At 49.1% G+C, this 248,432-nt stretch overlaps 1 protein-coding gene and 1 non-coding gene across 2 annotated transcripts; one reads left to right on the top strand and one right to left on the bottom strand.

The window, feature by feature from the left end:
- Positions 1-91,400: 91,400 nt before the first annotated feature.
- Positions 91,401-223,369, bottom strand: LOC119431022 (rab GDP dissociation inhibitor alpha-like). The gene is made up of 7 exons (XM_049656871.1): positions 223,197-223,369; positions 191,185-191,726; positions 176,653-176,784; positions 175,611-175,770; positions 148,121-148,232; positions 123,712-123,911; positions 91,401-92,779 (listed from the first exon to the last, which is right to left on the bottom strand). Exons 1-7 carry the CDS (start codon positions 223,239-223,241, stop codon positions 92,639-92,641), a joined length of 1,332 nt encoding a protein of 443 aa, XP_049512828.1. The 5' UTR covers positions 223,242-223,369; the 3' UTR covers positions 91,401-92,638.
- Trnat-cgu (transfer RNA threonine (anticodon CGU)) lies at positions 171,163-171,234 on the top strand. The gene has a single exon. It is a non-coding gene; the product is annotated as a tRNA-Thr (tRNA).
- Positions 223,370-248,432: the final 25,063 nt, after the last annotated feature.

Below are 248,432 nucleotides of genomic sequence, written 5' to 3' on the forward strand. Positions count from 1 at the left end.
AGGCGCTCGGTGAGGCCATTCGTCTGCGGGTGGTAGGCGGTGGTGCGGCGATGGCTTGTCTGGATGTACCGCAGGATGGCTTGAGTTAGTTCTGCCGTAAAGGCCGTGCCTCTGTCGGTGATGAGGACTTCTGGGGCACCGTGGCGCAGGAGGATGTTCTCAACGAAGAATCGGGCTACCTCGGCGGCACTGCCTTTGGGCAAGGCTTTTGTTTCGGCGTAGCGGGTGAGGTAGTCCGTAGTGACGACGATCCATTTATTTCCGGACGTCGACGTCGGAAAAGGCCCCAGTAAGTCCATCCCGATCTGCTGGAACGGTCGGCGAGGTGGCTCGATTGGCTGTAGAAGTCCGGCTGGCCTTGTCGGCGGTGTTTTGCGTCGCTGGCAGTCTCGGCATGTCCTTACGTAATGGGCGACGTCGGCAGAGAGGCGAGGCCAGTAGTATTTTTCTTGTATCCTCGCGAGAGTGCGTGAAAAACCGAGATGTCCAGCCGTTGGGTCGTCATGGAGAGCTTGCAGAACCTCTGGACGCAATGCTGAGCGGACCACGAGGAGGTAGTTGGCTCGGAGAGGCGAGAAGTTCTTCTTTAGGAGAATGTCGTTTTGCAAGAAAAACGATGCCAATCCTCGCCTGAACACCTATGGCACAATGACGGTCTTGCCTTCCAGGTAGTCTACAAGGCTCCTTAGTTCCGGGTCGGCTTGCTGTTGTTCGGCGAATTCGTCGGCACTGATTGGTCCCAAGAAAGTGTCGTCATCCTGGTCGTCCTGTGGCGGCGGTTCGACGGGGGCGCGAGACAAGCAGTCGGCGTCAGAGTACTTTCGCCCGGACTTGTAAACGACGGTGATGTCGAATTCTTGAAGTCTCAGACTCCATCGTGCGAGGCGACCTGAAGGATCCTTCAAGGTAGCTAGCCAACACAAGGCGTGGTGGTCGCTCACAACTTTAAAGGGCCTGCCATAGAGGTAGGGGCGAAACTTTGATGTAGCCCAGATGATGGCGAGGCACTCCTTTTCTGTTGTGGAATAATTTGCTTCCGCCTTCGATAGCGACCGGCTAGCGTAACTTACAACCCTTTCTAGTCCATCAGTCCTCTGCACAAGCACGGCGCCGAGTCCTACGCTGCTTGCGTCGGTGTGGACTTCGGTATCGGCGTTTTCGTCGAAATGCGCAAGTATTGGCGGCGATTGCAGGCGTCGCTTCAGTTCTTCAAATGCTTCGAGTTGCGGCGTCTCCCACTTGAACTCGACGTCGGCCTTCGTGAGATACGTCAGTGGCTCTGCGATCCGTGAAAAATCCTTGACGAAGCGCCTGTAATAGGCGCACAGTCCAAGAAATCTACGTACTGCCTTCTTGTCAGAGGGCAGAGAAAAGTTGGAGATGACCGCAGTTTTCTGATGGTCGGGGCGCACTCCAGACTTGTTGATGACGTGGCCCAAAAACAAGAGCTCCTCATATGCGAAGCGGCACTTTTCTGGCTTTAACGTGAGTCCGGAGGTTTTGATTCCTTGAAGAACTGTTTCAAGGCGCCGCAGGTGTTCTTCGAAGCTTGAGGCAAACACAACGACGTCGTCCAAATAGACGAGGCAAGTCTGCCACTTCAAGCCTGCCAGTACTGTATCCATGACGCGTTGGAAAGTCGCAGGTGCCGAGCAAAGACCAAACGGCATGACCTTTAACTCGAACAGTCCGTCTGGTGTTATAAAGGCCGTCTTCTCCCGGTCCCTCTCGTCGACTTCGATTTGCCAGTAGCCGGTTTTGAGGTCCATCGACGAAAAATACTTTGCGCTGTATAGTCGATCCAAGGCGTCGTCAATCCGTGGGAGGGGGTATACGTCCTTCTTCGTGATCTTGTTGATGCGACGATAATCGACGCAGAAACGTAGGGTTCCATCCTTCTTCTTCACTAACACCACGGGGGACGCCCACTGATTCTTGGACGGCTGGATGATGTCGTCGCGTGGCATTTCGTCGACTTGTTGCCTTATGGCCTCGCGTTCGCGCGCCGAAACTCGGTACGGGCTCTGACGCAGTGGGCGGACCTTTTCGTCGGTTATGATGCGGTGCTTGGCGACAGGGGTTTGTCGAACTTTTGACGACGACGAGAAGTATTCCTTGTATTGCAGGGGCAGAGCTTTTAGTTGTTCTTTCTTATGCCTGGGAAGGTTCTGATTGACGTCGAAAGTTGGTTCAGGTATTATAGTCGTCGTTGCAGGTGCACTGGAATCCGTGAAGGCGAAAGCACTGCTGGCTTGTACTATTTCGTCGATGTAGGCGACCGTGGTGCCTTTGTTAATGTGCTTGTATTCGGGGCTGAAGTTCGTGAGCATCACCATTGCTTTCCCTGCACGTAGCTCAGCTATGCCTCTGGCGACGCAAATTTCACGGTAGAGCAGTAAGTGATGATCGCCCTCGATGACGCCCTCCATGTCTGCAGGCACTTCGGTACCGACGTAAATCATTACGCCGGAGCGAGGTGACTGGAGCAGGTGACTTGTTCTTCAAGCACATTCAAGGCATGGTAACTTATGCTTGTAGCCGGTGGTATCGCGTTGTGCGTTGAAAGCGTTATTGACTTGGACCTTAAGTCGATGACTGCACCGTGTTGATTTAGAAAGTCCATGCCTAGGATGACATCCCTGGAGCAGTGCTGCAGGATTACGAAGCTCGCCGGGTAAGTGCGGTTGTTTACCGTGACTCGCGCTGTGCAGATTCCAGTCAGCGTTATTAGGTGGCCTCTTGCTGTCCGGATATCGGGTCCTTGCCAGGCTGTTTTCACCTTCTTCAACTTGGCGGCGAACGCGCCACTGAAGACGCAATAGTCGGCGCCAGTGTCGACGAGAGCGGTGACGTTATGACCATCCATGAGCACGTCTAGATCGGTAGACCGGCGTCTGGCGTTGCGGTTAATTCGTGGCGTCGGATCACGGCTGCGTCGGCTTGCTCTGCTGCTGCTACGTTGCGTCGGAAGGTCTTCTTTCTGCGGCGAAGTGCTCTCAAGGCTGTTGCTAGGCGGCATGCTGATATCTCGTCGTGATGATTCGCGAATCGTCGTCGTCGTCGGCGGCGGAGGATCTTCGGCATTGCGTCGTACAGCAACCGCACCTCCATCGGTTGCTGCCTTTAGTTTCCCGGGTAAGGGCTCGGAGATCGGCCCCGGGTGGGACCGGTGTACTGACGGCGATGCGGCGAGATGTAGCGGCCCGGTGACGGCGAGCGTGAGGGTCGTCGTGGTTGCCAGTGCGCTCCGGCGAGGTAGTTGGCGATGTCACGTGGTCGCTCGCCAAGCTGTGGACGCGGCGCGTTGACGGCGAACCCTCGTAGGCCCATCTCGCGGTATGGGCATCGGCGGTAGACATGGCCGGCTTCGCCGCAGTGATAGCAGAGCGGGCGGTGGTCGGGGGCGCGCCAAATGTCTGTCTTTCTTGGGTAGCTACGCTGGGCGACGGGCGGGCGTGCTGGCGGCGGCGGCGACGGTGGACGACGGAACTGCGGCGTTACGGCGCCCTGGCGCGAGCGTGAAGGAGGGCCTTGACGACGGGCGACGGCGGCGTAGGTCAGCGCTTCCGGCTGGGGTTGCGGCGATTGCGGCTGCACATCGGGATCTCCAAGTGAGCGCTGAACTTCTTCTTTGACGACCTCGGCGATAGATGCCACTTGAGCCTGCGACCCGGGAAAGAGCTTCTGCAGCTCCTCGCGAACGACTGCTCTGATGGTCTCGCGCAGGTCGTCGGCGCCTAGTGCTTGAGCATCGGCGTAGTTGGTCAGGGCACGGCGGTTGTATTGCCTGGCGCGCATTTCAAGCGTCTTCTCGGTCGTTGTGGCCTCGGAAAGAAATTCGGCGACATTCTTGGGCGGTTTGCGCATCAATCCGGCGAATATTTGCTCTTTGACACCCCGCATCAAGAACCGAACTTTCTTTTCCTCAGACATATCGGGGTCGGCGTGGCGGAAGAGGCGAGTCATCTCCTCCGTGAAGATCGCGATGTTCTCGATCGGCAATTGCACTCTGGTTTCTAATAAAACTTAGGCCCTTTCTTTTCGCACGACATTCGTGAAGGTCCTCACGAAGTTCTCACGAAATAGGTCCCACGTCACCAGGGTGGTCTCTCTGTTCTCAAACCAGGTCCGAGCAGCATCATCCAATGAAAAATAAACATGGCGCAGCTTGTCGTCGTCGCTCCATTTGTTGAACGTCGCGGTCCTCTCGTATGTCTCCAGCCAGGTTTCAGGGTCTTCAGCCGATGATCCTCGAAAAGTCGGTGGCTCCCGAGGTTGCTGCAGCAGGATGGGGGACGCTGGTGCTGCCATTCCCGTCGTTGACTTGGCCTTGATTGCGGTGGTCTTTTCGGGAAGAAGTCCGAACTCCGGCACAAGTTCTTGCTGCCTACGGCTAGCTCGCTGGTCCTTGGCGACGTTGGTCTCGTCCTCCGGTTTCGGGCTTGGGTCGCGGCTTTGCGGGCCGTTCGGTGCATGAACGAACTAGCACCTCCACCAGATGTCACGTAGTAGTGACGGTAAATAAAACAGTCGCAAAACTGTGTATGACGAAACTGGTTGTTTATTGGGCGAACCTGTGCCCACAAAAGCAAGCTACACTCAAAGCACAACGATAGCGGCGAACACAGTCGGCGATCGTCGAAAATCTGATCAGCGGCAAAACGCGTCGGCTTTGATACCTGAGTCATCGAAGGTTCCAGAATAATCCCTGGTACGCGCGTGTCTTCCAGAAAGTTCTAGACAATTCACGTCGCTCATACAATCAGATAACATAAGCGTCGGTGAAAACAGGCAACGGAAAGAAGCATCGATAACGTTCTAAAAACTTCCGATACAGGCGCGTCCTGCGCCGAGCGATAACGTTTAACATTTGTTAGCCGGTGGAAAGCGGCTATCGGCGAAAGATAAACATGTATACGTGTCAATATATATATATATATATATATATATATATATATATATATATATATAGGGTGTCCCAGCTATCACGCAGCACGACTTAAAAAACAAGAACGGCGTTACGCGAAGCAAACCTAGTGCGTATTGTTTCCGGTACAGTGGAGTAGCTGCCAATAATTTTTTGGTTACTGAGATTTAATTAGGTAACGGCAATTAATTTTCTAACTCAAGAAGTACTGTCCGAATTATCAAAGTGTCAATGAGAACATTCTAGAGCAACATGAAAAACTCCCGATACAGCTTTCTGTTGCTCAATACCTGCTACATAAATGTGTTTTTCCGAGCGTGAAAGAAGCCTGCGAATACACGCAAAATGCCTCGAGCGGCCAGTCACGCGTCAATTCTTCGTGTATTCGCGGGCTTCTTTCACGCTCGGAAAAACACATTTATGTAGCAGGTATTGAGCAACAGAAAGCTGTATCGGGAGTTTTTCAGGTTGCTCTACAATCTTCTCATTGACACTTTGATAATTAGGACAGTACTTCTGGAGTTAGATAATGAATTACAATTACCTAATTAAACCTCAGTAACCAAAAAATTACTGGCGGCTGTACTCCACTGTACTGGAAACAATACGCACTACGTTTGCTTCGCGTAACGCCGTTCCTCTTTTTTTAAATCGTGCTGCGTGATAGCTGGGACACACACATATATATATATATATATATATATATATATATATATATATATATATATATTGTGACGTCTCTGTTGGCACGACGTTTATTCGGCCCGAGTACTCGGCAGCGAACCAGCAAAAGCACACACCCGATGATGATGATGATCACACATAACTGAAGATGAGGATCGCGCAACGTAGGATGATGATGATAATATACAGATGAAGAAGACGTGCGTAATAAACGCCCACACTAATTCCCCCCCCCCCCCCCCACGTGAAAGTGGCCACCCTGGCCGCAAGTCAAGGCGACGAAGACCGCCGCGTGAAGGGTTTCATGCGGGCGACATGAAAGACCTCGGTGCTGCGACAACGGCGGTCTGTGGCGGCGACAACAGGAGTCACGCGATAATTGACGGGCGATGTCTGCTCCAGGACGATGTAGGGCCCGATGAAACGCGGCTGGAACTTGTCGCACAAACCAGGCGTGCGAAGGGGCCTCAATAGAAGTATTTCGTCACCAGGTAGGAAGGACACAACGCGATGGAGGGTGTCATAAATGATCTTCCGGTCGTGTTGCCTGGCCGCCGTGTTGACGCGAGCACGCTGGCGACACTGGGCGAGTCGTGAAAGGAATTCTTCGCTAGACGATGCAGATGGATTGACAGGAGCATCGAAGAAAGAAACGTCTAGAAGGGAAGTAGGCGACCATCCGTAAACTAAGTAAAATGGCGAGTAGCCGGTGGTACGCTGAACGGCCGTGTTGTAGGCGAAAGTGACGAACGGTAGAAGCTTGTCCCAATTCTTGTGATCAGGCTGAATATATACGGCGATCATGTCGGCAAGCGTGCGATGAAATCGCTCTGTCAAGCCGTTAGTCTGTGGATGGTAACTCGACGCTCTTTTGTGGGTGGTACCAGAGGCGCGCAGGACTTCGTTTAAAAGTTGCGAGAGAAAGACCTTTCCACGGTCGCTGAGCAGTACTCGAGGAATTATAGCTTGAAGGACGAAGTCGGCAACCTCCGAAGCTGAGCCAGTGATCACTGATGTTGTCTCAGCGTAGCACGTCAGGTGGTCGATGGCGGTCACTATCCACCGATTTCCAGCTGCAGTAACAGGAAGGGGCCCGTAAAGGTCGGTACCAACAACCTCAAATGGTGCGTCAGGACACGGAATAGGCAGTAATTCGCCGGCAGGAGCAGAGGTTGGGAGTTTGCGACGCTGACACGGAGAACAGGAACCGACGTATCTCGCCACACTAGTAGAAAGGCCAGGCCAATAGTAACGGCTTCGAATGCGATCGTAGGTTTTGTGGAAACCGAGATGGCTAGCAGTCATGTCATCGTGGAATGCTCTGAGGACATGGGCTCGAAGAGAGCGCGGTAGAACGGGCACCCAGCGTTGACCGTCAAGGTGGTAAAGGCGCCGATACAGCACGTGATTGTCCAGCTTGAATTGTGCGAGTTGGCGTCGAAGCCGCGCGTTAGGTGGGCGAGAAGCGCCAGAGAGGTGGTCTATCATACGCCGACAATATGGGTCAGCCCTTTGGCGAAATGCAAATGTTTGATCGTCGTCCGGAGAAGGGCGGTCTATGGTGGCTAGAGTGGAAGCCGGCGCAGAAGTGACATCCGAAGACCTGCTTTGCGACGCAGTTGCCGAGGTGTCAAGTGGGTGCGCAGGAAGCGGGCAACGAGAAAGAGCGTCAGCATCTTGGTGTTTTTTGCCTGACTTATGAATAACGTCAAAGCCATATTCTTGCAGGCGGAGAACCCTGCGACCCAGCCATCCAGTCAAGTTCTTGAGAGTGCAGAGCCAGCATAATGCGTGGTGGTCCGTAACAATTGTAAAATGACGCCCGTGCAAATAGGGACGAAACTTATGTACGGTCCAAACAACCGCCAGGCACTCCTGCTCAGTTATTGTATAGTTCTTCTCTGCATCGGTGAGTACGCGGCTGGCGTATGCAACGACTCTCTCGTGCGAAGAGTTGTTGCGTTGCAGAAGAATGGCACCGATGCCGTGGCCGCTAGCGTCTGTGTGCAAGAGAGTCGGTGCAGTCTCATCAAAATGGCAAAGCACAGGTTCAGACGTGAGGGCGCCCTTCAACATGCCAAAGGCTGCTTCACAATCTTGAGACCAGTGAAAGGGTACACCGGAAGCAAGTAGTTTGTGTAGTGGCGCAGCGATGGAGGCAAAGTTCCGTATAAAGCGACGGAAATAAGAAGCGAGGCCAAGGAAGCTTCGCAAGTCTTTAGGCTTTTCTGGGCGAGGGAAGCGAAGGACCGCAGCAATCTTGTCAGGGTCAGGACGTATGCCCTCCTTGCTCACGACATGCCCCAGGACCTTAATAGATCTGCTGGCGAAATGGCATTTCTTCGTGTTGAGCTGAAGACCAGCGTCGGCAAGGCACGTCAGAACTTCATCTAAGCGTTGCAGGTGCTGAGGAAATGTGGATGAAAAGACGACAATGTCATCCAGGTAGCAGAGGCAAGTTTTCCATTTCAGGCCACGCAGCACGGTATCAATCATGCGTTCAAAAGTCGCAGGTGCATTGCATAGCCCGAAAGGCATGACGTTGAATTCGTAAAGTCCATCAGGGGTGGCAAACGCTGTTTTTTCTTTATCGTCTTCGTGCATGGGAATTTGCCAATAGCCGGAACGCAGATCGAGGCTCGAAAAGTATTCTGCACCTTGTAGTAAATCAAGGGCGTCGTCAATGCGAGGCATAGGGTATACGTCCTTTCGAGTGATCTTATTGAGGGCCCGGTAATCGACGCAAAAACGCACGGAACCGTCTTTTTTCCGCACCAAAACAACCGGAGATGACCAAGGGCTAGCTGAGGGCCGGATTACCTTCTGTTGTAACATGTCCGCGACATTTTCTTCTATGATTTTCCGCTCGGCTAGGGACACGCGGTACGGGCGACGGCGCACTATCAACGCTTCGTCTGTCTGAATGCGATGCGCTGCAGCTGTGGTTTGGCCCAGAGTCGACGAATGGACATCAAATAAATTTGCGTGTTTGTTCAACAAAGCAAGCAGCTGCTGCATTTGTGAAGGTGGCAAGTCACTGCTGATGGCTGCAGTAAGGGCGGAGGGAGAAGCAGTAGCACAAGTAGAAGGGTCTTTGGAAGACATAGTCGTAAGGGGCACGACGCATACAGGCCCTGGGTCGGCCGCGCAAGCCACTGTGGTGCTTTGCGGAAGGAGAATTTTCTCCGATGTCGTGTTCGTGGCGGTGACAAGCGCCGAGCCATTGTAAAATCGAACCACACCTGGCGCAAAAGCGATGCCTTTATGAAGGCAACGGGAAGAGGGCAAGACCAAGACGTCACCATGGTCGATATCGGTCGACATACTGGTAATAATGCGCTGTCGGCCGGGAGGCAGTTCAGTATCTTCCGCAGCGATCAGACGCAACGGCGTGTACCTGTCTTCCCCAAGTAAGTAGTCGGTGTCCGTAAGATGGACGACGCGTTGGCCACAACAAATAGCCGCGGAAGCAGAAGAGAGAAAATCCCACCCTAAAATAAGTTGATGAGCGCACGGGGACAGCACAGCTAATTGTATATGGTGTAGGATATCATCGATCAGGACACGGGCAGTGCAAAGAGCGGAAGGTCGAACAGGGTCTCCTTGGGCTGCAACTAGCGTCGGTCCATCGTATGGCGTCGTGACTTTTCTGAGACGAGAACATAAATCAGCGTGAATAACAGAAATTGTCGCACCTGTGTCCACCAAAGCATCGACGGGCACTCCTTGGACAAACACCGAGAGCATATTGGACGGGCGCGCTGGAGGAATATCAGTCCTGGTGTCGTATGAAGTTTGTCCTCCAAAAACTGCATTGCTTAGTTTTCCGGACGAATGTTAGAGTTGAGGGAGACGGGCCGTAGTGGTGACGTGGAGCGGCGGAACGGCGAAGGGGAGCGGCGTCTGGCTGAACGGTAAGTGCTTCGGTTTTCAGTCGATGCGGGCGGAGAAGTAGCATCCGGAAGTACCGCTTCAGCTCACCGACATGAATTGGTCCGCTGATACGACCTGTGTTCAGATCCCTCAGCTTGTAGTTAAGTCGCGAGAGCTTCTCAGCAACTTCGAAGGGTCCAACCAATTTGGGTGCTAAACCAGCAGCAAACCCTGTGCTCGCGTCGCTGAGCGCGTGGTTGCGTTTCAGGACTAGGTCTCCCATTTGGAATTCCATGTCCCGATGCGCTCGGTCATACGAGGCCTTTTGACTCGCCCTTGCCCCTGCGCGGTTGCGATTTGCTTCTATCATGGCGTTTGCCAGGCGATCACGCAGCCGCCGTGCATAGTCGGCAATTGGTGTTCTTGCGCCGGCTGAATCTGTCCGTTTGGATAATATTATGTACGTTGGCGTCTGGAGGTCTCTCCCGAACATCAGGAAAGCTGGCGTGAAACCCGTTGAACGGTTTTCACTCGTTCTTAGGGCGAAGGAGATCGCGTCTAGGTGCTCGTCCCAGTCGTTGTGCGCTTGGGCGTATGCCCCAAGTAGTGGCTTCACATCTCGATTCCGGCGCTCCGTCACATTCGACTGAGGATGGTAGGACGTTGTCTTCACCTGCCGGACACCCATCGCTGCGCATGTATCTCCGAAGATTTTCGACGTGAAATACGACGCGTTATCGGTGATCAGCCGCTCTGGGAACCCATAACGGCAGAAGGTCTCCGATAGTTTTTTCAGGACCTCCTTCGTTGTCGCTGCTCGTAGCGGGTAGAGTTCAGCGATTCCACTGAAGTGGCAAGTGATGACTAGCACAAATTTGTGCCCTCTCTTACTGCGCGGCAGCGGCCCGATCAAATCGCACGCCACAAGTTCCCATGGCTTTGTGCTCACAATCGGTTGCAGCATGCCGAGCGGCTTCCCGCCTCTAGGCTTTCTTGCTTGGCAGACGTGGCAGGTTTGCACGTATTTACATACATCACGCTTCATGCCAGGCCAGGTTGCGAATCGACATAGTTTCTTCCATGTCTTTGGTGCGCTCCCGTGGCCATCTATGTCGTGGTAATGCTGCAATGCCACTCGTCTGAGCTGGCGCGGGATGGCGGCTTTGAATCTCTCATTTGAGTCTTCTTTGCCTGGCACGTATTTCAGCAAAACTCCGTCTGCATCAAGCAGATAGCTCTCCAGCTCAGTCTCAGCTGCCCTAGAGTCCGCACCCACCGTCGTACCGGCGGTTTCCGTGCGCTCTCCGACTCCTCTCTCTGGGTCCGTCTCTTCCCTGAGGCTGGCGACCAGGTTTTGACAGTGAGTGTCGTCCTTTTGAGCCCTGATGAGCTGATCTCTGCTGAATGTAATCTCGAGGGGCGGTCTCACTCTAACGAGATGCACGTGCTCTTGGTTTTGTGCCGGCGGGGCTTTCCCTTCTCCCCGGCTTCCCCGCGATGAGAGCGGCTCGGCTGCCCCCTCCTCCTCCTCGTTACCGGCTGGTAGGGTGTCGTTCACCGGCGCCCGTGACAGCGCATCGGCGACCACGTTTGTGGTTCCTTTGCGATAGCGGATCTCGAACTCGAAGCGCTGTAAGGTCAGGGCCCAACGCGCAAGCCTCCCGCTCGGCTCACGGAGGCGGGTCAGCCAAGTCAAGGCCATGTGATCGGTCTCGACTGTGAACCTTGTTCCTTCTACGTACATCTCGAATTTTCGGAGTGCATAGATCACTGCCAAACATTCCTTCTCCGTCACTGAATAGTTGCGCTCTGCCGGCGTCATCGCGCGGCTTGCGAATGCCACCGGGCGTAGCTCAGTCCCTTCTGCCTGAAGGAGCACTGCACCAATTCCGAAATCCCAGGCATCTGTCTGGATCACGAAATGCCTGTTTAGGTCCGGTAGTTTCAGTGAGGCTGTGTCTGCGATGGCCTGAGCGAGATGGCGGAAGCTTTGCCGTTGCTCCTGCCCCCATTCCCAAGCCATGCCCTTCTTCAACAGTTTTGTTAACGGGGCTTGCATGCGTACGCAGTTGGGAATGAACTGTCGGTAGTAGCCTACCATCCCAAGAAAGCGGCGTACACCACTCACGTCTTGCGGTTCTGGAAACTCGACGATTGCTCGAAGTTTCTCCGGGTCCGGGGACACCTGCCCTCGTTCCACCCGGTAACCGAGCAAGCTCACTTCTGCTCTGCAGATTTGCGCCTTGGCCGGGTTGAGTGTGAGGCCGGCTATCCGGAGTTTTCCCAGGACGTCTCGGAGATGATCCAAGTGCTCTTCAAAGGTGTGCGAGTACACGACGATATCGTCGAGATACGCGAGCGCGTGATGCCATTTGGCGTCCCCAAGTACGCGGTCTATCAGCCGTTGAAACGTGCTCGGACTTCCGGAGAGACCGAAGGGCATCCGCACGAATTCGTAGAGGCCCCTGTGGCAAGTAAATGCCGTTTTGCACTCGTCGCCTGGCCGCATCTCTACTTGGAGATAACCTTTGCTAGCATCCAACGTAGAGAAGTACTTCACTCCGCCGAGGTTGGAAACTATCTCGTCCACCCTTGGGAAGGGATACGCATCCTTCTTCGTGACTGTGTTCAGCCGCCGGTAGTCCACACAGAGACGGGAACTCCCATCCTTTTTAGGGACGAGCACGACTGGGAAACCCCAGGGGCTCGTGGACCGCCGGGCGATACCAGCCTCGAGCAGCTCCTGTAGCGCCGCGTCAATTGCCTCCCGTTTGGCAGGACTGACCGGTCTAGGGTTGGATTTCCAAGGCTGCGCGTCGCCCGTCTCGATGCGGTGTTGTACCAACTTCGTGCATCCTGGGCGGTCTGTAAACATCTCATCGAAGTCGTTTAACAACGATAAGACGCGGTCTCGCTCGTGCTCTGTCAGATCACCGACGTCCGCCAGGAGATCGCACCTTTTCCGATCCGGTCTCGGCGAAAATCCGTGTTGACAGGCCGCCGCCAGCGGTTTCGGCAGCGCGCGGGACGCGTTGCTCTCTTCGAAAAGATTCCTCCTTTCCACTTCGGCGAATGCCGGTGCGGCGAAATGCGCGAGCGGCGCCAACGAGTGTTCGCGGTAACCACCGTTGCCAAAGTCGATCACAATGCCACTCTTCGCCAAGAAATCTCGGCCGAGGATTACTGGGACCGTGAGGTCCGTCAGATGAATGAATCGCTGCCTCTGCCGCCGCTGATTCCAGCGCACGACGAGTCGCACATCGCCGATCGAGCAGGCCTCTCCGCACGCCAATTGAAGAGGTAGTTTTCGCTGCCGTAACTTGACCCCTCTCCGTTCGAGGTGGGAGGCGACCTCGTCTCCGATCATCGAAGCACTTGCACCGGTATCGAGTAGTGCTCTGAAGGTAGTCCCCGCGATTGCGAGATCTATAAAAGGGGCATTCACGTTGTTCGGCGCTCCGACTCGAAAGACTGAAGATGCCGCGATGGTGTTTGCCTCGCAGGCTGTTGCCGTGGCCGCCGGCAGTGTTACCGGCGGCCCGCCTCGTTTCCCTGCTGGTTAGAGCACTCACGCGCGATGTGTCCCGTCTGGGCACAGTTGAAACAGCGCACGGTGTACCTCGCCGTGGCTTGAGCGAACCGGGGCTGCTCCGCCGATCCCCAATCGTCAGGGTGCGGTCGGCCGTACGTGATCGCGTTTCTATCGGGTCCGCCTAGCAGCGTCACTGGTCTGCGATCGTCTGATCGGACGTGATGTTGCGCGCCGGACAAGCCTCCTGACTCTCTTGCTTGCGCGGTCCTCCACCCGTATGAGTAGGGATCGAGGGCGCGGTCCGAGATTTCGAACGGCCCGGGTGCACCCGAGGACCGACCCGGCATCGCAGCGTGTTCGCTGCTCGTGCGCCCGCTGCCGTGCCAAGCGCAGCTTGGTTCCAAGGACTCCGATGGAGGCGGCGGTGGTCGATACGCGCGGGCTGCCGAGATTTCGGCTTGCACCCGGCGTGATTCTGCGGCCAGCTCGTTCAGGTCTCTGCAACGTGAACCGCGCAGGTAAAGTGCAAAGGTAGGATGACTTTGTCGAATTACTCGTTCCACTCGCTCCGTGTTCGAAGCACTCGGATCCGCGTACTCGAAAAGCTCCTGCATCGCTCGGACATACTCCACCAGCGATTCGTCCGGGGCTTGCGTGCGCAGCTCTAACTCCCTCCGCATCTGCAGTCGGTAGTCGTACGGAAGGAATTCGTCTCTTAAAGGCTACGAAACTCGTCCATGCTGCTCGCCGTATGGCCAACCAAACGGTACCACCGGGCGGCCTGGCCGACTAGAGCAACCGGGAGAACTCTCTCCAACACCGCACTCTCGCGCATGCCAGTCGCTTGCTCGTACTGTCGCAACGCCAGTAAAAAAAAATTAGCGCTCATCTGATCGCCGTAACCACTGTACGCCGGAATCGGTACTCCGATCCGAGGCCCGGGTGAAATCGCGGTTTGCAACACCTGTTGCAAAACGCTCGCCAGCGTGTGCACGGGGTTTGCGCGTCTGCAGGCATTCCTCCGCTATTGGAACCGCCAACACTGTCCGGCCCGATTGCGGAGGCCCCCTTGTTTACTGGGCACTGGTCACTATCGGGCTCCGTGACGCGTGGCGATCTCGCTGCGTGCCGGAGAGCCGACGGAGTTGCGCCGTTTGGCCAGACCGAGTGCGCGCTCAAAGTGCCCGGGGCGGCTGCGCCGGCGGCGGGCGCATTTGCTACGGGCACGACCTCGTCTGAGTCGGGCCCTGGGTAGTGTACACCGAAATTTTCCGACGTTCTGAGGACGCGTGTGGCGGACGGAGGTTCTTCGCCGTTCGAAAAGGTAATCCGCTGTGTTGACGGCGCGCACGGAGGGAACCAAGATTTCCCCGACTGAAGAGAACAGGTTCGGTAACCCGCCAAAGAATGCCGGCGTGTTGGTGAGGTGCGCGGGGTCGGGCACTCCTACGTTTGTAGCGGGTGCGGTAGTGCAGTACGTGTTTGCACGGCCCACATTTGTGGGTGACGCGGCCGATGCAACGAGGCCCGAGTTTTCCCTGGCCCGACTGCAAATATTGGCCAACTCCATGAGATCGCTAAGTTCGTACTGCGGGCTCGTCATCGTGTCGCGGGAGCCGGCTGCTCGATTGCGTCTGCAAACGAGAAATCACGTTGGGCGCCAGTTGTAGTCTCCGGGTTCTCTCAAGCCGCCTTTGTCGTAAGGCTGAGGCTTGACGGCCAACTCCCGTGTGCTTGCCTTGTACTACCGGGGTTCGGCGGTACAAAGACAGGCAGAAACACGACAACACACGATAGTGTAACAAGTATAAAAAGGGTTTATTGCTCCATGGGAATTCGCGTGGAAGCAGGCTATAGAGTCGACCTCGACGTTTGTCGTGGTCGATAGTGGTCGAACGAGGTAGGGCACGACAAAGGAAGGGAACAAGATGGTTACCTGAGCTCCGTCCTTCGTCGCGGCTCGCAGTCGTCTCCTCTTTCTCCGGCGTGCGCCGGTCGCGCCGGTCGCGCCCGCCCCGCCTCGTTCTGCGCTCGGTCCAATGAGCGCGGGGCTCCGCGTACACGTCACCGCTGCGTTTGCAACCGGTTTCCAAGAGGAGCGCGCCACCGCACGAAAAGCCGTTTGGCTCCCCGAACGGGAAGAGGGAAAAAGGCGTCTGCTCTCCTCACTTCCGTGGCGCGCGTAAGGACGTGGGGAAATATGAATCTTCCTAATTCCCACATGGTTCACCGGAAAAGATGGCAGCCGCCTACCATACAAATTGTAAACGACGGCGTATCATTTTCTCAACCGAACTGCATTAAAATACTCGGTCTCCATATCCAAAAAGATGGAGGTCCGGCTCCGACGGTGCAGCACCTACCTGCTCAGGCAGGGAAAGCAGGTGCTGCACATGATGCGTAGGGTCTCCAACCGAACCAATGGAGTGAAGGAGGCTGATATGCTGCCACTACGAAACGAACTAATTATGTCGCGCCTGCGGTACCATATGCCCTATACCAATCTAGGCCAACAAGATATCAATCGGCTTGATGCTCTCATCCCAAAGACGACAAAGCTGGCCATCGACATACCGTTTAGTACCAGCACTAAGCTGCTCCTTGACATGGGTTCCCATAACACGGTGGCGGAACTAATCACTATTCATAGCCGTCACCAAGAACTCCGTTTGCAGCACACAAGTCAAGGCAGGCACATCCTCCATAGCATCATCATCCACGAGCTTCGCCTACTGTGGACACGCGCCCAATACCACCAAAACAACGTGAACTCCTTACCATAGCTCCACTGCCTCGCCACATGAATCCCGAACGAGACAAGGAGAGGCGACGCCAGAGAGTTGCTGTGATGTGTGGTGCGCGACGGTGATATTTGTGGTGTGCGACAATGTGCGGTACATTCAAACAAGAAGCAGACGACAAGGAGAGCATGCGCCGCTCTACCGCGCCGCGCCGAAAACGACGACGCCGAAGACCGTCCGGCGCGTGAACACGCGGCGCAAGAAAAGAAATCAAAAGAAAGAAAGCCAATCCAATCACAAAGGAACACGGAGCCTCGAGCAGCCAATGAAAATTCGACGAATCGACCAGAGCAGCAGAAAAAGGAGCCGCGCTGGCAGTAGGGAGAGGAGTTCCAGAAGCGGCACCAGGACAAGGTCGGCCACCGGATCGGGAGTTGAAGACGGCCGTCGGGTTCCGGACCCGAGCCACCAGGACTTCACCCGGCCGGGGCCTCCTGCCAACCCATTCCTGGGCGCCGCTACTCCATCCGTTCGAGAACTGCCGCGCGAGGCCGGTGAGCGTCTGCGTCCGTGGGCAGAACTTGAGCTGTCGGGCTACGTGCCCAAGTGTCACGATCAGCTGCCCGACCAGAACGCCACCACCGTCGGCTCGTGCTGCCGAGCCGTCTGCCTTCCCGGGCATCGCCACCCTGCCCGATAATCAACTGCTGCTGCCCGAGGCCGGTGAGCGTCTGCGTCCGTGGGCAGAACCTGAGCTGTCGGGCTACGAACCCGAGTGACACGATCAGCTGCCCGACCAGAACGCCACCACCGTCGGCTCGTGCTGCCGAGCCGCCTGTCTTCTCCCTCCGAGCCAGAGCTGCCACGCTCTGGCAGCCTGTACGACGCTCCGACACAACGTCTTTTGGTGAGACCAACACCGCTTATCTCGTCGTCTCGTCTCCGCTTCGCCGCGTCGAGACTGTAGTGCATACGCACACCCGCAGCCTGCACGAACTTGCCTCATATCATTAGCGTTCTAGCTAGATGTTTTCATGTTATCTTTGTGTGTTTGTTTTTATGGGTTAATTTTCGCTTCTAGTTTCATTAAAAGTTTGTGTGTGTTTTTCCCAACGAACGGCTTTGTCCTCGATTGGGTTCTGGGAGGCTCCGCCTCAGAGAACCGCCAGAAACATTAACACAAAAGAACCTGCTCATCACAAATTGGCGTCCGCGCGACAGGACAAAGCCGTTCGTTTGGATTTTTTTTCGTTAATTCTAACGGCTGCGAACCATGGCTACCACGCGAGAGCTGTTAGCTTTAGCGGAACGCATGGGGCTTGAGGGAGCAGAGCTAAAAGCGTGGTTCGCCGAGCGGCAGGCGCGAGCGCGAGAACGCGCTGCGGAGCGAGAAGCTAAAAGAGAAGAGATTGAGCGCGAGGCACGTGTTTTGCAGTTGCGTCTGAGGGTCGCGGAGGCTGAAAGGGCACGCTCACTGAGAGAGATTTGCGAGCTGGAGTTATATGCAAGCTCTATTGAGCAATCGTTTGACGCGGGCTCCAGACTAAGCAGCTCAACATATTTGGCTATTGATTGCCCCGAACACCGTCACGGGTGTTTGTTAGAAAAAGGCACTGAACAAGAGGGCAGCAGAGAAATAGGCAGGAAACGGACCAGTGTAGGTCCCGACGTGAACCTCAAGGAGGCTGAGGAGAGCGCGGGGAACAGGCAGCAGGCAACTACTAATGAAATCGAGGCACCCATACGCATCTGTGCTGAGAAAATCACATTGGATAAAGAGGCTCAGATGCCTTCAAAAAGCCCAACGGAATGGGCAACGGTGCGCATTGGCAGTGACCTCGAAGAGGACACCACCAGCAAAGGGGTACGCTTGCGAACCAGTTCAGTTGAAAGCACATCGCATAAAGAGGCACAGAGACCTCTAGAAAGCCCGACTAATTGGGCAAAAGTTCGCAAAGCCAATGGCCTCGAAGAGTGCGAGTGGAGCGATTAAATGCTCCCTTACTCTTTCGGTGTACCACTTGCGGTGGTGATAAGTGGCCTCAATAAGTCTGAGGACCACTCGAGTACCTCACCTCAAGTGAGGATAAGTCCGCCTGCCTGCAATCCCGAAGGCCACATAGGCCAATGTAAAATGTACATGAGTACAGAGCTCCTTGTGAAAGAGTCCAGTGAAGACTCAAGGAAAGCGATTCGTGACTTGCGCACCAAGTCACCACTCGCGTCAGCACCTGATGTATGTAAGCTAGTTTTGCCTGATGGCTTACTTGCTGAGTTAGAGACATCGCAAGGTGATTCCACTGAGGAACACAGTGGGGGCATCTCGCCGAGTAATCTGGTAGAGGATAGCAAAGCGACTTTGTATTCCTGTTTGTGTAATGGGGAAGTAAATCGGTCCTCTCCGTCAGCAGAAAAGGAAAGCAGTTCCGCTGAGGTGCCGTGTGCATGTTTGTGCGATGGGTCCCAGCTACATGTCGGCGTGCCTGAAGTGTTCCCTACAAGATTTGTGCCTGAGTGCACATATACAGAGCACATTTCGTTTAGTGCCAATGAGGCCCAGCTTATGACTTTCGAATCAATTCAACACCTGAGTCAGGTCATTCAGGGGTCCTCGTATGTGCGTTTCCCAAGATGCAAGAAATTGGCCCCAGTGCGGTTCTCACGAACGCAGAAAAGACGCGCGGCTCGTCTCATCTGGGACGCGATAACCTAAGAAGCTAATCAATAACCAGTTGCCATCTCAGGATTTTGACCTTGAAGAATAGAGGACTTGGTCTGCAACTTTAAAGTATTTTATTTGAAGTTGTTTTTGTGAGTGTGCTTTATACGCTCCATGAACATTGCTTGGACTTGTAAGGGCTATGTTAATTAATGTTGTTTGATATGCCCGATGAACTGTGCACGGAACTGGTCAGGGTTAGGTGGTGTACCACCCGCAAGGAACATTATGTTAAACAATGTGTGTGGTGTTTAGAACATATCTGTCAAGAGCGTCGCGCACTAGCGGCAGTTTTTCCTGTGGAAAAACTTGTCCCAAAAAGGGGCTTATGTGATGTGTGGTGCGCGACGGTGATATTTGTGGTGTGCGACAATGTGCGGTACATTCAAACAAGAAGCAGACGACAAGGAGAGCATGCGCCGCTCTACCGCGCCGCGCCGAAAACGACGACGCCGAAGACCGTCCGGCGCGTGAACACGCGGCGCAAGAAAAGAAATCAAAAGAAAGAAAGCCAATCCAATCACAAAGGAACACAGAGCCTCGAGCAGCCAACGAGAAATCGACGAATCGACCAGAGCAGCAGAAAAAGGAGCCGCGCTGGCAGTAGGGAGAGGAGTTCCAGAAGCGGCACCAGGACAAGGTCGGCCACCGGATCGGGAGTTAAAGACGGCCGTCGGGTTCCGGACCCGAGCCACCAGGACTTCACCCGGCCGGGGCCTCCTGCCAACCCATTCCTGGGCGCCGCTACTCCATCCGTTCGAGAACTGCTGCCCGAGGCCGGTGAGCGTCTGCGTCCGTGGGCAGAACTTGAGCTGTCGGGCTACGTGCCCAAGTGCCACGATCAGCTGCCCGACCAGAACGCCACCACCGTCGGCTCGTGCTGCCGAGCCGTCTGCCTTCCCGGGCATCGCCACCCTGCCCGATAATCAACTGCTGCTGCCCGAGGCCGGTGAGCGTCTGCGTCCGTGGGCAGAACCTGAGCTGTCGGGCTACGAACCCGAGTGCCACGATCAGCTGCCCGACCAGAACGCCACCACCGTCGGCTCGTGCTGCCGAGCCGCCTGTCTTCTCCCTTCGAGTCTAAGCTGCCACGCTCTGGCAGCCTGTACGACGCTCCGACACAACGTCTTTAGGTGAGACCAACACCGCTTATCTCGTCGTCTCGTCTCCGCTTCGCCGCGTCGAGACTGTAGTGCATACGCACACCCGCAGCCTGCACGAACTTGCCTCATATCATTAGCGTTCTAGCTAGATGTTTTCATGTTATCTTTGTGTGTTTGTTTTTATGGGTTAATTTTCGCTTCTAGTTTCATTAAAAGTTTGTGTGTGTTTTTCCCAACAAACGGCTTTGTCCTCGATTGGGTTCTGGGAGGCTCCGCCTCAGAGAACCGCCAGAAACATTAACACAAAGGAACCTGCTCATCACAGTTGCCTACTTCAAGAAGTATACGGCAAGATACAATGACGGCATCTACTTCTACGCTGGTGCTAGCGTTGGGGCACACGGCTCCGCTATAGCAGTCGTGAATAATAACCTCCAAACTATACAGACGGCGGTACTCCCAGAGACAGAGCCGACCTTAGCGGAGCTGACGGCCATCGCAATCGCGATCAAACATATGCCCCCTAGCAACTCAGCCTACCCGCGAATCATATTTACCGACTGCATGGCGGCTTGCAGAAAATTGTTGCACAACGATTTCCCGGCGCACATTCCACACTTATGCAAGAGCACCTACAGGGACCTTTAGAAATCATCTGGATACCTGGTCACGACGGGATGCCGGGAAATGAAAGAGCTAATCAGCTCGCCTGCGAGACTCTGAACCAGGCGCCCGACATTCCGCAACCAGCCCAGACGACAAGGTGGGCTCCTCTGCTTCTGCGGCCTTATCAAGATGCAAGGCGAAAGTTTCCTAAGCTTAGCAAAGAGCTCACCCGTGATCAGGGTGTACTCATTCGTCAGGCCCAGAGTGAAACACTCCCTACGCCAGCGCCAATGCACCTCCTCCGCGGGCTACTACCTGAGGATCCCCCACCGTGCCGACACTGAGGCGAACACCCGAACACATCCCATATCCTCTGGTCCTGTGGACCGCCCCCACCTCCCTTGCCTGCCCCTACACATCTCTCCCTTAAACCCCATGCCGGGTGGCTGACAGAAGTCAACAGCACCGACGACCAACGGTACCTTGCGGCGTTTATCTGTGCTGCACTGAAGAATGCCGCAAGCGAGGCTCTGGACTGAGGGCCTTTTCACCACACCACCCAACATGAAAATAAAGTTTTTCTCTCTCTCTCTCTCCGTGTCAGCCGGCTTCCGTGGCGGCACCTCTGACGTATGCTGAGGCGGCTGCACGGGCTCCTCGCCTACCGGTGTTCTCTCCTCCGCCTTTGCCTCGACAGCCGGCGGCTCACTTCTTCGGTGCACAACAGCAGGATACATATCCTTGGCGCTGTTGCGAATGCCGATGTCCGAGAGTCCATCAAGGTTTCATGTATGGTGCCGTGCCAGGTGCCGAGAGGAGGAGATATCCAGGGAGATTAGAAAACTGTTTTATATACACTGTACATGGTATTTTACAAGAAGGGCTCCATGATATTGGAGCCGTCTACGTGCTAACATCTTTGCATGTGGTAGCGTTTACATCTCTGAGCCTTCTACATGGTCGAGCGTCTCTCCATGGTCAAGCGTCCATGGTCAAGCGTCTTGACAACACTCAAGTCCCCTGTTTTATCCCCTTCGTTTCCCTCTTTCGCTCTACAAGGGAATACACTGTAGTTCTTTTAGCCAATCAGCATCTTGGATCAGGTGGCCATATCCCGCACGTGATGTGTCATCGTTTCCTGCCGGGCTCCGCCTCCAATCTCGCTAGGTCGCCCCCCGAACACAGGCAGCGGTTGACACCTTGGGAACCGAACGTTGATGTCGTTCCCCCGGGATTGCCAGACACTGGCCCCCTTCAAGATTCGCCTCTCCATAGCGGTCAGTTCGCGGAACCAGGGAGGGCGGTGGCTGTCTCGAAAGGGCGCCAGGCCTCATCGTGGTTCGGGCGGCGCTGGTTTAGCGCACCAAACCGCACCAAAGGGGCGACGCTGCCGTTTAGCGACGCATGAGGTAGCCTGGAGACCAATCGCTAATCCCTGAGTCCCAGGTGACAATTCTCGGCCGCGAGAAAGGGGCGCCAGGTTGGCGAGTCTGAGTCGGCGCCGGCCTCCTTTGTCCCGAAGGACCGCCAGACACAACAGCACCCCCGCCGCCAGATGATGCATCGGGAGGTCGAGTTGTTCCATGCAGCTCGGCCGGTTTGATGCCTGCTTCGCTCAAAGCCATGGGGCCGCTGCTTCCAGGAATGATGACCTTCCCGCCAAAGGCCTCTTCATAGGTGGGCTCTGACTGGGCTGCAGAAATGCAAGATGACAAGCTCCAAGGAGCGAGCTTTGTCAGCCACACACAATGCTGCAAGCGCCACTGCAAGCCACTCTCATCGCCAGACTTTACCAATTCCAAAATTCTGGCAGCCCCCTATCTAAAGAAAACCCTGAAACACAAGGTGCGCGTTGATCCGGACAAGTACCAAGAAACTTGCGATGATGTGTCCTCGCAGACAGACACCAACTGGGTTTATGTATTAAAGCTAAGTAATTATGAATTAGAGCTTCCACAGATCAGGAAGGTGAAGGGAGAACTGGCCTTCACTAATTCACATTCCGTAACACTTAGCACAAAAAAGCAACATAATCCTTACCTAATCAGCTTGAATAACAGAAATTGTCGCACCTGTGTCCACCAAAGCATCGACGGGCACTCCTTGGACAAACACCGAGAGCATATTGGACGGGCGCGCTGGAGGAATATCAGTCCTGGTGTCGTATGAAGTTTGTCCTCCAAAAACTGCAGTGCTTAGTTTTCCGGACGAATGTTAGAGTTGAGGGAGACGGGCCGTAGTGGTGACGTGGAGCGGCGGAACGGCGAAGGGGAGCGGCGTCTGGCTGAACGGTAAGTGCTTCGGTCTTCAGTCGATGCGGGCGGAGAAGTAGAGCGGAGCGGAAGTGAAGAGAAACGCCGGCGTTGGGAAGAGACTCCACCGGAAAAGTTGCGTTCGGAGATGTCGTGTCCCCGACGCTCGTCCTGCTGGCGTTTGCGCAGAAACGTGAAATATGGCCGCGATAGCCGCAGTAATAGCACGTGGGACGTGACGGACGCCATGCCGGATAGTACAGGGGGCTAGGTGATCCGGGAGTCAGTGCAGTCAAATGGGCTGATGAAAGCTCGGGCGGCATCGACGAGATGTTTACTGGAGGCGCGGCAGCAACCGACGCGTACGTGCGTAGCGGCACCGTGGAGTTGACGTTGCCTGGAGGCGTGGCAGCAACTTCCGCGTACGTTGGCAGGGGACGAGAGACGGAGGGTTGCACGCGCGTGGAGCAGGTCAAGGATGCCAGTTCATCCCTGATGATGTCACGCAAGGCTGCGCTAGAAGGCGCGCTGGGGCACACGGACGGTGACGACAAGCCCATTGACTGTAATTCTTCGCGTATCATAGCTCGTATCACGACACGCAGATGTGGGTCCGCCGTAGAAGAATAGTCACCAACGTCCGGCTGAAGGCGAACAGACTCGAGTTCGTCCAGGCGCTGACACGTTGTGACAACGTCAGCGATTGTAGCGGGGTTCTTGATGGCAAGGGCATTGAAGGCGACTGATCTAATGCCTTTCAGAATGTGGCGCACTTTGTCTGACTCTGGCATAGATGAACTCATACGGCGCCAAAGCGCAAGAACATCCTCTATGTACGATGTGTAAGACTCGCCTGGCTGTTGTTGGCGAGTATCGAGGGTTTTCTTTGCGATGGTAGAACGAACGGCCGGTGTACCAAATACTTGGCGCAGCCGCTGCTTGAAGGCAGCCCAGTCAGTAAAGTCGATCTCGTGGTTGAAGAACCATGTCTTCGCCACACCCGTCAGGTAGAAGGAGACGTGGCGGAGCTTGTTAAGGTCGTCCCAACGATTAGCGGAACTGACTCGCTCGTAGTCGTCGAGCCAGTCCTCCACATCTTCTTCACGAAGACCAGCGAAGAGATGGTGGTCACGCTGGTGGCTGCTTAGGATGTAAGGGGTGGCTGGTGGTGTCAGAACGGTAGCGGTAGAAGTGGAAGGTGGTGCATCCTCAGACATGCTAGCGGGCAGTGGGCCCAAGCGGCGGCCTGAACGTAGCTCCAGGGGATAGACTGAGCGGGCAGAGGACTGAGGATCGAAGAGCAACTCCCCCACTTATGACGTCTCTGTTGGCACGACGTTTATTCGGCCCGAGTAGTCGGCAGCGAACCCGCAAAAGCACACACCCGATGATGATGATGATCACACATAACTGAAGATGAGGATCGCGCAACGTAGGATGATGATGATAATATACAGATGAAGAAGACGTGCGTAATAAACGCCCACAATATATATATTTATATAAGTGTGTGTTGGGGGGGGGGAATATGCATGTAGGCGCCGTGGGCACTGCCATCGCTTCGGCGCGAGACCCGATCTCGAGCTGCTGATGCCAACAGCTAGGACTGTGCATAAAAATCCACTTCCGATCCCTCGTACGAGCTTCAATAAATCCCCCTTTCATTTGGTGGAAGTGCTGGGTAACCTCGAAAACTGGAACTCCGAAGCCGGACGCTACCCACTGCTGCGACCATGCCTGACGACACCGCCCAGGAAGATACACCTCAGCCTCCAGCGGTCATCGTTTCTGGTGTGTTGCGCCAGCGTGATCCTGCCGTCTTTAGTGGCACCGATGATCATGACGTGGAGGATTGGTTGTCATCGTACGAGCTGGTAAGCCGGCACAATAAGTGGGACGACGCCACCAAGTTGCACAACGTGGTGTTTTACTTAACCGGCGTCGCTAACCTCTGGTTCCGAAACCACGAGCACGATTTCACCACATGGACTGCATTCAAGACCAGTTTTGCAGAAGTGTTCGGGCGCCCCGCTGTGCGCAAGCTTCGAGCGGAACAACGCCTACGTGGGCGCGCACAACATCACGGTGAAACATTCACCAGCTATATCGAAGATGTCATTGACCTGTGTAGGCGGGTGAATTCGTCAATGGCAGAACAGGACAAGGTAAAACACATTATTAAAGGCATTGATGAGGACGCCTTTCAAATGTTGTTAGCGAAGGACCCGCGTACCGTGGCCGACGTTATCAATTTGTGCCAAAGTTTTGAGGAGCAACGGAAACAACGCATCTTAGCTCGACGCCCACCACCCACGGAAGATTCGCTAGCAGCATTGATTATTGGCAACAATCAGACAACTTTGCTGACGCAGATAAAAGAATTTGTGCGGGAGGAGGTTGCCCGAGAGCTCTCCATTTTGCCGACCACGGCGAAGCCTTCTCACTCTTTGGCTCCAGCGATCCGACAGAAGATTCAAGAGTAAGTGACCGAAGCTCTTCCATCTCCGTGTCAGCCGGGGGCGCTCTAGTCGCTTCTGTCCAAGCTTACGTGCCTTCGCATCGCTCCGGAGGAAAGACCTGAATGCCAAATTATTCAACTAGGTCCAGCTCTCAGACACAGGTCGGCTCGTCTAGTACGTTATCCGAACCTCCTGGCCAATTTCTGTTCTGATCGGACCAACATATTGTGAGTTTCAGTGTGTTTGTCATGGACCTGGCAGGGCGCCCAGCTAGTCCTAAACGCTGGGAGTGTACGCCTTCCGTCAAGTAAGCCAAAGGCCCGGACTCCTGCAGGCATCAATGGTTCCAAAATTCGTCACCGACGCTTATGGATGGACTACCCGAGCATCAAAACGTTCCCAAGTTACGCAGCACGTTGCAACGCTTATTTTGCGTCCTCCAACTGGCCTTTTCCTACCTCAATGGAGCCCACGAACGCTTCACGGCGCGCTGAGCGTCTAAGCGGCCCTGACCGCTGCAGAGGCTCGCGCCGCTACATAGACATCAAAAATGAAAAGAACTTGGCTATAATAAGCAGTGATGACCCTTCGGCGACAGAAAAGCTCCAGCGTATTAACGAAACCACCCTTAATGGCAAAACTTACCTAGTCCACATCTATATCGCATCGCCCCACAACTCGTGCAGAGGAGTGATTCACAACGTGGAATTGAACACTTCCACCGAAGAACTGATGTGAGAACTCCGAGCCCCCAATTACGAAATTATTGCGGCTCGTATGATCGGTAAAACATCCACTGCAATCATAACTTTCATGGGCTCGCATGTACCCCACCAGGTCATCTTCGGCGGAGGTGTATGCCGCTGCATCCATCACCGACCCAATGCGCAATTTTGCTCAACATGCTTTGCTATAGGCCACAGATCAGACGTCTGCCGTGACAGTGGAAAACCAAGGTGCAGAACATGTGGAAGAACGGTCGGGGATCCTGTAGATGATCATGACTGCAAACCCAGCTGCCCTAATTGGCAAGGACCACAAGGCCGATGACCCGACTTGTGCAGTGCGACAAGCAGCTGATAAAGCGGTCAGAGAGGAGGCCTACCTGAAGCGTTTACAACAACGGTAGGACGACAAACAAACGAACACAGTCACCATCGCAAGCCGAAGCCCAAGCCCAAAACGCAACTCCGACAACATATCGACAGACAGAAGCCGTCAACAGTCCAGGGACCGCTGTCCGTCCAGGGGCCGCAGCAGATCCAGGGGCCACGGCAAGTTCGGGCGCCCCAGCCAGTCTGGGAACTACAGCCAGTCCGGAAGCCGCGGCCAGTCCGGGGACCGCAGCGGGCCCGGAGGACGCAACCAGTCTCCGGATCACAGCCAGACCCGAGGCCAACAACAGGAGCAACCCACAATCCAGCAAAACGTGAGTCAGTCATCCGACACCTTCCCTTCCCTCCCCCTCACCTATGCATCTAAAGTTCAGTCACGAGCTCAGAAAGTAGCCAGGGATTATAAGAACGCCCTACTTCAAACTCGCAGACCAATTCGAATGTCAACACTAGCTTCACAATCACTTGAGCCTACCGAGGAAATGCACATGCAAGCAGAGGCACACCCACCTGAAGCCACGCTATTAAGTGACACAGCACAACCCCTTGCACAAGAAGTAGAGCCAGCGTCCCTGCAACCGGAGATGAAAAAGGCTAGATACCATAGTACAGCCTTACAAAACCTTGAAGCCCAATTTCAGCAACTAAAGCACGAAATGAAAGAAATGCAAACCAATCTAGAGGCCAAGATAGCTGAACAGGTTGCTGCCCAAGTTGAAGCGGCGCTAAAAACATATACTCAACAAATAATGAGCCAAATGCGATCCCTGTTCAACGAGCTACTCAGCAACCAGGCTGAGGCAGTGGTCTCGAAACAAGTACATGCTACGATGGCCGCATTACCGCGCCCTGAAGAGTGCGATCGACCCAAAGCACGTCGATCTACCAGCGTAACTCGACGCACTCCTTACCCTACAGCGGGCACTCCGCAGAATCATCAAGGGAACAATGGCGACTAATCTGGTGGTGTGGCAGTGGAACTGTAGAGGGATTGCTCGAAAACGCGGCCTTCTCACGCAGTACATTGCCGCTCAAGATCGTCGACCAGACATTCACCTACTCCAATAAACTAACCAAACACCTCACGTTACAGGCTATACGACGTATAGCCATAATTCGACACTGGCCATTCTGATTCGTAAAGACATAGCGGCAAATGTTATCCACAGCACGGAGCAGAGCCTCACGGTACGCGTCTTCCCACCTAAGATAGACAAGAGCAAGGCACACCCCCAGCTATTCATCACGAATATCTATAGCCCGCCCAAACAGAAAGTAGACTTCTTCAAGGAGGTTGCGAATCTGCGGCCAACGAAATATTTCGATCATCTAATAGCAGGCGATTTCAACGCACCAGACACATCATGGGGATACACAACAAACTCCTCCAAAGGATCCGCACTACTACACCACATGCAACAGGCCCAACTAACTCTTCTTAACGAGACCGTCTCCCCAACGCTGCACGGAAACTCCGTAGAAAGAGATACCATGCCCGATCTTGCCTTCATTAAAGGACGACTGTCAGCGCAATGGGATAACACGCACGATACGTTAGCGAGTGGCCACACCCTCATACAGATATTTCTGCAAGTCAAAGGATTCCCAAAGCGCCAGTGCAAACATCGCCTCACGAACTGGGATGAGTTCCGCAAGGAACATGAAGACTTCCAAGACATGAACCTCAAAGATTGGGTAGAGATGGTCCGGCAACGAATCCAGACTCACACGAAGGAGATCATAGAGAAATGGGAACAACCCAGCACTGATAAACATCTTCATCTCTGGGAGGCACGGCATGCCCTCATTATGAGAGGGAAAAGAAATAAGCTCAATCGGAAACTACGTTCACGCATTAATAAGGTCAACGAGGAGATCGTCGACTACACTGAACATCTCACTCGTGAGCAGTGGCACGATACGTGCAACAAGCTCAATGGCACACTGAATATGAGCTCCACATGGAACCTCATCCGATCACTCATTGACCCAACCCAGACAAAGACGGAAACATCTCATAAGCTCCGCAAGCTGCTAGAAACATTTGAGCAGACCGACGAACTATTCGACGAGCTTAGAGCAACACACGTTGCGGATCCAGCTCAACCACAAATATCCAGACTACGCGAACGTAGAGCCAGAAAATGAGGGCCTCATTGGCCCGATCACAATGGCGGAATTACAGCGTGCCTTAACAGAAGCAAAACCGAATAAAGCGCCAGGACCAGATCAAATTACGACAACACAGCTTCGCAACCTTACAGAAGCCGATCATGCATACTTACTTCAGCAAATGAACAATGTATGGGACACGGGCAGCTTGCCAGAAGAATGGAAGACAGCCAGCATCATTTTCATTCCGAAGCCTGGCAAGCCCCAAGCCATAGCGAATCTGCGTCCAATATCCCTAACATCATGCGTCGGTAAGCTGATGGAGCGTATCGTGCTTAACAGACTTCTTAGTCACCTTGAGAAAAGCCAACACCTACCCCATAATTTGATTGGATACAGGCATCACTTATCTACTCAAGATGTTCCGCTGCAGCTCCACGAAGAAATCACGAAGGAAACAAGCAGCGCTCAACTTAAAGCCATTCTCGCTATCGATCTCAAGAAAGCTTTTGATTATGTTAACCACGATGCTATGATGCAAGAGCTCGAAGCTACTGGCTGCGGGACAGAGCTTTATAATTATATGAGGGACTTCCTACGGAGTCGCACCTACACCCTACGAGTAGGCGACACTACCTCACAACCGTATCCCCATCCGCAGAGAGGTATCCCGCAGGGTTCAGTGATCTCGCCCACACTCTTTAATCTTTCCATGTGCGTGATCCATCCCCGACATCAAATATGCGATCTACGCAGATTACATTACCATCTGGATCAAGAGGGGCTCACCAGGACACATCCAACACTCTCCAACAAGCAATGAACAGGGTACATGAGGCTGCTCAGACCATTGGCCTTAGATGTGTGCCGGAAAAATCTCAGTTGCTGCTGCTTCACCAGAAAAGATGGCAGCCGCCCACCATACAAATTGTAAACGACGGCGTATCGATTTCTCAACCGAACTGCATTAAAATACTCGGTCTCCATATCCAAAAAGATGGAGGTCCGGCTCCGACGGTGCAGCACCTACCTGCTCAGGCCGGGAAAGCAGGTGCTGCACATGATGCGTAGGGTCTCCAACCGAACCAATGGAGTGAAGGAGGCTGATATGCTGCCACTACGAAACGAACTAATTATGTCGCGCCTACGGTACCATCTGCCCTATACCAATCTCCGCCCACAAGATATCAATCGGCTTGATGCTCTCATCCCAAAGACGACAAAGCTGGCCATCGACATACCGTTTAGTACCAGCACAAAGCTGCTCCTTCACATGGAGCCATCGTTCCCATAACACGGTGGCGGAACTAATCAGTATTCATAGCCGTCGCCAAGAACTCCGTTTGCAGCACACAAGTCAAGGCAGCCACATCCTCCATAGCATCATCATCCACGAGCTTCGCCTACTGTGGACACGCGCCCAATACCACCAAAACAACGTGAACTCCTTACCATAGCTCCACTGCCTCGCCACATGAATCCCGAACGAGATAAGGAGAGGCGACGCCAGAGAGTTGCCTACTTCAAGAAGTATACGGCAAGATACAATGACGGCATCTACTTCTACGCTGGTGCTAGCGTTGGGGCACATGGCTCCGCTATAGCAGTCGTGAATAATAACCTCCAAACTATACAGACGGCGGTACTCCCAGAGACAGAGCCGACCTTAGCGGAGCTGACGGCCATCGCAATCGCGATCAAACATATGCCCCCTAGCAACTCAGCCTACCCGCGAATCATATTTACCGACTGCATGGCGGCTTGCAGAAAATTGTTGCACAACGATTTCCCGGCGCACATTTCCACACTTATGCAAGAGCACCTACAGGGACCTTTAGAAATCATCTGGACAACGGCAAGTTTGTCTTTGAATGCACGGCCCTATCGACGCGCAGGTCACCAAGGCAACCATCGCGCTTGGTTCCATCTTCGAGGACACGTGCACGAGCAACGCCCAGCGCGAGCCTCGCGGGGCCTCGTGCAGCCAGGGCCGCTACCTCTTCATACCATCCGAGCCCGCGAGCCTCAAGTCCAAGCACCTGACCTGCCGCACCGCCGCCGGCCTCGGCTAGCTCTGCGACTGTGCTCTCGAGTTTGTCCGCTCGCTGGACGGCAAGACCTGCGACAAGCTACAGACCACCGATGGAAACGTATTGGACAGCCCTGCAAGGCCAACAGCGAATGCCACACTGCCAGAGCTGCTTGCCTCAAGGACGTCTGCGCGTGCGCCAGCAACAGGCGCACCTAAGATGCAGGCTGGAGTACAAAGATCCAATTTAGCTTCTCTCACTTCCTTCATCGACGTTCCGTCTGGGCGGGGAGCCCTGTAGCGCTCACCGACGCTGCAACGCGGGGCGCTTTGGTCGGCGCTCCCAACCGGTGCCTTCGCGCCCACTGTCAAGGAAGTAAACAATAAAAAGAAATGCAGCGCGTGCTCGAAGCGCAAGCTCGGCACGCGCAGTGTTGTTCCAGGAGCTTGAGACGCTGGTCGTCGCGGCCTCCGCTCGGCTGGCCGACTTCTTAGTAGGAACGACGGCACGGCTCGTTCGCCGCCGTCACGTTCTTCCTACAAGATCATGACAATGATGTGATAGGGGCGCAATGAATATAATATGGTATAAAAAAAGCTGTGAGCGATACTAGGCACTACTGCCTCACAGAGACCCTTAGAAGCAAGAGCCTGGAGGAGAGTGCATTTCAATAATGCTGTCGCAGCAGCGTTCTCTGAAAGAGGACCCTGCTACGAATCTCTCGGACGAAGAACTTGCAAAATGTCGATGTCGGTTAAAAAGGCTATAACTGATTCGTGCTGAAATACCGGGTCATTATGTAAAAACATCGCTGGGTGTAGGAGTATATTCTCTCTATAGGCTTGGACAAAGTGTTTCTTTCTTTCAGGTTCTAGTAGTGGACACTGTACTAGGATGTGAAGTACAGTAAGTACCTCCCCACATCTAGTACAGGTCGGGGGTTCGCCTCCAGACAACAAGTAATTGTGCGTGCCGTAAGTGTGTCCTATTCTGAGCCTACAGAATAGGACATCATTTCTTCTAGATTTCGTGGTGGATGGCCAGTTCCCTAAGCGAGGCTTAATTAAATGAAGTTTGTTTAGACTCTGGGCGTCCCACAAACGTTGCCAGTGGGCTCGAAGTCTCTTGCGTAGATATGGCATCATATCGGGAACAGGGACGGGCATGGATGTGTTTCCAGCTTTTGCGTCGATGGATGTGGCAATCTGGTCTGCCAGTACATTTCCCTCGATGTCTCGGTGTCCTGGCACCCAGCACACCACAACATGCTGCCCAGACGCATAAATATTACATAGTAATGAGTAAAGCGATACTATTACAGGATTTTTGTGCCTTTTCAGAGATTTTAAAGCTTTTACTACGCTCAGCGAGTCTGTGTAGATGATTGCTTTTGGTATTTTCGATTCTTTGATATGTTTAAGAGCCGACAGTATTGCATAAGCCTCTGCTGTGAAAATGTTCGTTTGGGGGTGCAGGGTGTCGGCATCTGAAAATGATGGGCCAACCACTGCATAAGAGACGCCGGCATGAGACTTTGATGCATCGGTGTAAAATTCCGGACAGGAGTATTTATGCTGCAGTTCGAGGAAATGCATTCGAATGTGTGCAACCGGGGCGTGCTTCGTAACATGTAAAAAGGACAAATCACAGTCGACAATCTGCCACTGCCACGGTGAGACCTGTATAGTGGGTGTCATTAGACGATGTTCAAAGAGTGGGACATCCATTTCCTCAGCCAGACTTCTCACACGCAACGAGAAGGGCTCTCTTACTGCAGGTCGGTTATGAAAGAGGTGGGAGCTGGACAAATCATTTACGGTGGAATATGAGGGATGTTCACTGTTTGCATTCACTCTAAGGAAATACATGAAAGCTGTGTAGGTCCTCTGCAAGTGGAGGGACCACTCATTGGATTCCACGTAAAGGCTTTCTACAGGGCTTGTCCTAAAGGCACCTGTAGACAAGCGAATACCTAGATGGTGGATGGGGTCAAGCATCTTCAACGCGGTTGGGGTGGCTGACTGATAAATTATGGCCCCGTAGTCTAGGCGTGTTCGTATGAGGCTTTTATACAAATTTAACAGACACTTTCTGTCACTACCCCATGTAGTGCGTGACAACACTTTTAAAATATTCATTGTTTTCATGCACTTGTTTTTTAGATGTTTTAGGTGTGGTATGAATGTTAGCTTTGTGTCAAGAATAATGCCTAAGAATTTATGTTCCGTTTTTACAGGTAGACGCTGTCCTTGCAGGTCAATGTCGGGGTCGGGGTACAGTCCTCTCTTTCTAGAAAAAAGGACGCAGGTGCTCTTTTGTGGATTTAGGCAGAATCCATTCTCGTCTGCCCATTTAGCCACCTTGTTCAGACCAAGTTGAACCTGCCGCTCACAGATTGCAAGGTTGCATGATTTAAATCCAATCTGTATATCATCGACGTACGTTGAATAAAACATATTACGTGGGATGCCTAGACGCAAGGAATTCATTTTTATAATGAAGAGAGTGCAACTGAGCACCCCACCCTGTGGCACTCCAGTTTCCTGCACAAAAGGTCGTGATAATGCATTGCCAACTCGAACACGGAATGTGCGATTCACCAGATAACTTTCAATGACATTTAACATATTACCACGTACACCAAAGTGGGAGAGATCTCTCAGTATTCCAAACCGCCATGTGGTGTCGTAGGCCTTTTCCATGTCTAGGAATACAGATAAAAAGAATTGTTTGTGAACAAAAGCTTCACGTGTCTGTGCCTCAATACGTATCAAATGGTCAGTGGTGGATCGACCCTCGCGAAAACCGCACTGGTATGGGTCAAGCAGCTTGTTTGATTCTAGGAAATGTATCAGACGACGGTTTATCATTTTCTCGAAAGCTTTGCAGAGGCAGCTTGTTAGAGCTATGGGCCGGTAACTGGATACGGACGATGGATCCTTGCCCTGCTTCAGGATAGGGATCACTATGGCCTCTTTCCAGGCAGAGGGGATCTCACCGGAGGTCCATATAGAGTTATAGAGACAGAGAAGGGTTTTCTTAGTTTCAGAGGGTAGGTTTTTCAACATGTCATATAGTATACGGTCAGGTCCTGGGGCAGATTGGTTGCAACAGGTGAGTGATGCATGCAGCTCTGCTAGGGAGAAAGGTAGGTTATATGGCTCGTTTCCGGTGCTCTTTCGGTCCAGTTTTTGTTTTTCTATTGCTGATTTGTATCTTCTAAACGCTGGAGAATAGTGTGATGAACTGGAAACATGTTCAAAATGTGCACCCAGATGGTTCGCTTGGTCCTCCAGGCTGTCTCCCTGTCTGTCTACCAGGGGAGGCGGATGTGTTTGTCGTCCTCTTACTCTATTCACCCTGTTCCAAACCTTGGCCTCATCCGTGTACGAGTTGATACTTGATAAAAATGTTTGACAGCTGTCTCTCCTGGCTTGTCTGCGTGTTCTCCTACCTTGGGACTTGATTTTCTTGAAACTGACAAGGTTTTCAGCAATAGGATAATTGCGAAGCTGCCTCCATGCTCTGTTCTGCTGCCTACGTGCGTTCCGGCATTGTTCATTCCACCACGGAACACGGCGTTTGCTAGAAAGACCACTTGTTTGGGGAATACACTTAGAAGCTGCATCTATTATGAAATTTGTAAAATACTCGATGGCACCGTCAATTCCGAGCGATGAAATGTCAGCCCACGAGAGCTTACTGGTAAGTGTTTGGAATTTTTCCCAGTCCGCTGCATTGACCTTCCACCGGGGAGCATGTGGTGGAGATTCGTATTGTCTTGGCGCTCTCAGCAGTATTGGTAAATGGTCGCTCCCGTAAGGGTTTTTTATAACTTCCCATTCAAGTTCAGGTAATATGGATGGAGAAGCTATGCTGAGGTCTATAGAGGAAAAGGTTTTGTTTGCAAGACAATAATATGTCGGTTCTTTTTTGTTAAGCAGACAAGCACCGGATGAGAAAAGAAAATTTTGAATTAGACGGCCTCGCGCATCGATGCGAGCGTCGCCCCACAGACTGTTGTGTGCATTGAGATCGCCAAGAACAAGATAGGGCTCTGGCAATTCGTCTATCAAGGACTGAAATTCGTGTTTGTGTAAGCGGTAATGTGGGGGTATGTATAGCGAGCAAATGGTGATGAGTTTGTTAAGGAGAACCAGTCGAACTGCCACTGCTTCAAGGGGTGTTTGCAGCTGCAAACGTTGACATGCTATGCTTTTGTGAGTCATGATGGCAACACCGCCTGATGATGCGAGACCATCATCGCGATCTTTACGAAACGTAACATACTGTCGAAGAAAGTTTGTATGTGTCGATTTTAAATGAGTTTCCTGTACACACAGCACTTTTGGATTGTGTTTGTGGAGAAGTTCTTGCACATCATCGAGGTTCCTAAGAAGGCCTCTGATGTTCCATTGTATAATTTGTGTGGCCATACTGAAAGTAAATGGGTGCTGTGTGTACTAAAAACAAAAAGGAAGCGTTGCATTAGATTACAGAGCCCTTTCCAGGCCCTGTACCGCGGGATTTGTCTTTTCTGAAGCGGTCGAGGGAACCTCGCCACTCCTTAGGCGCTTGGTGCGCCGTTGGGGTGGGTGTGGTGTCCATTGCCTCTTGTGAGGCGCCGGACACGCGCTCTTGCGAGCGAGAAGTTTCACGAGAAAGTCTCGCCGCGAAGGACGAGACATTTGCGCCCACCAGCCCGGATGTCGATGGGGCTGCCTTTGGGCCTGAGCTGCGCCGGCTGTTGCCAGCAACAGCAGGGGCCGGTGAGGGTGAGGCAGCCTTGACTGCACCCACCGTGGGAGCTGCTGGCGGGCCTGCGGGTTCGCTACGCGAAGCGCAGGCTGTCACCGAGGACTGTTGTGGTGCCGGCAACCCTAGGGTAACCGGGCCTGTTCGCTGGTTGGGTGGAGTAGACTTAGCTCCTTCCATCCTGGGGGCAGGAGCCACAAGCGACAGCTCGCTGCGCGCGAGCTGGGCAGGTGGCAGTAGCCGCTGCGACGCTGCCCCTTGACGCGCCGCATCAGCATATGTGGTAGTGTGGAATGGTGAGCACCTTTTGCGTGCTTCCCTGAACGATATGTTCTCGCGCACTTTGAGAGTGATAATTTCTTTTTCTTTTTTCCAGTTAGGACAGGATCTGGAGTAAGCTGGATGTTCACCATCACAGTTTACACAGTGTGGTGTCGCTTCGCAGTTATCTGAGGCGTGACCTTGGACTCCACATTTCGCGCATGTAAGTCTACCACGACAGCTCTGCGAGCCGTGGCCAAATCTTTGACATTGGAAACATCGTCTTGGATTAGGTATGTATGGTCTGACAGCTATCTTAGTGTATCCGGTTTCTATTGTTTGTGGCAGATCGCAAGTGGCAAAGGTCAGGATCCGGTGTTTTGTAGGAATTTCTTTATTGTCTCGTCGGATAATGATACGCTGTACGTTGGTTACATTTTGCTCTTTCCAGCCCTCCAATAGTTCGGTTTCGGACAAGTCAATGAGATCTGCATCAGAAACTACTCCGCGTGCTGTATTCATAGAACGGTGAGGTGAAACGGTAACAGGAATGTCTCCAAATGCCACAAGCTTGTTGAGTTTATTGTGCTGCTCTTTATCACGGATCTCAAGCAGGAGGTCCCCGCTCGCCATTTTGGTGACTTTGTAACCTGGGCCAAGGGCGTCAGTCAAGCCTTTTGCGACTAGAAAAGGGGATACGGTTCTTGCTGGTTTTTCGGTCTTCTCACTGTGAACTACTTGGTAACGGGGGAAAATTTCTCTTGGTCTGAATAAGCTTAATAGTTCTTCGGTGCGTCCCCTCTTGTGAGGGTGACGATCAAGTAAACGGGGAAATGCAGGCGTTCCCATACTGGTTTGGTTTATTTCGGCAGCAATGGCGGCCACCCACCACGGAGCCCAACTAGGGGACGCTGCAGCACTTAACGCGTAAGGCTGCAGGCGCCAACCGTACATTGCCACTATAACCTAATATAGTATACCCAAGGGAGGGCACATACACAAGGTTAACCCAAGCCGCCTGTGAAAATTAGGAAGTGACGGAAAAGAAGAGATGATAGGAGAGTAAAAGAAAGGAGATAGGAAAGCAAAAGGTTGGAGAGGGGGACAGGAAAAGGCGACCACCGGTTTCCCCCGGGTGGGTCAGTCCGGGGGTGCCGTCTACGTGAAGCAGAGGCCAAAGAGGTGTGTTGCCTCCGCCGAGGGTCCGTAGAGGTCCAAACACCCGGCATCGGCTCAACCCCCAGGATCCCCTTTTCCCCGGACACGGCTAAGCCGCGCACGGCTACACGCGGGAGGGTCCAACCCTCATGTGCTCGGGTACCGTCTCTCCGTGGTCAAGCGTCCATGGTCAAGCGTCTTCACAACACTCAAGTCCCCTGTTTTATCCCCTTCGTTTCCCTCTTTCACTCGACGAGGGAATACACTGTAGTTCTTTTAGCCAATCAGCATCTTGGATCAGGTGGCCATATCCCGCACGTGATGTGTCGTCGTTTCCCGCCGGGCTCCGCCTCCAATCTTGCTAGGTCGCCCCCCGAACACAGGCAGCGGTTGACACCTTGGGAACCGAACGTTGATGTCGTTCCCCCGGGATTGCCAGACACTGGCCCCCTTCAAGATTCGCCTCTCCATAGCGGTCAGTTCGCGGAACCAGGGAGGGCGGTGGCTGTCTCGAAAGGGCGCCAGGCCTCATCGTGGTTCGGGCGGCGCTGGTTTAGCGCACCAAACCGCACCAAAGGGGCGACGCTGCCGTTTAGCGACGCATGAGGTAGCCTGGAGACCAATCGCTAATCCCTCAGTCCCAGGTGACAATTCTCGGCCGCGAGAAAGGGGCGCCAGGTTGGCGAGTCTGAGTCGGCGCCGGCCTCCTTTGTCCCGAAGGACCGCCAGACACAACAGCACCCCCGCCGCCAGATGATGCATCGGGAGGTCGAGTTGTTCCATGCAGCTCGGCCGGTTTGATGCCTGCTTCGCTCAAAGCCATGGGGCCGCTGCTTCTAGGAATGATGACCTTCCCGCCAAAGGCCTCTTCATAGGTGGGCTCTGACTGGGCTGCAGAAATGCAAGATGACAAGCTCCAAGGAGCGAGCTTTGTCAGCCACACACAATGCTGCAAGCGCCACTGCAAGCCACTCTCATCGCCAGACTTTACCAATTCCAAAATTCTGGCAGCGCCCTATCTAAAGAAAACCCTGAAACACAAGGTGCGCGTTGATCCGGACAAGTACCAAGAAACTTGCGATGATGTGTCCTCGCAGACAGACACCAACTGGGTTTATGTATTAAAGCTAAGTAATTATGAATTAGAGCTTCCACAGATCAGGAAGGTGAAAGGAGAACTGGCCTTCACTAATTCACATTCCGTAACACTTAGCACAAAAAAGCAACATAATCCTTACCTAATACCGAAAAGGCCAAATAAACAGATGTGCAAACTATTTACGACTTACTACAAACTCGCGCAAACAGTAACTTGCGCAACTTGCGCGTGACATGTAAAACTATATGCAACTGAGACTTTGCATTTCAATTCTTTACCTGTCGCCGCGTACACACTCCCTTTAAAATCGTGGGTCTAACCTGAGCCGGAAAGGTTAACAACATAACAAAAAAACTGCGGCATTCTTTACGCCTGTCAAACTTTCAAAACTCAACTAATCTCGCGCAGACAGAATTCATAAGAAGAAAAAATCCTACAGGTCTTCCTGTTTTCTCTATTTTTGGGCCGCAAACGCATCCCTTTCTTTCAAACGCACTCGAGGGGGTCGCGCATTCCGGGGATTTCGCAAGGTGCTGTCGCGAAGAAGGCAAAAGCCGCTGATTTGCCTGACACGCCTTGTAGCTGCGACTTTAGGACAGCTGCTTCCAAGTGCTGGGAGGGGGATGCATTGACCGACCCGTGCGCGCACTGTCCCATTATCTGCTAGGCAGACCCTTTTCTTTTCCCCCGCCAGAGATCGGCCATTGTAACAGCCTACTGCAGGACGCTTCCCTTTGTCCCTTTGCTTACAATGCGCTGTACGCGAGGCGGTTAGGCGGCAGTTGCCATCCCTCTGTCTACAGTTCACTTTACGCGTTGCGGTCAGGCGACGGTCACTACGCCTGTGTCTTCGGGAAACTCTCCGTTTCGCGACGTGTGTCACGCCGATCCCCGATCTTAGCAAACGCCTCAGCTTGGGGTTTACCCTCCGTCGCTTTTTCGCCGTCTCTGGCTGGATCATGACCTTAGCGCATCTACTAATGTCGCCTTGGCGCTTCGCATGTTGGACTAGCGCCTCGACCGCTTTCGCCTTTCTCGTCCTGCGCTTACGCCTTTTTCGTTTGGCATGCTTCGCAGAGCCTGCGGCATCGGCACGCGCACTTGAAATTTCGTTACCCTCTCGGGTTTCACAGTGCGACTGCCTTTCTACTAGAGCATAACCAGATTTGATCTTTGAGCATGTTAGCTCGTCATCAAGTCTATCTTCAAATTCGTCTATCTTCAGAATTCCTCGCTGGCCTTCGAAGTCGGCCTCTGCTTCCAGAACAGCCTCGCTAAATGGAAAAAGACGTGTTTCTTCGAGCTTGTGAATGTGTCTGGTAACTAGTGGCACCACAGCCCTCTCAGCGCTGTCTGAAAAATCTTTGTTACTCCTATCTTGGCCTTCGCAGTCGGCCACGAGTTCTAGGGCGGGAAAACCACCGCTCTCTTCGGTGACCACATTCACCTCGCTTCCGGCTACTAACACGTCTAACTCATCACTGCTTACAGCTGCCTCTGGACTCGTTCCATGGTCCTGTGACCGCTGTTCAATAGGGAATGCGCCTATCCGTCGCTGAGTCTACTCACGTGCTTTCGCCCTGAAAGCTGCCTAGCTGGAGATGGATTTTCCCGGTTCCCTCAGCATTTGCTCCGACCTAGTCGAGAAGCAATGCGTGACCCTGTCTGGCAGGCTGGCCTAAATTGCCGCCGCCATACACACTTGGCCTAAAGGGCCTTCCGTTTCTAAAGCGGGAATTGCGCCACTCTCTTCGATTTGTGTGTGTGTCACTTGCATCACACCTTTTTCAAAGCTTTGTACACTAGTCATCTCAGTGCTAATGTTACCTTCGACAGGCTCGGCTTTTTCGCTGTCATGTTGGCCTTCGAAGTCGGCCTGCCATGCCACACCAAAGCGCCTGAACAAAGCCCTCTTAGCCCTGTCGTAGTCGCGCGCTTTCTCCTCGGACAAGCAATGCATAAAACACGCGCCGACACTAAACGGGAGAAGTGCTCCTAATCGCTCGGCCCACGAGTCCCGGCTGACACCCTCTTTCTCACACACTCGTTCAAAACCGGCGAGTAAATTAACAATACCCTCGTCTGTCTCGAAAGTGTGGAGCTGGCGTCGCGCTGTCCGCCATCTGAGCATCTGATTTTCCCGTTCAAGCTCTCTCATCCTAAGAGCGTGCCGTTGCGCTGCCTCTTGCTCGCGCCTCTCGCGAATTTCGGCATCGTGCTTGCGCCTTTCTGCTTCTTCCCGCTCGCGCCTCTCGCGCTTCTCTACAGCTTCAAGCTCGCGCCTCTTGCACTCCTCGGCCTTTTGCTTTCTTTCCTCAATTGTCTCCCAAGCCTCGTCAGCTTCCTCGACCGTCCCATCCTCTGCCTTCATGACGTCGAGAACCGCTTCTTTCGTTTTTGCGGAGTCGGCCGAAATGCCTAACTCCTCGCAAATTAGAAGGAGGTCCTGCACTCTGAATTTCTCCATAGCGATCTCGTTTGCCTTAAAATTCACCCTTCCTAAAATTCACTATTTAAAGAAGGTGAACTTCCAGAACGGTGCCCGCCAGAAAACACAAAGTTACTCTACCTTCTTGTACTAGATAGTTCTGGCGACATGAAGCGCAAACTCAGCTACTAAGCCCGTCCTTATCACTACCATCAGGAGACCGCAGAATTTCTCTCCTCGTGCTCCTTTCCTTACGCAACAATTTTCATAGCCTCACCGGCCTTCTCTGTTTGGCGGCCTGTATCGCGCCGCCAAACAGAGTGGGCGCCCATGCGCATGGGATAAATATTATGAAGCCGAACAGAGCTACGTTGACGCACTGCGTCACGCCAAACACTCATTTTATCACAATGATCTACCAAACCTATTAATCAATAATCCGAGGCAAATTTTGGAGAGTCATAAACAATAGCGAAACGCGCACTATTACGATAACTAACGAATCGAACGAAGTTATTAATGATTCCGATTGCGCCGACGTGTTTAATACTGCCTTTGCTTCTGTGTTCACTAACGAATCTAATGCGCCTCCCGTTTCGTCATCGCTTAGTATAAACTCGTCAATGCCACCCATTGCCTTCAATGTAGACGGTATTTGTGCGGTCATCGATAAAATCAAGTGTTCATCATCTTCCGGCATGGACGAAATTAACTCAAAAATTTTAAAAAACACTAAGCTTATTTCTGCAGCCTATTTGTCTTTGATATTTGCCCAGTCTCTTTCTTCAGGTTTCATTCCAGATGACTGGAAAATCGGGAAGGTCGTTCCAGTCCACAAATCAGGTAACAGAAACTCGCCTCTTAACTACCGCCCCATTTCCCTAACAAGCGTCCCTTGCAAAATCATGGAACATGTCATCTACTCTCTTATCATGAATTTTCTTGACTCGAATCACTTTTTCCATCCCGCCCAGCACGGATTCCGCAAAGGTTTCTCCTGCGAAACACAGCTGACCATCTTCCTGCATGATGTTCACACTAACCTTGACAGTAACATACAGACTGACATAATCTTCCTGGATTTCTCTAAGGCCTTCGATAAAGTCCCTCATCAACGTCTAATATTGAAACTAACAAGACTTAATTTGCATCCTGATGTTTTGAATTGGATTATTGAATTTCTTAGTAACCGCTCCCAATCTGTCATTATAAATAATCATCTATCTAACCCTGTGCCAGTAACATCAGGCGTCCCTCAAGGATCGGTTCTTGGCCCTCTATTATTTCTAATATATATTAATGACTTACCTTCACATGTGTCCTGTAATATCCGAATGTTCGCCGATGATTGTGTCATTTATCGCACTGTACGTAACACCTACAATCAAACAGCCCTGCAGAAAGACCTCTCCGCTATACTAACATGGTGTGGTGATTGGTTAATGTCACTTAATGTAAACAAGTGTAAAGTTATGTCTTCCACTCGTAGCCGTAATCCCCTAGTATTTCCTTACCAAATCGGAAGCATGCCTCTCGAATTAGTAGAGTCCTATAACTACCCAGGTATCACCCTATGCAATGATCTGTCCTGGCATAAACATATTTCTAACATCATATCATCTGCTAATAAAACACTAGGTTTTTTAAAGCGTAATCTCCGTCACGCCCCTAAAAACGTAAAACTGCTTGCCTACAAATCCCTTGTTCGACCAAAACTAGAATATGCATCTGCCATCTGGAGCCCGCACCAAACATATCTTATCACCTCACTTGAATCTGTTCAGAACCGCGCCACTAGGTTCATTCACTCACAATATTCATATGACGTCAGTATTTCTGCACTTAAAACACAATCCGGATTAACACTACTATCTAATCGCCGACGCATCGCTAGTCTTGAGCTCTATCACAAGTTCTTTTCAGTGTCCTTCATCATGCTCCATACATCATTCCTGCGGCACGCATCTCTCATCGCACCAGTCATCCGCAGCAAGTCGCACGCCCGCGTGCCCGAACCACTCATTTTTCCGCCTCGTTCATTCCTCGAACAGCTAAAGACTGGAACGGCCTTCCTGCTGGCATTGTTAACATCGCATGCCCGTCTTTGTTCAAACAGCGTGTGATTGATCACTTTGCATATATTTAATGATGTGTACAAAATGTGGAACCTATGTTATACCCACCCCTTATGTAATACCCCCTCCGGGGGTCTTTAAGGACAATAAACTGAACTGAACTGAACTCACTTCCTCATTCTGTAAAAGCTCCAATTCTTGCCTTTTGCCTATCGCAGGGACAACCAAAATGCCCATCGGCTCACAACTTTTGAGGAGTTCGTGGATTTTAAACATATCCGTATTTACAGTGCACCCTCTGTTTCTTCTCCTTAGTAACTTAGCCCACGAGACACTATATTCTTGGTCTGCGAGACAAAATCCCTAACCACACCAAACGACCATTACCGACTTAGTCACCTGCACTAATGAGTCTGGCGAAAAGAGAAGCAAACACGTAGCACTCACCACACCAATGTAGCCAACGCTGGCCGATCCCATAAGCTGCCAGCCACTGTTGCGAATGCCGATGTCCGAGGGTCCATCAAGATTTCATGTATGGTGCCGTGCCAGGTGCCGAGAGGAGGAGATATCCAGGGAGATTAGAAAACTGTTTTATATACACTGTACATGGTATTTTACAAGAAGGGCTCCATGATATTGGAGCCGTCTACGTGCTAACATCTTTGCATGTGGTAGCGTTTACATCTCTGAGCCTTCTACATGGTCGGGCGTCTCTCCATGGTCAAGCGTCCATGGTCAAGCGTCTTCACAACACTCAAGTCCCCTGTTTTATCCCCTTCGTTTCCATCTTTCACTCGACGAGGGAATACACTGTAGTTCTTTTAGCCAATCAGCATCTTGGATCAGGTGGCCATATCCCGCACGTGATGTGTCGTCGTTTCCTGCCGGGCTCCGCCTCCAATCTTGCTAGGTCGCCCCCCGAACACAGGCAGCGGTTGACACCTTGGGAACCGAACGTTGATGTCGTTCCCCCGGGATTGCCAGACACTGGCCCCCTTCAAGATTCGCCTCTCCATAGCGGTCAGTTCGCGGAACCAGGGAGGGCGGTGGCTGTCTCGAAAGGGCGCCAGGCCTCATCGTGGTTCGGGCGGCGCTGGTAATTCACGGAACCGCACCGAAGCGGCGACGCTGCCGTTCGAAGCGAAGCGAAGCGCGAGGCCTAGGCGCCTAGGCTGCTGTGGCAGTTTTTTTTTAAAGACGATAGTCTTTCTTGGGGAACTTAAACGCTGAAAATTTGGTCTGTCTGTCTGTCTGTCTGTCTGTCTGTTTGTCTGTCTGTCACCCGATTCAGCCACCCGGCCAAAATTGGACCACTTGCTTACCGCCCACACTACTTAAACTGGTACGGCTGTTCATACTTGTGAACGTAATCGATCACAAAGTAAATATTACGCATATCTGAGGCGCAACATCACTAGGTAAGTCTTAGGAGGTGTGTTCCTTTAATAGAAAATACATAGATACGTAACTCTAAAGACCCTAGTTTCTTAAGCTGCGCTGAAAATGCCATGCTATGCGCGTTTTATTTGCAGCCTGTCGCTGCAGCCTCACGTGCAAGCTCGCGGGAGCAAACGCCGCTGGCGCGCAGCGAAGCATAGACCGCTGCATAGACGGAACGCGCGGAGTAATACATTTTAATGGACGTACTTCTTGCGCAGCTTTTACAGCGTTGCACCTGGCTGATGTATGAAACGGAGTCTAGGATGGCTAATTTAGCAGTACAGAGTTTTGAGGCACATAACCGTAATCCGTAGCGTTCATTTAATTAGGAATACATATTGTACTGGTTCTTGCGTTAGTAAATGAAAAATCAATGCGTTAGAAATGGCGTCGAATGCGTTAGAAATGGTGTAGGAAACGCTACGCGTTAAAAGAAGCCGACTGAAGCCGCGGCTCTGCAGCCGGCTTTAAGTCAACGGTAATAAAAGGTCCCAACAGATGGCGTGAGAGCAGGGCGAACGCGGTAAATTTGAATTGAATTCAGCAAAATCTCCATTGCATCCATCATGGGAGGAGTGAGAGGGGAGGGGAAGAGCGTGAGGGGAGGGAGGGTGGACAAGAGAGGGTGTTACTTATCAGGGGTTGCAGAAGACTATCGTCTTTCGATGTCATTTGCAGCGAAGCAAGCAGATATGCGGCCAACTTTTTTTGTCGTTTTTGTGTTTTTGTGGGATCATTGCAAGAGTTATCGAGCACTCGCGGAGATAATCGTCGAACGCAGCAATCCGATGTACCCTGCCTGACCTCTTCAGCGCGTGCGATCGTCAACGGCAACAGTTGGAAATGTGTTTACGCGAGCGTCGGAAGCAATGAAACCGGCGCTTTCGTGTGTGTTGGGCCGTATTTCGCTTGTGCAGTACCAACAGTAAAAACGCGAAGGCCATCACATACACGCGCATTCTAAGCGTGACACATGCATTCAGTACGCGCCAGAACGAAAATAGTGCGGTCGCCCATCTCAGCGTATGGTGTACCTAGGTATTGTGTGTGCGCGCTTCATCGCGGCGAAGCTCATACGTGTATGTGCATTGTGCAGTGCTGGTTTGTTTTTAAGAAGTGACCATATGACCTGTAGCGATTAGATTTATTGTCGCGTCATTGCAGCCATTCGTAATGTGCTGTTTGTGCCTTGCTTCATCTGAGCTGTTTTGGGGGCTGCGATGCGCCTTGGTGACCGCGAACACGTACAGAGCGTTTGAGTGCTGGGGTTCTTACTGTACGAGGTGAAGGGTACTGTTATGTATACGTACAATGTGTCGCAGTGGTGCTAGGCATATAAGTATTCGTTTTATGCGATATGCATATGCTCTGAAGTGAACCGTGCATACAGAACGGTTTGTACAGAACATTAGACCCAAAATTCAAGGATGCCAAAACCTAAATTCAAGGAGGCGGAAACAAACCGTACTTGTACACATACATTGAAAAATAATGAAACCTCCTTCTCCTTGGCCGAACTTTCTTGTAGCTAAGCAGCTGCTGAGTTGGACACACACTACAAGCTCTTTAGGGTGCTTTTTATGCATGTGCTCTGAAGTAAACAATGCAGAAGCACTGCTGGTCGTTTGTGCTCTTTGCATCTCAGTATGGGTTTTGTATCAAACCAGCTTTCCTGGCTTTCTACACGTGTTGTTTGTTTCCAGTGTTGTCACTGCACATTTTACTCTTCACGAAGAGGGGATCGAGGCTAGGGAACAGCTTAAAAGTTATATCGGGTGGGCCCGGCTGCTGTGCGTCAACACAGCACGCTAATCCGTTTATGTTCGTCATGCAGGTGTCACTGCACATGATCGTGCCCCTTCTGCTCCCTGCTCTGGCTACGGTATCCCCAGATGTACCCCAACCGCATCATGCCTCGCACGTTGACTACGATGGAACTGGCTTCTATCACCCGATGGATGCCAGCATCGCTCCCAGACCACTGGCACTGTTCCTGTGTCCGGCAGCGCCACTGCACCCGGCAGCGTCACTTGACTTGCGAGAGGAATACCTATCACCACCGACATCAATTCACCCGTCATCTATAAAAGTGCAGGCGCGGACGGAGGCGCTTTGTGGGCCCGGCTGCTGTGCGTCAACACAGCACGCTAATCCGTTTATGTTCGTCATGCAGGTGTCACTGCACATGATCGTGCCCCTTCTGCTCCCTGCTCTAGCTACGGTATCCCCAGATGTACCCCAACCGCATCATGCCTCGCACGTTGACTACGATGGAACTGGCTTCTATCACCCGATGGATGCCAGCATCGCTCCCAGACCACTGGCACTGTTCCTGTGTCCGGCAGCGCCACTGCACCCGGCAGCGTCACTTGACTTGCGAGAGGAATACCTATCACCACCGACATCAATTCACCCGTCATCTATAAAAGTGCAGGCGCGGACGGAGGCGCTTTGTGGGCCCGGCTGCTGTGCGTCAACACAGCACGCTAATCCGTTTATGTTCGTCATGCAGGTGTCACTGCACATGATCGTGGCCCTTCTGCTCCCTGCTCTAGCTACGGTATCCCCAGATGTACCCCAACCGCATCATGCCTCGCACGTTGACTACGATGGAACTGGCTTCTATCACCCGATGGATGCCAGCATCGCTCCCAGACCACTGGCACTGTTCCTGTGTCCGGCAGCGCCACTGCACCCGGCAGCGTCACTTGACTTGCGAGAGGAATACCTATCACCACCGACATCAATTCACCCGTCATCTATAAAAGTGCAGGCGCGGACGGAGGCGCTTTGTGGGCCCGGCTGCTGTGCGTCAACACAGCACGCTAATCGTTTATGTTCGTCATGCAGGTTAGTAAACCATACAGTCTTTTTACAAAACGGTCAAGTAATTACTTTCTGCTGCAGCTGCCGGGCCCGCATTGCTGCCTTTCCATTATTGTTCAGTGCTGTGATGTTGTTATCTCTTTATTGTTGCTGGCAGGTGACGTCGAAACTAACCCTGGACCTGATATTCAAGCCGTCCTAAATGAACTTAAGAATCTATCCGCAGGTCAATCGCAACTAATCGCCGAGATTCAGGGTCTCAAGTCTCAGTTACTAACAACTGACAAAGCTATATCCGACCTGAGCGTGCGTATGACTGACCTGGAGACCCACTACCTAAACCTAGCGCCCCTGCGTTCCGATATAGAAAGCGTGAAAAGTGATGCTTCCCGCACAGCACACACAATCCAGAGGCTGGAAGCGCGTATTGATGATGCCGAGAACCATTCGCGGCGCAACAATCTGATTTTCTATGGTATTGCTGAGTCTTCAGGGGCGGAGTCATTCGCGCACTCGGAGGACATAATCATTGACCACTGTCGTAAACATATGAACATCACGCTTGACCCGAAAGAAATCGAGCGTGCACACCGCTTGGGCAATCGTGCAGGTAATCGTAACCGCCCCATAATAGTGAAATTCACATTTCACAAAACAAAAGAACAAGTCCTTTCCAACGGCCGCAAGTTTAAGGGAACAGGCTTCAGCGTTGGCGAGGATTTTACACGTCCTGTTCAACTTGCCCGCAGACATCTAGTTGCATTCGCAAAAAGCAAATCGGCACCTTATTCCTTGCGCTTTAAAACCCTGTTCATGGGTAATAAGCGCTACGTTTTTGAAGAACGCACACAGAGTGTGAAAGAATTGCAATAGCAGCCACCTCGCCGCGGGAAACCCCCCTGCCCTATACAGTACCGACACGAGCTAACCTTTGCTTTTCCGTTATCTTCACCAACGCACGCAGCTTCCTTCCTAAACGCGATATTCTGTCTAACCTCGTGTTATCGTCTAACAGTAATTTGCTGATAATAACTGAATCCTGGCTAACTGACGATATTACTGATAGCGAGGTTCTTGCTGATCTGCCGAACTTCTGCCTTTACCGGAAAGACCGCAAAATCTCCCGAGGCGGTGGTGTGCTCATAGCCGCGCATCATCATTTATCGTGCTCGCTAGCAACCATCGAGACTGACTTGGAAATGATATGGCTAATCTGCCGCGCTTCACCGCAGACTGTTCTTTTGGGCGTTTGCTACAGACCACCACATAACATTCCCGATTTTTCGCATAAACTTAATAACATCCTGAGCGAAATTAGTGAAAAACACCCTAACGCAGAGATCCTGCTTTTTGGTGATTTTAATTTTCCGCAAATCAACTGGACTAACAATAATGCTCTAATCGTAGGGAATGATGCTGCTAAAGAATTTGTTAATGTGTGCCTTAATTTCAGTCTAACTCAACTTGTACTAGAGCCCACGCGGGTTACAGAAGACACCTCTAATATACTCGACCTTATACTAACCAGCCATCCCGACAGTCTATCATCGATAACTTACCTGCGTGAGGTAAGCGATCATAAAGTAATCCATGCCACCTTCACTTTTCAACCCATACCAAAACAAAAATCCAACAAAACTATATGCTTATATGATAAAGGAAACTACGAAGCTATTAATAATGAGTTAGGCGACTTCTTTTCAACTTTCGAGACATTATTCCCTATGCACTCACTTCAAGAAAACTGGACGCTATTTAGAAACAAAATTAATGAACTCGTTAACAAATATATACCACGAATAACTGTGCACACGAATCAAAATAAGCCATGGTTCACCAAAGCACTAAGAACGCTTGAAAACAAGAAGAAACGTCGCTTCCGACTAGCCACGCGTCTTGGAAGCACCGAGGCATGGTCAAACTACCACATCGCAGAGAACGCCTACCTGAGTGCCGTTCGCACTGCTAAAAAATCTTTTTTTAACATCGACCTACCACAACTACTTACTCGAAATCCTCGGCAATTTTGGCGCGTTTTAAATCCTCAAGAAGCTCGCACTATCAGCGTGACGAATGCAGCAGGCGAAACAGCCACAGATGCCGAGTGCGCTGATATTTTCAATGAAGCTTTTTTTTTTTCATTGTTTACAAAAGAAACAACCCCCCCCCCCCCCCCCAGACTTTCCGCTATCTACTAACATATCATCGCATATGCCGCCCATTGTGTTTTCGACAGATGGCATACTGTCAATCATCGAAAAAAACAAATTAAGTAGTTCTTCTGGTGTAGACGAAATTAACTCAAAGATTCTGAAGAATACTAAGCATATATCCGCGGCATGTTTCAGTCTATTATTCTCACAGTCATTGTCTACAGGTGCCTTACCATGTGATTGGAAAGTGGGGAAGGTCGTTCCAGTCTTCAAAGCAGGTAACAAAGACTCTCCCTTAAACTACCGCCCCATTTCATTAACTAGTGTCCCTTGCAAAATCATGGAACATGTCATATACTCGCATATCATAAACTTTTTAGACGCAGTAAACTTCTTTCATCCTTCTCAACATGGTTTTCGTAAGGGGCTTTCATGCGAAACACAACTAGCTATCTTCCTTCATGATCTACACGTTAACCTTGATAACAACGTTCAAACCGATGTAATCTTTCTGGACTACTCTAAAGCTTTTGACACAGTGCCTCATAACCGCTTACTAATAAAGTTATCCCGATTGAACTTAGATCCTCACGTAGTACAGTGGATAAAAGAATTCCTAACAAATCGTTCCCAATTCGTCCTTGTTAATAACTACTCCTCCAAAATCCTCCCTGTCACTTCAGGCGTCCCTCAAGGTTCAGTCTTGGGACCGCTTCTTTTTCCTAATATACATTAACGATCTTCCGCTGCATGTATCTTGTTCTATTCGTATGTTCGCTGACGACTGTGTGATTTATCGAACTGTGACTAACCGCTCTGACCAAGCATCTCTGCAGAATGACCTTAATAACGTGCAAAATTGGTGCAACCATTGGCAAATGTCCTTGAACCCTAACAAATGCAAACTTATGTCAATTTCCCGCCGTCGTAATCCCTACCTCTCTACTTACACAATCGCAAACGTCCCAGTGGAATCAGTTCTAGCGTATAAATACTTAGGTATAACCCTGTCCCACAACCTTTCCTGGAATGCGCATGCGACTAACGTAATCTCGTCAGCTAATAGGACACTGGGGTTCATAAAACGTCACCTTCGTCAAGCCCCGCAGCACGTCAAACTACTCGCATACAAATCATTTGTCAGACCACAACTGGAATATGCCGCTGCCATCTGGAACCCTCACCAAACATATATCATCAATGCACTCGAATCAGTTCAGAATCGTGCGACTAGATTCATCCATTCTTCATATTCATATAACATCAGCATTTCACGCTTAAAGACAGAATCTAGTTTGACATCTCTTGCTTTTCGTCGTCGTATCGCCACGCTCTCTCTTTATCACAAATTCTTTTACAGCTCGCTAAGCCGCCCACCTTACATCACGCCATCATCCTCACGCATGTCACAGCGCACCAGCCATCGACTGCAAGTTGCTCGTCCTCGCACACGAACTGTCACATTTCAGACTTCATTTTTTCCTCGGGCTGCCAGAGACTGGAACGACCTACCCTTCAATGCCGCTGCCATCACATGTCATTCAGAATTCTTGGAAACTGTTCCAACTTGTATTTCACCGTAACACCTGCATTTTCTTGTGTAAACATGTTAACCACCCCTTATGTAATACCCCGAACGGGGTCTTTAAGGTAATAAAATGAAATGAAATGAAATCACTGCTCCACGTATTGCAATTATTAATTTTGTGCTAGGTGTCATGTGCTGTAATGTAAACAATGCAAATGTGCCACATGCTATTTTTTGCGGATGTGACGACACTGCAACGCACCTTCTCTGCCACTGCCCAACCTTTCATGCTGAACAATGTGCTTTGCCAGTTATACTTCATTTCAGTAGTTCCTTGCAGCACTGGGGCAGTGGCAGAGCTTCTTAGCCAATAGGAAGGCTGAATTCCCCTTAAGATGTGTTCATCCATGCTGCGTCAGCTGCTCAGCGTCTGCTTGCCATCCTTTCGATACATCAGCCACTGTTGGAGCAGTGACGCAACAAATGTTCCTACGTTGTAACTAAAGGCTGCGTTTCCATGAATGCTACTGTTGGGCTTCGCTTCATCGACACGCTATCTGAGCAGTTCAATACAGCCTCCTGAGCCAGTTTTAGTAAAAGTGAACACCCTGATAAATGTTCACATGCACCGTGCCATCTGCTCAGCGTGTATTTGACGTTTGCTCATCACTGTCATCACGCACCGTACTAGAGCAGAGTAGGAATTAATGATGCAGTGAACAATGACGCCTTCGTAGCGTTCTGCATCGTCAATGCATCACCATTGCTACTGCTGTGGTGCCACCTGCTAAATAGAAACCGAACCACTTTTACTGCCTGTGTAGTCCTAGGAGTGTCAAAACAAACAGCTGATCTCAATAAGAACAACAAGAAATACCTAATGCTTTGTCCTCAGCATGAAATGAGACTACGCAGTGATGGATTTTACCATTTATTTATTGCTTTCAGTGCATACAGCTAGTAAAAGGGCAAATTGAGATTGAAGCGGGTGGTCTGGACTGCATGGGCGGTGCCATGTTGCTGCGTAATCACGGTTAGGGTGGCTACTGATGTTACCAGTGCTAACAACCGCCACAGTAATTCATCGTACGAGACGAACATGCGAGAAGGGCCTAACATCTGTAAATCTTTTGTGAACGTCACCATGTAGCCTGCACCAAAGGAAAACAGAAAGCTAGGCAACATGAGAAACGTAAGGCGTGGAATTGACGAGGGAACAATGTTTAGCTTCATGCACCTTCTAAACGATCCATCTCCTTACATTAATTATCTGCCATCATGTCAACAAACTCATTGCAGTTCGACTTGTAAATGTAACATGGATGTATTATGCCGTTGTCGTGATCTAAATAAAAAAATGAAAGGTGCAATAGGTGTTTTGCAAAAAAAAGAGAGGAGGTGAACCCTCATTTCTTATATGGGAGTAGGCAAGAGAGAAAGGTCCTTTGCGTTGCTGGTTGGGCAAAGAAAGAATGCCTCTGTGCACGAAGAGCAGGTCACGTTCTTGTACTACAGATTCTTTGCTTCTATTTCGGCTGCTACTATGCTGTTTTAAAGAATTCTTGTGGTACAATGCTCCTTGGAAGACACTTTACAACTTTTATAGTATAACTAAAATTTTCCACAGGGCCCTGGTGAACGGTCTTCTTAAATTTCTGAGGGGCCCATCAAGGGGTTGTACTAATTAGATGAGTTGTTTTTATGTAAACCTCACATTGACAAGCTTTGCAAAAATCTCGGCAAGGCTTGTTATATTCTGCTCAAGAGCCGAAATTGTTTTGATACAGAAACCCTTCGAGAAATTTATTTCAGCTTGTTCCACAGCCATCTGTGGTAGTGTGTTACATCTCTGGGCTATTCATACATTGAGCCATTTATAAAACTTCAAAAGAGGGCTGTCCACTTTATGACTTCCTCACAACAGAATGCTAACACGACACCGCTCTTTCAACACGTACACATTTTACCGTTTACTTCATTACTAAATTTTTAACTCTTGTAATGGTTAATAGTAGCATCGTTACTGACTACCCACTCTCTGCTACCAACTTTACCGAATCAGGACGCTGTACACGCAGTGCACTAAAACAAAATTTTCTGGTTCCAAAGGCTTGTAATGTGTGTGGTAAACAGAGAATTTGAAGTGTTGGAGTAGTCGAGAGGAACGTTCAGCCCACTTAAGTTAGAAATGCAGCTAATTTTCAGAGATAATTAAAACAGCATTTTCGTGATCTTCTTTCGTATGTTTATTATTACATTCAACGCTTCCTTTTTCTTTTTTCTGGTGCATTTTCCTTGTAAATGTTCAATGATACCGTTTGCATTTTGAAGATTCTTTGTACTGTATTCTCTACTTCTAATGTAAAGTGCATATTGTTGCTGAGTTTAAGTTTATTAATTGCTTTGCATCCTCTACATTTTTTATGGTTTGCAACTGGCCTCGAGCTAGGGATCCCAATGTATTTGTTCACATTATGTTTTACTCTGTATTGAACGCAAGAAATAAAGTTTAATTCAAGGAAACATTTTTCTCACAGGGCCCCCTAGCCTGGAGCTGCAGCCCCCTTAGCCCATAGGTTAATCTGGCCCCAGTAGCAACTAGTATCACGAATGCAAGTTTTGGCTTGCCATCCCTTTTATCAGGTTAACATTAATTTGCACAGCAGAAATCTTAACATTCATTGCATGCACAAAACAGCCTTACATCAAAGGACGCAAGTAACTTGTGTCCTCAAGAATCTAAACCTTGTTTGGGGTTTTCTGGAATGAAAGCAGTTTAGGTACCTTAGTCTGAAACTCTATTTTGCTTGACTGCAGCATTTATCATGCATGCGAAGTGGGTGTTGTGACAGAAAGCCAGTGTGCACATACATGAAAAAGTACTGCAATGCCGCTCAAAAGTTTTCTAGGTGTATTGTGCAAAACCACATTTAATGTATGGGAATGACATGACAGTGGTCATAACTTAAAGCAATGGTTCATTAGAGATGGGGTACACATGTATGGTCACATAAACATAATGGTGCAAGCTTGACATATAAGTGATAGTCCTTTTTAAGATACAAGTGGCATGGTGACATACCGGGAATCAATGCTTGTTATTTCTTTATTCCAAAAATTATCAGTTGTACAATACTTGTGGCCCGATACAATGACGTATCTCTGAATCACAGATGTCACATCCTATCTGCCCTGTGAAATACTTTCCCACATAAAATGGAAATCTCATTGACATAATCAGTTATAGATTTTGCATTAGTTTTATGCTGTTTCTTGCAGTCTTGTCTTTCATGAGTACTTGCATAATATGGAAAAGGGTACCTTGACATTCTAAATGTTATCTATATATGACCCCACAACTATTATTTTTTCCTAATCAGAGGAGGCTCTCGTGTCATTATATTAATTGAACTTCTTTAACAATGAATACGCGACAGATACTTGCATGTGAACAAGTGTATGTAGCCTCCCAAAGGCAAGCTTGTTTACGAAAGTATCTTTCAGTCATATTGGCAAGAAAACTTTCCCATAGGCTTTTTTTTCATGCGAAAGGTGACCACACATTTCTTGATCTAGCAGACTGATCTTTTATGCTACAAGTCTGTGCTGTTTTCCTTGCAACGAGTAGTTTTACATATGTCTACAACACGTAGGTCCTTCATCGGCTATTCTTTTTTTTTCTACAACTTTGATGTTTTCTTGGGAACAATATATTGCACGTTTTTGAAAGCTAGCCATTCAGAGGCCATTCTTTCTTGAAAAGCTTCTTTGCAGCCAGGCTCTAAAGTTGTTGATAGACTGTTTATGTCGATTTTTTTACGTAACAATTAGTAGTCTTGCATTTAAAACTTATCCTTTGTGCCCAATATTTAGCTCTCTTTTTGCCCTAGTTAAGGTGTGGTACCCAATTTTTTTATATGAAAATAAATATTGTTACTACAGGTACGTGTGTTGTCGTATGACTATTAAATATTTGATAAATAATATTTTATTCAATTCCTATTTGAAAACGTTTACATTCGCCCACCTTTACTTCTTGTACAATGCACAAAGAGGCACGCAAGCCATAGTGGTGCTTAATGAAGTCTCTTTTTGCTGCTTGTAATAGTGGCAAAAAGCAGCTTCTCACAGGGAACTTGATTGTGTTGTCTTGTGTATTGTTCTTCTGCCATATGTATTCTGAATTGATAATTATATCACAGACAGATATATAACCTCTCAATGGAACAGACATTTATTTGATACACATGAACTCGCACCCTGTTCAGCTGGCTTTCAGTTACGTTAATTGTGGCCAGCCTCTATAGTGTATGTCTGCAATGTGGTATGAGGTTATGTGTGCAGTGCTACTGTTAAGCCAACTATTGTTCTCACAGCAATGTATTAAGTAAGGTTATTGCATAATTATTATTTAAAAAAAGACAGCATTAGCCCAGGTTTTAAGGGTGAGAAAATGCTTGGTGCACCTCACCAAGCATACAGACAGCATATAATGTGACTACATACCATGTGCTAGTTTGTATTTACAAAGTGTTCGCAAAATGGGGAAGGTGGCAGTGAGACTCCTTGGGGAAGCAACACTTCAGTTGTACTGATGGTATGGCGTAACCATATAATTTCCTTATTGCTTGGTTAAAAATACGGTGGGTTACAACCTATGAAATGCCACACCAGCAAGGCTGAACATCCATCCTTACTTTTCAGTGGCTTAAATACGCCACTGTGTTGTTGAGCCTGTGTTGTTGAGATTCCGAAATATCGCCTTGTGTGCCATGTTGTCAAATGCCCCCTTCAGGTCTAGCGCGAGAATGGCCCGTGGTGTGTGACAGGGATGACAATCTCCTTCTTCAATTGCATTAGCACGTCCTGGGTCTCAAGATGTCGTATAAAGCCAAACATGGGGTCTGGCATTTGCTGGGTTTCGTCCAGGTGTTGTTGGAGGCATTTGAGTACTATCCTTTTCATGATTATGCTTATGCATGATGTGAGGGATATCAGCCACAGGTTGTCAATGTGCGGGGACTTGCCCGGTTTGGGGTTAAAGCATACTCCAGCTGTTTTTCATTCTTGTGATAGCTTGCGTGATGTCCAAAAGTCATTGAAGGGGTCTCGAAGCGTCTCTAGGGCCTGACCTCGAAGATTCTGGTCGGGTCCGGGGGCACTGCTTCACCGGCTTTTTTCATCAATGGAACAACGACATAACACAGAACGAACAAACACGAGTGCTGTGTGACACGGTCATATTCCATCAGTTAATCAATTGTACGCTCAGATTTAACTTGGCAGCTACTAAAAAAACCGTAAGTAAATCAACAAGCCGTAGTTGAATATTCACTCGCGTGCTCGGTGGTGAAGAGAAGTGAGTTGTCGATCTACACAGCTGTATTCCGCGATAATAGATATAAGAGTATGTTAATATACAGGGCGTTCATTTTAAAGTGTTACGGAATTTTTAAAAATCGCCTGTGGCAGGTAGCATAATTCTTATCGTTGAGCTGGGGGTTATTCGATGAGGTGGACATTAGTAGCATAAAAAATCGAAACACATTCAAGTAACAAAAAGCTTGCAAGGTGAGCTTGCAAGACGCATCCACTTGAAATTAATTTCCAGGATGACGCCAGCTTTGAGATATTATTTTCCAAAATGTGGGACGAAATACATGGGCGTTCCAGTTACTTTAGTGCTTCAATGTATAAAACAGCATTTTGGTAAAAAAGTAAGTGGAACAACAGTGCATTTTTAGGGCGAGTTTGATGGCACATATCTCCAAACTGGCGTCATTCTGGAAATTCATCCCAAGTGGATACGCCTGCCAAGCTCACCGGCTCCAATTCGTAAATCACAATATGTGCTGTACAATAATTAACTAAGAAGTTGATCAGTCATTTTTTTAATTAGTTCAATATGGGATTTCTCGTGTTACTAATGTCCGCCTCATCGAATAACCCGGCTCAACGATATGAATCATGCTACCTGCCACAGAGGATTTCTAAAAAAATTTTAAAACTTATAAATGAACACCCTGTATAACGCTGCGGCGCTTCAGCGTGCTACGCTGTTGCTGCGACAAATCCCTTGTTCATTGGCTTAAAAACGCACGCGCGGTCTTGCAAGCTTTCGCTAGCACATCTACAAAAAATGCGCCGTCACGCCGCACACAACCGAGTACATAGCGATGTATGTTGTTACAACAGTATGCGGTAGCAATGATTTAAAAAAAAAAGAAAGGAAAACGAAAAAAAAGAAAAGGCGCAGGTAAGATCACTGCATAGTGTTCGAGAGGTGGCTCAGCGCGCCAACACGACACATGCAGTCAACAGAGTATGACAGTGCAAGAGTTTTGCGTTTTCGCCGTGACGCGTAAGCTTGAACCCACGCCGACAAAAATATGCCAGTGTCGTCTGCTGTTGACGATAGTTGCCGACTTAGAACGTCTTTGCCCCGCCTCTCGGTTGCCGGCTCTTAACATACGTCGCGTCCCCAAATCGGAGTGCGGATGCCGGCACATGCGAACCACTCGAGCTCACTAATCAGAAAATTACCTAATAAGAAAACAAACGTAATAAGAAAATCCTGGCTCGGGCCAAAATTTTGCTGGCCGCCAGCGCACAAACGCTGCTACCGCGCTGTTGCATGTTGCCAGTCGCTGGTTATCTGTTTTGCCAGCCAGAGGGCGCATGCGTACGGCACCGCTCGCGCCGGTCCCAGCGTGAATCGAATTTTGTGCCCGGTTGCTTCAACCGCCCGCTACCACTGAACCGCCAGCATGCAGTGCGGCTTGCGGCGATGTGCGGCTTGAGCGTGTACAGGCCTTTAATCCCTCAGTCCCCGGTGACAATCCGCCTTTTTCACGGCGCTACGGCGCATGCGCCCTGCCCTGACGGATTAGTCGCGAAACGTTTTGGAAGGGTCGCGCGCGCGGCCGTGCGGCCCCGTCTCGGGAAAACGTCCCCCGAAAAAAAAAAAAAAAAAGCTCGCACGCGCGCTACTGCAAGTGCAAACTCGTGCTGTGTAACTCGTTGAAACTTCACTGGTAGCTCGACGTGGGTGCGGTACCGAAAACGTGCGTAGCGCAAGACTTCAACTCCACTTTTAACAGAAAGCGGTGAGGGCTTCGTCCGACTGCACAGGGAACCACGTAGTTGCCGCCTTGCGTTCATGGCTGCAATAGCAAATTTATCGATAAACCCCTGCGTTACACTTGGACGACACTTAAAAACACGTTGCTGACGAAGACTTCTTGCAGCGTCGGTCCTCGCTTGCTGGTAGTGGCAGCGTGTGACCGACTTCACGTACTCGTTCAAGGCACGGTCACACTGGGTCGATACGAGACCGACAAGACGCCCACGCCTACGATTGGCCGACCATTCAGCACTGTGTCGCTGAGACCATTTTATCATACCAGGCCTACAAGACGTAACCGACGAGCGCGAGTTGTCGTACTGCAACGGGCTTTCAGCGTGCCGACCATCATTCGACCGGACCCCGCGCGATCGGCCGTCGAACCGATAACGCGATAGCCGCAACGGCTTCGTTAGTATATATAAATAATCGCGCTCAAAGTGAGTCAAGACATGCCTACGAAGTTGAAATGCACAATATTCGACCCTCTCAATCCGTGCACATAAGTTTGAGCCAATGTTGATCCTGTTCAGCGAAGGTTAATTAGGCCTGGCGCCGTCGAGTTCGCGCACCCGCTACCGGCGGACCGGTACTGAAAAGTAAGCAAGTTATAATGAAGGAAACTGCTTTTATAGTCCAATTCTAACCTTAGCGATTTGAAATAAACTACCCTTCGCTTCGATCACCGCGTACACAATAAGCTGCAAGCGGGGACACAGCGCTGTGCCCAACGCCTGTGCCAACATCTGTACGTCACCGTTCCCGTAGGCTGCCGATCGTATTCGCAACGTAGATGGGTGGGTTTTTCGTGTTGGCATGCTGACACATTTCTTAATTCCTGAGATGTACTATTTATCTCTGCGTCAAACCCGAAACAAGAGACGGTACATTCGGCACAGCAGCATAAACAGCCGCTTCGTTCAGTTATATACCAACGGTGTCAGCGATGGCATCCGCGTTTTTGGAGGAGAACAACACGGCCTTTAAATGAGCGCTTATACGAGCACAGTTTGCTCTAATAATGCTTTATGATATGCGCAAACTAACTATCGCGAAGTTAAAGAAAAGCGACAATCAGTAATAAATTAACAGCCCAATATTTGTAACTGGATCACAGCCGCCATTGTTTAAGTGGCTCAGCCGCTCATACTGACTCATCTCACGATGGAACAACGCGGCTCATATGAGCAGATATGTGTGTTTTATTCTCCGTTTTGACATTCTTTCATATCAGCGCCTTTTCATATATGCACCTTTCCCCAATTTTTTTACGCTAACAACGATCTGTCGCTGTATAGATGCCGATGTAAACAAGTGCATCACTTTGCTAAATCCGACGCGCAAGGCTGCGCACTCGAAAATATCTTATTTATGTGAAATGTCTAAAGAATGTGTAAAAAGAATTACAAAAGGGCGAGGTGCAAGTGCAGGAGTTAGCACCAACAAACTCCAAAGCAGCCGCTACGGCAGAGGGCACTCAGCGTACCTTTATCGGCCGCACTGTAAACAAAACAGCACACTCAGGCCTGCTCACCCTACATGTATATAGTTGGTGAGTGCTACATGGCTTCCAGGAACGACATACTGCCCCCCAGAAGCCATTAATAATTATTCGCGATCCACGAAACGCACAACCGATGCGCACTTAACACGGGCGCAGGTTCACAAATCAACCGGCGAAAGCCCCAGCACCCAAAACGTTTCCAGCGGCGCGCGGCAGAGGGCAGCACAGGAAAATAAAAAAAGGCGGATTCTCGGCCGCGAGAAAGGGGCGCCAGGTTGGCGCGTCTGAGTCGGCGCCGGCCTCCTTTGTCCCGAAGGACCGCCAGACACAACAGCGCACTGCTGATAACCGCCCCATATGCTACGCCTGCGGCACCCCGGGACGCGTATTTACAATTGCTAGTAAGTACAGCGTTTGACCGCTGGCGCCACGCTGCGCCGCTCGCGCGTACCATGTTTGTAGCCGCCACCGTTCGAACGGAGGAGGCGTTGACGGCGAAAACGCTGGGCTGGTGGTGACTAGCCTGCTGTTGGGATCGGTGGTATTATAAACGAATCACTGTTTTGATGATCCAAATATAATATCACTATCAGGGAGGGAGCAGTCTACCTGACTGGAGCAGTATTTCTTTATTTGGGGTGTTGCTACGCTGCGCTCCGCAACACCCCAACGACCGCCGCTTCGCGTCGGCGCCCGGCACCACGGCTGCCGCCGTGGCGCCGGGGTTCAAGCGACCGCGCTGGCAAACAGTGAGGGAAGAAAACAGAGAAAAACGTGATATTAAAAAAAATAAAAAAATGAATGCAGCCAGAGCGGGTTTCGAACCCACGTACGCATGATCCCGAAGCGAGCGCCGTAACCACTCAGCCATACAGCCTTTTTTTTTCTTTTTTTATTGCCTTTATTAAAGGGACACTAAAGAGAAACAGGAAGTTCGGCTGGAATAAAAGAGGGACCTTCAGGAACGCATGCCGTTTTTGTTGGGTGCGAAAATATGAGTTATTAGCGGAGAAATTCGGAAACAAAGACCAAATATCTCTTCCTCAATTTCTCTCACCCTAGATTTGGCGCTGAAGCAGTGTCGTCACAGATTGCATTGCTCTCAGCGAATCAGAATGCGCCATGATACGTCACCGCTTGCGTAAACGCCCGAGGCGCTGGCCTGGATGCATCATGGCTGCATGCATGGTCGCTGCGTTTGCGTTCGCCGCGATGGATACCGTAGCTGCCACTGAACCTTGCAACGAAGAGCTCGCCAGGAAAGCAGGACTGCATTTCAGCGATATTCAGTGAAACGGAGCGCGAAATGATCCTCTGTGCTCGAGCGGTAGGTGTTTCCGCGTGCGATGGCGGTGAGCCGCCGGCCGCGCCGGCGGTATGCAGAGCTTCGTTTTCGTCGACGGGAGGCGAAGCGCCCGGTCCGCCAGGCGACGATATTCCCGACAGAACAAGCGTAGAAAGTTGTGCACGTACTCGGTATGGTTATTTCGTGGCTTTATTTAATGACATTCAGCACTCACCAAGCCGCCAGTTTGCTGCTGCATGGGCACCGGTAGGAGGTTTGATGAAGGCCGCATTGAAGGAACAGTTGCTCGAGAAAGGACTGGCCTCTGGGGCACGCCAATATACTTTCCGAGGGTAAGATTATACATATAATCCGAGGGCGAGAAATGCAGAGAGCACACCATCGGTTTCTCTGCCTCTTTTGCCGTTTTATCATCGGCAGAGCACTGAGCCATTGCGAACGCCGGGGAGCCGGGGCTCTCCGAGCGACGCCACATGAAAGGACACAATCGAGTCAACACTGCCGCTGCCCCTAATCAAGCGCCTTGGGCCATTTATACAGCCCTCAACACTACACACACGAGGCATTTTCTGGCTGTTTCCCGCGAAGTCAACGTTTTTCGAGCCACGCAACACGCAACCAAACACCGTAGAGCGGAACAGCCGCGCGCGACGATGCATTGACCAAAAACGAAACTACGAAACTATCACGGCCGCATGTATCGCCATGCCATTTTTTCTTATTTATTTAATTTTTGTGCTAAACTTGTACTTCCTCGCTTGAAACGGTTTAAAAAGTTGGCAAATGCTGTTTATGTACGTTTAAGGTGTATTTCATTTTGCATTTTATAAACAGCGATAAATCGCTCTCGACCAATCGCGACCGGCCTGCGTTTGTAATCTCCGACGTCACATCACGTAGTGCGGGAATTTCGAAGGGGCGTCAGCACCTATTCTTCAGTTTTTCGCTATTTTCTCGCTTATTAAACATCTGTTTGCAGTAAGAATGGTATGGCTGTGATCGTGAAAGGATACTCTACCATTTAAGCTCAACTTCCGGTTTCTCTTTAGTGTCCCTTTAAATTCACACAGAAATACAGTGTACAATCATATCAGCACATCAAGGGCTGAAAAGAGGAACAATCAAAACTCGGGCATGTACATCAGCATTCTGCATGATCAAAACATAAATCTCAGCCATACAGCCACGCTTCCATGGGTTGCATTCGTGCAAACCATATCATTGCGTTCGAGCGCCCTCGGTGAACGGAACCACCTAGAAACGCAGTACGTGCGAGCGGCGCAGCGTGGCGCCAGCGGTCAAACGCTGTACCTACTAGCAAATGTAGTGTTGCCCCCGGGACATGTAGCGCGCTTCTGCCGCCGGCGTTTCCCGGCCTTCGTGGGCACCGCGCGAGCCCCCAGCTACGGATTCCGACCATTTCGTATGCCACAACAGCCGCCACCGGAAGTCTACGTTGCTGATAACGTACCAGCTCCGGAGTCAACGCTCCGGAGTACCAGCCCTTTGGTGCTCGTCACTCGCCTTCCCTTCGCCGCCGCTCCCTCTCACCTATGCGTCGTCGGCCCAGTGCCAGTACTGAGGCGGAAAACTGATTTTCGCAGTTCCTGAGGCACCAACTGCGTCGTCGTCGGAAAATCGAAGTCCTCGCTTCTCCCCTGCTAACGTTATTGAAGTGTCAGTGGATGGCATCAAATCTTTTGCGCTCATCCACACAGGTGCCTCTATATCCGTGATTAGTGAAAAGTTTTGTCGTTTATTACGCAAAGTGGCCATGACGCCTTCGGTATTATCGCTTCGAACAGCTACTGCTCAACAAGTTCAGCCAGTCGCTATGTGCACTGCCAGGGTGCTGATTCGAGACATTTTGTACTCTATTGAATTCTTTGTGCTAACCTGTTGCTCCCACGATGTGATTCTCGGCTGGGATTTTCTGTCGCGCCATCATGCCGTCATTGACTGTGCACGTGCTGAGGTTCAGTTCTCCGTTCTGTGCGATTTGCCCTCTCTCAACTTGCAAGCTCCTGATGTAAGCAGGATCTGTGTAGCTTCAGATACTGACCTTTCTCCACACAGTGCTGTATTTGTCCCTCTTTCATGCATACCGCTTGCCGACGCGACGGTCTTGTTCACACCCGCTGCCGTCTTCAGTCGCCGCCCCCCTATATCGCTGCCTTTCGCCCTCCTCACGGTTCACCATGGTGCTGCGGAAATACTGGTTTCTAACCCAAATTCACACACTTTGGCTTTGCGCTGTGGCGAGACTATTGGCACCATCCAGACTGTGGAGGCTGACGTTATTATGTCTTTCCTTGCTGCCGACGACCAGGCTACAACTAATGTAACAGCACTGACGCCCCATGTGCCATCTGACCGGATCTCACCGGATGTTTTTTGTCGCTCTATTGCCGATGACCTCGACCCGACACAACGTGAGCGCCTACTTACCCTTTTAACTGACTTTCACGCCTCTTTTGACTTGAACCAAGCCTCATTAGGCCGCACAAGTACCGTTTCTCACCACATTGATACGGGGCGACACGCACCATTACGCCAGCGACCGTACCGCGTGTCATCCACCGAGCATCGTGTCATTACTGAGCAAGTTGCGGACATGCTTGAACGTGGTGTTATCAGACCTTCATGTAGTCCTTGGTCGTCTCCCGTGGTACTAGTTAAGAAAAAAGATGGCTCGATTCGTTTCTGTGTGGACTATCGTCGCCTTAACAAGATTACACGAAAAGATGTCTACCCTCTACCGCGTATAGATGACGCCCTGGATTGTCTACATGGTGTCGAATTCTTTTCTTCTTTGGACTTGCGATCGGGTTATTGGCAAGTCCCGATGGATGAGTCCGACCGCTCGAAGACTGCTTTCATTACGCTGTATGAGTTTACAGTGATGCCATTCGGCCTATGCCATGCACCGCGACATTCGAAAGAATGGTGGACAATCTTTTGCGAGACCTCAAATGGAAGACGTGTTTGTGTTACTTAGACGACGAGGAAGTTTTCTCCCCTGATTTCACCACTCACCTTACTCGTCTACGCGAAGTTCTTGCTTGCCTTGCCACCACCGGCCTTCAACTTAACTTGAAAAAGTGCCGCTTCACAGCCCGCCAGCTGACCATTCTTGGTCACGTCGTTTCCAAAGACGGCGCCCGTCCCGACCCTGACAAGCTCCGTGCTCCGAAGTTTTGTCGTTCTCTGCTCTTATTTTCGTCGTTTTGTGCGCAATTTTGCCTGCATCGTCGCACAACTGACGAAGCTCCTGGCTGGGCCTGGTGGCCTTCGTGATTGTACTCCGGCATGTGAACAAGCCTTCATCACTCTGCGTCGTCTACTTACCTCACCGCCCATTCTCCGTCACTACGACCCGAGTGCTCCAACCGAAGTTCACACGGGCGCCAGCGGCGTTGGTCTTGGAGCCGTCCTTGCGCAACGCAAGCCTGGCTTCCCGGAATATGTGGTTGCCTACGCTAGTCGTGCCCTCACAAAGGCAGAAACCAATTATTCTGTCACAGAAAAAGAGTGTTTGGCTTTAGGCAAATTTCGCCCTTTCTTGTATGGCCATTCTTTTGACGGTGTGACAGACCACCACGTGCTGTGCTGGCTTGCGTCACTGAAAGACCCGTCGGGGCGTCTTGGACGTTGTGCTCTTCGACTCCAGGAATTTGACATTCGCGTCATCTATCGCTCCGGGCGTCAACATTCTGACGCGGATGCCCTCTCCCGGTCACCCATGCGATCCGACGACACGCCACCCGCATCCAAGGAGTGCCCGGTTGCTGCGCTTACTGTTTCTGACATGCCTCTGAACAGAGAAAAGATCCGTGGATTGCGTCTCTCATTGACATTCTCACTACTTCTTCAAGGGCTACATGCCCTCGAGCCCTTCGTCGCCAAGCCACCCAGTTTGTGCTGTGGAACGCCATCTTGCACCGCCGAAACTATCAGGTCGCAAATGGCTGCTCGTCATCCCTCGCCATTTGCGTTCCGACATATGCACGTATTTCCACGCCGACCCACAACAAGCACATGCTGGCGTCCTGAGAACGTACGAGCGGCTCCGCCAGCGGTACTACTGGCGAGGCATGTATTCTTATGAGCGCAAATACATTCGGTCATGTGCAGCCTGTCAGCGACGCAAGACAACTCCTCATACGACAGGCCCACTGCAACCTTTACCGTGTCCTGCACGTCCTTTTGACCGAGTCGGGATCGACCTTTATGGGCCCCTTCCATGCACTGCTAACTGAAATCGTTGCATAATTGTCGCAGTAGACCATCTAACAAGATACGCCGAAACTGCTGCACTTGCTTCGGCTGCTGCTCGCGATATCGCAGTGTTACTCTTCCGACATTTCATCTTATGGCACGGCGCAGCGCGAGAGCTGCTCAGTGACCGAGGCCGCGTCTTCTTGTCGGACGTTATTAATGAACTACTGGCAGCGTGCCGCACTATTCACCACACCACTACGGCGTATCACCCACTGACTACAGTGTACTAGAACTCTTCTAGTAAGTACACTGTACACAGACTAACGGTCTAACGGAACGGTTCAACCGCACTCTTGGTGACATGCTCACAATGTACGTTGCGTCAGATCATTCCAATTGGGACGACGTCCTCCCTTTTGTGACTTACGCGTACAATACCGCCACTCAGGCTACCAGAGGCTTATCGACATTTTTGGGGGCGAAGCTCCTTATAGCGGCACCCATTCCGTCCCCGTCGTCGTAGTAGTAGTGTGTAACCAGCAGTCTGAGAAAAATTAGAAAAAAAATTCCGAAGTTGTGTGTGTCCGTAGCGCGGAATCGAACCAGGGACCCCACGCTTCCGAGCGCGCGGCGTTAGCCCACTACGCCACGAAGCTTTTTTTTTTTTATTTTTTTTTTTTTTTTTAGCCCACTACGCCACGAAGCGGACATGGACACACGCACCACGATGGCAATAAATACCCAACATTAACGAAAGGCCGCGTTTCTAGCGCGTTTCTAACGCGTTTGTGCTAGCGCGTTACGGCCTGTGTAAGAAGCTGGTGTAAGACGCTGGGGCCTCTCCGCCTTACCTTCAACGCGTTTCGAACGCGCTGCCCAAAGCGGTGGCAGGTCAAGTTCAAGTCGAGGAGCGTTTATGAATACGGGGGGTATACTCTCTCAGCAGTCATGTGATGGCGTCGGCAAACGCGGTGCACGTTCCGGCATGTGTAAAATGCACATGCGATTTGCCATGGGGCAGGGATCCAGGGCACGGGAAGGGCGCTGTGGCCGCTCCCCCTTACTAGAGAGTACTGCACGTTTCTAACGCGTTTGTGCTAGCGTCCCCTTAAGCGGGAGATCCGATGATTCCCTCCGGAGCTTCGCCCACTCATCATCATTCACCCCGTGGATATGCTGTGATTTTTTTAAGGGGAGGGTATTGACATGTATACATGTTTACCTTTCACCGGTGGCCGCTTTCCACCGGCTAACAAATGTTAAGCGTTATCGCTCGGCGCAGGACGCGCCTGTATCGGAAGTTTCTAGAACGTTATCGATGCTTCTTTCCGTTGCCTGTTTTCACCGACGCTTATGTTATCTGATTGTATGACCGACGCGAATTGTCTAGAACTTTCTGGAAGACACGCGGGCATCAGGGATTAATCTGGAACCTTCGATGGCTCAGGTATAAAAGCCGACGCGCTTCGCCGCTGATCAGATTCTCGACGATCGCCGACTGTGTTCGCCGCTATCGTTGTCCTTTGAGTGTAGCTTGCTTTTGTGGGCACAGGTTCGCCCAATGAACAACCAGTTTCGTCATACACAGTTTTGCGACTGTTTTCTCTACCATCACTACTACGTGACAATATATATATATTGTAATGGAGAGAGATAGAGACAGCACCCGTTCCTGGGCCGGCTGTTCTATTAACTGCTGCGTCGTCGTCTTCGTTCACTTCGTCTTTACCCTCGGCCACGCTGCAAGCTTCCGGCGCGCTTGCAACTAAGCAACCTGTCCAGGGTTTGACGTCGTCGTTGGTGGTCCGTCCAGCGTGCAATTAGCTGCTCTGGAGGTCGGCACTGAGTGTTGCGCTCGGGTCGCATGTCTCGCCGATGACCGTCCCATCCCATTTGGCAAAGCATGGCAGGCCGTCTCGGACGCCGAACCGCCGTCTGTCTCGCCAAACGGGGACGGCCGCAGTGGTCGCGGTCATCTGCAGCGCATCGGACCGGCATGCCATGTGTTCGAGGCAACAACGGCGCGAGCCTCCATGCTGACGTATGACGCGACCCGCACCCTCGCAGCAACGCAGCCGCCGGTCCAAGGCCCTCCGAGGTGCCCAACCCGGCAGGTTTTGGCAAAAAGTCGCGTGCAGCCGAACTGTCCTGGATAGAAGCCGGGCCATCGGAAGGAGATACCCGGCCCGCGATGTGCGCCGCAAAAGTAAGAGTTACGGATTCATTAAAGCTGGAACCAGTAGAGAGCCATGTGTTCGCCGAAACCGATGGCCTCCTGGGCCTCTGATCTGCCGTGGGCTTCCCACTGTCTCCAAGCGGCGCCTGAAAGCACTCGGCCAACGGCTGCCCTGCAGTCAGGAGCTGTGATTCGCGTGTGGAGCCCGGAGGCCGCGTCGCCAACAGCAGCGCATGGGAGGTCATCTCGGACTCCGGCAGCGATGTTGTGGTGCCGGATGCTGAAGCACAGTCCGAGACCCGCGACGGGAAAAGCAGTTCGCAACCGTGGTCCACAGCGGGGCAGGCCGCGAGCCTGTCGGCCAAAACCTCGTCCGGTGCAGCCGCAGCGGCGAGATGGCGCTGCCCCCGAGCACCGTGGGGACGTAGTCGCAGAAGATCGGCCGGCGCAGACGGCCATGTAGAAGCAGGAGAAGAGGCCGCCATGCGCCCCCCACCGTCCCCGGCCGAACCGACGGCGACACCCGGTGAGCCGGTGTCTACGGCGGGGCAGCCGGTTGCGCTCCCCGTCGATGTGTTGCTGGCCACACCTGCCGCAGGATCGGAGAAGTCGCTCGCCGGAGAGTCGGGCGCAGAACTGCGCTGATCGGACCCGCCGCAGGCATGAGGAAGTGGGTCGAAAGCAGCCATCAGAGCTGCACTCCATTCAGTCCACGACCCATGTTTAATGCCTGCGTATTTGTCCCATGCCTTGGCGGCACCGCAAAGTCGTTTCGCGACAACCAGCCATCTTGTGTGGTCTGGCCAGGCATGACGATCACCCAGGGCATTGATGTTACGAACCCAAAGGATGACGTCGTCTTGAAAGCCGCGAAACGTCGGTATGTCCATGAACGCCGGCTGCAGGGAAGCGTAGACGGCATTCCCAGGCAAGACGCAACCGCTGACGGATGCGAAGGCGCTCGTCATACCCTGGAGCTGTTGTGTCAGCAACGAGATGGCTCGCATGACGTCCGCCAAGCTGCCGGCTGAGTCGCCTGTTGAGCCAGGGGTGGAATTCGCACACACTGAGGCGGCGGCAGCGGCAGCGGCCGCAGCACTCGGGCCAGCCGGACTAGTGGCCAAGGGAGCCTGAACGGCATCCGTTGAGCCAGAACTGGTGGCACTGCAGCCGAAAGCATGGTCAGGGGAGCGTGAACAGCATCCCTAGCTCGCTGAGATGGCGATGATATCATGGGGCAGGGATCCAGGGCACGGGAAGCGTGGACGGCGTTCCCTGGCCGCAGGAGGAACGTACGACGGCGAGGATCCATGTCTAAGGCAGCGTGGACGGCATGCCTTGGCGGATTGGAGGTTGACGTAGTCCCAGGCGCGGCAGCTATGCGTTGACGGCGTTCCCTCGCCGGAAGGACCCTGGACGGCGAGATGCCGGAGGACGCAAGGCCTCCGCAGCACGGTGCTTAAAACTGAAGCCCCTTAAGACTTGGCTTTGGTCGACTGCGCCATTGTAATGGAGAGAGATAGAGACAGCACCCGTTCCTGGGCCGGCTGTTCTATTAACTGCTTCGTCGTCGTCTTCTCCTCCAGCGCCCGCCTTGCAAGCGCCCGCGGCCAAGTTCACTTCGTCTTTACAATATATATGATGATAGAGAGAGAGTCAGACTGCATACATTGGTATGCTGTCCATGATGTCAACAGCGCCGATCGCTGTGTGCTGTACGTCTGAGAAACGAGGCCTCGGCAGGCGCCAAATAGGCGCCGCTTGCCTCGATGACTCTGGTAGGAAGGTGTGTCTGTTGTATTTTTGTGTTTTTCGAATGTTTCCTGCCAAAATAATGATTATTATTAATATAAAATAAACCTTGTCGGCGGCTTACGCCCCCACTCGAGAAATAGTTGGTACGCCAATGCCTATTATAGACGCTTCGTCGAGGGATTCTCGAGAATTGTTGAACCTCTGACACGGCTTACACGCGACAATGTGCCTTTCATTTGGGCGGACGAGCAGCAACAGTCGTTCAAAGAATTGCGCCAGCGTTTGCAAGCTGCCCCAATACTTGCTCATTTCGACGAAGACGCTGACGCAGAAATTCATACTGACGCCAGCAATGCGGGTCTCGGCGCAGTTCTTGTGCAGTAGCAAGATGGTGCAGAACGCACCATTGCTTATGCAAGTCGCAGTCTCACGAAGGCTGAGAAAAACTACTCAACCACTGAAAAGGAATGCTTAGCGGTTGTGTGGGCAATTTGTAAATTCCGACCCTAGTTGTACGGTAGACCCTTTAAGGCTGTCAGCGATCACCACGCCCTGTGCGGACTTGCCAACCTCAAGGATCCTTCAGGTAGACTAGCCCGTTGGAGCCTGCGCTTACAAGAGTACGACGTTACCGTCGTCTACCGATCTGGAAGGAAGCACAGCGACGCTGACTGTCACGCGCACCACTCCGTACGACATCACCGAACCCAGACTATGACTTGCCATTTGTCGGCGTTGTCGACGCCGACTGGCTGAGCACCACTGCGCTGACCCCGAGAATCGAGCACCTTCAAGGAGTTGAATGTGTTTTACCTCGCTCGCTTGTGCGCGGCTTATCATCAAACTGTTTGCACAACAACGTCCTTTACAGGAAAAACTGCGGAAGCGGTCCAAATACGTACCTCCTTGTCGTGCCGTCGGCGCTGCGCCAAGACATGGCAAGATGAGACATGACGTACATGATGAGACATGGCTCATTATGGCAAGCCTGCCATAATGAGTCAAGCGCGGGGCACCTGGGATTCGCTAAGACATTAGCAAGGAAACGAAAGAAGTATTACTGGCCCCGGCTTTTTTCTTCTGTGCAAGGGTACGTGAAGACCTGCAGAGATTGTCAGCGCCGCAACAAACCGCCCGTTAAACCGGCTGGCTTTCTCCACCCTGTGGACTCTCCTCAAGCACCGTTCCAACAAATAGGAATGGATCTACTTCGAACCATTCCCAATGACCTCTTCGCGTAACAGATGGATAGTCGTCGCTACCTACTACCCGGTACGCTGAAACCGAAGCTATTCCCCAAGCAAACTCGTATGAAGTGGCCAAGTTCTTCGTCCGCCACATCGTCCTATGTCATGGCGCACCGTCTGTTCTCATCACGGATCGCGGTACAGCATTTACAGCCGAAATTATGCAGGACGTTCTCCAGCTGACACATGGCTCTCATCGCAAGAGCATTGCGTATCACCCTCAAACCAATGAATTAACGGAACGTCTGAACAGAACGCTGGCTGATATGCTTTCCATGTATGTCGACGTAGAGCACAAGACGTGGGACGAAATTTTACCCTATGTGACCTTCGCGTATAACACTGCTGTACATGACACAGCAGTCTCCACACAGTTTACACAGTTTACGCCGTTCGAACTTGTATACGGGCGCCACGTCACGTCAACACTTGACGCCATGCTACCTGTGGCTGATCATAGCCCGACCAGAGAACACGCGGAAGAGTTCGTAGAAAAAGCCGAAGAAGCACACCAGCTTGCTGGGCATCGTATCCGGAACCAACAGCACACCGACACCCTTCGATACAACCAGGGTCGACGCGACGTCCTTTACAATACCGGCGACAGCGTGTGGGTCTGGACGCACATCCGTCGCCGTGGACTCTCGGAAAAGTTGCTCCGCCGGTATTGATCGGTCCAGGGGCGTAGCCAGGGGGGGGGGGGGGTTCAACCTCCCCCCCCCCCCGAAACATTTTGCGCAACCCCCCCCCTCCCCACTTACCCATCCTTTGTTCTCGTCGTTTCACACTGACATAATTCAAGAAACCAGTGCTACTATCACAATTTCGTTCCTGGGCGCTTCCGTTTGGGTTGATAATTTACAGCGAATCATGTCTGCATATGGAAAAAACTGTCACGGTTTTTGTCAAGGCTTTGACACTCTGTGATGTTTTGGGCGAGAATGTGGCGGCCGCATTTTGAAGCAACAAATGCGCAACAAATGAAGCAAGAAATACGGCAGCCGCATTTTAGATCAAGGCGAAAATGCTCGAGGCCCGTTTACTTAGATTTAGATGCACGTTAAAGACCCCAGGTGGTCGAAATTTCCGGTATACATTTCCGCCGCTTCCCTAGGCGCGCTCACGCAGGATCTAATTAGTCTGCGCGCGAAACATCTCTTTGCGATTGCGCCCCTACGGAAGGCTGGTAGTTACTGTTGTGTTGTTGAATCCCAGACCAGCAATTACGGAAGGCTGGTAGTTTCTGTTGTGGTGTGGAATCCCAAACCAGCAATGTACACACGAAGGGGTTGATGCCAGCAGTGAAATTCCAATGACTCGCAACAGAATGCACGAAACAGACATCCGACAAGCATGGCCGGATTACCGCTGTGCTCAGTACAGCGTAAGTAAACTCTCGTTGCAGGCGCTGACAGTTCTCGTCGGAGTTCACGCGTCCTGAGAAATTATGTGCACTATGCACTGAACAAGACCGGAGTTCATTCCTGCATCACTAGCACACCAATCAGTCGAGATTCTGTGAGGTACAAGGCCGCTTCCAGTTTGCACCGGCGTAAGTGAAGCAGAAATGAGTTGCGCGCACTAGTTAAAATACGTACACATGCCATATCTATGCTGTGCGGTGAAATGTTCTGTACAATTCTGAATCTGTTGACGTAAAGGCAACGTAAAGGCACGCTCGCACACAGCGAAAGACACAGCGGCCCATGCACTTGCCGCAGGAAATGCAACCCCCTCGCATGAGGGAGCAGGGCGACGAAAGCTTCGGAAAAAAAAAGCATTACGCGTTTTTGCGCCTATTTAAGTTTTCTAGCGCAAAGACGCAGCGAACAAACTATTGCTATGGGAGTAGGTACAGCCTGGTCACACGTGCATTTTCACGTGTATAGCCGCCCTTGACTTGTGAAACGCACTTCGCCCCGACGAGGACGACGCCATCTACGCTTAACGGATATTAACAATTAATGATGTCTTCTCCGATCTGGCGGGTCGTCTCAATAATGCGTTTTCGAAGACTGGTTCATTCAGTGGCACGATGAGAAACCATTGCTCCAAACGCCCACTGTACCTGTTGTACTTGCTGTATTTTACTGAGCTTACTTTACTTTTTACTTAATTTCTTCACAAGCACACGCGAGGGGGGGAGGGGGGGGGGTCCCATGTCTGTGATATACATGTCTAGAGTCTGCGTAAAATACCAATAATTATTTTCGATCTCGTCACGTAGGGAAAAGCAGACGCTACCCCCCCCCCCCCCCGCCGAAAAAAAATCACAGCATATCCACGGGGTGAATGATGATGAGTGGGCGAAGCTCCGGAGGGAATCATCGGATCTCCCGCTTAAGGGGACGCTAGCAGAAACGCGTTAGAAACGTGCAGTACTCTCTAGTAAGGGGGAGCGGCCACAGCGTCTTACGCAGCCATTTACACATGCCGGAACGTGCACCGCGTTTGCCGACGCCATCACATGACTGCTGAGAGAGTATACCCCCCCGTATTCATAAACGCTCCTCGACTTGAACTTGACTTGCCACCGCTTTGGGCAGCGCGTTCGAAACGCGTTGAAGGTAAGGCGGAGAGGCCACAGCGTCTTACACCAGCTTCTTACACGGGCCGTAACGCGCTAGCACAAACGCGTTAGAAACGCGCTAGAAACGCAGCCTTTCGTTAATGTTGGGTATTTATTGCCATCGTGGTGCGTGTGTCCATGTCCGCTTCGTGGCGTAGTGGGCTAACGCCGCGCGCTCGGAAGCGAGGGGTCCCTGGTTCGATTCCGCGCTACGGACACAACTTCGGGATTTTTTTTCTCATTTTTCTCAGACTGGTTACACACTACTACTACGACGACGGGGACGGAACGGGTGCCGCTATAAGGAGCTTCGCCCCTAAAAATCTCTGGTTACGCCCCTGGATCGGTCCCTACACGCCGCCTCAGTGACGTAACCTACGAAGTCGTCCCCTGCAGTACCGAGCCCGGTCCGCTCCGTGGTCGTCCTCGCGCTGAAGTTGTTCATGTAGTGCGCATGAAACCATGCGCGTACGCCCAGATGCACCTGAGGAGCTCCATTTCTTGTCGTCGCTGAAAGAACTTTTTCGCTTTTCGCACGGGGGGCAATGATGTGGGGCTTGCGCACCGCGGGAGGGCGCGTGCAAAGGTCGGCGCCATGAAAGACGATGAAGCGCGTAAGCTGCACGCTCTTCTTTTGGCCTATTCCCATAGGTCTGGTTTGGCGCCTTCCCCTCAATGCTTCTATTGCAATGAACCGGAAACTCATTTCTTTATATGGAGCATTTATATGGAAACTATGGATAATTTCTTTATAGAGTGTCGTAGGTTCATCATGCATAGAAAACGACTTCTAGAAGGTCCCCTTCGCCAACTTGGATTGAACATTACGTTACCTATCATCATCCTATCTCTGGGGGCGTCGGCACTAGGACACTGTAATAGGAACGTATGTGATGCCATATTTAATTTTGTAATGGAAACAAGGAGACTGCCATGCTAATTTTTTTTCACAAGACAACAAAAATATTTGCTTCAAATTTTAAGATGCTATAGCATGAAAATTAATATTAACGATTAGAATTCATTTATTATCTCATTCTTAAGTAAGAAAATCCCATTTATGTATCCTTCATTTTTCTTCCTACTGCCGCCCGATTCATGATCAATCCCCCGTAGTGGGTTGCGCTATTTCTATAGGCACCAAACCAAACCAAACCGCCATTAAAGAGAAGCGTCTATTTTGTAAGACTCCGTGTTCAATCTACGTTACAATATTATTCATTTGGCTTCCGTCCAGTGAGGACTGAGTGACTCCTGCAGGATATTGTATATGAATATGAGAAAATTGTATATGAGAAAATGCCAATGTAAGCGCATTTGACAATGCATGCTACAGCCTGTCCACAACACTTACACCCACCACACATTAATCTCAGGCTTTATTTTATTCCTAGAAATATGCACCCTGAATATAACAGGGCCCGGCGCCAAGCTCGGGCCGGAGCAATCATAAAAGCCCTTGCTCATGTACCTGGCGTTACATTTGTGGATGCAGCCCAATATTCCCATGGCACACGATTTGTGGCCGTCGCCACACGCGATGGAGTCCTACACCACGCCTCCAGCGTCACTACCCCGACTGCCAAAACGGCTGAAGAAGTGGCCATCGCCCTGGCCACTCTAGATCCCACCTGTCACACCATCGTGTGTGATTCTCGCTCAGCCGTCACTAACTTCAGCAAAGGCCGTGTTTCTCCTCAAGCTCTTCGTATCCTCCGCCAGGCACCACACTCTAAAGAAAGCATGATCTCCCTGACAAGGATCCCGGCCCACCCGGGCACTGTCCACCCACACCTCCCCAACCTCAACGAGGTCACCCACTCCATTGCGCGAGGACTAGTCAACCGCGCTGGAGACACTGGAGACGAGTTGGACACCCGGGACAATCTGACTACTTATAACGATCTCGTTAAGGCATTTTACCTTAGTCGCCGAACCTTCCTCCCACCTCACCCCAAGTTCAGCCGGGCGCAGGCTACCACCCTGCGTCTGCTACAAACAAATACGTACCCTTCACCCGCCCGCCTCCACCTTATATTCCCTGAAGTTTACAATACCCCCAACTGCCGGTGCTGTGGCACTCACCCGGCTACGCTTCCGCATATGCTGTGGGAGTGCCCAGCACAGTACACACACATTAAAGGGACACTAAAGAGAAACCGGAAGTTGAGCTTAAATGGTAGAGTATCCTTTCACGATCACAGCCATACCATTCTTACTGCAAACAGATGTTTAATAAGCGAGAAAATAGCGAAAAACTGAAGAATAGGTGCTGACGCCCCTTCGAAATTCCCGCACTACGTGATGTGACGTCGGAGATTACAAACGCAGGCCGGTCGCGATTGGTCGAGAGCGATTTATCGCTGTTTATAAAATGCAAAATGAAATACACCTTAAACGTACATAAACAGCATTTGCCAACTTTTTAAACCGTTTCAAGCGAGGAAGTACAAGTTTAGCACAAAAATTAAATAAATAAGAAAAAATGGCATGGCGATACATGCGGCCGTGATAGTTTCGTAGTTTCGTTTTTGGTCAATGCATCGTCGCGCGCGGCTGTTCCGCTCTACGGTGTTTGGTTGCGTGTTGCGTGGCTCGAAAAACGTTGACTTCGCGGGAAACAGCCAGAAAATGCCTCGTGTGTGTAGTTTTGAGGGCTGTATAAATGGCCCAAGGCGCTTGATTAGGGGCAGCGGCAGTGTTGACTCGATTGTGTCCTTTCATGTGGCGTCGCTCGGAGAGCCCCGGCTCCCCGGCGTTCGCAATGGCTCAGTGCTCTGCCGATGATAAAACGGCAAAAGAGGCAGAGAAACCGATGGTGTGCTCTCTGCATTTCTCGCCCTCGGATTATATGTATAATCTTACCCTCGGAAAGTATATTGGCGTGCCCCAGAGGCCAGTCCTTTCTCGAGCAACTGTTCCTTCAATGCGGCCTTCATCAAACCTCCTACCGGTGCCCATGCAGCAGCAAACTGGCGGCTCGGTGAGTGCTGAATGTCATTAAATAAAGCCACGAAATAACCATACCGAGTACGTGCACAACTTTCTACGCTTGTTCTGTCGGGAATATCGTCGCCTGGCGGACCGGGCGCTTCGCCTCCCGTCGACGAAAACGAAGCTCTGCATACCGCCGGCGCGGCCGGCGGCTCACCGCCATCGCACGCGGAAACACCTACCGCTCGAGCACAGAGGATCATTTCGCGCTCCGTTTCACTGAATATCGCTGAAATGCAGTCCTGCTTTCCTGGCGAGCTCTTCGTTGCAAGGTTCAGTGGCAGCTACGGTATCCATCGCGGCGAACGCAAACGCAGCGACCATGCATGCAGCCATGATGCATCCAGGCCAGCGCCTCGGGCGTTTACGCAAGCGGTGACGTATCATGGCGCATTCTGATTCGCTGAGAGCAATGCAATCTGTGACGACACTGCTTCAGCGCCAAATCTAGGGTGAGAGAAATTGAGGAAGAGATATTTGGTCTTTGTTTCCGAATTTCTCCGCTAATAACTCATATTTTCGCACCCAACAAAAACGGCATGCGTTCCTGAAGGTCCCTCTTTTATTCCAGCCACTTCCTGTTTCTCTTTAGTGTCCCTTTAACACCACGACCCTCTCGTCGAGGTTGCGTGAGGCTCTGCGGAGTTCCGCCCTCGACGACCAAACCTATTCGCGATGATGATGATGATGATGATCTATTGGCATCCCCTTTGAAACGGGGCGGCGACAAATAGTCACCTAGCCTTCTTGATTTAATCAGGTATACTATACATGTTCTTTATCTTGCATTTTTGTATACCTATCATTATTTTTCTTTTTCAAAAATTTACCTTGTACCGCTGCCTATGATTTTAAGAGATCAGGTCGCATCCTTTCAGGTCGCGTCCTATCAGGTCGCGACTTCAGCCATTCATGCGACACCTAGCGGCGAGCGCCGGAAACCTCGTACGGAGGTCGGAGCCTTTGCACTGCGAGTGGGTGCGCGCCACCATCAACGAAACTCCGCACAGCCGTGGAATTATGCTGCGTTTTGCAGTTTTGCGGCGTCGAAGAGCCACATGGATTGCGAATCTTATCATAAGCTGCGACAACGGCAATTATTATGTGCTCAACATCTTTCCCGAGAAAGTTTTCATTTTTTTTTTTTTTTCAGGCGAGGGTCGGTTTGTTGTTTGTGTGAAGAGAACGCGATATTGTTGCTTGTACTATGTTTGCAGTAAAGCGCTACAGCGAACTTCAGGTAGTTTGCGTTGAGGTTGTTACTGCCATCGTGATAACGTTCAGCGTATGCGTGCTGCAACAAGCAGTTTCATGTGATAGCCGGCGTGGTAATGCAGTTTATGATGCAAATGTCGCAGCGGTATTCAAGCTTTCCTTCATTAAAGCTGTTATATCGGATACATGCGGCGCGCAACGTGGAACTACCGAGTATGGTACATCAGCGAAAATCGATCGTTACATCGGAGTTTCAGGTACTCCCGGGTAACGTCGGTAAATCGTTCTATGTAAGCACAACATGTACGCGCTAGCATGCAAAATAACTATAGGGTGGCATAGCGGTACGCCTTCCTTGCGACCTGGACACGCTACCCGTGTAACTAGTACAAAATGCGTAATTATCAAAGCAATTGTATCTCTTATCATTGTCTGAAGGAAATTGGCAGTTCAGAGGCGAACACAGTTCTGGCCACTTAAAGTACAGGATACGTAAATTATAGAATAACATGAAAATTAATTAGATTCCATTGGTTCCATTGTTGCTGCCTCAACACAATTTTGTTCGGCGAAGGCGCATACTCTGCACTCTCTTTTCAGTCCAGAGAGCAAGCGAACCTCAAATCAAGCTTTGCACTTTATCGCGAGCATGCACTACGAATCTGTGGCGAACCTTTCCCACTACTTTTGGGTTCCTGTTATCTATTTTACATACAAGATTTGCCAACGTGACTGCTGCTTCGCTTAGCCGTAGTTATTGCAGTAGTTGGCCCATTGTTTCTCTCGTAGAGAACAAAACGATAAATAAACCGAAGGATCTGCTTACTACAATAAAAACACATTTGCACACCATCTGCAGGTATGGCTTGTGCTGCGTGGACTGACCATGATTGCTTACTCCTCGCTGTCTACGAACATGTCGCTTATGGCTGCTGTGGAGACTACTGAAATAAAACAAATGTTTCTGTGTAAATTAATGTTAACTAAGCTACTGCATTATGAATCTAATTAATTATCATGTTATTCTATAATTTACGTATCCTGCACTTTAAGTAGTCAGAACTGTGTTCGCCTCTGAACTGCCAATTTCCTTCAGACACTGATAAGAGATACAATTGCTTTGTAAAGGCAACTGATTTGTAATTGCTTTGTAAAGGCGTGTAACTTCCTCCCGAACGAACGCTTTCACTTCTGTCAGCAGTGCTGTCTGGTCGGAGATGGTGGCCAAACCAGCAATGTGTCCGTCACGCGATGAAGGGCGACGTGTCAAGGAGCGCTGCCTGCGTAGCTCCTCGTAGCTTTGGCATAGAGTGACGATGTCGGTCACGGACTGAGGATTCTTCGCAAGCAGCATGTTGAACGCGTCGTCTTCAATCCCTTTCATGACATTTCTTATTTTGTCGGATTCCGACATCGTCGCGTTAACTCGTCTGCACCAGTCCAGAACATCTTCGATGTAGCTGGTAAATAATTCATCCGGCTGCTGTGCACGTTCTCGCAAACACGATTCCGCTCGCAGCTTGCGCACCGCAGGGCGACCAAACACCGCCACCAAAGAAGTCTTGAACGAGGACCACGTCGGAAAATCGGTCTCATGGTTGCTGTACCAGAGACTGGCGACACCCGCGAGATAGAAGAGCTTAGCTTTGCGGGGTCGTCCCATTTGTTGTGACCGCTTACCCTCTCATACGTTGTCAGCCAATCCTCCACGTCGGTTTCGTCCGCGCCGCTGAAGATGGCAGGGTCCCTGTGGCGAGGCACACCAGAGCACATGACAGACTGAGGAGGCGCTTGCTGGGATGGGGTAGGTGGCACTTGCTGGGACGCGTCTTCTGGCATGGTTGAGCGAAGGGTACGAGATCGAAGCGCCAGGATTCACGCTGTAGGCAGAAGCACTCTCCACCACTTGTAAAGGCGTTTATTAGGCACCAGCCTTTTGGACCGACCGTTAGTTCAAGGCCCGAGATCTCAGCACGAGCGGCGTTTCTCGAGGAGAGCAGGAGGGATCGACCCACTAGAAAGGGCTGGAGAGCATGACCCACTATGGCGTTCGTATCCTTCGCTACAGCTTTGATAATTACGCATTGTCAAATGAGCGCCTAATTTGCACTAATTATACGGGTAGCGTGTCCAAGCCGCAAGGAAGGCGTACCGCTATGCCACACTACAGTTGTTTTCCACGCTGGTGGATACATCTTGTGCTTACACAGAACGATTGACCGACGTTACCCGGGAGCACCTGAAACTCCGATGTGCCGATTTCGCTGATGTACCACACGTGGTAGTTCCACGTTGTGCGCCGCATGTGTCCGATATAACAGCTTTAATCAAAGAAATATCGAGTACCACGCCAGCTTTCACATGAAACTGCATGTTGCAGCACGCATATACGCTGAACGTTATCAAGATGGCGCTAACAATTAACCTCAACGCAAACTTCCTGAAATTCGCTGCAGCGCTTTACTGCAAACGTAGTACGAGCAACAGGATCACGTACTCCTCACACAAACAAACCGATCCTCGCCTGCAAAAAAGAACTTTCTCGAGCAAGATGTTGAGAACACAACTATTGCCGTTGACGCAGTTTTGCTATTATAAGATTCGCAACCTATGTGGCGCTTCGGCGCCTCAAAACTGCAAAACGCAGCGAAATTCCACGGCCGTGCGAAGTTTCGTAGCTCCATCGTACTATAGAAACACGCCCGATCGCAGTTGGAAGGCTACGGACAGAGCGTCTGCTCACGATGTTTCCGACGCTCGCAGCTAGGTGTCGCATGAATTGCTGGAGTCGCGAATAAATTTGCACAAACTGCTCTCGCACAGCGGTTTTGCTGGCACACAGGAGGTTCTCTTCCGTAGCGGCTTTCGAGGTTTATCTGGCCGTGTGAGGTACTTTGGACAGTTCTGAAGTAAGGTGTGAACTGCATTTGCAGACAGAACAGGGGTGGCGCGTCCAGTAGCACTCTTTCATCGAGCTCCGCGTATTATGCCGTCGATATATCCTCTGAAAAATGCTTGGCGCAAAATGGTCGGTAGGCACGAGTTCGGTCTGCCCTCGCACGGCGCCACTGCTCTAGACGACCGCTGTCGGACGGCGCTTTGCATATATGGGCACACGCTCGGCACAAGTCCGGTATTCAGAATTGCAGTTCGGAACGAAGAATTTTCAACCCATTGCAAACACACCTCAGAAAGCCGCGGGCCCCTTTGTCGAGGGCCCGTGGCGACAATACTTTTCACGCGTGGCAATGCCAAAACACAAGTGTGCCTTTAAAACGGCGCGACCGCACATGCCAGCAGCGGCGGCACGCGCCTTGCCGCCGGGACTAGATAGGTGGCAAAGGCTAGGTGGCAGGTGAGGCTGGTGACAAATAGTCACCTAGGCTGCTTGACTTAATCAGATATACTATACATGTATTTCATCTAGCATTTTTTATACCTCTCATTAGTCTTTTTTCCCCAAAAATCTACCTTGTACCGCAACCTATGATTTAAAGAGCCCCTGAAACGATTCGGACAAATTTTGTAGACGCGTAGGGTGCAGCTACAGTAAAACATTCGCGTCACAATTTAAGTGAAGCGTCTCATATTAAGAAAGCTACGGACGATTACAAGTTACCCTCCTCCCTAGCCATGTATTTCCTCCTCAACTCGCTCACCGAGTGATCGGGGCTAAGCTCCGCCTGCGCTGGCTCTACGTCATGTTGTGATGTACGTTGTCGTCTATTTCCGGTTGTCTTGGAGCCAGCGCGCGAGGGCTCGCCAACCTCTCCGCTAGCCGCCCGGCCGTCGATCCCCAGGCTGAGGCTGAGCCAGTGTTGCCAACCGTAGGGTAATTACCCTACTTGTAGGGTATTTTCGAAATTTTTCGGGCAGCGTAGGGTAGTAGGGCGGTAATGCGATTTTCTTACCAGGCGCAGGGTAATTTCCACTTTTTTCTCGTCAACAATCAGCTAAAAAAGAACAGTTGAATGGTGATCTTAAAGAGCCCCTAAATAACCCAGAGGTCAAAATTTAGTTGTGGTGTTGCAGTTGTGCACGAGTCTACAACGAACACGTAGCCGCGAGAATTTTTCGAAATGGTGCCGTTAGATGATCGAAAAACGGCCCTCGCTCGTTTCGCTCTTTCCTTCGCTACGGCTGGTCTCTCCTCCCCGCCGATTGCTGCTTAAATTGGCTGCTCCAAATGTCACGTGACACACGTCATCGCCAACGCGCTTCTCAAAGCACTGCCTACTTCCGGTTAAGCCACGTCCACGCTAGCCATGCTAGCGGCACATATGCGGACGACGATACAGCCTCCAGTCTACCGCGCGAGGCGCGAGACTAAATACCGACCACAACATCGCCCAAGGTTAGCGGTATAGAAAACGTCATGCTGGCAACTCTGGGCTGCTCACCAAAACTAGCTCTTTCATGTACCCAGAATGGAGGCCGAAAATCCCTAGTCATGTCGACCAGTTGAACAGGCGAAGTGAAACTGGCTGTGCATATTTTTTCGCTGTTGCCCATATGATTAATGATGGACCCGCCTATGCGCATTGTTCTGCTTATAATATTTACTGTGTTTGTTTGTTTGTTTTAGCCAGGATTGCGTTATCTCGCGAGCGCTCACATGAATTCACGGGTAGATTGTTAAGACTGTCAACAACTTCATCTTCGGCGATGCCTTATGTCTTGTGTGGCATGTGCGATCATGTGGATGAATCGTCTTGGTGGCGACGATTGTTGACCCTTTTTGTCTATGTAAGTGGTCGATTGCGCGTGATAAGGAATCGGTTAGTCGCATTAACCTGTGTGTGTTTATTTGACCAGAAATTTAGTTCGCTCCGCGGTAAAGCTTCAGGCTCTTTTTATGTTCTCAAATTGCGCAATCTGTTCACATCTATCTGTGCGCCCATCTGACCTCATGATTCCAAAAAAGTCACGTTAGAAACTTCATCTTTCCGTTTTCTTGAACCAGTAAGCTGTTGTCGGTGAGAGCTACGGGAAGTCCGCGTGGCAGGTCGAAAAAGTAAGGCGACTTTTGCAATGCACCTGTAGATCGTCAGCGCGTTTGTCAACGCAGGTTATAGGCTGACTTTATTTGAACTTGCGAATCGATAAGTCGCGCAGTGTGTCCTGCTATGAAATGCAAAATATGCAAAGGCACAAACGGAACCGAGATCGAGTTTTCTCAGACGTGCAAAATTTTTACAATAATCGGTTCAGGTCAGCCTGCTAGCTGAAACCATGCAGTGCTGATGACATGCTGATTGCAAAATAAACTGCACCACCATAAGCTTAGCAACTGCCTTTGCTAAATGTGTTGAGCATCGACAAGATCGAACGACCTACAGAACGCTGATTTACGCACAGCAAGATATGTCAAGGACGGGTGGGCTGGGGCAGGAAACTAAGAAACCGCCACAACAAACAGGTGGGAGGGCAGGTAGGTGAATGGCTTTGAAGTCTACGCAGAAACAAATATAGGAATGCTAGGTGCCGCCACGCTGTTCAAAAATCAGGTGAATGTTGAAGAATGCGACAGTGATTAACGTAACAGAAAATAGTTTTAAGAATGGGGGGGGGGGGGGGGGGGGACCGCATAAAAGGCGTCAAGAACGAGTCGAGAGAGCGTCTCGTCACTGCCCGATCGCTCAACACCAGACGGTCGTGGCCAGTCGCTTAGCTGATGTTGAATTCCAATGGCGGAGTCAGAGCAAGTTTTTCTGCTCGTTTCGGAGCAAGTTTGTTCCAATGACAGAGTGAGGGCGGGAGTAAAGTGTTCCAATGAGAGAGTCGGAGTGGATTCAGAGCGGGAGTCACTCCGTGGAGCAGGAAAAGATGCTCCGCCAAAATAGGCGGAGTGGACCGGAACTCTGCGTGACGCATTTCGTTTACAACGTTTGTCTGCTGGGGGGCGCCACCTGTCGCGACTCGGATAGTTCGGCAAAGCGTGCGGCATTGCTTCTGCTACTCTACAGCGACAGCTCCGAGTCGGAAAGCTCAAGTTCCGACACGAGCGATTTCTCGGAGAGTAACAGCGACGCTGAAACTGCCACTTACGAGCGGGAATTTCAAGGATGTTCCGCATTCCCGCGATGAGGCCCAAAGTAGTCGGCTAGACGCCTACCATGTTTGTCCGCATACTGTGTGCTCACCATAGCAGACAAAATCTGCTGCGCGCTTGGCGAGATATCCATTCCGCACTTTTAAGCAGCAGGTGAACGGCGCGGAATAGACAAGTGACCGGTGCGGTGGTGCTGTGAGCAAACAGCGGAAGAGAATGACAACACGCAAGGTATCCTGGGTAACTCAGCGCCCGAAGGATAGAACTTCCGCTTCCGCCTTGCTCCGGCGGCGCAGGTTGTGTTCCACTCGCGGATTTGGAGGCGTTGCTCTGCGCCAGAGTCGAGTGCTCGCTCGCGGAGTCCGTTGGCTGCTCCGGCTCCGCCATTGGAATTCAACATGAGGCTCACCTACCCTGTCGTAACACGTGCTAACTTAGATTTCTCATAAATAAATGCAACATAGTTTCATTTCTCTTCAGCAAGCAAGTGTAAACCTTGCGCCCACGTTCATCTCCTGCGTGCACACACGTTGAAATCTGGCGCACGCACGTACGAGGAGGGGGAGGCGATAAGAAGACGAGCGCAGCACGCAGTCTCGTGACTTCACTAGGGACATCCTCGCAAATCTAGGGAACCGCACAAGACGAGATCTGGCAACACTGGTGTGTTCTGGTGGGGATTTAGTCGCTCCCCCGCGCGAGAGGTGTCCAAAGTAGACGACAGTTCGGTCGGCGCCCCGCCCGCTGCACGATCAACGGGCCAATCGACGACCGCGAAGCTGCGCGCCTCTGCCACCGGCAACGAAAACTGGTTCCATTCGTTACAGCGGTGCAGCAATGGCGCCCTCTGAACCACGCCGTTCGTTTCAAAAGGTGCAGGAAAGGTGCAGGGCTGCTGGTTCATGATTTTGCTGCACCCACTCCACTGTCGGTGCCGCCATGGTGCAGGCGTACAGGTGTGCGGCTGCAGCGTAGCAGACTACGCAGCACACGGGCGCGAGCACCGTTACAACGCCGCTTATGCACGTCTGATGTATCTACGCAAGTGTGGTGTGTATTTACGCCCCAGAATTCGATCATATCTGCAGTTCAGGATCTCTCAAACTTACGCACTCCGTGCACATTAGTCGGACATAACATAACGCCTCCACCGTATCTGCACATCGGCATTCGTTTCGAATGTCGCGCTATGCCTGCACCACAGAAATCAAGCTGCACAACTTCTGACCTTCTCGTGAACTGCCGTGAACTGGTTCACAGTGGTGCAGACGAATCGAACGGTGCGCGCTGAGAATCGAGCTGAGTGCGCGGCTACCGATGGGAGACGACCGGCTCGGCTGTGCTCGCATCGTAGCCAACGGCGCCGCTAACATCAGCGTATTTTTCTTCTTTGTGTACAATTATTGCGAAGAGCGATAACAACGATAATAAAATATTGCGGCTTGTGAGCGTCGGTAATTCATTTCGAAGCGCCATCCGCTTTAGCTTTGAAGGGAACCGGAAAAGGCCTAGCGACGATATCGGCGCCGTCGAGCGATCAGCGGCGGTGAGGCTGCCGCACAAATGAGTCCCGGTCTCATCCTCTCTACGTACGGCAAGGAAATCTCGTCGCTCGCTCGCAAAACCACTGTCGAACGGCGGCCCGCGAATGGCAAACGGCGTGCGGCGAGTTAGCGTGCCGGTAACGTGGACGTGAACTCGGCGCTTCTCGGCTACCCGCTGTTGCTGCGGTGCCGGCGCGTGTTATGCGAAGCGTGTTGCACGCACGTCTGGAAAGGCCAACACTGTCGCACTCTGTTCGAGCAGCTAATCAGACCGCGAAGCATGACTGTGTTGGAACACGAGCGATTTGGCACTTGCGTTGCGGGCTGTAATTACCGATGCGCAAGCGCGCACAAGCGAGCAACAAAGCGAGGACGAGCAGGGAGCGCGCGCACCTGCTAGCAGACAAACCGGAAGTGGTAGGTTCTTGTTCGACCAATGGACATCGTTTCCGCCGTTGACATCACCAGATTGCCCCTGCTGACATCATGACGACCGCTGGGGTTACCGGAAAGGCAAGGGGAGGAGGACGGCATTGTTGTTTTGGTTTTGTGGCGCGCCCGCGGCGCGTAGCGCTGCAGCGTTTGGCATCGTTGATCGTGACGGCATTCTGAACTCGATGCGCCCGTTTACTTGCAATGTTCAAAAAATATCTGAGGTGGTTTAGGGGCCCTTTAAAAACTAGCCGATCAACGCGACCTCCCCCAAGGCGCTATTCTCGACACTCCTTAAGAGATACGAAAACTAAATCTTTTTGAATAAAATTGGAGCTGTTCACATCTCACCAGCATAAGACTGAGCCGAAAGATCAGACGTCACATATCTCTGAGCTAGCTTCATTTTTTCTTCAGAAAAATCAAGACGGGCGCTGAACTCGCAACTGCATTTTATTTTCTTGTTCTTCACTTTATCCCTGGTTTGCCCTTGCGCTGTCTTTTACATCATAAAACCAAACCACCTCGCCCACCTTTCAATCATTTTCGTATAGACAGTTTAGGAGCCGTCAGAATCGGAGCTGTCTGCGACGGCTCGGCGCGGAGCGCCGATCCTGTGGTATGGCCGCCTTTGCTTACCCTAATTTGCTACGTCCTATTATTGATACTCAAAGCGGATTTCTGGTGTCGCTGTCACCGTGAGGTTCCGCATGACGTCCAAGGCGATTATCGTCGCCGCGCGCCGTATTCTCTATGTGCGAGTGAAAGCGCGCGAGGGACGCGTGCTTTCACGGCGAGCGAACGCACGGCGAAGAGCAAACGCGCGTTCTGCGCCGTGCTCCCTGAAGGGCTGCAGAATTAAGTCTCTTTGCTCCTTTACAATCACCATGTATATATATATATATATATATATATATATATATATATATATATATAGAGAGAGAGAGAGAGAAAGAGAGAGCAAACGCTACTTCTTCCGTCGCGCGAAAGGCCGTGGGAGGACGGGAGGGAGGGGAGCCAACGTTTAGCTGCGGCGCCAAATACGTATTTATATAAAAAACGCTGCGAGGCGAGAATGTGGTAAAGACTTCCGACGCTGCTCGACGAGTGTCACGTTCTGATCTCGTCGAAAACCTCTGAGCCGCCCTTCGTTTCAGGGTCCCTTTAAAACGATTTTGTACCCTGAAACGATTTTGTACAAACTTACCGAGTCGTTAGAGTAGGTCCTTCTGATCATTAATTGACGCATCTAAGCGCTCCACGTAAAGCGTGTAATTTATTATAACGTTTTAAAGATACACATCGCTACCGATTGCAGCACGCCAAGCGGCGATTTCTGTGCCCAGATGACGCGATCTGCCCAGAATACGTCACTGAGCCAGCTATTAGATTGGCAGCTCAGGGCGCGTCATCGATAATTTTTCCAACATTATGGTGAACAAATGTTCGTAATAGTGTAGATGTTAGTTAATTTGTTTTTATAAAAAGAAACAAAGAGAATGCACAAGGACATGTATCGCTACACAAAAAGCACTTCCGGCCCACAGCAAGTGTCGCCTGCTTGTGTTACAACGTGCTCCGTGTTGAGAGCAGCGCGGTCAGTGTTGGTCTTGTTCTTTCTTTTCGTGAACACCACGGTTCGCCCTTGTTGTGTTGTGGGCTACAAACGTAGCGATCGGCGACATCGTGCGCCGCTGCGACATCGTACCCCGCTGCAAGGCAGCAGACGAGCGGAGTGGCCGCAGCGCATCGGACTTACAGTATCCAAACGGCGGCAGCATCTACGCGCTTGCGGCCATCGCTTCATGTAGAAGGTTTGCCACAATAGAGTTTAGCGTGTCCGGTATTCAAGTAAACGCAAGCGCAAGTGTACTGACCGCTTTACCACGTTTTACGTGATGAACGGAGGCCAAACCCCATATGCGCGAAAATGCACGCGACAGCGACGAGCGACGGTATGAGCGACGAAACAGGCCGTTCGCGCGACGTGTCGCGTGGTCGAAATCGCGCGATCGCTCGGTTTCTCAAATTTGAAATCCGTCGCCCGTCGCCCGGAAGGGCTGTGCTCAAGCAGCCAATAGTAACACACCGGAACAGGATGTACAGCGGTGACGTACTGCCGGTTGTCTCCACGCGCGGTTTTCGTCGATTGCCATGTCCTCCTCCTCTACGCCCGAGTCACGTGCACACAGCGAGCAAATAAAGTAATGTAAATAAAGCACTTGCATATAAAAACAATACTGCAGGGCAATGATAAAAAATTTTCTGTATTACTGTGCAACAAAACATATTATTTTACACTGCATACCGCTGTCAACGCGCCTCATTTGGTACGAGTAGACGCCCTCATGCCAGCAACAATGGAGATCGCTCGCTGAAGCCGTCGCGCGAATGGGGTTTGCCCGTGCAAGCGACAGCTTGCGCGAAGGCGATCTACGTCGCGTCGCTCGTCGCCGTCGCGCGCATTTTCGCGCATATGGGGTTTGGCCTTCAAACACGAACTGTTTGCACGGTGCAACCACCAGGCGGCACAAAGCTCAACCAAACACACAGCTAATAAAGCAGTAACTTTGCTGCCGACTCAAATTTTTGGCAGGAGCATAATCTTGAACACGTTGTCCTGTTTAAAATGCTTTACACTTGGTTACAGGAATATTAGCTGTGTTTTTGGCTGGTTAAGCTCTGCACCACCAGATGGCTGGACCGCGCATGCCGATCAGGCCGCTCACGTACGTCTACGAAGCTCCTTCATCACAGCGGTATGGCGGGGCTTTAGTTTACGCCTCTGGCTATCCGTCGAAACACCCAGCTCGCCTGTGGTTACCGGAATACCGGACACGCTCGGAGCTGCGACAGAACGCTCGCAACGCACACTGCTTGATCGCTCTCACTGGGGATCGACGGCCGGGCGCCTAGCGGAGATCTTGGCGAGCCTTCGCGCGCTGGCTCCAAGACAACCGGAAGTAGACGACAACGTACGTTGTCGTAGAGCCAGCGCAGGAGGAGCTTAGCCCCAATCACTCGGCGAGTTGGAGGAAATGCATGGCTAGGGAGGAGGGTAACTTGTAATCGTCCGTAGCTCTCTTAATATGAGACGCTTCTTAAATTGTTTTACTGTAGCTGCACCCTACGAGTATACAAAATTTGTCCGAACCGTTTCAGGGACCCTTCAAGAGATTAGGTCGTATCAAATTGCTCTTCCCTGCGTTTTTTTCCACCATTTCTCTAATCGTCTCTTGCTTATCTCTATGGGTGATCGGTTTCCTTCCACTTTAAACCCAAGCACTTCTGGAAGTTGTACGTTACCTACGGTTCTCGCTGGGCGAATCCTTTCGCATTCCATTAGGATGTGCCGTGTGGTCTCCGGATCTTTACTGCAGCATACACATACCTCATCTAGTTCCGAATATTTGCGCCGGTATGTTTTGGTCCTTAGGCAACAAGCTCGATCCTCAAATAACAAGACACTGCCATGGTCCTTTTTGCTTCCATACTTTGCATCCAATTGACTGTCTCTATTTCGCTCTCTTTCTGACGACTCCTGGTTGTCTATTTGTTGTTGTTGCCTCAAAACATGGCTCGTACCCACGAGGGGGATTGGCCACACTGGATAAAATAAAACATACACCTAACAACGAACAAATGGGTAAAGGTGAATAATCAAAATTAAGATTTTGGCAACTCCTTAACACAGATTTTAAGATGTCCTATACATAAAATAAATTAAAACTAACTACAAAAATAAACAAAATAACATGTCCCACGGTCGGTACCCTAGCAGCGTAACCTTCCGGATGCTTCAATAAATTTGTGTACAGCAGTGATCGATCCCTGACTTGTGCCTAATTGACAGGCCCCAAAAGACAAAATGTTTGGCGTTTAAGTGCCATACCGAGATTACTGCTTGGAAATAACAAACATTCTACGGAGGGAGGAGAAGCGGTGACAAGAAAGAAATGGTCAATAGTCTCCGGTTGATTACAAAACGAGCAGAGGTCAGTGATTCATAAACCAGATCTATGAAGATAAAAATTTAGGCGGGGAACTCTGCAGCGGAAAGTTGACAGCGTTACCTCACATTGTCTATTTAGTTTCGATTATCCTGTACTTCGTTACCTTTCTTGACCTCTTCCTTCATTCTGTGTCCACGCTTTTCAAGTACAGATGCATGTGCACTTTAGCCGCCCATTTATTTTCATCCATGTTCCCGAGCCTTTCTTCAAAACTAATATTGCTCTGTGCAGGTTTATAATCAGGTATACTGTACATGTTTTTCATGTACTTCTGCACAGATCTACTTAATCTTGGACCGCATTCCACAGCGCCCTCTACGAAGGCGCTGACCGAGCTGTAACCGAGCCGAACATAATCTGGCCGCGAGCGAGGCGCTTGCATTAGGGGGAAGTGTCTGCACATCTCCTTTGTTCTAACACCGTGGACCAGTGGCACGGTACGATGCTAATGACTTATACCCCTGTCAAGCGGGCAAGTTAAGTGCACTTACGGGGAGTGCACTTCGGGACCTTGAGTGACACTTTAGGCTACGCAGTGCTAAACGGGAAAACGGAGTGCACTCGCCGTAAAGAAACATGGCGACAGACACGAGCGCGTTTTTTGAATATGTAGATAAAAAAGAAAAAAAACTTCTAAGTGATTGTTTTACGTGGTATTATAAATAAAAACAAACTTAATCTATTTTTTCTCAACAAAAACGTCATTTCTTTTACTATGATGTGTTGCAAAGTCAATGCCGGCCAAGACGAATACCTAGCCAATCCAGAACAACATGGCGGCGTGCGACGAAGCTGCGTATACAATAATTTTGTTCATTAGTGTGCTGTTTCGCTTCTCGCTAAACACAAATTATTTTGCGTTTAGCTGTTCAACAACTAAAACGAACTTCTGTGTCCTTTTTTATGCATTGCATTCTGTACCATTCAAACCGCTGGAGGCGAGGCTACGCACTCGACCAGCAAAGTGCGTTTCGTGAACGCACTCCGACCGGAGTGCACTCTTCTGCGAGTGACACTCCGCTTGCGCCATTATTTAGATTTGGCAAAGTGCACTTAAACCGAGTGACACACTCCCTAAGTGCACTTAACTTTCCAGCTTGACAGGGGTATTATTGGCATCCTCTTTAAACAGTGCTGTGACAAAGTCACCTAGCCTGCTTGATTTATTACTGTACATGTTTTTCATTCTTGTAATTCTGCACAGGTCTACTTGAATCTTTTTCTTCGTCAAACCTTCTGCATCTACCTTGCACCGCTACCTATGCAACTCTTAAATGGCGTACAATATGTCACTGCAATGCAAAGTGTGCATGTATCGACGCAAGCAGCGCGCATCTCACTCGCACGCTAGGACTGGTATATAATTAGGTATACTGTACATGTTTTTCATGTACTTCTGCACAGATCTACTTAATCTTGGACCGCATTCCGCAGCGCCCTCTACGAAGTGTGAAGTGGGTATGCTGGGTGTCCATTGCAGCCACACCATCGCAAACCGAAACGGCTATTAGAATGAGCCCACAACAGCTTACGCTGTAAATAAATTGTAATAAATAACCAATATTTGCTATGTGGCCTGGTGAGGGGCCCTTTTAATTTCCCCCTCTTGGACTCTTTATCCGTCATTATGCAACCCACCAAACTTGCTGTACTTGTGTTCCATAGGAGTGGCCCAGACACTCTCACAGGGCTTTGTAGCGCCCACACGGTTTGAGGGAATTTGCACGGCACTGGCTCCTTCCCAAGAATCCCTAAAGAAAGCACAGTGACAGGCTGGGGGTTGCCCGTGCTTATTCGAGCAACCGGCGTCGACATCTTCCGGCAGTCGAGGTGGTACTGTCCAATACTGACATGTCTGCACAGCGCAAAAGACGAGGATAGAAGGAAGAACACAACACAGCGCAACACAATGCAGCGTGTGTGTTGTGTTCTTTCTTCTGTCCTCGTCTTTCGCGCTGTGCAGACACGTTGATATTGAATCACCAACTCGCCCAAGCTTCCACTTTATCAAGGTACTGTCCAGTCATACTACATCTCAGCATGGTTCTAAAACATGTAATGATCGAGGTGGCAGGACCGCTTCGCTTATCCGTCCCCGACAGTTTCAGACTGCCCGAGGCGGTGCTTTCAGCCAATGAGCGTTGTGTACACAGCATCTCGAGCAGTCAGGGACGACAGATCGAAGAGGCTCACTGAAAGAGCAGAAAAAACAGGTGCTGGCTCACTGCCAAAATGCAGCACTTGATGGGTCCACTCTACAAGCACACAATTAAACTGCGTTTTTATTTTGCAGTGTCCTCTGATCACTTATTGAACACGGTGCATAAAGCTGCTCATTCGCTAGCCCTTGAGCCAACACAGAGGCTCCTCTGCATCTGGTTATTACGATAGTCTAAGAATCATAACAGCCTATTGGCTGGTTTTCTTATGACTTCACAACACATTATTGCCTCCAGCATCCTCAGCAATGTTACTGCTGTACAATGAAACATTACAGATAGCAGTGCTGCAGTTCCAGCCACAAGTTAGACTGCCTGCTCTGGATCAATCTGCATGCTAAGTAATGTGGCTTAGCTGATGGTTCTGGTATAACAGAAATTTGGACTGCTGGTCACCATGTTTAGTGACTGGGTTCAAAAGCACTTGAAACAAGCTGCAGCAAGGCCTGGTCAGCAAATAGACAGTTTTAGTTACACGTACGTAGGGACTTCACGTACGCAAACGTTAAAAGTCTGCGTACCTTACGTGCACGCAATCTAAAACGCTTTTAGCTACACGTACGCGACGCGCGCCAAGAGGAACCACGTAGCTCCATCTATCGGGAAATATGAACACTGCGGTAGCCAATTCAATCCAATATGAGTATTTCAGCCAAGCCGGTGATGTGCATTGATGCGTGCCGGCGATGGTCTCCGCAATGCCTGGAAGTGTGTTGTACAAGCGTTACCTGCTGTCATCGTTGTCTTGGAATAAAAAAGATGACCAGTCATCTTGTCGCCGTATTTCGATGCAAGCCGCCTGCGCGCGCTCGGCACGCTATCGCTTGTTCGTGATCTCGCGAAACGCCCACGTGAAGCTGTCTACGTGCGCAAGAAACGCACGCAAAGAATCGAATCTCACGTACGTCCGTGAGACCAGCGCGCGGCCGCTACGTTCTGCGCATGCGCACTGCTTACACGTAGAGGCTCTACGTACGCAAAGCCTCTACGTACGTGAAACTAAAACTGTCTAATGTCACTGACAAGGCAGCAAAAGGCCAAACTTGTGTCGCGCATTTTTAAGCTGTATTTCAGAAACCTTCAATGTATCTTGCAGGGCCCCTCAATCTGGAAGCCCATGAATATTTCCACATGCACATCCAAACAGCCAATTCAACCATTCAAAGAAGATATTTAATTAGCGGTCTTTATAGAGTTGCACATACTCGCAAGCATGACATCGGTATACGAAGCACACACAGAATTGAAGGCATTATTGTGCCGCGTTAACCAGTCCCAAATGGTACTTTGTGTGACAGATGTCAGAGAGGCTGATCAAGCCATGTGCATTCAATAAGCAGCATTAGCATTGAAATGAGGCAAGAGTGCAAGCTTCGTACCACCAGACATTTTTCATGCACCACATATTTATATGTGAAAAGTAATCGCACACTCCACTGCATACAAGAAAAGCTTGCAGCAGGGCAGCTTCTGACTTGAGCGAGACAAATTTCACTAATTGGGTGCTCTTTGCATTTGGTAAACGCCAATATGTGCAACTCCTCCTCGGTGCATTCTTGAAGGCAGCTAGCGCAGCACACCGGCCTCCACCATTTCTTGACCAAGCCAGAACCCAGTCCAAGGAATGTTTCTTTTTTTTAATCCTTCACTTCATGTTTGTTCCGCTGTCTGCAAAACCTCAAAAAAGATTTCTCCACAGGCCCATGCCAAGCCATCCAACATAGGAACTACAATCACGGACACGAGATAAAAAAGTGGGGTGGGGAAGCAGCGGAAATGGAAGAACAATACACATACTTAAATTACAGCACAAAAATAAACATGTTTGCCAGTATGGGTAGACCCTGAAAAGACCCCGGCAAAGAGTGGCCAGCAGTGAGCAACAAGGACAGGATAACATTGTCAGACCACTGTGCCACTGACCCGAACCCTTACTTCCAGACCAGCCTAGTTGCAGAGCCCGAAAAAACAAAGAAAAAATAAAAGGGAAGGTCGGCAGTGTGGTGAATGCTCTCCTTCACTCTGCTTACAACAATGGCTGCTGGTGATGCAACTGAACCAAGAATCACAGGTCATGCTGAGAGAGCACAACGCCACACTGAACAATACAGGGCGCCCCTAACATTTTTGCTGAGAAACAGTGGTTCAGTTTTGTCAAGGAGCAGTGCCTGGAAAAACAGCAGCAGCTGCGCAAGGTGTTCCTGCATGGTGCACAGTGTGCACGGGGGGGGGGGGGGGGGGGGGCATGCGCACTGCTCACCACACCCAGCAAGCTACACACACTCAGGAAGCCAGCGAGTCGACGTTGGGGCAAGGGCAAAACTAAGACGGGTCCAAGCAGTGCCTGCAGTGGTGGCGGCCATCTTCAGTCCTGCACACTGGTCTCTCTCTACTCCTGCTCATCCCCGAGGTCATGCTTCACCTTGGAGAAGTCAAAGTCCTCGCCCGTGCCACGACGAAAGATGTCCAGGACATCTAGGCAGGTTGTCTCAAAGTGGGTTGTGGCATCGTACGACTGCGAGATGAAGACCTGAAACAAAAATGGCCACGTCAGCCCTGCAAGTCTTGGGGGCACAAGCCAATCAAAGAATGCTCTTGTTGTGCACAACATGTATTCTCGCTGGTCACAGTCCGGTAATGATCGTTCCACAGTTCCCCCATTCGGAAAGCTTGTTACAACTTTTCATTTAGATTACCAATTATTTATCAATTATTATTTACTAGTGCGGCTCAAGTTATTTTTCTTTTTTCGTGTTCGTTTAAGGCAGGCTGGTTCGTAGGTTCTGCATATTCTAATTTTGTTTTATGAACCATAATCGGTGGTGCGAGCACGTAATTCTGTAGGCTTTCACAATGGCTCTCTTACTGGCTGAAACACCATGAACGAATGTGGCTAAAGAAAGCCGAAGCAGCCGGAGCCACACTTTGTACTCAGTGGTGCCACTGACGAACTTAGATTTCGAGCAATTTCTTGAGCAGCAAAATGTTAATTTTGGTGTAGTCTGGAGCACATAAATAAATATTTCAGAGCCTTTGGAGCAAATAAATGCCAACTACTAGACACATCCTAGGCGCTTTCGAAATTGACACGCGTCACTCCAGAAAGTATTTGCTTGCAGTAAAACAATGTCGCTCTGCCTCTAAATACAAAAAAAGGATAACCTAAACTTAAGTATTTCTTTAATTTAAATGAAGACAAGAAACCAGTTTACAAAGCATGCTTGTAAATTGTTTATTTCAATTTTAAGCTGCTCAAACACTGCCTTTTTTACATTTGTGAATTTTATTTACAGCTGCCAGATTAGCCCCGTTTTCAGCAAGGCTAGAGTTCGTATTAGTCAGAAACACCTGGCCATCACTGGCCCATAAACTTAAAGGGCCCCTAAACCACCTCAGATATTTTTTGAACATTTCAAGTAAACACGCGCATCGAGTTCAGCATGCCGTCACGATCAACAATGCCAAACGCTGCCGCGCTACGCGCCGCGGGAGCGCTACAAAATAAAAAAAACAATGCCGTCCTCCTCCCCTCGCTATTCCGGTAACCCCAGCAGTCGTCATGATGTCAGCAGGGGGAATCTGGTGATGTCAACGGTGGAAACGATGTCCATTGGTCGAACAAGAACTGACGACTTCCGGTTTGTCTGCTAGCAGGTACGCGCACTCCCTGCTCGTCCTCGCCGTGTTGCTCGCTTGTGCGCGCTTGCGCATCGGTAATTGCAGCCCGCAACGCAAGTGCCAAATCGCTCGTGTTCCAACACAGTCATGCTTAGCGGTCTGATTAACTTTGCGAACAGTGTCGGCCTTTCAAGACGTGCGCGCAACACAGGGTCTATAGCGGCACGCTTCGCATAACACGCGCCGGCACCGCAGCAACAGCGGGTAGCCGAGAAGCGCCGAGTCAACGTCCACGTTACCGGCATGCTAATCGCCGCACGCCGTTTGCGGGCCGCCGGTCGACAGCGGTTTTGCTCGCGAGCGGCGAGATTTCTTGGCCGTACGTAGAGAGGATGAGACCGGGACTCATTTGTGCGGCAGGCTCACCGCCGCTGATCGCTCGACGGCGCCGATATCGTCGCTAGGCCTTTTCCGGTTCCCTTCAAAGCTAAAGCGGACGGCGCTTCGAAATGAATTACCGACGCTTACACACCGCAATATTTTCTAATCATTGTTATCGCTCTTCGCAATAATTGTACACAAAGAAGAAAAATACGCTGATATTAGCGGCGCCATCGGCTGCGATGCGAGCATAGCCGAGCTGGTCGTCTCCCGTCGGTAGCCGTGCACTCAGCTGTAGCCGATGTTTTCGTTGCCGGTGGCGGAGGCGCGCAGCTTCGCGGTCGTCGATTGGCCTGTTGATCGTACAGCGGGCGGGGCGCCGGCTCAACTGCCGTCTACTTTGGACACCTCTCGTGCGGCAGACTGGAGGCCGTTTTGTCGTCCGTATATGTGCCGCTAGCATCATGGCTAGAGTGGACGTGCCTTAACCGGAAGTAGGCAGTGTGTTGAGAAGCGTGTTGGCGATGACGTTTGTCACGTGACAGTTTGAGCAGCACTCGGCGAGGAGGGGAGACCAGCCGACGAGGAGAGTAGCGAAGGAAAGAGCGAAACGAGGGAGGGCCGTTTTTCGATCATCAAATGCGCGTAACTCCGCTATTACGGCACCATTTCGAAAAATTCTCGCGGCTACGTGTTCGTCGTAGACTCGTGCACAACTGCAACGCCAGAACTAAATTTCAACCTCTGAGTGGTTTAGGGGCCCTTTAATGTATCAGTACGACTGAAATTTCATACACCTTAAAAGGCACCTCACCAGCAAATGTTGGTTATACCAGGGGGTGGGACTGCCAAAAGTCCTTTTGCAGCAAGCAAAATTGCGTTTTGGAGCAGTTTGGAGTAGGCCAATCTGAATTTTGGTGGAATAATGGAATATGGCAGCGCACTTCGAAACCACGACGAAACACAATAAACCAACATGAAGCGCATAGTAAAAGCGTACTTTGTAGCTATAGCATTCTAGAATATGAAAGAGTGGGTCAAGTGGCAGCACGGCGCATGCTTGTCTGTAAAGCTGAAAACATCGGTGGTACTACAATCGAACTAAAGTAAAATCTCGATATAACGAACTTCTGGGGACTGCAGTAAATGGTTCGCTATTCTGAAAAGTCGTCACAGTGAAAGTCCCGAAATTAAACATTCCGCCTATTAACTCATCAGTTGTCACCATATTGACACATATACATGTTTATCTTTCACCAGTGGCCGCTTTCCACTGGCTAACAAATGTTAAACGTTATCGCTCGGCACAGGACGCGCCTGCATCAGAAGCTTCTCGAACGTTATCGATGCTTCTATGCGTCGTCTGTGGTCACCAACGCTCAAGTAATCTGATCGTATGAGCGACGCGAATTGTCTAGAACTTTCTGAAGACACGCGGCCACCAGGGATTAATCTGGAACCTTCGATGACTCACATATAAAAGCTGACGCGCGTTTCCTCGCTGATCAGATTTCCGATGATCGCCGACTGTGTTCCCCCCTATCGTTGTGCTTTGAGTGTAGCTTGCTTCTGTGGGCACACGTTCGCCCAATAAACAATCAGTTTCGTCATACACAGTTTTACGACTATTTTCTTCACTGTCACTACTACTACGTGACATCTGGTGGAGGTGCTAGTGCGTTCATGCAGCGAATGCCCCCTCAAAGCCGCGATCCAAGCCCGAAACCGGAGGACAACACCAACGGTGCCAAGGACCAGCGAGCTAGCCGTAGGCAGCAAGGACTTCTGCCGGAGTACGGACTTCTTCCCGAGACACCACAGCGATCAAGGCCAAGTCAACGACCCCAATGGCAGCCCCAGCGTCCCCCATCCTGCTGCAACAACCTCGGGAGCCACCGACCTTCCGTGGATCATCGGCTGAAGACCTTGAAACCTGGCTGGAGACATACGAGCGGACCGCGACGTTCAACAAATGGAGCGACGACGACAAGATGTGCCATGTGTATTTTTCGTTGGATGATGCTGCTCGGACCTGGTTTGAGAACACAGAGACCACCCTGGTGACGTGGGACCTTTTTCGCGAGAATTTCGTGAGGACGTTCACGAGTGTCGTACGTAAGGAAAGGGCAGAGCTTCTCTTAGAAACCAGAGTGCAATTGCTGAACGAGAGCATCGCGATCTTCACAGAATAGATGACTCACCGTTTCCGCCATGTCGAGCCCGACATGTCTGAGGAAAAGAAAATTCGGTTCTTGATGCGGGGCGGGGCATCAAAGAGCAACTATTCGCCGGATTGATGCGCAACCCGCCCAAGACTGTCACAGAATTTGTTTCAGAGGCCGCGACGATAGAGAAGACGCTTGAAATGCGAGCCAGGCAATACAACCGCCGTGCGCTGACAAACTACGCTGAAGCTCAAGCGCTAGCCGACGACCTGCGAGAGACTATCAGAGTGGTCGTACGGGAAGAGCTGCAGAAGTTATTCCCAAAGTCGCAGCCTCAGGTGACTTCGATCGCTAACATAGTTAAGGGGGGACACGGGTTGTGGCGACCAAAAATCGCGAAAAAACTCGATTTTTTTAAATTGCATTGTTGGAATGTACAGCTATTATTGCACCTATATTGTTAATTTCATACCGATAATGTGAATATTTTAGCCGCAATGATGCCTTACACGACATGTACTAGCTGAATTTCGGGCTAAACTGACGCTGAAACGGCACATTTTCCGAAACGCGCGCCTGCTCTTCCACGTGTGCTAGCGCAGACATCTTGGTCTCATTTGAAAGAGCCGCTTTTTGCCTTCAAATTCCCGCCAAAACGGGCCCCATTCAGCTATTGGCCACTTAAGAACTGCGCGCCAAAAAAAGGTACTAAAACGCTCTCCTATTCGGCACTTGGCGCACGTGACTTGAGCTTGCCTCCCAATTGGCAGAACGGCATGGCCATCGTCTGCTGCGCGCTTGGAGACGCGCATTGAGACATCTTGCCCCAGTGTCAGCGAGAAAGCGTGCCGCGTTGTCGAAAACGATGCACAAATTTCGCACGCGGCACAAGTTTGGTGCTAAAAAAGTGCGACGGACGCTCATCGAAAACTGCAAAGTGCGCTGCTCGACGCCGCAAAACGACCAGGACGCCACAACCTCAGCGTTTGATGCCCAAATCGTCGATGCAGCAACGGTAGGCCTAACGACCGCAGCGGCTGCTGCGATTCAGAGTCCGTCTGCCGCCAAGCCTTCGACCTTCACTCGCGGCAAGATACGATCTACCGGCAACCCTCCGAGCTGAAGGAGGAAGCGGCGAAAGCCAAAGCGAATCTATCGGCGTTATCTTCCGCTCCAGCGACTGAGAGGAAACGCGAGTTCATGGGCGACAGTACCGACGATGCACTTCGCCCGGCTGATTGGACTACGTTTACGATTGTGGATTTGAGTGCAGTGAACACTTCATTAACGTTTGCGACGTGCAAAAACTGCAGTGGTGCTTTCGAAATCGTCCGAGACAAGCGGGAATACGGACTCGCTGTGAAGCTGCGTTTTATGTGCACAAACTGTGGAGAGCCTTGGTGTGGAGCTCGCCGCGAGTTGATAGTGCCGAGCGAATGAACCCCTTTGCTGTGAACGTTTTGGCTACGCGTGCCATGCAGTCAACAGGCAACCGACAGACCGCGTTCAATGACATTTTCTCGTTGATGGACATCAGCCGTCGGGCTCTTCACACGAAACCGTGGCAGAGCTACGTGAAGGCGAAGCTGATGCCCGCGGCCGATCACGCGGCGCGTAATCTGACAAGCGACTGCGCGCGGTCGATTCGCGAACTTTACGCGAAACTGAACGTGGGCAAAGCAACAGAAAACTTGCGCCAGTCCCCGAAAAAGCGGCACACAGGGGCTGGAAGTCAGCAGGACTACATGTCTGGTGCCTACTGAGCTGTTCCAGCTGTAAATTTGCAAATAAAAAGGTTTTGCATGTTTTCTCACTTTTCTCAAAACTTGTTTTTGGGTGACTTCACCAGATTGTCGGAGTGATATCTCATAATCTAGATCAGCTAGAGCAATAATTCTTTCCTTAGCAGAACAAATGCAGACATGGACATGGAACAAATGGACAAATGCAGTCAAACCGATATGACATTCCTAGACCTATCCAAAGCATTCGATCGGGTTTCCCATCCTAAATTACTTCAGAAACTTATCCACTATCTCGGTGACAACAACGTCACCAAGTGGATAAAAAGCTATCTTGCAGGTCGACGTCAATATGTATGTTTCAAAGACTACTCTTCTGATTGCGGTGATGTGCTATCTGGCGTCCCACAAGGTGCCGTTTTAGCTCCTATACTCTTTCTTCTTTTTATCAATGATTTACACATTAATACTAACGCCACAGTAAGAATGTTTGCAGATGACTGCGTTATCTACAAGGAAATAACCTGTCGTGAAGACCAGATAACTTTAAACAGTGCACTTGAAAATATAACGCAATGGTGCCAAACGTGGCAGATGGTGATCAACACAGAAAAAACAGTTTGTATGACAGTAACGAATAAAAAAGCGCCCATGAACTACCCGTATTATTTACAAGGACAGATGTTGAAGAAAGTAGAAGACTATAAATATTTAGGCGTCATAATTTCATCAGATCTTAAATGGGGCAAGCAGGTAACAACATATGTTGTTAATAAAGCACTGGCCGTTCTATACTCGTTAAAACGGTCGCTTAGATCCGCATCCATAGATACTAAACGCTTAGCATACCTGTCACTAGTTCGCTCTATACTGGATTATGGAATAGTATGTTGGTTTCCCTTCCGTAAACAGTACATAGCAAAATTGGAGAGCGTACAAAGGAAAGCGATTAGATTTATTTATAATAAGTATCACCATCTTGACTCCCCTACAGAACTATTAAGGCAAGCTGAGCTTCCCACTATACAAAACCGAGCCCGACTACTTCGTTTTAAGTTTTTCTTTCTTCTTAATGGTAGTATGAAAATCAATGCGAGTGACTACTTACAGCAGACAGATACACGTAGTTCTCGAACAAAACACACCAAGCACTTAACAGAATACAGGTTTCACAACGACATATTCAGGTACTCATTTTTTCCACAGGCAATCCGTGGATGGAATCTGTTGCCTGATGACGTTGTCACCTGCACATCACTGCAAACCTTTATCGCCAAGTTAACAAACAATGCTTTCTAGCTACTATATGCACTTAGGCGCGCTGCGTCGTACAATGGCATTTCGAATCACTTCGCAGTGCCTTGTTTTCTGCCCTGATATATATGTGGGTGTGTATGTGTATATATGTGTGTATAAGTGTGTATATATATATGTATATATATATTTTTTGGCTGTTCATGACTACATTTTCTTTCTTCGCTCTTCTTTTTTGTACTAACCTTCCAACACGGCGTTTACTACTTTTCCCCCTCGTTTTATAGCATTTGTATAATGAATATAGAGTGCATATTTACTTCCCTGTTCACTTAAACTTATCTATGTCCGCACCTACCTAAACCGTGTTCTCTTGAATATGTATCCTGCCCCTTTCCTGCAACTGCCTCAAATGTGAGGCTAGCAGTATGTTCAAATAAATAAATAAATAAAGCCTAATCTGCATATTACAAAGTGCTGAGAGCAGAATTTCAAATTTCTGCACATGTATATTTTTATTTTATTTTCTTTTGTTGTGGTAGCCATAGGACAAGGAAATAAATTTGATCACCTGCAGAATGGCTAATTATTATTTAATTTGAAAACTTTTTTTGCAGCATTGCACTTATTGCATATTATAGTATCTAGCTATGAAATAATATTCACTTTCTACTGAGCAGTTTTTTTTCCATTGTCTCCTGAAACAATAGAGCGACAGATTTGTGTATCTTCTGAACAAATGAACCTACAACTAAAATTATTGCATATTTGAAATCAGCACGAAAAACTAAGCAAGCCTGATTATTTTCATCAGAATTGGCCATAAGATGCAGGACATAATCTCCACAACCCATGTCCCCCCTTAACCCTTTGAAGGTTTTTGCCGTATCTGTACGGCGGCGGTTTTCTGTCCCGCAAGGTCTTTGCCGTACGAGTACGGTTTCGATCCTCCGTTTGAAATTTCGCGCCATAATGACGATGCATGCTTACCGGGAGGTGCTGCCACCTTTTAGGACTTACAAGAAGCGTTTGACATTTGTGCTACCTTCTTGCGGAGATAAACAGAACTGATTTCTAGTTTCAGCGCGTGCGTCGCGCAGACCGCGGCGACACCCCTTTCGCGGTTTCGGTTTCGCCGCGTGATCGCAACGGAGGCGCTCGAAACGTTTGAAGGGGCGGCGGAAGTTGATTTCTACCTTTATTGGCGCTGCTCTTAGCTTGTTTATCACCGTCGCTCACGAGGTATTCTCCCTCTCTGCGGCAACGCGCTTGCGGTTCCGCCGCGTGATCGCAACGGAGGCGCGCGAAACGCGAGTTTTCTCTCCGTCGGCACTGTCTTGCAGTGGCGCTGAAGTTGATTTCTATCTTGATTGGCGCTGTCTTAGCTTGTTTATCAGCGCCGCTCACGAGGTATCCTCGCTCTCTTCGTCAACGCGCTTACGCGGTTTCGGTTGCGCCGCGTGATCGCAACGGAGGCGCGCCAGACGTGAGTTTTCTCTCTGTCGGCACTCTCTTGCAGGGGCGGCGGAAGTTGATTTCTATCTTGATTGGCGCTCTTAGCTTGTTTATCAGCGCCAATCACGAGGTATTCTCGCTTTCTGCGGCAACGCGCTTACGCGGTTTCGGTTCCGCCGAATGATCGCAACGGAGGCGCGCGAAACGTGAATTTTCTCTTTGTCGGCACTCTCTTGCAGATGCGGCGGAAGCTGATTTCTACCTTGATTGGCGCTGCTCTTTGATTGGCGCTACCTTGATTTGCGCGATAAGGCGCTGTGCGTAGAACCGTGTTTCAAGGAATACGCCACTGATATATTATGGAACATTTGGAGTTCCGAGTGATGCCGACATCAAAATACTGTTTCTAATTTTTTTTCACTATTTATTCCCGACTTTATACATTTTGTACATTCAATATCCACAATAAACTAATTTGACCATCTGGGAAAGTTTTTTTCAAAATAATGCGACCTTCAAAGGGTTAAAGAGGTGATTCAGCGGTCACTGGAAGTGCCAGAAGTTCCGGCATTGCCTCAAACGCAGCAGCTACAACCCGCTGCTTTGAAAGTAATGGATCCTTTCGACCTCGTCTTAAAGGTTATCAGAGCCCACGACAACGACATTGCAATGGTTTTAATGGACTGAGAGACTCGCGTAACGGCTTTGCTTGCTGTGAAGCATAAGAAATCCAGGCTGACCGACTTCTGGAAATAAAACTTCCAATAAGCGCAAGCTTGCCAAGTTTGCAGACTTTGTCATAAATATGCAATGAAATTGTGGTAATTCAAACCGCTTCATTGCTAAGGTGCATATGCCGCAAAATGAGTGTTTTGCGGTCGGCCGGGCACGCGCGTTGGGTTGGGCGTCGGCCGCGATGTACGAAAAATGCTTTAACAGCGGTGCGAAATGCATTCTCTCGTGAAGTTGACACTTTATTGACCGCCTTCGATACATCTCAACCTTTGCCCCCACGCCATTGCGAAGATTTCCCGGACGATGGTTTCGGTTTCGTTCGCGGCTTTGCTGTTTGGTGTGCGTATATACATATTAATTTTGCGTTAATGAAGTTCCTCCACAACACAATTTTTCGCGTGTCCCATGAATTTCATTGTAGCGGGACTTGACTAACTAAATTACAGTTACAATATAGTTTTGTAAAAAAGGGGATACCGCACTAGAAACACACGGACAAAAGAATCTGAAGTTCACTTCTACTTCTGTTTTCCATTTGTTTCTAGCGCAGTACCTCCTTTTTAAAAGATGAACATCCACCAATCAGCCCAACTTGCACTCTTACTACAATACAGTTGCATCTCACTGATACGATTATGCATAATACGGTTTTCAGGATAATGCACTTTTTGTTAATTTCCTGGCCAGTGTCTTATGTATTACAGATATGATTTATTTTCCAGTTCTCGCAAAGACTGTATCAACAAGATTCCACTGTATAATCTACCATACATTTTTAATTGGCCTCAATGTATAAATGCTTCTTTATCCAAGAAACTTGGAACGTATTTTGTAAACATGTGAACTGTGTATGCCGTGTAATCTTAATTCCCTTGAGCACTTTTTATTTTCTCGATTTCATTGTATTTCAGGGCCGATAGTTGCATTTTTGGAACTCTTGGATCTGTGCTGATATACAGTAAAACCTCATTATTTCGGAAAACCAGATAGTTCAGAATAGTCCTCTGATCGGGACCAGAGGACTAGTCCGAATCATGCATTAATCGGCGTATGCATTGTTCAATGCAATCAAACTCGTTAATTCGGACATATTTGGTCGCACATCGGTTAATTCGGACAACTTCCAGAGCTTGGCGAGCTAGGAGCGCTGCAAATGTGCGACGCCAAAGAGCAACATCACCAGTGCCCAAACTAAACGAAACGGCCGAGTCCGCGTCGCCATAGTCATCAGCAGAAATCGTACGTGAATGACAGCAACGCCGGAACACTTTGTGCCTGTGTGTGCCTTTAAGGCTTTTATTCTTGCGTTTACCGCTGCGCATAGCAATGCGTTGGCCGTGGGCTTTAATAATTGCATAGTCGCCATCCATGATCCCCGTCGATAGCGGCCGCAGTTTCTTCCGCAACGTTTTAACTCGATACGTGCGTTGGCCACATGCCTAAAAAACTGCGTAGTCGCTATCCATGCAATCATGCATGGCGACCGCGAGTTCGCCTACAGGCGTTGCAGCGAAGGGTAGTTTCGTTCACACTCTGTGCGCGTGTCGGCCGCGTGCCTTCAGCACCGCAATGTCACCGTTCGTAATCGTGTCAATAGCGGCCACGGTTTTCTACGCAGCGGTTGCGGCAAACAGTTGGTTTCGTTTTGACTCGATGTAAAGCTGTCGAGGATACGAAGGCTACAACTGCGATGGACGGACAATCGATTGGCGAAAACATAATCGGGATGTGCGCGCAGTAGCACATCCGTGCCGTGCTGCGAAGGAAGTCACGAAGCCTCAATTGCCACTGCCAAGAGCCACTGAGTCACGAGATGATCATAATTCTACCTTGTGGGGATTGAGGGAGGTGCCGGCGCCACTGCGTGGGCTTCACCTGTTCTGCCGTCCCCTCGCCATACCCGCCCACGGTGGTTTGCGGTGAGGGCGAGGCGCTGACGTCACTTCGCGGCCGCGTCGGCTGCTAGTTACCGATCGTGGCTCTCTTATGTCCGGGATCAGTGCACGGTACGTATATGCTTTCCTGACATCCGCCGACACCTTGTGGGGGGTCTTCCCCAACCCGTAGCGCGTGTAATCGCAGCTACACAGGGTTCGGGCGAATAAGGCAACCAGCGAGTCAACACAACAACGTTTATTGCTGTCAGCAATAAAACACACTTGCAGAGGGAAGTCCGCTCTGTATAACAACTAATAAAATAGGCTTGCCTCGTCGCGTGTGGTAGTCACGCAAACGAGGTCACTCACGGCTTTCAGCAGGTAAATTCCGTCCGGGCAGTTAGGTCAAGCGAGGTCAGAGAGCCCGGGGGTCTCTCGGTCGCGCTCTTTTATATCTTTTTACCTTTCCGCGAGGGGAGTGTCCTCCTCGCCCGCCGGATACTTTCCCTCTTCCCGCGCGGGCGCGCGCGTCGCGAGAGGCGAGAGAGAACCGGGAGAGGGCAAAGTGCATTTCTCCCGTGTCCGCCCGGCTCACGCGGCGCGCGTTGTGCGCGCACGAGATGTTCGCCCGGTCCGCCGCGTGCGCTTCGCTCGCAAGCGACGGGCGAGCGCCCGTGGGAGAAGGTGGCAGCGTGTGCTCCCCACATCCTCCCCCCCTTAAGAAGGCCCCCGTACGTTGAGGCTGGCACCTAGGGACGTCCGTTTGCCTGAGTACCCGCCGAGGTTGGCGACCGAGGAAGCGTTGTAGTGATGTGGCCCTCCGCTGGCGGACACTTGAGGCCGACTCGGAGGCGGCTGGTCAGCTGCACTGCTCGGGCTTGCGAGGCGGGCTTGAGAGGCGGGATCGTTGTCGGGGCTCGAAGGTGGCTCTCAGTGCTGCGCCCTAGGTGACGGCTGCGCTGGAGGGAGTGGTCGTCTGCCGGCCGCCGGCTTGCGGTTCGTGCGGCTCTAAGGCCGGCGTAGCGCCGTCAGTACTGCAAGGGCGTCAGTTGTTCCAGCGCGTACTGCAGGCAATTCGCACGGCCGTATCTCGTCTTGCTCGGCTCCTGGAAATTATTAGCAAACTGCACGAAGCAGCACTGTGATCAGCAGCAAAGTTGGCCGTATCCGGGAACCCCGTCGACGTCTGTTTCGAAGGGAATGTTCGCAAGAATCATCACCAATTCGAGTCGCAGCACAAGATAATCACCGCCCTGTCCCTCACAGCTGTCTTTGGTGAAACCGCACACCCACGCGTCGAACGTTCACGCCACATTCCCGTCGTGGCCTCGACGACTCGTCGTCCATACTCAGCGCTCCGTGGTCACTAGACGTTCGCTTCTCCGCAGGAACTACCAAGGTGCCAGCCCGGCGCGGCTGTATGCTCACGCGGTACGCAACGCCACCCGGACTTACGAATGTTCCTGGCAGTCGTCGGGTTACGCAACCAGCAGTCAGATTACCTTCGCCTGCTACGCAAATTGTAGCGCGGCTGCGGGCTCACCGTTCTGTTCTGACTGCTCTCTCTCACCGATCCCGGTTGAGGGAGGGCCTGATCGTCATCCCACAGCTCATCACGCGGCACGTAGCGTTTCAGGTCGCATACGTGTACCGGTCCGCCGATCGGCTTTCCTTTCTTGTTCTTGAGCCGGTAAACAAGTGAGGAAACCTTCTCTCTCACTTGATACGGCCCGGTCCACTTCGGCGCCAGCGAGGCAGCGAACTGTTTGGTAGCATCGCTGAGAACGTGCTTCGTTCGCCCAGATCGCCCACTTCGTAGTGGACGTTCCGATGCGAGCGGTCGTACTGCGCCTTCTGCTGTGCCCTTGCAGTGCGAAGATTACAGCGTGCTTTATGTAAAGCTTCCGTCATCTTGGCACCAGGGTTCGTACACAATATTTGGCTGGAAATTCAAGGACATTTCAAGGATTTCAAGGATGCAAAAAGGCAGAATTCAAGGAGTGTTAGCGTAATTTTATTTCCTCACATGACTTAGGAAAGCAGCCCTATTTTCGCATTAATTTCTCTTTCAAGAGCTGTTATCTCCGCTTCTCTTTCTTTGGCTGTTCGACGGAAACTTCGTCGCCTTTCGCCTTTGTGGTGGCTCTTCAAGGCAGATTCCCCCATCGTTGCAATGTCGACCGTCTTCTGACATAATGCGCACATTGCTCGATAAGGATCGCTTGGTTCCGGTCTCACCCAGTGACGATAGTCCGCATGTTGCAGCCACGCAGGCTGAAACTTGCACTTCCCGCCTGGCATCTTGTCAAAGTAAACACACAACGCAAACGCGAACTTCCCTGAAATGGTGCGCACGAGGCCGACAAACGGCCCGACTATAGTACCTAAAAGACACATACTAGTGTGCCGAGAGCGGGTGTCGCGGTAGCACAGAGTGTGATGCCTGCCGCCGCCGGCCGCTTGGTGCGCTGCACTTCGAGACTGTGCCGGACCATGCTGAGACATGGGCGGACTTCAGGCAAGACACGACGCGAGTCTCCCCATTTGCCCGGCGATCTGCCTCTTATGTTCTTGTCCCAATCCGCAATACGTTCGGGGTCTGCGGACGCGCTGGGTAATGAGATGAGCCGTTTCTTTCCGCGTCTCTGGGAAATCGCGGTTTCGCGACCTGTTCAAAGTTTCTTTAGACAGACGAGTGCACACATAGATGCAAAAAACCCACTCACAATAAGAAAAGACTGCAACGAAAGCGGCAGCAAGGCGAGAAATGAACTAAGCATTGCAATCGACGCGTAGCAATCAACGCATCGCAAACGAACGCGAGTCGAACACCGCAGGATTTAGCATGGTGCCGACAGGCATCGCCGTCTGGTGGCCCGCGGCGGCAGGCATCACAGCCCGCGCCACCGTCCCGCGTTGGAGACTCTCGGTGGACGGCACACTAGAGTATATTCTAGGCACTATACGCAAGCCGAGCGAGCGATATGTCTCGCATTGGATTGGATTTCCAATGCATATTAGTTGCCAGACGACGTAGGGGCTGCGAGATTTAAAACCGAAACTTCCTGAAGTTGCCCTTTAGTCAACACAGCTTGTTTTCATGGGCATTCGTAAGCGAAAGGGCCTTAAATATCAGCGTGACTTGCGGAGGTACATCGTTAATTTCCTCTAGCGGAACAAATCCCACGGGATTTTCAAGGATTACAAGGAGCCCACGGGTATTCAAGTAGTTTCAAGGGCCCTTGAACTTATACTGTCAATATCAAGGATATTCAAGGATTTCAAGGGGCTGTGCGAACCCTGCTTGGCACGTAGATGCGTCGCGTATTCAGCTCGTGCTGACGGCGCGACTGGCATTCCGCTGCGATCCGCGAGAACCCTATCCATCGGATTCGGCAGCTCTCTCCCCAGGTTGAGAGAAGAAGGCGCATACCCAGTCGAGCGGTTCACTGTCGATCGCAATGCAAACCCGATCTCTGCAAGGTAGGTATCCCAGTCCTTATGCCTTTCAGAGAACGCATACCTGCCAACCTGAAGACTACCAAATTCGTACACTCGCGACGGGGGGGAGGCAGTTTGTCTTTTCAAAAAGCGGCACTATAATTTGCAGGAAAAGACAACATGCCCTGCTGAGCTCTGCTGATAAAAAATAAAACGCGTTCCTCACGGGACACATGGCTAGCTTCAGATTCCTCAGTCTGAAGTTTTAGCTTTTTTTGCTTGAGGTGCATTACTTCCTTTTTTTCTCTTCAATGAGGGTCCATCTTCATCAGTGTTTTTTTTTGTCCAAGAACCACAGCACTCCTGGGAGTTTGTGCGCAGCTCTTGGGTGTTAGTCCAGAAGTTCTTGGGATTTGGTAGGGCTCCAAAAACAAGCTCTGCTTGCCGCACTTTTTGGATTCACACAAAAAAAAAAAGCTGAGAAGTGGCTTCCACTGGTCCAGTAGCCTGTTTAAGCACTTGCCCAAAGACAGCCAACGTGTAGGCGAATGCTTTAAGATCTTCCTGACGTCGACGTCATGCATCTTTTGGAATTCTTTCAGTCGGTCTTTCCGTTTCGAGCTTTTCTCGAGATAGGTAGATTCCTAGACTTCATTTCGTCAAGAATCAAATGTCCGATCTTTTGACCGGTCGCCTCACCTTCGATGGTCCCGAGGCAAAGAAGGCGGCTTTCAACTCTAGCGGCTTCCTTAACATAATACGTCGCAACAATGGGGTAAAGCTGCGAGTCCCTACTGTTGCTCCCGTCCACGGCGATCGAAAACGGCCGCTGTTTAAGCGCATCCAGCAAAGGAGCCATGTCGTTCGCGGCCATTTCCCGAAGGATCGCCGTCGTCTTCGTTCGTCCACACGAACGAAGATTCGTTCGTCCACACGAACGAAGACGACGGCGATGTTCCCCAGTGCTTAGCTTCGTCGCACCTGGGGAACATTTTCCGGAAAAGTGGTGCAGCGTGGTCACTGACGCTCAGCAGCATGTTATGTTCAACTAAAAATGCAGTGATAGGCATTCAGCCCGAATCACGCCAAAGTCGCTGTCGTTTCTCACATAACTTGTCAGGCTTGCCTGGTTGTCCGCGGCTCGCAGAGACGCCTGGTGCTTTTTCGAAGCGATGTGCACTTTGATGTCGGCTCTGCCACCATGCGAAATGTTCACATCACAACAACACACGGTGCAAAATCCGAACTTGTCCCCTTTCTTTGACGGCACAAAACACGGGAATTCTGTCGTGTACGATTTCAAGAACACTTGAAAGTACTGCCGAGGCTTCGAGCACGCCATTGCCAGTCGTTACGAATCCGAAGAGTCGCAGTGCGCCGAATGCAGCTACGATGCAGCAGCTAGTTGCACAATTGGCACATCGGCAAAAAAAAAAAAAGAAGGCCTAACGAAGACGACACAGGGGTGACCGGAAGCAACGACGGGCTGCAGCATCCTATCCAGAAAATGCCTGTCGCATCGACCCAAAATCACCGTCGTCCCTGGTGGTTCAACGAACACCTTTGCAGTGAAGTAGGACGCATTGTCCGTTACCAACTGCTCTGGAAAACCAAACCTGGTGAAAAGCTCCATCAACTTATCCATGATCACCCGTGCCGTCAGTTTTCGTAGGGGGAAAAGTTCTACCCATTTACTGAAGTGATCCGTGACTACCAGCAAGAATTTGTTCCTGCTCGGTGTTGTGGGATACGGTCCCATGACGTCACATGCCGCGATTTGCCAGGGAGTCTGGCTGTCGATAGGCTGCATGAAGCCGGGCGGTCGTCCGCCTCGGGGCTTGACGCTTTGGCACACATGACACGATCGGGCGTAGCGAATCACGTCCCGTTTCATGCCTGGCCAGGTAGCGAAGCGACACAACTTAACGTAAGTCTTGGGGCCGCTCGCGTGCCCAGCGATGCACGAGTGATGAAAGTAGTCTAGCAGTGCTCCTCTCAACGCGCGCGGTATCACCACCTTAAACGCCTCACTTGTGTCGTTCTCGGTGGGAATATACCTCAGCAGGACGCCGTCGGAATTCAGTAGATAGGAATCCAGCGCACTCACAGCATTACCAGCTGTTCCTGAGCGCTCCGCACCGACAGCAATACCAGCTGCCTCCATGTGCGCGGCGGCCGCGCCGCCTGGCTCCCGGAGCCCGTCGAGCACTTTTCCACAAAACGGATCCTTCTGCTGAGCCTCGAACAGCTCCTTTCTGCTGAAGACAACTCCTGCGGAACCGACAACATCTACGTGGTTCACGCTCTCGCCCAGGATCGACGGTTGTTCCGCGTCCCTTACTCGGGCTACGGCCAGGGTTTCTCCCTCGCCTCGGACTGGCGCTCGCGAAAGTGCGTCCGCTGCGGCATTGCTTTTTCCTTTGCGGTAGCGCACGGTGAAGTCGTAACGCTGCAGCAGCAGTGCCCAACGCGCCAGGCGGCCACTCGGCTCACTCAAGCGCCTCAACCAAGTGAGAGCCATGTGGTCAGTCTCAATCGTGAATGCCACTCCGTCGACATAATAGTCAAACTTTTGCAGGGCGAAAACTATCGCGAGACACTCCTTCTCTGTCACCGAGTAGTTCCTTTCCGCCGGCGTCAACGAACGGCTCGCGAACGCAACCGGTCGGAGAATGCCTCCGTGCTCCTGAAGCAAAATTGCACCTAGACCCAGGTCGCTTGCGTCTGTTTGAATCACAAACTCCCTGTTCAAGTCAGGAAGCTGCTACTCTGCTGTGTCAGCGAGCACCTTTGTGAGGCCGCGCAGTGCCGCCTCCTGCTCTTGACCCCAAGTCCAACGCTCGTCTTTCCTCAAGAGCTTCGTTAAAGGCGCTTGCACTGCCGCGCAGTCCGGAATGAATTGGCGATAAAAGTTCACCAATCCCAGAAAGCATCTCAGTTCGCCGATATCTTTCGGCGACGGGTAGCTCAGTATAGCCTCGAGCTTATCCTCACTCGGCAGAATGCGGCCGTTGTCCAACGTGAATCCCAACAGCGTTATTCTGTTCGCAGCTATCTGAGCTTTACTCGGGTTCAACGTGATACCCGCGGACCTCAGCCTGTCTAGGACGTCTCTCAAGTGGCGCAAGTGCTCGTCGAATGTTTTCGAATAAACCACTATGCCGTCGAGATATGCGAGAACATGTTGCCACTTTGCATCTCCTAGAACTCGGTCCATCAACCTCTGATAGGTAGCGGGAGCGCTGACTAAGCCAAAAGACATTCCTTTGAACTGAAAGAGCCCGTGGTGACAAGTGAAAGCTGTTTTCTCTTTGTCACGCTCGTCCATTTCGACCTGAAAATATCCCCGACTAGCATCGAGCGTCGTAAAGTACTTCGCCCCACCTAGGTTAGATACTAAAGAGGAAACACATCCTTCTTCGTAACCTCATTCAGCCTGTGGTAGTCTACACAAAAGCGATAAGTATCGTCCTTCTTCGGGACTAGAACTACCGGGAAGCCCCATGGGCTGTTCGACCTTTCCACAACGCCTGTGTCGATGAGTTCGTCTAAGGCGCTGTCAAGTGCCTTCCGTTTAGTCAAGCTTATCGGCCGAGGATTGCATTTCCACGGCGCAGCGTCACCCGTGTCTATCCTGTGCCTGACTAACGTGGTGAGGCCCGGCCAGTCCGTGAAAATCGAGTCGTATTCGTACAACAGCAATGACAGTCGTGCCCTTTCTCTCTCCGGCAGGCTGTTGACCTCTGACAAAAGTGGGTGCGCTGCCCCTTGCAACGTCGCGGCACAATGTTGTGCCACCGTCTCTCCGTTGCTTTGATCGTCTTTACCGATTACGGTTTGCTCGCTCGGCTGCGGGTGGGTGTGGCCCGCTCACGCCGCCCCCGGAGACTGGCGTGTCGCCGCAGGCACGGGCGCTTTTGCGAAACGCTTCAAAACACCCGTTCCCTTCTCTCGGTAACCTCCGCTGGCGATGTCTATCAAAATACCCGACTTGGCGAGAAAGTCTCGACCTAAAATAACAGGCACTGACAGACCGGGAAGATGTACGAGGCGTTGTCGCCTGAAGCGTCTCTCCCAACGAATAACTAGTCTAGCTGCACCGCTCGATTGCGCTGTGCCGGAAGCAAGGCAGGAAAGTGATGTCACTATCTCTTAAGCGGATATTGTTCTCGTGGAGATGCTGCAACACCTCGTCACCAAATAAAGAAGTGCTTGCTCCAGTATCCAATAATGCGGCAAACTTCTTTCGGGCTATCGTTAGCTCGATGAACGGCGCCTGCGAGTCCGCGACATCTCCTACGCGACAAGCCAAAGGCGCAAGTAAATCGAAATCACTGGTTGTGTTCGAGATCGCCGCCCGGGACCCAAGGTGGATCACCGGCGGCCTCGCCCGTTTCCCGAACCACGTGCTCGACCTCGGCCCGGCGTACTTGTGCAGTCACGGGCGATGTGCCCCAGTCCGCCGCACTGGTAGCAACGACCACCGAAGCCTCGGTGGCGTGGGCGCCTGTCGCTCCAATCCGGCGGGCCGTAGCTTCCACGCTCAGCGGTCGGCATGTGCCGCTCCTCCGTTCTCGCATTAGTCGCAAGTTCCTGCCGCGGCACACTGCGTGCCGCGTTATGCTGTGCTGTTTTCAGCGCGTAGGCGTACGGGTCCAAGGCGCGGTCTGATAATTCCCAACCACGCTGGACCTGCTCGTCGGCTAACGATGCCGACGCGTCGACCCTCGGGGAATGTGAAGCGATCCCGCCGCCGTTCCACGCGCAGCGAGGCTCGAGTGACAGTGCGGCGTGTGGAGGCGGACGGTATGCTCGTGCCGCGAGGATGTCCCCTTGGATGCGTTTTGCTTCGGTGGCGAGCTCGTCTAAGTCTCGGTACCTACATCCCCTGAAGTAGGCCGCGAAAGTCGGGTGCGCTTGCCGTGTGACGCGCTCGACTTTATCGGTGTCGGTGGCGAGAGGGCTTGCGTCCATCGCTCGAACATACTCCAGCAGGGACTCGTCCGGATGCTGGGTACGCAACTCCAACTTTCTCCTCAAACGCCACTCGTAGTTGGCCGGAAGAAATTCTTCGCGGAAGTTCGCACGGAACTCTTCTACTGCGCGGGCTCTGTGTCCGGCCAGTCGGAACCAACGAGCCGCCTGTTCAGTCAGTGAAGCAGGGACCACGTGCGCGAGAAGTTCGGCGTCTGTAAGCCCTGTTGCTTGCTGATAATACTGCAGACGGTCGAGGTACTCGTTTGCACTAGTGAGATCGTGGTACCCACTATAGGTAGGCATGTCTACCTTAATTCGTGGTCGCTCGCTCTGCGACGGGGCCCGCATTGTGTTCTGCAGGGCGCCGGCTAAGCTCTGCATGACTTGCAGCGCATTCTGCAGCATTATTTCGCTTGACGGAATACTACCGCCCGAAGGTTCGGACGAATCCGCAGCTTGCGTCGAACTATTTAGAGGCATAGGTGGCTCTGAGTCCGCGGGACGAAGCGGCGAGGTGTTAGGCGTGTTAGGCCTACTTTCAGGCCTAAACCCTGCCAACGTGGCGTTTCCGCGATCCCGACAGTTCCGCGTGAAACACTCAAAATCAAAGCTACCGGTTTGTTCAGAAGCTGCCGCCGCGTTAGCACTAGGCCTCTGATTATCTGCCGCGACATCCGACAACATGAACAAATCTGGAAAGTCAGACAAGCCCGTCGCCATTGTTTGCTGCAACTTCAGTAGTCCCAGCTCCAAAAAACAGAAAAAAAAACTCGCCGTGTTGCCGAATTCGAACCACGTTGGTAGCGCCAAATGTGGGGGGTCTTCCCCAACCCGTAGCGCGTGTAATCGCAGCTACACAGGGTTCGGGCGAATAAGGCAACCAGCGAGTCAACTCAACAACGTTTATTGCTGTCAGCAATAAAACACACTTGCAGAGGGAAGTCCGCTCTGTATAACAACTAATAAAATAGGCTTGCCTCGTCGCGTGTGGTAGTCACGCAAACGAGGCGACTCACTGCTTTCAGCAGGTAAATTCCGTCCGGGCAGTTAGGTCAAGCGAGGTCAGAGAGCCCGGGGGTCTCTCGGTCGCGCTTTTTTATATCTTTTTACCTTTCCGCGAGGGGAGTGTCCTCCTCGCCCGCCGGATACTTTCCCTCTTCCCGCGCGGGCGCGCGCGTCGCGAGAGGCGAGCGAGAACCGGGAGAGGGCAAAGTGCATTTCTCCCGTGTCCGCCCGGCTCACGCGGCGCGCGTTGTGCGCGCACGAGATGTCCGCCCAGTCCGCCACGTGCGCTCCGTTCGCAAGCGAGCGCCCACGCGAGAAGGTGGCAGCGTGTGCTCCCCACATCCTTTGTGACTAGGACTTGAGCTCGCACACGGTGCCTTTGCCGTGCAGCACTAGGCACCGCTCGTCGGCTTAGCGACAGGAGCCGACGAGCGGTTCCTAGTGCTCACGCGACGTCATACCACGCCAAGCCGCACTTGCCGAAAGCCCAAGCCGAAGGATATTGCCTGAGCTTGCACGAGTTGACCCATTGGTTATCACCAGAGCAAGTAGCATAGCCGCCAGGACTTATCCTAGCAGCATGTCCCAGCTTGAGCCTGTGCTTTTAGGGCGACGTCCTATAGGCACCTGTTTCTGTATTTTCGCCCCGGTGCCCTTTGGTTCCCCACCGCGCGTGCGTTTGTGCAGTGCTGGTGCCGACGGATTCAATAAACGGTTTCCGTCAACTCGGGGCTTTACTGTGTTTTTATCGCTCAGTAGCCCCTTGCGGCCTCTGAGCTCGTGCGGGAGCGGTGCTGTATGCGACGGCTGACTCGGCTCTGTGGCTCGCTAAGCTCGAACCCGAGGTGGTTGGTCTCCTGTGAGACACTAATAAAAACCCACACTGGCGCCCAACGTGGATTCAAAGGCTCATTAAGCCTTTGTCTGTGCTTAGCCGAGTCAATATGCCTTAACGAATTGGACTCGTCGCGTTATGTCTGCTAGGCATAGTGACCTTTGTCCTTTGTTAGTGCTAGCTGATGCCGCGTTGCTCGATAACTGGGCCAGTGCTTCCCTTGAGCAGCACACTCCTGCACCCTCGCTTGTAACAACCCCCTGTGGGGACGGCAACGCGAGGCGCTACGCACCAGCTGCCTTTGAAGCAGTAGCGTTTGAGAATGGGGCCAGAGCCCTCTCTGAACACTGCACACGGGCACATTCGTCTGCCACGGCTCCCTTTGGAATGCCAAGTAGTGCGATGTCGCAGCGCTGCCGATCATCGGCTCCCTTGGGAGTACAGTAAATGGAGCGCAGCTCGGAAACGGGGCCTTAGCCCCCTCCGACTCTTGCCCGTTGGCTGCTTCTCCATTGAACAGCGAAAGCAGTGGAATGCTGCGGCCCCCCCATGGGGATTACAACATGGCGACCACGAATTTCACTCATCCGTCTCCCTTTGGAGTACATTCGGTGGCGCCCAGTGGGACACCGATCGAGCAAGCGCCTGTTCTGTCAACGCTGGCTACAAGCAGCCTAAGCAATTCACGTGTAGCTGTCTCAAGTGGCGGCTGTGAACGACAGCAGGCGCACCCCCCCGCTAGGAGCCCTTATTGCTCTGGGGACGGCGGCGCGCCAGCCGGTATACCTGTGAAAACCGCGCTGCTGATCGAGTTGGACGACGGTTCATCCTTGCTCGGCCGCGCCGCTAACGTGCCAACGGCTTCCTTTGAAGCAGGCGCACAGACGCTGTTGCAAAACGCCGCCGAAATGATCCAGGCGCTCTTTGGGGCAGTTAAAACGCTATCGGCTGTTCCAAAATGCGCTCACCCCGCTGTATCGTTGGCAGTCCCGACCTACATCGGATACGGTGACCTGCTCAGTGCCAGGGATTACTGTCACTCCCTCGCACGCTATCAGAGAGCTCTGGATTTGAACGATGTGGGGAGCACACGCTGCCACCTTCTCCCGCGGGCGCTTGCCCGTCGCTTGCGAACGGAGCGCACGCAGCGGTAGCCGGGCGGCATCTCGTGCGCGCACAACGCGTGCCACGGGAGCCGGGCGGACACGGGAGAAATGCACTTTGCCTCTCCCGGTTTTTCCTCGCCTCTCGCGACGCGCGCGCCCGCGTGGGAAGAGGGAAAGTATCCGGCGGGTGAGGAGGACGCTCCCCTCGCGGAAAGGTAAAAAGAAATAAAAGAGCATGACCGAGAGACCCCAGGCCTCTCTGACCTCGCTTGACCTACCTGCCCATACGGATTTACCCGCTTAAACCCGTGAGTGACCTCGTTTGCGTGACTACTACACGCGACGAGGCAAGCCTATTTTATTACTTATTATACAGAGCGGACTTCCGTCTGCAAGTGTGTTTGATTGCCCACAGCAGTAAACGTTGAGTTGACTCGCTTGTTGCCTTGTTCACCCGAACCCTACGTAGCTGCGATTATAGGCGCTACGGGTTGGGGAAGACCCCCACAACGATCAGGAGGTACTCGGACGTGTCGTCCCTGTTGCACTCACTGATACAGCGGCTAGGTGGTACCGGCTTTCCGGACACCGTGCAACAACCCTCGAGGAGTTCCGCGCGGCATTCCTGCATGAATTCCTACCCGCTGACTACGAGAGTAGGATGCGGCGAGAGCTTGGGCTACGTACACAGGCTCCTGATGAGTCGCTTCAGGAGTACGTACGGGCGATGGAAGACCTTTTCTTAGTCGCCGAGCCCAATGCCTCAAACGAGGAACGCGTCGAACGGGTGATCAGGCAGGCACATCCGAGCTTTTCGGCGTACCTGCACGGCGGCTGCTTCCGAAATCTGGAGGAATTAGCCGCAGAGGCAAAGTGAATTCAAGGTGACATTCTCGCCACGCACGCCTATCGCCCACCGCCGCCCGCCAGCGAGGCCCTTGAGCCAAGCTGCGCGTGGAGAGAGCCTGAGCCCTTTCCCCAATGGCAACAACCCGGCCAAGCTGCCTTTGCGGCTACAAGCGGGGGTGTTGGGAGCTGAGCACACGCGCTCTCGATCCCTACACGCACGGGAGACGGGCAAGCCTGTGCTGCACCACCGCCCGAAACGCATGCGCAGGGACGCTTTTTGACCCAGCGGATCGCGGAGGGAGACTCGTTATCGGCCCATCGGCCAAGCGGCGAGCCAACCCCGGCAGGGAGCTAAAGCCGCTCCGCGGCGGAGATACCGCGGTGGAGTGCGCTGTTTTCGCTGCCAACAACGAGGGCACATAACAAGGAACAGCTCCTGTCCCCTGTGAGGCCGGGAAACGGGAGCGCAGGTCGCTCGTGAAGGCCCGAGAGATCGAACCTTTGCTTGTTCCCTCGGCGTACCGAGCAGGTTGTGTTGCTGGTGCTCACGCACTGTTTATTCTGGTGAATTTTCGGCGCTGCTAGACACAGGCGCAACCACTTCATTGTTCGGCTAACAGGTTTTGTCCCACTTGCAAAAGCACGCAGTGCGCTTGTGGGACTGCCTAACGACATTCAATCTTGCGAAAGGCATGGCCCCTTCGGCTGGCGCCACAAGGTTGACTGTCAGGTGAGGAGAGTGAATGAGACGCACGCGTTTCGTTCATCTCCCAGGGCTCAGTGTTCCTGTGATTCTCGGAAGGCACTTTCACCTTAAAACCGGGATCGTTGTGGCCATTGCGAATGGCGGCTATCACAACGGACCGTTCACATTGCTAAAGCCATTCATCAGCCCGCCGGCGTCCGATTTTGCCTGTGCAGATGAGGCGTCGGAATCGTGACGCGCGCCGAGTTCAGGGGCAAGCCCCCGAGCTTTGCGCTCGCCCACTCATGGTCCCCTTTGGAATCCAGAGGCACGGCACGAACCGTGTCGCGCGCAGAATTCGGGGGCATGCCCCTGCGCTATGCGCTTGTCGACTCAAAATCCCCATTGGGACAGAGCGACAGGGTACGAAGAGGCACTACATCTGAGTGCCAACGTGGTAGCTGACGCGCTATATCTCGTGCCCCATTGTCCACCCAGAGCTTTTCTCCAAGTGCGACAGCCACTGCCAATGCATTTGAGCCAGCAAGCGTCGGGGGCGAAACGAGCGGAGAGAGAGGCGAGTCCGCAAGCGGGCAAACCTGTTATTCTGCTCTCCAGGCAAGCAGCATGCCGCAAAGCGTGCGAGCTTCTCAAAAGCGAACCCATGTCGCCGATAGCTGCAGTCCTGAGTGGGGACGAGACCAGCCTCCGGAGCCTTTGGGAGAAGTGGAATTGCTTTCAGCAGGCAAGAGCTACTGAAGGCCCAGCAAAATGATCCGTTTTGTCGTGGAGTGAGCGACAGTCTCAGGCAGACAGTGCGCCGAGGCGCTGCTGATAGTGCAGCGGGCGCAGGGGGGGCCGCCGCAATACCAGCGTGTGTCGCTGGGTCCCCCGCGGATTTATATTTGCTTGATCATGATGAGCTCCTGCTGAAATACATAGCCACCGATGATGACTCTATGGAACTATTTAAGGTGGTTATCCCCAAAAGTCTGAGAAGCGCACTGTTGCGATGTTCTCATGACGTGGTCATTTGAGTGGCTCTAAAGTTTTTGCGAAACTAAGCCAAACTGTCACCTGCCCTGGCAAAAAGCGTGCCATTTTTCGCTATTGCCGTTCCTGCCACGTCTGTCAAATGATGAAATCAAGGGGTGGCAAGCCGCCCGGGCTGATGAAACCAATTGACAGTGAGCGTCCGTGGCAAGTGGCCACCTGCGATCTTATGGGGCTTTTCCCCAGGAGTAAGCAAGGGTTCACACACCTGATGGTAGTCGATCATTTTTCTAAATGGGAGGAACTGTGTCTGCTTCGTAAAGTGACTGCGCGAGCGGTGCTGGAAAGGCTACAGGAAGTGTTTTGTCGGTTCAGCTTTCCGAAAAGACTGATTACGGACAATGCGTCCTATTTCACCGCTCGGGTGTTTGGTGCTACGTCCCATTCCCTGGGAATTAATCACTGTACCACTTCACCCTACCATCCCCCCGTCCAATTTGACGAAGAGACTCGATAGAACTCTCAAACCAATGTTAGCGGCCTTTGCCGAACGTCAAAAGGATTGGGCAGACCACTTGAGTGAGCTCGCGTTCGCAATCCAAACCTCCGAGAATCACTCGACTGGTTTCTTTCCCGCCTTCCTCAGTTTTGGAAGGGAGTTGGCAAATCCAGTGACCAGTGTCATGCAATGCCAGCTTGGGAACAAGGAGGCGCCGGCAGACTGTTCTGCTTACGCTTCAGCACTTCGGGACAGGCTTTGTCGGGCTCCCTGTAGAGCAAGGCAGAGTTTGATGTCGGCCAGGTCCCAGCAGAAGGCTCAAACGACCGGAAGCATCGCCATCTTTCATTTAAGGTAGGTGATCTCCTCCTGAAGCGCAACCACGCTTTTAGCGACACAACCAAGGGGTTCTCAGCCTTGCTCGCTCCTAAGTGGCTTGGTCCGTACAGAGTAGAGAAAGTTTGGTCTCCGCTCACGTACTTGCTGAAGGATCCCCCTTCGGGAAAACTCGGCCGTGCCCATATCGCCGACCTGAAGGCCTTTGCGTCACGGTCCGACAAGCTCGCGCCAGTGCCCAGTGGCATTGCGCGCAAGCAACAGGGTACACCCGGGGAAACAGACCGCATTCAGACCACGCACCGGTATCCGAGGAAGCGGTCACCTGTGCGATTTCGCGCAGGACTTTTCCGCAACCGAAGGCCCTCAGTAAAATGCGTAGCCTCAGTGGGCTAGCTCCTTTACGGCCAGTGCACGCAAAGAAGCTGGTACCAGCCCAGCTTATTGCAAGTGTTGTTTATGTAGCGTTAACAGTGTGCATTTTTTTTTCTCGAGCACGCACGCTGAGTGTAATTATTGTTGTAAATATTTGAAAGTGTGTTTTTTTTCGCCTGTTAAATTTCATTACGTTTTTTTACTTTACGTAGACATATGAACATTTTTTTCTTCTTTTTTTTTCGCTTTTTTTTTCTCTGCGGCGAAGGGGGATAATAATTGTGTGGTCGTCAGGCGCAGGGGGACAATGGTTCCATTGACTCATCGGTGCGAGGGGGCGAAAGACGCTTTGCGCCTTCTATGGCGCTGCGCGTTGTGGACGGTGATGAGCATTGCTGTGTTTGGGAGTGTTGCGCAGCCATGGAGAAAACCGCAAGGAGTATACGAGCGGGCGTGTGTGTGTGTGCGCGCACGCATGCGTGGTGTGGTGTCTGTTGCCCTTTGAAGCAACCAGAATTCGCACTAACTGCTGCATCGGATCGTCGTGGACACTGAAGCTGGACGGAGAGACTCGATAGAACTCTCAAACCAATGTTAGCGGCCTTTGCCGAACGTCAAAAGGATTGGGCAGACCACTTGAGTGAGCTCGCGTTCGCAATCCAAACCTCCGAGAATCACTCGACTGGTTTCTTTCCCGCCTTCCTCAGTTTTGGAAGGGAGTTGGCAAATCCAGTGACCAGTGTCATGCAATGCCAGCTTGGGAACAAGGAGGCGCCGGCAGACTGTTCTGCTTACGCTTCAGCACTTCGGGACAGGCTTTGTCGGGCTCCCTGTAGAGCAAGGCAGAGTTTGATGTCGGCCAGGTTCCAGCAGAAGGCTCAAACGACCGGAAGCATCGCCATCTTTCATTTAAGGTGAGCGTCACTCAGCGTCAGAGGTCACTGACCCTCTGACGTCAGACCGAGAGCCTGGCTCTCTGCAGTCGCTACCGTCATGCAAACGCCTTGCAGCCACGCTTGTGATTGGGGGCCCCTTTCATTTTGGCTACGGCGGCGTGGCCAGCTGACCTGGCAGTGTCCTGCCCCATCCGGCTGGAGTTCGGGACCGCCACCACCATGAAAGCAACAACACCGATCTACCAACGGTGAGCCCGTTCCTGCAACCAAGACTGCCTTCGAAACTCCTACATCTTCGACCACCGCCATAACCACAGAACTTTACGCGCCGTTTCTCCTTCACACCTTGGACACTGTCCCGCGCCAGCAGCCGACTATTTTGTTAATATTCCCCCCCCCCCTCTCGTGGCGTTTATTTTCTTGTATTATAGAGTGTAGCATTTTAATTTTTTCTTATCCTATTCTTGTACAGTCGAATCTCATTAATTCGAACACACTTAATTCGAACTGCCAGTTTATTCGAACTTGACGCTGTGGTCCCGTCAAAGTTGTGTGTATTTCAATGGGCGAAAACACTCGGTAATTCGAACGCGAAAGCATTTGCGAGGGTTAATTTGAACATACCGCGCACCGACAATACTTTCTGCAGCGTGCCAAATAATGCGGCGGCGCCTCCGACCGGCATTGCTCTGACGCCGCCATGGAGCAAAAGATTAGGAGAGACCCCTTAATGCAGCAGCAGAGGCCCAGTCCGGCCACCAAAACTGCCCACGCCGGCAAACGCTCGCTCCCCGATAACGACAGAAAACGAAACTTCAGGGAGCGGGGAAGCTGGCGCCGGGCTGGCTGGACCGGCGGCGCCGGCACTCGCGCCGGCAAATGCTCGCTTCCCGATAACGGCAGAAAACGAAACTTCATGGAGTGGGCTAATCTGCGCCGAGCCGGCTGTAGCGGCGACGGGCGCGCACAGAGGCAGTCGAAGGTAAGGGAGCTGCGAGGGAGTTGAAAGGGCGAGGGGAGCCACCGAAGCGGCGGAGTTGCCGAGGCCAAATCCGCTTCCCTGCCAACCTCCTCCCTCACCTTCGACGATCGCCGTACGCGCCCGCCCGTCAACATGGGGGCGCCGTCCCCTCCCTGAAGTTTCGTTTTCTGCCGTTATCGGGAACCGAGTGTTGGCCGGCGTGGGTGGTTGCGTTCGCGCGCCACGATATTTCACGACTCGCACCGTTCATGCATCGTGCTATGGTGCTCGAATACTTCAAAAATACGTCGTCCTTCCTTGAATTCGAACTACTTATATTTCGAACGAATTTTCGAGCCCCTTGGAGCTCGAATTACCGAGATTCGACTGTATATATATTTTTTATTATTATTATAGTGCATGAAAGTGTTTTTGTATGTCGGAACGCGGTGTTAAAGAGTACTTGCTGGGCTGAGGTTAGCATTTAGCTTGTGCATGAAAGATTCGATTGCCTTTGGTGCATAAGCCCCTACTAGCTGTTTCGCCAGGCTGGTAGGGGGGGCATTTAAGGAGAGGAGGACGTGGGGATTGATGGAGGCGCCATTGCGCGGGCTTCACCTGTTCTGCAGTCCTCGCCATACCCACCCAGTCTTAACCGGTTCCAGCAGTGGCGCTCCACTCGTGGTGGTTAGCAGGAAGGGCGGGGCTATTGCGATAGCAATTATATGGACACTTCAACCGGATTTCTGCCGTTGGCGTCGCCGTGAGGTTCCCTATAGATTCCAAAAGCGATAAAATCTTCGCCGCACGCCGTATGCACGAGCGAAAGCGCGCACTATCACGGAGAGCGCAAGCACGGCGGAACGCAAACGCGACCGTCGCCCGATAGGCCGTGGGGGTATGGGAGGGAGGGAGGCGGGGTGACGCTGTGCTCCGGCACCAAAGGCATATCTTGCAATCGGGCGTATGGGGAACTTGCCACTCAATCTCCCACGCGAAAGCAAGAAAGCGGGAAGGCAGCGCGGGAAGGAGGGGGGGGGGGGGGGGCAGCTTCTCCTCTGCCAACAGCTTCTCTGCACAACTCCTCTGCACTTTGCCCGGAGGTGGCGGTCGCCCGCACCGTCTCTAATGTCCACACGGCTCTGACCTTTGTATGCGCTGTGCATTCGCCGCTCAGTTTCAGTTGAAGCTGACACCGCGCGAACCTTCGCCTGCTGCGGCGGCTGCACTTGCTGCCAGCGTTTTAACAGTCATCTGCGGTCATTCAGTGTGATCTATTCATGTTTGCTTGTGTGCGCTGACACCACGCTTGTTAATTCAGTTAGTAAGTGAATGTGTCCAAGTTTATGCAGCCGATAAAACTACTATCCCTACTCCGAATAGCTCTCTGCTGATTTGCTATCGCAATTGATGCTTTGCCTTTCGGACGAAACTGTGACTTGGGGCACTGACGTCACTTCGCGGCCGCATCGGCTGCTAGTTACTGAGCGTGGCTCTCTTATGTCCGGGATCAGCGCACGGTACGTACATGCTTTCCTCACATCCGCCGACACCTTTGTGACTAGGACTTGAGTTCACGCATGGTGCCTTTGCCGTGCGGCACTAGGCACCGCTTGTCGGTTTAGCGACAGGAGCCGACGAGCGGTGCCTAGTGCTCACGCGAGGTCGTACCACGCCGAGCCGCACTTGCCGAAAACCCAAGCCGAAGGATATTGCCTGAGCTCTCGCGAGTTGACCCATTGGTTATTGCCAGAGCAAGTAGCATAGCCGCCGGGACTTTTCCTAGCAGCATGTCTCAGCTTGAGCCTGTGCTCCAGTAGCGCCATCCACTTCCCTCGTCCCACGTTCCACTATCGCGCTCGGCGCGACCAGCGCGATCGAGGCGCGATATCGACAGTGGCGCCGCCTGCGTCGGGCCTGCCGTGGCAGACGACAGCTAACGCGCTACCAGAGGAAATCCGAGGAAAACTTTGATCGCGCCCTGCGGAGAAGTTTTTGAGGCGTGATTTTGCTTCGTCAGTCAGTAACTGGTCTTAATAATGCCGTTTTGGAAGTAGCAACGCGACGATGCGAGACGGCGCAAATATCAAGTGTGCAGCAAGCGTTTGCGCACGCCGGATGGTAAACAAAAAAAGCCTTTTGCCCTCGCCTTGTCGGTTGCGGCAACTTAAGGCGCAGCAGCATGCCATCACAACGAAGTTCTTGTCCGTAACACGTTTGATCCGTTTGTGCGTACAGCACTTTCGTCGCACAGGCCCGAGAATGGCAGTCGGAACGCGCTGGAAAGAAAAAAATATACAAAAGCGCGAGCGGTGCTAGAGGCAATGGCTGACGCAGCCCTGTGGTTCGCCAAGCCCGAACCCGAGGTGGTCGGTCACCTATGAGACATTAAGAACCCACAACCTTCCGCTCTGCTTTTGTGCAAAACAGCAACAGGATTTTATCATTAATTCACTAAATAAAGGCGTATTGACGTAGTATGCATTTGCTTATTGTTTTCTGGATACCCCCGATAATTGGACATTCGGTGAATTCGGACATTTTTTTCCGGTCCCGTGAAGTCCGAATTCACGAGGTTTTACTGTATATGTTATTTATTGTAAATATATAAGTATGTTATTTGCTCTCCATATTATTTGTATTTTGCATACATCTTTTGTAATTAGTTAAAACTTGTCTTAACGTTACTATGTAAATGTATGCCTTGCAATGGCATACCATGTATGCCTTGTAATGGGGCCCAGGCAAGATGTTTGGAACAAGTAGCCCCATCTTTATTTCCTGCTCTCGTTCTTTCCTTTCCGGTATTTTTGCCGTACAATATCTTGTTGTTCAGCCAGCACCAACTCGCGCAAGAAAAAGTTTTCATGCAGTATTTTAGCCAATGGTTTCCACCTGAACTCTTGTATTTCTAGAAATAAAATGTATGTGCATGCATGTATATATCACCACTTCACCAAACGCACCCCTTCAAAGAAAGATGGATAGTACTGCTAGTTTGGCAAGTTCCTTGCACTGATCTTTTCAGTTTCAGTTACAGAATCAGCTACCTGTGTTCTGCTTACTGAAAACAATGTAGAGTGGGGTGCACCATGTCAGCTGCAAAATTCCTTTTGGCTTGGGGTCCTTTAGCACAATGGGTTGCAATCAATGGACTTAAGTTGACCTGTCTAAGGGGTATAAATGAACGTCTGCAGTCGAGAACAGCTTCAATGAAGTGATTTATGTTAGGGGTTGGTAAAAAATCCCATGCAAGCGAACCAGACACCTTTCTCACCTGACTGTCAGAGCCCAGGTCAATGGGCCGATACACATCACTGACGCTGACAAACTTCTGCGCAATGGGTCCCAGGAGGTCAAGGCCTGGCTTGATCTCGGCTTCCGGATTGTCCGTTTCCACGGTGCTGCTCACCATGGCAATGAACCAGCCCTTGGCTGCCACCTGGTGGGTGTGCGACACCAGGGACACGTAGATGTCTGGAAGGTGCCAAAGACGTTTGCATTTTTTCACACCTTTCCTGTAGCGCCACTCGCCAAATGGCGGGAAAAAAAAAATCCACTCATACACTGTTCACACATATCTCGCGGTTGTCCGTTATTCTGAAAAGCTGTTGCACTGAAAGCCTAACCATTTCACCTTTCAACTCATCAGTTGTCACAGTATGAAATATCCAAGAAAACGTCCATGTTGGCCCCCGATGTTGCTATTTTCCAAAGATTTCACCGCCACGCAGCACAGCATACAGTTAACGATTCATCTTTTGGACATGCCCGATAATTCAGACGTGTTCGCAGAACCGCGTTGCAGAAAAAATTTGCCGCTGTTAGCAAGGGGGGGCCCTTGGGGGCTGTAAAAAGCATGCATTAATTTTTTTTCCGACTCCGCCACTGTAATTCTCGCCAATGGCCTCGAAGCTTGGAAAGCACAGCCAGTCCCGAAAGTCAGCTTCTCCTCAATACAGCCGTTACGGGGTGAAGCATACCAAATGTGGAAAGGGGGCAATTGTGATGGGACATGGCATGTTCCCCTTAATTATACATGTGTGCCTAATAAGTGCACTGGCAAGCCTTAAGAGCTATTTCGGACGTGCCTGTAGCGATTTAAGCCCTTGGGGGCAGTAAAAGGCATACATTATTTTTTTCGGACTGCCCAATTTTCTGAACATTTTCGCAGCCATAAAGAAGTCCGAAAAAACTGATGTTGACTGTATAGGGTGGGGTGTGGAAGCGAGACGCTGCTGCCGAGAAAAACACCGACACAGAAGCTCCATGTCACCTATATCAGCCCATATCAGCCATTCGGGCCGTCCAGAAACCTTATGAAGCATAAGGTTTCTTTTTGTTTGTTTGTTTTTCACATTCCTCACCATGGACACCTGCAACTGCTTCAAAGCCAAGTGCAAGTAAATGACACCGTCGTGCAACACCGTGGCATCCTGCAAGCATGGAGGTTACAGTAACATCAATTTTGGCACGTGCGTAGCTAGTACGGCCGCAGAAAGAAGGAAGAGACGTGCCTCCGTTCATAGGCGCCTGGGCAGAGCGTGAGCCGCCTGATGTATTTCTTTTTCCTCTGGCACCGTTCTTAGGTTCTCTGAACCCATGCACTGCGGCATCCACTTTCTGCGCCGTGTTCACTATCCTACAGTTCCCGCTGCTGTAAAGGAAACATGGAATCCCCACATTTCGAAATAATAGTTCGTAATGCCGTAATACATGACATGGAAAATCAATACCGTTCATCATTATAAGTTTGTTGTACTGAAATATTTCTACATTGAAACTATATGCAGTCAGCAGGCGATTTCTAAAAAGTTTGTTAATGCGGTGCACATAGTGAAGAGGTATCCATGCAAAGGCATAGCATTTGCTATCAATATAATAAAGCTGCAGGGCTGGTAAATTGCCCAATTTTCTTTTTAGGAGGAAGGAAGGAAGGAAAATAAGAAGCGAAAGGCAGAGAGGTTAACCAGGTTAAGTGGCTACTCTGCACGAGGGGAATGCACCTAGCGGTGAGCTACCGAGTAGTGACACGGCAAAAGTCGCAGAACCATACACTGATCTCTCGCTCGCTAAACATATGCAAGTTGATGGGTGTCTCTCGGCATGCTTTCTCGCTGCACAGCCATCGGGTGCTTGAACACTGTGCAGTACACAACTCTGCAGAGGAAGGCCGAACACAGCTTTCCTGCCCCATCTTTCGCGTGCACTGCAGCAGGCAAGTGTGACGCGGACCAGCTAACAAAGTAACTGACAAAGCTGTGCAGGCTACATTTTGCGAGCCGAGTCGGTTACCCATACAAGATCTGCTGGCCCACGCTTTCTCAGGATGACTTTAAGTACTACAAGCTGCGATGGCACACGAAAAACAAAGGTAAGTAGTATTCAGGGGCGATATTCTCGAGCGTAAATTCCGCTAGTGCATCATCTTCGAGACATTTCGCGCATCTCTCCATCGGACGAAGTAGACGCCCTTTCTGACACAGCGCCAAAAACACTGTCAGCAGGAACTGCATGCTGCATTTGTCACGAAGGAGAACTCGGTGCGGGGGTCTATGGTGCGTGGGAATCCTTGGGTCCCATGACCGCGGCACACGCGGCAAACATCGCGTCGGGCGCACGCGTGCGTGCTACGCAGGGTGGAAAGAACTTTCCTTTCGCGGGCAGTGCATAGCAATCGCAAGCGCCACTGGTGTGTCACGCGATCTCTTTGGTTACCAGCAAGTGGCGAAGGTTCCCGTTTTCCCCCGGCAATCGCCGCAGCCGCCCGTATCCAAGTCGGAAGCCCTTCTTTACCTAGCGTATTGCTCTCTTCGAGAGAATCCTCAGTGATGTCAACTGTAGCTAGCTGGCCTGCTCAGGGTTCGTACACAATATTTGGCTGAAAATTCAAGGACATTTCAAGGATTTCAAGGATGCAAAAAGGCAGAATTCAAGGAGTGTTAGCGTAATTTTATTTCCTCACATGACTTAGGAAAGGAGCCCTATTTTCGCATTAATTTCTCTTTCAAGAGCTGTTATCTCCGCTTCTTTTTCTTTGGCTGTTCGACGGAAACTGTTTGCCTTGACAAGTCAGGTCGTTTTTTGCTTCGGCGTCTTCCGAAAAGCGATCCACTGACTCCTGCAAGCACTTCAGAGTTTTTTTGAGCTTTGTCTTCTTCTCTTGCATGCTCCGTAGCTCTAGCTCGAGTGCTTTTCTCTTCAAGGTTACCTGTTGAGCTACAGCTTGCTTCTTCTGTTCGTCCATGTATAGCGCATACCTATGCCTGGCTTGGCGCACTGATGACTTCAGTGCTTTCGACAGTGGAACGTTAAGCAGCCCGTCGTGGGTTTTCACGGCCTCGCAGATGACTCGTTGTGAGATATACGAGAGCTCTGCCATATTTTCGACCGCGATCTGCTTGTTTACACTGAAACCTCTTTCTACTGAAGCCTGCCCATGGCTAAGCAAGAGAAGGACCTTCAGTACTTCCCGTAACATCGAGAACGCCGGGTCATGCTTCAAAAGGCGCACGAAGAGAACGTCAAGGCGTTCATGGTCTCTTTCATAGTTTTGCAGTTCATGCCGCTTTTCTTGGCAGAACTTAATATACTGTGCACACAGAATATCTCTCTTGTGCTCAGAAAGAAGCTTACTGTCAATTAAACAGTTATGAAATCCTTTCAGCTTCCCAAGGCACATTTCTGTCTTCGCCATCTCTCTGGGGTCGAAACATGACAACCCTCGAACCAGAGGGTACCTAAGAGGACTTCTCTCCATGATTTTCAGGATCATGTTCACAATTAACTTACGACACTCGCCCCTAAATTCAAAAACACACTTGGTACTCGCTTTTCCGCTTTTTAAGATCTACTCAGCCACACGTCCAACATCCACCTTCTCAAGTGACGTGCAATTGGCAGTATCATGAACATCAATTCGCAGCAGTTTCGTGATGCTCGTGGCTTCTGTCAATACCGAGCGCTTCACAAACCTTGCAAGGAGGCTCCTCAAGACAGTTTCAAGCTCTTTTGCTAAAAAAAATGTCTTTGGAGAATCCCTCTGAAAAACAGTCAAAAAAGGCTGCACAACCATTGCAACGTTTAGGAAAAAGTTCAGTTTCGCAAGTGCAAGCTGGTCCTTTAGAAAAGCACTGACGTTCTCATACGCTCTACATTTCGGCAAGGGTAGCCTATGGTCGCGTCGCTCACTGCTTCGGTGTAGTGCCTCAAATGCTCCCACATAGCCAGGGCTCTCTCCAGTACGGGCACGTTCTCGACCCAACGGTGGGGTACGAAAGGAAGTGGAAACAGCTTGGTCCCTGTTTCTTCAACAAAATCTTCACGGCAGGCCGGTGCATCATGGAAGAGTGAGAATAAGCTCGACAGAAAGGTGTCAACTGGCCAGCTTGTCGCATGCATTCCTGCTTTGTAAGCATTATGCACTGTGTGCAAGCCACATGAACCAATATCCAAGCACTGAACTTGAAAGTCATTCTTCATGTGCTGCTGTAACTTGTTGAAAAGACTCCAGTTGACATTCGGGCCGTCCATCGAGAGCTGCACAATCCTGCTCAGGGGAAAGGACGCGAGTGTTTCCGTCAACTTCTGCATAAGGTCGTCCGCTGTGCTGTGACTCATGAATGTCGAAGTCAGATATCTGGTTGTCACCTCACAGTTATTCCACAATCTGACGTGAACATCAAGTTGTTTTCTTTGCAGGTATTCATTCAAGGTTTCGTCAAAAAGCACAACAAAATTGTCAGACTTCTCCATCATTTGTTGTACTTGCGAAGTGAAAAATGGGCGCAGACCGTGGCACGCGCACTTTTTCTCAGAGCAAGTGAAGCTTCTCGTGACCTCGCTATCCGGAAACATCTTTTGGAATAGCTGGGAAATGGATCCACTGGAGCTGTAGGAGTAGTGCGAGGACACAACTTTCATCGTCCACAAAATCTCGGCTTCGATCACGGAATCATGCTTTCTGCAGTCTTCGTCAAGTGTCGCAGCCCGAGAGGAAGTTGCCGTGCTTTCATGCTGACAAGCAGCCTCGGACGACAGATTTGCCGCTTGCATGAAACTTGCGACGGATGAGCAGCCCTCGCCTGCTGCAGCTTTGGATCGGTGCTTCGCGCCTTTCTAGTGGCTCTTCAAGGCAGATTCCCCCATCGTTGCAATGTCGACCGTCTTCTGACATAATGTGCACATTGCTCGATAAGGATCGCTTGGTTCCAGTCTCACCCAGTGACCATAGTCCGTATGTTGCAGCCACGCACGCTGAAACTTGCACTTCCCGCCTGGCATCTTGTCAAAGTAAACACACAACGCAAACGCGAACTTCCCTGAAATGGTGCGCACGAGGCCGACAAACGGCCCGACTATAGTACCTAAAAGACACTTACTAGTGCGCCGAGAGCGGGTGTCGCGGTAGCACCGAATGTGATGCCTGCCACCGCCGGCCGCTTGGTGCGCTGCACTTCGAGACTGTGCCGGACCATGCTGAGACATGGGCGGACTTCAGGCAAGACACGACGCGAGTCTCCCCATTTGCCCGGCGATCTGCCTCTTATGTTCTTGTCCCAATCCGCAATACGTTCGGGGTCTGCGGACGCGCTGGGTAATGAGATGAGCCGTTTCTTTCCGCGTCTCTGGGAAATCGCGGTTTCGCGACCTGTTCAAAGTTTCTTTAGACAGACGAGTGCACACATAGATACAAAAAACTCACTCACAAGAAGAAAAGACTGCAACGAAAGCGGCAGCAAGGCGATAAATGAACTACGCATTGCAATCGACGCGTAGCAATCAACGCATCGCAAACGAACGCGAGTCGAACACCGCAGGATTTAGCATGGTGCGGACAGGCATTGCCGTCTGGTGGCCCGCGGCGGCAGGCATCACTGCCCGCGTCACCGTCCCGCGTTGGAGACGCTCGGTGGACGGCACACTAGAGTATATTCTAGGCACTATACGCAAGCCGAGCGAGCGATATGCCTCGCATTGGATTGGATTGGATTTCCAATGCATATTAGTTGCCAGACGACGTAGGGGCTGCGAGATTTAAAACCGAAACTTCCTGATGTTGCCCTTTAGTCAACACAGCTTGTTTTCATGGGCATTCGTAAGCAAAAGGGCCCTAAATATCAGCATGACTTGCGGAGGTACATCGTTAATTTCCTCTAGCGGAACAAATCCCACGGGATTTTCAAGGATTACAAGGAGCTCACGGGTATTCAAGTAGTTTGAAGGGCCCTTATACTGTCAATATCAAGGATATTCAAGGATTTCAAGGGGCTGTGCGAACCCTGCCTGCTCCAAGTGCTAGTTGTAGTCATAATCAGTAGCGCATCAAACCAAAGCAGTAGCAAAACGAGCCTCAGCTACTTGTTATCCTGGGGTGGTATAACGTAAAGCTATTCCAAACTTTTTTATTCCTATTCTGCAATCAGCCCACCACGATTTGTCAAAACATTTTCGGGCCACTCCCAACTTCACCTGTCTGTCACGCGACGTCACCAAAACCGAGATAGCTCCCCATCTGATATAACGTGTACACACTGATTACGCATGATTAAACCGCCCAAAAGAAAAATAATTATTCTCGACTAGACGCCTTTTCACCATTAGCCCTCTGCTATTGGTCCAATGTTTTCGGGCTGCGCCCACTTCGCCTGTCTGTCACGCGAACTCACAAAACTGCGAAAACTCACCGCGTCAAAGTGACATGTAGGCGAAAAAAAATGCATTAATATGCCGAACAAGACAAAAAAATTTTCTGAATAGCCAGAGACTGCCCCGTTCCGAAAGCAATAGAAGATGGCTGCCCGCCGATTGTTCAGGCCCTCGCTACTTGCACCTGCCTGTGAGCATGTATTTATTTGCGCATGATAAACCTTTTTGGGTGGCAATAAAACGTTATCGAGCCCTTTCAGCACGTATACGACATCCCTCTGCCAACTCTTCCTTGCCGAGGATCCGTTTTAGCTGCATTCTTATCGTTCCGTTGCACACCGCCACGATTTTCGACCAGCCACGGCAAGCTAAGGAAGGTGAAGCGGACCAATCGGAGAAGCCGGCGCCACCCTCTTCATGCAGTTATCTATTTTCACTGTGCTGGCTCATCGAAACACACTCCACAAGAGCCTGCTCCTCGCCTCTTGTCAGTCAATTAGATAAGAAAAACCGCTGAGTGTAGGCAATGTTATTGGTTTTTAACACGAACAAAGGTGACCTCCTATAAACTAGGAGAGTGTTTGATTAGGTTGTTCAGACAACGCTGCGGGTCACCGCCCGATGCTTGCGTCGGTGGTTACGTAAATTTGACGTCAGAAGATTGAAATAAAAACCGTTTGGAATAGCTTTACGTTATAGTGCCCCTGTACTACTGATGGCAGTAGTTGCCTGCTCTGTCCACTCGGTCTAAAGTAGCTAAGGTTAAAGGCATGTCTGACGTTTCCAGCATGCCACGCAGCGGCCAGCAAAGTCGGATGCATCATGCTGACGTTAAGGTCGCTCAAATCTTGCCCTCTGTACGTTAAACGCGGCCACGAGAGCTATTTCGCGGTTTGTTTTGGGAAATGGCGTTTCTCGCTCAACGAGCCTTAAACAGGGTTCGTACAGGTTTTCAAGAAAAATATTCAAAGACTTTTCAAGGACCTTTCAAAAATTTTAATATTTAATACGGTAGCTCACACACGTTACATTTTATTGGACAAAACAAAAGAAAGTGATTTGACTTAGTGCACGTACAGTTTCATTCGACTAGATGAAATTCTGAAGCTCATGGCAGGTCTTGCAGTTTCTTTTCTATTTGCGTCTTAATGCGGCTGAGTTTTTGTGGTCTTTCTCAATCTGTTTGATTTCACCACGTGCGAGATGTCACCAGTTCTCTCAGCCTTTTCTGCATATCCATCTGCAAAGGCCGTCAAATCGGTAACAACTGCCTCAAGCTTCTTTTTCTTCGTCTGCAACCCTTCAACTTCTTCCATGATTGTGCGCTTTCTTGTCTACTTTGAATTTTCCTTGTACCGTTTCTTTTCCGATTCCAAGTGTGCACCGTAATGCTGCCTCGCTGCGGACACAGCTTTTCTGAGTTCTTTTGTTATAGGAATATTCAAAATTCCACCTGCCGTGTCCACTGCGTCACATATGATACGCTGTGAAACGTATGACAAACCTTTCAGATTCTCTACGGAGATCTGGCGGTTGACGCTGAACCCCCTTTCGACAGTTGCTTGCGTTCATTGCTGAGCCAGGCGCTTTGAAATTTACATTTCACAGGCATTATTCTGAACCATGCGCAACACAACCGAAATGGGGGAAAATACAAACAAAGCGTCGACGGCACCGGAGCACGCACACAGATAAACAAAGCACAATGTGGTCAACAGACAACGCTCAGGCTATGAGGCTGTACCTGTTTTAGAGGGTTGCCAATAAATCCAGCCCAAGGCGAACCCCCAAAAAAGTGAAATACTACCAAATCCAACTTAAGATTCATGTAACTGCTTTTTCGTTACAAATAAGCATGATGGCACACTTTGTATTTTTTCCGAGGAGGTCGAGACGCTCTAGCCTCATTGTGGCCAGCAACTTATGGCTTTGGCCAACCCCGAAGTCGAAGCAAGCCAGATAGAAAAAAAAAATGAAAGCGCGGCGGACGCGCGCTCGCTTTTTCCTCGAGCAGGAAGTTTGACTTCGCGGTCCCGGAGTTGCGGAAAGCAATGAAGTTTGCTGGGACCAGCCTCAACCGCCATATAATGCGAGTCACACTGTCGGACCCCGTGAAAACCTTAAGAATTCAAGGGTTCTCCAAGGATGGAAAAGAAATTCCAGGACTTTCAAGGCCTTAAAAACGGAACTTTCAATTTCAAGGGTTTTCAGGGATTTCAAGGACCTGTACGCACCCTGTTAAAAGTGCAACTACAGTAGAGCCTCGTTCATACGTTTTCAAAAAAATATGCGAAAAATAAACGTACGATATGGGAAAACGTACGATCCGAATCCAGTAAAAATTGAAGCTGACGAGCCCATATTGAGATGCAAGGGGAGAAAGCATTTATTTCTTGCAAAACATAGTCAAATCTCGTTAATTCGAACTGACGCTGTGGTCCCGTCAAAGTTATGTGTATTCCAATGGGCGAGAACGTGCAGTAATTTGAACGCGAAAGCATTTGCGACGGTTAATTGGAACATAACTACGCACCGACAATGCTCTCAGCAGCACGCCAAATCATGGGGCGGCACCTCAGACTGGCCCGACACCGCCATAAAACAAAAGCTTAGGAGAGACCCTTCAACGCCGCGTGGAGAAATAAAAAAGAGAAAGAAAATACCGCGGCAAAAATTTCCTTTCTCAAATGGCAAGGTCGCCGTTCCTGCGTTGCGCCTGAACACGCGTGTACGTGCCAACGTCTCAGCCAACACTGCGGCTGCGGCGCAGAGGGAAGCAATGCGGAGGCCCAGTCCGGCCAACGAAACTGCCCACGCCGGCCAACGCTCGCTTCAACGGCAGGAAACGAAACTTCGGGGAGCAGGCTAAGTTGGCGCCGGGCCGACGGGCGCGCACTGAGACAGTCGAAGGTTCAAAGGTGAGGGAGCTAGGAGAGAGTTGAGAAGAAGCGCGAGGAGAGCCACCGGAGTGACGGGGTTTCCAAGGCCAAATGCACTTCCCTGCCGCCCTCCTCCCTCACCTTCAACGGTCACCGCCGCACATCGCCGTGCCGGCACCGCCCGCTCCCTGAAGTTTCGTTCACTGTCGTTATCGAGATGCAAGAGAGAGATTGTGGTTGTGAAGAGTGTAATGATGAAGTCGTCATTACAAGAGGAAAAGGCGCTATCGGGATGCGAGCGTTGGCCGGCGTGGGCAGTTTCGTGGCCCTCGCTCACTATGTGTTTGCGCGCCGCAATATTCCACGACTAGCACCGTTCGTACGTAGCGCTATGGTGCACAAATACGTCAAAAATAAGTCCTTTTAATTCGAGCAAATTTTCGGGCCCCTTCGAGTTGGAATTATTGAGATTCGGTATTTTCTGTTGGTGCGTCACACCCTTGGACAGGAACAACTCTTTTTGCACACACTGCAGACCCTTGTCTGCATTTCCAGGTCAGCGAGGGCTTCAGCGAAGGTAGCCGGTGGGCGCAAGCCTTCATTTTCGCTGTCGTCTTCAGGCGCCTTGTTAGCCACCACCTCCGCTGCATCGTCCCCCACTACCTCCGCTATGATCTCGGCGAGTCGTAGCACCGCGCATGCGGCGTCTGCCTGTTTTCGCCGCTTAGTACTTCACGTTGAAGCGAGGGGCGAGGTAGCGCAAAGGTCAATTTGCTCGCCGCTGCTGCCGCGCTTCGTCACTTCGGGCGAATGAGCAATGCAGAGAAGTCGCGGAGGGGGGGGACTGCAGAGAAGCCGCGCGGCGGCCGTCTGCCACTTAGCGCTTCACAAGCACATGAGAGCGGCCTTTTTGCACACCTGAATGACAACTTTTCGCTGCAGAACGTATCATACGACCGCAGTTTGCCGCAATGCTGAACGTTGCTGCCGAATAATCGTATTTTCCGGGAACGTATTAACCGGAACGTATTTACACATTCCGCTATGGGGTTACGTTTATTTTTCGGGATTGCGAACATAGGAGCCGGGTAATCGTATTAAGCGGGAACGTATCAGTGAGCTTCAACTGTAATTGAGGCAGGTTCTGCGATTTCTATGCGTTTGTTGACATGCTACATTGCTAATCAAGTGAATTTTTTTTTTTTTTTTCCCCACGTTGGCTTCGGGTGCTGACAGTACGTACATTTACACTCACTGCGAGTCGTAAATACTAAGATGCGTCACTCATGAGAAGACATGCCTTCGGATGTCCCAGTTTTCTGGTCTCGCAATATACGAAAACGCCACAGTTGTAGCGCAGCATGCTTTTATGGACAGTCAAATGCTGTGTCGAGGGGACGATAGCATAGCATCAGACGTCTCAGCTTCGCACTATACACGCCACAATTTAGTGGCAATCTGTTCATGTCGGCTTTCACACGTATTTTTCTCGGTGAATTAAGAGTCTCATTTCAAGATTGTTACTTCTGCTACGAGAAACGATTGCTTATCAAGCTTGCGAAGCGAACGTGCAAACTATATATCGTAATGAATGTTTTGCGTAAACACCATCGTCAATGTTTTTCAAGCACTAATGCATGATGAGCATCATTTTAAGCTTTATCTCCTTTTCATGCACCATATTTTTCCTGCATGGAAACCAATAAACTTTCAATATGTTGCATCCTTACTGCACCTGCATTAACCATCACTTTGAAAGGCATATTGCTTTGTGTTTATGCTGGTTATAACATATTCTAACAATCTACTTTGCCATAAATATCCCTGCCTTTCCTTGCTTCTCTCTCTGCCTCCTGTAAAACACATGCAACAATGCAGAAAGCAGGCAAACACATATTTATAAACAGTAGTTAACACATTAAACAAAAGCAAATCAAAATAGTGCAGTGAAGTCAGCCAGTTGCATCCATGCCTGCGAATGATAGCATCGTTTTAAATGCGGACCGTTCTTGCACGTCCACCGCTATTCAAGTGTGCAGATGTATCACGAGGCACAGGCCATGCTCAACCAGTGACAACAAAGTTGCTTCTACGTTTGCAATTACATGTATTACTGCATAAACTCGTAGAACCATATCCTGTCATTACAGCCTCTATAAATAAAGTATAATGCAACTTGCAAGATATAAAAAGCCAGCATGACATTTGCTGTGATGGAACAGACATTTACTTTTTGGAGCAGCCATAAGTGTTTTTGGAGCAGATAGCAAAATATGCCATACGGCTCCTAGAGTTAAGAGCATCACCAAAGCATCTCATAAATATGAATATGTATTAAGAAACATATTGCACATACAATAATCAACACAAATTACAAGAAGCAAACAATTAAGAAGACAGATGGTTATCAAACCTGCAGTAAAACAAGCTACAGTGCAGACCGCTTATAATGTAAGTCGCCGGAGTCGCGAATATCCGCACTATTAGCGGTACCACACTATAACCAAAGCAACAATTTTCAAGGCCCGCACATATGTAAAACATAAGCACCGAGCCGTCACGCATATGCGACAGTCTAGGAATGCGGCTAGAATGTTTGCATTCAATCTACAGTCGAATTTTGTTAATTCGAACCAAATCACGCGGCGGCGCCTCCAACCGGCACTGTTCCGGCACCGCCATAGAGTAAAAGCTTGGGAGAATGTCGCACGCGAACAAAACAAAAAAAGAAAGAAGAAAGAACACAGCGGAAATTTCACCCTCTCTCAAATAGCAAGGTCGCTGATTCTGCATTGCGCCGGAACATGCATGTACAAGCAGACGTCTAGGCCACGCTACCGTAGCCACGTGTAGAAAATGGCAGCAAACCCTTCTTTCTCCTTTATGCTTCCTCTACTTTCTAGTCACGTGTTGACCTTGCACGCTGCGGCTACGGCTGCGCAGAGGGAAGCAGTGGCACTGTGCCAGGCCAGCCAACGAAACTGCCCCACGCCGACAAACGCCCGCTTCCCGATAACGGCAGAAAACGAAACTTCGAGGAGCTGGCGCCTGGCCAGCTGGAGTGGCGGCGGGTGCACACGGTGACAATGAAAGTGAGGGAGCTATGAGGGCGGGCAAGGGGAGCCACCGAAGCGGCGGAGTTGCCGAGGCAAAATCCGCATCCCTGCCACCCTCCTCCCTCACATGACACGGTCTCTGCGTGCGCCCTTCACCATGCTGTACCGGCGCCGCCCGCTCCCTTAAGTTTCTTTACTGCCGTTATCGTGAAGCGAGCGTTGGCCGGCGTTGGCGGTTTCATGATCCTCGCTCGCTATGTGCGCCATGATATTTCAAGACTCGCACTCAAGATTCTGGTTTCAGCCTCACTGGCCGTTCGTTCGCATCACGTGCCCTTCTCCTCCACTTCGTCTCTCTTTCTTCCTCGAGCACTCCTTGGGGCGCCCGTTTGAGGGGAGCATTCGCCGTCTCCGCTGACTTCCGTACTCCCAGGCAGCCGCACTGTAACCAGTATTTTGTTTCCCGCAACTGCACTATAAGCGATACATGTATACATGGGAGTGCTATAGGAAAATTAACGGGAGTCTAAAAAGACCACACTATATCCGGTCCTGCACTATAAGCGGTTACGTTACAAGTGGTCCCCTATACTGTATACGTTTAAAATACCAGTACTTGTGGCAGAAATGAGATCAAACCAGTAAAGCTGAGCACCACATAATAAAAGTAACCACTAGAGACCAGATTTTAGGCAAATGCCTTTTTTGTTCCTTGCGCTCCTATTGCCCAACTTTGATATACGAGCATGAATTAGAGGTTAAGAAGGGCTTTTATTGTGTTTTGATAGTGCTATAAATGCCTATTTTGGCGTTTGTGCCTAAATGCCTATAAATGCCTATTTTCAATATCGGCACCTATATGAACACTATTTAGCCTCAAGTTCCGCTTTCGAGTGCAGTTAGAGACCGTTGTCCACGTTGCCAGGCAACATTGACTGTTTGGAACTCTATGTCCTTTAGTTCAACCAACTCCTGGAAAACAACTGCTAGCAGCATTGAAATGGGACGCGCTGGCCAGCATACGCCGCCGCACTGACATTGCGCGAATGGTTGGCGAACAGGAAACCGCGGAGAGCCGTCAGGGGAAAGGAGAGTGAAGAGCAAAAGAAAGAAGAAAAATGTGATGTGCACGCACATATGTAAAACATGTGCACTGAGCCGTCACGCATATGCGACACGAACGACACGACACGAACCACGAACGACACCACTATGCACGCAATACTCCTAGGACAAAGTCACACGCGCGATGAAATATCCAGTCGCCACTGAACGACCACGCACGATCGTTACCACGTCGATGACAAACGTGGAATGCGATGACACACGTGCAATCCAGTTGCGAAGGAGCAGCAGTATGGGCAGGTCGCAGCACGAGAGTGATGGTTGTGGCGATGGGACTTTAAGCTACGCTGCGGCTGCGCTCTCCGTGTTTGGCGACCCGATCTAGAGGAGGAAGCCCAATCTCCATCACCAACACGGCGCCGTCGATATGCAGCGTCGATCGGTGCCTCAATGTACCAAATGAATTGCAGTTTCCACGTTTCTATTTCAAAAGTGAAAAAAAAAACGCATTTGCGGCGCAACATGCTGTTCGCCATACTGCGACTTGTGAAAATGGTACGCGCTAACCGGTACGCATTCTACGAGCCACTACGCCGTAAGCGGTCAGTCAATACATTAGGTTCAATGGGGGCTCGGCCAGGGAACTGTAGCAACTACGTGTTAACCGTAACTATGTCGTAAACGGGTACGTATTAACGAGGTTTTACTGTACAAGAGTTTTCATATTCTGTGGTGTACAAGTCTGGCCGCCTGCACCAAGATGCTGACAGCTTGTCGCGTTACCCTGTTGATGACTAACTCCTCCAATATGGACAGTGCTCCTTGCGTTTTCTCAGTATCCAAGCTCCTTACATTCGCCGACGAGCAACGTCGTGATGCCTACATCAGAGCACTCATCGACCGTTTTGAACACGCTCCGGCCTATGCTACCCTACGCCCCTTCGTCCTCCGCGACGGTACTCTACCCCGTCGTAACCTTCATCCGGACGACTCCGAGTTCCTACTTGTAGTACCTAAACACCTCCGCGCAACCGTTCTAGAAGAGCTTCACGACGCTCCAATGGCAGGACACCTTGGCGTATCTCGAACCTATGACCGAGTACGTCGCCGTTTTTTCTGGCCGGGCCTTGCACGTTCCGTACGGCGTTACGTCGCCGCTTGTTAGCTTTGCCAACGACGCAAGAAGCCTTCCCAGCTCCCCGCTGGTTCTGTTGACAAAAAATTGAAATACATCTTCGGTGCGCCCTCGTTTCTGAGGGCGATCAGGGAATTTAGGAAAAGCGCTCTCCATGAGTTTAGCTGAGATTTTCGGCAGCGATGCCAACCACCCACCAACGAGCCCAACACGGGGACGTGACAGGAGTTCCTGTAATGGAATTCCTGCCAACGCCAGCCATGCATTGCCACTATAACCTAATATAAAATACCCAAGTTTGGATAGCTACACCAGGTTAACCCTTGCCGCCGAGAAATTCAGAAGTGAGAAGAAGTGACTAGAAGACAGGACAGTTGGAAAAGTGAGAGAGAAAGACAAAAGATTGAAGAGGGGGACAGGAAAAGGTGACTACCGATTTCCTCCAGGTGGGTCAGTCTGGAGGTGCCGTCTATGTGAAGCAGAGGCCGAAGAGGTGTGTTGCCTCCGCCGGGGGGCCTTAGAGGTCCAAACACCCGACATCGGCTCAACCCCCAGGATCCCCCTTTCCCCAGACACGGCTAAGCCGCGCACGGCTACACGCGGGAGGGTCCAAGCCTCATGTGCTCGGGTCCGTGGTGTCGCAGCACACCAAACGCCTCCGAGAAAGACGAAGTGTGGCTGGGCTTTTGGCGCGAGCAAGGTGTCGGCCTGGCGGTTTGGTTCCAGTGTAAATATATTGTAAATAGCCTCTTTCGTGTGTGTCTTTCCACACGTAACAATATATATGCCTTGTATGCAATTGTTATGTTAAAGGGACACTAAAGGCGAATATTAAGTCAGCGTGAAAATGTTCAAATATGATCACAGAAACCTCGAAACGGTTGTTTCATGCCAAGAATACACTTATTATATCAGAGAATTGCGTCTGAAACATCCGCGTACCTCTGGTGCCATTAAATCATCCGCTCAGCCGAGCGAGAAGTGGAGACGTCATGGTCTCATAGTGACGTTCTGCCACCGGTGAGTAAAACACCGCCCGCAGATGGCACTATGACTTTTTTGCAGAAAACGCAGACGCACGGCCAGAAACAGAGCCAAGACAGTGCAAAAGCGGAAGGAAAAGCGTGCGCCGAATTGTAAACATGATCGTCGACGCTCGTCGCAGTGGAGCTTGTTGACGACACTGACAACACTCTCAGCGATTTACGCTCCGATGAGCGTAACATGCTGCTGAGGGCTCGAGCTGCCGGCGTCATTGCGTACTAAGACGGCGGCATCGACACCAGCTTATCCAAGCGCAAAAGCAGCGAGAACTCCAGCAATGCGACGTCGGGCGATGAAGCTCATCACCGTCTGGACGTGCCGTCGCGCGGGCCGTTCGGGCATCCCGCAACATCATATGGACGTGGCCCCATTCTCTGCTGCTTGCAATTTCAAGTGAGAGTTTAGCGAGCCAGTAACACCAGCGCAGCACTATGCGATAACGGTACTGAACTCGAAAGTGCACGGCACAGAGTCTAGCGAAAACGAAACCTTTACACCCCCCCATGTCATTATCAAGGGCAACGCCAAAAAGTTATTTTTTCTAAGAATCTAATAGAATACAAGTATCATTTTCTTACGTCTTATAATCCAACGAAATACCTTTTTAATCTGAGTGGTCGAGTACTAGTGACAATTTTTTTTAGGACTGCCTTCGTCATCGGGTAAGTACTTGAATGTCCCTGGGGAGTCTCTTATCGTGTTCAGCATTTACACCAATTTCTCGATTAATAGAGCTCTGTTCGCGATTACATATTGACGCCTTAGACATTCTACAGCATTACTCTATCACTTTAGTTTGACGTTTTATTTGCCTTTAGTGTCCCTTTAACAGATAATTATTGATTAATTATTTTTGTGCATGCCACTGTTTCGTTATAAGATTATATTTCCAACCTTGTAACAGCCCGAAAAGGGGCTCACAGTATGGACAAAAAAAAAAAAAATTCAACCAGTCCGTGTAGTACTTTGACGATCCTTGAAGGGTTTGTTGATGCAGACATTACAAGTGGCTGCAACTCGTCCGTCATGCCGCCCGGTGTGACAGCGAGGTCCATGTTCGCTTGGGCAAGCGCAGCTTTCACGCTATCGGTCAAGTGCCCATGGTCGAGGACAAGGAGCGAGTTCTTTGACAAAAGGGCTCCTGGACCCCGCGGTACGCAATCCACTCTTCTACCACGGCACTCATCATCGAGCCGTTTTCATTTGCCCGCACAATGACGTTTCTTGGGAAAGCTTCCCGAGCAATCTGCGCCTTTCTTTTAAGGAGGGACGCAGGAATTAGATCGCGAAAAAAGTTGATTTCTGAAAACCACACGTTTCGGTATCTGCAATGCCTATTCTACGCTATATCATATATCACAGGTTTGGCTGAAAACACGCTAAAAGTGCCCCCAAAATAATTTGTATGCGTACAGGGCAAGCAAAGGACTTCAAATCAAGCAAAATCACCGCAGATCACGGAGCCATACCTCGTCTTTCCCACCACCAAGCGCCGCCATCTTGGGGCCCGTATTCTGAAATGTTCAATTTCGGCGATAGTTCGCCTAGGCAATAGTCGCGTTCAATAAGTCAACCGGCTGCTTACCCGTGACGTCAGCATGCACTACCAACACGCATACTCGAACGCTTCGCAAAACACACAAGAGGGCGCACCGTGCGAGTGCAGAGCATCTCGGGTGTGTTGTTTTCGAATGTATCGGCTGCAGTATGACACAGGCATGTTCATTTATTCAATGTGTCGGGAGCACGCATTGACACCGTGACGTCAAATTGACGTACAGCGCAACTACTAGGTGGCTCGACTTATTTTCTGTTTTGCTCAACCAGTCAATCTGCGCTCGCCTGAAAGGGAAAAGCGAAATATCGCCGAAGTGGAACGTTTCAGAATGCGGCCCTTAGTATAACTTGAAAGCTCAAAGTTTTGCTGTTCTGCTTCTCATTTCTTAGGTCGTCACGATCTTGTAACAAACACACAAGCACAAAAGAAGCACGGGTCTGCTGGAGGTGGTCACACGGGCCCTCCGATGAAAGCGGGCCTCCGATTGGCTGCCGTGCTGAAAGGCGTCTGCTCATTGGTTGCTGCTGCGGCAGCGGGCAAGATGGCAACCACAGTTGTCTGCTTCGCAAACCACATCGGCGTCTTCACTTGACACGCAGAATTCGATTCCCCATTACTCCCAGGTTAGTGATGGACCGTCGCTCGTTTAAGAAGAACTTTTGGACAAAGCACGCCTTCGTAATACAGAAGCGCAAGCCTCCTACGGCGAGAAAAATACAGCGATTAGCGGAAGCGGCGAGGCACCCGACTGAACATGTGGATGCACCGTGTGACTCTGGCAGCAAAGCCATCAATCACCCTGTGCCATCTCCACGATAACGCAGTTGACGGAAGACGCGCCAACGGAGGCTCCTGCACCTCGGGGTACGGCCGTGCGAATAAGTAGCAGAGATTACATCGTTGGAGGCAGCGGAAATTGAAGGTCACCATCGCCGGCAAAAACGGTGTACTCAGTTTCTGATGCATCATGACTCAGCCTGTCAACGAACTACATTGCGATAACAGAAGATTCACCGGAAGTATTGTCACCTGAACGTCGCACCATTCAGGCTCTCCTCAAGCCACCTTTCGTGTCAGCAACGACGGCCGAAGTGCAAGCATGCAGCGTTCGCAACTCCCTTCGCGCGGTGTTCGCAACAAGTGAACGGAAGTTCAATTTGATGGACCGACCAGGCTATGAAATGAAAAATTTTCAAAGCCAACCAAACGAAGAGGAAAGGTGCAAGAAGATGCCCGACAGCAATGATGCCAAATATAACAGCTCTGGGACGTTTTGATGGACATATAGTGGCTGTGCAACTTTTTAGTAACGGTTTTCTCAGAAGTGTGTTTCGACCAGACTGTCCTGCTTGCAGAAAGTGTAGCACTACTATGGCTTGATGTATTTTCATGAGGTCTGTTGCATTGTATTCCTTAGTAAATTCTCTACACAGTGACATTCCATGTTTTACTCTTTATACTACTGCATTATACAAACAAGAATAATGTTGTGTATAAAAAAATCACGGCAATAAAGATATTTGGAGAATGTCCCTGCATGAATTATTCCTATGGCTAAAATATGAGAGCAACTGTGGGCTTCTACCATGTTTTTTTTGTCACGCCAGGCTTTCTGTAGGTTTGGTACAACAATGATGCAAATAAAAATGTATAATGTCAAAACTACTGGAGTGGCACCCTTTTCATTGGTGGTGTATGCCACTGGCATGACGAAATAAACAGCCATTTGGTCGGTGTTGCTGAATTGCCCCCAAGGCCTCTCGCAGCACGTAGCGCTGAAAAGTTGATTCAATGTCGCTTGGCAGCTTCTGAAGTGCGACTTCCGAGGTTGAAGCCGAAGCGCTTCATAAATTTCTGTAGCCAGCCCCAACTGGCTTTGAAATCCTTTAGCGTTAGGCCTCACTCTCTTGAATGTTACCTTGCTTTCGCGTGGAGCACTTCTGTCGTTACTGGAAGAGCAGCTGCGTCCGAATAAAGCCTCCACTTCGTGGTGATGGCCTTTCTGTGGTCCAGTAAATGCCATCCTCGTTGCGGCGCACACAAGAAGCATCTCCAACGACAGACATTTTTCGTGTCCAACGATGCCTCTGCAGCTATCACAGCTTTTCACTTAAAAGCGGCACTATAGTGGCATCTTTGGTGCCATTGCGACAACGCCACGCCGCACGCCGATACGACACAGGTCAAAATCGCAACGACGCTCGCGTACTTCAGATGGCTACTGTCATAGCTAGTAGCAGCTGCGATACTGACATTTCTAGATGGCCATATACTGACCATATTTATTAATTTCATTATAAACTGGCACATTCTTTTTAAATCCTAGAATTTCAGCCAACCTTCGGTATATGATCATTTGAAAGAAAAAAAACTATCAGCCTAGATTTGAACAAATACGGTAATTCTCCACGTCCAATGGTGCTGTGTCCATGAGCAATGCCGGGAAGTCTCTAAAGTGGCATTTCAAACCATCGATTGTAAGCTAATGATGCCCAATGGGCGCAGTAGTTTATGGGTTGCTTCCCTCTGCGTCGCCATTTTGCAGTTATTTTGTGACGATTCGCATGTGCTGTTGCGCAGCTGTGCGACGATGTCACGTCGGCCGAGCTACGCAGCTGACTTCAAGCGTCTAAGTGGTAGTTTTTGCTGAGAACTCCAACAACTGCGCTGCTCAGCACGAGTTCAACGTGAATGAAAAGTTCAATAGGGGTCTTCGGGTGTCCTGCAAGGACATTCAGACGAAAGCCCGGCAGTTGGCACAAAGAGATGGGATCGGCCGGTCAACATTTAAAGCAAGTTGGGGCTGGGTCCAAAAGTTCATGCGGCGCTACAGACTACCTTTGCCATAGAACGACCATCTGTCGGCGTTTGCCATCAGAATACGAGGAACGGCTGGTGGAGTTCCAGCGATATGTTCTCAAGCTCTGGCATCAGAAGTATTAACTTCTCAGCCAGATCAGGAATGCCGACCAAACACCAGTCTACTTCGATATGCCCAGCCGCACGACAGTCATAACAAAAGGAGCAAGGGACGTGCGCCTGCTGACGACAGGCCACGAGCACACGCGATTCACTGTTATGCTGTGCTGCACAGCAGATGGAAGCTGCCGCCATACATCGTGTTTCACCGGAAAATCTTCGCAGAGAATGAACAGTTTCCCAATAGGTGATAATCCGCACGAATGAAACAGGATTCATGAACGAGGCAATGGTTAAAGAATGGTCTGAGACGGTTTGGATGAAGCGACCGGGAGTAGACTTGGACCTTCCAAACATGCTGGTCTTGAACACGTTCAGAGGCCACATTTGCCCAGCCGTCAAGGAGGCCATACAGAAGGCAAACACGGACCTGGTCATCATACCTGGCAGTGTGATGGTTCAACTGCAACCATTGGATGTCGCCATCAACAAGCCTTTCAAGGACTGTCTCGCCAAGTCCTACAGAGAGTGGCTCGCAAAGGACAATGCCGCCATGACACCGACAGAACGTTGCAAGAAGGCTCCCTTCAGCGAAGTCACAACGTGGTAGGACCTGCCAGTGGAAATTATCAAGATCGGCATCAAGAAATGCTGCATTTTGAATGCACTTGACGGCACCTACCAGGTCTGATGAAGATGTGGCGTGTTGCAGCAACTAGCGAGCTGAGCGTATTTTAAATAAAGGTGTGTCATGTCCAAATTTTCCCGTTTCTCAAAAGATGTGGGTCGACCTATATCCGATTTTTTTTTTTTTTTTGTTTCTCGGAGAGCACGATATACCGAGTGTCCCAGTTAACTTGCACGAAGATTTTTAAAAAAAAAAACAAAAGCTCTAGAGAAATCGTACCGACTGTATAGTAGCCGTAGTCGTGTGTACTTACAGCCAGTATTTTTTTCATCACGTAGTATTAATTGCTTTTAATCCGTGAACTTTTTTATTACTGCTTGAATCGCAAACATATCAATTACAAAGTTGTAGGGCACCTCAAATAACCTCCGAATCAAGCAGTTGTTTCGTGCTCAGCTTTGCCTCGTTGGTTTTTCGGAGAAAAAACGAAAGCACGCGAAAAATCCACAATACGAAATAGATACATGCTCGCGCTCCGCTACTCAAGCGTTCCCAAGCGAAAAACCATGGACACACAGCCCTACTAGCGGCAGCAGCTCGATACAGGGCTTCACGCTATGTGATGGTCGCGGCATCATGAGAACACGACGCTGACGCCTTGATGAGATAGTAGGGCCGTGGAGGGGGAGGGGGGGGGAGATTTCAAAGCCTCCCGGGAAACCACGACGGCGCAGATATGACGCTTATTGCACCATGCTAGTTAGGTCACGAAACCTCTCGAACAATCCTACATGAAGCCTTGTATGATGCTGCGATAAACAAATGCAGCTGTATATCTTTCAAAGGTTGCTTGAAGGCGTTTGAGTAGCAGCGCGCAAGCACGCAACTATTTCATATTTCGTGCAGTTTGCGGGCTTTTGTTTTTTCTTGGAAAAAACACAAAATAAATGCTTGATTCGGAGGTTGTTTGAGGTACCCTATAACTTTGTAAATGTCACGTTTGCGATGCAAGCAATAATTAAAAAGTTCACTAATTAAAAGCAAATAATACTTCGTGATGAAAAAAATACTGGCTGTAAGTACACATGACTGTCGCTACTACGCAGTCGGTACGATTTCTCTACAGCTCTTGGGTTTTTTTTTTTGTTTTTTTTTTTTTAAATCTTGGTCCAAGTTCACTGGGAGACCCATAGGGGTCCGACCTATATTCGTGCTCGGCCTATTTTCGAGTAAATACGGCAAATGCGTGCTGAACATTGCAACATTCTTGCTTTCTTTTTCTTTTTTTTTCGCAACAATATTTTTGAATTTCCCCTGGTTACCTAATAATCAAGCACTATTTTGGTGTGAATGAATAGCCACGTCATAAATTTACAACAAGTCAAGATAAAAAAGCGAGAATGTCACAACCTGCACTGTAGATTAAGGAATGCGACAAAAGAACAGCCAACATAGGCTAAACGGTAACTAAGAAATGAGCTCCAGAAACTGGGCAGAAAGGCAAAAGAACAGTTTTGAAAGAACAGCTCTCAAAGTTTCATCTTCTCCTCAGTTCTCTAAAAGGCACCAAATTTGTAGTCTTTGGTGTGTTTTGTGATGTGGGGCTTCTTGTACGTGTAGCCTCTGAACTGGTGCGCCTTCGTTTCCCCCCCCCCCCTTTTTTTTTTATGGCATTCTTTACTGCTGCTCTACAAAGAGCATGGTGCCTGGGTTTCAAACCAAGTGAGGTGCTGGACTGTGTGTGGGCATGAATATAGTTCCATTGTTGTACCTGCAGCCTGCCTCATTGACAGCAGTCTCCAGCGGAATCAGTGAGGCATTTTTATTCTTTTGTTAGAATCAATCATGTTAGTGAATGAAGGCTCTCAAGCAGCCGTCATCTTCCCTTGACAATGGCTGTGGAGCTCGAGATCAGAGAGCCACTGATAGATAGGCAGCAATGCTAGGTGCTTCCCAGCTTGTACTTTTGCATCATGCCTGTGCCAGCCTAAGGTGTCTAGTGAATAGAGCTCATGAGGGAGTTCTCTTTATGAAGTGGTGGTATGATAGACACGGTCAACTCCCAATAATTCCAAGTCACTCAACTGGAATTTAGGTTAATTGACAGTGAAGTGAGGGTCCCATCAGTTCTACATGTAATACTATAGGAAAAAAAGCTTGGTAATTGGACGTTAGAAGTATAAAATATTGGTTAATTACAAGTTATTTTTCAATCGAAAGCCTTGAGGCGGTCGTAACGTTTGATAAATTTGCTATATTTAAAGTGCAAGAACAGCTTTGTGTGTCGGCATCGCAGCTGACTACAACGGCATAGTTCATGAAGCGAAGCGGCAAGATTAAGTACGGTATTTACTCGAATCTAATGCGCACTTCCTTTCCTATAAAACAGGTCCAAAAATTGCGTTCGTGTTAGACTCGAGTATGACCCTAAATCTGCGTTACCATATAGCCGTTGGCATTTCAAAATGGCGGCCTCGCACGCGCTTCAAGCCTAGCTACACTGTAGCCTAGCTGCTGTAGCTTGCTCCATGTGCTGCAGTACACATGCTTCTGGAAGCAGCACGCATACCGATTTTTTTTTTTCTTTTTTTTTTTCATAGACAGGTTTCAAACTAATAAAAATGTCTATTTTCGTTGTTTGTGGTTACCTTGGAAGTTCATTAAATTCGAAAGATTTTCGCAGTCCCCATGAACTTCATATTAACGGGAGTTGACTATCATTACGAGACATTGTCACAATATGATAATCGAGTCTACACACGATGTGCTTCGTCGCGGGTCCAATGACCCACATCGGGTCTAAGATGTAGCCACGGGTCTCAGAAGTAGATGCTCGATATCCTAAGTCACACAGTCGGAGGCACTGGTGCATGAAATGCTTAGGCGAGGGTCCAAGAAGTCCGCGCACGATGTGCTTGATCGCTGAGTTGGAGATGTATATGTCCGCCAGTCCGAGGATTGCGTGCGCGATGATTCCGAAACACCGAGTGCCGAAAGGCTTAGCCACATGTCCGAGGATTCCACATGCGATACTTGACCACTAAGTCGTCTATGCTCAGAATGCTTAGAGTTGTCCACAAACTGAGGGATCGGCCACGCTACTGCGATGCCAGCGTAGAGCCCATTTTTGACACTAGAGATTACAGAAACTGTCTAGAGCTCGCGAGGTGCAAAGACCACAAAGAGCCCAGCAGACGACGCAACTACGGAGAGAGCGCCAGACCAATGGTGAACCGCACAGCAGTAACGTGGCGGGTGCGACCAATTGGTGACTCGGGAACGACCTTCAATCATTTGCTTTTCGTGCGCCTGTTTCTGTATGAAGGAGATAGCTGAAGCGGCAAATTTAGAGAAGGAGAAATGCGCTTTTCGATGAGACCCAGATGGCGGCGCACGGTTGCGCCACTCTGGGGATATTGTGGCTTCAAAAAGCCATTCTTTCACGATTTCTGCGAAATTTTTCGCCACCTTTTCGCCACCTTGGATGCGAAAGTCGCATCCCCCCTTAACGTTAGACAGCAGTATATGCAAACTTGCGCCCTTTCACAACATAGTGCAGTCCTAATTTTGGATAGAATGGATTTCAAATATAACGGATCATTATCGTCCATTGTAACAAGTTCATGCTGAGTGCACACCACACATGATGTTAGCCAAACATCCGTGCTGCTTATCATAGATCAACCCATTTCCCAAGCCTTTAATCACTGCGCGGCAATTCATTTTCAGATTGGAGGCAGCCGTAGTGTCTCACCCGAGTTTCTGTTGACCTGCTTCTGGGGGATGATGATCTGGCAGGAGAGCGAATCCTTGGTGTTGGGAATGGCATGGTTCAGCAGGCAGATACATCTCACCACCTGGCCCACCTGCAAGTCCAGAAGGCTGCCATGTAGCTCCCCTGCCTCTAGATGCCCAAAGAACTTTTTTATCCCTCACTTTTCACCAAAAGCTATGTGCACTTTCCATATTTTTCTTAATGTAAAGAAGACAAAATTTGTCTTTTGAATAGTTATTGGGGACGAGCTCTACCACTGGAAAGACCGGCGCTACAGTTGGCATGATGTGGCACAACGCGTCAGGTGGCCACGTTGGCTACTTGCAGCAGCACCAGTGGTCTGAGCAGCTCACCTATTATAAATAACGAGACATCAAAAAGAATTGAGAGCAAAAGATTGAACAGTTTCGAAGAGTTATCGCATGTCCCCGTGTATGAATTGATCTGAATTGAATATGGAGTTTTACGTGCCAAAAGCACGATTTGATTTTGAGGCATGGCATAGCGAGGGACTCCGGAATAATTTTGACCAATTTTTAACGCGCCCCAATGCACGGGTGTTTTTGCATTTCACCCTTATCGAAATGCGGCTGCCGCGGCTGGGATTCAATCACGCGTAATTATTTCGGAATGATACGTTTTTCTTTTGTTTCCCAGCCAACGCATAGGACATACATAGGAGCAATGTATGCAGTTGATACGATCGCGTTTTCACCTGAAATTGGATGATACGCAGGCAAACTGGTATTTGTGAAATTCGTGCTTAGCAGCGCAACACCATAACTGCTATCAATGGCTTTAAAAAGAAAATATGCTACATTTCGGTCTGGGTCGGAATCGAACCCAGGCCTCCGGGGTGCGCTTCCCCGATCAGCTCCGTGGGTTGCATAGCAAGCTGCAAAAACATTCAAGCAACAATATTTGATTTTGTCCTGCGATATCCTGCGACCTGAAGTCCACAGCAGGGAGCAAATACAGTGTAACCTCGTTGATGCGATTCTGCATAATACTTTTTTCTTTGGTTTCCCAGCCAACTTGTTCGTTTCTTCAGCAATGTATTTTGATGCGGTTGATACCATTGCGTTTTCACCTGAAATTGGATGATAGGACTGCAAACTGGTATTTCTGAAACTCGTAGCTTAATATTCAAGTGTACTAGAATAAGCTCGGCCGCTGTTCGGCAGGCGTGACCACTAATCCACCACCCTTAGTCGCGCAGGTTATTCGTCAAGCCATAGCTCTGCTATTCCTTCCTGTGCTGCCTGGATAAACGCCGTGCATATTCACCGGTGCGCGCGCAACCATTCCGTGGATCTGCCCAGCTTTTGTCGTGCGAGTCTTGGCTGGACAGCTTTAATGTGGCTAGCTATGCCACCTTATCATCACTTGGTCCTCGGTACAGCGTGGAAGGTCCCGTCGGCTACGTCAACAATTGCTGCTCCGGCTATAAAGCCTGTTGGCATCGCTTTGTGGGCTCGGCTGCTGTTCGGCAGGCGTGACACCACTAATCCACTGCTCTTCGTCATGTCCTTCGTACGGCCTATCTGTAAAAAAATCGAGTAATTGCCTCTTGCTTAGCTGCCGAGCCCGCGGCGTTTTTTTGCTACTTGTTGTGAATGTGGTGCGGTCTTGCGTTCCTTGCTCCTAGTCGCAGGTGATATCGAGTCAAATCCTGGGCCAGACGATGCGACTATTCTTACTGAGTTGTGCAAGCTAACCGCTAGTCAGTCAACACTAATAACAAATTAAAGAACCTAAGGCACGTCTTGCTACAACAAATAATGCCACTACGGACCTGGCCAATCGTATGGCATCTGTCGAAGCCCATTGCAAACATATCCAACACTTGCAACAGCAGCTTGCAGTCATATAGACTGAAAGCGCTGAAACAGCATGTCGTGTCTCTAATCTAGATAACAGTCTTGACGACGCCGAGAACCATTCCCGGCGAAAGAACTTAACATTCTACGGAATCCCCAATTCATCAGAATCGCTTACACACCCTGAAGAAACAATTCAACTTTGCTCCGAATGCCTAAACATAACGCTTGACTGAAAAGAAATAGAGCACATAGTTTGGGCCGTCATAACCCTGGGCGTAATCGTCCAATCATTGTCCGGTTTTGTGCCTTTAAGACGAAAGAGGCGATCCTTACTAACACTCGTAAGCTGAAAGTAACCACCTATAGAATTGGCAAGGCTTTTCCCAGTGGGTACAAAACGCACATAAACACCTCAACGCATTTGCAGAAAGCAAGTTTATGCCCTACTCACTTCGATACAAACACTGCACATAGGCTCACGTTTCCTCTTTGATGAATGTTCACAAAGTGAAAATGAACAGTCATAGCTATCACATCGCAGCTGTCAATCACATTGCCATCCCACTCCCGTGCCGCCTTCTCACTTTCGGTTATCTTTACCAACATAAGCAGCTTCCTTCCAAAATGTGAAATAGTGTCACGTACTTGTAATATCTTAGGACTAACATTAATCTTAGGACTAACGTTAAGAGACAGGAAGAGAGCAGTGTGGATCAGAGAACAAACGGGGATAGCCGATATTCTAGTTGACATTAAGCGGAAGAAATGGAGCTGGGCAGGCCATGTAATGCGTAAGATGGATAACCGGTGGACCATTAGGGTTACAGAATGGATACCAAGAGAAGGGAAGCGCAGTCGAGGTCGGCAGAAAACCAGATGGGATGATGAAGTTAGGAAATTGGCAGGCGCAAGTTGGAATACGCTAGCGCAAGACAGGGGTAATTGGAGATCGCAGGGAGAGGCCTTCGTCCTGCAGTGGACATAAAATATAGGCTGATGATGATGATGATGACTTGTAATAACCGAAACCTGACTTTCCAGCGCCATTTCAGATGTTGACGTTTTGAATAAGTTGCCTATCTTTGATATATTTCGACATGACAGGCAAGGTGCCAGAGGGGGTGACGTTCTTATCGCCGTTCACAATGAGCTGTCCTGCTGCCCTGTCAATAAATCTGACCTTGAAATTTTATGGTTAACCTGCCGTGCCAATCCCCAACTCATTATTTTTGGTGTATGCTACCCCAGAGCCCCTAACCATAATCCCGATTTCCCCGGAAAACTTAAAAATATCTTCAGGGAACTAAGAGGTATCCAAATGCAGGCATCTTGCTCTTCGGAGACTTTAATTACCCCAGTATTGATTGGACTACTACACAGTTAGCTACAGATAACTCGGAGACTACCAAATTTCTTGACTGCTGTCTTAACCATAATCTGACACAACTGATAACTGAAGCAACTCGTGTCACGTAAGATAGTGCACCACGCATCCCGAATTGAGTGACTACAAAGTTATTCATGCTACGTTTTCCTTCAAACCATCCTTGCACAGCTCCCACATGAAAAAAATTCGCCTCTACGAAAAAGGTAGCTACTCCGCTATAAATGCAGGAATTCTACCAAGCATACGAGTCCACTTTTGGAAATCAGTCTGTGCAATACAAATGGTTATTTCAGAACAAGATGAATTCTTTAGCCAATAAACAATCATCTTATCTCTATTCCTACTAACCGCCACAAACCATGGTTCACTGAAACTTTGAAAACACTTAAGAACAAAATAAAGCACCTATTTCATTTCGCGAAGTTAAAACCAAATGCAGACTCTTGGTACAGTTACTATCAAGCTGAGCATGCTTATCCAACAGCAGTTCGCCAACGCAAGCATTCTTTTTTTCACTCAGACCTCCCCCACACGATAACTGATAATCCTCGTAAATTCTGGCAGATCGTCAACCATCAGCCTACTCGCACTATCAATATTTATAATGATCAGGGTGTATTCTTTCAGTTTCTGAGTGCGCTAATACTTTCAATGCTGCCTTTTCGTCAGGTTTTACAGCTGAACCTGAAGTCCCCCTACCTGTGTTTTCTGCGCCTGCCATGTCTACAATGCCGGCCATAAATGTTTCGGTCAACAGCGTCACGTCACTAATTAAAAAACTAAAAGTGTCTTCGTCCGCAGGTGTTAATGAAATCACCTCTAAACTATTAAAAAACACTAAGCATATTTCTGCCGCATTCTTAACTTCATTGTTCTGACAGTCTTTGTCCTCGGGCACTATACCAAACGAATGGAAAATGGGTAAGGTCGTTCCGGTCTACAAGTCAGGTAACCAAGTTTCACCGTTTAACTACCGGCCTATCTCCATTAAAGTATACATACATGGAGCATATCATTTACGCTCATATAATACACTTCCTCAATTCCAATAGCTTTTTTCATCCTTCACAGCATGGTTTTCGCAAGGGACTTTCTCACGAAACCCAGTTAGCTCTTTTCCTTTATGATCTACACTTGATTAGATACTAACCCACAGTCTGACGCAATTTTCTTTGACTTTGCTAAAGCGTTCGATAAAGTACCTCATCAATGCTTAATATTGAAACTCTCATTTGGGCTTGCATCCAGCTGTCTTACAATGAATTAAAGAAATCCTCACTAACCGCTCACAGTATGCATGCAACACTGCATCTAACCCTGTTCCTGTATCTCCGTACTAGGGCCGTATTCTGAAACGTTCCACTTCGGCGATATTTCACCTAGGCGAAAGTTCCATTCATTAAGTCAACCCGCTGCTCTCCCGTGACGTCAGCATGCACTACCAACACGCGCACTCGAACGCTTCGCAAAACACACGAGAGGGCGCACCGTGCGAGTGCAGAGTGGCTCGGGTGTGTTGTTTTCGAATGTATCGGCCGCAGTACAACACAGGCGTGTTCGTTTATTCAATACATGTCGGGAGCACCCACTGACACCGTCACGTCAAAGTGACGTACACCGAAACTACTATAGTCGGATACAACTTTAGAAGACAGCGGCATTTGCCCCTCAAAGGCGGATGGACACGAGCCGGCACCAATAGGCGCGCACTTCAGGTGACGTCATGAGCCGGACGGCCGGTGTCCCCGCCGACGGAGAACATGCCTAACATGGCCGCCCTCGCTTCGAACTGGGCCGAGTCGCGTCAGCTCTGTGCGTCTCCCTTCGTCAGAGTGAATTCGAATTGTTTGTGGTGGTCTGTCATGCAGGAAATATTATTGTGAGCTTACGATGCACAATTTGTGCCGCGTGCGTTTGTTCTGAGCCGTGAGCCGGCGAAGAACGATTGCAGCGAACATCGGTGGCGCTGCGCTGCGCTTCGTGTGGAAACAAGATCCCGCGGCGGCATACCGCTGCAAACAAACATCGTACGTGTTTGTTCCTAAGTGAAGTTACGACGAGGAGAGTTCGCCAAAGTCTGGTACCTACTGTGAGCGGCAGGTGTGTTTGTGTCGACGCCTCCTATAAAGACTTTATAGGAGGCGTTGGTTTGTGTACTGTGCCCCTGCGTTTCTCGTCGGACGTGGTGAAGTGATGGAGCAAAACCATTATCAGGATAAATGAGAAAAGCGTGCGCGGATGAAACCAACCTGCGAGTTTCTCAACAGAAAAGATTTGTAAAAGCAACCTCCAACGCAAAGATTCGTTGCTGCCAGCTCAGCGTGCAAACGACCGATCGTTGGCAGCAGTGTGATAAGATAGCCGAACGTCTAGCGGCGTCGTTCGAGTGTTGTGTAGCACCATCGATTGATTGCTTTCCACCAATGCTAACAATCAGTGACTAACACGCGCTGCTTGAGCGAATGTCATTGGATTGTTAACGGTCAGGCGTTTGGAAGCAGTGTTTGTTTCCTTAATGTCAGCCTGAATGCTAATTTAAAATTATGACTGATACACTGGTGCCGTTGCAAGGGAGCTTGGCATGAATTCGCGTCGCTGTGTGGCTTAGAACTCTTCGCTCACTGCACGCGCCAGCTGTAGAAAGCCTGCTGTGACACAATCGCGCATAAGTTGTGCTGTCAGCGCTCGACTTGCTTTCCCACAACACAGCTTTGCGCTTTGTCGTGATCATCATCATCATCATCATCATCATCAGCCTATATTTTAAGTCCACTGCAGGACGAAGGCCTCTCCCTGCGATCTCCAATTACCCCTGTCTTGCGCTAGCGTATTCCAACTTGCGCCTGCAAATTTCCTAACTTCATCATCCCCATCTGTCGTGATATGTCGCTACTAAAAAATTCCTAGGACAGTGAAGGCAACAGAACCAATGTGTACATTAAAAAAAAGTATACGACAAAGTAGGCACAGCTGCTTGTGAACTGACTCCTAATAGTTCTACTCGCGTCTGCGTTAAATGTGTGTGCGTGTTTTCTTGTGTGTTTGTGTATATTTGTTATTTTGCCCTTTTTTGTATTTTATATCTTAGTTTTCGCGTTTGTGTTCATGTGTGTGAATATGTGAGTTCTTCCGTGCGTGTATGTATTTGTTCCTATTTCTATCCTTTTATTTTTGCATTTGTTCTTGTAAGCATGCTGCAGCCACGACTTTCTTTACAATTCCATTAACTCGTCTCATTCAAAGCACCAAGTCCAGTGAATAGCAGGGCTGGCCTCTTCGATGTCATTAAAGCCATTCTCTCTTGTCTACCTTGCCTCCTCAGTCTGCCACCTTGCTTTGTTTTCTCCAACTATTCTGACCTTGCTTCTTGTGCTGTTGCTACAACGTGATTAATCAACTTGCACCAAAGAAAGTTCTATCAGCTGTGACAACAGAAACATTGAGAGATACAAAATGTTAAACGCATCCCGTGGCTTGCACACTTACTTCGTCTCTTTCACCTGTTAATGTTTCACCTGTGTCACCATCAGTGCATATGGTAGCTTACCAGAAGTGCACATGAAAAGGTGCCATATTGTGAAACAGCACCTTGCTATGTTGTTGCATTCAGTCTTAATAAACAGATGGTTTTGCTGCCCGTCACATGTGGTGGTACACATATATAACATTGTGCAGTGGGGTATCACTTCCTGTCTTGACGCTTTTATCATTACAAATGCAGTTTTCTAGTGAAGGGAGTCCAGCAAAGCAGTGCTGTGAGAGCTTTTGCAACTTTCACCATTTATTACTTCCCCAATATCACTGTCTGAATCTGTCCGTCACTTTGCCTACGGCTTGTCATGAACAAAGTGACTCACTAAAACACGTTCAACTTTACTGAGCATTTTTCCGGTACGTAAATATGACAAAAAAAATGCTAGCAAGGTTAAGCACGTTAAAAATTGTGCTTGCATTCGCATTACTTGCTCGAGTCAGATGAATAAATTGAAAATTGGCTATGACAACACTTCAATTTTCAGTGCAGGCTGCTAACGGAGCCATAAAGCGTGCTCCGACTGATTTCACTATGGGGCGCGTCAAACTCGACGGTGGCTGCCTGAATGAGCAGTTTGGGCCTCACTAAGCTAATGATGTCTTATATTTGTTCTCTTAATCGCATTACTTGTGTGAGCCAGATAACAAAATAAACAATGCAACCACATGAATGTGCTTTGGCATTCAAGCTGCTGACAGTGGCTGTCAGTTTCGTGTTGTCTGCTGCTATTTTACCACCACTCGCTATGACATGACTGCGATTTCCAGTGCAGACTGCTAACATATAGACGAAGTGCGATTGAGACGAAGTGCGATTGGACGCACTTTCTGATGTGTGCATGTCTGAAATAGTAATTGACGAAGTAGGTATTTTTTCTTTGGTGAGCCGACTAAAATTATCATCTACGTGTGACCACAATGGATTCAATCACAACATTCTTAAAAAGACAGCTGAAGGACTATCGCGTATACTCTCCGCAATATTTTCACAATCCTTGTCTAACTCGAGCATTCCTAGCGATTGGCGAATGGCTAAGGTCATTGCAGTGTTCAAGTCCGGCGAGCGTTCTTCACCCCTCAACTACAGACCCATATCCTTAACAAGTACAATCTGCAAGCTATTAGAACACGTCATACACTCACAGGTTATCAATTATTTGGAAGAAAACAACTTAATTTTTAAGTATCAGCATGGTTTCCGCAAGGGATATTTGTGCGACACTCAGTTAGCTGGCTTTATTGATGACCTGCATTCATCCATGGATGCTGGTATTCAGGTCGACGCAATATTCCTTGATTACTCGAAGGCATTCGACCGTGTTCCACACCATCGTCTACTGACAAAGTTAGCAAGGTATAACATTCATCCTCTAGTTCTCGCATGGATTAAAGACTTCTTATCTTGCAGGATGCAGTTCACATCGGTAAACAATTTTAACTCTTCATGTGGCCAGGTGACATCAGGTGATCGCAAGGCAGCGTTCTTGGACCATTACTCTTTCTTGTTTTTATTAACGATTTACAAGACAGCGTCTCATCCAGAATCAGACTTTTCGCAGATGACTGCGTAATTTATCGTAATATTTCTTCCGTAATTGATCAAGAGGCTCTTCAAACTGACCTTAACTCTGTAAGCGCTTGGTGCAATACATGGTTAATGTCACTAAATCTCTCAAAGACTAAATTCATGTCTTTTACTAATCGAACCACTAGACTTCAGACTTCCTACGTATTAAACGACACTAACGTTGAGTTTGCTTCTAGTTATAAGTACCTAGGACTCTGGTTCTGCAGTGATCTTTCGTGTAAGAGCCACATTGAAACCATTCTAGCAACTGCTAACCGCTGTCTGGGCCTCATCAAACGTCGTCTAACACACGCCTCACCCCACATTAGGAAACTAGCATACACTACATTAATTCAACCAAAGGTTGAGTACGCATCGGCCTTATGGGACCCAGAACAAGAGTACCTTGTTAGTGATATTGAAGCACTGCAAAATCGTGCTGCGAGATTTATTTTTTCCGACTATTCACGAACAACTAGCGTCACACAGTTAAAACAGCGTGCTGAACTCGAGAATTTGTCAGTTCGTTGCAAACTAGCACGCTTAACACTCTTTCATAAGCTTTATCACCACCCGTTCTTTCATGAAGATTTTTTTCATACCCCATCCGCTATACTCCCTCGTCATGATCATCCTTTCAAACTAAAACGCGTTTTTTGCCGCACATCACAATACGCTCATTCATTCATACCACACACTACAACCGAGTGGAATAACCTGCCGTCTGACATTGCAACAAAACTCGACTTTACTCAATTTCAGAAACTTGTTCGGTCGTATATTATGCCCTAAATGTTCTTCAACCGTGCTCTCCCTGTTATCGCTCTTTTTTTTTTCTAGGTTTTTATATTTACTTACAGTTAAAAAGAACTGTTTCGTAGTGCTAAATTTCAGTGTTTTGCATTGTATAACCATGGCATTGTTCTGCATTACACAAAACAAAAATTTGACACAAGTTGGGCTTACGATTTTTTTTTTCCTCGATGTTTTATTTTCTATGTTTTATTTTCCTCTAATTTCTATGTTTTATTTTCCCATGTTTTATTTTCCTCGACTTTTTTTCCTCGATGTTTTATTTCTATTTGCCGAGTGTGACTGCCATTAATGTTTTTCGCCTCCCTTTTTTTTTACCTTGTATATTGTTTTAAAGTTAGCTTTGATGATGTTGCATTCCCCCCTATGTAATACCCTCCAACTGAGGGCCTTTAGGGTATACTGAAATAAATAAATAAATAAATAGCCATAAAGCGTGCTCCGACTACTGCTATTTCACTATGAGGAGCGTTAAACTCGACGGTGGCTGCCTGAATGAGCATTTTGGGCCTCACTAAGCTAATGATGTTTTATATTTGTTCTCTTATACCTCTGTCACACGAGCACGCAAAAACTCTTTTACACAAGCGGTCTTTTACCAAGCTGAAAGACTTTTGAATGAAGAGGTGTTGCGCAGCAGACACACGGCGCCGACGATCTCCTTTTAGTGTTTCCTTCTGGACACACTGGGTCATTCCACGCCAACTGTCCCAACCTTGGCGCTCGACCATCAGCGATTTCTTTGAAAAAAAATTGTGGACTATCTTTTTAAAGCAAGAAGTCATCCTGTAAATCATTTTTGCGTAAAAAAATTTTTCAGCATCGCTAGGAACATGTGAAGTTTTTTAGAAAGCTCGAAAGTATGTGTCGTAAAATGCATTGTCAAAAAATTTTCTCTTCTTAAATTAGGCGAGGACACAATTTTCCCTTGAGAATGAAGATAGGCTTTTCACTTAAAAAAATGTTTTGCCGATCTTTACGTTCCCGTGAAATTTTTATACGGCACTAAATATGCAAAATTTGGTGCATATTGGGAATTTTTTCTCAGAAAGATAACTTTTACCGAAAGGTTATATTTCATAGTAACTAATTGCCAGCAAGTTGTACTGTAAGTGAAAAATAATTTGGGACGGATATAACGTGAAATGGCCTGTACAGCTGGTGACAAAGTTGCAAAAAAAGTTGTCGCAGTTTCACCTGAAAGGTGAAGCATCAATTGCGATAGCAAATTTGTAGAGAGATATACGGAGTAATGATATTAGCTTTATCAGCTGTATAAACTTGGACATGCAGCAGCACCGGCAACGCGCCGAACTGTTGTCGACGCCGTCGGCATTTTGCCCGCGTTCGCTCAAAATGCGTGCGGCGTTGGTGACTGTTGCCGGAGCCTCTGATATAAATAGGCACTTGGTGCCGCAGCTAAACGTCGCCTCCCTTCCCTCCCCCTTCCCCCCCTCCCCCACGGCCTCTCGCGCATCGGAAGAAGGCGCGTTTGCTCTACATATATGGTGATTGTAAAGGAGGAAAGAGACGCCTACTTCTGCAGCCCTTAAGGAAGCACGGCGCAGAACGCGCGTTTGTTCTCCGCCGTGCGTTCACTCCCCGTGAAAGAGCGCGTCCCTCGCGCCCTTTCACTCGCACATACAGCGTTCGGCGGCGCGCGGCCACGATTTCATCTCCATTGACGTCATACGGAACCTCACGGCGACGGCGACGGCGACGCCGACGGCAGAAATCTGCTTTTGAGTGTCCATATAATTGCTATCGCAATAAAATTTAGTTTTAGCCGATGTTTAGTCGTAAATTTAGCATTGAGGTGGTCGGGGTAAAAATACGCTAAATAGTGTATCTATTAGAAACATCCATTGTCTACAAACTGAGAAACTTTTATCAAATTACTTTTTGTTTTAAGCAAGAAAAAAATTTTTGAATTTGTGTTATACTGGTCTCTGCGCTTGCACGTGTTTCCCCTTCGTAGGAAAGCGTCCTAGTGGTAAGTAGAACTTGCGCGGACGCAAAATTTCCTGAGTTGATGAAGGAACATCTAGACAAGATAATCAGCTCCTCAAGTGTTTATTTGAGTGCTTCATTAGAAATTATTAGCCTAGCCAATAAAAAATGCGATCCCCAATAAGCGCATTTAAACGGATGTCGCCGTACGCCGACGGCCTGCATAGCGTCATCACGCAGCATCGGAAAGTTACGCCGGTGAGTACAGAGTGCCGTTACGTACACTAAGATTTAGAAATGGGCGAAAACTTTGGGATTAAGAAGAGAATCTGTTGCTTTATTGCGGCAAATATGTAGCAAATATCAGCCAACACAATCGTGTTTTAGCGACCACGTTGGTAATGATGTTAGATGAGTGTTGTCGACTCGTCATTAAATGCTTTGGCATGCATAAGTTCAAACTACTGCATTTAAAAAATGATGGAAAGAAATAAATATGTTTAGTTGCTCACCCTCTCTGTTAAATGTTAAATGTTACATTCAGACCGAATGAGGCAGTCCACTGATCTTTGTGAAGCGCAGGATTTAACATCCAGTCTGCGATAACTGAAGAAAAAAATGTCTTCTTTCGAGCTATCGACAGTAAAAAGGTTACAGCTATAATCCTAAAACGCGCTTCTATGCTGTTAAGATGCATTATATTTTTTCACACAAAACCTAGTATGTTTAAATGCTTGCACTTCCCCTGGTGGTCTTCTTGCAGCAATGTTCAGAATAAGATAAGAATAACGTTTCTTAGGCATTAACAGGCTACAATAATTGCTTTAAATAAAAGGAGGGGTTTTCAAGTGCAAATATTTCTGGTACCTACAGCTACAATGTATTTCTGTAGTGTCTTTAGCAAGACATCAGGACATTTATTGGTGATATCTGCCAGAGAAGTCAGACTATATATGCTGAAGCGTGGAAAGACTCATCCAGATCCTCCTAGAGGATTACAGTTCTGACTATGCCACTTTTGCGTTATAGAATAACAAGGGCATCATATACTTTTCTTCGCGGTTGTGCTTAATAGTCTTTTTGTATATGCGTGTTTAGAGTGGTCGCACTCATTCTTTCATATGTCGGAAGGCAGGAATAAAAAACGCATCCTATTGATTTCCCACACGTTTATTGCATCCGAGGTCTTGCAATAGCAAATGCGCCTTCCAGGGCGGACAACTTCTCTCATATGAAAAAGAGAGGACAGAAAAAAAAAACAATAAACTGGTCTGCGGTGTGCAGCGCATTTAAGAGCAATACGTATGAAAACGTACTCAGGCGATTGTGCACTGCTCCTTTTGCAAACACGCTTAAACCATCGTGTGTGGACGACGAACAATTCAAGCAGTTGGATTTTACCTGGAGATAATGATTTCCTTCAGTTTTGAGCATGAAGTCAGACCAACTTGAAGAGCATGCTTTGAGGTGGGCTTGAAGTGGTGGTACTTCCGAGTATTCTTGATGGAAATCGCATGCTTGTACCTTTCGGCGAGGAGCAGCTTTGTTGTATCGATATTGCCCTGATGCCGAGAATATTATTTTGTGTCCACGTGAAGAGCAGGTGCGGTGTCAAGATCTGATCTTCATACGGTCTTTGTAGGCTTGCTTTCGCGGCTAAGCGCTTCACTGTTCCACCCGCCGTGGTTGCTCAGTGGCTATGGTGTTGGGCTGCTGAGCACGAGGTCGCGGGATCGAATCCCGGCCACGGCGGCCGCATTTCGATGGGGGCGAAATGCGAAAACACCCGTGTACTTAGATTTAGGTGCACGTTAAAGAACCCCAGGTGGTCCAAATTTCCAGAGTCCCCCACTACGGCGTGCCTCATAATCAGAACTGGTTTTGGCACGTAAAACGCCATAATATAATTCACTGTTCCACCTACGCCATCACAAGCACTCTTTCCATGTGACGTTGCGAAAAAGTTCCACTCGGCTGAAATTTCAAAATCTGTTTTGTGGTGGCAAAGATTGATGAAGTTCTTTCTGTTTTTGTATTGATATTTGCTGATATTTGCTACATACTTGCCGCAATAAAGCAACAGATTCTCTTCTTAATCCCAAAGTTTTCGCCCATTTCTAAATCTTAGTGTACGTAACGGCACTCTGTACTCACCGGCGTAACTTTCCGATGCTGCGTGATGACGCTATGCAGGCCGTCGGCGTACGGCGACATCCGTTTAAATGCGCTTATTGGGGATCGCGTTTTTTATTGGCTAGGCTAATAATTTCTAATGAAGCACTCAAATAAACACTTGAGGAGCTGATTATCTTGTCTAGATGTTCCTTCATCAACTCAGGAAATTTTGCGTCCGCGCAAGTTCTACTTACCACTAGGACGCTTTCCTACGAAGGGGAAACACGTGCAAGCGCAGAGACCAGTATAACACAAATTCCCAATATGCACCAAATTTTGCATATTTAGTGCCGTATAAAAATTTCACGGGAACGTAAAGATCAACAAAACTTTTTTTAAGTGAAAAGCCTATCTTCATTCTCAAGGGAAAATTGTGTCCTCGCCTAATTTAAGAAGAGAAAATTTTTTGACAATGCATTTTACGACACATACTTTCGAGCTTTCTAAAAAACTTCACATGTTCCTAGCGGTGCTGAAAAATTTTTTTACGCAAAAATGATTTACAGGATGACTTCTTGCTTTAAAAAGATAGTCCTCAATTTTTTTCAAAGAAATCGCTGATGGTCGAGCGCCAAGGTTGGGACAGTTGGCGTGGAATGATCCCACTACCAAAAGCGTGGCGCTAGCGTTCGAAACAATATAGGCCAAACAAACTTATTTATCTCAAAATATAAAGCAAAAACTTATTGTTTACACGTTTTTTAATAAATGCAACATAATAAACGTTAATATAAAGATTTATTATAGTAGTTTAAAGAGCGTCATCACGTGACATCCCCAGCCCGTTCGACCTGCTTACGAGAGTACAGAAGAAAATGAGCATTACTGGGTTTACTACACCTTGTGCGAGACATAACATTATTTTTTATGATGAGCCTAGGTGACAGAAAATTACGCATTCGATTATTTTGTTTAATATATGATAATTGCCCGTGCCCACTGGTTTCGAGGCTACTCCTTTTCGGCCGTAAAGGAGATCGGCGAACTCCTCTTCCAGAAAAGACCGCTTCTGAAAAAGAGATCACTCCCTGTCGTGTGTCTGCGGGTGAAACTCTTTTTCGGGAGAAGTCTTTTTGCTCAAAAGACTTTCGAGTGCCCATGTGACAGGGGTATGAATCGCATTACTTGTGTGAGCCAGATAACAAAATAAACAATGCAACCACATGAATGTGCTTTGGCATTCAAGCTGCTGACAGTGGCTGTCAGTTTGGTGTTGTCTGCTTCTATTTCACCACCCCTCGCTATGACATGACTGATATCCAGTGCAGACTGCTAACAGAACCATCAAGCGTGCTCCGACTGCTGCTATTTCACTATGGGGCACGTCAAACTCGACGGTGGCTGCCTGAATGAGCATTTTGGGCCTCACTAAGCTAATGATGTTTTATATTTGTTCTCTTAATCACATTACTTGTGTGAGCCAGGTAACAAAATAAAGAATGCAACCACATGAATGTGCTTTGGCATTCAAGCTGCTGACAGTGGCTGTCAGTTTCATGTTGTCTGCTGCTATTTCACCACCACTCGCTATGACATGACTGCGATTTCCAGTGCAGACTGCTAACAGAACCATCAAGCGTGCTCCGACTACTGCTATTTCGCTATGGGGCACGTCAAACTCGACGGTGGCTGCCTGAATGAGCAGTTTGGGCCTCACTAAGCTAATGATGTTTTATATTTGTTCTCTTAATCGCATTACTTGTGTGAGCCAGATAACAAAAACAATGCAACCACATGAATGTGCTTTGGCATTCAAGCTGCTGACAGTGGCTGTCAGTTTGGTGTTGTCTGCTTCTATTTCACCACCACTCGCTATGACATGACTGCGATTTCCAGTGCAGACTGCTAACATAACCATAAAGCGTGCTCTGACTACTGCTATTTCACTATGGGGCGCGTCAAACTCGACGGTGACTGCCTGAATGAGCATTTTGGGCCTCACTAAGCTAATGATGTCTTATATTTGTTCTCTTAATCGCTTTACTTGTGTGAGCCAGATAACAAAATAAACAATGCAACCACATGAATGGCTGCCCGAATGAGCATTTTGAGCCCGCCAACGATAATCACGGTTAAAAACAATGTTTCAATTCAGACATGCCAGCATTTAAATGTGTTTCTATGCCACTTCTTAAATCGAGCACAATGTGTGCAGGACGTTGCTTATCAGAATTGAGCTTCTATTATAAGGAATATGCCATAAATGGAACTGCTTATTTATTTGAGAGGTCACGGAATGGATGGTTGGCTGTTGCGAACCCACCAGCCAAATTTTGGTAGCCCTAATAAGGGCTGTTCTTTTGTTAATAAGAAGCGTTTATGCTTCGTCGAGTGGCTCAATGCCAGACAGCTCGCAGTCGGAGTCGCTTTCTTCAGTGTCATCTTCACCCAGCTGGATGATGATGGGTTGAATGTGCTCACTCCCAGACGTGTCAAGTCTGAACTTTGCCTCCAAGTCCATCACATGCTGAATGCTCTTCCTCATGTCTTCCGCCGTTACCTGCTTGATTTTCTCCCTCAAGATGACGTCGACCGTGGACAGCTTGAAGTCTCTGTTGTCCGCAGCGATGCCATTTTTGACCTTGGCCCAGACAAGCTCAATGGGATTAAATTCGCAGTGGTACGGCGGGAGCCTGAGTACAATGCAACCGGCCTTTACAGCTGTGTTGTCTACGATGTAGCTCAGAAAGCGTGACTTTACAGATGCCACCAGCTCAAGCAGCTGCTTCTTTATCATCCTTTCACCGTAGGTGATGTTCTTGCTTGTGAGCCACTCCTGTATCTTTTCCTTCTTCCATGGCTGTCGTCGGCAATTTCTCTTCTCGCCGGCTATGGTAAGGTGCATTGTCTAAAACAATGACGCTACCAGCTGGCAACTTCTGCAGAACGTCATTGAACCAGCCCTCAAAGCGATTGCCGTCCATTTCCTCGTGGTAGTCGCCTGTCTTTTGGCCTCGGAATATATCCAAGCACCCGTCGACGAAACCATCCTCGCTGCCGATGTGCGTCACGATCAGGCGCTGACCTTTCCCAGAAGGTTGTTTTAGACCCGTCGTCAGGCCATTTGCTCGAGCGAACAGGCGTCCGCGCTTCTGCACCACGGTGTCTGTCCACACGATCGACCGAGTGTGTCCCGCCGTCACCGATGTCTCGTCCAGGTAGAAGATCTTTCGGCCTTCCGCCCGGTAGCGCTCCACGTCACGGAGGTAGCGATTCCGCCAATCGGTGATGTCATCCCGGTCGATAAGCAGCGAGTTGCGGCTTCTCTTTTCGTGCTTGAAGCCGATCTCAGCAAGCAGGCGACGCACAGTACACCGCCTTAGTGATGGTAGGTCCATACGCTCCGAGAACTCGGTAGTTACCTTCTCGACCGTCGGTATCTCGTTGCGGCGAAAGAAATCGTGCACACATGATCTCAGCGCGCACAACGTGAAGCTGTCAAACTTCGCGCTGCGTCTCCTCTTCTCCGCATTGCGTGGGCGCTGTCGCGAGGGCGTCGTCAGTTTGCCACCCGAAAAATGCGAAGCTTTAACTTCCTACCTCACCCTGAACACAGTCCTTTCGCTTACACCAAGCATGTCGGCGACAAACTTGCTCGTGTCCTCCACGCTGCGTTCAGGCTGCCTGTTACGTCAAAACGTGTAGCAGTGGAAGATCATGTTGCGTGAATCGCTGTTCAGGATGTGGCCGCTCTTGTTCTTGCCGAGGCTCCTTGGTGGTGTGGTCACCGAGGCGACACAAGGCTCGTTCGGCAACAAAGGATCGCGTTCCGATGTCACCTCGCTGGGCTCCATGGCGGAAAACTGGCACGGAATGCCGCGTGCGATCGTTCGCGAACTCAGGAGATCGCAGGTTCGCAACCGCAAAAAAAAAGAAAAAAGTTAATTAAAAATAAGCCCAACATATTAAAAAAATAAGGTTGTGCAAACACACAAAAAGTATATATGAATCTTATGCTATTAAGCCAGCGACTGCTACGCCCGGTGCCGTCGATCTTGCTCTGTAGCAGACGACGCACAGCGTTGTAGAAGGCACGGAGTTATTTTTCTCTCGCGATCCGGCATGTGCGGTAGCATTTCCATCATGATAGTTTTACCAAACCACTGGTCAAGATACACAAATCTTATTTATACCGACAAATACGTGTTGTAGAAGCAGTCACAATTTTTTGAGTGGGACTATTTCTTTAGTCGCGGAGGAATTGGCTGCTGCGCTTCGGTCGACTGGGCGGGGCCTCCTCCTGTCTTCTAAAGTTGTACCCGACTATAGGTGGCGCGACTTCTTTTCCGGTTTTGCTCAACCAGCCAATCAGCGCGCGCCTGAAAGCGAAAAAACAAATTTCGCCCAAATGGAACGTTTCAGAATACGACCCCCCCCCCCCTATTGTTTCTCATATACATTAATGATCTGCCATTGGAAGTTTCTTGTTCAATTCGCATGTTTGCAGACGATTGTGTTATTTACGAATCAAAAACACTAACGACCAGGTCGCACTGCAGAGCAGCGTAAATAATATCCTGAACTGGTGCGATTGTTGGCTAATGGTTCTAAATCCCACTAAATGTAAAGCGAAGTCTTTCACTCATTCTCGTATCCCTCTCCTCTTTCTGTACACAATTGCTAACATTCGCATTAAGACAGTTAGCTCCCTTAACTATCTAGGTGTCACTATCTCTCAAAATCTTAATTGGCTGCCGCATGTGTCCATCATCATCTCATCTAGTAACAAAACTCTAGGTTTCCTCAGACATCATTTACGAAACTCCACTCCTCATGTTAAACTCACTGCATACAAGTCTCTAATATGCCCTAAACTCGAACACATGTCAGCAATTTGGAACCCTAATTAAGTTTATCTTATAAATGCACTATAGATGGTGCAGAATCATGCTACTAGGTTCATCCGCTCATCGTATTCATACAACATAAGCATATCTTCATTAAAGGCAGAAACAGGTCTGCCCCCCCTTTCCTGTCGCCGTCGCATCACTAGCCTATCCCTAATTCACAAAATATATCATAGTTCTCTCAATCGGGCACCTTACATCCTACCACCAGTGCGTGTCATACAGGACATTCCCCAAGTATTGCTCGCCCCCGAACCCGTACCTTTTCCTCTTCTTTTTTTCTACGCACCACTGTAGACTGGAACGGCCTTCTGCACGTCATTGTGGCCATCACCAAGAATTAAATTATGAGGTTTTACCTGCCAAAACCACAATCTGATTATGAGGCAGATCATGGTTTTGGCACGTAAAACCTCATAATTTAATCGGAGTGGGAACTCCGGAAATTTGGACCACCTGGGGTTTTTTTAATGTGCACCTAAATCTAAGTACACGGGTGTTTTCGCATTTCACCCCCATCGATGGCCATCACCAACCCACACTCCTTCATTGACATTGTAAGAGCTCACTACCCCTCTTGAACATTCTTAAGTGTCATCCTTTTTGTACACCCACCCTTATGTAATACCCCCACAGTGGGGCCTTTAAGGTGATAAAGTCAAGGCGAAGTGAAATTACATTCCAACAACCCACGAACAATGTGTTAAGGGCCAGCGGCAGGCAAAAAGCTGCCCGAAGCAGGTTTTTCGTGCCGTGGGAGTGATCGGTCCGGGCCCACTTTAAATTGCCACGCACCCCGGCAACAGATAAGCTGCAAGTGAAGCAGACCAATGAGAGCTGCCCCCTTTAGTGATGTACACACGGCTGGTCTGGAGGCGCGCGCTCGCTCTTTAAAGAAGGAAGGGGGCCTCCAGACCGGCCGTGGGAAACTGGTGTCATGCGAACCCGCCCGACCGCTATATTCTCTCACTCGTATCGTCTGCTCGGGTCAGCTTTCACTCGCGCTCGTTTTGGTTGGCTTTTCAGGCGAGACCTTCATGCGTGGCTGAATGAAACGCCTGCCTTCGTCCGCCAGTCGTATCGCTCGTTGTGTCACGCTGCTCTACGGTGTTCCTTTGTTTCAGAATTCTTGGCCTCGTGGTGCCGTGACCTCCGTAGTTATGTCAAGCAACTTGTTAGCTTTCAAAAGAATGTGTTTACGGACTTTAAAAAAAAGTTCAGCGAAAACTGACGAGCTGTTTTAAAGTTGCTCAATATAAGTGTGTTGGCTGCGGTTCGTGTGATGTCGTGGTGCTGCTCCGCATTACACGCCTGTTATGCTCGACACCACAGGAAGCTTTGCTAGCCAGTGTCACAAAGTAAGCCTGTCTTGCTACGTTCTGGGGCTTGCTTTGGGTAACATTTTTGGATGATACGATTTATTTTCTGGTTCCCGCGAAGATCGTATCGAGGTTCTAGTGTATGTGCATTAGGCACAGGTACACAGCATTCCTGACAAAAAAATAAGACTGCAAGGCAAGAAAAAAAAATGCACAAGGCCGGGCAGAACATCACCTTGTCCCACTTTGCTAGTTTTTTATGCATGAAGTCCGAATAATTGTAAGAGTCAGGCACCGTGATTTATTTATTTTATTGTGTTAGCAATTACATGGACACTCCAAGCGCATTTCTGCCGTCGCTGTGAGGGTCCGTATAAAGTCTAAGGGCGATAACATCGTCACCGCGCGCCTTATGCTGTATGTGCGAGTGAACGCATGCGAAGGTGAGCCGGCAATGGCTGCTCAATCTAGCGCATGTAAGGGAGGAAAGCGGGGATGAAGCGCACCATCTTCCGTAGCGCGCACGGTTCCGGGGGAAGGGGAGAGAGGGGGTTCTACTCAAGCGGCTTCCGCGTAATGCGCAGCTACGCGGGCTGCCCTATCTTGAAAGTCATTTGCGACAGGGACAGAGTCCGCCGCTCAGCTCACATTAATGCGAGAGGCAGCAAGACCAATTCGCTCGCTGCTGCCGCCGCGCTTGTTCACTCCAGCATTTTGACAGAGAATTTCCACGATCATCGAATGAGATGTGGTCATGTTTGCTTGTGCAAGCTTGACACCATGCTTATTGACTTACCGTATTCATTCGAATCTAGGCCGATAGCCTTTTTCAAATAATCATATACCAAAATCTAGGGTCGGCTTAGATTTGAGGACTTTAAAAAATGCGCCAGTTTTTAACTGAAATTGATAAATATTGTGCATAGCTAGCGCCATCTAGAAAAGTCAGTATCGCAGCCGCTACTAGCGGCTGCACCAGTAACCAACTGAAGCCCACGAGCGACGTCGCCATTATGACCTGTGTCGTATTGGTAGTATCAGCGTGCGGTGGGGCGTTTTCGTAATGGCACCAAACGGGCAATGCCCCTATAGTGCCGCTTTCAATCAAAAAGTTGTGCTAGCCGCAGAGGCACCGTCAAACGTTGAAGCCGGGAGGGACTTCAGCATCAATGAGAAAAATGTCCGTCGTTGGAGGGGGCAACGGAAGATGCTTTTTGCCCAGGAACTTTGATCGTGCGCTCCTTCAAAAAGCGCAGCATCTCTAATGCGCTTCAGGGTATACAGGGTGTTTCAGCGAACACTTTCAAAAATTCCTTAAGGTTGCCTGTGGCAGAGAGACCAATTCTAGCTCATAGGCTGGTCTACTCGGAGAGGCGGACATTACTTGCACAATTGAAATGCGTAATCAAATAATTAACAAAAATTCACTAATTAAGTTTCCAACTAATTATCTGATGGCCCATATGCAATTTACAAATTGTAGCCGTGGAGTTCGCAAGGCGAATCCACTTAGAACGAATTCTCGGGATGACACCAGTTTCGAGGTATTAATTCCCGAACATTGCCGAGCATTGGCGTCCCAGTTAGTTAGGCTATCTGCCACAGACAACCTTAAATAAATTTTGGAAGTGTTCGCTGAAACACCTTGTACAGTGCAGTCCACATATAACGATACCACATATAACGATATATCGGTTATAACGATGAGTCGACCTAAGAGTATCAACTTATGCATTGGGCCTATGAGAAAAAAACCCATATATAACGATATATTATTCACCGCATATCGGATATAACGATTGAAATTTTGCTTCTGGACAGTGCTTTTCATGCAGAATAATCGTGAAAATTGCGTTCCTACGTTGCCCTTAACCGAGACGGGGCGAAAAGTTTGCCTACGCGAGTTCGTATCTGCCGCCATTACCGCGCAGCGCATCCCGCCCGCACGCCGATTGCGAAAGCCTCGGAGAGCATCGCAAGTTGGTGCAGTGTGCACAAGATGGCGCCAGCTGCTTCACCCACGCGTCCCCGGCGGTCGCGCGAGGAGAGGGCGGAAGAAAGGCGAAGGCAACGCCTCCTCTGGCGAGGGGCGCCTGCGCTCCCTGCCGCGCTCTCTCTCAACGGAAGCAGCGGCAGGTGCGCCCCTTGAGACGAAACTAATTTTGCAAGAGCGGGGAGAAAGCGATAAGCAAGCGGCGCCTGCGCGGCCTATGCACCGCGGAAGCAGCGGGAGGTGCGCCGTCAGAGCGCAAAGCTGCGTCTCTCGAGACGAAGCTGCAAATTTTGCAAGACTTGAAGTACGAGCTCGCGCTGTGGATATGACGATTATGAAAACCGGGAGCACCACGATCATGAAGGCTAAGAAGCAGTGTCCATGCCGATGAACGGAAAAGGCAGGCTTCGTGCGCCACGACGAAACCCCCATGGGCGAAACCAACAAGGTGGTATCCGAACTCTGGGAGCACGTCGCTACTGACGATGAAATAGGTGGTGCTTCGATGGAGGAGCTTCTGAGTGAAAATAGTGCTGCCTCGTTCTGCGAAGAGAGCTCCGACGGGGCGATCGTTGTCGCGACAGGCGGCGGCGTTGTGCGACGGAGGCGATGACAGCAGCAGCAGTGACAACGAGATTGACAATGGCCCGCCTTTGACACCGACCGCGAGGTTAAACCAAAGTGCAACATAGTCGATCGAGTCGCTCATTAGCCGCCAGTGTTCGCGCAGCAGATGGACGCGATGCACACGGCGGTTGTGAATCCGAAACCTCCGCGAAAGCAAGTGCAGATTTTTATTTCCGCGTGCCTAACGATTGAGACGCTATTTAGAGGTATAAATAAATGTTTCATTTTCACGGCCTACTTTCTACGACGTCGATTTTTTATCGCAAGTTTCGGTTTCGGGACTGCAAAGGTATATTCGGCATTTTTTTTTCGCAGTCCAGATATAGCGATAATCGGTTATAACGATCGGATTTCTCGTTTTTCTCGATATCGTTATAAGTGGACTGCACTGTATAGTGTGCTGGTTCAAGACAGTTATAAGGAAGATAGCGACGAGGCTAGCAGCGAGACACGCTGAATGGGCTCTACATGTTCATATTGAATAAATGCTTTTTTTTGTGTGTGAATGCTGTCCTCGGTTTCTTGTTCAGCCATCATTCGAGGTAGGTTTTTTTCTGTTTTTCTTTTTTTCTGGCTTCGGACTTCAGAGGATCGGCTTACAATCGGAGTCAGCCTAGATTTGAGTAAATGCGGTAGTACCATAAAATTCCGAGAGATGCCCCACCCCTGAAAAATGCCCCCCCCCCCCCCCCACCCCTTGGCTCATTATGATATGCTTAATAAAAATCGGGCCCCTCGGTTCCCTTTCTTCTCGTTCACTGCATAACGAGGGCTCGAACCCGGCAACAATGATGCCTTCAGGTAGCATATGTGGGTTTATTGACCAGTTGCCATCACCCAAAAAGATCACGTGCTCGTGACGCCTGCGGCAGAAAGGATGTTCCACATCCACCCCTAGGCTTGTGAGTGGTGGCGCTGGCTAACACTCCCAGGGTTAGTTCTAGTTGTAAAACATAAATACCCCAGAAAGTGGATGGGAAAACGGTTCCGCGGTAGCTCAATGGTGAGAGCATCGCACGCGTAATGCGAAGACGTGGGTTCGTTCCCCACCTGCGGACAGTTGTTTTTTCATCCATTTTCATTTTCATTAATTTATCATTTCTTTAATTCAATTATTCAGTACAAGTAATTTTCCCCTATGTTGTCCTTGGTGTTATTGTTTGTTGGCTCATTATGATATGCTTATTAAAAATCGGGCCCCTCGGTTCCCTTTCTTCTCAATTCCTTCAGTGTCACTTTGGCACCAATCCGAAGAACAGCTTATTCATGTGCTCACTTCAGCGGCTGTAGCTCGCCAACTAATGGTCTGAGCGAAACGCAGCAAATGGCAGTTTGTTGTCTAAACCTGCCACTACATGCGCTCAGTAGCCGTAGCGCACCCCTCTGCCAGTTGGCCAGTACAGTACAGCAGGCCAGTACAGTAAAACCTCGATAATTTGGATTTCACAGGACCACAAAAAATGTCCGAATTAACCGAATGTCGAATTATAGAGGGCATCAAGAAAACAATAAACCAAATGCTTTACGTCAACATGATTGTATTTACTGAACGAATCAGCCCAAATCCAGTTTCTATTTTGCACAAATGCAGCGCAGACTCTGCAATGCTCATCATCTCGTGACTCAGTAGCACAGCGAAGGGGGGGGGGGGGGGGGGGGTCGGGTGTTGTAACCCCCTGAGGCTGAGTTAAACACACTTCCATCCAGCCCCACCAGTCCAACGTGTACCTTCAGCTCTCTGTTCACATTGTCATTACAATTCAGGAGGTGGCTTGAGGTCAAACTTGCCCGATTAACAAAAACACTAACACTGTCTTGTATTTATTCATTCACTCTTAAATTACCTTGAATAAAACGCTGAAGAAATAAACATCATCATCATCCTTGGTGTCATTATTATAATTATTGGGCATTTTATTTGCTGTTGGATTCCTCTAACTTAAGCAAGGAAATTGCATAATATGCAAAGTGCTTGCTCCCCGCCCCCACAAAAATTTGGCATCTGTTACACTAAAATTCCTTGACTAATTTTTAAATACAAAGCGCACAGCCCTACTCTGAACTCCTTCCCAGTTTGTCTAGTTCGCGTCCAAGGATCCCAAACCGTGCTGGCATATTCAAGTATTGATCAGACACTAGAAAGATAAGAGTAGAGCCTTTGCTTTGATTGGAAATTGTTTTGTGTTTCTTTTCATAAATCCTAGCACACGAGATGCCTTGGCAGTAATATAAGTGCTTGCTCCCCGCCCCCACAAAAATTTGGCATCTGTTACACTAAAATTCCTTGACTAATTTTTAAATACAAAGCGCACAGCCCTACTCTGAACTCCTTCCCAGTTTGTCTAGTTCGCGTCCAAGGATCCCAAACCGTGCTGGCATATTCAAGTATTGATCAGACACTAGAAAGATAAGAGTAGAGCCTTTGCTTTGATTGGAAATTGTTTTGTGTTTCTTTTCATAAATCCTAGCACACGAGATGCCTTGGCAGTAATATAACCAATGTGACGTGTCCAAGATAAATCAGTGGTGAAATACACTCCCAAATATTTAAATTCTGACACAGTCAACAGTTGCATCCCATTAATATTATAATTAGACTGAAATTGTTTCTTTTTCTTTTTAGAGAAACACATGTGCACCGTGTAATCCTGTCGATGTCACCTTGCAATATTGCGCAATCATTTAAATTATTAATAACCCTGTACAATATGCAGTCATCTGCGAACATGCGCACAGTACAGTTAATATTCTCAACAATGTCATTACCATACATCAAAATGAGAAGTGGGCCAAGCACCGACCCTTGTGGTACTCCCGAGATCACGTCAGCCTCACCCGATTTCTCTCCATTAATAACAACCCTCATACGTCTAAGCTGCAGATAATTTTTTTATCCCATTAATTACAGTGGTGTCAATGCCATACCATGACAACTTTTCTAGAACAAATCATGCTGCACAACGTCAAACAATACAATCAATCGTTCCACCTTTATACAATACACTTGCTAGGTCACGAGTTAATTCTGTGAGCTGCGTGACGCAGGAGAATCCACTACGGAAACACTGCTGGCAATTGTTTAGCTAAAAACGAAATTACTGTTTGCTGCAACCACTGTGGACGAAACCGTGGCTGCTGTCTCCGCGATCATGGACGGCGACCTTGTGGTTCTGAAGGCACGGCCGACACACGAACCGAGTCAAAACAAAACTACTGCCGCAACTGCTGCGGATTGTGGCCGCTACTGTTGCGATCATGGACCAACTGCGGCCAACTATGCGGCCAACTTTGTGCTATCATCAGTCTATATTTATGTCCACTGCGGGACGAAGGCCTGTGATCTCCAATTACCCCTGTCTTGCACTAGCTGATTCCAGCTTGCGCGGCGGTAAACACCAGAATAAAGGTTTTAGAGGAACAAATACGCACGAAGCTTTCCAGTGTTGCTGTCATTCACGTACAATTTCCACTGATGACTATGGCGGTCGGGTTGGACGCTAGCGCAAGAGTCCTATGTTTTTCTGGTCACGAAACTCCGCCGTCACGCTATAGGAGAGGTTCATACGCTGCCCAAAGCTGCCGCGCCACTGTGCCACAGAGGGCATCGTTCGCGTACCGAAACGCTTGCGCACTGCGAGGCGAGCCGAGTGATCGGGTGCGTTCTGTGCATGTGCTATTTTTCGAGTGCTGGACTGTTTAGTTGAAGTGGCGAGGTGGGACAACGATGCCGAACACATCTTGTGTGCCGGGGTACCATTCCGGCTACAAGGGCATGACTGAAAAGCTGTCGTTCTGTTTACCTATTGACAAGGAGCAGCGCGAGAAAGGGTAGCAGGCCATACCGCGACAGGGAAGTGGCGGTTTTAACTTTGAATCGAAGTATATGCGTGTGTGCGCGAAACACTTCCGACGCCTCGGACATCATCACTGCGTACAATTTCAAGATCAGTGGCGATGCCGTGTCCCTGGAGCGTGAGAAGCCGACGCTGAAGACTCCAAGGATTTTTGAAGGCGTTCCAGCGTACCTCACGAAACCTCGGTCCCGCTCATCGACAGTTCGACCCTCACGCAAACGGCCACGTGAGGCGTCGGTTGAAGAGCGCCAATCATCGCCGACACCGTGTTTAGACTGGACCGATGCTGCATCAGCGAATGAATCATTTCTCTGCATCACTTTGCAAAAAGTAGATGTAGAGCTTAGATGGTAGTGGCGCATACTCACTCTGGGGGATCAGAAGCGCACGGAGCAGCTCAATTTCATTTTCTTTGTCATTAAGTATTCTACGGAAGCAGCCCTTTGCAATAACAATTTCATTCTTTTGATCTCCCCCTGATAAGATATTGCCCACAGTTTAACAGAATGTGAACAGCTGTGCTCGGCGAACAATCTGGCGCTATGCGCATCAGAGAGTTGGCGCTTGCTTACGGGTAAGCAGGGGTGCCCATATGTTTGCATTTGGTGGTAAGTGGCGCTTTGTTGCAAATGCGCGGTGTTTAATTTCAGGCAAATATTAAAAATTGGAGCCTACCGAAGTGTTGAGGCGAAAGGCTATGATGAAGAAATCTGGGCCGAGACCGCCCGGCGGTGCAAAGCGGACGCATTTTGACGGGGGCGAAATGCAAAACACCCGTTTATTTAAATTTATTTATTTAAATTAAAGGATCCCAGGTGGTCAAAATTAATCCCGAGTCCCCCACTACGGCGTGCCTCATAATCGTACCTCCCCCCCCCCCCCCCCAGTTCTGGCTCTTAAAATCCCAGATTTCTTGGGAGAGACTGAGACCGCCGCAAGCTCCATGTTATGAACGGCTTTTTTTTCATCCCGGACACTCATTTTATGGCAGAAGACGTGCTCAGGCAGTTATTTAAGCATGTGGAATGTTAAAAACAGTTACGTGAAAGTAAAGTGACGGTTGTGGAACTTGAGAAAGCTAGAATACTGAGGCTGTCTCACACATAACCACAGCGGTAGCGGCGTTCGCATGCCCTCTCCTGCACGGTTGTGCCTCTATATGAAACTGATGCGACAGTTTCGTGACCAGAAAAAAACATGGAAGGACTCTGCTAGCGCCGTTGTTGCTCTTTTGAGTCGCTCATTTGCGGCGCTCCTCGCTTGCCGAGTGTGCGGCCACATACGTCCGAATTAACAAGAGTTTGATTACATTGAATAATGCATACGCTGGCGGGAACCAGAGGAAAATTATCCAATTTTCCGAATTAACGAGAGTCGAATTAACGAGGTTTTACAGTACTACTGTCACACGGAACAAGCAAACAACTAAATTTTTATATGTGCAAGGATAAGAACCTAGTGCAAATCCACTTGAAAATTGTGATCCCCTTCAGATTCGACATAAACGGGTTCGACTGTACTTCGGTGTATGCTGTTACGTTACAACAAACCCATCCAATTTAACCAGAACAAATGCTTACCTTTTCCACCCGGTCTGGCACGTAGGAAGGGTCACAGTACACCTGCTTGCAGCGTGCAGTCTCACTGCCCGACCGCACGCCTACCACCCGACCATTGTCCAGCACAATCTCGTCTATGGGCTTGTCCAGCATGTACGTGCCCCCATAGATGGCACTCAGCCTGCACACAAAGCACTCAATCATTCACAAAATTGATGCCTCATTTCGATCAACTGTACACACATGCCTCACAAAAAAGGCTGCACTAGCACCTTTGAAAAAATTGTGCTTTTGTGTGGAACCGTTTGTAGCGCAGAATTTGGCAACTCCGGCGACACAGGTCTATGCTGTCATTAATTTGTGTCATGCGGCGTGCGCATGCAAATATGAACAGATCTCACTCTATGACTGCAATTACTTGCTGTCACAACATTAGCACGATGAGCGCCGGCAACGGAGAATGAACGCTTCACACTTCCTCTCGCTTCACCGTGTCTCAAAAACTGGATATTAAACGGCCTCCAACAGTGTGAGGCATCTCGGCTAGCCTTTTGAGCTTGGAGCAGATTACCTCCAAGATACAGCACATGTACCTGCTCGGGCAGGGCAGAGGAGCCTGTCCCCCTTGGCGTGTGCTTTATCACGTTACCAAACGCCCCTCACTCCCTTGTGCACTCGTCAACTCTAAGCTACCACGCAGCCTCCACAAATCCTTTACCAACGCGATGGATGGTGCAGCGGTGTTTCCTGCATCCCACACGCACGCTTTGACGGTTTTTGCCAATCAAACTTTTCATACTGAAGGATGCATGCAAGGAACTTGAGCCTCAGCCGGATAGTCTTTTGCTACATTTACCAGCCATAGTAGGCTCCAAACACATGCTTGAAATGGGCCAAGAACTTGGTTAAGTCAAAACCAGGTCATGAAATTGCTTGATTGAATTGAAGACTGGGAAATTAAAATAGTTTCTTAAATCACGGATTTCGTTATAAGACTGTATAACAAAACTACTTTTGTGTCTGATGTAACGAGGTCTACCACAAAATGGTGTGCAGCACATACCTGGCGAAGCCCTGTGGTAGCTCACCGAGGCCGTAGAGTGGGTAGAGGTAAGGAGACTTGCCATACCGGGCGAGCGAGTCACTGTACAGCTTGATCCTCCGGATTAACTCCCCACATGGCCTCTGCAGGTACCTGCACACACACACACACATCATCTTGGCATCCCTTCAGGAGGGCTGAACTCACATTTTCCAAGCACTGCACAGCCACACACAAAGGAAGCCATGTTTAGTGGCCACTTGCCACAAAACTGTTCCCATCAGTTTCTTAAAGTGACACTAACAGCAAATATTTAGTCAAGCTAAAAGATTAATGCTCTAGAATGTCTAAGGCATCATCAATATTAGCGAGATGAAACAAACTGAAACAGGCGAGACTAAACTGATTTGTGACTCTGCCGGGACATTCTAGCACTTGTCTGATGACAGACAACATCAACAGAAACAACTCGCCTGGTCACAGCGTTAGAGGCACGTTTCGATGATGACGAAAACTGATCCCACCGCAATAACCTATTCTACGGAATCTCTGACCCAACTACAAATGAAACCTTTACTAAGTCTGAAGAAATAATTCAGATCTGCCGTGATCATCTACAAACCAACATTAACACCATAGATATAGAACGGGCACATCGCTTAGGGAAACATGCCGAGAATCGGAATCGTCCAGTTATAGTAAAATTCGCGCATTGGAAAACGAAAGACGCCCTTTTGTCAAAAGGATGAATGCTGAAAGGAACAGGTTATAGTGTAGGTGAAGATTTCTCTCGCCCGGTTCAGAAAGCACGGAAAGCCCTTCTGGCTTTCGCTAAATCTAAATCTGTTTCGTTCTCTCTACGCTATAAAACCTTGTGCATTGGTACTAAACGATATATTTTTGACGAATCAACTAACTCTGTAAAGGAAATTGTGTAGCAATCATCCCGTCCCCTAGAAAAAAAGAATCAACCAAGACTTGCATCCAGAAATGATCTTTCGTTTTCCGCAGTATTTACTAACGCACGCAGTTATCTACCGAAGCGCGAGCTTGTATCTATCATATCATCAACAGGCAGCAATATACTCATTCTAACAGAAACCTGGCTACACAATGACGTCACTGATACCGAAGTTTTGGATGAGCTACCCGACTTCCAAGTTTATCGAGCTGACCGCGTGGGCACAAGGGGCGGCAGTGTTCTTATAGCAGTTCACCGGCAACTTCCGTGTTCATTTATTAATTAGGCTTTCTAAAACGGAACCTACAGAACGTTCCACCAGACGTAAAATTACTAGCTTATAAAGTCACTTGTTAGGCCCTAGAATACACGTCAACCATCTGGAACCCGCATCAAGCATATCTCATCGATGCATTAGAATCGGTTCAAAATCATGCTGTTAGATTCATTCATACCTCATATGACGTCAGCGTTTCATTTCTGAAATTAGAATCCGGCCTATCAAAGCTTTTATGTCGACGTCGCATTTCCAGCCTTTCCCTGTACCACAAGTTCTTTTCTTCCCTTAATCAACCACCTTACATCAGAGCAGCAGCACGCATATATCACCGCACCAGCCATCCACTTCAAGTAGCGCGCCCACGTGCTCGGACAACCTCCTTCACTGCCTCCTTTTTCTTCCGAACCGTGACAGACTGGAATGGCCTTCCCCCCAACATCGCTACTACCGCCTGCCCATCTTCATTTATAGAACTTCTCACAGACCATTTTGTTAATTATTTACCTCGATGTTTGTACGATCTTATGAAAACCCACCCCCTATGTAATGACGCTACGGGGGACTTTTAAGGTAATGAACTGAACGTCAACATTGTAACACCTCCTTATAATTGTGTCACCAGTACTAAACAACTGATAGTAAAAAACGGTTGCATTGCAATTCACGGCGGAAGAAAATGCCACTTGCCCTATTCGATTCATTTAAAAAGCTCATCGACGTTACCCATGACACGGGTGGTCAAACGATTTCGTTTTCATCTGACGCTACGCACTTTTTTTCTTTTTTTTAAGTTTTGGTATCACGTAGCACTGCACTGCTTTTCCCCGACTCGGAGAGCTCGTATACTGCAAGCAGCAGAAAATGTAGCACCACATTGTCTCGCTCGTGGCGGGCAATTTGAATTGCACTAGAGGAACGTGGCCCCTCCAATTTTCTCTGGAAATAAAAGTATTTTCTCGCCACAAAATAAGTGCTGCAAGGTATCTGGAATGATATTGTAGCAGTTCACATTGACTTAGTATATGCCCTTAAGGTCTGCTTGCTTTATTGTACGGTGCAGCTATCTGTTGTGGCACGGCCGCTCGATCAATTGCCGGCGCGTACGTCCCCCCTGGTGACTAGTTGAAACAGCACTCCTGTACTCACACGTGCGTGACACAACAGGCCCCACCTGTGTGTATTTTGATCGAGCAGCCGCGCTATGCTGCAAGCCCACGGAGTGCAGCTGCTACACTACAAACCACATTAACAAAACATTTATTGCCTGCTTATACAGTGAATACAAACGGCTGAACCAGTGGCGACATCCTGGCAAAAGAGAAGGCAGGCAAACTGAGGAGCACATAACGATGAGTCGACTAATCGAGTATCAATGCACGTCGAATTCAATAAAAATTTCACTTTGTTGGATTGCATTCTCCATGCAGATTGAGCTTGACATTTGCATTGATAAGTTCCCCTCAAACGAACGATGCCGAGACAGGCTGAAAAGTTTGCTTGTGTAAATTGTATATGCCACCATTACCATGCCGATTGCAATGGCCACGGAGAGCACCGCGAGTTGGCGCCAGCTGCTTCACGTCCATCTGCATCGCCTACGATCATGCTTCATACCAGTCCAGAGAAGAGAAAAAAAAAGTGAAAAGCGAAGCCCTTCTACAACCTCTCTCGGCAAGCACGGAAATGCGCCATGGAAGCAGCTCCGAAGCAAGCAGACAGCCCAATTTGTAGAAGATGGCGCCGACGAAGCGCAAAGCAGTGTCACTTTCGATTAAGCAGCAAATTTTGCCAGACTAAAACAAGTATGAGCTCACGCAGTCGACAATATCGACAACTGGGAGCGCCGCAATCGTGAAGGCCAGTGGCCCTGTCGTTCAACGGTGTGGGACCCTTTTCCACCATAAACAACTGTTTCAGGAAGACTGGCTTTGTGCATCAGGCTGAACGACAGTGAAAGCAACACGATGCAGGGTGCTGACATTATCGAGCTTTCTGACGATACAACAGGAGGTGTTTCAATGGAGGAGTGCTGTCTCCACCGAGGCAATCGCCGTCGTGACAGACACTGGCGATGTGCGACGGAGGCGACCACAGTAGCGGCAGTCACGACGAGATGGCCCCCACCCCGACGTGGTTGCGCAGCAGCTGGATGCGAAGCACACAGCGGTTGTGAATCTAAAACTGCCACGAGAGCAAGTACAGATTTCGGACTATTTCCGCACGCCTAACACTTAACATGCTGCTTAGAGGTGTAAATAAAGGTTTAATTAAGGCGAAAGCCTTAGACGGTTCGGGGGATGACAAATTTGATGCGATACCCTCAACCTTTGGTAGGGGTCGAACCCACTTGGGGAGATATGGGCCAACCCTCCAAGTTGGATTCCAATAGTGTGAAGGTAAAGAGTCGAACCCACGACCTTTGGAGTTAACTGAGGCCAAGTTAATTAAGGCACTCGAACCAGTCGTTGGAGTCAAACCCAGGACCTTTGGTGGTAGTCAAACCCACTTGGAGATATGGACGAACCGGCCATATCTCCAAGTTGGATTCCTATTGACATTGTGAAGGTCAAGAGTCTAATCCACTACCTTTAGTTATGGATGCAGCCTTTTGTAGGGAACCTTGAAGTAGCTATGAAAGCTGCGCAGTACAGGCCGGCAAGCCAAAATTGCACACCAAGCTACTATGCAGTCCATGATACAGCAGTTTTAGCACATAAATATAAACACACGAAATAACTGAGGATTTCCATATTAGAAAGCACACAGTGAGCCTTCTGTCGTAATCACTGACAAGGAATTTGGCCACAGCTGAAATAGCTCTGAAGGGCCTGTAATCGGGGCCTGTAGGGCCTGAAGATCAGGGCCTGTAAGCTACAGCGTGCTCGCACGCTATGCAGCGTAATCTCTACACGCACGCGTAATCAAAAAATAATTAAATTATGGGGTTCTACATGCCAAAACCACTATCTGATTATGAGGCACGCCGTAGTGGGGGACTCCGGAAATTTGGACCACCTGGAGTTTTTTAACGTGCACCTAAATCTAAGTACACGGGTGTTTTTGCATTTCGCCCCCATCGAAATGCGGCCGCCGTGGCCGGGATTCGATCCCGCGACCTCGTGCTCAGCAGCCCAATGCCACAGCCACTGAGCAACCACGGCGGGTCACGCACGCGTAATCATTGTGGCGTATTCTCGTTGGAATCTGCATTCATTCTAGGAGATAGTCATGCTTTCTGAATAGCTTGAGTGGATGAAATTCATGAGCGTTTATAACTGAGTGGCGAGTTCACCATGCTCTACTTTTAATTATACCTAATGGCTTGCATATCTGAGTTAATTCTTTCGCCTAAAGAAACTATAAATTCATAGCTTACCTTTCATGTGGGCGAGCACCACGGCTCGAGTATAATAGCACTAGAGCGAACTTTTCAACCTGATTATCGTGTTGCACGATGTATTTTAATCCTTGTTAAATTATATTCCGAGACGCATTTACTACTTGGGAATAAGATCAGAACTTGGACTGTAACACGACGGCTTCTTTAACAAGGATGACTGCATGCAGTAATAAAAGCTTCCAAAATGACATCAGACGGCGTATTCCAACACGCCAATTTCATGCACAGGAATTAACTTTATGCATGCCGCACTATAATAAAGGTCTCTTCAATGTTCCGCAGTGACAATGAACTTCGCTTAGTGCGCTACTTATTTACGAAATCTGGCCGCTTCGCTTCACTTTAAGTAGGGAGTTTGATCACGTGTCTGCATTGGCTGACGCAAACATTCATTTTTTTTTTTCAGTGTAGTGATACGTTGTTAATCAAGGGGGTGTTCAGCTGTGCGAGTTAAATGCGTGTGAAAAAAAAATTCAGTGGGGTCCCATACCGATTGCTAAGACGACTTTGACGGCGAAAGCTTTAATGCGTTGACGTCATTTCATTTTCAATTGTTCACTTATATCGGTTACTTAAATAAATATTAATTGGTCATAATTTGGTTCAATTACGTTCTTACTGTTACACAGTCTTGAATTGATCCTAATTGGTATGTACTACTCTTTGGAACTCGAGTTAATTTGGCGTGACCAGACTTATCACGGAGTCTCCAATTGATGTTAAGTAGTCTCCATTACTGTTTGCAACCCTTAATTACTTTTAATTATTTGTAATTATTCTTAGTTACTTAGTAATTCACTTTAGCATGCTTAAATAAAGGTGTCGTGTATTGGTATTGCCAATTACCCTTTGCCAATTAGTATGGTATTGCCAATTAGTCTTTGGGTCTCTTCAATTATTCTTAATTACTTTCAGCTACTTGGTGTTTCATTTATTTTTACATGCTTAATTAATTGAACGGTAGAGGCGCAGTACGCCGCTTTCTGATTTTTGCTACCGCAAGTGTACTCGATGGTCACATTCCATGATTAATGAGCCAGTTAAGCCTTTCGCTTTAAAAGGCACCAATGCCCATTAACGCACACGCACGAGCGCTTATGTAACATATCAGGACTTGTTACTGGGCTAGTTGGTTCATCTTATTCCGCAGTGTTTAGAAGCAACCAAGGCGGAAAAAAACCATCAGGAGGTTCAATTACGTTCTTACTGTTACACAGTCTTGAATTGATCCTAATTGGTATGTACTACTCTTTGGAACTCGAGTTAATTTGGCGTGACCAGACTTATCACGGAGTCTCCAATTGATGTTAAGTAGTCTCCATTACTGTTTGCAACCCTTAATTACTTTTAATTATTTGTAATTATTCTTAGTTACTTAGTAATTCACTTTAGCATGCTTAAATAAAGGTGTCGTGTATTGGTATTGCCAATTACCCTTTGCCAATTAGTATGGTATTGCCAATTAGTCTTTGGGTCTCTTCAATTATTCTTAATTACTTTCAGCTACTTGGTGTTTCATTTATTTTTACATGCTTAATTAATTGAACGGTAGAGGCGCAGTACGCCGCTTTCTGATTTTTGCTACCGCAAGTGTACTCGATGGTCACATTCCATGATTAATGAGCCAGTTAAGCCTTTCGCTTTAAAAGGCACCAATGCCCATTAACGCACACGCACGAGCGCTTATGTAACATATCAGGACTTGTTACTGGGCTAGTTGGTTCATCTTATTCCGCAGTGTTTAGAAGCAACCAAGGCGGAAAAAAACCATCAGGACAGGAAAGAGAGTCACTTGCAACTAGTTTATTGAGAGCAGACAAGGGTCAAATTTATAGGAGAAGATGGCCTTGTGCGCACGTACATTTGCACACATAACAAAGTTTGCATCAGTACCCAATCATATAATGCAGAAACTGGTGTTCAGTGCTGCGTAAAGCCACAGACGTATTGCTGACACAGATGTCATGTTTCATAGCAATGAAATAAGCCTCCATTAATTCCCATGCCAGGGAATCTTTGCTTTTGCCAAGAATTTGGATATTGAAAAAGTCTGCCTCACGTGTGCAGGAATCACAGTGCATAGGTAAATGTGCACTAATCTTATTCTTGATAGACAGCTCGTGTTCCCTTGCCCTATCATTGATGCAACGGCCTGTCTGACCGATATAAACCCTGCCGCAATCAAGTGGAATTTCGTACATCACACCGACCGCGCAAGTCACATACGGCCTTGTATGGCTTTTACCACAGCGAGGGGGGGGGGGGGGGATTTTTTTATTGTTTCTTTTTTTTTTCGTCCTTGGTTGCGTCTAAACACTACGGAATCAGATGAACCAACTAGCCCAGCAACAAGTCCTGATACGTTACATTTCTTCTATAGTGGGCCCTTCTTTGCCGTTCCTTCTCCAGAGCCATGTCTACTAATTGCATCTATTGCCTCTGCTACGTGCCACACGAGATACCCGACTTATTGCCTTGACAAGAGACTGGTGCCGGTCGAAGTTCAAGCGTTCTTTGGAAGTGTCAAGCCTCTGTTGGACATGCGAAGAGGCTCCATCGCCTATGGAAAGCGGAATTGTGGAGGCAAAGTCGGCTTATTAATGATTGTCTGAAGGTGTTGTGCCACCAAACCGACACTGGGTAGAGCGCTGAACGGAAATTCAAGGTCTTCAGGCAAGCGGCTGCCCAAACTGCCGAGTTCTGGTAGCGGCGTACGTTTAATCACCTGCCCAGGGAATCCAGGAGAGTAGTTTCGAAGCCAGCCAGCTTCTTGTCCTGGGAGACCTCACGCTACCTGAAGACATTTCGAAGACACTGAAGAAAGGACCCAAGTACTCTGTCCCCTGGCATACAGGCGCATGACTTGCTGGCACTCAACAGGCGTGTAGCCGACAAGGCAGACAGCGACGACCCCGAACGGTGCCTTTTGGATGATGAGAACTGCCTTCTGAAGAACATTAGATGCACTCAGCTACGTCCTCATGACTCAACCCAAGACATTGTCACTTACTTCAAGGAAAACAATGTTCGCCTCCTACAAGCAGACAAGGAAGGTGGCTTTGTTGCGTTACCAAGCCGGGTTTTTCGCGAAAAAGCTGCACAAGCAATCGACAAGAATTTCATCCCAGCAAAGGGCTACATAAATAAGGTAAAGGCGAAAGAAAGCCATAGCGCCCGTGTAAGGAGCTTCATCGCCAGAAATTATCTAAAGCTGTTAATGCTTCTAAGTGTACCTCCTTGTCAGTGTTCTCTTTAGTGTCATTGTTCTCTTTAGTGTCTTTAGTCTACATGACGGAAAATGCTGTCACCAACAGTAGGCTGACCAAAATCGGTGCCGTGTCGGCGTAGTGTAAATGAGCCTTGAGCGCACAGCGGAGCCTGTCAAGCAGGCGTCGGCGGGGTTTTGTATGCGTGCTATTCTCGGAGGCCATGCTTTGGTTGGAATAGTTTTGTTGGTTCCCGTGAGGTGTCGCTGCAAACATTATCGTTCACTGCAAAACATGGTTATTTTGTTATTATTCCTTCAGCTTCTGCTTGACTTTTTGTTGCATTGCATAGCAACGGAAGCAAGTGTTAAGCAGCAGTATAAATAATAAAAAAATCAACGCATGAAGTAGTAAAAAGAACGGAAAAACGTTGTCTCCTGCCGAGATTCGAAACCCGTTTTTTTGCGTGGGAAGCAGACATTCTATCTCTGAGCCACGGCGGGGTGTGTGCTACCAATTGCAGTGCCCCAAGCGGCGTTACGGTCGTTTGGCTTCACTTTCTATGCATTGAAAATGGAGCCGTTCCGGGCGCTCTCCATGTTCTAGTACACTCTAGTATGGTGTAGCATCGGCGCGCGGTGTGGCGTTTGTGGCGATACTGCCACGTATCGACGACTCATTAGATAGACTGCGGCGTGCCGAGTACTTTTCGTCACTCAATTTGAAAAGTGGATACTGGCAGATCGAGGTAGACGAACGAGACCGCGAGAAAACTGCCTTTGTGACTCCCGGCGGCCTTTACGAATTTCGAGTGCTCCCTTTCAGTTTGTGTTTAGCCCCAGCAACTTTCCAGCGAATGATGGATACTGTCCTCGCTGAATTGAAGTGGCAGACTTGCCTTGTGTATCTTGACGACGCAGTGGTCTTTTCTGAAACATTTGAGCAACATCTTCATCGCCTGCGGCACGTGCTAGAAGCGCTCCGATCGGCTGACCTCACGCTTAAACCGGAGAAGTGCCACTTCGGTAATGAAGAGCTCAAGTTTCTCGGACACGTAGTCAGCGCCAAAGGAGTTCAAGCCGATCCTGACAAGCTTGCCGCTGTAGCAACTTTTCCTCCTCCTGCCGGCAAGAAGGCCGTCCGACGCTTCCTGGGCTTGTGTGCGTATTATCGCCGCTTCATCGACAACTTCTCGAAGAATGCGGAACCCCTGACTCAACTTACCAGGGATGACACGCCATTTGCCTGGACGAATGAGCAACAAGCGGCCTTCGCTGAACTACACAGACGCATGCAGTCAGCACCCGTCCTGGCACATTTTGACGAAGAGGCTGACACCGAGGTGCATACTGACGCCAGTAACATCGGCCTTGGCACTGTACTCGTCCAATGTCAAGACGGCATTGAACGAGTAATAGCTTATGCTAGCCGCTCGCTGTCCCGTGCCGAGGCGAACTACTCTACTACAGAAAAGGAGTGTCTCGCGGTCGTCTGGGCGATCACGAAGTTTCGCCCTTATCTCTACGGCCGTCTCTTCAAAGTGGTGAAAGACCACCATGCTCTATGTTGGTTGGCGAACATACGCGATCCTTCAAGACGGCTGGTACGGTGGAGCTTGCGGCTACAGGAATTCGACGTCACCATAGTTTATAAGTCTGGCCGCAAGCACGAAGACGCCGACACGTCGCGTGCTCCCGCTGAATCTGTCAGTCGACAGTCAAAGGACGACGAGGGCTTCCTGGGCGCCCTTACTATGTCGGACTTGGTCAGATGGCAGCGTGACGACGCTGAAATTCGACCTCTCATCGACCACCTAGAGGGCCGTCAAACAACCATACCACGCCATCTACGTCACGTCTTGACGTCCTTCTGTCTACGAGACAATGTGCTGTACAAGAAGAACGCCCGCCCGAATGACCGAGCCTACCTCCTAGTAGTTCCCAAAGACTTGCGGGACGATATTCTTTTCGCTTGTCACGACGAGCCTACACCTGGCCACCTCGGCTCCTCACGAACGCTTGCTAGAGTGCGTGAGATGTATTACTGGCCTGGACTTTCAGCAAGCGTCAAACAGTATGTTAAAGGCTGTTGGGATTGAGGGCTGCGCCGCCGTCATTGCACGGGCTATCACCTGTTCTGCCGTCCCCCGGTTTTCCCCGTCCTCCGCGTAACCGGTTCCCGCGGTGGCACTGCGCACGCGGCGGTTGCGCTGAGGGCGGGGCGCTGACGTCACGAGGCGGCCGGCGTTTCGGCTGCTAGCGGCGGAGCGTGCCTCGGGACTTCTCTCCGGGACCAGCGCACGGTACGTTCATGCTTTCCTCTCGTCCGCCGACACCTTTGTGACTAGGACTGGAGCTCGCGCACGGTGCCTTTGCCCGTGTGGGGAGCGCGTACTTTGTGCTGATCCTTTCCCGACGCTAAGCCGACGAGCGGTGCCATTAGTGCTCGTGCGAGGTCGTACCCCGCCGAGCCGCACTTGCCAAAGCCTAAGCATATTGCCCGTGCTCTCGCGAGTTGACCCATTGGTTATCGCCAGAGCAAGTAGCATAGCCGCCGGGACTTTTCCTAGCGGCGTGTCCCAGCTTGAGCCTGTGCTCTCGCCGCGACGTGCTATAGGCGCCTGTTATTGTATTTTCGCCCTGGTGCGGGACCCCTTTGGCTCCCGCCGCGCGGGCGTTTGCGCAGTGCTGGTGCCGACGGTTTCAGTAAACGGTTTTCGTCAACTCAGGGCTTTACTGTGTTTTTGCGTGCGTCGCTCGGTAGCCCCTTGCGGCCTCTGAGCTCGCGCGCGAGCGGTGCTGGAGGCAACAGCTGACGCGGCCCTGTGGCTCGCTAAGCTCGAACCCGCGGTGGTTGGTCTCCTGTGAAACACCAAGAACCCACAAGGCTGCCGTGAATGTCAGCGACGAAAGTCGCCACCCCTGAAGCCCGCCGGGTAACTAATTGCACAGTGACACTCTTTCCTATCGTGATCGTTTTTTTTTCCCCGTCCTTGGTTGCATCTGAACACTACGGAATACGAGCGCTTATGCTCCATTGCGTGTACACGCGCGCACACAGTGTTTCAGAGACCGCATCCGCACAGCCCCCCTGTGACAACACTAAAAAGCACCCAACGCTATTCGTTTGGAGCAGGGCAACACCTATTTAGATGCACTGGGGACCAAGGTGAGCATGCTAGGGAGACCGCGCATGCGCAGGCCCTGGCACCACTTTTTCGCTGGCGCGCTCCGCCGACGAGCAGCCACCGATCCGGCATTCCGAGTTATTTTGTGGGCACCTGTACAATTGATCCCTGAAATAATCCAAGTTAGGAGTCTGTGCTTGTTTGTTAGCTTCCTATCTCCTTTGCGTGTGCTGCAGGTTTACAATGAACTTACAGGTTTACCAGCTGATCAATCTTTCAGTTCTTTTGCAATCCGTAAGCATGGCAATCATCTTTGGCTATGTGACATCTCCAGCATGCAACGGAAAGCACATGCAGTTCTTGCCAATCAGGCCAACATAGGTGTTGGAATCTCAACTGGGTTGATAGCATAGTCCACTGTCAGCTTGCACATTATTTGAGCCATGCAAGTTCATACTGCAGCGCACAGCTGACATTGTCTGCAATATAGGCCCTTACTTATGGCCGTGGCAGCTCAAATAATGCGTCCTAAATCCAGCCATGTGAAAGCAAATATCACTCCAAAGCTGCTCCACAGTACAAGTGCAGGTGACTGCACTACATCGGATCTTTAGAAAAGCACTCACAGGATTCACAAGTCACAGTGATGCCCACTGGCCCATCCCCTTTTGTAACAGCCAAAAAATGTGTTTCGGAGCAGGTTTATGAAAGCGATTGCAAACTTATTATATGGGGCTATTACAGAGGGCAATGCATGAGAAAGCAGAAAGTGGTCACCGGTTCATAAATTAAATCCAAACCCTAAAAATGTGAAGGATAAGAGAGGAACGCGATAGCATTCAAAGATCCCCAACTGTTAGGCTTCCCGGCAACTGCAGCTTTCTTTTTTCTGCACCTTCGCCTCGGTGTGCCATTGCCGAGGAGGCGAGCGCCATCTGGATGGGGTTTTTACAAAGACCACAGACCATTGTGCACTGCTGTATCAATGGTAGAAATGCCGGAAAAGGGGTTTGTGTTTCAGTTTCCGCATAACATACAGTGGAAGCTCAATTCTACATCCCCGGTCATGCGCCGACATGCATTTTAAAACGAAGTGGTTAGGTCCCGGCAAAACCCCCATAGAAATTATGTATTAAAAACCTCGATTATAAGGCGCAATTTTACACTGACCTGCCTCGTAGGACGCTTCTCTGGTACCGTCCGAGAAAAATAAACGTTCTAAGCAGACGGAGGCTGGCACGTAAGCACACTGCAGCCGGCTGATAATGGGTGGGCAATACCGTATTTACCCGAATGTAACACGACCCGCGAAATGCGAGGCGCGACTTTCCAAAGTCAAGCGAATTTTTTAAAAAATGAAATAAAAAATAAAACCACTAATGTAATTTAAAGAGGGCCTGCTGCATTTAAAGAGGGCCTGCCGCTAGTCCTGCGATCCGCAAATCGCCGACTCGTTGACGTCGACATGGATCTGCAACGGACTTTCCCAGCTCCTCGGCTATCACAATTGCTCGTCTCTCGAGGCGACCGTCATACAGAATGCACTGTGTCGTCATAACGTTGCGAATGAACGGAGTCGAACCGCAAAAGGCCGTAGGATATTGCAGCATCATAACCAGTCACAAGCACAGCGAAACCAGCGTCGATTCCCATCAAAAACAAGTTGCGACTTCGGTCAAGTTGTGTACGGATTGGATCGAGACGTGAAGTTACAAGTTGTCAATGTAACTAACGCTACGCAAAAAATCGTGGGGTTTAGAACATCCGATTTAAAATAGTTTTAAATCAAAAAGCAATGAAAATCATGAAAAATAGAACTCACATTACAATCGAATAAATACGGTATTTTCTTAATTTCATCTACTTTCCTTGGAAGCAGGCAGGTTCGTGCCGCGGGCTTATTCAGGCGGTCTGTACCCGTTTTTGACCACTGTCTATATTGTTAGTTTTTCTATTATACGACGGTTTTGCATGGTCCCCTCAGTCATACAATCGGGGTTCCACTGTAGTTATGTTTTGTAGTATATTCAAATTACCCCCCCCCCCTACCTGTAGGTTGTGGTTAAATTGTATGTTTGGATTTTTCTAACGAATTTTACTTTGCGGAGGGCCTGCACGGTCGTGACGGTTCGGGACGACTTTCCTGGCCGCGGCCGCCGCACGCCGATGCCGGATGTTCTGCGACACCGGGCCCTTCACACTATCACATTAAAATTACCCCCCCCCCCCCTCCGGACTGCGATGAAGCTGTGGTGTGCTAAGATGTGCTTAAAAAACACTTCAGTGGCTTAAAAAAGCATGAAAGCACTTTAATGTGTTACATACAGAATTCGGACACATTTTGAAAACCTTTGCTCTTATGAATGTGTCCTTTAAGATGGAGCACTCTTTTGAATAAAGGTACCGCCAGCGGTAGAATAAGTGATTCACGGATAACGATCTAGTACTGCGATGGTGGACAGCAGTCCGCGTTCCCACATCGATGTGCGTCACGCGCCAAGTGCAGACCTTTGACTTTGCACACGCTGTCAGATTAGGTTGTGATCAGAGAATTCAGTTTCGAGCCTTCTGCCTTCACCATTCCACCCAGTAAGTGCAAAAACAAACTTCGCGAAAGCGTTCGCAGTAGTTGCCGGCATGTCACCCGCAGACCGAGTCTCCGCTTCCAGACACCCAGTCTAGCTCGCGACTTCCCAACCTATCGTCGAAGCGGTTTACTGGTCCAAACGTGGCCATCTCGCCCCGACGACCTGCCCGCCACCGCGTCGGCTGGCAGCGAATTTTCGTCACGGCCGTACGATACGGCAAAGTTTAACCGGCGCCGCTTCACCAGTATCAAGCAGTGAAAGTTGACGTTTTGTGCAGAGTCGACCAAAATGTTAGTAGCCGCCGTACGCCATTCTTACGCCGTGAAATCACGCCAAGAAAAGTGGGGGATAGCTAACAAATTGAATAGCGTAAATATTGTTCGCAGCCGCCATGTCCGCGCCAATGTGCACAAAAATCGAGCAAGGCACCATACATCGTCAGAAGCTTTTGTCACCATTTTACATTGGTCAGACGGCAGTGCAGGGTATGGATCAGCTCCAGTGCGACCGCTCGCTGCCGCCCGAAAAATGAGGTTGTCCCATTGCCTAAGCAACCCGCACGGAAGAAAGGGCAGTAAGATCGGGCCACCGTGGAGCTAATGCAGTCCATGCAATGCCACTTTAGATGGCACGGTAAAACGGCGCTTGAGAGCCCGAGCAACCCCTTCAGTGCAGAGTGTGCACAGATTTCTCATACTTTGCTGAAATGTAGCAGGATGTAGCACAGTTAGCCTCTTTGCATAATTGGTGTAGCAGTGGCATCCCAGCAGTCACAATGGCCCTTAGATGCTGGAAGGCATTGCAGATGGCATGCGAGTGAATGCGAGGCATGCTATCATACATGCAAACATCATGCTTGCTCTGTTAAACGGTTGTGCCAAATCCCCCCCCGCATCACCTGGCCACTACCAGTCCACACAAATCTTGATACGTTGGCACAGAAGCCATGCACGGCCTTAAGAATAAGCAGTTGACTGAAATGCTAGCTCACTCGTCATCCCGGTACAGGGCCAGGGCATGTCCTGTGAAGTCAGCAGTGTCCTTGTCGAGGCCAAACTTCTCGTACAGCTGGCAGGCGGTGGTGGTCTGGTGGTCAACATCCTTCCAAGTCTTAGGGTCGTCAAAGGCGTAGTCTTGCACGGCCACGAGGAAGTTGCGGAAGCGGCGCTTCTCGAACATGCCCATGAGGCTGGATGCCAGAGCCTCCTTCTCGTCGGCTGGCACCTTGTGGATCTTGCCCGCCTTGTAGACATAGCTGCCCTCGACCGACTTGAACTCGAGGTAGCGCGTGACGCCCGTGTGTATGAGCAGCTTGACCAGCTGGCCATTGGCCATAAGAAACTTGGGCACCAGGTCTACATTCCAGTCACGTGAGCGGCCGTACTCGTCCAGCTGGCTCGCTGGCAGGCTGAACTTGGTGAAGAGCTCCTCCAGCGGTGTGATGGAGGCAGACTCACCCCCATAGTACTTGTTGCGGTCCATGTGCAGAACCTTCTTGCCGCTCACCGACAGCATGCCGCTCAGGATGCATTCCTGCACAGAGACAAACACAAAACTAAGGCTCATCATAACAGCTGGACAACCACTATTGAGGCTCAAGGCACCTCAGTCAAACAAAAGCCTCATAAATAAGTTGGCTCGAGGAACTGCAGAAAATGAATGACTGGGAAGGCAGTATTCAGTGAGCTGCATTAAGAGAGAGTGGTCCAGGCAGCCGTATAACCGCCGCATTATACTGCCGCAGTTCACCAAATACACGGGTGTCGATAATCCGCATGATTATCCGAATCAACTGACAATGCAGATCAACGAATGTGCACGTGGACTGCTCCAAGGCCGTTGTGGTTTCATTGTGGGTACTGCGCCTGCATCGGGAATGAGCAACAAAGCCCCACTGCTTTTATAACAGCGCACTTCACCCATCGTCACATCAGAGCAGTCCAGGCAGCCATACAGACTATACGACTATTAACCGCCACATTATACTGCTGTTTTGGTACATTATATTCTTACTGGGACATTTTTGATCTCGATGACCGGCCACTGGGTCAAACGTCTGTTGTGAAACATCGGATACACACCGGCGACGCTAACCCGATACACCGACAGCTTTACTTCGTCTCCCCTACTGAGCGCCAAGTCATACAGAAGGAAGTCGACAAGATGCTTGCCCGAGAAATCATTGAGCCTTCTAGCAGCCCTTGGGCTTCTTTGGTCGTGCTCACGCGAAAGAAGGATGACAGCTGGCGCTTCTGCGTCGACTATCGCCATCTCAACAAAGTTTGGTTAACCAAAAAAGAAGTGTATCCCCTGCCGCAGATAGATGAAGCCCTCGATTGTTTACATGGTGCAAAATATTTTTCTTTGATAGACCTTCGCTCCGGGTACAGGCAGATTGCAGTTGACGATGTGAACCATGAAAAGACCGCTTTTATTACGCCTGATGGCCTCTTATCAGTTTAGAGTGATGCCGTTCAGGTTATGTAATATCCTGGCTACATTTGAACGTATGATGAACGCTCTCCTTCACAGTTTTAAGTGGTCAATCTGCCTGAGCTACCTCTATGACGTTACTGTCTTTTCACCAACTTTTGCCATGCACCTCGATCGTCTTTCAACAATTCTTTGTTTTCTGCAAGGCTGGCCTTCAGCTCAATTCATCAAAATGCCACTTCGGCCGCCGGCAACTTACTGTGCTCGGACACCTCATCGATTCTTCTGGTGTCCACCCCGATCCCAAGAAACTTAGCGCTGTCAACAATTTCCCCATGCAGACCTGTGCCAATGACGTTCAAAGCTTTGTGGGCCTCTGCTCATACTTCAATCTGGTTCGTACGCAATTCCACTAACGTTGTGCGCCCTCTCACATAACTTATCAAGACGCGGCTTTTGTCTGGGGTCCGGAACAAGCTATTGCATACCGAGCTTACCATGCGGCTCACTTCACCACCTGTTCTCGGCCATTTTGATGTGACCGCTCCAACGGAAGTTCGAACTGATGCCAGCGGACATGGAATCGGTGCCGTTTCGGCTCAGCACCAGCAAGGTTGCGACCGCATTATTGGGTACGCTAGCCGTCTTCTGTCCCAAGCGGAGCACAATTACTCCATTACTGAACGCGAGTGCCTTGCCCTCGTTTGGGCAGTGGTAAATTTCTGCCTACTTGTACGGCCGGCAATTCACAGTTATCACCAACCATCACGCCTTATGCTAGGATGAAAGCTCCAAGAGTACTCATACACAATTGAGCATAAGAGCGACTGATTGCATGAAGATGCTGATTGCTTGTCGCGCCATCCAGTAGACCCACTGGAGCTTCCCGACAGCTGCGACTACACCTGCGGGTTGTCGCTTGCTGCGTTTCAAAACATCGGAGATGCGCAACGCCGTGACCCCCTACTTGCACGACGTCAATTCTCCGGTTGACTTCCGAGACACCTTCCCTTTCACTGTGTATGTTTGTGCTGCAGAATGGCGTCTTGTACAGTTACAACATGCACCATGACAGTCCTGCACTGCTCTTGGTTATTCCCACACGTATGCACCAAACCGTCCTCGCACAGCTACACAATTTTCCTACCGCGGGTCACCTCGGAGTCTCTAGGACGTATGACCGTGTTCGGCATCGCTTATTTTGGCCGGGTATTTACCGTTCCATGTGCCGTTACGTCGCTTCCTGTGAGAAATGCCAGCGCCACAAGAGACCAGCAGTACTGCCAGCTGGCCGGCCGCCTTCAATCCCTGACGTACCATCGGAGCCATTCTTTTGCGTTGACCTTCTTGGCCCTTTCCCACTGTCTGCCTAAGGAAATAAGTGGATAGCAAGGTCACTACAGACTACACGAACAAGCATGCGATCCCTCAGGCTCTCGCAACCAGCTGTGCAACCGACATCGCAGACTTCCTCCTCGAAGACTTGATACTTCACCATGGCATTCCTCGACAGCTCCTCATAGACGGGGGCCGCTATTTCCTATCAAAGGTTGTTCAAGACCTCTTGCACTCCTGCGCTACAAAACACAAGTTGACAACAGGATACCACCCTGAGACAAACGGCCTCAAAGATTGTCTTGATAGACTATCAAAGACATGCTTGCTATGTACGTTTCTGCCAACCATCATGACTGAGACACCACTCTGCCCTTCGTTACATTAGCCTATAATTCCTCCCGACATGCCTCAGCGAGTTATTCTGAGTTTTATCTCTTGTACGGAAGAACTCCTATGCGGCCATTTGACAGGCTCCTTCCTGCCGTTCTTGACACATTGTCAGAATACAACCGTGACGCTATCCTGAGAGCTGTAGAGGCACGCCAGATTGCACGCCTGTGCCTTACCGCTTCGCAGGAAAAGCAACGACGCTTCTATGCTGCCCGTCACCGCGATGCCCACTTTAACCCTGGTCCTTCTTTGGACACCGTCACAGCGAGTTAGTTTGCGAAAGCCCATATCTGGCCCATATCGGGTCTTGCACCAAGTGACCAACATTATTTATTTTATGAATACTGCAACCCTAACATAGGGTTTTGGCAGGGTGGATATACATTTGCCAAATTTACAAACCGGCAAAACAAATAAATATAAAACAGGTAAGGTATGTACACACTTTCAGACAAGACAACGGTTTGCAATAAACAGGCATAAGGGCATATAATGAAATCAGCGCTACATTCAAGCTGATCACGAGTGGAGAATCGCTACAGTGATTAAATTAAACAGCAGGAGCACATGTTCAGACACTCACTGCTGGAGCTGCGCAGCAAAAAGGTTCAAGGATGACTGGGAAACAACTTCATTACTAAGATTATTCCATTCTGTAATTGTCCTAGGGAAAAACGAATACTTGAATGTGTTATTACGGGTGGAGAATGGGGTTATTGTAAAGGCATGCCTCTGCCTTGTGGCATATCCTGTGGAGAAATTAAGTATATGTGATAAGTCTAACTTAAAATAACCTTTAACTGAAAGAAAAATTTCAATCTGAATACTTCATTTCTTTGTGTAGGTGTTGGGAGGTTGGCTTTTGCTAATAAACATGTTAGTGAAGTACGGCCGAAACTTATAAATAAATCTAACAGCTCTCGAATTTTTCCATTTCGCTGATATTTTTTCTAGTGTGAGGGTACCAAATTATGGATGCATAATCTAAAGTAGGTTGAACAATTGCCTTAAATGCAATAAGGTGAACGGCAGGAGTGGAGAGCTTGAGAGCTCATCTAAGAAAACAGTTTGTAATTGCACGAGCTTATTAAAGTGTTAATATGTCTCGTCCAGTTGATGATGTGTGGTCTTTTATGGCGCAAGGGCCAGGTATGGCCAAAGAGCGCCATGACAAATGGTAATGTTATCGATGAATTGTGGATGGCGTGGACAATAAGTTCCTCAAAGTAGATCTGACATGGCTGTAGAAGGGCCTAAAAAACTGTCGCTGTAAATGGTGTAAAACATGTAAGTGGTAAAATAATGACACTACCTAGTTAGTGATGTGGGCTATGGCAAATGGGTTTCGTTAAAAACGCATGATGTAAGACATATAACAGTGATACTAGGGCTTGAAGTGAGCCCTTGAATACAAGGGCCATTAATCACTTGCTAAAATTACCTGGCCAAATGATTTTCAGGGTGTTTACTTCATTTAAGAATTCTAAAACTGTTTTCAGGTTAAAAAGCGGTTCATGGCTAAGAAAATATGATGGGTGAAGAGGTACGTTTTCACGATATGCAGAAGAGAAATACCTTTTCCTCTCTGCTTCTATAGCAGGGCACTGAATAAGAACATGGACAACTGTCAGAATATTGCAGCACTTACTACAAATCGGAGGATCATTCCCAGTCAAGAGGTAAGAGTGAGTACTGCAAGTGTGTCCTATTCTTAATCGACAAACAAGCACTTTTTTATATCGTGCCATTTTCCCAGTTATCCAGTTCCCTAGTTTTGGTTATATCATGTGTAACTTATTTAGTACCAGGGTATCCCACTCTCCTTGCCAATGCTTCGTCAGCTTACGGCGTAGAAAATACTTTAGGTCTGTGACAGGGATGGGGATATTTGGTTCTGTATCGCTAAAGGTTAATGACATAGCATTTTTGTCAGCAGCTTCATTGCCTTTTATACCTTTGTGGCCAGGTACCCAGCATACGACAATCATTTGGTTGCACATATATGCGGAACACAATAAACTGTAGAGTTCATTAAAAATGGGGTTCTTGTGTTTCTGTAGATTGCTTAGGGCTTTGACCACACTTAATGAGTCTGAAGACAATAGCCCTAGCGACGTTTGTGAGCCTTATGTGTTGAATAGCCGAGAGTATAGCATATGCTTCCGCTGTAAAGATAGATGTGTGTGGATTTAGTGCCCCAGATGTAGAAAATGAGTCTCAGAGAGCTGCGTAGGAAACGCCACCAGTGGACTTCGAAGCATCTGTGTAGTATTCTGTGCAGGAGTACTTGTCCTGGAGTTCAAGAAAATGGGAATGTATATGTGCCTCCGGTGCTTGTTTGGATATTTCTATGAAAGAGATGTCACACTGAATAGTGTGTCATTCCCAAGGCAGTGGAAGCAAAGTAGGGGCCATTAGTACATCCCCTAGAAGAGGGACCTCTTTTTTCTGACAGTGCTTCTAACCGGAGAGACAGAGGAGGCCTGTTGGCTGGGCGGTTACGGAACAGCCTGACAGTAGACATGTCGCGAATGGTAGAATGACATGGATGTTGGATGTCTGATCTAACTTTCAGGGCGTAGGAGAGACTTAAATATGTCCTTTGGAGATCCAGAGACCACTCAACGTACAGGCTTTCAACAGGACTAGTCCTGAAGGCACCTGTAGCAATACGGATACCCAAGTGGTGAACGAAATCTAGCATCTTCAAAGCACTAGGCGTAGCAGAGTTATAGACTATAGCTGAGTAGTCAAGGCGCGACCGTAAGAGACTTTTGTACAAGTTTAAGAGGCACCTCCTGTCACTTCCCCAAGATGTCCGGGACAAGATCTTCAGTAGATTCATTGTCTTCAGGCACTTCGCTTTCAGATACTTCAAGTGGGGGATAAATGTTAATTTAGAGTCTAAAATGAGGCCTAAAAATTTATGTTCATGGCTCACAGGTAGCTGTTGCCGATTAAGATAAATAGTAGGGTCAGGTAATATACCTCGCTTGTTCGAGAAGAGAACACACGTGCTTTTTAGTGGGTTTAGTCTCGTCAGCCCACTTAGATAATTTGTTTAGCCCAAGCTGTACATGTCGCTCGCAGATAGAAATAGTACATGATTTGAAACCTATTTGTACGTCATCCACATATACAGAATAAAACATTGTACATGGTATGACAGTTTGGAGCGAGTTCATTTTGACAATAAATAATGTACAGCTCAGCACACCACCTTGTGGTACACACCAGCTTCCTGTGTGAATTGTCGAGACAGGACGTTACCAACTCTTACACGGAACGTGCGATCAGAGAGGTAGCTCTGAATCACATTTAATAAGTTGCCTCGGATTCCCATTCCAGCCAGGTCACAGAGAATTCCAAAACGCCAAGTTGTGTCGTATGCCTTTTCCAAGTCTAAAAATACTGATAAGAAAAACTGTTTGTGTACAAAGGCATCACGGATATTTGTCTCGATGCGGACAAGGTGATCTGTTGTGGATCTACCTTCCCTGAAACCGCACTGTAGGGGATCGAGTATTTTGTTGCTTTCAAGAAAATGGATGATGCGCCGGTTAATCATTTTCTCAGAGAGTTTGCATATACAACTTGTCAGGGCTACAGGCCTATAGGCACCGGGCGCGGGATGAATTTGGACCGGTGGCGCCTTCATGCGGCGGCGCCGCGAAAGTAATGGCATGTGGCGGCCGGGCCGCGCGCAGCTGGCGCTGCCGTGAAACCACGTCTGATCAAACATGTTGCGTTTTTGGGTGCACCAACAGTAACTGAAACATGACTGAAGCTGGTTAGGCCATTCAATTCAATCGTTGTTCATCGCGGCATCGCGTTTTCAGGCGGAAAGTCTGTATATGTGTGGTCTGTATATAGGCAGCAGCGCGTTCAGTGCTCAGCAGTTGAAACGCGATACTCGAATCGCATGGTCGCTAGCGCTTTTTGCACTGACTGATGCATTGTGGTGTAGAGTGAAAGCGAGAACCTTCCTAACGCATTATGACTGCATTTGGTCCCACGGCGCGCACATGTGGCACGAAAACAAGAAAAAAAAAAATAAAAAATCGGCGGTAGCCGCGCGCTGCCAGCGCTTCAATCGCTGGGCACTGTACATTTCCGACACTGATTTGCTATGGTCTAGTTGTTCTAATGTTAATAAAAGAGCCGTTCATAGACAAGAGCTTCGTGTCCCACTTGCCTGTCTTCGCCTCCGCAGTGTAATGGCTCCGGAGCTTGGGAACTGAAGGCGAACACTCAGATTTCTCGTCATTTTGCCATCTTATCAGTGTATCAGTCTTCCTTTTATGTACATTTTCCTTCCTAGCAATTCGCAACTCTGGTTGCGTCCGGCACATGACTGTGCTATGCATCGACTGCCAACGCAGAGGCGTATATAAAATCGGCCGTTACTGAAGATTGGGCTAGTTTATAGTCAATTAAGAATGGGAAAGCATTGCAAAGATGAACTACAATGGACAGAGAACGAGAACTTCCTTACACATGTACAATCGGCGAAGCAGCTCACGAAACAGAATAAGGAAGACGTTGTCTCCTTTTTTTTCTGTCCATAATTTTTGTGTTCTTTGCCTATATAGATGATTAAATACGCGACAATGTTAAGTCACGCAGCAAAATAACATTTGGAATATAACTGCTGGAGTTCCACGTCATGGCTGGCCGCTGTGAGCTCCGTTGAGTGCATGGTGCATTTACATCGCAATTTGCGCTCGTTTTCTGCTTTATATACTACCTGATGCCACAAATGTGATCTGCTTCGTACAAGTGACTACCTTTCTCAAAAGCAGACACGCGAAAATGCGTTTTCCGGTGCGTGAGCCCTTAAAAACCGCAGTGCCAAATCACTGGAAGCACCGAGCGCCGCCATCCCGTCGTCTGCTTCACATGCCAGTGCTCTGACAGCTGCCGTTCGCGGCGCTGTTCGCCAGCATATCGCCGGCGCGCCGCTGGCGCCTTACGACGGCCGCCCGGTGCCTATAGCTACTGGCTGAGGAAGGGTTCTTGCTTTCTTTGAGAATAGGAATGACGATTGCTTCTTTCCATGCGGACGGAATGTAACAGGCAGAGAACGCGGAATTAAAGAGTGATAGTAGTGTTTTGTGGGTTTCGGGGTTTAGGTGTTTGATCATCTCGTACAAGACTATCACTTCCTGCAGCGAACTTGTTGCAACCATTTAGTGCAGCCTGAAATTCCGCCATATTAAATGGACGGTTGTAGGGTTCATTTCTATTACCTTTACGATCCAGAGGCAGTCACTCCGCTTGTTTCTGATATCTCAGAAATGTATCTGAGTAGTGGGATGAACTTGAAATCTTTTCAAAATGTGCGCCTAGAGAATCAGCTTGGTCAATGAGTGTGTCTCCTTGTGTATTTACTAATGGTAGAGGATGGGTTTCGCGGCCTGTTATTTTATTTACCCTGTTCCAGGCTTATATCTGTATATTGTCACGTAGTAGTGACGCTGAAGAAAACAGTCGTAAAACTGTGTACGACGAAACTGGTTGTTTATTGGGCGAACATGTGCCCACAAAAGCAAGGTACACTCAAAAGCACAACGATAGCGGCGAACAGTCGGTGATCGTCGAAAATCTGATCAGCAGCGAGACGCGTCGGCTTTTATAGCTGAGTCATCGAAGGTTCCAGATTAATCCCTGATGCCCGCGTGTCTTCCAGAAAGTTCTAGACAATTCGCGTCGGTCACACAATCAGATAACATAAGCGTCGGTGAAAACAGGCAACGAAAAGAAGCATCGATAACGTTCTAGAAAGTTCTCCAACACTGGCGCGTCTTGCGCCGAGCGATAACGTTTAACATTTGTTAGCCGGTGGAAAGCGGCCACTGGTGAAAGATAAACATGTATACGTGTCAATAGTATTACAGGGACACTGAAACGATTTTGACGATTGTGTACAAATGTACTGAGTTGTTAGGTAGGTCCTTCCGACCATTACGCGGCACATTTAAGCGCTTCGCATAAAGCATAGAATCTATTATACGGTATTAAAAATGCACATCGCTACCGATCACAGCAGCGCCGCTCCCCGGAGTTTTCAGCCACGCCCCCCCACCCCCCCCAATTGACACGTGTCGCCTATCTGGTGTCAGTTGGACGAGCTATCCGATTGGCTACCAAGGTCGTGCCATCGATAATTTTTCCAACTTTATGATGAACAAGTTTTCGTAATAGCTCGAATGTTGGTTGTTTTTATATAAAAATGTAACAAAGAATACACGACAATTTGTCGCTACACTAAAACACTTCAAGCGCACAGCAAGCGTCGGCTGCTTGTGTTACAACATGCTCCGTGTTGATGCGAGCTGCGCAGTTGACCTCAAGCTTTCTTTTCGCGAGCACAATGGTTCGCCTTGTTACAATGTGGGCTGCAAACGAAGCGAGTGGTGATATGTCAAGTTGCGACATCGTGCCCCTCAGCAAGCCAGCAGATGAGCGGAGTGGCTGCAGCGCTTTGGACTGTCGGTATCCAATCGGTGCTAGGACCTACGTGTTTGCAGCCAGCACTTCACGCTGGAGGATTACTACCATAATAGAAATTTTTAGCATGTCCGGTATTCCGGTAAACGCAAGCACAAGCAGACTAGGTGTTTTACCAGACGAGCAGAGGCACAAACATAACGGTCTGCACAGTTGTCACGGAGCGGCATATTTTCGAGAGTTCGAGGGGTTATTGACGCCAATTAACGGCCGCCAACAACGTGGTGCACTCGCTATGCAGCGTATAAATTCGATTAGCGACTGCCACGAAGCGACATATTTTTGAGAGTGCTTTTGACGCTGATTAGCGACATGCCAAATTACGGGCGTCAAAAGCGTCGTGGCCTCACGGGCGGCATCTCAATTTGAGACGCAACACGCCGATTACGGACCCCGAAGTGTGCGTGTACGGCCACGTGGTAGTGCCGGGCTCGACCTTGGCCCTTGACCTTGGGGGAGAGGGGAATCTGCATTTGTCGTCCATGGTGAAAGGGGCGCGGCCAAGACTGTTGGGAGCTAGGAGCCGTGAATTCGGAGAACTCTACATACCAGCAGTTTCCCTACATAGGGAACTAGGGAAAGGAGAGGCTATTTAAGCAAGCGCAGGTTTTGGGCCCTGCTGATTAGTCTAGAAGCTGAACCTATGAACCTATGCGCTGCTGAGAAGCCGTCAGGGGGCTAGTGCCGTCCAGTATCGCCTGGGCCGCCTGGCCATGTCGGAGCTCCAAGTAACTTGTTGACGTACGAGACGTCAAACCAGCGTCTGCAACGAAGGTCACGGTAGTTCACCTCAAGTTAGCTCAACCTGCTTGAGGGAAGTCGTCAGATCTAGACTCCCGGGAAACCCAGCTCAGCAATTCACATCCACCTCGACAAGATCGGACCGCCAGCCTTCTTTGGGAAAGCTTTGTGCACAGACTTCACGGTTTATGGACTTGCTGCTGCTGCCCGGCCATGCGTATGACACCATTTGTTTTCTTTTGAACTTTGATTTTTTTTTACATTGTTTTAGCGAAATGCTGTTAAGTGTATTCTTGTGTATGTGATCCTCGCACTGTTTCATTTTTATATCTACTGTTAATCGCTCGCATTTATTTGTCCTCATCATTGTGTATATAAAGTTCAGGTGTGTTAGCTTGTATTGTGTTTTCTTTATTATTTGATTTTATTAATTCGTGTATATTTATCAGCCGATAAATATCTAGTTTTTTTGTTTACTCCCGACTCTGACTCTTCACTGTGTTCGCTCGAGTACGGAACGACCCACCAGCTTGTCTACCTCGTCGTTCGACTTCGCGCCGACGACAAATCAGGGACAGCTGTGACCACGGTGCAGCCACTTGGTAGCACAGAGCAGAAAAACACAGAGCTAATATAGCCGTAGCCAAGTGTATTCTATTTTGCTGTACTTTGTCGTTCTTAAGAAAGTAATCCAGCATTACTTTTTGAGACAAGGACACAAGGACATCACAGGACGGGCACTGCATCACCAACTAGCCCCGCAACGTGTTTAGTTTATCTACTTTGCTGCTGGTGCAAATTTTCAGCAGGAGTGTAATCATGAACGCATTTTCTTTTTAAATCTTTAAAATGTTTTACACTTGGTTACAGCAAAAGTAGCTTTGTGCTTCTAGTGTTGAGGATTGGGCGAGTTGGTATTTCATTCCCAAATTGGTGCAGCGCATCAAGGAAAGGAAGAAACGGCCATTGTGGCAGTAATGTTTTACTGCACCCTACGTGTCTACTAAATTTGTCCGAACCGTTTCAGGGACCTTTTAAGGAAGTAACCAGGGTTCTAGTAGAGATGACCTCAAAATTCATGGATGCTATGAAGGAACTCCATTTTGTGCAGCTGGGTCCAGCAATGAGATCAAATCAAAAATATCAACTGGTCCATGGAGCACAGTTTTGAGGAATTCAGGGGTGAAACCAAAACACTTAAACAGGATGTGTGAGCAGTTAACAGGCTGTCGAATGCCAGCAGCAGAAAGAAAAACTGAGAAGGAAAATTAGACTAAAAAAAACTTGTGCAACTTAAACAATACAGCAGGAGGAATAACAATGAACTTAAAAGAATGCCATTCATCAAGACCGAGGACCTTATAAAGACAATTCAGCAAATTGCCTCCTGCCTGCAAGTCGAACTTAACCAGGACATTGAAGCAATTCACAGAGCACAGCAAAAGGACCGTGCAATGAGACCGACAAATATTGTAAAGTCCATGAAAAGGTCAACCATTGACAGAATCGTGAAAGCTGCCAAGAGGAACAGAATCAATGTGACAATGCTAGGCTTAGAATCTGACAAACCCGTCTACATAAACGAGCATTTGTGCCCGGAATACAAGGTTCTTCTTGGCAAGTCAATTCAAGCCAAGCCAAAAAGACTGGCGATTTGCATGGGCCTTCGATGGTAAAAAACCCATGCACAAGCCTGAGAAATCGAAGGTGGTGCACATAGCTACTGAGGAGGCTCTCACAAGGTCATGTAATGAATGTTTTTCAGTGCCAAATGCAATTCCTTCATCCTCCATCATCATGTCGCTCAGAAATATAGAAGATGATAAAATGCTTCTTAATTCCGGAATTTCCATATTACATGCCAAGACATGTAATATAAGAACGAATTTAAATATGAGGCTCGCGATTTTGTCCGAGCAGGTTAAACCTGCGACAAGTGAGCGAGACAGTTGCAATCCCTGGTTGCACCATCATCTCAAACCCACAAAACTCTTGACATCGGGGGGGGGCTGCCTTTGTTGTCAAGCACAATCTTCACTTTTCGTATATGGCTCCTGTGTACAGTCTGCCTGGCATAAAAACCTTGTTTTCCTTATTGTTGGTGTGATTTACAGGCCGCCGAACTGGAGTTATTTCTTTTATTGCTCAACTTGACACCTTAACAACAAAGCACGTTAGTAATGTTACTGTCAGTGACATCAATATTCATACTAGCTCTGTTCATATTATATAAATATTTGTTACTGTAAGAAAGAAGTGAGTCGTGTAGAGCTCCGCAGCCGGATCGCCAGTGCTACTGAAGTGGGACTCGGGCTCGACGCTGTTCCTGGTGCGCCTAGCTAAACCTACGCTGTTGTGTCTTCCTGTCGGCGTCCTTCGTGCCATCCACAGCCGTGCTAGACTTCCTTGTCATAATTGGTGGAGGTTTGCTGGGTATCCTGTAATCCTGGAATTGCGCAGCCGGATCCTCCCTGCCATCATTACCTCCGCAAGCGCCACGAGCTTACCGCCACCTGCTCCCCAGTCCTCCGTATGCCCCGGCACACTCCGTCAGCGGGACCCTCCCATATTTAGCAGGGCTGATGACCACAACGTTGATGACTGGCTATCCTCATACGAACGCGTGAGTCTTAACAACAAATGGGATGACACCACGAAATTGACCACCATCCCTTTTTACCTCACCGGAATTGCCCACTTGTGGTTTCGCAACCACGAAAGCGAAGTCCCAAGCTGGACTGTGTTCAAGACAAAGTTCAGCAAGGTCTTCGGCCGCCCTGCTGTTCAGAAGCTTCGTGCCGAACAGCGTCTGCAGTCGCGCTCTCAGCAGCCTGGTGAGACCATTACGGGCTACATCGAATATGTCCTCGATTTCTGCAAACGCGTCGATGCATCCATGACTGAGGGCAACAAAATCAAACATACTGAAGGGCATCGACGAGGACGCGTTTCAGATGCTGATTTCAAAGAGCCCCTCTACGGTTGCCCAAGTTATTGAACTCTGCCAAAGCTATGACGAGCTCCGCCGTCAACGCCTCCTCACCCGCCGCCCTGTTCCCTATCAGGCTTCACCTCTCCTTTTCACGATTCCAACCTCCTCTCGCAGATCAAGGCTTTCGTCCGGGAAGAAGTTGCTCGCCAGCTCTCCCTTATCTCCAACCCGCCGGAGTCCAGTTCGTCCCTTAGTCCGACCCTACGACACGTTATAGAAGATCAAGTGTCCGAGGTCCTTCCTCTGAAGCGGGCGCCTCAACTCACCGCCCCACTGACTTATGCCGCCGCCATCGCACGACCCCGCCCACCGACGTTCCGGGCTCCGCCTCCGATGCCTAGCCCTGTTTTTACCTCCATGCCACCACGACCTCCAGTCCATCGAGCAATTAATCCCTGGTGCACAGCGGACAATCGGCCCATGTTGCGAATGGTGATTTCCGTGTGTCCATTAAAGGTTTCCATGTATGGTGCCGTGCCAGGTGCCAAGAGGAGGAGTTATCCAGGGAGATTAGAAAACTGTTTTATATACACTGTACATGGTATATTACAAGATGGGCTCCATGATATTGGAGCCGTCTACGTGCTAACATCTTTGTATGTAGTAGCGCTTACATCTCCGAGCGTTCAACATCGTCGAGCGTGCTCTACATCGTCAAGCGTGCTCTACATGGTCAAGCCTCAAGCTCCCTGCACAACACTCAAGTCCCCTGTTTTATCCCTTTTGTTTCCCTCTTTCACTCGACGAGGGAATACACTGTAGTTCTTTAGCCAATCAGCATCTTGAATCAGGTGGCCATATCCCGCACGTGATGTGTCGTCGTTTCCCGCCGGGCTCCGCCTCCAATCTTGTTAGGTCGCCCCCGAACACAGGCAGCGGTTGACACCTTGGGAACCGAACGTTGATGTCGTTCCCCCGGGATTGCCAGACACTGGCCCCTTTCAAGATTCGCCTCTCCATAGCGGTCAGTTCGCGGAATCAGGGAGGGCGGTGGCTGTCTCGAAAGGGCGCCAGTTTGGCGCGTCGCAATCGACGCCGGACCTCGTCGTGGTTCGGGCGGCGCTGGTAATTCACGGAACCGCACCAAAGGGCGACGCTGCCGTTTAGCGACGCATGAGGTAGCCTGGAGACCAACTGCTAATCCCTCAGTCCCAGGTGACAATTCTCGGCCGCGAGAAAGGGCGCCAGGTTGGCGCGTCTGAGTCGGCGCAGGCCTCCTTTGTCCCGAGGGACCGCCAGACACAACACCCATCAGCTATTCGTGTGGTATTCCCAGACACGTTGCACGCCTGTGCCGCCGCCGTCCACTTCATCCACGTGACGACCCACGCACAGCAGCGTACGACCATCTGTTGTCTTACACTCCAGACCGCGATTCACTCCTTCCCCGCCCTAGCCTTTGCCCAGTTTCTGACCGCCGTTCTTCTCCTCGTCGTTGCACGCTCTCCTCGATGCGTCGACGTCCCTCTACCACTGACACGGAAAACTAAGCGGTGCAGTTCCCGAGGCAAGAACTGCGTCATCATCGCAATGCTCAAGCCCTCTTCATTCGCCGCCCAACGTTATTGATGTCGCTGTTGAAGGTGTCTCTGTGCTTGCCCTCATTGACACAGGTGCTGCCATATCTGTGATTGCCGACAAACTATGCCGCTCAATACGAAAAGTCACGATGCCTTTCTTCAGTCCCTTACTCCGCACGACCACAGCACAGCACAGTCTGGCGGTGCACGCAGCCGGTGGCTGCATGCACCGCCAGACTTGAAATTCAAGGAGTGCTCTACTTCGTCGAGTTCGTCGTTCTTCCCCACTGTTCCCACGATATTTTAGGTTGGGATTTTCTCTCTCGTCACCAAGCTGTCATTGATTGCTCCCGTGCACAAGTCGCCTTCTCTTCGCTTGGCAATGCCATACCTGACGACGTTTCGCTTTCCTGCACCAAGTTATCCCTCACTGACGACATCCTGATACCCCCGCACGCATCCGTTCTTGCACCTGTATCCTGTTCCGTTGCCTCCGACTCTACCGTACTCTTCACACCTTCCACTGCTTTCGTTCGTCGCCACATCTCACCACTCCCAACCGCGCTGCTTGGCCTTCAAGCAGGTGTGACTCACCTTCCTGTCTACAACCACTTCCCATTCCCGATTACGTTGCTTCGCGGTGAATCTCTCGGCACTGTGGAGCCTTACGACACCATTACCGCGTTGGAACTTCCTAATGGATCGTCCGAGGTCAACACCCTCTCCGGTAGTCCCGTACCTGCCACATCGCCTGAAGACGTTTTCAGCCACGTCATCGACAACGCCTTAAACCCCAAGCAGCGCCATGACCTCCTCCGTCTCCTCGACAAATTTCGCCCTGCTTTTGACAGCCATAGCATTTCTCTGGGTCGAACGACAACTGTATGCCAGCGGATTGACACCGGTGCTCACTCACCACTACGACAGCGACCATACCGCGTATCTTCGACAGAACGACGCGTCATTGATGAGCAAGTAGCTGAAATGCTCAAGCGTGGTGTCATTGAACCATCCGACAGTCCATGGGCATCGCCAGTTGTTTTAGTTAAAAAGAAGGATGGCTCGATCCGCTTTTGCGTGGATTACCGTTGCCTAAACAAAATAATCCAAAAGGATGTTTATCCATTGCCACGGATCAATGACGCCTTAGACTGCTTACAAGGTGCAGAGTTCTTTTCCTCGATCTATGCTCTGGTTATTGGCAGGTGCCTATGGCTGCAGACGATAAGCCTAAAACAGCTTTCATCACACCAGATGGCTTATACGAATTTCGTGTGATGCCATTCGGCCTTTGAAACGCGCCCGCGACTTTTGAGCGGATGATGGATACTATTCTTTGAGGCCTCAAATGGAACACGTGCTTGTGTTATTTGGATGATGTAGTAGTGTTTGCACCAGATTTTCCTACTCACCTTGATCGCTTGGAGCAGGTTTTACGCTGTCTCAGTGACGCTGGCCTCCAACTTAACCTGAAAAAATGTCACTTTGGGGCACGCAAGCTGACAATTCTCGGGCATGTTGTGTCGAAGGACGGCGTTCTCTCCGATGCCGCTAAGCTCCGTGTTGTTAAAGAATTCCCAAGGCCAACGTCTCTAAAAGACTTGCGTAGTTTCATTGGCCTCTGCTTGTACTTCCGCCGCTTCATTCGAAATTTCGCTTCGATTATGGCACCGCTGACAGAGCTACTTAAGGGAGACCCCAATCTTTCCCCGTGGTCCCCGGCTTGCGACGAGGCCTTCACTACGCTACATCGCCTGCTTACAACACCACTGATACTGTGCCATTTCGATCCAACTGCTCCCACAGAAATTCATACGGATGCTAGCGGCGTTGGTCTTGGCGCTGTGCTCGCCCAGCGAAAGCCCGGCTACCAAGATTATGTTGTTGCTTACGCGTGCCGCACTCTTACGAAAGCTGAAGCGAATTATTCAGTCACGGAAAAAGAATGTCTAGCGATCGTCTGGGCCATTACAAAATTTCGTCCATACCTGTACGGCCGGTCCTTCGATGTTGTCACCGATCACCACGCACTTTGCTGGTTGTCATCCCTCAAGGATCCCTGCAGCCGCTGAGGCTCCAAGAGTACGACATCCGGGTTGTCTACCGCTCAGGCAAGAAGCACGCCGATGCCGATGCTCTTTCGCGCTTGCCTGTCCACACCGACATTGTCAGTGTCTCCGCCCTAGACGACCCACTTCCCCCATTCGCTTTTGTCGACATGGCTTTGGAGCAGCGCAAGGACTCCTGGATTTCATCTTTGATAGATTACATCTCAGATTCACCTGAACACCCACCATCCCGAGCGCTACGCCGGCAAGCTTCGCACTTCGCCATCCGCGACGGCATCGTCTATCGCCGTAACTACAGTTCCGACGGCCGCAAATGGCTGCTTGTAATACCCCGGCAGCTCCGCACTGATGTATGCGCCGCTTTCCACGCCGACCCTCAGTGTGCACACGCTGGTCTCTTCGAGACCTACACCAGACTATGTCATAGGTTTTATTGGCGCGGTATGTACACATTTGTGCAAAAGTACATTTGCTCTTGCACGGAATGTCAACGCCGCAACCTGATCCTTGCTGCTCTTCTGGACCAATGCAACCTTTGCCGTGCCCTTCACGACCCTTTGACCGGGTTGGAATAGACCTATACGGGCCTCTGCCATACACAGCTGCTGGCAATCGCTGGGTCATTGTAGCTATAGACCACCTCACGAGGTATGCCGAAACGGCCGCTCTACCAGCCGCGATAGCTCGTGACGTTGCCTCCTTCCTGCTTCAACGCTTCGTTCTACGTCACGGCGCTCCCCGCGAACTACTGAGCGACCGAGGCCGCGTCTTTCTCGCCGATGTCCTTCAAGAACTCACTGAATGCCGCATTATTCATCGCTGTACCCCCGCATATCACCCGCAGACAAATGGATTGACAGAACCCTTTAACCGAACTCTTGGCGACATGCTTTCGATGTATGTCGCCTCCAACCACACCAACTGGGACCTCATCCTTCCCTATGTCCCGTACGCCTACAATACGGCACCCCTGGTGACGGGCTTTTCTCTCTTCTCCTATATGGCCGAGAACCGTCACTTCTCATTGACACTATTCTTCCTTACTGTCCTGACTTATCCGAGGGTACACCGGTTTCCGAAGCCGCCCGGTACGCAGAAGAATGTCGGCAACTAGCTCGCTCCCTTACAACGCAAGAACAAGCGCTACGGAAATTTCGTCATGACGACAGGAGCCCCCACACCCAGTTTTCGCCTGACGCTTTCGTTTGGTTGTGGGTGCCTACTACTTCGACACCAGATGTCTCTTCCAAGTTTGTATCCCGATACCATGGACCCTACCGGATTCTGCAGCAAACTTCTCCGGTGAACTACGTCATCGAACCTCTGACGCCCCCTACGGACCTGCGTCGCCGAGGCCACGAAACTGTCCACGTCGTTCAGCTCCAGCCGTATCACGAGCCCTTCGTCCTCACGATGCCTTAGGCCTCCTGTGCGGCTCCGTCTCCAGCGAGGGGGCAAGATGTAAGGAAGAAGTGCTCCGCAGCCGGATCGCCAGCGCTACTGAAGTGGGGCTCGGGCTCGACGCTGTTCCTGGTGCGCCTGGCTAAACCTACGCTGTTGTGTCTTCCTGTCGGCGTCCTTCGTGTCGTCCACAGCCGTGTTAGACTTCCTTGTCATATTACATTCATATAACTTTCACAACCTAATTACAGCTCCCACACAACTTACGAGCTCCTCCACATAAGTCAAGGACGATGCATGAACTAACATTGATACCGGTGTTTACGCCGGTGTATATCACTGATCACTTCCCCTTAGTTGTCTCATTTTGTTTACCAATTAAAAAAAGGCAAGAACTAAGACACTTGACCAAAACAGATTATAAATTGCTACGACAAAAGCTTATGATGTGTACAATGACGACGTCAACACCAAATTTACTAACCTCATTGCTGCACTTGCTCAAATGCTAGCAGACTCAGATGATAACGCCTTTACACACATCAAGTCCCCCCGTTTGTCCGTAGATCACGTAACAAATGTCCGTAGATGACGTAACAAATTCTTAATGTATTAATAACTAAGATTATTACTACTGCAAATGGAAGCATAACAAAAAAACCACATATTACTGGGGCAATTTAAATTATATAGTTACTAATACGTTTCAATGATGCGAGCATGAAAAAAGCTAATATATGGCTCATCCAACGGGCATCTCATGACACCAAAATGATCTGGAATATTTATTATAAAGGAAGTATCTGGAAGGTCATCTGTATGACGCATCCTTCCCGATAACATAGACATAGCCGAAGTGTTTAACTCCTTTTTTACTGCTATTGGTCCTTCGTTAGCTGCCGATATTCCCGAGACAGCATTTTAATTGGCCCCAGTCAGGTTCGTAACACTTCTGTCATGCATGACGTCGAATTACGTCAAGTTACGTCAGTTATTCTTAATTCAACTAATAAAGCTACCTGGTCTGGATAAAATTACAATGCGCCTGATAAAAAAACATTTAGATATCTTAGCTCCTATTTTGTGCAATATCTTCAACTACTACCCGTGCGCCGCAACGTACCCTTCACATTTGAAAACCGCTAAAGTTGTTCCTGTGTATAAAGAAGGTGATCGCTCAATCCATCCAGCTACTGGCCAATTTCAGTGCTCCCACATATTCGAAAAAATTATAGTATGTCGAATGCATAAATTTCTTAAGATTCTTTGCCCACAACAGCACGGATTTCGGCCTAAACATTCGACGACATCTGCAGTGCTGTCTCTAACAATTAACTTAGCCTTAGATAGAAACCAAATTATAATAGTCATGTTTGGCGATTTAAAAAAGTCGTTCTGACACGGTCGATCGCGATATCTTAAGACTACAGCATTCTGGATTACGGGCCCTGACCTATGAAATCAAGTTACCTAACAGCCGCCAACAAGTAGTAGAAATCAATGATACTGTGTCCTCACTACAATTTACAACCACAGGAGTTCCACAAACATCCGTCATTCGACCTGTTCTTTTCTCTTTATACGTCAACGATTTGCCGCAGAAGTTAAGCCACTCATACCTCATGTAGAAGCAAATAAATAAACTTGAAACCTCACCTATGCACAATTCTGCAGGCAAGCTTGCTCTGTGCCCTATGCAGTTAACTGCAATACCAACCGACCCAGTTTGACACCAAACATTGCAGCAGTAATCCCTCTGCCGAAACCACAGGAGCATACGCACTGTGCAAACAATCGCCATTGCTACAGTTTTAAACCCTCGCGAATTTTGCCGACGCACAGAAAATAATAGATTTAGTTTAGCGGGCGTAGCGGAATAGTGGGATCGAAATGCACATACGTGTAACGCTAAATGACCCATACCTCCCCCCCCCCCCTGTTTAGCATACGCACGCTGCTTCTCAGATGTAACGTTACCGTCTTTAGTCAAGAGTTCGACGAAAGCTCGTCTGGTCAGGTAGCATGTTGGGTTAATGAAAATTACGGTCACTGACCAAGTCAAAAAAGTGTTTTGACGTTTCGGAGCCTGTACAGGTTCCTTGCTCACAATACAGCGGACGTAGCATCGTTGTCCAGTTAAATATGCAGTATACGACGTAATGAACGGGCATAAACTTGAGGCATGTTTCCATCTGTCCTGTTAACGGTATCTGGCGTCGTCTGTATCAGCAGAGATTCTAGCAGCAGTCTCGTTGTCGGATTTTTCTCTTTAGCCATGATTGCAGCATTTTCCCAAGCGATAGAGTGCTGACTCTTGTGCACATGCTCCACCAGTGCGTTGTACACGTGGCGGTGATTTTGAACATCGCGCTTGTGCTTTCAGTCGTCGAATGAAGTTTCCTGTTTCGCCAATATAACAAAAGTTGCAGTCTTGGCACGGGATCTTATAGATTACCCCCCGGGAACTTTTCGTCTTGTAAGCGGTCCTTCACGTTGACAACTTTGCCGCGGAGCTTGTTAGATGGCACATGCGCAATGCGTGTCATATTTTGAAAATATCCTTGAAAGCGCTTTGCTGATAACCGGGTATGTAGGGAATGCTGGCCCGTTTTTGATAAGCTCGTTTCTCGGATGGCTGAGGATCCAGCACCCGTTTTTCGATTCTGCGAACAAAAGCAGCCGAATAGCCGTTATTGGACAGTTCTTGGCGTACCGTAAGAAGTTCTCTTTGGAGTTCTTCAAAGTTCCATCTGTCTGTTTTCACCAGGCATTTGTTTAAATATCGGATGGCCAGAGGACACAACCCTCCTACAGAATGCAGCTAGTATACACAACACAATGATACAGTACTCGCATAAGTATGGCAAAGAATGTTGTTGGAATAATACTGTCAGCCATGAAACATGGGTGAAAACATGGTATTCAGCATATTGCAAAAGCGTTCCTCCTGTCCTACCAGCAACAGCAATTGCAGTAATGTTTGAGAAATAGGCCTCACATATGGCCCACGTATTCCTTGCCACATTTAAGCGTAATCTTGTACACCGCGTTATTTTCATAGGCTACGTATTGCATAAGTGCTACGTATTATATACGTGGGCCAGACAGGACGCTGCCTGAACGACAGGCTCAGAGAACATCGCTACACATGCGAGCAAGTAGCCGCATCCAGCAATCCATGCATCGTAGAACGTGCAAATACACAGCTTACTTTGACAAGACGACAGTTCTCGCTAAAGAAAAATATAAAATAATTAGGGAAATCTGAGAGGCTTTAGAAATAGAAGAAAAAGAGAACTGCACGAGCACACCTTCAATCATGTTAACTAAAGCTGAAATCACTTACGCAAAGAATGCATACACACACAGAATACACCGATTGAACGAGAAACGCGAGAACGTGATCTGAGAGTATCTGCTATTACCATAGTTGACACAGTCACAATACGTCGTGTGCTTTAAATACTGACAATAAACCAGTTGGTAGTTTGCGCTCCCCTGTGTCACATCCTGCCCGCTTCATATCCAGTGTTCGTTTCGTCCCTGTTGCGTCCTACAGTACTTAGCGCAAGAAAAATGAATGCACACCAACTAGCCCAATTCATAGCTCTTCTAAATGGACCAGATTTTAAACAGAGTTCTAGACTTCAATGTACCGTTTCTCAGAAACTAATGGCAGGATGACCATTTAGAGGAGTAAGTATATTCCACATTTTACTGTCTTCAACATCACCCAAGAAAAAAAATATTGTTCACACTTGTCATTACCTATAAGAGGAGACCTTCACAATTTAGTTTTTTTGGGGGGGCATATGATATAAAGAATGTTCTGATATTTTTCATTCAGTTCGTTGGCACTGCAATGTAGTATAGGCTGCGGAAGGTCGCTTTAGTGTTAGAGGCAACATTTCGTGGATGGAGCGTGGCGATTGACTAAACTAAACGAGCACAAGTTACACCAGGGTTTGTTTTCAGCGCTGTTGTGCTAGGCATGTTTCAGTGATATCTGGCTACAACACACTCAGTCTGTCGAGTTGCTAGAAGATACGAAATGCCATGTTAAGCTACCGTTGGCGAATCAGGAAACGTGAACATGTATATAGTCATTCGAAGATATTGCTATTTTCTTCCTAAATGATGGTGAGGGGGTGACACTAACTAATAAGCAAAAACATACAGAAGAATTCACAGTTACCGACAGTGTTGTGTGTGTGTTTCTGTTGGCGTAATGTTCGCACAAGACGCAGCACAGTGACATTATTTGGCATATCCAAAAATGCCATTCTCCAAAACATAGTTCTGCCACGACTTACATTCTATGCCACTGCAGTAGAAGCGAGTGTACTTATGTGCTTTCTATGTCTCATGAAACTAAATGTTTATCCTTGAAGCGCTCTTGACGTGCACGGCAGGGCAGATGTGCGCGAGTCAAGCGAAGGGGCAGTTTGGTAGCAGACGACGCCGTTTTTCGCGCATGCTCACGATTTTCGCCGCTTCCCATACAGAGTGCTGCGTAGGGCACGAGCTCGCTATTCCCTCTAACAGTGAACCCACCTGTACATCAAATACCTTAAACACAAAAATGGCATTTTGAGAGAAAGGCAGTTATGTTTTCAACTTGCCACAGATGCAGAGGACTCTAGCAGAATGCACACAATTTCTTTCTTTCCATCATCACCTAAGCTTTTAGTGAGGTTTCTTGTCCATTCTTGTCACCCTTCTGGGAAGGAGCCAAACTGTCAGCCTGTTTCCTTATCAACCGGGGCAGGCGAGGGCAAAGAAAACACCTGAGTGGGTGCACGTGCAGTGAAATTGGTGCACAAGCATGAAATAGATGCTGGTCACGCACAGCAGGGCATAGAAAAAGAATAAAATAAAGTAAGTTAATGGAGACCCTCTAGAGGAGCGGAGCCTATCAGTGAAAGAGTCGAGTGGACAAATCACCGTCACCACTGAGCCAAAAATACAACGGGCTGCAAGAAGCAAAGGCATTTCAAGCTTCCTTTGGACAGCGTGTCCTTCCTCAGCAAGGGATCTGACCAATGTTCGGCGACTGCTACGGACTGTCAAGGGTGGTCTGGACTGTGCCTGTATTGCAGTACGTTTTCCGCAGTATTGTTCATTTTCTCGGTGCTCCAGCTGCCCCACATCACTCTTAGAATAATGAATGGCCTTACCATATTCTGTAAGCTTGTTTCGTTGCCAGTGTAAAATATGCACCACAGGTCAGTGACAACAACTGTCTCGTCTACTGCATCATTGCGGAGCAAACGACTCGGTGTTGATACTCGTTATGCAAGCTCAGTGTGCAACAAAAGCAATGAGGGACGCCACGGCTCGCCACTGGTCTGCTTATTGTTAGCGTGAACTTCTGTACACACAGGATAAAGCGCAACCTACCATATGACAAAGACTGCATTTTTAAACAAGTATGTTGCACTTAATTACAGCTGACTTGTGTAATCTGAGTGCATCCATGTCTAGTCACAAAGTTTCACCGTACGCAGGCACAACGTATGGTTTTTCTTGACTTGTTGTGTCAATATAAAATTTGAATTTCTACTTAAATTGCAAACAGCATGCTCGATTGTATCACTATAAATCGTGGTCTTTTCAATTCCACCAACATCCCGCGACACATTCTGGGTGGCTGTTGGTCCTCTTAAAGGGCCCCTCACCAGGTTTGGGCATCGCAAAGTGCAGCATAGATGTTTGCAAAGTATAAGATAGCTGCGTGGTGCAAAAACAGTCCAATTCCAATCAGAAGGTCGTGCGCTCTTCCTCTCGGGGGAGCCGTTCTTCGAGTCGCGAGAGTCACGGTGCACTCCTCTGTACGGTTGGGAGCCATCCTTGTTATCAGGCTTGTTACCACCGATCAATCATGAAAACGGCTCAAAGAGCCTGAGAAAGCTATTTGCTTTACAAAGCATGTCGCTCAAACAGCTTGCCAAGAATTGAAGTGTACAGTGTCTTTTTTTTTTTTTTTGTAAATAATTTTTTGATCAGGTTACCTATCATCCCCTCCCAAAGGATTTTTTAAAGCATGCACTGTGTTCGAAAATACAAATTCTTTTTCAGCAAGAGCTATCGATGTATGGTGCATTTCAAAAGCTTCATATCTCTTTCCCTTCTTCCCAAATGAACAGCAACCTTCTTGGTATTGGAAAAGAACAGCTCACACTTGCAGGTGGACCTTTCATGGTGTGTTCAAATGAATGCTCCCTGAGCCTCGGATTAAAACACAAAGCGTGTGTATCCTTGCGGAGAGAAAGCGTGCAGAAACTCTCGACGATGATCATCGATGTGGCCCAAACGAGAGAACAAATGTTTTCCTTGCAGAAACCAACCATTGCAGACCACCGATCAATTATCAAAACGGCTCAAAGAGACTGAGAAAGCTTTTTGCTTTACAAAACATGTCGTTCAAACAGCTTGCCAAGCCTTGAAGTGTACAGTGTTTTTTTTTTGTAAATAATTTTTTGATCAGGTTACCTATCATCCCCTCCCAAAGGATTTTTTAAAGCATGCACTGTGTTCGAAAATTCAAATTCTTTTTCAGCAAGAGCTATCGATGTATGGTGCATTTCAAAAGCTTCATATCTCTTTCCCTTCTTCCCAAATGAACAGCAACCTTCTTGGTATTGGAAAAGAACAGCTCACACTTGCAGGTGGACCTTTCATGGTGTGTTCAAATGAATGCTCCCTGAGCCTCGGATTAAAACACAAAGCGTGTGTATCCTTGCGGAGAGAAAGCGTGCAGAAACTCTCGACGATGATCATCGATGTGGCCCAAACGAGAGAACAAATGTTTTCCTTGCAGAAACCAACCATTGCAGACCACTGATCAATCATGAAAACGGCTCAAAGAGCCAGAGAAAGCTGTTTGCTTTACAAGGCATGTCGTTCAAACAGCTTGCCAAGCCTTGACGTCACACCAACTAGCCCATGTTGAGCAACAACAGTGAAAGTAATTCAGGTCAGCAATTTACCAGAAAATTGTGTACTGCATTTTCCAGATACGTTCTCTCCCAAAATTTTTGCCCATGCATCGTATACAACGGTGAATTTTACATACACACAAAACCATGCATGCAGACTGGCACGACCAATACAAGTGCTTTATTTTTCCCCCGACCAGGTTACACCACAGAAGTGCCAGCGACGTGCCTGCAATGTTCTGTAGAAGTTATTCAGAGGCCGACGACGGCACCCCAGCAATGCTGCAAGTCAAAGTAGCTGTACTTTTGACTTGGATGGCTTTGAGTGAAGTACAATAAATGTTGGTCTTCCGCACCTAAGGAGAGTGTTACTAATGTTTCTTTTCTAGTAGAAATTGTGGCTCATAAAAACGTATACAGAAATTTTGTGCCCTAAAAATGGTTAAGTACGGCATTTTGCAATGAGCGTATGATGAGTGTAATTGCGTTTCAACAGAGTTAAAACAGGTCCATCTTATACACCGATGCGACATACACGAACTGGGGTGTGCAGCTTATACAAAGGTGTGACTTATAGTCAGGAAAATACAGTATCTTGCAAGGAGACATCCTGCTGAGGCAGCTATATCAAACAACCCAGCTTTACATGACGAAAGATAATTACGTCATTCAAAAATGTAATGATTACAATGGTCAATTACTGTGCCACATAGTAATTACTAAAACTTAATATATTACATTTATGTTACTTTCCTTCCAACCATTATTAACAATGCCCAATACAGTAAATGCAACAAGGTGGCCTCGCTGTTCCCGACCTGAGGCACCTCACCTTCACTGACAACTGGTTTTCACGGATTTTTGCTGGTCATCTTCCGAGGTGTCGCCAAGTGTTTTTTCCCCATGCAGACATGAGCAGCAACACTGAATGTGCGTGCTGCTTTAGTAGTTAATGCCACTAGGCTCGCATATCTATGAAGCACTGCGCTTCATTGTTGTCAGGGCTCGAAGACGGGCCAATGAACAAAAGCCCACAGGCAACATACCAAGTGGCCATTGCTATCATGACACAATTCATCTGATGCAGTGTTAAAATGAGGAAACAAATACTGAGCGCCCGAGTTTCTCTAAACTGCTCAAACCCTGTTACAGCTTGTGTTGTCGATAAAGTAACCGGGTACATGTAAATGGTTACTGAAATAATTAAATTACAGTAAGCCTTACCTAGTAAGAAACATAGTTGATCAATTACAAATCTGCAAGAAATTAATTGATTACAAGTAATTACTACATGTAATTTGTTACAAGTCTGATTGTCGGTAAACAAAATTTTCAAAAAAGCAGAAATTCACAAATGAAGCCAATATATACACATTTGTATGCACAAAAGGCACACCTGGATTTAAAGGATATATTCAGGAATGGTGGAACACAAGATTTGTTACAATGGTACATTATTGGCTACGTATTTGCAAGCACATCTGCCCAGCTTTGGACACTGCAAAGTATTGCACTGACCCACATCCAGGGAGCCCGGTCAGCTACATTTTTCACATCAAGGGCTTTTATTGAAATGGCTTATTGGTCTTTTTTTTTTTTTTACTATTGGCAACATAACTGCCATGTTAAAAAAACTTGCTAATAAATGCAACTGCGTGTCATTTGATATCTGAATATTCAATCCATGCTAGAAAATTGATATTCCCAACTACCTCTGCTCCTTGTGTCAAATATTCTCCAACACAATGTCCTCATCAAATGTCACGGGTTCATCAAGGCCGTTCCTGCACTCTTGAGCCACGGAAGGCACAAAACAAGCGGCAACAGCACAAAAAGCATGATGAAATCTAGTGTTGGTCCAGACTGTCTTCTTACTTTTGCAATATCTCCCATAGCTAGAACCAACCACAACCTTTTGCAAACACCATTGGCCAAAACAACCTTTTGTCGAGGGGTAATGTCCTTGGTCAAACTTGATGCGACTGCAGAGTTGCTGGTGCCATAGCATCTGGCACTATGGACCGCAACAGCCCTTTCACTCAAACAGTTGAAAGCAAGAATGAAAAAGTTACTGTGCTATGCAAACGTTGAGGTGACAGGACACACCATTGAATCTTTAAAGGTCTTTTCAACTTGGTTAGCCTCCAAGCTCACCACATATAACCGCTTCCTCTGTATCTTGCTCTCCGTAAAGTGATTCTTGCAAACGGTCATGAGACATCAGCTCCCAATCTTTCCTTGGAATGGTACGAGCCCATGCTTGCCATCAAAAAGGATCACTAGCAACTTGCGCTAGATGCGCAGCCGCTCCTACATTTCTCAACAACGCATTTGCACCCCATCCTTGACAGAAGGCGCTCTGCTGTCATGGAAATGCTCATCTATTGGTCACAAGGGAAGCCTGCTCACTGTAATACAAGGGCAAAAGTAACTGGCGAGCCTGAAAGCCACAAATCGCCAGCCAGTACGAGCCACATAGCATAGCTCATCATGCATTGTCCAGGCCAAACCAATCACGGCACTGTTCTCCCATGCAATCAAAAAGCACACGAATGGTTACGTTTGTGGCATGAGCAGTCGTCTGCTTGCGAGTTGTTGCTAGCACTTCTATTTACGGGGCTTTCTGGCCCGTAACTGCGGCAGTATATAGAAATAACTGTCCCCAAGTGATCCATCGTAGGTGCTTCTTGACATATATGCAATTTGCTAAATATGAAGCCCTAGCAGAAATCTACAGTTGCGCCATTTGGTAAGGATTCATCGTGAAAGAAGGTTAGGCGTGCGGACCCGGACACGAGAGAAAAGAACCAGACAACAAAACGAACGCCCTAGCGCAGTTCTGCCACTTCCATTGAAGAGCTTGTGAGCATTGGCAACACACCTGTTATGGTGCGCTAGAAACCATGCCCAGCATTGGTGTGTGTATCCTTTGCCTCCAGAGGCACAGATGTGCTTTGCTTCTAGTGTAACAGTGATAGCAGTTGTCCACTGTTGCTGGAATCCCAAAATCCACTGAGAGAAAAGAACAAAACATTCTCATTGTGCTGCAAGGATTCCAATCCATGACAGACAAGTCTCAGCCACTCTGCTGATGCTGAAGCAGTTGAGTGTGCATCTGCAGCTAGTTCAACATCTTTGTACATAAAAAAAGCACTGTTCCGGCACATCAACTTTACTGTTGCAGAGGCAGTGGTAAATTAACTTTTATTCGACATGTATTAAAAATGACTGACCTTAAGAGGAAGCTTTATTTTGGGCCCAATGCAGATGTCGCTTATTGAAATACATGTAAAACTCAGAAATGCTTTTCTGAAATAACCCCTAGGCCAATTTTAATGAAATTTGTTGCATTTTAGATTATACAAGTTAAATTATAATGACTGATGGGAGCGAAACTTTGATTTACGGCCTGAATTTTGTACAAAGATGTTTAAAAATTGCAAGTTTTAAAAAAATGGAACCTGATGGTTTACAAATTTGTCCCCCTGCATTAAAAAACAGATATTGCCGTTCTGTAAACTACATCCGGTAGAGCATCTAAAGCGGTCAAGTTCTATATATAAATTTCCAGCTTCTGTGAATTAGTGTTTACAAGGGTTTTGCATAAGTCATACATACAAACTGTATATTGCAGAGCGGTGTGTAATAAATTTTGTCCACTTTCGACGTAAAATTAGATGCAGCTTACATAACTGATATCATTCGACAAGGGAACAGCGCAAAAACACAAAAGACAAGGGAAACGCACACCAGCGCTGACTCCCTCTACGGTGTGATATCGTTCCTTATTGCCAAGTTAAGCTCCGACTAAAGATTGAAGACTTTTGACAAATTTTTAAAAATAATCGACAGCCTAAATAATAATCAGCTTTAAAAGTTTTACATATACAGCAAACCTCATTAAGTTTAGTGGGTGCCGATCAAAACGATTTCCTCTTTCCCATGTATTTAGAAAAGAGCAAAAGCTTCCTCTTCTGGTACTCGTCTTATGATGGACGTGACCCGTTTTCTTCAGGGATCGCGCAAGGCCTACAATGCACAAATATAGGTTAAAGAATGAATCCAGCAGTACGGGGAAGAAAAGCAGAGCTCCCAGAAAAACAAATCTTCAAAGGCTCACTTGCATCTGCAAAAGTTTCCCCCAACAAACACTGCGCGAAATAGTAAGGCACATTATATTTTGCAAGCTATCAATTCACTGCTTCGTGCTATGAGCAAAACTAATTTTTTTTAACTTGTTCTAAACGTTCATGTGCACTCGTGCTTTACGCTGCAGATGCATCATTTCTACAACTGTGGAGCTGAGTGTTGTGGCTTGCACAAAACAGCAGCTGCCAGTACTGAGGCACTGTTGGCTACAAGAAATGCAAGTGAGCCCAAATGGTAAAGAAAAGCGGTCACCAATGACAGAATCAAATGAAACATTTTGAACGAAACATCTCATTTGTTTTGATTAGAAGTTTTCATTACATGGTCCGCTTTTCTTTACCATGATCACCCCCGACCAGACGAGTTTTCGTCAAACCTTCCATTCCAAGCTTTGCAATAGTTACAAACACAGGCTACCGAAGTGCTGGCAATACCACATTTTCCTTTCAAAACTTGAAAATCTAATATACCGTACTTTCCGGTCTACAGGAGCCCATTTGGGTCTAAATATTTCACATAGTCTGCACCCACTGTATAGTCCACAGAGACAAACCAGTATAATGTAGAGAAGCAAAGTTTATAATTGTCGACCAGTAAAAGTCAGGGGAGTAGTCTGTTGGTATAGTAGTAATCAATCCTGAAACGTAGCAGAATCACTATACAGTGCTGTCAGAACAAAAACAAGTCAAGCACATCGAATTTCATGAATGCCGCATCAGCGTCTTCATTGCCTTCAGAATGTGGCATCGCTACTGGAGCATTTTTTTCAACCATTGACAACAACTTGAGATAAGATGGCATGCCACGAATCAGCGACCCACTTGTGCACACAAGATGCCCTATGCATTCGTCCAACCAAGTTTTGCACACGTGTTCCCAAGTACTGAAATGCCGCCCCTTTACGTATCAGGAGCAGCAGTCGCATACCACGAGCTGCCAATATGGGCTGGAAATATTGCTAATGCACAGTGGCGCAGCCGATTTCACTGCGCCACGAGCAAGCCTGCCCAGTTGGGAAACGAGCCCATTTCATCACCAGTGCACTCAACAAGGTTGTCTTGTGTCTCTCTTCCCTCGCATCCAATAAGGTGAGATCCCCAACAGACTAATTCAACATGCCCAATTCAACAAAAACGCCTAAAATACCATCAAAAAAACCTTCAATGCTTGACGTAATGGAGTTGCAAGACTCTTAGAAGAGGGGCACAAATTAACACATGTGAACAGATTGATAGGACAAATGTGTATTTGTTGGTGCCTCTCTTCGAACAGATACGTTTCACCAACGAGCTCAGCAAGAAGCTTCAAATACAGCCAACGCACCTGCTGCAAGTGCTGGCAAGTCTTGGGCAAGTCAGCTGTGAGGTTTCACACAATTGCTGGCAGAACTGTTTGATGCAAAGCAACTGCGTGCTTCCTTCAATGCCTGCGTCTCTTTGTCGAAATTGACGCATGATCATTCCTCCCACTGATTGTGGCTGCGCAAGAGTGCCTCATGTGCCATAAATCGGCACATTGGAGCTCATTCTGCTCGACAGAAGGGTCAAGGTGCCCAAAATTCCTGGCAAAATATTCCTTGTGGTCGAGTGTGTTCTTCCATAAAGCAGAAAACTGAAGCAGCATACCCCATATTAAGAAACTTGCCAAACTATAGCCAAAAAGGATTGAAGTGGCCCACGAACACCATCTCGAATCCCCACCGATGGCCATAACACCATAGTGAGTGTGGCCAGCGTGTGCAATGACCATACAAAAGCAGAGAACCGTGCAAGTCAAAAATCGTACACGTCATTAAAGTCGCAGAAACGCGTTGACAGCGCACCCATGGCAAATGTCCCCGCACCAAGAGGATGTAAAACAGCATGCAATGCCGTTTAAAAGGCGAAGCAATTTCCCGCCTCCCGTACCGACACTGCTTAACGAAACAGCCAGATCTTTGGCAAACGCGTGACGTCACAACAATCGCCGCAGCGACAAATGCTCGACCGAGGTGGCTCCGCATTGTTCGACAACCTCGGAGGGAGGAGAAGGAGCCAAAACGACCCGTTTCGCGCTGCTCGTTTTCGAGTTGGCCACTTTGCAGAAAGCAACAATAATGGCTGCTCAGGTAGAGTGCGTCGAAGCAGCTGTCATAGGGCCCGTCGGTGATCACGCTAGGCCTACAAGTTTGCAGCTGCCACTCTGCAGACGGGCGCCAAGCCGGACCGGCACATCTCAGTATGTCGGTCAAACTACGTGGAGCCGATGAACTGACCAAAAATAAAAATTAAGAAAAAAACTAAATTGGTCCGCGGCGTTTTAGGTCGGGCCTGTTAAACTAGCGGCATGGCCTCAGAACCACATCGATGCGGATTTCAGGGCAGACATCTGCATATGGGCAGTATTTCGATCTATTCGCACCGTCGCTCTACTGAGTGGTTCGGTCCGCCAAGCGGTGTAGTGAGCCCCCTAAGCCTAACGAGGGGAGCCGGCAACGACAGGAAAACACCCCACCCACCGATTCAACATAAAACGGCGCTCACCTTAAGCCCGGTGCCTAGCACGATGGCGTCGTACTCTTCATCCATGGCTACCACAAGGGCCGGCGGCAGGCGCTGCACGAGTAGTTAAATAAAATCAGTCACACGCTTAACGTCGAACCCGACCGCGTAGCAGCTCCTCGGACACGACGAGGGAGGCGGCAGACGCTTGTAGGCCAGCAGCTGCAAAGAGTTGTTCGTCCGCGCACGTCAGGAAAGTAGTCCGCAGTTTCACTTTTTCACTTGGCCCACCATCAACCAAGTGGGTTCATAAACAGAGAAACAATGTGCATACGCAATGTTTTACTTACTCTTGCACAAATAGAAAAAATTGCAGCCTACACGGTTTATTATTATTAAAAGTCTTGCATCGTTACCAGCTGGCTGGGAACATTGTAGCCTTGTAGCACTGCGCAGAAACAGCATCACGACGTCACGTCATCCGTTTTTGTTACTTATTAAATTACAAAACATGTTCTCATAAAATCACCACCACGAAAGCATTACGGCATCAAATTAACTTGTATCCTGAATGCAGTACAGGGACAAGTTGGGCGTACCAACCTTTTGTGCACCAACCAATAGATTATCGATCATCATCCATTACTTTGACACGCTGGCAGCACAGTCTGGCATAATCCCACACGATGCGCGATACGGAGACACGCGTTTTTCGCTGTACATCGATAAAAACTAGAGAGAACATGTTGCGCTTAACGCTGCTCCGTTCAAGCAAGATCACATATTATATTCAAGCGATTAAGTTCACATATTATGTTCTGGATAGTTTACCTCGATAGGCTACCTGGCCGTCAAAAACAAAAATTTTATCTCCCAGTACAGTTCGCGTTTTCCCTTGAAGAGGCCCTGAACCACTTTTTGTCGAAGTCGAGAAATGCATGTGAAGTTAAATAACACTATTTCAGTAATACTTTGCCGCGAAAAGTACTCGGATCAGATGATGATGATGATGATGATGATGATGTACCTCCGTTATGGCTCGCACCCACTAAGGGGGATAGGCCAAGAATCGGGCGGCAGTGGGAATTCTAAATAAAATTCATATTTTAAAACAAGAAAACAAGAAATGCCAAGTAAAAGACAAAAAAGACAGATGTCGCACTAACCAGATTAGCACGCGAGCGAGCAGTCAGACTGACTGAAAAAGGTGAAAGTGAAGAATTGTTACAATCAGAGGGAGGTAATATTAACAAAACAATTTGGAGAAATCAATTTAGGTGATATGAATGCATCTGATGTGTAGAATACAAATACAATAATTAGCAGGGTAATCGTTTTGTTTCAGTTAAGAAATTAAATACTGCGCAACACACGTCTCTGTGACTATAGCCTAGTGCTGAAGCCCCCAATGATAACAATACTGGTATGTTTAAACCTAATCCAATTTTGTAAAGTGGAGCTTCCAGTAATAATTTTCTGTGGCTGTTCAGCAGAAGAGGATCGAGTTGTTGTAGTTGTCGCCTCAAAACATGGCTCGTACCCACGAGGGGGATTGGCCACACTGGATAAAATAAAACCAACGCATCCTTTATAGGAGGCGTTGATAAAACATACATTCTGGTTGACATTAAGAGAAAGAAATGGAGCTGGGCGCACGACGGGGGGGGGGGGGGGGGGGGGTCGGATGTTGTAACCCCCCCCCCCCCCTATGAGGCCGAGTTAACCCTCCCCCCGCCTCCAGCCCCACCAGTCGAGCGTGTACCTTCAGCGCTCTGTTCACATTGTCATTACAATTCATGAGGTGGCTTGAGGGCAGAACCTGCAACAGAGTTCTTGGCAATCAAACATGCCGTTCGCGGTGGTTCCGCTCTTTCTTTAACCCTTTAACTGGCAAGATCTTGACCTAGAATGGCTTTATTGCTTTAGTTCTTCTTTACTTAGCTCAGATACATACCAACTGAAATATTAAACTGTTTCTCTAAAAACTATTAGCGAGATACAGTACAGGTCAAAATTATTGGTGAGCAGGTGGTGACAGGTACATGTATGGCCCAAAAGTGGTTTCTGGCACTTGCTTTGGCAAAGTTAATGTGTGTTCTTGAGATGTACCTTTATCAAGTTAAGAAATAAGAGCTTGCAAAAGGGGGGAAAAATTCGCATTGGCGAGAATATGACCCCCACGTGCGCTAAGACGATAACGACGAAGCCTTCAGGTTTTGTGACCAATACATCTGCTGCTGCTCACGTTCGACATTTATTGTATACCACTGTCGAACAGGTACACAAATAAAAAGGCACAGACTAATATTCGCATTTGTCTAGTTTGTTAGGTCAACAATATTGTCGAACTTCCAGTGCGAAGGTTACGGCGGAGCGGGGCCGGTTGGCGGGTTGTGCCCACAACGCTCCGCCTACTGAACGTCATCGTGGCGTGCAGTTCAAGTTTGGTTTGGAATATTCACGAATTTCCGATTTTGGTGCCTACGACGCGCCAAACGAGGTTGTCCTCAGCGAGCCGGCACCCCGCAGCGGCCGGGTATCTACCCTGGAAGCACAAGTTGGCTGCTAGCTAGCTTGAGCAGGCTAGAAGGAGCGTGACAATTCAGACATCTTCAAGATGGCTAGCACTTGATGTCTCCAAATCATCATCATCATCAGCCTATTCTTATGTCCACTAAAAGGGACCCTGAAACGATTTTGTACAAACGTACTGCGTCGTTAGAGTAGGTCCTTCTGATCATTAATTGACGCATCTAAGCGCTCCACGTAAAGCGTGTAATTTATTATAAGGTTTTTAAAATGTACATCGCTACCGATTGCAGCTCGCCACGCGGCTGAGTTTTGTGCCCAGATAACGCGTTTGCCCAGAATACGTCACTGAACCAGCTATCCGATTGGCTGCCCAGGGCGCGTCATCGATAATGTTTCCAACATTATGGTCATAGCCTCCTATATAGCTATGTTATGGTGAACAAATGTTGTTAGTAATAGATGTTAGTTAATTTGTTTCTATAAAAAGAAAGTAACAGAAAGAGAATGCACAAAGACATGTATCACTACACAAAAAGCACTTCCGGCCCACAGCAAGTGTCGTCTGCTTGTGTTACAACGTGCTCCGTGCTGACGAGAGCTTCGCAAGCACCATGGTTCGCCCTTGCGTTGTGGGCTGCAAACGTAGCGATCGGCGACATGTCAAGCTGCGACATCGTACCCCGCCGCAAGGCAGCAGACGAGCGGAATGGCTGCAGCGCATCGGACTTACGGTCAGCTCGCATCGTGTTGGTTCGCGACCACTCGCAGCTTCAATATGGTTTTCTGCTCAGTCGTTGGCTGCTCCAACCGTAGCGACAGCTCCAGGCGAAAGAAGAAGCCTACAAACACGAACTTCTTCCGACTTCCGAGGATCGTCGTAGGCAGGTGCGAGCGCTGCTCAGCACAAATCGGCGCACATTGTGGCTGGCTCGCATTAATCGAGCCGATCTGGACTCCCAGAACCCCAATTTACGTGTGTGCGGAGTGCACTTCGTGACAGGTAAGAGGCTTGTGCCGTGAACTAAATGTTCGCGAAAACGTGGGAAGCAAGGACTACGCTCTGAAGAAGTGAATGTTTTTGATTCGCAGGGACGCCATCCGATTTTTTCGATAGCACGAACCCAGCCCAGGTGAAAATTTCCAACTGGTATCCAACTGGGATCAGCTGGGATGAACTGGTTCCAGCTGGAAACCAACTGGTCCCAGTTGCACACCAATTGGTCCCAGTTGGAAAGCAACTGGGTAGCAACTGGTTCCAGTTGGGATCCAACTGGAACAATTTCCAGTTATACTGGGAGTGACTGGACCCAGTTGGGATCCAACTGGAACTTTGACCAGTTGTACTGGAATCAACTGGTTCCAGTTGGATTCCAACTGGAACATTGACCAGTTGTACTGGTAGCAACTGGTTCCAGTTTGGATCCTAATGAAATGGTGACAGAAGTTTAACTGAAAGCAAGTAACATGCAGCGCTTGCTAAGACAGCAGCAGCTAGTCTATATACTTATACTGAGTAATTATGTTTGGCAGTTCGAGCAACCCTAGCAAAAATTCTAATAGAAGTTTGTAATAATTAGTCTAATACAGTTTTGTGTTAGTTGTATAAGTTTTGTATTAGACCAATTGACAGAAATTTCTATTAGTCGTACTGATTTACCTGTAAGACCAATGGCCCTGTGTATTAATTGTACTTATTAGTCTTACACAATCAGTGTTGCATGTCTACTAGTTTCTCCGTTAGACTAATTGGTTCTATTGGCCTTATGCTGATTGTTGCTGGTCTGATACAACATGTATTGCTGGATTCCGCAGCTCTTGTTTGCTGGTGAAAGTTAATTGATAAAAAATTAGACTAGCGGACCGCTTGCTTGCATGGAGAGGCACGTGTTTCTAATTAATCACTGAATAATTAAAAATTCTGCTGTACAATTGTGCAGCAGATTGCGTTCGTACGTTTGCATTAGTTTCAGCGCACTAAGCTAGAAATGGCCATCTCAGCGACATACACAAAAGCGACGTGCGCCTACATGGTCTTGCCAATTTTGCTTCACTGAACCTCGTCGCGATGAGTCGTTGAGTTGGGTTGCTAATGTTTACAGTACAGCGAATACTTCCCCACAAAAAAAAAAAGGAAAAACCGAACAACTAGTCGTAATCTGCAAGGCAGATCGCGGTGCCCGGTCAGCTTACAGCAACTACAGTGTACTAGTCTAGTCCCAGGTGAAAATATTGCAACTGGTGACAACTGGGACCAGTTAAAGTGGCTTATGGCAGAATTCCCAGTGGGGACCAGTTGCCAGTGGGTCCCAGTTGGGACCAGTTGCTAGTGGGTCCCAGTTGGGACCAGTTGCTAGTGGGTCCCAGTTGGGACCAGTTGCCTCTTGGCCTCCAGTTGGGACCAGTTGCCTCTTGGCCCCCAGTTGGGACCAGTTGCCTGTTGGCCCCATTAGGGACTGGTCGGTCTGCTAGTGGTCTGCAGCTGGGTTCAGTAAAAATGTGACCCAATGGGGCCATTTTTTTTTGGCTCCAGTGCAAGAAAGACAAGCTTGGATCATCATCAAATGTTTATTTGATGCAGTCTACAAAGTGTCATTCGATGTAGCCACCTGCAATCTTGATTGAGAGCTTTTCGTTGACTTCAACCAAAGGACGTCCTTTTGAGGAAGTGGTTAAAAAAACCTGGGCACAAAAATACACATATAGAAGCAGTTAAAAACAGGGGTGCTAGTTCAACCACTAAACGTTTAACCTGGCAATATTTGCTTCCACATTAGACTAATGTGGCTCCGCAATTACCAAACTAATTTTAGGACAGTGTGATATATGCTAGCTCAAAATGTCTATCATAATAAAAAATTACGCCACATGACACGACAGGACGATTATAAAGCACACAAAATCAACATGATATGTGTGTTCCATCGAAACAGTAGGCAGATATAAGGAACTCTAGACAGAAATATTGCACAGCGTTGTCGGAAACAGGCATGTCATTGCTGCGACGCACACAGCAATCGGCCCGACACCACTGTACAGAAGTACTTACGTCCACCATCAGGATAAAAAAAAAGAAGAAAACACTTCATACTGTACTATAGAATCATAAATAAGAAGTATAATTACCTCGAAATGGTAAATCGGCACCTGGGAAAACGCTGCACATCGATGCATGCTGATAGATCCACAAAGCCGCGAGGAACATGGGTAAAAGAGTTGCCTTGCGTTGTTTTGAAGCCGCCATTGCACACGTGCTGTGCGCAACTACGGCTGACTACGGTCGCAGTTTTATGTCTTTCCTGCCAGCCGTGTTCCCTTCTCTGCGCTACTGCTCTTTGATGTTAATAAATATTACGGCCTTTTATATGCGGTATCAAGTTAGCAATTTAGATTAAAAGTTTAACATTTACTTTATGCGCACTTCAACAGAAAATACGACACTGATGAAACTTCAGCCGCAAACAAATATGGTTGTTGCTATTGCACCGTCGTTCGTAAGCTGACCGGGCACCGCGATCTGCCTTGCAGATTACGACTGGTTGTTCGGTTTCCCCCCCCCCCCCTTTTTTTTTTTTTTCTTTTTGTGGGGAGGTATTCGCTGTACTGTAAACATTAGCGACCCAACTCAACGGCTCATTGCGACGAGGTTCAGTGAAGCGAAATTGGCAAGACCATGAGGCGCACGTCGCTTTTGTGTATGTCGCTGAGATGGCCATTTCTAGCTTAGTGCGCTGAAACTAATGCAAACGTACGAACGCAATCTGCTGCACAATTGTACAGCAGAATTTTTTAATTATTCAGTGATTAATTAGAAACACGTGCCTCTCCATGCAAGCAAGCGGTCCGCTAGTCTAATTTTTTATCAATTAACTTTCACCAGCAAACAAGAGCTGCGGAATCCAGCAATACATGTTGTATCAGACCAGCAACAATCAGCATAAGGCCAATAGAACCATTAGTCTAATGGAGAAACTAGTAGCTACACTGTAGCAGCAACCATATTTGTTTGCGGCTGAAGTTTCATCAGTGCCGTATTTTCTGTTGAAGTGCGCGAAAAGTAAATGTTAAACTTTTAATCTAAATTGCTAACTTGATACCGCATATAAAAGGCCGTAATATTTATTAACATCAAAGAGCAGTAGCGCAGAGAAGGGAACACGGCTGGCAGGAAAGACATAAAACTGCGACCGTAGTCAGCCGTAGTTGCGCACAGCACGTGTGCAATGGCGGCTGCCATGTGAAGGCGAGGCTAGCCACCGTAGCGAGGCTTCACGCGAGGCGTGCGTGCGTGTTTGTGACTGAACGATGTGTTTTTAAGGAACCCGTGGTGTTAGCGCCTGCGCAATCTCATTCGTGCGGTAGTACATTTGGATAGTTTTTATCTGTGGCTGCTGTTGTAACTTCAAAACAACGCAAGGCAACTCTTTTACCCCTGTCCTTCGCGGCTTTGTGGATCTATCAGCATGCATCGATGTGCAGCGTTTTCCCAGGTGCCGATTTACCATTTCGAGGTAATTATACTTCTTATTTATGATTCTATAGTACAGTATGAAGTGTTTTCTTCTTTTTTTTTATCCTGATGGTGGACGTAAGTAGTTCTGTACAGTGGCGTCGGGCCGATTGCTGTGTGCGTCGCAGCAATGACATATGCCTGTTTCCGACAACGCTGTGCAAGATTTCTGTCTAGAGTTCCTTATATCTGCCTACTGTTACGATGGAACACACATATCATGTTGATTTTGTGTGCTTTATAATTGTCCTGTCGTGTCATGTGGCGTAATTTTTTATTATGATAGACATTTTGAGCTAGCATATATCACACTGTCCTAAACTTAGTTTGGTAATTGCGGAGCCACATTATTCTAATGTGGAAGCAAATATTGCCAGGTTAATTACGTTTAGTGGTAACTAGCACCCCTGTTTTTAACTGCTTCTATGTGTATTTTTCTGCCTAGGTTTTTTTAACCACTTCCTCAAAAGGACGTCCTTTGGTTGAAGTCAACGAAAAGCTCTCAATCAAGATTGCAGGTGGCTACATCGAATGACACTTTGTAGACTTCATCAAATAAACATTTGATGATGATCCAAGCTTGTCTTTCTTGCACTGGAGCCAAAAAAATGGCCCCATCGGGTCACATTTTTACTGAACCCAGCTGCAGACCACTAGCAGACCGACCAGTCCCTACTGGGGCCAACAGGCAACTGGTCCCAACTGGGACCCACTAGCAACTGGTTCCAACTGGGACCCACTTGCAACTGGTCCCAACTGGGACCCACTGGCAACTGGCCCCAACTGGGACCCACTGGCAACTGGTCCCAACTGGGACCCACTGGTAACTGGTCCCAACTGGGACCAACTGGCAACTGGTCCCCACTGGGAATTCTGCCATAAGCCACTTTAACTGGTCCCAGTTGTCACCAGTTGCAATATTTTCACCTGGGAGACTGGGCCCCGTCGCTACATCTCGGCTACAGCATTAGGCAAGCAGATGCGGATCGCTACGAGCGCAGCGAGCTACGACGGCAGAGAAAAACGGGCGTATGCACACCAGATAACCTGGCCGCGAACAGAGCAGTGTAAAAGAACAGGCATTGTTTATCTTCATTACTGTATTTTTACAGTGGAAATCAGACTAATCGGGGCGGAATTTGAACCTCGTAGCGTTTGCTGACATGCTCGGTAAATTTTGCTACGCGGGCGTCTTTGAAGTTTGCCCGTCATCTAAAAACGGTGCCACCACATTCAGATGCACGATTTATTTTTCACTCCACGTAAATCACAACAAGGGCAGGCTATTTTTCGAGAAACGTGCCAGAAAAGGTTCTTGATCTCACCTCTCCGAGGAGAAGCACCTTTTCGTCTCGTAAACGCATTGCAGACAGGCTTCTCGCCCACCCGCTGGTGAAATAGTTGTGTGCTTCCATTGATTTGAAAGCTTTCATTTCTTCCAACGTCACAAAGCTGGAGGTGTAAACTAGATAGTTTACGATATTCCCGTGGGTCACTTCAGGGAACACATTCACGTCGATCGTCGTGTCGACGCCCGGTCGCAGCGTGTACGGGTCCATACCGTCGCACATTTGCACCTTTTCTTCATAGCGTACGCGCGCCGATCCCACAAGTTCAGAGTAATAGCCTGCACTCAATGGCTCACTCCTCTGGGGGAGAGACATCGTTCCCGAATATAAGAAAACAATTCAAAGCGTATCGGGAGCGGTCAGGCGTCACAGGCAAGGCACTTGTCGGTACGGAGTCTACGGACCGCACGGACGCACAGCTGCGAAACCACAGAACACCCATAGCGAAACGAAGAATGGGTCGCCAGCATGGACGCCGGCGCTTGATAGGGGCAGAAGTGACGTCACGTGCAAGCCATGTATAGACCGTTTTTTCATGGGCGCCGCCATTGCGTAGGCAGTGGCGCCATCTATGGGCAGTTGGCATGCTGGCTTGGGCGAACGCCCGTGTTGTATGCTGTGGTATACGCTCGGCGGCAGTTTCTGGTGGATTTTTTCGCACTGGCGCGGTCTATTTAGCATGAAATAGCGTATTCTACGTGGGGAACGGTCCCGTGAGGCTTCAGTTAAGTTTGAAGTAATTAAGCGGCTGGAGTAACTGCGGGTGTTAAGGCGGACGGAGCACACAGCGCGAGGTGTGCGCGTTTCTTTGAGCTTACAATAAGCCTGGGATATCAGTTAGGTATTTCTGAAAATTCGTTTCACGATTGTTACCTTACTGCAGCATTCTCAGCACTGTAATTCTAAGCTCTGGTTTAGCTGCAACAAGTAGTTACGAAACATTTGACGATCCTAACAGCGTGGTTACCGTTCTGCTGGAGAATAAGTCGTGATGTTTACTATGACAAGCGTTCAAGTTATGCGTAGAAACCGTGGCCGACTGCTTTGCTTGGCAAGGTTTCCGCCTACAAATAAAATAGTTTGGTTAATAATAACCGCACACCGTACAGTGTGAATCACTTTTCGAGTGGTCGAACGACCAGCTGCAGACTGTGCGAGCGCCCGAGGCAGTACTAAATGCTGTGTTATAGATCTATTTGTTCTATCCCAAGTGGTCCAAGCATGCGGCATGACCACGCGGAGTCTTATTGCGTCGTTATCCCGTGTTCTGTTTTATTTTGCCGCAAAAGGAGGACATGTGAACTCCTTTTTTTTTGTGTTTGTGTGTGTGTGTTTTTTTTTTTTTTTTTCAGTCTCCCAAGTTCAGTCATTTACGATGCATTCACCCACGTTACGGAAATTGTGTCCTGACAAATAGCTGTTGGATTCTCTTTATGCGATCCCCTTTGTATATTGTGCCTTAAAGGACAAAAAGACAATGCCGATCTAAGCACGAAGCAATTGTGTGTATCATGTTTGTTTGCCAACCGCAGTGCTCGCTGTGTTGAGCAAAGCCTTCGGCCTCTTGCAGGACCTGGCTTACGTAGACGTAGTGATTTGAAGTCTACTAGACTTAAAATGCGGGAGAACGATGCCGGTGGCTGATGCAAATGTTTTACAACTCTTCGTCGAGTGAAAACCAATACATGCAACATAGTTCACAACACATACTCACACCGCGGCTGATGATGCGCGCCGCATTTTTGCACATCCAAGAGAAATTTGAGGATACTGTAGCTACTGCTGCACCTAAAGGTTACACAGCGGTTGTTCGACGACCTCGTAAGAACTTACATCCCGTAAATTGCACTCAAAACTAGCTAAAACACCTCCGAATCGTTCCGCAGCGTGCGACCGGCAACACATTCAAGCCGCGCCGCGCCGGCTCGCACAAGCCAGAGAGGACGAAAGGCTCGTCGCGCGCCCTTTCCTCCTCGCCCGATGAAAAGGTCTATAGAATTTAGCTTGTCCGGTATTCAGGTGAACGCAAGCGTAAGTGTATTGGCCGTATTATTTTTATTTATTTTATTTATTTATTTACCAAATACTGCAGGCCCTTTAGTGGGCCCAAGCAGGAGGGGCATAAGAATACAATACTGCACAATGAGAATTGCATCGCAATGACAGCAAAAAACAAGAACAAAAAAGAACATGAGCACTTATTTACAGTGGGGCATGTTAGAGCAGTAACAGGAGAAAACTTATACAAATGCAAAACATGACTATGGATAAGAAACAATCAATTTGTCAATAGAGTCGATGGACATAATCGCATCAGAAGGCAGCCTGTTCCATTCTTCAATTGTGCGTGGATAGAAAGAATACTTAAAGGCGTTTATTCTGGCGTGGTATGGAGTTAGGGACTGATCATGATGATACCTTGTATGACGGGTAGTGAGGGGCACAAGATACGGATAAGGACTCCTAGAAAGTTTATTGTTCTTTAGTAAAAATAGAAATTTTAGTCTTTGGATTTTCCTTCGTGCTTGAAGTGGTGGAATGGCATGTTCTTTCATTAAAGCGGATGGAGAGTCGGTAGTACGGTATTTGGAAAAAATGAAGCGTACGGCTTTCCGTTGGATTGACTCCAGTGCCTCAATATTCTGTTTAGTATAGGGGTCCCAAACTGAACAAGCATACTCTAGTTTTGGTCTGATGAGACTATAGTATGCTAAATGTTTTACCCTGGAAGGAGTGTTTCTTAGTTTATGGCGGAGAAGCCCAAGTTTTCGGTAGGAGGACGAGCAGACATTCGCAATATGATTGTTCCAGTTCAAGCTGTTTGTTATGGTAACACCAAGGTACGTTCATCACGTTTTACGTGATGAACGGCAGGCGCGGATCCAGGGGGGATGTCCGGATGTCCTGACCCCCCCCCCCTCAGATTTCTGCATCGCCCCCCCCCCCCCCCCTGCTGACACGGGGACGGCCCTGTCGCAAAAAAATATGGCCACCAGCATTTTTCAAAAGTATTTTTCGCGAATACCAGTGGTAGCAGCCATGTAGAAGTAAAGCTAGCTCGCTCACAAGCTTAGTTATATTCCGTAGGGGTGTGGTGTCGCGAAGTTGCCGTAGTTATTGTTTCTCATGAACACCTTGGACCTCCTGGCGCCGGCCGTGCCTTACTCGTCCCGTCGGTGGCGTCGAATGAACGAGGGGACGTCCCTTTTGCCAAGCACGCCGATGTCCGCGCGAGCGCCTTCGCGCCTGATCAACTTAGTTCCCCATTGGGGTGTCATCGGTTGCCTCATTTGCTGTCATCGGTTCCGCGACCAACCTGCTTAATGAAAGAGATCTCTCGCTGAAGTGTTCATATATATATATAACAACTAACAGCCTAACTAAGAACTACGCATAGACAACTTTTTTTTTTTAACTGTAGCACTCATTGTGATCACAGTTACACGTTGACAATATCCAGTACGAGCACAGTACCGTTCGTACGCTACAAGTTTTTCATTGTAACTTCGCAGTTTTATTGTCGTACATTAAGCATAGGAGGCTCAAGCCCACCGGATCCGTTTATCTGAGTGGGCGTTCTCGCGGAGCGGGGCGAAGCCTCGAGCATGGGCTGCGAAATGGGGGAGCGTGACGTCAGCGGCCAACGCCAGCGCGCGGGCCTAGGATGGCGTCGCGTGGTTAGAGAAATGGGAGCAGATGCGCGCCTTGTGTAAAAGGATGACGTCGCGTGGGAAACAAAACATGAAGACGCTGGCTCGCGCTCACGGCTACTACGCTACATCGTTCTTCTTGTAGGTGGCGTCGTGAGTCTTCACACGCGGTGATTCGCATATCGTAAACAACTAGCGTAGTGGTTGCCGCGTTGAAACGAAGGTGTCTCAGCCGAACACAAAGAATCTTCTTAAGGAAATCAAGGTGTCCCAACAGAACTCCAAAGCCGGACCCGTGCTTACGCATTTATAACGAACCTGCGACAGACCATCCCAAATTTTATTTTAAGAAACAATACAGGCTGATATACCGGGTGTTCAAAATTAAGCTTTATGGTTTTCTTAAAATTAGGCACTGGGAGGCACGTGAAGACCACCTGCGCAAATAAGTTGTGTGGCCAGGGGGACACAAAGTGAGATAATTATCGCTGTCAGCAACCGAATTAACTAAAATTGAATAATTAACTTTTTATTGACTGCAGTAAGTGTGTATGTTTGTATTCAAAAGTTAGAGGCAGTCGTGTTTCTGCACAGTTTCACTTGGAAGAATTCGTCTAGCATGTCTATGCTCCGATATATCCAACTCCAAATTTTAATTGTCGTTCGCATGATTACGCATGCAAGAGAGTGAGGATCAGCGCAAAGCTCCTCCCTGATGTGACGCGGCTGTTGGGTGCAGCGTTTAGTCTGACAACGCGGCGGAGGCATTGGCAAAGATAATAACTGCCCCCCTTCCCCTCACGGCTGGCGAAAAAAAAAATCGAAGAACCCGTAACCGCTGTCGTAACACGCGACCGCGCAGCCTGTAAAGATGGCGGCAGCTGCCATGCCGAGATAATGGCGCGAGCGGAGAAGCCGGAGGCCAGTGCGCGTGCGTAATGGTGACTAGACGACCGGGCATGGTCCTTGTTTGGGCTACGCAAATAAAGTGACTGCTGATTTACAAGTATTGTAAGCTTTATTGAAATCAAAAGCAACAACTGCACCATCAACAGCAGAAACCTTTTTAGCTATGCTAACGAATATTTCATACTGCCGCTTTAACTTTGGTGTTGTCATGCACAAATCTCATGACAACACTTCACCCATCAAGATGTCAATGCCCTAAAAATGTCCAAAATGCCTCCCTTCCACAGCAACGCAAAGCATAAACCGCTCTCGCGTCGAGTCGATAACTCTGCGCAGTGCAATTGAAATTTGGAGTCGGATATCTCGGAGCACGAACACGCTAGAATAATTCTTCCGACTGATACTGTGTAGAAACACGACAGCCTCTAGGTTTTCAATACTGTGAGCGCATTTTGCGCATATCGTCGTCGTCATCTGTACAAACGACTCATCATCTTGTGTGAGCGCTATTTGTGCATATCGTCGTCGTCATCTGTACATACGACACATCATCATCTTTTGTCTCGTGCGGTGCTTCGTCTCTGACTCGGGCGACTGCTCGGAAATAAAGGCATCGCATCGGTCAACGTCTCACAAGTGGTGGAGGTGCTGGGTAGGTGAAGGAGAGCGACCAGAGGAGGTTGTGTACGGTCCGGGAACGGAGGAATCTGGTCCAGGTGTCCTGTCTCGCTCAAAGTTGGCGTAGCCGCGCCTGTCACCTGGGTGACGCCCGGGAACGTAGTAATCCAACCTAGGTGCGCTGTCTCGCTCAAAGGTAGCATAGCCCCGTCGTTCATCCTGCTGACGCCGACGGCAGTAGCGAGAAATGTGGCCGCGAATACCGCAGTAGAAACAAACCGGGCGCGACGACCGCCACGGAGAGTAGTACGGCTGCGCCGGTATGTGTCGTCAGTGTTTCGCCTGCCACATCTTCCGCGTATTGTACGCCCGCAGAAGGCCACACTGGTGCTATTAAGGCCACCTTGAGTGCAGATCTCAATCCGGCCCAGACCAATGCACTCCTCACCATTTTAATGAAGCATGAAGCTTGTTTTGACGTTTCTTCGCGAGGCCTGGGTCAGACCACTGTAACTACTCATCGAATTGAAACAGACGGCTCTCGCATCATTCGCCGTCGCCCGTACCGTGTGTCACCTTCGGAGCGAAAAGTTATAGAAGAACAAGTGAACGACATGCTGACACGCAACATTATAAGGCCTTCAGCAAGCCCTTGGTCTTCTCCTGTTGTGCTTGTTAAAAAAAAAAGGATGGTTCTGTGCGCTTTTGCATCGATTATAGGGCGCTCAACAAAATTACCCGTAAGGATGTTTATCCAATGCCTCGTATTGACGATGCTTTGGATACCTTACAAGGTGCCGAGTATTTCTCGAGCCTCGACTTGCGCTCCGGATATTGGCAGATTCCCATGCATGAGCCAGATAAAGAAAAGACTGCGTTTGCTACACCTGATGGCCTTTTTGAATTTAACGTGATGCCTTTTGGATTGTGCAATGCACCAGCTACGTTTGAACGTATGATAGATACAGTACTCCGTGGCTTAAAATGGAAGACCTGCCTTTGTTACTTGGACGACATTGTCATCTTTTCGTCGAGTTTCTCCCAGCACCTACAACGTCTAGACCAAGTTCTCGCGTGTCTAGCAAAAGCTGGTCTCCAACTCAATACTAAAAAGTGTCGCTTTGCAAGCCGAAGCATTAAAGTATTGGGCCACGTCGTCAGTAAGCATGGCATCCAGCCTGATCCCGATAAAATCGCTGCAGTACTGCAATTTCCGCCACCAACCGCTCTTAAAGAACTCCGCAGCTTTCTAGGACTGGCGTCCTACTTCCGCCGCTTTGTCCGTGACTTCGCCACCATCGCCGCTCCTCTACACAAACTTCTGACTTCGAGCGCGTCCTTTGTGTGGTCGAACGACTGTGAAGCCGCCTTCCAGACCCTCAAACGAGTTCTCACGTCAGGGCCCGTGCTCCGTCATTTCGATGCAACGGCCCCGACTATTCTACACACTGATGCCAGTGGGCATGGAATTGGCGCTGTCCTGCTGCAGCGGAATCAGAAGTCCGAAGAGCAAGTCGTGGCTTATGCAAGTCGTGCTCTTTCTCCTGCTGAGCGCAACTACACGATTACAGAACAGGAATGCCTCGCCATCGTGTGGTCAATACAAAAATTTCGTCCCTATCTCTACGGCCGCCATTTCACAGTTGTGACCGACCATCATGCTCTCTGTTGGTTGTCGTCCCTGAAAAACTTGTCTGGACGCCTCGGCCGTTGGGGACTGCGCTTACAGGAATATGACTTCACTGTCACGTATAAGTCCGGCAAACAACATCAAGATGCCGACGCTTTGTCGCGCTGCCCGCTGTCCCCAAACGCCCATGCTTCACCTTCGGTATGCACGTCACCATCTAGCCACACGTCTCAGCGCACGCCCAGTAGCCCGGGACAGTCAGTTGCCTCAGTTGACTTTCTCCCGTCTACTGACCTCGTCTCACTCCAACGTACTGACCCATACTGCCGTACGCTGATCGACCGACTTACTGGCTTGGCACGACCCCCCAACAGTCGCTTCAGACGACAACTTTCGCGTTTTAAGCTTCAAGGTGGAGCGTTATTTCGATCAATCTACCATCCTTCCGGTAACCGGTGGGTGCCAGTAATACCTCGCTCACTTCGACTCCAAGTATTGGAAGCATTTCGCGACGACGCGACGGCTGGCCACTTGGGCTTTCATAAGACCTACGACCGCATCAAAACGCGTTGTTTCTGGCCGGGCCTTTCCACCTCAGTCGACAAATACGTTGGCTCCTGCGCATCATGCCAACACAGAAAACGCTCGACATCCCTTCCAGCCGGTCCTCTGCAGCCTCTACCATGCCCGTACACCCCCTTCGAAATTGTGGGCATAGACTTGTATAGACCCCTCCCACTCACGCCCGCTGGTCACCGCTGGATCGTTACCGCAGTGGATCATCTAACGCGCTACGCTGAGACAGCGGCTCTTCGCTCTGGTACTGCCTCCGAAGTCGCCGAGTTTTTCGTGCACGGAATCGTTTTGCGCCACGGCGCACCTCGTGTCCTCCTGAGTGACCGTGGCAAGACGTTCCTATCGCATGTCCTCCGTGAAGTCCTTCAGGCCTCGGACACCATCCATAAGACCACATCATCGTACCATCCGCAAACAAATGGTCTTACGGAGCGTTTTCATCGAACTTTGTCTGACATGATGTCAATGTATGTTCGACCCGATCACACCAACTGGAACACCATCCTACCTTTTGTGACGTTTGCGTATAATACTGCCGTCCAACGTACAACCAATTACAGTCCCTTCTTCCTGGTGTACGGTCGTGCGCCGTCTTTCGTCTTGGACACTACACTCCTTTCAGCACCTGCTGCTCCATCCGCGTCTCTTCCTGAGGAATTTGCCGCTCGCCTCTCCCGGTGCCGTGAACTTGCCCGCGCCAACACCGCTATACCATTCAGGACAAAAGGAAAATTCGCTATGATGCGACGCGTCGCGTTGCTTCGTTCCGCCCAGGCGACGAAGTTCTTTTGTGGAGACCTGTTCGCGCACCGGGGCTCTGTGAAAAATTTCTCCACAGATATCTCGGCCCCTACACCGTTTTGCAACGAACTTCGGCCGTTAACTACAGCGTCACTCCTGTCAGCTCAGCTACTGACCGCCGCCGCCGCACTGCGGAAATCGTTCACGTATCTCGCCTGAAACCCTACATTCGCCGTACCTACCCTTTCTAGTTTGCGGTCTTGCTGACCGCTTTCCTGAAGGGGGGAAGTTAGTGTGAGCGCATTTTGCGCATATCGTCGTCGTCATCTCCACAAACGACTCATCATCTTGTGTGAGCGCTATTTGTGCAAATCGTCGTCGTCATCTGTACATACGACTCATCATCATCTTTTGTCTCGTGCGGTGCTTCGTCTCTGACTCGGGCGACTGCTCGGAAATAAAGGCATCGCATTGGTCAACGTCTCACAATACAAACATACCCACTTACTGCAGTCGACAAAAATAATTGTTCAATTTTAGTTAATTGGGCTGCTCACAGCGATAATTATCATCTCACTTTGTGCCCCCCTGGCCACATAACTTATTTGCACAGGTGATCTTCGCGTGCCTCCCAGTGCCTAATTTTAAGAAAACCATAAAGCTTAGTTTTGAACAACCTGCATGATCAGGCACAGCCGCCAAGCACATGGCTGTATTGGGTAACGTCCTTTTCCTATAAGCACGGAGAAACCGTACCTGGCTTCGCTACAGGTCTTCTTCCTCTTTCTGGGGTTTTACGTGCCAAAACCAGTTCTGATTATGAGACACGCCGTAGTGGAGGGCCCCGGATTAATTTTGACCACCTGGGGTTCTTTAACGCGCACTACAACGCAAGCACACGGGCGTTTTTGCATTTCGCCTACATAGAAATGCGGCCGCCGCGGCCAGGATGCGATCGCGCGATCTCGTGCTCAGCAGCGCAATGCCTGAACTGACTGAGCCACCACGGCGGGCTAGATGGCGCGAGGTAACACTCGTTTTCATGATGACAGTGGCGGCCGGGGAATAAAAACAGCGCGAACTTCTTGGCAATAAATACAAAAAAAGAAGAAAAAAAAAAGTGATTTGCCCTCTCAAGCCTTGTAGGCTACAGGTGCTGCTCTAGCCGTATAAAACGCGGGTTTATCGTGAGCAGAAACGGTGAATTTCGGTAAATGATAAAGGCTACTATCATCATCATCATCATCATCATCATCATCATCGACAGAAGCTGACCCCCCCCCTCAGAAAAAACCTGGATCCGCCCCTGATGAACGGAGGGGCAAACTAGAGTGTACTAGTACACTCTAGGGCAAACGTGAACTGCTTAAAACCCCTATATATGAAAAGTAGCGCCATTCTTCCTGTACACGCTCGAGCCGCACATGATGATGATGATGATGATTTATTGGCATCCCCTTTGAAACGGGGTGGCGACAAATAGTCACCTAGCCTGCTTGATTTAATCAGGTATACTACACATGTTCTTTATCTAGCATTTTTGTATACCTTTTTCAAAAATTTAGCTTGTACCGCTGCCTATGATTTTAAGAGATCAGGTCGTATCCATCTTTTCCCTGCTTTTTTTCCACCAGTACTCTAATCGTCTCTTGCTGATCTCTACGGCTGATCTGTTTATGTTTCCTTCCACTTTAAACCCAAGCGCTTCTGGGAGTTGCACGTTAGTTCTCGCTGGGTGGATCCCGTCGCATTCCATTAGGATGTGCTGAGTGGTCTCTGGATCTTTACTGCAGCATACACATGTCTCATCTAGTTCCGAATATTTGTTACGATATGTTTTCGTCCTTAGGCAACCGGCTCGAGCCTCAAATAGCAAGGCACTGCCCTTTGTGTTATCGTACAGATTTTCCCTTCTAATTTCTTTCTTCTCATTCTTGTAAATCTCAATTGTCCTTTTCGTTTCCATTCTTTGCATCCAATTCACGGTCTCTATTTCTCTCACTTTCTTTCTGATGACCCCTGGTTGTCTATTTACAGTTTCGATTATCCTGTACTTGGTTGCCAACTTCCTTGACCTCTTCCTCCATTCTGTGTCCACGCTTTTCATGTAGAGACACTTGTGCACTTTAGCCGCCCATTTATTTTCATCCATGTTCCTGAGCCTTTCTTCAAAACTAATTTTGCTTTGTGCTTCTCTGACTTCAAAAGAGGCCCAACCCATGTCTCCATTCACTGCCTCATTTGTCGTATTACCGTGTGCTCCCAAAGCCAACCGGCCTACTGATCTTTGGTTAACTTCCAAACCCGCCAATATATCCGATTTTAAGCATATAATGGCATTTGCGAATGTTAGCGCTGGCACCATTACTCTTTTCCAGATTCCACGCACCACCTCATACTTATTGTGGCCCCACAGTGCTCTGTGTTTCATTAATGCTGCATTCCGCTTCCCCTTTATTTTCAGATTATCTTGGTGGTTGCTTGAGTAATTCTTTCCTTCGTTTATGTGTACGCCGAGGTACTTATATTGCTTCACAATGGGTATTACTTGCTGTTGAATTGACACCACGAAGTTACTCGTGTGTTCATTAAAGATCATAATCCCTGATTTCTCTGTGCTAAACTTAAGGCCTACATTTGTCGCTGCGTTCCCACAGATATTCGCAAGTATCTGTAAATCTTTTTTATTGTCCGCTAGTAGCACAATGTCGTCTGCGTACATCATTCCAGGGACCTTCTGGTGCACCATTTGTCCATTACGCATGTAGGATAAATCAAAACCTAATTCGCTGTTTTCCAGTCGTCTTTCTATGCCCTTGACGTAAAGCGTGAACAACAATGGTGACAGAGGGCATCCTTGCTTCAATCCTTGGTGAATTCCCACCATTTCATTTCCTTTTCGGCCTTCCCATGCCACTTGTACTTGGTTGTCTCGATATATCTCCCTCAGCAGCTCCACGAAATCGTCATCTATGCCTTCGTATTGAAGAATATCCCACAACAATTCCCTGTCTACGTTGTCATAAGCTCCTTTAATATCTAGAAATGCTACCCATAAAGGTCTTTTCTGAGCTACTGAAATCTCTATGCACTGAGTTAGTACAAACATATTGTCTTCTAAGCGTCTGCCTGGCCTGAACCCATTCTGTAGTTCCCCCAATACACCGTTTTCCTCCACCCACTTCGACAGTTCTAATTTCATGGCTTGCATTGCCATTCTATATATCACCGACGTTACTGTAACTGGCCTGTACGAGCTCGTCTTATCCTTATCTCCTTTGCCTTTGTAGATGAGATTCATCTTGCTTTCACGCCATCCAACGGGAATATTCTTTGTTCTAATCACTTGCTCTATGGCATTAGTCAGCAGTGCCTTGCTTTTTGGACCGAGGTTTTTGATTAGCTGTATTGGGATTTCATCGGGTCCTGCTGCCGTGTTGTTAGGGACATTTTCTGCAGCCTTTTTCCAATAGAAGCTTTCTATGCTGAATTTTGATCTCTCAAGCCTCTCTGTTGTTGCTGGATCCGTTGTCTGAACTACACTTTTTCTCGTACCGAAGTTATGCCTGATAACGTCTGTGATGTACCGCAGCGCATCATCGCCTTCATAGATGTTACCTTCTTCATCCCTTATAGCCGTTTGCGAGTTTCTAGTTGGAGCTCCGAGTGCTTTTATATGGTTCCAGAATCTTTTTGGGGCGCCTTTGTCTCTTTTGTGAATGTTATGCACCCAACGTTCACTTGCGCATTTAATTTTCTCTTGCACGAGCTCACTCGCAACCCTTTTCTTTTCTCTGTATGTATTCCATCTAAGGAGCACCTCTTCTTCTTGTAATCCCAACTTTTTGGCTTCGCGATGAACCCTAGATGCCTCTTTACGCTCTTCTATAGCTTGTTTAATTTCCTTGTTCCACCACTTACGTGGTTTCCTCTTTCCAATCCAACAATTGTATTGCCGTGTCCGCCTTATTTCATGCTGCATAACCTCCACCAGTTCTTTATATTCCCAGACTGCTGTAGGAAAAGCCTCAAGTTTCTTCTCTATGTTGTTTGCGATCTCTGTTATTTGCTTGTCATTCATTTTTAAAAACTCTGAGGCTATTGGTTCATGTTCTGCGCTGGTATCTCTCCCAAACTTTAATGCTAAACGTCTATGATCGCTTCCCAGGCTATTTTTTCAATTTTCGTCTATTATCATTTGTTCCAGTTGTTCGTAGACCATTTCTGAGACTAAGGCGTAGTCGATACATGATTGCCTGTTTCCGCATTGCTACGTTACCTGTCCATGACACTTATTCTCCCTGTTAACTACTATAAGGTTCTGTTCATCACACAAATCCAGCACTAGAGAGCCGTTGTAATCAGTATATCCGTCTAAATCGTCCATGTGCGCGTTCATATCTCCCACTAATATCACCTGGCCCGAGTTACTGAACTCAATAATATCGCTTCTAATGCAATCGACCAATTCCTTATTTTTTCCCTGCTATCACTACCTGTCCATAGGTAAGCTACTCCCAGCCACGCCTTTTTACCTTGCCATGTACCACTAATCCATAAATGCTCTTTACATGTCTCGTTTACCCTTCGCCACTTCAGACCTCGCCTAATTAGTACGCCTACGCCTCCGCCTTTCCTTGACCCGGTCATTCTGTTGCACCCTTCCCATACAAAGTTGTCAATAACAGGCGGCTGCTCCAAATTTCGTAGATGCGTTTCGGTCAAGGCGTACACGCTAATCGCTTCATCATTCAGTTGCGTTTGAATTTCCAGCCATTTTTCCTGCTTACGACCACCCTGCATGTTAATGTAGCAAATTTTACCTTCTCTATTCTTATCCTTTCTGCGTCTTTTCCTGACTCCTGGTCGCCTAATTCTGCCCTTTACTGGTGTTTCGCTATGTTCAATACTCAATCCTGCTTCCTGATTGCCTGGGGCCCGCCTAAAAAAGCTACAGCTCGTGCCGCGAATCGACTTCCGACCGGTGTTGCTACACTTTCACTAAAATGTATCCCGTCACGCACAAAAGCGCCTTCGCGGCCTGCTCGGTGCACTTCTCGGTTGATGTCAATGACCGTAAAATTCATTGCTTTAGCTAGAGTCCAAATTTCCCTGTTTACTGCAAGAACTGCCCTTTCAATTTTATAACCCTGCCTTTCAACCTCTGGCGCCGTGCACACCGCGATTTGTACTTCTTTTGAAACATTCCGCAGGTCGGTGACCCCTTTGGCTATTTGCTTTGTGATTCCTGCTCCTCGTCTGTTCAGTACGTCAATCACTCCGCCCATTATCACCACTAGGTGTCTCTCCTCCATTGTGTCCCACATGCGTTCCTTGGCCTTCGCTATCACCTCTCTAATCGGCTTTCCGGGAAGCGCGCTAACCTGGACTCGTTCGTCTGCCCCTACCCTCTCTGCTATAGGCACCCTGCAATGCAGTTTGGCTGTACATGTCGCGCTACCTAGCAGCGGCGGTGAGCACCCGCGAGTAGGCCCTCACCGCCATTTCACCTTGGTCCGTACCGCGCTCAGGCGCGCCTGAAAGCTTCCTTTTCAGATTTTTCGATGGATTCACCGCGACCACTCGGCAGCTCCTCCGTGAGAAGTGTAAACAAAAATAACATGCGCATATACTGCTGCTTTAGGTATTTTCACAACCGCGAAGGGGATGTCGGCATCAAATTGTGCCGCTTCCCGTCAAGGCTGTGGGGAGAAACCTGGTGGCTGAAGGTGGATCGTCGTGGTCCGGGCCGTCAAGTAAGAGTCGCTCTTGAGAATTTCTGTTGAACTATGACGCAAACGCAAAATTAAAAAACAAAAAAACAAGGCAGCATCCATGAAAACGCACAATAAAGCGATAACTGCATAAACACGCGTGATCTGATTCCCGCTGTTGTAAATTGGTTTGGATAATTGTTGAGTTAGTCTCGCTCCAAAACAAATGCGCAGTGGTTGTTATGTGTCAAATATAGCTGCGTAAGCGCTCCGCGTTGGACCTTTGTACGCACTGTAGTTCTTGTTGAGCATTAATAAGCCAACGTGCAGCTCCTTTCTACGTCTGGATCAAGACGCGACTGCTGAAACCGGGCTCATTCATGCCGACGTTTTCTCGCGTTTAGAACAACAGAACTAAGGCTGGAGTGCACCGCAGCACACATCGAGTATTCGCAAAATAGCACTTCTCTCACGCACGCTAGCACACATTTCTTCAGTCTGGGTGTTGCTTAGTGCCAGCTGATTGCTCTGTTATGTTTCAGCGGTGATGACCTCTCACACTGGAGCCTGAATGACAACACCAGAATACGCTCGAGGCACATTGTCAACGGAGAAAAAAGCGCCATAAAGAATCATTCAAGTTACCTTTCAACTCGCCAAAACCTCGACAAATGTGATAAGCAAGGCACGCTCGAAGTATACAAAAGCTACAAATGAAAGTTGGAAAAACGTCTACGGCCGTATTTGCCCACTTAAGCGGAATAAATTATTTATTTGTTAACTTACTTTGAGTTCGACGTCGTAAACGTACTTTATTGATCGTGACAAGAACTTTGCTGCGATGTCCGTCCTGTTTACTCTTTTGACACGAAATACATGGTTGTTGTCGTAAAGTTGACGTCCTTTCTCGAGTGTCGGTGGTCGAAAATGGGCCTCAATGTTTTCAATTGCCTTAAAAACCACAGTTTAGAACGCCCGACTTGTTTCAAATGAGCGCCGCAGAAGCATGCTTTCGTAGAAGTGGCCGCCTCGGTGTTTCGCGGAACTGACACGGCGGCGCTGACGGCTGAGCCGATCGCTGCGCCGCCTGACCATTGAAGGGAGCCTATAGCCGGTTCTACTTTACGCATGTTGGAATCCCCAACAAAGACAACTCGACGCTTTCCTTCCCCCTCACCGCCGAAAGCTGCCCCCGAAGTCACAATGCCCTCCCCTCCTTTCTTATCCTTGCCCTTGGCTTTGTTTTCTTCCCCGGCCGCGTCAGTGGTATCCCCTTCGTGATTATCACTGACGTTTCCGCCACTGCTTCCCGGCGTGGCGGGTTCGGCTGTCTCTGCACTCGCATCGGAGCCAGCTCCGTTCGCGGTGCTCGCCTCGATGCGTTCATCATTGCTTTGCAGAATGGTGGCGCTCAGCTGGATTTCTGCGTTAGCTAGCTTTTCTTCTGCCTCCTTCCTCTGCTTCTGCTCGATTTCAAGTTCCTTTTCTAGCTTTCCAACCCGCTTAGCTAACTTATCCTTGTCTTGCTCTAGGCGGTCTAGCCGCAATAGCAAGACAAGCTCATACATCGCCGCAAGCCGCACCGCCCTCGCGCGGTCCGCTTAAAATGGCCGCTCTGACGTCACGAGAGGCGGTCGTGACGTGAACTTTTTCCAGTATGCAGCATCACGGCCGGGCTCGACTGGCGCGCGCGCTCGCTTCTTACGGCCTTCGCATCGGGGCTAGTTCATGCCTATCGCCGCTGCTTGGAGGGGGGCGCTGCGACCCCACCCTGCTCAGCTGCTCCCAGCCGATCTGTGCAGCGCGCGCAACGCTGGAAGATTGGGTCGGGCGCGCTTCTTACCTCACCGTGAATTCAAGAACAAGTCGCCTAATTGTAGAGGACGCGTAAATGGTTCATCTAGGCTTCTTATAAATGGATGCAGTGTAACTGTATTAATACATCGAGCTTCTTTAAATCCACTAGAGATGCATGCGCCGGGACAACAACTCTCCGCCATCAAATGCATTTTGAGGAATGAAAATAAATATTTATTCCTCGTATACACTTACAATGGTTGCCATACTTTCAGGCGAAAACCCTTGCGGACACAGTAGCTCACAAATGTGTCTTATTCACAATTACAATCTAAAGTGCTTCCTTGGCGGCTTGAGTATATAGGCCGAAGGCTTGTCGTTTTGGTCAGTCAGTTGGTTTGACTGATTTACAAGGAGTATTCTCAGAAACTTCTCAGATTAGCGGATCGTATCGCATGACTGTCGTCAACATCTTCAGGGCAGCTCAAGATGGGAGCGCGTTGTAAATAGGGCTGGACTGCTCTTTCGAGTACTTCTAGTACATTCCTTCGTGGCAGGTGTTCGGAGTCTTTATCGAAAAAAAAAACGCTATTATTTATTTATTTTATAAATACTGCAATAACCATGCGGTGATTTTAGCAGGTTGGTACAAGCATAACGAATACATTGGTATGTACAGAAAATGCACAGGTTAATAAAGAAAACTGTTGTTTGAACAAATACAAAGCGTACAGGTTGGGCACACGCAACTTTACACTACAGAAGTAAAACACTGTGACTGCAAACATGGCACAAACAAAATAATGTTACTGTAAACATGATAAAAAAGAAGTTAATGTTGGCGCAGAGACGACGTCATTTTTTAGTTGGTTCCAGTCCACTATTGTGCGCGAAAAAAAAAATACTACTTAAAAGAGTTGCTGCGTGAGGAAAAAGGAGTTATAGTGAAATTATGTATTTGCCTAGTAGCGTATGCGGAGGAGAAGGCTACGATCTTTGTTATGTCCATCTTATAATTCCCCTTCGTTAGTTGATGCTATCTTGTCCAAATATCTTGTCCAAAAGCGCTAGAAACTCGGGCTAGAAACTCATTGCTTGGGAACTGATGAAAAGAAACACCGGGTGTTTTCCCGGAACGTGACTTGCAGTACGGAAGACAGCAATACACCATCACACAGCAGTTATTTACCGATGTGCAATGAACGGTGCCAAGTCTTGGCTGTGGCCGCGTGTACTAAAGGCTGTGCGACCGCTC

Source organism: Dermacentor silvarum, chromosome 10 (genome assembly GCF_013339745.2).
Source record: "Dermacentor silvarum isolate Dsil-2018 chromosome 10, BIME_Dsil_1.4, whole genome shotgun sequence".
NCBI lineage: Eukaryota > Metazoa > Arthropoda > Arachnida > Ixodida > Ixodidae > Dermacentor > Dermacentor silvarum.

What these genes read in the sequence shown, in the direction of transcription:
- LOC119431022 (XM_049656871.1), bottom strand. Translation starts at nt 223,241, where the DNA reads ATGGATGAAGAGTACGACGCCATCGTGCTAGGCACCGGGCTTAAG. An exon ending in GCCCTGTACCGGGATGACGA is followed by an intron (nt 176,785 to 191,184) that starts GTGAGCTAGCAT and finishes GTGTGTGTGCAG; the next exon opens with GTACCTGCAGAGGCCATGTG. An exon ending in CTACCACAGGGCTTCGCCAG is followed by an intron (nt 175,771 to 176,652) that starts GTATGTGCTGCA and finishes CTTTGTGTGCAG; the next exon opens with GCTGAGTGCCATCTATGGGG.